This window comes from Eretmochelys imbricata, chromosome 16 (genome assembly GCF_965152235.1).
Source record: "Eretmochelys imbricata isolate rEreImb1 chromosome 16, rEreImb1.hap1, whole genome shotgun sequence".
NCBI lineage: Eukaryota > Metazoa > Chordata > Testudines > Cheloniidae > Eretmochelys > Eretmochelys imbricata.
The window spans coordinates 6,029,638-6,314,976 of record NC_135587.1 but is presented as its reverse complement, the minus strand read 5'-3'; the positions used below and the strand labels follow the sequence as shown (position 1 = coordinate 6,314,976).

General features: G+C 51.6%; 4 protein-coding genes across 9 annotated transcripts; 2 read left to right on the top strand and 2 right to left on the bottom strand.

The window, feature by feature from the left end:
• Window positions 1-19,616: 19,616 nt before the first annotated feature.
• LOC144276034 (uncharacterized) lies at window positions 19,617-30,527 on the bottom strand. The gene is given in 5 exon segments (XM_077835853.1): window positions 19,617-22,237; window positions 25,766-25,855; window positions 30,119-30,350; window positions 30,352-30,447; window positions 30,450-30,527. Coding segments are annotated over 5 exon segments (2,016 nt in total). The 3' UTR covers window positions 19,617-20,717.
• A 104,464-nt stretch (window positions 30,528-134,991) lies between these two features.
• Window positions 134,992-138,286, top strand: LRRC26 (leucine rich repeat containing 26). Its single transcript, XM_077836043.1, has 2 exons — window positions 134,992-135,604; window positions 138,054-138,286. Exons 1-2 carry the CDS (start codon window positions 134,992-134,994, stop codon window positions 138,284-138,286), a joined length of 846 nt encoding a protein of 281 aa, XP_077692169.1.
• Window positions 138,287-145,470: 7,184 nt separating this feature from the next.
• GRIN1 (glutamate ionotropic receptor NMDA type subunit 1) lies at window positions 145,471-218,658 on the bottom strand. Of its 6 annotated transcripts, XM_077835762.1 has the most exons (22): window positions 218,401-218,658; window positions 206,935-207,069; window positions 201,774-201,950; window positions 195,345-195,407; window positions 194,517-194,617; window positions 184,668-184,789; window positions 177,025-177,199; window positions 175,581-175,725; window positions 175,401-175,484; window positions 174,373-174,508; window positions 173,323-173,450; window positions 172,926-173,090; window positions 169,663-169,781; window positions 168,572-168,684; window positions 166,255-166,403; window positions 164,949-165,106; window positions 161,766-161,927; window positions 157,054-157,163; window positions 155,408-155,553; window positions 153,142-153,207; window positions 152,595-152,705; window positions 145,471-145,539 (listed from the first exon to the last, which is right to left on the bottom strand). In XM_077835762.1, the coding sequence occupies exons 1-22, from the start codon at window positions 218,656-218,658 to the stop codon at window positions 145,471-145,473; spliced, it is 2,892 nt and encodes a 963-aa protein (XP_077691888.1). The 6 variants fall into 6 exon arrangements, with proteins under 6 accessions (XP_077691888.1, XP_077691889.1, XP_077691891.1 ...); XM_077835763.1 differs by lacking the exon at window positions 153,142-153,207; XM_077835765.1 differs by lacking the exons at window positions 152,595-152,705; window positions 153,142-153,207.
• Window positions 218,659-238,153: 19,495 nt separating this feature from the next.
• Window positions 238,154-284,823, top strand: LOC144276261 (cholesterol 7-desaturase nvd-like). The gene is made up of 7 exons (XM_077836228.1): window positions 238,154-238,508; window positions 268,888-269,076; window positions 270,376-270,554; window positions 272,946-273,071; window positions 273,430-273,549; window positions 281,268-281,444; window positions 284,662-284,823. The coding sequence occupies exons 1-7, from the start codon at window positions 238,154-238,156 to the stop codon at window positions 284,821-284,823; spliced, it is 1,308 nt and encodes a 435-aa protein (XP_077692354.1).
• The last annotated feature ends 516 nt before the right edge of the window (window positions 284,824-285,339 follow it).

Sequence of the window (285,339 nt, the reverse complement as noted above, 5' to 3'; positions counted from 1 at the left end):
AGGGGACTGTGAAAAAGATTTGGGGGCGGTGGTGGATGAACATGAGTTCCCAGTGTGATGCTGTGGCCAAAGGGCTAACACGATCCTTGAATGCGTGAACAGGGGAATTTTGAGTAGAATTAGGGAGGTTATTTTACTGGTGGGACTGCTGCTGGGATCCTGTGTCCAGTTCTGGTGTGTACAAGTCAAGAAGGATGGTGATAAATTGAAGAGGGTTCAGAGAAGAGCCATAAAAATGATGAAAGGATTGGAAAACCCTGCCTTGTAGTGAGAGACGCAAGGAGCTCCATCTACTGGACTCAAAAAAAGAAGGTTCAGAGGTGACTTAATCACAGTCTAGCAGGTACCTACCTGGGGAACAAATATTGACAATGGGCTCTTCAGCTGGGCAGCGAAAGGTCTAATACGATCCAATGGCTGGAAGTTGAAGCTGGAAAAATTCAAACTGGAAATAAGGTGTAAATTTTTAATGGTGAGAGTAATTAACTGTTGGAGCTCAGGGTTGTGGTGGATTCTCCATCAGTGGCCATTTTAAAATCAAGACTGGCTGGTTAAGTTTTAAATATATACTGTAGTTCAAAAATAATTATTTTGGGGGCAGTTCTCTGGCCTGTGCTATACAGGTGGTCAGACTAGACGATCACAATGTTTTTTTCTGGCCTTGGGATCTATTACTATATTCCTGGAGCAGATCTTGTAGAAAAATATCCAGTCTTGATTTAAAAATTGTTGGTGATGGAGAATCTACCTCAACCCTTGGGAAATTGTTCCAGTGGGTAAGTACTCTCACTGTTAAAAATTTACGCCTTAGTTCCAGTGTAGCTTCATCTTCTAGGCATTGGATCATGTTAGACCTTTCTCTACTAGACTGAAGAGCCCAAAATTAAATATTTGTTGCCTGTGTAGGTACTTACAGACTGGGATCAACTCACCCCTTGACCGTCTCTTTGTTAAGCTCCATAGATCGACCTCCTTGAGTCTCTCACCGTTTGGCAGGTTTTCTAATCCTGTAATCATTCTCGTGGCTCTTCCCTGATCCCTCTTCAATTTATCAACATCCTTCCTTAACCGGGGACACCAGAACTGGACACAGGATTCCAGCAGTGTCACCCCAGTGCCAAACGCAAAGGTAAAATAACCTCTCGAGATTCCCCTGTTTATGCTTTCAAGGATAGTATTAGCCCTTTTGCCCACAGTTTTCTCACTGGGAGCTCACATTCATTCACTTATTCACCACCATCCCCTTACCTTTCCCAGAATCAGTGATGAGGGACCAGCCTGCAGGGCCCGGCCACCTGTCACACAGACGGCCCACGTAGCTGGGTGCAAGCTGGCCCCGTGGGTCATGGGGGCACTGGTGTTGGGCACTGCAGCTCCTCTGCAGTCACCATTCCTCCAGATCGAAGGATGCCATTGGAAACTGACAAGCCAACTGAATGGTTTATCTGCAAATTCCAGAAGCCTGTGGCTGCCGTGTTGGGAGGGAAAGAGTGGCTGCGGGGTTAGTCTGGAACTGAGGATTGTTGGCTTCCTCAGCTGCCACGCTCACAGCATCTCTGCCCCTGCATTGGGACTGGGGCTTCCCTGCCTCCCTGGAGGGCAAAGCCGTAGCCTGGCACAGGGGAGGTGCCACTTGAACTACCACGATGAGCTCATGGTTTACTCCTGGGGGAATTCTGCGCCAAAAATTTAAAAATTCTTCATATTTTATTTGTCAAAATAATGCACTCTAATCATGCCAGTTTCAATTATTTTGGTAATTTATTAAACTACAAAACAGAAAAAAGTCAGAATAACTATTCAGCATTTCCTAAACACATGAAAGTTAAGTTACAAATACTTGGTAACCTATACCCTCCATTCCAGGTGTAATCCTGGCTGGCTGCTTTGGAAGTGCTTATTGCTTCTGACTGTCCTTAGGTTTTATTGACTCCTTGATAAACGTTTTATTTGCCCTGACAGTCTTTTTTCAGTGGGTAAGTAAAATAGATGCTGAGCTGTAATCTAACTCCATTGTGCCCCTTGGGCCCACGAAGAAAGCAGGAAAGAACATAGATCTTCCGAGCTGAGGATTCCCTTCCTGTCGTTCACAATAAGGCTCCTTTACACCACTCTGACACTGTAAAGGAGCCTTAATACTTTTACACCTGTTTTATGCTCCCGGGGGAATTCACTAAGAATGGGAACAATTAACTAACAACAATCAGAACAACTCTTCAGACAGGTCACTACATTTTCTGCTCTGGCTGAGGGGACAGGGAGAAAGTCTCTCTTCCTGCACACCCAACCCCTCCCTCCTTCTTCTCCTCCCCCCCATTGGTGATTGACATCTCCCCATGCATGCATGTATGCCCAGCCCCCCTCCCCTCACTGCACTGATTTATGTCTCTTCCAGCTGCACCAGGTGCTTGAACAGATGTGCTCAGGCTGCTGGGGAAGGGGTGCATGTCCGCCACAGATTTCTTTGCTTCCCCATTTTTTTGCGAGGATGCAAAGAAATCTGCGGGGAACATGAATTTTGCATGTGAGCAGTGGCACAGAATTCTCCCACGAGTAATGTTTGCAAAATGCTGGGAAGCTGCACAGGCCAAGTAGGGTTGTCGTGGCAGGGCTGCTGGTCCCTGCACAGCACCGGGGCTATAATTTGATGGTGGAGGGCTGCAGCTCAGGCATAGTCGCCCTGCAGCACTGGGGGTAGCACTCATAAGGGAATGTCAGGGTTAGCTATGCCCGTGCCCTGCCCCTTCAAGGATGGAAGGTCTGTGGAGGGGGCAAAGGGGACAGTTCTGCTGCAGCAGCAGATTGTGCGTGCTCTGAACAGCCTGAGCAGCACTGGGCCTCGTGCCAGTTGGCTGAGGGAGGGAAAGGGGGTTATACTAAGTTGAATAAAGCACCAGGTTTAAAACTGTTCCTGGTGTGGGAGTGTAACATGGGGCTGGGGTGACTGTACCATTGGGGTGGGGAGCTGCAGGAAGAACCAGAGATGGCTCGATTCTCTGCCCAGCCTCTCAAGGGTCATGTGAACATAGGCAAAGTGGGCGTAGAGTGCTGACAAATCAGGGTCTTCCCCTCTCTCCCTCAGGGGCAGCATTTGCCACACACATTGCCAGAGGCAAATGACTCCGCAAGGTGCCGGGGCGGGAGGACCTGGCCCCGTGATGCTAGGTGCTGAAGCAGAGCAATGACAGCAGCTCTGCTCTCAGGACTTTGTGGGGTCACCAGCTGCTCCCCCTGGCTGGAGGTGAGTTCACGCCCAGGGGGAAGCCATCCCCGCACCTGGCTCGCTCCTAGGGTCATTGTCGGGGGGCAGGTCTCTTGCTCAAGACCTTTGCTTGCCAACCCACAGACAAATGTTCCATCTCCTGCTCCCGCCTCCCCGCCCCCCCCCCCATGGTACATGAGTGCCTGTCAAGGTCAGGTAGGAGCTTCCGCACAGGCTCACTGTGTCAGGGTCATACACGCCCCCACAGCCAATTTCCCCGCGTGGCAAATGCTGCCGATTCCCACGGGTTGGAAAACTAGAGCAGCCGCAGCATCAGCGGCATTAGCAGTAACCCAGCTTTGCAAGTGGAAACTTCCGCCCCGCGCCTGAGGCTTTAGCTGACTTCAGAGGGGGAGGAGCTCCAGTCAGCGCAGAACGGACAGCTCGAAGGAAGCAGCCTCCTTTCCCCCACCGCTGGAGCTGGAGGTGTATTTCCCAGCCTGGTAGCTGGACAGCTGCAGCAGCGCGGGCGGTGGGACAGGCTAACCACCTGACGACGGACCTCGGCTCCTCGGTGGGATTGTCCTTGGCCTGGCTAGACCAGCCTGCCGCCTGGGCTGCTGTTTGCAGTGCGTTGGCTCAGTCAGAGCGAGCACGTCACGTCTGCCCAGGGTCCAGTGCGGGCACCGCCAGAGATGCGCCCAGCGCGGGTGGAAGGAGGCAGCTGTTAACAGTGCACAGCAACACTCCATGACACTAGGAGGAGGAGTGATGCTAAATGCTGCCTTGGGTTGATGCTCCAGGGGGTTAGAAACACAGGATGGAATTGCACAGACTGGAATTTGGCCAGGACTCCCTCTTTGCCCTTACATAAGATGTCATGGGAGCTTTTCTGACTGAGAGGGGCCAGGACCTTGGGGTTAGGTCTCATCTGAGCTTGCCCCTTGCAGCAGCACCCCCCACGGCTCTAGGCATGGGGCTGGTTCAGCTAGAAGAGGAGGACTGCCCAGGGAAGGCTTAGGGATCCATTTCCTGCCCTGTGAATGCAGAGCGGGGGTACAACCACATGTTCCCCAGCTGCATCAGTGCTGAGTCATGCCAGCGAGATCTCTCAGCACCGTATGCAACCTGCCCCGTGCCTTTCACCTTCCTCCTTGTGGGGGCTGCTGTAAAGGATGGAGGCCAGATCACGGGCAACCAGCTTGCTGTCACACATTGTCTGCAGCTCCAGCCAGCCGTGGCTTGGAAGGCTTCTTTGGGAGAAGCCCAAGAAGGAGCCTGTCCTGCAGCCTGGAGGGAGCAGAGATGGGAGAACCTGGAAGGGAAAGTCACCAACCTTCTTCAGCCCTTGCAGCAAGTTTTACAGGCCTTTGGGTCCAGCACTGGGCCCCAGGCCGGGCACCTTCACACCCTCGTGCTGCCAGAATCTCAGCAACAGCATTTCTGCGAGTGCCCTGTTGGGCCCTGGCTGCAGCAGGCTGAGCATGGCCTGGCCCCAGGGCAGCCCCTCGGCACATTGTGAGGTTTTGCCCCCTTAACACCCCAGGAAAGTGTGCCTGATGCACGCCTGGGCCCCAAGATGGCTGTGTGCTGCACTCACATGCCAGCAGCATCTGCCAGGGAGGGCGAGGTGTGTGGTATGTCCTGGAGTTGCTCTTGAGGCAGGGCCTCGGAGAGGGCTGTGTTAATTGGGATAATTGCCAAAGCAGACAAGGGACAGGCAAGTGAGGGAGCAAGTCCAGCAAGCAGAGGGGAAACAATGAGCCATTGTCAGGGGATGGCCCAGACAAAAGGCTCCAGTTCTAGCTGGCATCAAGCGCCAAAGAAAGGGGGGCTGTTTGAAGAGAGGAAGAACAAATGGACAGTGGGTCAGCAAACGGCCAACTGCTAGCAGAGAGTGGGAGCCAAGCTGTGCTCTGAGCCCAGGGCTCCCATGTGGCTAGAGCCCTGGGTTCTTCTCCAAGGATCTGCCACCCCACTGCTCAGGGAGAGCTTAGCCTACTCTGCCTCGCTGCTGTCAGGGGCAACGGCTTCACTTCTCACTCCCCCCGGGAGCAAGGGGCGGCAGTGATCAGTGGGGACGCCAACTCTCCTGCTTTTGTCCTGAGTCTCATGATAATTATTGTTTCCTTAAAGCCCCAGCTTCTGGAGTCAAGTGGGATATGTGATGATTTCAGCCTTCAGTCTTAAAGAAAAATGAAGTTTCTAGTCCTTGTGGCTGTGGAGAAAGCTTCAGAATGTGACCCCAGTGCACCCGACAGGCTCAAGAAGCAGAAGGCGATGAAAAGAAGCCCACCGCTATCATTTGTACATAATCTCATGATTTTAAAGCCAATCTCATGATTTTGGGTGAGCCTGACTCAGGATTTTTGAACATTTGGGGTTGGCAATATTGGAGCCAGGGCATCTGCCTGCAGCCTGGCCCACCGAACCCAAGAGCAGCTGGCAGCCATTTTGAATGAGGGCTGTTCTTCACGCCATTCTCGAGAGAACATTATCCTCCAGTCGCTGCTAGAGGCAACCCACTGCTCCTACAGCACGGCTCCCGGTGGCTCCTAGGCATGAGGTCTCAGTGAGGCCTACGTGTATGACAAGGCTGAAGTGTCTGCGCTGTTCGGTTCTTACAATAATTTGGGACAAAAAATAGTCCAACCCAGGGGACTATATTTCTTTCAGGAACCTATTTTAAATTAATTTAACTGATAGACTAATTAATGGATTTCCTTGTTAATGCTCAGAAAAATCATTCGATGTTCCAAGACATAGGGAGGAGATGCTGCATTCTTCAGCCAAAACAAAGGGGGACTTCCTGCTTCAAAACTCAACTCTTCCTTAACTATGGCACCACAACTCGTGCGTCTATCACAGCCAAAGCCCTGTGGTTTGTATGAGCCCTAAGCCATGCAGCGGGGACCCCAGCTTAACATGGCACTGCCCCTGACCAACTTTCTCCCCTACTCCCTAATTCCAGACCAGTTCTGCAGTATCTCCCATCCCCTGAATATACTTTGTTATTGTTAAGGCAGGAATCCCCAGGTGGTGCTATTACACACAGTTTTTTTCTTAGCGTGCAAGCAAATGTTCAGTCTCAGGAAGACATGTTGCACGGACAGTTTTAGTTAGGCTAATTCTGGGTAGAAAGTGCCGTGCAAGAAGCAGGCAGCGGAGTTTGCTCTGCTGTGCTCTCTGGTTGGAGTCAATTCTTGGTGCAGAGCTGCTCCCTGGGAACTGGGCATTGGTGCTGGGCTGCGATTCCTGCATGCTGTTTGACTCTGTGTTCCAGGACTGGTGTATGTGTGAATAAAGCAAGTTACACTGTGACTATACCCAGACTCTGCAACACTGATTGCTCCTCCATTGGCAAACTGGCTGGCCAGGCCCCAGGAATCTGATACTGCTCAGCAGAGGGGATGCTAGTGTTAGAGCAGGACACTGGGCTAGGAAGAGGGTGACCCTATGATGACTCTAGTGTTACAGAGCTCAGCGAGGCTGTTTCAGGCTCTCTACAGCCTCAGGCAGAGCCCCGCAGCAGGTCATGTCATGTCTGAGTCACATTTGGAAGGCTCTGAGCTGACAATTGTGGATTGGGAGCTGAGATTCCGGAGCATTGGCACATGGCAAGCAGGGAGTAAAGCAGCCATTTCCCTGGCAGTCCAGTCATGATACATAGGGCCTGTCTATATGTAAGCGGGGGAATGGTCCCGCTACTGTGGGGAACTTTCCTGTCTTATACACAACCCCGGTGGAATTGGCTGGCAAAAGGATCTGAGTCATCGCTCCCACTCCCTTTACCCAGAGGTCTGCCTGACCTCGAGGTCTCCGCTTCCACTCTCCTGTGTGGCAAAGTCCTTGTAACCCCAATGAGGCTGGGCCCAGGATTCCTAGGAGGCTCGACCCCCCCCCACCTTGTTGTAGGACATAGACTAGGGTGTCCCCACTCCAGGGTGCTCTCTCTGCTCTGGCATGTCCCTGACCCCACTGATCATTCCATACGGTTCAAAGCAAATACAATTTATTAAACAGGAATCAGTTTTAAAAATAAGGAAAAAATGGGAAAGGTGAAAGGAAAACCCGTCATCCCGCTCTGTGGCCCGGGGACGTCACAACCAGCGTCTCTGGAGCGTCCGGGCAGTTCACAGTCTGTTCCTCCCCCAGCCCAAGCCCCTGCCCAGGCCCTGGCTGTGCTGCAGGGATGCTGCAGGTCGGACACTCACTCTGGCGGTGGCCACATGCCCTCAGGCTCCAGGTGGCAGGACCCTTCTTCCCAGTGTCACCTCCGCCCTGTCGAGGTTACGTTCCCACCCCCCCTCCAAGCCTGGTCTGCAGGGCCCCTTGGCTGGGGGTGTCTCCCTGCATTGGGCCCCCTGCCCAGGGTCCCTCCTTGCTCCCCCACAGCTGCTCCCTGCACCCAGCTCCAGCTCCAGCCCCAGCCCCAGCCCCACTCTGCCTCAGCACAGCTCCCTGGGCTGCACCCCTGGCCCCTCTGTCTCTGGCCATGTGGCTCTGCTCCCAGCTCAGCTCGGGCCCCTGCTCTCCCCTTAGCTCAGCCCCAGGTAGCTCCAGCTCACATGGACGGGACCCCCGTCCTGACTCCCTCATTAGCCTGCCCTGTCAATCAGGCTGACCTGGAGTGTTGGCTTCTCCTCATTGCCCCCGGGGACTGTCAAGTCACAGGGTCCTGGTTTCTCATTGATCCTTCTCCTTCCTTTTGGTACTGGGAAATGGCCAAACAAAAGCCCCACTGAGTTTTAGTAAAGGGGCCAACAGTCCCCTTACATATAGCACAGGCCCCACCAGAGCACCCCTGGCATGACCCAAAGGGAGTTCTGTACAGGGACATGGGGCAGCTCCTGGCTCCCAGCTAGGGGTGCCATCAGTCCCATATTACAGGGGACGTCCCTTATTTAAGTAGAAAATTGCCTGTCCCATACTCAATCAGTGCCCGTCAGTCAAAGGCAGGAGGCCAGTGCTCACGGGTGCATCTTCCCACTCCCCTCAAGGCCCCAGCCCTTCAGTGCTGCACAGGGAAAGCAGACAGGGCCAGAGGGGAGTGGAAAGATGCACCTGTGAGACCTGACCCATGCTGGCCTGTGCCCCCTGCTGACTCCAGCCCTTGAGCTTTCCCTGGCAGGCTCTGTCTCGCAGGTCAAGTGGATGGGGCCATTTGCCCTGGCGCTGCGCTGAGGGCCGGGGTCAGGAAGGGGCTCTGTCTGTCTGGCCGGGGGTCAGTGCTCCCGGGGTGCAGCCTCCCCGCTCGCAGAGTCTCTGCCAATGTCCCCAGCATGGTGTCCAGCACCGCAGCAGGCAAAGACCAGCCTTGCAGCCTCCAGCTTGGCTCCTGCTTCCCCGGCAGACCCTGACCAGGAGTCGCAGCGGCTGCTAGCCCAGCACCTGAGGCCCTGGGTTCTCGGCAGAGGCAGTGCGTGTGTGTGTGTGGGGGGAGCATGCGGGGTCATGTGCTCCCAGATTTCTGCCCATGTTCACATTTTTATTTCTTTTTTTGTGACTCTCCAGCCAGGCCACCAGGGCTGTGGGTAGGGAGTAAATTCTACTCCTGCCCAAGGCTTGCAGGACTGGGCCTGCCGTGGGGTCACCGCTGGCCCGTGGGGCCAGGCACCTGCCCTGGTGTTTGTTCAGGTCTCGCACAGGAACCTGGAGGGTCATGGGGTGACTAATGTGCAGGAGCCCCCAGCTGGGGGGCCTGCCTGGAAGGGGCTGTGACATGAGCTGTTCAGGAGGGCAGCTGAACCCCCCCACACTATCAACAGTTACTTGTCACCTCTGCTCCCAGCATCCAGCGCTGGAGCCAGAGAAATTCTAGGAAGCATGAGGGGCGGGGGAGAGAGGGACTTGCCTCCGGTGGTTCACGTCAAGATTGGGGACATCTGAGGTCTGTTCCATGTTTTTCAAATACGATGTTGGCAGCCTACTGCCAGCACACAGCCCTTGGGGAGGAGATGGGAAGCACTTGCTCCAAGACAGGAAATCCTCGCTTTCTGCTCCAGCCAGGCACACAGTGGGCAGCCACAATGCACGCTTACACCACTTGTGCCGAGGCCCTGCCTGACACAAGGGCTGGACGGACCTAGCCTTCATCTGCAGGGGCTCGGACGGGACTGGGGGCGGGGTGATAAGGAAATCAGTTTGTCTCCAGTGCCTGCAGGCCAGCAGAAAGCAAGGGGGACAGTGAGCCCAGGCCAAGCCCAGAGGGACTCATGCTCTGAGTTATTTATCTGACAGTGTGTATGTACAGGGAATGCAGCCATGTCCCCGCCTGGGCCAGAGACAGGCTCCAAGGCTGGGATGCATGAGCACACAGCACGTACCCTCCCCTCCTCCCCGCTGCACACACACAGACATACATAGCACCACCCACCGCACATGACAGAAATACACACAAAACCACCCCCCCCATACACATTCACACACACAGACCACACAAAGCATGGCCCACAGAGAACATGGCGGACTTAGCACTGTTTTCTAGCCTGAGCATTGCTGCCTCTTGCCCCCCCGTCTATCCCAGGACTCTGGGGCTGGGAATGTGGGGGAGGGGGACAGACTTTGCATTCTTGGCGCAGGAGGCTGATTCCAGATGAGCAGAAGACCCTGCCCAAAGCCACCCAAGGCGCAGGCCCCTTTCCAGCCCTTTAGAAGGGAGATCTGCTTGATTCTGCCCGTGCTTTTGGGGCTGGGCTCAGGCTGGGGCCACCCAATTCATTCCCTGTGGGATACAGACAGGCCCCATGCTCCCAGGAGAGGAGATCCACCCCCACGGGGAAGGCTCTGCAAAAATACCAGTGTTACCACGCGACAGGCCAGCTCCCCAGGGCCCACGGCAGCCTGCCCTCCCCTGGAGCGAGCACATCGGTCCTGCCAACAGTCACTGGTGCACATTCTCCACCAGGGGCCAACGGCTGTGCCTGGGCCCAGACCCACCTCCCTGACTGCAGGGGCAAATCCCAGCATCAGCCAGCAGGAATCAAGCAATCGGGCCCTGGGCCCTGGGCGGGGTAGGACTGGCATCTGCACGAGCACCAGGTGCCACCGCGCCCACCGCTGCCCCCAGGGCCTACCTGCCACATTTGAGGCAATGGGCACAGCCACGCTGGGGGGGGGGGCACGGGGGGGGTGTCAGTCTGCGAGTGCGGCCCCGTCCACGGTGACAGAAAGCAGCCCCACGCCGGGCCCAGAGCAGCCGGTCACAGACATACGGGCAGGGAAGAAGAGAACGATCTGAAGCCTGTTAAGGCCAGCTGGGACAATTTCCACAGTGCCTGGCACAAAGGGTCTTGCTCCAGGCCTGGGTGCCAGGTTGCAACACAACACAAAGCCTGCCACATGGTGATGTCCCAGCACTCGGGTGCTGGCACGGCCGGTGTGTCACCTATGTCAGGTACGGTTCCAGGCAGGACCCTGTCCTCAGAGACTGACAGAGTGGGCGTCCTGCCCATCACCTGAGGTGGACAAGCTGGGGGGTGGGCGGCAGCACGGAGGATGCCAATAAGGCCATGAGCAAACCAGTGTACATGGCAACCCAGGACAGGTGAGAGACCACGAAGCTCCGGGGTCCTGGGATTGCCCCCAGATTCTAAGCAAGTGACCTGACCATGTTCCTGGGCTGTGACACGTCAGTCTCATCCCCCTTCTCTGTCCTGGGGTTTGGCTTGTGAGCGCTGTGGGGCAGGGAACGTCACTTGCTAGCTGATTGAAGAAGGGCATTCTGGCCTCTAGGCGCCACTGCAGGATTCATTTGATAATAACAGTAATAGCAGTGATCAATGGCTCCATGTCTAGTTGGCAGCCGGTATCAAGCGGAGTGCCCCAAGGGTCGGTCCTGGGGCTGGTTTTGTTCCATATCTTCATTAATGATCTGGACGATGGTGTGGATTGCACCCTCAGCAAGTTTGCAGATCACACTAAACTTGGAGGATAGATATGCTGGTAGATATGCTGGAGGGTAGGGACAGGATACAGAGGGACCTAGACAAATTAGAGGATTGGGCCAAAAGAAATCTGATGAGGTTCAACAAGGACAAGTGCAGAGTTCTGCACTTAGGATGGAAGAATCCCATGCACCGCTACAGACTAGGGATTCCCCTCTATTCGACATTAGTGAGGCCTCATCTGGAGTACTGTGTCCAGTTTTGGGCCCCACACTACAAGAAAGATGTGGAAAAATTGGAAAACGTCCAGCAGAGGGCAACAAAAATGATTAGGGGACTGGAACACATGACTTATGAGAAGAGGCTGAGGGAACTGGGATTGTTTAGTCTGCAGAAGAGAAGAATGAGGGGGGATTTGATAGCTGCTTTCAACTACCTGAAAGGGGGTTCCAAAGAGGATGGATCTAGACTGTTCTCAGTGGTAGCAGATGACAGAACAAGGAGTAATGGTCTCAAGTTGCAATGGGGGTCGTTTAGGTTGGATGTTAGGAAAAACTTTTTCACTAGGAGGGTGGTGAAGCACTGGAATGGGTTACCTAGGGAGGTGGTGGAATCTCCTTCCTTGGAGGTTTTCAAGGTCAGGCTTGACAGAGCCCTGGCTGGGATGATTTAGTTGGGGATTGGTCCTTCTTTGAGCAGGGGGTTGGACTAGATGACCTCCTGAGGTCCCTTCCAACCCCGATATTCTATGATTCTATGATTCCCTGGCTCCTGCTTTTCTCCCACCTGTTAAATACCTTGTCAGTCTTGTTCCGTAGCAGGGCTGTGTTAAGGTGCTGTAGCCCCATGCCAAGGACCAGATCCCGGAGCATGTGATTATGTCAGAATCTCAGCTTTCATTTGTCAAAGAAGCAAGTTTCTAGCCCTCGTGGCTGCAAAGAAAAGCTTGAAATGTTGACCCAAGCTGCAGAGTGACTGCACAAAGGCAGGGCAGAGCCAGGCTCCCTTTTCAGGCTGTGCTGTCTCGGGGAGCCACTGAGGGCTAGGGGTTTCCAAGGTGCGAAATGCAGGGAATGGGGTGGGAAGAGGAGACTTGGTGAAGTGGTGAGACTTGTGCAAGGCCCTGGAGAGAGGCAACACAAGGGAAGCAGCCTCCCAGGAAACACTGGGAGGCAATTCCAGCACAGTGGCCTAGTTTTAAGATCTCTGATATCTGAAATACTTTGGCCCTGAGTAAATAATACTTTGCTTCAAGGAGGCTGGTCACTGGGTACTGTTGACGCTGCTCCTGCAGCCAGAAGCACTGCCGGGATTGGACGTAAAACAGACCTGCTGAGGTAATCCCAGTTGAGCACAGGGGACTGCAACCAGGGTCCAGTGTGAGAGTGAGGGAATCGCGTGAGCCTACCCTCATGTGAGGCCCGAGGCCTGAGTGGGGGTGCTCTCGGAGACACCAGGAGGGCTCAGTGGGGCAGTTAGCCCAGGAACTATGACAAGCACCTGTCTTGCTCTGGGAAGGAAAGCCAGAGCCTGGCCCAGCTGGGAAGGCAGTGCCAGGTGTTGGCTACTCCTAAACTGAACCCAGCGCAAGTTCACAGGTCAGGGCCACAGCAGCAGCTCCGGTAGCATCCAGGACCTGCCCCTTCCACGATGAACTTGAGAGGATCCTCAGCAAGGCGACTACCCCTCAGCTCAGGCTGATGTTGGGGGTGCAGGAGCTGCAGAAATCTTCCAGGAGGACATGGGAGAGTGTAGGGGCTTCTCTGGCTCTGCCTGAGCCTCAGGAAGGCCCTAGCAAAGCAAGGCTCCCTTCCCCCTCAGCTGAGAGCCCCCGCACATTACAGGTCCCTGATCCTCTGCCCCAGAACAGGCCCAGGTCAGAGGACCTGGAGGCTGCTCTAGCTTACCCTGAGGGCCCATGTGATAACCAAAGAGCAGCTCACTACCCTTCCTCCTGCCCCGATCCCTGACATGTCCCCTGCTGGAGAGGCTCCGGGGGGGCAGGGGTGAGAGCTGGCTATCCCCGCTCTGCACCAGCTGGGGATCCCTCACCCCAACACAGCTTCCTCCCCCGTGTCACTCGCGTAGCTCAAAGGCAGCGGGACAGGGTGGAGAATCTGTCCCAGTGGCTTGATTGTGGCCCCTTGGCCCTCCTGCAATACCATGCTTGTCCCTCAGCTGGGGGTGGGGGGGAGTGCAGGGCAGGCCCATAGGGGGCTGAAGGGAGTGTGGCTGACTCGTGAATTCACTGTGTGTGAGCTATTAGGGCAATAGTGGCTGTCATGGGGTCCCTGCTGCACCCCGAGGTAACCACGCAGGGGGAGGTGACCAAGGGACTGCATTTGTAAAGCAATCTCTCCTTGTGCTGCTCCTCCCACCACTGTCCACAGGGCAACGCTCAGTCCCCGGCCCGTGGCTCTCAGTGGTTCTGGAATGGACGCGGCAGCAGGAACAGTATTTACCAACTCCAGGGCTCCTTAAAGATAAATGTCTTCTATGTGCGGCTTCCCCGGAGCCCACTCCATCCACACCACTGGCGGCCAGCTCCGCTAGCCTGGCTGACAGGGCGAGGGGGACAGTGATACAAGCCCACACTAAGTCCCTAGGTCCTCTGTGGGCTGCTCCCAGGCCCCATGGCAAGGAGCTTCTTCACTGACCCATGGGGCAGTGGAGGCTGGTTTCCGCAGAGCCTAGCTATCTATGGTCCTTATCTGGGCCGCCTGGCTACGGTCTCTGAGCTCCTCACACACCCAGGGGCAGCAGAGCTTTGCCAATATACCCATTGCACAGAGAGGGAACTGAGGCCCAGAGACTTGCCCAAGGGCACACAGGGAGGTAGCAGTCCAGTTCTGGAGCCAGGAGGGCTCCAGGCAGGGAGGGCTGGGCTGCAGCTGCCAAGAGACACTGTCACACCTGCTGCCCATGTAGCCCCCCAACCTCACTCCTACCCACAGGCCCAGGGGTGAGGGAGCAGGATGGGGTGATGGGCCAAGACAAAGCTTGATAAGTTTAGTGAAGATGATATGATGGGATAGCCTAATTTTGGCAATTAATTGATCTTCGACTACTAGCGGTAGATATGCCCAATGGCCTGTGATGGGGTGTTAGATGGGGTGGGATCTGAGTTACTGAAGAGAATTCTTTCCTGGGTGTCTGGCTGGTGAGCCTTGCCCACATGCTCAGGGTTTAGCTGATCACCCTATTTGGGGTCGGGAAGGAATTTTCCCCCAGGGCAGATTGGAAGAGGCCCTGGGGGTTTTTCGCCTTCCTCTGCAGCGTGGGGCACGGCTCACTTGCTGGAGGATTCTCTGCACCTTGAAGTCTTTAAACCACGATTTGAGGACTTCAATAGCTCAGACATAAGTTAGGGGTTTGTTACAGGAGTTGGTGGGTGAGATTCCGTGGCCTGCATTGTGCAGGAGGTCAGACTAGACGATCATAATGGTCCCTTCTGACTTTAAAGTCTATGACACACCGCAGGCCTAGCTGAGGGTGGGGTGGATTGTTTCCCCCCAATTCTGCCTCTCCCAAAGCCTCTAGGCACTACACTGCATAGGTCACACGGGGGCGGGATGGGACCCTGCAGTCCTGGCTCTGGAGCCAGTGAGGGGCACTCTGAGACAAGGTCAGGACACCAACTGCCCTGGCCCACCACTGGGCTCTGTACGTACACACACCCCACAGAACGTGGCTGTTCCCACAAGCTTGTCATTGCGAGGCCCAGGGCTGGATGGGGGCAGGTACCTTGCATAGGGGTGTCACCCAGCCACACCATAGTTAAGGGTTGTATCAGGCTTTGTTTCAGGCTGTTTTTCAAAGTGCTTCAAAAGCCACAAGTATTAGCACGGGGTGGGCAAACTTTTTGGCCCAAGGGCCACATCGAGGTGCGAAACTGTATGGAGGGCTGGGTAGGGAAGGCTGTGGCCCCCCAAACAGCCTGGCCCCTGCTCCATATTCGCTCCCTCCCACCTCCAGCCCCCTCACTGTCCCCCTCAGAACCCCCAACCCATCCAACCCCCCCTGCTCCTTGTCCCCTGACTGCCCCCTCCTGGGACCCCCTGCCCCAAACCACACTCCCCAGGATCCCACCCCCTATCCAACCCCACCCCCCGCTCCCCGTCCCCTGACTGCCTCGACCTATCCACACCCACACCCCCTGACAGGCCCTCCGGGACTCCCACGCCCTATCCAATCCCCTGTTCCCCAACCCCTGACCGCCCCATCCAACCACCCCGTGCTCCCTGTCCCCTGACTGCCCCCCGGGACCCCCTACCCAACCTTCCCACCACTGCACATGTACCACCGCCGCCCCCTTACCATGCTGCTCAGAGCGGCAGGAGCTCGCAACCCCTGCCCGCATGGTGGCGTAGCTGTGTGGGAAGGGGGCCAGGAGCTCAGGGGCCGGGCAGGACGATCCTACGGGCCGGATGTGGCCCGCAGGCTGTAGTTTGCCCACCACTGTATTAGCAGATGGCCTTGAAAGCTGCTATTTTAAACGAGGAGCAGGGATAGAATTAGTGATGCAAAAGCAGGGCAAAAGATACTGGGCTAGATGGACCCAGAATGGCCATTTTTATGAGACAAAGAATTCATTGAGCTTTTCTGTAGCAGCCTTTTCTTCCTTGAGTGCTCCTTTAGCACCTCAATTGTCCAGTGGCCCCCAGTGATTGTTGGGCGAGCTCCATGCTTCTGATGTACTTCAAATTTTTTTTTTGCTGTTAGTTTTTGTATCTTTTGCTAGTTGGTCTTCAAATTCTTTTTTACACTACCTATTTGTGCTTTTACATGTGACTTACCTGAGTTTATGCCATTTTCTCCAGTAGGATTTGACTTCCAACCTCTAAAGGATGCCTTTTTGCCTCTTAACTGCCTCTTCTACTCTGTTTGGCCATGGTGGCACTTTTTTGTCCTCACGGTGTTTTTGTTTTTATCATTATTATTTGGGGGTCTACATTTAGTTTGAGCCTCTATTATGGTGTTTTTAGTCTCCATGTAGCTTGCAGGCATTTCACCCTTGTGACTTTTCCTTTTAATTTCTGTTTAACTAGTCTCCTCATGTTTGTGTCATTCCCATTTTCAAAGTTAAATGTTACTGTGGTGGGTTTCTTTGGTATCCCACCCCCCAAGGAAGTTAAATATAATTATATTATGGTCACTATTACTGAGCATGTTCACCTCTTGGACCAGATCCTGTGCGCCACTTAGGACTAAATCAAGAATTGCCTCTTCCCTTGTGGGATCTAGGACTAGCTGCTCCAAGAAGCAGTCATTGATGTTGTCTATACATTTTATCCATGCGTCCCATCCTGAGGTGACATGTTCTCAGTCAATATGGGGATAGATGAAATCCCCTATTATTACTGGGTTTTCTGTTTTTGTAACCTTTCTAATCCCCCTGAGCATTTCACATGCACTGTCACCATCCATCAGGCGTTGGCAGTATATTCCTATTGCTATACTCTTATTATTCAAGCAGGGAATTTCTGTCTATAGCGATTCTATGGTACAGTTTGATTCATTTAAGATTTTTACTATATTTGACTCTATGCTTTCTTTCACATATAGTGTCACTCCCCCACCAGCACAACCTACTCGGTCATTCCTACATATTTTGTACTGTGGTATTAACCACATCCCATTGATTATCATCATTCCACCAACTTTCTGTGATGCCTATTATATCAATATCCTCATTTAATACCAGACACTTCAGTTCATCCATCTTTGTATTTGGACTTCTAGCATTTGTATACAAGCACTTACAAATTTGTCAATATTTAGTTGTTTGCCTTCATGCAATGTAATTCAATGAGACTTTTTTTTATTTCATAGAATCATAGAATATCAAGGTTGGAAGGGACCTCAGGAGGTCATCTAGTCCAAACCCCTGCTCAAAGCAGGACCAATCCCCAATTAAATCATCATCATTTGACTCTCTCTCTTCAGTTCTATCTGTTCTTTATCGGTATCTATCCTCTCCTCTTTACTAGGATATAGATTATCCCCTTTAATAATCCTTCCCTAAAGGATGTGTGTGTCTGTATTGTGTGCTTCTCTGCCCCTGTCCACACCCCAGCCCTTAGTTTAAAAACTCCTGTATGATCTTTTTAATTTTACTTGCCACCAATCTGGTTCCACTTTGGTTCAGGTGGAGCCCATCCTTCCTGAACAGGCTCCTCCTTTCCCAAAAGGTTCCCCAGTTCCTAATAAACCTAAATCCTTCTTCCCAACTCCATCATCTCATCTACACATTAAGACCCTGTGGTTCTGCCTGTCTAACCGGCCCTGCACATTGAACTGGTAGCATTTCAGAGAATTCTACCACTGAGGTCCTGGACTTTAGTCTCTTACCTAGCAGCCTAAATTTGGCCTCCAGGACTTCTCTCCTGCCTTTTTCTATGTCATTAGTACCTACATGTAATACAACCACCAGCTCTTCCCCAGCACTGCATATATGTTTGTCTAGATGTCTCAAGAGGTTTGCAGTCTTTGCATCCAGCAGGCGATTTGCCATGTGGTTCTGCTCCTCACAAACCCAGCTACCTATATTACTATTACCTGGCGCTTCCCAATAATGTGGTCCCTTCCCCTGGAGGTTCATCCTTGGTTTGAGAGGTTACCATACCATTACCTGGAAATAGACCTACCATGTGTTGCTGCAAACCCATTTATGTCAGAAAACAGTCATCTACAAGTTTTAGAAACTTTAATGCTGTTTTACTACTGACTGCATGAGACCTCCAGCACGTATATTGGCTTGGGGAGTTCATTTTATGGTACCTAGTCAACTGAACTATTAATTGGTTGCACTTTAATAAATGATTTAAGGTTATTTGTGACTTGTCTATTTTAAGGATATTCAGTAATTCACATCAGTTATATTAGGGTTGTGTTTTCTAAGTAACTGATTTACTTAGACATTTCTACCATAGACTAAATCATTCAATTTTATCACATGGAATTACCTGGCGCTACTAAATATCCCATCCCATTACTTACAGAATGGACCAATTTTTTTAACATCTGTAAGACGTGAAATGATTACATTCTAGTAATGTTCAGGAATCTGGGGGGTTCTGAGGGTAGGTTTACCTACCAGCTTCCACTCCCCAACGCCAGTCCTATTGCACAGCTCCCTCCTGGTGCTTGGCCTCTGGGGCGGCTCCCTGCCCCTGCACTGCATGCAGGCACCTTTCACCCAACTGTGCTGTTTCCATTAGTGCACACTCCCAGCTGCTATTGTCTGTCCTAATCCAGCTACTCAGCCACTCCCAGGGAGCGTTAAACTTTTGTTGGATCATATTAAAGAAGTTCTGTATTAAAATCACAAATGAGTTTGATTCCCCATAGTTTAAATTCCAGGGTATTACTAATTAAAAGGTCTCTTGGTTTTTGGTACTGTTTTTCTCCCTCTATGTGTGAAACTTGCAAGCTGCTATTTGTGTTAGTACATTCTAAGACAGAGTCTGTTCTCAAAGCAATTCTTTGTAACAACTACTCACACAGAGAGAGACTCAAACCAATACTCTGTAACAACAGAAACAGCACCCAGAGACTCCCCGCCCTTTTGTTGTATTCATCTCGCTTTGTTAACAATTGTGATTAAAATAGAGATGGAGGTATGTATGTGGATGGATGCTTGGTGTGGATAATAACTGAATGATCAGGGAGGTGCTAGCCTAAGAATCCAGCGTCCATCGGCTGAAGAAGGCGTCAAGTGGAAATAACCAGAGGACCCCCAGAGGGCAGATTGGAGTCCACCCAACAGCCTCAAGAATGGGAGAACCAAAGAACAAGATAACATCTGGCAGCACAGAGCCGTCAGGAATGTGCCATCTGCTGTTTGATTCAGCAACAGCACGATGAAGCAATTCTCATAGACTGACATAGGAAGAAATTCCTATAAAAATGGACTCTGGAAAGTGAGAACTTTGGGGTCTGATTCTGCAAACCAACTTCCAGGAGCATCAGATGTGCATCTGACTAGGCCCTGCTCCCTCCTCATGTCCAGGCCACCTGGCCAGTGGCTTGGCATGAGCAACTCTAAGGCTGGTAACTATGATAACATGTGTGTGTGTGAATAAATATGAGATTGAATGGAATGTTATAGCTATAACTAACTGCTTACTATGATTCTTTCTGTATTCACAATAAATGTGGTATTTTGTCTTTTCCCCTTTAATAAGATCCTGCTGGTTTTTATTTTATTGGTATAACACTTTCACTGGCTGGAGCAGCAGGGATCCTCCAAATGGCCTGCTTACTTTCACCACCACCTCCTCTAGCAACTCCCAGAAATACTGGTGAGCCAGTGTCCCAGCAGGGTCCGAAGGCCAGGTGTCTGCTCTGGGGGTTGGGTCAGAGCTATTAAGAGAGTCTTCTGAACTCGCTGGGGAAGGGGCCTGTTTTCTTATAGGTCTGACATATATATCTGGCATACTTTGGGGCTCTCAGGGAATATAAATGATGGAGATGATAGAAAGAAAGGATTCCCAGGTACTGGGGAAAAATTAAAATCAGCTCTGTGCTTTAAAATGTAACAAGTCTCTTTACTGTATATACATTAAACAGCTCTAATGCAGACCTCACAGAAACATCTCACACAGAACCACACATTGTCTGGGAAGGACACAGAAAAAGAATGAGAATAAAGAGAACAAATTTTTACTCCCAGGTCAGAAACCTCCGGCCCAAATTGTGTCACCTCACTGACTGCACATGAATGAGCAGGTCCTTTCCTTTCCAATTCTTACCAAAATGCCACTGGACGATAGTCTCTCCCGACTCTGCTGACCTTTCTGATACCCTACAAGGGTTTCACATTGGAGCTGGACAGCAGCTGCCATCCTGAGTCATGCCGCGTGGGATTGGCCTAATTCCTTCCCTGCATTTAGAGACAATTTTGTGTGTGTGACTTCTAAAGAAAGCTCCTTTTATCCAGTTCAGTTTTAAATAACTCAAGAGATGGGGCCCCAGCCCCCTAGCTGGGGAAATGACCCACAGCCTAACGGATCTCACTGGCAAAAGTTTTCCCCCAGTGTTTGGCCTAGATTTTCTTTTTCTTAGTTTTATCCCGTTATTGCTGGGAAGTGGGAATTAGTCTCACCCTGCCTGCTTCATTCCACTAGATGATCTCTGTCCATTCTCTCATAAGCCAATGCCGATGTTTGTGCGTGAGTCGACCTTTGAGACCCACAGCGTTTGAACAGGTTCTTACCCAATTTCCTAGAGGGATGTGTCTGGTTGGGGCAGTGCCCCGGGGTGAATTGCAATGTGCAGTAGGATGTGCTGCTGCATGTCGGGCCTCTTTCGCAGCCAGCTCTGCAGGAGTTAGTAGCTCTGCATGGCTGAAGCCTGAACTTCCCTCTGCTCCTGCACAGCTTCTGGGAGTGCACCGCTGGTAGCCTGCAGGTGATCAGTGCATGCCAGCCAATGGGGGCAGAGCCCATGGGGACAGTCACTGGGACACTGAGCCCAAGGCTGGCTGCCTGAGGTCTGCCTTTGTCCCATGCTGCTATGGTGTTGCCAGAGGGCTGCAGGCCCTTGGGCGGATGTTTCCCTCCCTGGGGCCTGATGGCCAAGGTTAGGGGCAGGGCCCCTTGGCACTTCCCAGGACCTGATGGCTGAGGTTAGGGGCAGGGCGCGATGGCACAGAGGGGCCAGTCCTTGTGGGCATGTTGGTGCTGGGCCAGGCCAGAGCTCTGGCTGAAGGCCTTGCTGCACTGGGCGCGCTGGTGGGGCTGCTCATGCCGGTGGGTGTGCGGCTGCTGCAGGAGCGTGGCGCTGTCCCCAAAACCCTGGGTGCACCGGGCACTGGCACAGAGGCACCGCCCCACATGGGTGCGCTGGTGCTTGCTCAGGGTGGAGCGGTCGCCGAAGCGCTTGCCGCACTGGGCGCAGGCGAAGGGGCGCTCCCCGGTGTGGGTCCGCTGGTGCTGCAGCAGGTTGGAGCTCAGGCCGAAGCGCTTGCCGCACTGGGCGCAGGCGAAGGGGCGCTCGCCCAAGTGGGCGCGCTGGTGCTGGGTGAGGTTGGAGCTGAGGCTGAAGTGGCGGCCGCACTGGGCGCACCGGTAGGGGCGCTCCCCGGAGTGGGCGCGCTGGTGCTGCAGCAGGTTGGAGCTCTGCGTGAAGCGCTTGCCGCACTGGGTGCAGGCGAAGGGGCGCTCGCCCGCATGCGTGCGCTGGTGCTGCAGCAGGTTAGAGCTGAGGCTGAAGGCCTTGCCGCACTCGGTGCACAGGTAGGGCCGCTCGCCCGTGTGGGTGCGCTGGTGCTTGAAGAGCGTGGAGCTGAGGCTGAAGGCCTTGCCGCACTCGCGGCACACGTAGGGCCGCTCGCCCGTGTGGGTGCGCTGGTGCTTGATGAGGGTGGAGCTCTCGCCGAAGCCCCGGCCACAGGCCGGGCACACGTAGGGCCGCTCGCCTGTGTGGGTGCGCTGGTGCTTGATGAGCGTGGAGCTGTCGCCGAAGCCCTTGCCGCAGGCCGGGCACTGGTAGGGGCGCTCGCCCGTGTGGGTGCGCTGGTGCCGGATGAGGTCCGAGCTCTGGCTGAAGCCCTTGCCGCACTCGCTGCACTGGTAGGGGCGCTCGCCCAGGTGGGCGCGCTGGTGCTGAGCCAGCTCCGAGCTCTGGCCGAAGCAGCGCCCGCAGCTGGCACACCTGTGGGCTTTCTCCCTGCTGTGCACCTGCTGGTGCTGGATGAGGTAGGAGCTGAGGATGAAGCCCTTGCCACACTCAGTGCACTTGTAGGGGCGCTCGCCCGTGTGCACGCGATGGTGCTTGAGCAGGGTGGAGCTGTCGCCGAAGCCCCGGCCGCAGTCCGGGCACTGGTAGGGGCGCTCGCCCGTGTGGGTGCGCAGGTGCCGGATGAGGTCAGAGCTCTGGCTGAAGCCCTTGCCACACTCGCTGCATTTATAGGGCTTATCCCCTGTCAAGGCTCTTGGTGGGGCAGCAGCATCATGGTGATTCCCTGTAGCTCCTTCACCGGGGGTGTGTTGGCTCGTAGGGCCTTGCCATTCCCACCCTGCCTCGCAGTCACTCTTGGGACTCTGGAGAAGGGCCCCGCTGGATCCCCCTAGCAGTGTCCCATGCAGATCAGTTTTCTCAGGATCAGGCGTCTCCACCACATTGTCACCCAAAAATCCATCTACTGCTGGAACAAAGAGAATCTGGCCATGACTCAGCCCATGTGCCAAGGCAACCTTGGGGGGGGAGGGGTAGCATGCAGACACAGGCAAGGGGGTTCAGCCCGTTTGAGGCCTTGTCTACACACAGAGTGGCACCTGTCTAACTTAAGATGTGATCCAAAATCTATTTGGTCACACCTGTGCCAAAGGCTGTGTGAATGCGCTTATTTCAGTCTAGCTTAAGTCAACTAGGCATAGGTTTTAAGGCACTCAAAGCAAAATCAGAGCGTCCACACACAGGAGTTTGCACCAGTTTCACTAAATGGGTTTTCACTCCTAAAGTGAACACACAGCAACTTCCTAGTGTAGAAGACTGATCATCAGCAGCTGATTTGTACAGCCTCCCAAGACAGCGCACAGGCCAACATCATGTCTTAACACCCAGAGCAAGGATGAGAGTCCTCCCAGAGCCCACTCAGGACTTGGGGAGAGCTCTGGGTCGAAGAGACATTCAACACCAAGCCCCTTTCACCTTCCTTCTGGAACAGGCTCATTCCAGGCTGGGAATGTCTGCCCCAACATTTGCTCAGTCCTGAGATCCCTGCCTCCTGTGCATGCTCCTCTGCGCCGTGAAGTGCCCACACCACACAAGGCAAGCTGCCTTCTTGTGCCCAGTTACACACCCGCTTCCCATCCAGCTGAGACACATGCCCCAGATATTACAGCACACCTCGGGATGGTCTCTCCTGGCCCTCCCCTTGCCTCTCCTGGCAGCTTCCACCCCTGAGAAGCACTAGCCCATCTCTCGAGTTCTGCTCCGTCAGGCTTCCAGCTGGAATCTGAGGGGTGGTGTTACTCTCTAAAGCCCTAGGCAGCCACAGTGCCGTAGCTGAGAGCCACGCACACAAGTGCTGCGGGTGGAGCCCCTCAATATGGATGAGGAGGAAGGGCTGACGGAACCTCTGGGATGGCCTCCAGCAGTGCTGGACCTTGCTCTCTTTGGGACCCACCAGAGCCTGGCTTTGCGAGCCTGCAATGCCTGTCTCCATTCCAGGCTTCTGGGGAGAGAGAGATTTATTTATTGCCCCCAGTCAGCCCTGGAATGATGAGCTGCTCTTCCTACTGTATTGTGCAAAATGTGTTCTAATTAACGGGACAGGGCACCTGGAAAGGGCTTATAAATATGTCTAAACTACATTAACAAACCATTAAGGTTGCCGAGTCAACCCCACAGAAGATAGGATATGGCAGAATGAAGGTTGCTTGGCAGCCTTACCCTGCCCCCTGGGGCGTATGCACTAGGAGACAGTCTTTAATTACATGACCCAATGCTATTTTTCCCACAGGATCCTGCCTCATTCAGTGTGTAGGACAGAAGGTGCTCAGAGAACAGGTACTTCAGTATTTCTTCTTTCCCTCATCAGCTAGTGTGTGGCACTATGCAGTACTATACGACCCCGTCCAAACCCTGCCCAAATATAGAATTATTCATTTCTTCACAAGCTTCTCTAGGTTGCTCTCATGGCAGCAGCTTAGGCCCAATCCTCAAGGGTAGTTAGGCGCCAAACGTCCATTGATTTCAAGGACTGCCTTAATTCATGAATGGTGGTATAACACTAGCTCTGAGGTAGGAGGAATTATCTCCATTTTACACCTGGGGAACGGAGACCAAAGGTGTCAATGTCAACTCACTGTGGGTGCCCAATTTGGGATGTCGAGGGCCTGACTTTTCAGAGTACTCAGCAAGTTACAGCACTGTGTGTTCATGGCAGAGCCCCCATTTACATCAGCTGCAGCTGGGGGTACTCAGCACTGCTGCAGCTCCAGCCCCAGGTGTCTCAATTGGGCACCCAGAAAATGAGGAACACACAGTGGCCACCTATGAAAATGCTGGTTTATCTGATTGCCCATCACACAGGAACTGTGCATCAGAGGCAGGGACAGGACTGTCCATCCTGTGCTCTGACAGGCAGGGGGTCCCGTGAAAACCGAGAATGGGACGAGGCTCAGGGCTCCTGGGGATGCTATAGGGCTCACAGATCCCCAATGCCTCAGTCCCCTCAAATGGTCTCTGTCCCTCCCCAGCTCCTGCCCTGTCCCCCAACTCTGCCCTATACCCACCCCTTCTGCCATGGCTCCTGCCCTTCCCCCTGCTACCCTCCCCAACCCGAGTTCCTGCCCTTCAACCACTTTGTTCTTACCCCCTCCCCTATCTCCCTCACCCCCTAGGCTTCTCTTCCCCCCTTCCATACTTCCCCTTCTTCCTCCCTTCCTGGCAGCACTGCAGAGTATGGAGGTTCTTGCCAGAAGATGGTCAACCCAGAAGATGCAGCATGAAAACCTCTCCCCCTGAAAATCCTGCTCAGGAGGAAGGGGCCAGCTGGCTGTTCCCTTCCTCATCCCCCACTTTCTTCGCAAGACTGACTCCTGACAGAAGCCGTCCAGCCTTTTGCTTCCAACATGGTGCTGCTCACTTGGTGGAGAATACACAGCTGGTTTTCTGCACTGTCGGAGGACCTTTCCTCCCAACCCCTGCAGAGGGCAGAGCTGGCTTCCAACCAAAATCATGACATCTCTGATAGGAATAAAGAGGAAGACTGATGTCTCTTTCCTGTTCCCGGCATTAAGGGGACTACATGAACTACAGCGCTCCCTGTCCTTGACTCAGGCTCACTACAGTACTGTCAGCAGCACTGTCCAGCGCTCCCGTCCACCTCTGTCAGACACCGAAAAGCAGCACGTCCCCCTTCACCAGCCAACTCGTGCTCTCATACAACCTGGGCAGCGCTCAGGCACAACAGAGTTACCCACAGGATGGTGTGAAGGTCTCTTAGTACCAGGCTTGGAGTGAAAGCTGTGTGGTAAAGCAGCAGTTGGATGAAGCTGGGGGAAGTGCTGCTCTGAGGTATCTACTGGAGGTGGAAGGGGAAGAGCCTTGTATAGCATTTGGGAGGGGCTGTTCAGAGAGCACCGTATGTGACGGGACGATGGCCAGGAATGTGGCAGTCTCTGCCCTTAACCTCTTGTTTCTGTAAAAAGAAAAGGAGTACTTGTGGCACCTTAGAGACTAACCAATTTATTTGAGCACGAGCTTTCGTGAGCTACAGCTCACTTCATCAGATACATCTGATGAAGTGAGCTGTAGCTCACGAAAGCTCGTGCTCAAATAAATTGGTTAGTCTCTAAGGTGCCACAAGTACTCCTTTTCTTTTTGCGAATACAGACTAACACGGCTGTTACTCTGAAACCTGTTTCTGTAAAGTTTCTCATGGGTGAACACTGGGTTGCTGAACCAGACCTGCCACTAAATGAGGCTTTCATCTGTGATTCTCTAATTCCAGGCTGATCACAATGTCTAATCAAGCAGAAAAGCCCCATTGCAGGAAGGTGGCTAAGTGTCACAGCCAGATCCTTACTCTGATGGCAGGCTTCAGCCCTTGCACAAGAGACTGGTGGGATGGGGCAGGAAAGTGACAGCTCAGCTCTTCTTGGCTTTCCCGCTTTTGGGTTCATGCACCGATGGTTCCTGAGTTGATTTAGCTTTTAGCTCTCACCTGTGAACCTTGGGATATCTGTTTTCTCCAAGTCCTGGGGATCCAGGACCTGCAGCTCTTCCTCTCGTTCCATCCAGGAGATCACAAATCCTGCTCAGGGGAAAGGAAATGGGCAGCAGGTTACAAACTCCAAATCCTGTGCTGGAGGAGACATGCAGCCTGAATGGAGGGGAAAATGCTTGGAGACGTCAGGAAAAGTAAGGCACCTGCTGGGAGATGTGCTAAGTCCCACAGGGACCCCACACGCAGCAGAACACCACTATTAGTCGGTTTCTCATTTCTAACCTTGCCCAGAGCTCAGGCCCTCCCCAGGACAGGGGACCTGGAGTCCGAGGGGTGGGAGAAGGGAATTAACGGGAGCATGAAAACACCGATACACATACACACCTGGCCTTTCCCCAGGAAGCTCTAAGGTGAGCACAAAGGATTTCTGTTCAGGGGTCACATCTATAGCCCCCACACCCTTTCCTGGTGCTTTACCATCCTTGAGTGAGCCCAAAGCTTAATGTCACTGATGGGACAGCGTCAGACCCCCCCCAGGCTCCAGAGGCTCTTACGGGCACATATCACCACAAAACGTAAGGAGTCAGGGAAGATGTATGAGCTGGAGTCGACCCATGCGTGTCACTGAGAAGAGGTCTGAGTAAAATCAATCCCCTACCCTGAGAGGGCAGAGTCCGGTCATTCTCCTGAATGATGGAGAGGGCCTCTGCCCTTTGGCCAAACAGCCCACTCAGCCTCCAAGAATGACAGGCATCTCAGCGAAACCAGCAGCACCTGAAACAACAGATAGCCCCATGCAACATCTTCCCCCAGTGCTGCCCCTGGCTCCAGGTGCCTGGGCCAGGGATGGAGAAGGAGGAGCAGAGCCAGCAGCTTGAAAACACACTTGAAATTGGAGTACTGAGGCCAGGCTGAGTCCCAAAAATGCAGCCAAAAGGCCAGGAAGACAGTGCCAGAGCCCCCCAGGGCCTAGGTCTCACTGCAACCAGCTTCTTTCCCTGCTCCAGGCAGCTGAGCCCTGCATTTAACACCTACAAACTCACTACCCAGGTTTCTTCTCCTGGGGTGACCCTGGAGAGATGGCATGGACGCCAGGCATCCAGCTATGGGGACCGGGGGCTACTGCCGGGGGGCTCTTGGAGGGAGCAATCAGACATCTCTAGGATCCCGCAGGCACAGGGGAGCGAATCACTGCCTGGCCTTGGCTGGGTGAGGCCTAGCACAGCAGGGCCAGCTAGTGCCACGGTCTCAGGTCATTTTGAGCCTTCTGATTGGTTATTCTGCCCAAAGGGACGGGCAGTCGATCTCTCCCTCTCCCCCTCTCCTCAGCAAACCAAAGCCACTGGGATGTCCTCCCCCTTCCCCAGCCTGAGGTGGGGGGTGGGGCTGAACCCCTGGATCCACTCCCCAGTCTGGAAAGTGTAGAGGGGACCCCTCTGCAGCCCCCCCCGCCAGGCCTGGGAGAGGGGTTGAAGAGCCCAGAGGGAGCAGAGATTGGGGCAGAATTAATTGCTGGGCAGGGAAGGGCAGATGTGGAGCAAGAGCTCCTGCAGCAGGGGCCAAAATCCCCTCAACCAATCCAGCTAGGAGCATGGCAGCACTGATTGTCCCCTGCCCTCAGGGGTGGGCAGGGCAGTCCAACCCTACAACACAACACAGTCATCCAGAACATCTCAGGATTTTTTCTCTCTTCAGGTTGGCAGCACTGGTGGTGAGATATCCTAGCAGGAGCATAGGCAGTATGGGGGAGGAAGGATGAGGGTAGGAAGGAACCCGGAGGGAGAAATGGCTGCTGGGACCAAGGCCCAGAGAAGAGGCTGCCTAGGAGATGGGTCTGCTGGGCTGGGACTGGGCTGCAGCAGGCTATGGAGAGAGGGCAGCCCCCTGAAAGGACAGTAGCACCTTTATTGCCAATGAGTGTGGAGTTGGGGAGGGGTCAGTGGGAGAGGTATGGCGCAGGACATGGGGAGACAGTGCCCCATCTCTTATAGGGACAGAAGCCTGTAAAGTCTGGGCTGCCCTTGGTGAAGCAAAACCTCAGAAAAGGGAGGTATTTTCAGTGCTGTGGGTGAGAGGAAGGGAGACCAGGCTCAAAGGACAAGAGGAATGATCTGCAGATTTCCTGGAAGGCAGATTTAAAAGCAGGTCAGCTCAGGATCTCAGCAGCTTGAGTTGGCAGTCACATTCCCCACTGTTATTAATGCATACACACTGCCCCAAAAACATAGTTCCAGCTGCCAGCCAGCTCTGTCTCAGAAGAATGCCTTCTGCCTTGGGCTGCCTTTACTTTCCCCCAAGATGACTCAGAGCCTCTCATCTGGAACTAAAAGTTAATGGTAGCTTAGATGCAAGTGATCACGACCTGATCACATTTTAAATGTGCAAAAAGTTCAAAACAGCAATATATATACTTAATGCTTTAAAAGGATGAGTTTCACAAATCTGCAAACAAATGAGAAATCAGCTGGGAGGAAGAATTTAATCAGAAAAACGTGAAAAACAACTGGGAATTGTTTAAGACACTTTACTGGATGCACGAAAAGCCAACAAATGGAAGAAGGGGGAAATGGATAGTATTGAATATAAATCAGAAGCTAGGAAGTGTAGGAAGCTGCTAAGGGAAGCAAAGAGACACAAGGAGAAATCTATGGCCAGCAGAGTTAAGGACAATAAGAAGGAATTTTTAAAGTATATCAGGAACAAAAAGAACAATGGTATTGGTCCATTAGTAGATGTAAATGGTAGAAGTATCAATAATAATGCAGAAAAGCCAGAAGGGTTTAATAAATATTTCAGTTCTGTATTTGTGGAAAAAAAAACAATGATGTCATCTCATGATGATGATACTCTTTTTATTCCAATATCATCTCAGGAGGATTTTAAACAGCAGTTATTAATGGGTACAACATGCCCTTCTGCGTTTTAGGCAGTAAGCATGCATGGCTTTGGACCTGAGTAGCCTGGTTGTCTATTGCTTTAAAGAGAATTTTTTTTTCCCAAGTAATTCTACTTAGAAAAAACAATGAGGAGTCCTTGTGGCACCTTAAAGACTAACACATTTATTTGGGCATAAGCTTTCATGGGCTAGAACCCACTGCATCAGAAAGTTGCAGTACTGTGAGTGGCTGGATACACTGGGCTGACTTGGAGAGGGCCGAGGCACATTATTGAGCAGAGAACAGCAGGTTGCATAGGAAGCATTTACATAAAAAAACCACATATTACATGTACAGGCAATAGTAAGTGCCCTATTTAAAAGGGAATGTTCTGCACCAGCTGCAAAGTTTACCTTTTGAAGTGACACTTTCACTGCTGGCCCACAACTTTAACAGACTGGGTGATTTGGCTGATATTCCTAGATTGGGTCAGAATGGATCCTGTTGGCCTTAGAATCCATGAATCGCTCTTCTTAGGCCTACAGTTTATTTACCTATCCAGGGAAAGGGCTTTGGGCATGTTTCTTGTGAGAGAAAGCTCCAGGGGTTTGTAAGTGGTGTGTGTAGTCCTTGCAGCAGGCTAACATAGCTCTGAAGGACAGACTGGTTCCCTTTCTCCCTAGAGCAGGCAAGGCCACCACCAGATGCGGGGTTGATATATCTGGTCCATATTTTTAGAGACCCCATTATACATCAGTGTAGCTACCTCTGAGGTGAAACACAGCAACTACTGTTCACAGCAACACTGGGACAGAAAGGCAAAATTCACATATCCAATTGAAAGTGCGGGGTGGGGTGGGGGGAAGGAGGAGGATAAATTTACATAGGCAAAATATAACAAGCTGGAAATGGAATATGGGAAAAGTGGCCACCATCTTTACACTTGTGAAGTGACACAAGGCTTCTCAAGTCAGTGGGAGTTTGATTTCAATGGGAGCAGAACCGGGCAAACTCCCACCCTTACGCAGCAAGGTGAGGGCTGCCTTAGACCAGTGCTGACCACCCGTCCCTTTGGAGCACTTTAACCAGCAGGCTTCGCGTGAGCCGTGGGGCAGGTGGGGAAACTGAGGCACAGAACAGCAAAGTGACTGGCCTGATGTCACCCAGCTGGTCAGTGACAGAGCTCCCCAGCGCTGCTGACCCCCCGGGCCGAGCCCCATCCACTGGGCCGGGCTGGCCGCTCCGAACACCACAGCGTAGCCAGACGGGATGTGCCGCAGCGCGCCGCCCAGCCCGCAAGCCCGGCCCCGGCCCCGGCCCCGGCCCAGGCCCAGCCCGCGGCTCAGGCCCAGGCCCAGGCCCAGGCCCCGGCCCCGGCGGTGTCGTGCCGGCCGCCCGGGGCACGCAGCGATGGATCGCGGGGCCCGCCTGCGCTGGCCGGCTCCACGCCCCCTGGCCCGGCCACAGCACTCACCTGAGCCCGCTCCGCAGCCAGCCCGGGCGCAGGGTGCGCGGGGCCCGGGGACGCGCCGGGGAAGCGGCTTTTCGGCGCAAGGGCCTGTGGGAAACGTAGTTCGGCCGGCCCGGGGAGCCGTGACACCGGCCCCGCCGCTGGGGAGCGCCCTAAGCCCCGGCCCCCTTCGCCGGCCGCAGCTGAGGCAGGGAGCCTCCAGGCCGCCAGGCTCCACATCCCCAGAGGGCAGGCGACGGCCCCAGGCGGCCTGGGCTAAAGGGGCGCGTTCGCTGCCCATCGCCACCAGTCACCCTGCAGGAGAACGGGGCAGTCTCCGGACATGCCCACCTGCGGCAGGGCTCACCACCGCCAGCCCTGGCCTCAGTTTCCCACCAAGTATCAGGAATAACCTACTTCCACCCCCTGTCATTAAACAGTGTCCCCGCTCTCCCGGTGTCCGCTGTATTAAACAACATCCAGCTCCCAAAAGAACCCAATTGATATTCCCACCCCTTAGGTTTGGGGCTCCACAATCCCTTGCAAGGCCTGCAAACTCTCCCTTTAAGTTCAGGAGTTCACAGTTCTTCTTGTTGCAGCTGGGCCCTGGCTGAGTTCTTCACTAAGCAGTCTCTGACTAAGCCTCTCAGCCTGTTTTTTGTCACCCACCTGATCACTCCTTGACCCTTCCCGAGAGGGTCTAATTGTCCCAAACATCTCTCCGAACCAGCACATGGAGTTTTTCCTCACCCACCCTGCAAGGCTCAAGGTCCTAGGCCCTTAAAAGAATAACAGCCTGGGCCTTCCTTCACCTTCTCCCTCCCAGTCACTTCCCTGGGACCATCTTCCTCGCACCCAGCACCCATTCTGATTCTTATTCCTTTGGCTTCCACTTGCCTTCTCAGGTTACCTGGAACTGATCTCCCAGACTAGTTCCTCTAGCTGTGAAGGATCAGGATCCAGTTACAACAACGAGGAGTACTTGTGGCACGTTAGAGACTAACAAATTTATTTGGGCATAAGCTTATGCCCAAATAAATTTGTTAGTCTCTAATGTGCTACAAGAACTCCTTGTTGTTTTTGCTGATACAGACTAACATGGTTACCACCCTGGATCCAGTTACAGACACAAATATATTTGGAAAGCTGCTTAGCATGATGCCCATTCCAAGGGAGAGAGATTTTCCTCCTCCTCACCAAGGGAGGAGGCAGCAAGCAGCAGAAAGATGAGGAACCACCTCCTGAATGCAATCCTGCTGCTCCAGAAGATGGTTCCTCAGAGACTCCCAGAACACAAGAAGAGTGGGGGGCCCTAGTGATCAGTAAAGAACCCTCCAGAGCAGCCAGGATCAGGACCAGACCGAATCCCTTGCATAGTAGGTGCTCTCCACAAAGCCACCAATGTCCTTGTCCAAATCCCTCCTTACAACTCCTCCCTGCTGGGATGGCACCCAATGGCGGGCACTGGGCATCCTGGTGCTGCGGCACTATTATGATGGCTTTGCTGTTAGCTTGTCTTCCCCCATTTATCTGTTGTATCCCTCTGTTGTTGTCTCACCATGTGCTTAGCGTTCAAACCCTTTGGGGGCAGATACCGGAGGAGCTACTGAAATAGAAATAATGAAGTGGTAGAGGGCTTGTCTTGTGCTCTCTCTCTCTCTCTCTTTGGCCCTATGTCCACATTGGAGGGCTTCACCTTTCAGCATTTCCTGTATTTTCTGTAGCTGCCTCCCACCCCATGGGGATGTGACAAAGACTCTGGGTCCCCAAACTCTGTGGATCCCTGGGTATGTGGGGTACTGCAAGCTCGGACCCGAGTCCAGGAGGTGCTCCGCACTCCTATAGGCACCTATAAGCTCTAGCACCGCATGAGGCCCCAGCAGACCCTCACTCCTACAGGTGCCTTCACCTGGCAGAAAAGGACAGGTGAAAATACCCTTGGTACCACTTGGTTACTGAAGAGGTAATACAGTCAGTTCCTAAGACAGCTCCTAGGGGGCAGTGCAGCAGACCAGTGCTGAGAAATACATAGTCAATAAAAATAACGAGGAGTCCTTGTGGCACCTTAGAGACTAACAAATGTATTTGGGCATAAGCTTTCGTGGGTTAGAACCCACTGATTTAACGGTGGCAATTCTGCAACAGAAAAGCTTCAAAAACAGACTCCAATGAGACACTGCTGAGCTTGAATTAATATGCAAACTAGATACCATTAACTTGGGTTTGAATAGAGACTGGGCGTGGCTGGGTCATTACACATATTGAATCTATTTCCCCATGTTAAGTATCCTCATACCTTCTTGTCAACTGTCTAAATGGGCCATCTTGATTATCACTACAAACGTTTTTTTCTCCTGCTGATAATAGCTCATCTGAACTAATTCGCCTCTCACAGTTTGTGTGGCAACTTCCACCTTCTCTGTATGTATATATATATCTTCTTACTATATGTTCCATTCTATGCACCCAATGAAGTGGGCTGTAGCTCACGAAAGCTTATGCTCTAATAAATTTGTTAGTCTCTAAGGTGCCACAAGTCCTCCTGTTCTTTTTGCGGATACAGACTAACACGGCTGCTACTCTGAAAGCAAATACATTTGTTAGTCTCTAAGGTGCCACAAGGACTCCTCATTATTTTTGCTGACACAGACTAACACGGCTACCACTCTGAAGCTTGTCACATAGTCAATAGAGTTCCTGTATTCTAATTCCCTAAAATATACAGCATGTCACTATTGTAACCTGTTCTACTTGATACACTATGTTTGAAATAGCCTGGAGCAGTGGTTCTCAACCATTTTGGGCTCAGGACCCATTTTAAAATGTTTATGGCCTGTTGCAACCTAGAAAATTGTCTGCGTGTGGAGGGTGAGGGGACCCGGAGTCTCCGGTTTTCTCAGCCTGGCAGCATAGGGCAGAGGAGAGGAATAGCAGGGACAAGGAAGGTGCCTGTGCTGGATCCCTGGATTCTCCATCTTTGACCGTTTTAAAATCTAGCTTGGCTGTTTCTCTAACAGATCTGCCCTAGGGATGATTGTGGGGCAGGTCTCTGGCCTGCATTATACAGGGGGTCAGATTAGAAGGAGCCAGAATTTACGAATGTACATTGCCAAAGAGCCACAGTAACATGTCAGCAGCCCCCACCCCATCAGCTCCCCACCCCGCTCCCAGCACCTCCCACCCACCAGCAGCCCCATCAATCAGCACCTCCCCCTTCCTCCCCCGCACCTCCTGATCAGCTGTTTCGTGGCATGCAGGAGGCTGGGGGCAGAGGGGGGGAGGAGCAAGGGCACGGCAGACTCAGGGGAGGGGGCAGGAAGGCGTGGAGTGGGGGCAGGGCCTGTGGCAGAGCCAGGGGTTGAGCAGTGAGCACCCCCGGGCACACTGGAAAGTTGGTACCTGTAGCTCCAGCCCCGGAGTTGGTGCCTAGACAAGGAGCCGCATATTAGCTTCTGAAGAGCCCCGTGTGGCTCCGGAGCCCCAGGTTGGCCACCCCTGGACTAGATGATCACAGTGGTCCTTTCTGGCCTTGGTTTCTGTGAATCCCACCTGCTAGCACCATGGTCTCTGCACTGCCCCCCGGCGCCATGGCCTCTGCACTGCCCCACAGCGCCACCATCTCTACACTGCGCCCAACCACGTCAGAGACAGCACTGCCCTGGGGTGCCATAGAGACAGCACTGTGTCCCCGGCACCATGGCCTTGGCACTGCCCCGTCATGATAGAGACGTCACTGCCCCCAGTGCCATGGCCTGGGCACTGCCTCCTGGCACCACAGAGACAGCACTGCCTCCTGGCATCATGGCCTCCGCATTTTTTAAAGACACCATAATAGAGGCTCAATTTAAATGTATACCCCAAATTAAAAAACAAAAAAGTGCCACCGTGGCTAAACAACAAAGTAAAAGAAGCAGTGAGATGCAAAAAGGCATTCTTTAAAAAGTGGAAGTTAAATCATAGAATTATAGAATATCAGGGTTGGAAGGGACCTCAGGAGGTCATCTAGTCCAAACCCCTGCTCAAAGCAGGACCAATCCCCAACTAAATCATCCCAGCCAGGGCTTTGTCAAGCCTGACCTTAAAAACCTCTAAGGAAGGAGATTCCACCACCTCCCTAGATAACCCATTCCAGTACTTCACCACTAGTGAACTTCACCACTTCACCACTCAAATCCTAGTGAGGAAAACAGAAAGGAGCATAACCTCTGGCAAATGAAATGTAAAAATATAATTAGAAAGGCCAAAAAAGAATTTGAAGAACAGCTAGCCAAAGACTCAAAAAGTAATAGCAAAAAATTTTTTTAAGTACATCAGAAGCAGGAAGCCTGCTAAACAACCAGTGGGGCCACTGGATGATCGAGATGCTAAAGGAGCACTCAAGGATGATAAGGTCTTTGCGGGGAAACTAAATGAATTCTTTGCATTGGTCTTCATGGCTGAGGATGTGAGGGAGATTCCCAAACCTAAGCCATTCTTTTTAGGTGACAGATCTGAGGAACTGTTCCAGATTGAGGTGTCATTACAGGAGGTTTTGGAACAAATTGATAAACTAAACAGTAATAAGTCACCAGGATCAGATGGTGTTCACCCATGGAACGTAAATGTGAAATTGCAGAACAACTAACTGTCGTCTGTAACCTATCATTTAAATCAGCTTCTGTACCAAATGACTGGAGGATAGCTAATGTGACATCAATTTTTTAAAAGGGCTCCAGAGGTGTTCCCGGCAATTACAGGCTAGTAAGCCTGACTTCAGTACCGGGCAAACTGGCTGAAACTATAGTCAAGAACAAAATTGTCAGAAACACAGATGAACATAATTTGTTGGGGAAGAGTCAACATGTTTTTTGTAAAGGGAAATCGTGCCTCACCAATCTACTAGAATTGTTTGAAGGGGTCAAAAAGCATGTGGACAAGGGTGATCCAGTGGATATAGTGTACTTAGATTTTCAGAAAGCCTTTGACAAGGTCCCTCACCAAAGGCTCTTAAGCAAAGGAAGCTGTCATGGGATAAGAGGGAAGGTCCTCTCATGGATTGGTAACTGGTTAAAAGATAGGAAACAAAGGGTAGGAATAAATGGTCAGTTTTCAGAATGGAGAGAGATAAATAGTGGTGTCCTCCAGGGATCTGTACTGGGCCTGATGTCCTCCAGGGATCTGTACTGGGCCCAGTCCTATTCAACATATACATAAATTAACTGGAAAAAGGGGTAACCAGCGAGGTGGCAAAATTTGTAGATGATATACAAAACTACTCAAGTTAGTTAAGTCCCAGGCAGACTGTGAAGAGCTGCTAAAGGATCTCTCAAAGCTGGGTGACTGGCCAACAAAATGGCAATGAAATTAGATAAATGCAAAGTAATGCACGTTGGAAAACATAATTTCAACTATACATATAAAATGATGGGGTCTAAATTAGCTGTTACCATTCAAGAAAGAGATCTGGGAGTCATTGTGGATAGTTCTCTGAAAACATCCACTCAATGTGCAGCAGCAATCAAAAAGGTGGACAGAATGTTGGGAATAATTAAGAAAGGGATCGACAAGACAGAAAATATCATATTGCCTCTATATAAATCCATGGTACGACCCCATCTTGAATACTGCGTGCAGATGTGGTCGCCCCATCTCAAAAAAAGATATATTGGAATTGGAAAAGATAGAGAAAAAGGCAACAAAAATTATTAGGGGTATAGAACAGCTGCCGTATGAGGAGAGAGTAATAAGACTGGGATTTTTCATCTTGGAAAAGAAATGACTAAGGGGGGATATGATAGAGGTCTATAAAATCATGACTGGCGTGGAGAAAGTAAATAAGGAAGTGTCATTTACTCCTTCTCATAACTAAGGCTACGTTTTAGCCATGTGTATTTTTAGTGAAAGTCATGGATAGGTCACAGGGCAGTAAACAAAAATTCACAGCCTGTGACCTGTCCATGACTTTTACTATATACCCATAACTAAAACTTGGGCTGGGGGTCCCAAGTGCTCTGTGGGGGTGGTCCAGGGTGCTGTGGGGGTGGCCCAGGACCTTCACTGGTGCCTAGTGGGGGTGGGTGGTGGCGCTTGGCCCAGAACCCCCGCCCCTGGTGCTGGCGGGGAGTGTGTGTGGGCAGCGGCGTGCAGTCCAGGACCCTGCTGGTGCTGGTGGGGGGCGGGCAGCGCGCAGCCCAGGACCCCTGCTGCTGCTGCTGCGGGGGAGGATTGGCGGAGTTGGAAGGTTCCCTACCCAGCTCCGACAGGCATGTTCCTGCAGCTCCTAGAGGGAGGGGCAGCCAAGGGGGCTCCACGTGCTGCTCCTGCCACAAGCCCCGGCTCCGCAGCTCCCATTGGCCAGGAACTGCAGCCAATGGGAGCTGTGGGGGTGATGCCTGCACGGACATGCTGGTCGGAGCTGGGGAGCCCTCCCCCTGAGGTAAGTGCCGCCCCGCACTCCAGCCCCGAGTGCCCTCCCACATACCCAAATTGCTGCTGCTATTGCTGGCCCAGGGGCTGACCAGCTCAGGCAGCCCCTGAGCTAGCACTGGCCACTGCAGAAGTCACGGAGAGTCATGGAATCTGTGACTTCCGTGGCAGACACACACCCTTACTCATAACACAAGAACTAGGGGCCACCAGATGAAATTAATGTGCAATAGATTTAAAACAAACAAAAGGAAGTATTTTTTCACACAACGCACAGTCAACCTGTGGAACTCATTGCTAGAGGATGTTGTGAAGGCTAAGACTATAACAGGGTTCAAAAAAGAACTAGATAAGTTCATGGAGGATAGATAGATCCATCAATGGCTATTAGCCAGGATGGGCAGGGATGGTGTCCCTAGCCTGTTTGCCAGAAGTTGCAAATGGCTGACAGGGGATGGATCACTTGATGATTACCTGTTCTTTTCATTCCCTCTCGGGTACCTGGCATTGGCCACTGTTGGAAGACAGGATATTGGGCTAGATGGACCTTTGGTCTGACCCAGTATGGCTGTTCTTATGTTCTAAAGCAGTGTAGATACAAAAAGGCAGTGACATCAGTACCTCCCTTCTGCTTCCCACTGATGGAGCCAGGAGCTTCAAACCCTTTTAACGCAAGGGATGCAGTGGACTTTGGAGGCTGGCTGCAGTAGTGAGATCAGAGCTACAGAAAGGATCCCTGCGCATTCCCAACTCAGGTTGTCAGCACAAGAAGGTGAGTGTCATCACCCCAGAGGCCTTCCATGGATACCAGTGCGTGGCCCAAGTGACTATCTGGAAGGCTTATCCAGCCAAAGTGACTCTGTGACCAGAGACCAGGGAAACTTGCATTATTAGCATGAATTATTTTTACTGCAGTAGTTCCAGAGGCCCTGTCAGGAATCAACACCTCTCTGCACTGGGCTCTAGCCATACACAATAAAGATGGTCCCTGCCCCAGAGGCCGTACTAACTCACTAGTGTAACTGAAACCAAATTAAAACCCGATTTACACTGATGCAAACCTCTGGGAGGACACCCTTCTATCAGTGTAAGAGCAATTATAGTGGCTTAGGTTGGTCCCAAATATCTATCAACACAAGCCAGACCTCTAGAAAGTCGGTAGCATAGTGCCCTCACACAAATTTACATCCAGTTAAATCATTTCATGTCACACCTTTAGCTCCTGTAGCTTTTAACGTTGACCAAGCCTAGGTAAGGACTGGTTACCACACTAGCCAACGCCATCCCCCAAATGGATTTTAATTCACACCCTTAGTCATTCTGTCTGTGGATGAATGCTCATTTCGGATGAAGTGTCCTATTTGAATGTAGCTTTAGGCTTGCTCTACACACAGACTTGATACTGGGAGAACTATTTCTGTCAGGGGATATTACTCTACCCAAATAGTTAAATCAGTCCCCTACTGTGGATGCAGTGAGATTGGTATCAAGGTGCCATATTGCAGTAGAGCTTATTCCACTTTCCACACAGGAATAACCAGACACCGCTATACCAGTATAACTGCATCCACACTGCAGGGGTTGTACCAGTTTAACTCTGTGGGTAGATTTCAGAGTAGCAGCCGTGTTAGTCTGTATTCGCCAAAAGAAAAGGAGTACTTGTGGCACCTTAGAGACTAACAAATTTATTTGAGCATAATGCATCCGATGAAGTGAGCTGTAGCTCACGAAAGCTTATGCTCAAATAAATATGTTAGTCTCTAAGGTGCCACAAGTCCTTCTGTTCTTTCTGTGCGTAGAGTTAAAGGGTTCCAGAGTAACAGCCGTGTTAGTCTGTATTCGCAAAAAGAAAAGGAGTACTTGTGGCACCTTAGAGACTAACCAATTTATTTGAGCATGAGCTTTCGTGAGCTACAGCTCACTTCATCGGATGCATACCGTGGAAACTGCAGCAGACTTTATATACACACAGAGAATATGAAACAACACCTCCTCCCACCCCACTGTCCTGCTGGTAATAGCTTATCTAAAGCGATCATCAAGTTGGGCCATTTCCAGCACAAATCCAGGTTTTCTCGCCCTCCACCCCCCCCACACAAATTCACTCTCCTGCTGGTGATAGACTGGGAGTGGCTAAGTCATTATGCAAGGTAGCCTATTTCCCCTTGTTTTTTCCTACCCCCCCCCCCAATGTTCTGGTTTAACTTGGATTTAAACTTTGAGAGTGGTCAGTTTGGATGAGCTATTGCCAGCAGGAGAGTGAGTCTGTGTGTGTATGGGGGTGGGGGGTGGGGGTGAGAAGGCCTGGATTTGTGCTGGGGGTGGCCCACCTTGATTATCATGCGCATTGTGGGGAGAGTGGTCACTTTGGATGAGCTATTGCCAGCGGGATAGTGAGTTTGTGTGTGTGGTTTTTGGGAGGGGGGTGGGGAGGTGAGAGAACCTGGATTTGTGCAGGAAATGGCCCAACTTGATTGTCATGCACATTGTGTGGAGAGTTGTCACTTTGGATGGGCTATCACCAGCAGGAGAGTGAATTTGTGTGGGGGGTGGAGGGCGAGAAAACCTGGATTTGTGCTGGAAATGGCCCAACTTGATGATCACTTTAGATAAGCTATTACCAGCAGGACAGTGGGGTGGGAGGAGGTGTTGTTTCATATTCTCTGTGTGTATATGAAGTCTGCTGCAGTTTCCACGGTATGCATCCAATGAAGTGAGCTGTAGCTCACGAAAGCTCATGCTCAAATAAATTGGTTAGTCTCTAAGGTGCCACAAGGACTCCTTTTCTTTTAGAGTTAAAGGGGTACAACTTTTGTTTGTAGACAAGGGCTAAACCAATTTTTTACCAATTTAAATTAAATCAAAATAGGAAAATAGGACACGATCTGTGACAGGAGACTCCACCGTAGAGTAGCACAGAGAGCACTGGCCAGTTGTGAGGTGCTTAAAGCTGCTTTGCACCAGAGCAGCAGGAGTGCACATCACTGCTCCCCCTCCCCATCTGCACGGTCCCTGTATGGGCACCCACCCACCTCTTTCCCCCTTCCCTATCCTGCAGTGTCTCCAGACCTCCTGCAGTCCCTGTGCAGTGGATGTGGTGCAACAAGTAGATTTTGAAAACAGGACGAAGGCTGGGGGCATGTTCTTCTGCAGAGAATGCCACGAAAAAGGACCTTCTTCAAAATGGCCACCAGCTCCCTCAGGAAGCACAGAGAGGGAGGGAGGAGAAGGCTGGCAGTAACCATCTTTATTAAGGGCAACCTGTGGCACCAGTTCTATTGAGAATACCAGCAATGGCGGCCATGTTGAAAAAGGGCAATTCTGGGCATGTATCCATACAGGAGGGTTCTTCATCCTCTGCTGCAGGAGGAAGGCTGGGTTCTGGACGAGAACAGGGAAATGGCCATTACTTCTAAAAACACCCCTTCCACAACTAGCCATTGCGCCAGTTCTTGGCCACTTCTCCGCCACGCTTGGCGCGAACAGGCCGTGGCGGGGCTGAGATCAGTAGGGACAAGCAAAGGGCTGACGCACAGCCCAAAGGACCCCTTTCTGGACGAATGTCAACAGCCATCGACTCTGGACTTCTTTGTACATCCTCAGAAAGTGGGGAGGGGCGGAGGGAGCGCGGGGGTGCCATAGCCTGGGCTGGAGGGGGGGTCTGGGCGCAGGCCTGGGGGTCAGGAGGTGGGAGAGGAGGCTGCTGGGCTGGGAGGTTGGGAGGGAGGCCAGGAGGTGTCCAGAGCTGGGCTGGGGGGAGAAGTTGGGCTTGTGGGTGTGGGGGGCTCGGCTGGGGTGTCACTAGAGGGGCTATGGGGCAGGGGGTTGATGGGGTGAGAGGCGGGGCAGGGCCAAGGGAAGGGGTGTCAGGGGGGTGTTGAGGCACGGGGCTGCTGGAGACAGGGGGAGGGTGTTCGGGAGGCTGGTCTGGCCGGGGCAGCCGCCCTGTCCTTGGCTGAGCCCTGCCCCGCCTGGGGTGCGGCTGCAGGGCAGCAGGAGGAAGCGGCGGCGGTTCCGGGCACAGATCGCGCGGCTCGGAGCCTGCAGCAGCCGCCGCCGGCAGGAGCGTCCGGCGGAGGGGGCGGACCCGAGGGGCGGTGAGTGGCCCCGAGGGGAACCCACACCCGGGCCTGCTTGGGTCCCCCCGCACCTGGTCCCCTTCTCCCCCCCCCCCGCGACCGGCACCTGGCCCCCTTCTCTCTCCCCCCCCGCAGTCTGGCCCCCTTCTCCCCCCCCCACCCCCCGCGACCGGCACCTGGTCCCCTTCTCTCCCCCCCGCAGTCTGGCCCCCTTCTCCCCCCCCCCACCCCCCGCGACCGGCACCTGGTCCCCTTCTCTCCCCCCCCAGTCTGGCCCCCTTCTCCCCCCCTCACCCCCCGCGACCGGCACCTGGTCCCCTTCTCTCCCCCCCCCCCAGTCTGGCCCCCTTCTCCCCCCCCCGCGACCGGCACCTGGTCCCCTTCTCTCTCCCCCCCCCCCGCGACCGGCGCCTGGCCCCCTTCTCCCCCCCCCCCCCGCGACCGGCGCCTGGCCCCCTTCTCTCCCCCCCAGTCTGGCCCCCTTCTCTCCCCCCCCCCCCGCGACCGGCGCCTGGCCCCCTTCTCTCCCCTCCCCCCCCCCCGCGACCGGCGCCTGGCCCCCTTCTCTCCCCTCCCCCCCCCCCGCGACCGGCGCCTGGCCCCCTTCTCTCCCCTCCCCCCCCCCCCCGCGACCGGCGCCTGGCCCCCTTCTCTCCCCTCCCCCCCCCCCCGCGACCGGCGCCTGGCCCCCTTCTCTCCCCTCCCCCCCCCCCCCGCGACCGGCGCCTGGCCCCCTTCTCTCCCCTCCCCCCCCCCCGCGACCGGCGCCTGGCCCCCTTCTCTCTCCCCCCCCCCCCGCGACCGGCGCCTGGCCCCCTTCTCTCTCCCCCCCCCGCCCCCCCGCGACCGGCGCCTGGCCCCCTTCTCTCCCCTCCCCCCCCCGCGACCGGCGCCTGGCCCCCTTCTCTCCCCTCCCCCCCCCCCCCGCGACCGGCGCCTGGCCCCCTTCTCTCCCCTCCCCCCCCCCCGCGACCGGCGCCTGGCCCCCTTCTCTCTTCCCCCCCCCCCCCCCGTGACTGGCGCCTGGCCCCCTTCTCTCTCTGCCTGTTTTCCTGGCCCACCGGCTGGCACCTAGCCCCCTTCTCTCTTCCCGCTCTGCACCTGGCCCCCTTCTCTCTCTTCTCTCCCCCCCCGCGACCGGCACCTGGCCCCCTTCTCTCTCCCTCCCGCCAGCCTGGCACCTGGCTCCCTTCTCACCGCCCCCCCCAGCCAGCACCTGGGCCCCTTCTCTCCCCCACCCAGCCCCTCTTTTCTAACCCCCCCCACGCACCCAACACCTGGCCCCCACTATCACCCCCCTCCCCCACATCCAGCACTTGGCCCCCTTCTCTTCTGTCCTCCCCTGGAACCTGGCCCCGACCCCCTTCTATTCCCCCTGCATGTCCCTTTACCTGCCTCCCTTCTCTCCCCGCTTCTGTACCTGACATCTAGTCCCCTTCTCTCACCCCCCCCCCCCATCCGGCACTTGGCCCCCTTCTCTCCTCCCCTCCCTCAGAACCCGGCACCTGCCAGTGGAGCCCTTGGCTGTTCCCAGGGACCCTCTCCACCCCCCAGCACCTGCAGACTGGGCCCAGGGCAGTGATTTCAAAGCTCCTGGCACATTCTCCATGCCCACTGTTTGCTGCTGGGGCTGGGTTTGGCTGGAGTTTGGGGCGAAGGGCTCAGTCTCTCGCTTGACAAAGCCCTGGCCGGGATGATTTAGTTGGGGATTGGTCCTGCTTTGAGCAAGGGGTTGGACTAGATGACCTCCTGAGGTCCCTTCCAACCCTGATATTCTATGATTCTTACCTGCCCTGTGGGCTCAGCTGAGCAGCCTGGCCCGTGCTATGCACATCTGGCCCCTAGGAGCTGGACACCCCTGTGAAGAGCTTCTGTCACTGCTGCCATGGTTCCTTTGGAGCTGCCCAGACCTGCCCAGTGACCTGCCCACCCCCTTCCTGGGTTAATGGAGCCTCTCTCTTCTAGGAGCTGGGAAGATCTGCGGCTGCCCACAGAACTGAGCTGGGGCTGAGCCCGTTGGCCTGGGTCTGCTTGCCCTGTGGATGGGCGTGGTACAGATTTGCTGCTAGCGCAGACTTTGCTCCCTCTGCCATAGTTTGCCAGGTGGCTGGAGGCGCTGCAGCAAGAGAGGGCCTGTGACAGCTTGCCTTGCGTGGGGGGAACATGGAGCGTGGCATCACGGTTGAGAACCCCTATGCCAGCGTGAATATTCCGCGAGGTCAGCTCAAGAACAGCTTCATTAAACGCTACCTGGGGGAGGAGCTGCCCTCGCCCACTGTCATTGTTAATCCTGGGGCCGTGCCCACCTACCCAGCCGTAGAGCAGCTGAATGGTGCCAGTAAATCGGTGCCACTGGATAGTTCGGATGGTTCAAAAGTCATGACGCAGGAGTCCTGGGCCCAGCCATATAACCCTTATGCCAGCCTGAAGCTGCTGAACGGGGCTTCCTCAGCCCCGCTGTACACCATCGAACTAGACAAGCATCAGAAGAGTCCTGGGGTGGGCACGGACCGTGGCTGCTGTAAGTACTGCCCCTGCTGCCGGAAATGCTGCTGTGTTGTCTCCTAACGCCACAAGCCCTGACACACCCAGACTGGCACCCTGCTGAGATGTCACCCTGAGCCAGCCTCCTTAAGGAGGTGGGATCCTGCTGGTAGAACTGCAGCAAGGGGGCTGGGATGGGCAGCCCCAGAGCTATGGTGCCCATCCTAGCAGGAACTGTGGGATGCCTATGGGGGCAACCGGAGCCAACAGCAGCCTTGCAGTCTCCTGAGACTCTCAGTGGTCTTTGGCTTTCTCAGGGATGCTGAGGTATGGGGTGAGGTGTGACTATATTTGCCCTGGTCGCAGGGCAGCTTTCTAGACCTTGTTTATTCTATGGAAAGTGAGATCAGGTACCTCGGTGATGGGCATGTAGCAGTGATGTGCTACCAGCATCGTGGCCAGGCCTCGGGGGAGTTTCAAGACATGCTGATGAAGCCTGGAGTGCCTTGTGCAGTGCCCTGTGGTGGAAACACGACCGCTTGCTCCCACTTACTGTCTGTGCTGGGGAACAGCCCTGATGCAACAGGCCATACAGCTGTGCTGACCCCCGCTCAGACAAAGACATGCCAGGGTTTCACCCATTGGAGAAGCAAGAACCTGAGCTTGTGGGGGGCTGAGCAGTGTTTTAGGGGTGCTTGTGGATTCCCACTGCTCCTCCTTGTGGCTGGGGCATGCTAGGAACAGTCTTGCCTAGCTGTGAAGGCTGTGTGCCTCTTGATTCTGTGGGGAAATGGCTTTGCAAACCAAGGCCTTGTCTACACATGACAGCCATGGTACAATTCTCTAGTGTGGCTGCAGTTAGACTGGGGGAAAGGTGTTCATACTGGTCTAGCATTCCGGTAGGGGAAAGGGAATGAGCTCTACTGTACGAAGCGCCTGGATCCTACTCTAGCTGTGTCCACACTAGGACTTGGGTTGGTGGAACTGGGTAGGTAACGCTCACACCCCTGACCAACGTGGTTGAGAGGTACAAACTCTGTTTGCTAAGCAGGCTGGAATGAGGATTCTGCCAGTCCTTGGCTGCTCACCCTCCTGACAAAGGAAGGAAACACACCCAGGACAAACAAACAAAGCAGCTTGGAGAATGTGCTGGGCTCTGCTCTGGGGATGTGCCATGGCTGGACACACTGGCCTCTCAGTCTGAACTCATAGTGGTAGGAGACTGTTCTGACACCTCACACCCCTCTGTGCTGGGGACAAGCACGGCTGGCAGGAGCTGCTTTCCAGGGGTTGGTGGCCTGCTGCCGCACAGGCAGGGGCTGTGCACTTGTGACCCCAACTTGGTCTGGAGAGGGGGCAGCTGGCCAGCCCTGCTCTATGTGAGCAGTGAGGCCTGGCCAGTGCAGGGCTTTTGATGTTAGAGCCGGTACTGCTGTGGGACTAGTGCAGGCTGCAGAGGAGGGTGCAGAATGAAATGGGGAGGGGAGGGAGTGGGACAAGGGGCGTGCAGGACCTGCCAGGCTCGAAGCCACTGGGGTTGCCAGATGACCAGGAGTAGGGTGTAATGAAGTCATTGGGTCTGTTCCCTTGGGAGAATTCCTAAAGCATAAGCCCCAGCCCTGATGTGGGGGGCAGGGCCAGGGGGAGTAGCGGTGCTGTCTTCTGCACAGGCAGAGGGGCACCAGCTGGTTGGGTAATGAGTAAAGGGAATGAGGCAGCACCCCTCTGCCCTTTATACTAGGCGGCTCTTGCCATGCACTGCAGCTGGCTGATTGCTGCTCAGTCCCTCTACAGCTTGTCAGTGTCACCCCAGACTTGGCTTTCCTGCCAGATGTCGTGCGTGCTCTGTGCAAGGCCAAGTGATTTGCATGTGAAACCTGAACCAGACCCACTGTTGTCCTTCACAAACAGCCCCATGCAGCACTGGTCCTAGCGGCTGCAGCTGCCTGCTCCCACCTGCCTCACAGGTGAGTTTCTGCTCTGGAAAAGGGCTGTTTCTGTTACAGCAGGTGCGCTGTGGGGCTTTTATCACTGTGCAGGTGTTTGGGGCACAGTGGTAAAACTCCCCGAGCCCTGTGCTAGCACTTGCCCCATTGCTAGACCTGCTGCATCACTTCTCGAGAGCAGCCCCTGCCACTGTCTCTGGAGCAAGCGCCCTGACTCTGAGCAGTGCTGTAGGAGGGGGCAGGGACCATGCCCAGTGCCCTATGTGCAGAATCTCAGCTTGCCCGGCTCGGAAGATTCTAACCGTTCCGTAGGCTGGAATTCAGCTTTTATTTGTTTGTAATCTGTACAGATCATATCAAGGGTTATTTTAAAGAACATTTTTAGTTTTATTGATTTAAATTTTCACAGTAGGGGAAGTTATTGGAGGGTCAGAAAATGGAGGGTCAGACAATAATTATTTAATGACAGTAGATGAGGAGATTCAAAAAGTTAAAGGTTTATAACCATAAAACACAAATTGTCAAAGTGTACAAAGTAAGTAGGCAATGTAAGAAAAATGCTTCTTTGATATAAGGCTAACTGTAAATTTTGGGTATTATCAATGGAAATATTTTTGGTCCGTTTCGGTGTGTATGGTGAAATCGATGTTCATGGATATTTACTGATAAAAGTCTAACCCTTCCAACCCTACCTTTATGATTATAAAGGAAACCTTCCCCGTGGGACTCAGTGAGGGCTCACTGTAAGACAGCCTGAAACAACAGTTCTGAGAGTTGTGAACAGCCTGCCCACCCTCTTGCTGTGTTGACTCAAACCCAATGATGTCAGTGTTTCAACTGTTTCTCTGCTGATCACTGTAGCAGAAACACCCAGCTAATTTTTACTTGCTCCTAACCCTAGCTGCCTCCCAGATATCTATCCTCAGGTACCAAAAGCTCCCACTGTCTCCTGCCCAGCTGCCAGAACTCCCCCCCCCGCCAATGTCCTGGAGTGTTTCCAGCCCAGAACTCTGCAGCAGGGGGCAGTGTAAGATCCATGGAATGGGATGTCACTGGGATGCTGGGCGTACAGTCCAGGGGGATGGGGTTCCATGCTGTGGGACCAAAGAGCCATGCTGCAGAGCTCCAGCTCGTTGTGGCCTTCACCCAAGTGCATTGAGCCAGGATCGCCTGCAAGGAGTGACCCAGGAGCCCATCTGTGCCTCTTGTCCCTCAGCTTCGTTACTCCCCCCCTCCAGGTGATCTAGAGCAATAGTCCAGTTGTACTCCAACTAGTGCTTCCAAAGACCAGTTTGTCCCTTGCCAGGCGAGCGTGAGCGCTCCATCCACCGTCGCCAATCCCTGGATCACAAGCTGCAGCGTAAAGAGCGTTGCATGGGGTGTCCAGCCCCCATCTCTGAGGGGAGCTGCAGCGCATGCCTCCCATAGAACCCCAGGGCTCTCAGGATGAGGCCTGTGGCTTGCCTGCCAGGGTGCCATGCAGCCGTGTTGCCAGGACTGGATGCTGCTGCTCCCAGCTCTCTATGGCTACAGGACTGCCCTTGCTGGGGCACAGCTGCACGTGGGCGGCAGAGGTCCTGTCTATAACACGACTGTGGGAGGAACCAGTTCCCAGCAGGGCTCACCCTGGACATGGTTAAAACCCAGACCTGGATTGATTGCACCTGAACTGTGCTAAAGCTTTGGGCTGTCCGCGGTGCTGCTGCTACACAGAGCGCCTGTGCTGGGAGTGGGGCCCTGGCTCCGCCTGTGCTCTCGGACCCCAATCATCCCAGCCCCTGTGTGGAGCAGGTGATTCAGGATTTCACTGTAGTTGGCTCAGGTGGCTGCTGAACAATGCCTGGGCCCTGCTGAGAAATCTGGCATTTCCCGGTGCCCCTGTTGCTGTGAATAAAGTAATTCCACCTGCATCTAGCACTTGTGTTATTTCTTTGACCTCCTCTGCTCCCCTATCCCCTCCCCTGCTTTGTCACCGAGGCCACAGGTCTGTTTGGAGCTCAGCTGGGGGGCGGGAGGGGAAGCTCCATGTCTCCGGATGGAATAGGGGTTACCGGTTTCAATCTAGCCACAGGATGGGGAGGATTGGCTGGCTCCCAGAGGCAAGAGCACTGTCTCCAACCCTTTTACACCCAAGATCACTTTTTGAATTTAAGGGCAACCCAGGACCTACCCCGCCCCTTCCCTAAGGCCCTGCCTCACTCACTTCATTCCCTCCCGCCGCTCCATTGCTCACTCTCCCTGACCCTCCCGCACTTTCACCAGGTTGGGGTGCAGGAGGCAGTGCAGGCTCTGGGCTGGGGCTGAGGGGTTCGGGAGGGGCTCTGGGCTGAGCCTGGGGCAGGGGGTTGGCGTGCAGGAGGGGGTGCAGGGTGCGGAAACTGTGAGGGAGTTTGGGTGCAGGAGGGGGCTCCGGGCTGGAGAAGAGTGTTGGGGTACAGGAGGGAGTTCAGGGTGCAGGAGGGAGTATGGGGTGCTGGCTCTGGGTCAGGGCTCCCGCTGGAGGCACTTACCTCCAGCAGCTCCCGGTCGACGGCTCAGCGGGATTAAGACAGGCTGCCTGCCTGCCCTGGCCCTATTCAGGCACATCGGCACCTCCTCCCCATCACGAGCCGGGCCACCCCACCACCCTGCCAGCCAGTAGTGCACCATGTCGCAGCGCTGCTCCTGGAAGGAGCCAACGCGCCGCTGGTCCCCGGGGGGCTGGACAGGGATCTCTGCGTGCTGCCTCTCTCTGCAAGCATAGCCCCCGCAGCTCCCATTGGCCAGAGCTCCCTGTTCCCAGCCAATGGGAGCTGCGGGGGTGGTGCTTGCAGGCAGGAGCAGCACAAGGAGACCACTGCCCCCCCCCCCCGCCCTCCAGGGGCATGCTGCGCTGGCCACTTCCCAGAGTGGTGTGCGGCCACAGCAAGCAGGGAGCCCTACTGCGCCGCCATGGCCGGAGATCGCGATCGACTGGGAGAGTCCCCAGGATCAACCAGTCAGTGGCGATTGACAGGCTGGTGACCACTGAGCGAGAGAAAGGAACACGAAGCCTTCCCCTTCCAGGGCACTGGCTCAGATCCATGCCTGGGGCAGGGGAATTGGCTGGCTGCTGAGGGTTAGGAAATGGGATATGGGGCCTTTCCCCTCTAGGGCACCAGTTCCAGCCTGGCCATGTGACTAACAGCTGTTTGTTTGGGGGCCTGTGGGAAAGGGTTTGCTCTGGGGTTGGTCCAGCTCCTAGGGGCTGCTGCCGACACCATAAAAAGCTTTGCACAAGTGACACCGATTGCCCCAGAACTGGCATCCTCAGCAGTGGCCAAGAACTGAATGGGCCACATGGACTCAACTCTGCCCTCTAGAGATGGCCTCTGCATTTGTGGCACAGTGTTTGTCTGGCTTGCCCTATCCCAGCTGTTCTGTGCGGGCAGGAGCTAGGAGCCCTGTGGAGGCCAGTCAGCCCTGTGATGTTGCACGAGGTGTCCTTCGCTCACTGTTTGTTTAAACTTTGCCTGGGAGGCTGCACCTTGGAGCTGGAAGTGCTGAGCACAGTTCTGCCTGCCAGCTTTCTGGGCAATGATTAAACCAAGCTCACCCCATACCAGTGCTGAGGGCTGGGGTATGCAGTAGGGAAAGAAACAAGGCTGGATACCTCAGGCTGTGCAGAGCCACCAGGCTCTCCCTACTCGAGCAATGGCTCAGGCTGGGTCTGTGCGCTGGAGGGGTCATTGGGGGCATGAGCCCAGCGGCTCTTTTTAGTTACTGGCAATGAGATATTGCAGTTGTTGCCCTGGATTGAGGTTCTCCTGTTGCCCAGCCACTGCACCCTCCCCTCTGCTCCTTTGGCCCTGAGGGGCTTTGCTGGGATACACCCACCTGGCTCCCTCCCATCCAGTCAAGAGCTCTGCAGGAAGCCTCTCTGGTGTCCAGGGATGTTCTTGCTTCCCCTTCCCCAGGCTGGGCCCCCCTCCTTGGGCTGCAAGCCAGAGCGATGGGGAGCTCTTTGCCATCAGCCAACCCAGCCCTGCTGTGGGGAGCTGGCAGCCTCACCTCAGCCTGAGCAGCTTGCGCCCCACGTCTCATGTTCACTTTCACTTTAGCTCCGAGTCCCTAGGCTCTGGAATGTGATCTGACCAGTCCCTGCCCAGCCCTCAGCTGGCATCTCTGTCTGGAAGTAGGGGTTCCTGTCGCTCTGACACCGAGACTGCCGCATCGTGTCCAGCCCTCACCCGCTCCCGCCTCAACTCCCCCGCCCCAGGCCAGCCCCCATCTGCTCCCTCCTCAACTTTGCCCCAGCCCAGCCCAGCCCCTGCCTATTCCCCCCTCAACTGCCCCCCCCACAGGCCAACCTCCACCTGCTCCTCCCTCGTCTCCCCCCCAGCCCAGCCCCCACCTGCTCCCTGTTTTTTGGTTTTGTATTCAAGTAAATCACTAGTCTTAATGATCATTCATTGCAGTACAGTAGAACCTCAGCGTCCCGTACGCCTCGGGAATGGAGGTTGGTTGTAACTCTGAACAAAACAGCATGGTTCTTTCAAAATTTTACAACTACACATTGACTTAATACAGCTTTGAAACTTTACTATGCAGAAGAAAACTGCCTCTTTTAACCATCGTAATTTAAATGAAACAAGCACAGAAACAGCTTCCTTAGCTTGTCAAATCTTTTTTTTTTAAACTTTCCCTTTTTTTAGTAGTTTACATTATAACACAGCACTGGACTTTGTTTGATTTTTCTTTCTTTCTTTCTTTCTTTCTTTCTTTCTTTCTTTCTTTCTTTCTTTCTTTCTTTCTTTCTTTCTTTCTTTCTTTCTTTCTTTCTTTCTTTCTTTCTTTCTTTCTTCCTTCTGCTGCCCAGTTGTGCACTTCTGGTCCAAGATGAGGATTGACCGGTTGGTTTGTAACTCTGTTGTTTTTATAGTTGCTGTATTTTTGAAGTTGTTCTGATTACTCATCAGTCTTTGAAGGGATTCTGTTTTTGTTTCATTTTCATAACAACTTCAGTAATACAGCAAATACAGAAGTTAGTCATTTGGGCTAAAAACAAACATTGAAAGCAAGACGAACATTTTCTAGGTTGGTGCCTCCTTCCACATCTAGAACATTCTGTCATATACTCGTACGTTTTAACTTTCACTCTGTTTTCCTCCATAGGCTTGTTTTTTGCCTTTCCTTATGAAAACTATATTCAAATCAGTTTGTTTTCATTCTAGAGTATGCAGTCATTGTTGATTAAGTTCAGCAGTTTGGCAAATTCTCACTGCTTTTTCCAGATTTAGATCTAGCTCTTCTAACAGTCTTTTTCTTATGCTGGTATCTTTTATACCCATCAAAATTTGATCTCTTATCCTTGACTCAGATTCTGGAAATTACATGTCTGACTTATCTTTAGATCGTTAAAAATGATTCAGAAGTCTCTTCCTACATTTGATTTCTTCAGTGAAACTGAAATCTTTCAAATGTTTCTTTTCTTTTTGGTGATCAGTTTCCTCAGATTTTTTTTAAGACAAACTTATAGGCAGATCATTCTCTAATATTAAGCTCAAATGAATTATAGGATGAAATTGCTTCAGTACAGGCAAAATGCAAAATTTTGTTCCCCTTTCTTATGAGTAGATCCTGCTGCCCTCAGAAAATAAATCAAATTCTTGTTTAAACCTTTTCCAATTTTCTGCAGCATTTCTCCATATTTTTGCAGTTGTGAGAGCTCTTCATTGATCCATTTTATCTCATTCAAACTTGCTTTTCATGGCGGAGTAAATCTTACCTCATGTTTTTTTGGCTTTTTAAATCTTTTTATCACTTCCCCCATTCCTGGGACCGTGTGTTGTTTCATATTCAAATAATCCATTAGTCTTAGTAATAATTCACTGCTAGTAACTTCGCAACAGTCTTTATTTGATACATACACAGTTAACATAGATACAGGTACAGAGCATCTTAGCTCCAGTCAATCTGTCCATCTAAGTAAAACCAGCAGCCTCCTCCCCCTGTCAGCTCCCACATCCTAGAGCAGGGGTGGCCAACCTGAGCCCGCGCACTGGAAAGTTGGCTCCTGTAGCTCCAGCCCTGGAGTCGGTGCCTATACAAGGAGCTGCATATTAGCTTCTGAAGAGCCGCACTTCTCCAGAGCCACAGGTTGGCCACTCCTGCCCTAGAGAGTCTAGTGATTCTCTTAAAGCCACAGTAACACTGTGCTCCCCACTCGACTCCCCCTGGCTGCCCCCAGCCCCTGCCTGCTCCCTGTGTGACTCCTGCATTAGCAGCGATTACCAGGCTATGTCTGTGGCCTGAGACATCCCTTTCACAATATACTGCGGTCCAGTTTTGAAATGTAATATTTTATGTCCTTGAAATTCCACACGGAATTTTTCTGAGCTCCTCCACTGAGCTATTTGAGACAACAAAGTGTCTTGTCCTATTGCAAGTTCCTCGACCTCTGCTGGCTGCCGGACTTCCACAGCTCGACCTCAGTGCAATGCAAGCCTAGCCCAACAGACCTTTGTGGGCTGTGGAAGCGTTTCAGTGATGAACCGATGGTTGAGGTTCTGGAGACGGCCAACAAGCAGGTCCAGGACCAGAACCCGAGGGACGTAGGACTAGAGCAAAGGCGCGGAGGAAAGGCTGGGGCTTGCTGCACAGCTGGGTTACAGTGCGTGAGCAGGCACTTGCAGCGCAGTTCTGGAACAGGAGTAATGGCAAAGGGAGGAGGACAGGGCTCAGCAAAGAGAACTGTTGGAGTGGCTTATCTCAGACATGAATCAGGCTATGCACCAAAGGCAGGCCCTTTCAGAAAGCAGATGCTTGCTCACAAGTGCACTGTCCGGTACATGAACTTGGCAGAAACATGGTTAGCATTGCTAAAACACAGGCACTCCTAAGTACAAGGTGCTGGATATTCATGTAAACACACTCCCTGAAGACGGTACAGGGACACACCGACCCCTCATCAGATAAAGTCAGGAAGGCAGAACAATGGAGGGGGATAGTTTGTTCAAACCAACATGTGCAAGGTGTAGGGTGGTAACTAGCTACGTCAGGAGGGTAACACATAACTTGTTTGTATTGACGTAGAAAAGAGAAATCATAGGGGAGCATCTCTGTCTGGCCTAGAGGGCAGCAGAAAGCCCTGCTGATGATGAAGCTGGTCCATTGTAACGGGCACATGTGTTAGTGTAGCTGTAGAATCATAGAATAGAATATCAGGATTGGAAGGGACCTCAGGAGGTCATCTAATCCAACCCCCTGCTCAAAGCAGGACCGATCCCCAACTAAATCATCCCAGCCAGGGCTTTGTCAAGCCTGACCTTGAAAACCTCAAAGGAAGGAGATTCCACCACCTCCCTAGGTAACGCATTCCAGTGCTTCACCACCCTCCTAGTGAAAAAGTTTTTCCAAATATCCAACCTAAACCACCCCCACTGCCACTTGAGACCATTACTCCTTGTTCTGTCAAACATGTATGGGGCACTAGGACTCATGCTTGGTTGACAATAAGCCTGGCCAATCGCCTTCGCCACTGAACCAGGTCTGCAGGCTTTCTGGAGAATATCATCAAGGTCTGCAGGGTCAGCTACCTGAGCCGCGCTGGGGCAGTGCATGGAGCGAGCACACATGCCCACCAGCTGACACCATCCTCACTCCAGAAACAGCAGAGAAAATTCCAAGAGATCGGGCCCCATGAGCAGCTGGGCAGGGCAACATAGCCCCATAAAGTCCCCTGTCTTGACCCCATCTCCTGTGGATGTCTCCACCCCTCACTCCTGGTGCCAAGTATGTGGAAAACAGGGACACAAGGGAAAAGAGAAAGGAGTGGGGGGACAGGGGACATGCAGCGAGAGGGGGTTTCTGAGCACTTGTTCATGCACTTTTATTTTTGTTTTGAAAAGGTTGGGATTGTAGTGACAGCTGGCCTGCCTGGCAATGGGTGACTGGTCAATGTTTTAACATTTTTAAATATAAAGTTTTAAATGTCATCAAGAAAGTTTATTGGTGTCACTGCATTGCATCATCATTTGAAATAATTCAGCTAAACACATGATCAGGAACAATTAGGAATTAGCAAATGCTGTTCCTCTATACTGTTAGGTACAGCAAGCCACACTTCAATCATTTACTTATATGAATCCACACTGTGAATCATTGCCCCCCAGACTCCTAATTCATCGTCATTCACAACTACATTGCATTGCAGTCAAAGCCCCACCCCGCTCCAAGCACTGCGTTTTACTTTTATTTTCTTGTAACCAATTCTGACTTTTGTGCTTCACTTAAAATCTGTCTTCTATAGTTGTTAAACTTATTCTACTGTTTTATCTAGACCAATGTGACTGAAGCATTTGGGAAACTCCATTTGGGATAACAAGATTGGTTCATATAATTTTCATATAATTAATAAAATGATGGACTTTATATGAGCTTGTGTTGTCCAGGAAAGAGCTGGGCAGTAACACACCCACATTTCTGGGGAAAGCAGTGTAAAAGGCATCCCAGGTTGGAGAGCTGAGGGGACACAGCTGTTCAATGGTCCAGATTGTACCCTGGGTAATGTCACAGTTACTACGTGCAGGGTGACACTAACACACTTCCAGTCCTGTTCTATATACCAAGGCCTCTAACTGGGGAAACGTGAAACTCTGTATAGCAGACATAGGCAACCTGTCATTTGGCCAGATTGGATTAGGACAGGGATTTTGACTATCAGTTAACTTATTGAAAATAACACCTTCCTCCCATTTACAATGTTAAAGGGAAGGTTCAATGTGGAGATGAAGATGGAGTGGAAATATATCTAGCAGCGTAAACATGCCATCTTCCTTCTGCTTGGGCAGAAGCCCTGAGCTCCCCCTGCCCCGGTTTGGTAGGCGGAGAATGGAGGAGGCGTGGGGGGGGCCTTTGTGAGCAGCACTTCAAGTGTAACAGAGCTGCATGCAGCTTGTGAGCCATGGTTGGGCAATCCCTGATATATAAAATTAAATGTTTCAAATATAACAAAGGTTAGGTAGCAAGCGGTTAATAGAAGTTTGTATGTAGTTTATGTTTTTTTTCCATAGAATCATAGAATATCAGGGTTGGAAGGGACCTCAGGAGGTCATCTAGTCCAACCCCCTGCTCGAAGCAGGACCAATCCCCAACTAAATCATCCCAGCCAGGGCTTTGTCAAGCCTGACCTTAAAAACTTCTAAGGAAGGGGATTCCACCACCTCCCTAGGTAACGCATTCCAGTGTTTCACCACCCTCCTAGTGAAAAAGTTTTTCCTAATATCCAACCTAAACCTCCCCCACTGCAACTTGAGACCATTACTCCTCGTTCTGTCATCTGCTACCACTGAGAACAGTCTAGATCCATCCTCTTTGGAACTCCCTTTCAGGAAGTTGAAAGCAGCTATCAAATCCCCCCTCATTCTTCTCCAGGAGAGAGCTGTTTTTCTGTACATATATTTTTTAAAAATTTACAAAAAGTTCACAGGAAAAAAGAGAAACAGCCAATCTTGATTTAGGAAATTGCCAGTGGTGGAGAACTCACCGTGACCCTGGGTAAATTGTTCCAATGGGTAATTACCCTCCCTGCTAACTAGCTATTTTCCTGTGGAAAATATTGATTTTGCAGACATACCATTTACTGATGGAATGCTCCTAGTCACCTCCGCCGGGTGGTTCTGGAGCGCGTTAGTACAGTCTGTGATGTCCAGTTCCTCTCCCAGCACCACATGGTCCAGCTCACCTCACTCTGCTGGTAAGTTCCTCACATTGGTGTCCAGCCATTCTGGCATCAGCCCTTTGGTGCCAATCTGGGGGCGGGGGTGGGGGGAGAGGAGACTTAAAGCTGCTATAAGTGGGTAGAGGAGGATTCCCCTCACATGGGGGAATCCCCTGGTAGCTTAAAGACAGTGTAGCTGGCTCTATCCCAGCCCTTGGCACAAAGGCTGGGTCAGGAGCGTACTTGGGGAGCGGGAGGCCTGGTGTTCTCTAGAAATGCCTGCCATTGTAATAGCCCCAAGGCTGCTGTAGGTTTACAAGGGGGACCTCTGAAATCCATCTTCTTCCAGGATGGAGGGAGGTGGCCTTAAGCCATCTTTGTCCATGCCCCCACCATGCACCATGCAGAGCTCTGGTGCTCCTGGGCCTTATAATTTTTATTTCTGGCTTATTTCTCTTTTTTCTGGCCCCAGGCTACTTCCCTGAATGGGTCTCTGTGATTCCCCCCGTGCCCGTCCCTGCTCTTATTCAACCCTTTACCCTCGGACGCCCAGGGCCTGCTGTGTCACTGCCTTCCATCTCTAGCATATCCCTGAGGGCTCCATTGGCTTCCCCAGCTCCTGGTTTGAATAATCCCCCACAGCCTGTTTTAGTCTCTGCCAACAGCTTGGTGCACCTCTGCTTACCATGGTGCCTGTCCCTTCCCTCCAAAAGTTCCCCAGTGCCTCATAAATTCAACCCCTCCTCTTTACACTGCCTTCTCACCCCCACGTTGAGGCCCTGGGGTTCCCCCACCCAGTTGCCCCACAGCATTTCAGAGAAAGCTCCCAGATGCTCTTATCTAGTGCTCTCCAGGTAGTTCTAGGCCCACTGTCCTGTGCCCTCCCACAACACTGGCACTGCTATGAACTGTGGCCCTGGCTTCTGCTAGCACTCCCCTCAAGGGTCTCTTGAAACCCATCACCTTGCACACTGTGGGTTTTGGCATCCTTTCATCTGTGAGAGACGGTGGGAATTGCAGCCTAGGATGTAGATGGTTTGCAATGCCTCACGTGACCAAATAGGCCAATCTGAGATTTGCATGATCTTTGGCAGTTGCTGCAAATGTATCTATCTTGGTTGGGAGCTGCTTGCTTCCTGTGGACTCTTTTCTCTTCAAGCTGTAGGAGCCAGCTCCTGTCATGGACTTTGATACCCTGGTGGAGATGATGGCGGCACTTGTTACGATCACTTGCCAAGATTTCCCATTGGTCACGATCAATTCCAAATTCCTTCATATCTCGCTTGCACGTGTCATTATAGCAAAGCTTGGGACGCCCTGTTGTTCTTGTTCCCTCTGATAGCTCTAGGGTGACCAGACAGCAACTGTGAAAAAATGGGAAGGGGGTGGGGGGTAATAGGCGCCTATATAAGAAAAAGTCCCCAAAATGGGACTGTCCCTATAAAAACAGGACATCTGGTCACCCTAGATAGCTCCCCATATAGCGTGTCCTTGGGTATGTGTCGGTCTCCCAAACTACTCAGATGGCCCAGCCAGTGCAGTTGTCTTTGCTTGAGAAGGGCTGTCACCCTTGGTAAATTTGCCCTTTGAAGAACCTCTGCATTGGTGGCTTTATCCTGCCATTTGGTGTTGAGTATGTGGCATAAACAATGTAGGTGGAAACTGTTCAACCTTTTCTCCTGATGAGCATAAGTTGTCCATGTTTCCCCACCACACATGAGAGTGCTGAGGATGCAGGATTGGCACACTAGCATTTTGGTCTTGATGGTAAGCATTGAGTTGTTCCATGCTGTTGCCGGCACCCAGTGCCAGAGGCAAACAACAGCAGGGGTTCGTTGCCTGGTATGCGTCACCCAATAAACACAATGGGGTGGAGAAGCAGAGAGATTTATTTGGAGCTCCAAATAGGGCGCAGGGAGACTGAGCTGTCTCAAATCCTGCCCCAGTGCAGCAGATTCCAGTATACATTTTATACCTTTTCCTACTTCACTACACAAGCTTATGTAACCAACTACCTGTTGCCCCGTACAATACCGTAGCCAATCAGCTAAAGCAGCCAGTTGTGTTTTTCCTCAGTAGCATTGCCTGAGCCTTGCCTTATTTGGTCCTATTTGTTACCAGTTTTTGCTAAACATTTCTGCCTTATCTATCTGTTTCCCAGGCCGAAGTTGGCCTTGGCTGGCGAGCTGTGTGCAAACCTGTCTGTTTCTGTGCTAGCTTCCTCAGAGTTATGCAGGATCACAGAGGGTTCAAGAAGCAAAGGGTCCTTGGTTCATCCGGGTCTAGAGCAGGAGGGCTTCCTCGACACTTGTGGTCTTCCACCCTCCCGAGTTACCTAGTGTAGTTCCCAGTGTAACCAACAATGCTCTTTTAGTTAGTCTGATAAAGGTGGTGGCAACCTTTCCAATGGGAACATTTAGTTCTTCATCCAGTGAGAGGCTGGTGGTCACTGTAGAACCTAAATAGCTGAACTTCGGACTACTTCTTGCTGGGTTGCATTTAAGGTGATTGAAGGATCTCGTGGACCCCCCCGTCCTAATACAACTGTTTTCTTAATGCTGATGGTGAAAGCAAATGCCTGACAAGGACTTGAAAGATGGTCCATGAGTTCTTGTAATAGATCTTCATCGTGGACTATGAGTGCAGCATCATCAGCGAATAGAAGTTCCCTGGTTAGCATCTTTTTGACTTTGGTCTTTGACTTAAGTTGGGACAGGTTGAAGAGTTTCCAAATTAGAGTTAGCTTAAGTTTGGTTAAGGAAATATAGAAAGGCCCTGACTAGCAAGTAGAAGGAAAGGCCTGAAAATCATGAGTGATTGATAAGGCCAGAAGGAATGAAGTAGGGAGAACGTCTGGTTCAAAGAATAACTAATGAAATAAAGGGAAGTTCCAAAAAGAAGGCCTCTGAGAGGGGTCACTGCAGATGGCTTTAAGACACAAAGAATCTGTCTTAAAATAAGCCAGCATGGCCCTTCCCTCCCCATATACCAGCATTGTCTCAAAAAGTAGGGCCTATGTGAACCCAGAGGCAAAGGCAAAACTTGTTCAGCAAGAAGGAGGGAAGAGATAGGGAGGAAAGGCCTTGGGAGAAATGAGGTCGTAAATCTTATCTGGATTAAGACTGGAAATAAGGGTGAGCGGTCATAAAACAGGTATTTCACAGAAGTCAGTAACTGGCAATGACATCACTTGTTTGTTAAAGCGTATACAAAAGTGAACTCGGAAGGAGTTCATTGCTAATACCTGCCTGACCACTCTGGGGCTGGACCAGTATGGGTTGAAGCGCCCCTGGTTTAGCCTGTTTGTAAGTCTCTTGAGCAAATGCTTATCAGTGTTCTGTTACTGCTTGGGTGTAGTACATTGCTCATTATTTAGGCTTTTTAGGCATGTTTAGAGCAAATGTATAAATACCATTTGGCACTGGGATTTATGGTTAAATTAGTGTTGCGGTAATACCCTGCAAAATAGTAATAATTCCAACACACCCACTATGCTGGTCGCCAAATATTCTCATGGCCTGCACAGGATCAAGATCGCTGTGTCTAATGACACAATCCCCTGCCTCCAGGGGACATCTCCCTTACGCTATCATGGAGCATCCTCCTTGGTATGACCAGGACTCCTAAGCAACATCCAAACCGCAGGACTCCTGGAGCCGTGTGGTACAGAGCGGATGTTCAAGAGCTGGCTCTGCTGAGCACAGGTCCGTTTGAAGCACATGCCTCCTTGCTGAGGGGGAAGCTCCTGCACTGAAGCTGACTGTGTTAACTACGTGAGTTTGTGCCTGCTGCATAACACATGTCCCTTGGCTGCCGGCTGGCACTTAAGATCTGACGTGTGGGCACAGTCATGCATTCACATGTGGTAAAGCTGATTTTCTAAACATTTCCTTACCCGGGTAAAGCCCAGGGCATCTTACAAATTGCTTCTTTCACTAATGAGATCTCTGAGCTCTGGGAGAGTTGGGTATTAAATCCTCCCAGGAAGTCAGGGAGGGGAGGGTGTTATTGGATTTCGGAGGCCATTGTGTGCCAGGGCTCTTGTAACCCAACCTAGCTGGGGTTGGCTTCCCTCTGGCAGATACAATAGCGTGCCTGTCCCTGAAACGTGAACCCAAGATAATTACCAGAGTGAGAAGCAGCAGCTGGGATCTGCATGAAGACGCTCCCTGAAGAGTCACACATACGCCTGGGCCCCCCACTGCTCCTCATGAGAGGCTGCAGCCCCCCGGCACTGCGCAGCCCTCTCACTGCCTTGCTGAGCCCTGCCAGAGGTGAGAGCGTCGCCGGGACAGGTAGGAATGTAGCATTCAGCCCAGGCTGGAGAAGGGCACCAGGGCAACCAGTCGCACCAGTGCCCCACATGCCGCTGGTGGTCACCTCCCTGGACTGCGTGATGGGAACTGGTTCGTGTCTGAGGCCCAGAAGATGCTCCCAAAATGCCCCCCCAGTATGGTATGGTACAGCAGGGCACTCAGCTGAGCACCCTCTCCATAGCCCCTTCTCCTTCCCTGTCGAGACTCGAATCATCGGCAGCCACAGAGGGCTCCGGGCTGCACAGCTCTGCCAGGCAACCTGAGCTGCATGGTTCTCTCCTCCCCATGCCCTGCAAACTCCTGGCCTCTGTCCTGAGTTGAGAGAGTCAGGTGGCTCCTGATCTAGCCTGGCCTGTGCCTAATGCAGGGCTCAGAGGGGCTGGCAGCCCCTCGCTCTGTCTTGCCCCCCCAAGCTGCACTGCAAATGTAAGATTCCCAAGGGTGGAGATCCCATGCAGGATGTCTCAAAAACAAGACCCTTTCTTTACCCAGTGCCCGGCAGTGTGGAGCAGCCAGTCCCAAAGCCCTGGGCAGTGGGGAGCGGCCAGCCGGAGCTTAGCAGAAAAGGGAGCATGTCTCACTGGGTTCTCTCCAGGTTTCCTGTTCCCCATCACCTGCTCTCATGTCCATTTCCTCCTTCCCCAGCTGCTCCTGCCTCCCATTTCCCCTCACCCAGCCCCACCTCCCCTCCTGTTCTCCCACAACCCCACCTGCCCTCCTATCCACCCTTGCCCAGCATCCTGCCTCCCCTCCCCTCCCATTTCCCCTCCCCTGACCCCACCTTCCTTCCCATTTGCCCTCCCCCAGACTCTTGTTTCCCCCAACTCCTTTTTCCAGATCCTTTATGAATATGTTGAACAGCATGGGTCCCAGCACAAATTCTTGGCGGACCGTACTGCTTTCCACTGTGAAAATGACCATTTATTCCTACCCTTTGTTTCCTGTCTTTTAACCAGTTACTGATCCATGAGATGACCTTCCCTCTTATCCCAGGACAGCTTCCTTTGCTTAAGAGCCTTTGGTAAGGGACTTTGTCAAAGGCTTCCTGAAAGTCCAGGTACACTATATCCACTGGATCACCTTTGTACACAAGCTTGTAGGCACCCCCATAGAACTCTAAGAGATTGGTCAGGCCTGATTTCTCTTTACAAAAGCTGTGTCATGTTCATCTATGTGTCTGATAAGACTTCTTCCATGTAGTTTTAACCAGTTTGTCTGGTACTGAAGTTAGGCTTAACAGCCTGTAATGGCCAGGATTTTTGGCCTGGAGCTTTTTAAAAAATAGGTGTTACCAGTGATGAGCTGCCAAAATCTTAACAAACGGTTCCCTATAAAAAGTTCTGATGTAAGGGATGTGCCCCAGTATGTATTTTTTGTACCAACAGGGTTACCATATGTCCGTATTTTCCTCCTGGACAGTGATTTCCGAACCAAAAGCCTGACCTGTCCGGGAAAATACGGGTGTGTGTTAACCCTGCCTAATGTTCTTTTTTAAAAAGATGGGCCTGAGCTAGAAACGAGCTCCGTTTCACAGGTGTGGGTCCCCGCCACTCCTTGGGGGTGTGCTAGGGTGACCAGATGTCCCGATTTTATAGGGACAGTCCCGATTTTGGGGTCTTTTTCTTATATAGGCTCCTATTACCCCCCACCCCCTGTCCTGATTTTTCACACTTGCTGTCTGGTCACCCTAGGGTGTGCACGTGTGGGTCCCAGCTGCTCCCTGCCCCCCTCATTGAAGCAGGTGTGCAGGGTTACTGCCCTGGGAACTGCAGGGCACCAGTGGACGTGGGGCCAGCTGCAGAAAGGGGCGTGGGGCAGGGCTAGCTGGAGGCAGGGGGTGCAGGGCTGGCTGCGGGCAGGGCAGCGGGTGTGGAGCTGGCTGGAGACAGGGCAGGGGTTGACTGGAGGTAGGGGTTGGCTGCAGGCAGGGCAGGGGGTGTGTGCAGCAGGGGCTGGCTGCGGGCAGGAGGTGCAGGGGTGGCTGGAGACAGGGACTGGCTACGGGCAGGGAGTGCAGGGGTGGCTGGAGGCAAGGCAGGGGGTGCGGCAGGGGCTGGCTGCAGGCAGGGAGGTGCGGGGGTGGCTGGAGGCAGGGCAGGGGGTGCGGCAGGGGCTGGCTGCAGGCAGGGGGTGCAGGGGTGGCTGCGGGCATGGCAGGGGGTGCGGCAGGGGCTGGCTGCGTGCAGGAGGTGCAGGGGTGGCTGTGGGCAGGGTAGGGGCTGGCTGCGGGCAGAGGGTGCGGGGGTGGCTGGAGACGGGGGCTGGCTGGAGGCAGGGGGTGGCTGGAGGCAGGGGGTTGCTGCAGGCAGGAGGTGCGGGGGTGGCTGGAGACGGGGGCTGGCTGGAGGCAGGGGGTGGCTGGAGGCAGGGGGTGCGGGGGTGGCTGGAGACGGGGGCTGGCTGGAGGCAGGGGGTGCGGCAGGGGTTGGCTAGATACAGGGCAAGGGGTGCGGCAGGGGCTGGCTGCGGGCCGGGGGGTGCGGGGGTGGGTGGAGACGGGGGCTGGTTGGAGGCAGGGGGTGGCTGGAGGCAGGGGGTGGCTGCAGGCAGGAGGTGCGGGGGTGGCTGGAGACGGGGGCTGGCTGGAGGCAGGGGGTGCAGCAGGGGTTGGCTAGATACAGGGCAAGGGGTGCGGCAGGGGCTGGCTGCGGGCCGGGGGGTGCGGGGGTGGGTGGAGACGGTGGCTGGTTGGAGGCAAGGGGTGGCTGGAGGCAGGGGGTGGCTGCAGGCAGGGGGTGCGGGGGTGGCTGGAGACGGGGGCTGGCTGGAGGCAGGGGGTGCAGCAGGGGTTGGCTAGATACAGGGCAAGGGGTGCGGCAGGGGCTGGCTGCGGGCCGGGGGTGCGGGGGTGGGTGGAGACGGGGGCTGGTTGGAGGCAGGGGGTGGCTGCAGGCAGGGGGTGCGGGGGTGGCTGGAGACGGGGGCTGGCTGGAGGCAGGGGGTGCAGCAGGGGTTGGCTAGATACAGGGCAAGGGGTGCGGCAGGGGCTGGCTGCGGGCAGGGGGTGCGGGGGTGGGTGGAGACGGGGGCTGGCTGCGGACAGGGCAGGGGGTGGGTGGAGACGGGGGCTGGCTGCGGGCAGGGCAGGGGGTGGCTGGAGACGGGGGCTGGCTGCGGGCAGGGTGGTGGGCGCTCACGGGGAGAGCGTCTCGGAGCAGCCCGAGCAGCAGGACGCAGCCCAGGCCCAGCAGAGCAGCCGGGGACCCACCAGGCAGCAGCCCCAGGGCCAGGGGGCAGCCCACGTGGCTCCCGCAGCAGCGCCCCCGGTGGCCGGAGGAGGAATTACATCACTTCCCAGCCGGAGCCCATCAAAGCCTCAGCGCCCCCTGCAGGGAAGCGGGTTAACAACTGGTTCTAAAACGGCTTCAAAATTTAACAACCCGTTCGGGCGAACCGGTGTGAACCGGCTCCAGCTCAGCACTGACTGGCTTCCTGTTTTTGTGTCATTCCCCTTTTTGAAGTAAAATGTTACTGTGGTGGGTTTCTTTGGTATTTTCCCCGCTACAAAAATGTTAAATCTAATTACGTTATGGTCACTATTACCTAGTGGTTCAGCCATGTTCGCCTCCTGGACAAGAACCTGTGCGCCACTTATGACTAAATCAAGAATTGCCTCTCCCCTTGTGGGTTCCAGGACCAGGTGATCCAAGAAGCAGTCATTGATGGTGTCTGAACATTGTATCCTTGTATCCCATCCTGAGGTGACATGTTCCCAGTCAATATGGGGATATCCCCCATCATTACTGGGTTTTCTGTCTTTGTAGCCTCACCAATCTCTCTGAGCACTTCAGTCACCATCACCATCCTGATCAGCTGGTCGGCAGTGTTTCTCTACTGCTATCCTCTTGTTATTCAAGCATGGAATTTCTGTCCATAGTGATTTGATGGTACATTCTGATTCCTTTAAGATTTTTACTATATTTGATTCTATGCTTTCTTTCACATATAGTGCCCCTCCCCTCCCCTTGTGACCTACTCTGTCATTCCCATGTATTTTGTGTCCTGGTATTACCATGTCTCATCGATTATCATCATTCCACCAAGTTTCTACAATGTCTGTTATAGCAATATCCTCATTTAATACCGGGCACTCAAGTTGACCCATCCTCGTATTTGACTTCTAGCATTTGTATACAAGCACTTATTAAATTTGTCAATATTTAGGTGTCTGCCTTCATGTGATGTCATTGAATGGGATTCCTTTTCATTTGATTTCCCTCACTTGACCTTCCATCTCCCCTCCTATTTCTCCTCCCTCGCTGCACCTCCCCTCCTGTCCCCCCCATCTGGCCTTGCTTTTCCACAGAGATGGCTGTGCAGCCCCTACCAGCCTCTAGCAATTGTGTCCTTCCCCCCCACATGCTGCTCTGCCCTTGGGTGCCCCTTGTCTCCCCCATGCAGATGTTTCTCCCCTGCTGGGACACCTCCCCTCACCCGCACGCCCTGGCCATAAGGCCTGTGTTCGTCGCCCTGTCTGCCTTGGATTTCCCAAGTGACGAGTGACGGGCTGGCAGCTTCTGACCGGAGGCAGCAGTTTTCTCCCCCACTCCATTGTTTGCATGGCCCTCGGGGAGGCAGCCTGGGTCCAGGCCTTTCACTTGCTCCCTGCAGCCTGAAGCCCATTCCCAAGTCTCTGACGGGCCCCTCTCTCCTGCCCCTCCCCAGTATGTCTCAGACCCTGGGCAGGGACGGCGCAGAGGACACAGAGCCTGGAGCTGAGGCTGATTCCCTCCCTCCCAGCCGAGGCAGCCATAAGATCGACTGCATCATCTGCTATTCCTCCTACAACCTGTCCAGCAGGCTCCCGCGCCGGCTCTACTGCGGCCACACCTTCTGCCAGGCCTGCATCAAGCGCCTTGATGCCATAGCCAATGAGCAGCGGTGGATCCCCTGCCCGCAGTGCCGCCAGAGTACGCCTACACCCCGCGGAGGCGTCACCATGCTCGACCTGGACCTGGCAGTATTCCTAGCAGTGAAGTCTGAGAAGGAGAAGCCCCGGGTGGCTGGCAGGCCCGAGGCCGACTCAGTCTTCAAAGCGTCCTCCAAAGAGAAGCCGGTCACACAGCAGCCCTTAGGGCTCTGCCAAGAGACGGTGCCCCAGCCACAGTTTCCCCAAAGCAGCTGCTGCAGACGGTGCCTGTGCTGTGGGGCTATGGCTGACTTTGAGGGCTGAGCAGGTTGTTCCCAGGGCCAGGCTGGGGATGGGCTGCCAAGTTTGGAAGGTGTGAAGAGAATCCCTAACTTAGTAGGGCAGACAGCAATTGCAGGGAGGACCAGATTGGGCCTCTGAGCCACCCCTCACAGAGTGCGGGCGCTCCTCTCCAGGCCACAGCTGGGCAGCAAGTCCTGCTGCCTGAGCCGTCTGTAGGGTTTACAGCTCCCCCAGCACTGCCCCGCTGCAGCTGCAGCCCCTGACAGCTTGTTTTGTCACTCCTGATGCGGGAGGGTAATCGAACCCTGTCATCTCCCTGGGCCTCCACCCTGCTGGTTGGCTTGCCAGGGCTTTGGGCAAGGGCTTTTTAACAAAGTTTCATGGGTGCAATGCACCCACAGAAACCCCCCAGCAGCGGCTCCTGTCCTGTAGGGCTCGGCCCAGCTCCCCACTCTGGGAGCTGTGGCTCAGTTCACGGGTTCACATGCCTCTAAAATTTGGCGTGGCCATCCCTCTATGAGGAAGGGTGGGCCAAACCTGAGTGTCACTGCAACCTTGTGTGGCAGGTCGCAACGCCTGGAGCGGGGAGGTGGGCCCAGCTCCACAGGACAGGAGCTGCGACTTTGGGGTGAGTGTGGGGTGGGGCGCTCACACACACCGGGCTGAGGTTAGGGTTGCTGTGCCAGGGCAGAGGTTGCCGCTGTGGGTGGTCAGGGCGAGGAGGAGATGGCAATGGGAGAGGAGTGCACCCACTGAAACAGGAGGCTACATCTGTCACTGGCTTTGGGTAAACTTCCTCCCCATAAAAATACAAAAAGCAGGGGAATGTAGTAGAGAGAGTGAGCCTGGAGCACTGGGCCTGGTGCAAGATCTAAGCCTGAACCAAAGGCAGTGAACTCAAGTCAGGCCATGTATTAATGCAGATGCTCTCAAGTTCCCTGTCCAGTACATGAACTTGGCAAAGTTGTTACTAGCGTACTCGGCACTAGATATGTATGTAAATATATTCCAGCAAGTAGGGATACTACCCAATCTAGTACAAGGTAAGATGGTTTGACAAAATAATGAATAGGGATGTTTTGTCCAAGATATCAGGAACAAGGGGAGGTAACAAACAGATGTCATAAAATACTTAAGGTGGTATGTATGCTGTTTGTCCCAGTCTATAAAAATCAGGGGACCTGGCCTTAACTCTTTGTGCAGCCGAGGAGAGAGCAGAAATTCGTGCTGCTGACTGAGCCATTCCTTGCCACTGGGCACTCATGTGTTAGTGTTGCTCCTATGGGACACTAGTACTGTGCCTTGAGGGTAAGAAACCTGGCCAAATGGTGCCTGTGGTCTTTCTTTATGAGTAACATCAAGGTCTGCTGAATGAGCAGGCTGCACTATCTGCTAGAACTAATAACAATGGAGTTCCAAGGACAGAAGCACTGAGCAGCCTAAACAGCCTTACCAAGGCAACAACATTCCAGCCTTCTACAGTTAACAACAGGACTCAGCAAACTCATCTCATGTCAGGGCCACCAAGCACTAAAGCCCCCATGAGGTGTGAACGATGTTCAATCCCTGCTGAACAGGATTCACACTGGAGACCTACAGGGACAGGTTCTGTCACTCTTGGGCAGCACCCTGGGGTATCCAAGCCCCATGATCGGTCACATGACCCATGGAGAGCGAGGCTGATTTCTGGAAAGAAACGTTTATTAAATCGAGTTCTGCCCTTTTTGGCAGGGTCCTCTCTCTGGACACAGGCTAAATCTCTCATGCTTCGCTCTCAGTCTCACACATGCTAATGTCTGCCCCAGCCTGTTCTTAAAGGGGCATCTCCCATTAACCAAAGTCAACTGCAGTGGCAGAGGTCTGGTTGACAGATGGTGTTGTCTCCTTGCAGAATGCTGAGCTGAACAAAACCCACACTCTGAACACCAGGAAATGCAGAATTAAGGTTGTCCAGGCACCCTTAACGCCGCCCTATTTTAGCACTGCCTAATACACCCCATTAACACAGAAACACTCACTCTGCCAACCCCACAGCTGCTGAAATGCACAAGTTCTTCCTCTCCTTTTATAGCCCAGTCACTCACTGCAGGCTTCCATCCCACACTGGGAAAGGGCAAAAAGAGAAGGAAAAGAAGGTGGTGCCCATGCCATCTTCCTTCTGTTCCCTTGGAGCCAATGGGAATTCTTTGCATGCGCTCCAGGCGCAGTCATGGTGTTCAGTGCACCTGCACTCAGTGGTGGAGGCCATAGCTGGGCTGCTTGGTAAAGGTTCTGGGTAGTGGTCGTAGCCTGTGATAAACTGGTGGTTAGACTACATGATCTAGTGGTCCCTTCTGGCCTTAAACTCTCTGACTGTATGACACATCAGCTGTGCCCCACCAGCCCTGCTCCAGCACACCTCCCCGGCCATGCCCCTGGCCCAGTCGATGCATTTCCCTCTCCAGCCAGGTCCCTTTCCACAACTGCACCCAGATCCCTGCTCTGCAAGCTGGGAATGCCTCTCCCTGATGTGTTCACTCCCTCATATGTCAATTTTCAGAGTAGCAGCCGTGTTAGTCTGTATCCGCAAAAAGAACAGGAGGACTTGTGGCACCTTAGAGACTAACCAATTTATTAGAGCATAAGCTTTCGTGGTCTACAGTCCACTTCATCGGATGCATAGAATGGAACATATTATAGTAAGAAGATATATATATATATACACACATACAGCTAAGTTGGAAGTTACCATACAAACTGTGAGAGGATAGTTAGTTCAGATGAGCTATTACCAGCAGGAGAAAAAAACATTTGTAGTGATAATCAAGATGGCCCATTTAGACAGTTGACAAGAAGATGTGAGGATACTTAACATGGGGAGATAGATTCAATATGTGTAATGACCCAGCCACTCCCAGTCTCTATTCAAATCCACGGTTAATGGTATCTAGTTTGCATGTTAATTCAAGCTCAGCAATTTCTCATTGGAGTCTGTTTTTGAAGCTTTTCTGTTGCAAAATTGCCACCCTTAAATCTTTTACTGAGTGGCCAGAGAGGTTGAAGTGTTCTCCTGACGGTTTTTTAAATGTTATGATTCCTGATGTCAGATTTGTGTCCATTTATTCTTTTGTGTAGAGACTGTCCGGTTTGACCAATGTACATGGCAGAGGGGCATTGCTGGCACGTGATGGCATATATCACATTGGTAGATGTGCAGGTGAACGAGCCCCTGATGGCGTGGCTAATGTGATTACAGATATTGAATCTATTTCCTTAAGTTAAGTATCCTCACACCTTCTTGTCAACTGTCTAAATGGGCCATCTTGATTATCACCACAAGAATTTTTTTCTCCTGCTGACAATAGCTCATCTGAACTAATTATCCTCTCACAGTTTGTATGGTAACTTCCAACTTATCTGTATGTATATATATCTATCTTACTATATGTTCCATTCAGTGCATCCGATGAAGTGGGCTTATGCTCTAATAAATTGGTTAGTCTCTAAGGTGCCACAAGTATGTCTGTTCTTTTTGTGGATACAGACTAACACAGCTGCTACTCTGAAACTTTTCCATAGACACTTCACAAGACATGTATTGTGCAAGATGCAGCATAATTATGTCATAATCATACCAGTGTCACAGCTGGTGAGAAAAATCACAGACAGTATTTCTGTTCCCAAACACAGACAGGTTTATGTTGAGAGAAAGAGCGTCCGAGCCCTACGGAGTAGCTGGACCCCTTCACTGAGAAAGCCTGAGGGGCGAGAGATTGCAATGTTTCTATGCCACCCTCCAGGTCTGGTAAATGGGATCTGGCTTCACCTGCTGGACTAGGATTCTGCTGGTGCAGTCTCCATCTTGAGCTGATAATGCCACTCCTTGTCCTTCTCCCTCTCCTTGTGTTGGCACTGCTTCTCCTCGTGCCAGTGCTGGCCCTCCCACTCCACAAGCAGCTGGATTTCCAGATGCACTCTGTCCCTCTCCTGCTCTGCCTAGCGGTCTGCAATTCCTGTGCAGTGGTGCCCTCATCCCAATGGAACATGGTTGCTGTCTCTATCACTTATCTCCGGCCTCCCTCCAGGAAGTTGGCTCCAAGATTTCCCCTGCCTGCTGGACCCTCTGCCCGTGGGCTGGATTTGCCCTGTGAACCTAGACCATCCTTCTTCCTCTGGTCATGAAAATACAGCGTATCTACCAGCTGTGTCTTTGTCCGGTCTTTAGTGCTGAGTTGCTGTTCTTTGCACAGTTCAAGCAGCCAACTTTTCTTCAGCTTTTCATAACTCATTTTCCCCATTACTCTTTTTGCTGTTCCTTTCCTGAAAGGCTACGAGACTCCATTTTTCTCTGTGTGTTTCCTGCCTACAGTACTTGCTGTGATGATGTCGGAATTTTCTGTAATATGTTTATGAATATATGCATGGCAGGGACTTATTTGACTTGGGATTGCTCCCAGTGGGTGCAAAAGGGTCAAAAGCTGCTCTAGGGGCAGAGAAGGAGACACGAGGGGGTGGGCCACATAACTGTCTGGAGTGGTGTGAATGGGTTTGTCAGGGTTCCCTCCCAACTCTGAACTCTAGGGTACAGATGTGGGAACCCACATGAAAGACCCCCTAAGTTTATTTCTACCAGCTTAGGTTAAAACTTCCCCAAGGCACAAATTCTTTGCCCTTGGAGGGTACACTGCCACCGCCAAGTGATTTAACAAAGAATCAGGGAAAGGACCACATGGAGTTCCTATTCCCCCAAAATATCCCCCCAAGCCCTTACACCCCCCTTTCCTGGGGAGACTTGAGAATAATATCCTAACCAATTGGTTACAAAGTGATCACAGACCAAAACCCCTGGGTCTTAGGACAATAGAGAAATCAGTCGGGTTCTTAAAAGAAGGATTTTATTTAAAAAAAAGGTAAAAATCATCTCTGTAAAATCAGGATGGAAAATAACTTTATAGGGTAACAAAAAATTCAGAAACACAGCAGAACACAGCAAAAGATCTATCTGGCTTTAAGATTAAACTCGATAAGTTTATGGAGGAGATGGTATGATGGGATAACATGGTTTTGGTAATTAAATATTCATAAATAGGCCCAATGGCCTGTGATGGACTATTAGATGGGGTGAGAGCCGAGTTACCCAGGAAAGAATTTTCTGTAGTATCTGGCTGATGAATCTTGCCCATATGCTCAGGGTTTAGCTGATCGCCATATTTGGGGTTGGGAAGGAATTTTCCTCCAGGGCAGATTGGAAGAGGCCCTGGAGGTTTTTCGCCTTCCTCCGTAGCATGGGGCACGGGTCACTTGCTGGAGGATTCTCTGCTCATTGAAGTCTTTAAACTATGATTTGAGGATTTCAATAGCACAGATATAGGTGTCAGGTTTTTTTTTGTAGGAGTGGTGGGTGAAATTCTGTGGCCTGCGTTGTGCAGGAGGTCAGACTAGATGATCATAATGGTCCCTTCTGACCTAAATATCTATGAATCTATGAAAGAACTTCCTCTAGGCTTAGTTTCAAAGTTACAAAAAACAGGAATAAACCTCCCCAGCAAAAGAAAAATTCACAAGCAGAACAAAAGATAATCTAACACGCCTTGCCTGGTTTTTACTTACAATTTTTGTAATATGAGAGACTTTTAGGATGGTTTATAGGAGAAGAAGTTTTCTGACCTGATGCTTCTCTGCTTCCCAAGAGAACACACAAACAAAGCCTCCCCCCACAAGATTTGAAAGTATCTTCTTTCCCCATTGGTCCTTTTGGTCAGGTGCCAACCAGGTTATTTGAGCTTCTTAACCCCTTACAGGTAAGGAGGAATTCTAGGCTACCCTTAGCTGTATGGTTATGACAGGGTTGTGGAAGGACTGGCTGAAACAGACCCATATCAATGGAGGATCCAGAAGGACAATGGGAACCCCAGTGACTGAACAACTGACACCCACCCATGGGAAACTCCAGCACGCTGAATATGTGAATTCAGTGTGGGTCTGCAAGAGGAAGACAATGGACCGAGAGGTGAGAGGAGGAGGAGAAGAGCTGACCTTTGGAAAACTCTGGGACTCACACCTGGGACTGACAAAGAGACAGAGGGAGAGAGCTGTGGAGCGCTGGCTTGGCCAGAATGGATGGTTTCTTAACCTTTGCTTCTCTGTCTTAACCCAAGCACTTCCTGATGCCGTGCTCCAGTTGACTAATAAACCCTACTGTTTTGAAAAGGCTGCCTGGTGTCACTGCAAATAATTGTGGAGGTACATTGGCCCCTGAAGAGTGTCCAAGTCTCAGACCAGGAGTGTCTCTCAGTTGGCCTCGCTAGGCAGAGCTCACAGTGTGAGGAAGGAGGGCTGGAGCCTGGAGGTTTTGAGGCCGTGTGGCCTGCACCTACGGAAGAGTGGGGCCCTTTGGGGGTCTGGCACACTGAAGGGGTTCCTCCAAGGGAAAGCTTGGGCATAGAACAGATCATGTGGATCCGTAACACTTTCACTGCTGGCAATTGCACTTGCTTGCACTTATGGCAATTCACACCTTCATAGATTCCACACATGCTGCCACCATGTATATCACAGCTGAGACTGCCCTTGAATTCCCCCTCCGTGGTCCCCTCAAGGGCACCAATTCCGAGCTCCTAGCTCCTCTTTTTCTGCGTCTCTCTCTCCCTCCTGACCGAGATTTTTCCAGGCCACACAGTTCCCTGACTAGATTGTGATATTCCCAGCAAGCCAGACTGCCTCAACACACCAGCATGTGTGCTTTCCTTTCTCTTGGAAGGCGAAGCCCAGTGTATTGCCAGTAGTTACCTGATATCACACAGCTCTTTCGAAACAGGCCCATATAATCTCACCTTAAAAGCATTACAGAGAATACATCTAGAAGACAACAAAAGAACCTACACCCATGCTAATAAGGTTATTATCAGAGGTCACTATAGACCCCGGGTTGGCCTGGTGACTAAGGAGTTAATGAAGCAACCATCTGCCAGCACGGACTGGCAGCCTCACAGAAGATGAGAGAAGAAAAGAGCTGAGAAGCAGAGGGGCAGGGCGGCTGACAGAGGAGCAAGCAGGTTGGGGACGGAAAGTCCTGTCCGCAAGCTGGTGAGAAGCTGCTCAGAGACAGCACCCAGAGACGAGGCAACAGGAGAAGGCCACAGAAGCCGGGAGGTAGAAAGGAGTTCAGGAAACTGCAGGAGTTGTCGAAGCTTGATTCTGCCTTCCTGAAGCCCAGTGCAGTGGGTGGGCGTGGGTTCCCTTACCCACCCTGCAGAGACTTATGAACCAAAGGGGTTTCTAGAGCTCCTGAGGGGGAGCTGGAATAAGTCATGCCAGTAAAAGTGCAGTTTTGCCGGTATAAACTGTGTCCACGACAGAGTGCTCCGCTGCTAGAACTAGCCTGGCAAGTGCTCTGAGTGTATCCTTGGCCCCAGTCTGGCTTCAGGCCATGCTTTTGTAACCAACCTGGCACATGGGTGTTTATTGGATGGTAGACACACCCCTCTATGTGGTTACCCCGCCCTCCTTCCTTCAAGATTTCTGTGCAGTTAGACATCCTGAAGAAGAAAGGTTTCTTCTAGTAACCAGAGGCAGCAACTACACCTTCGTCTTCTTAACTACCTGGACAGGCAAAAAGGGGGGTGTTTTAATTGTTGGGTCAGTTCAGCACGAAAATGCCCATCAACATCCAGGCAGGCGTGTCTGAAGCTGTGTTAGCCAGCTGCATTTCAGCTTCTGGGGAAGGCAAGGCGGGACTAGGCTAAAGCATGGCTTCCACTCTGTTAGCCTGTGTCTGGACAGAGCTTGTCAGGATGTTAAGCAAACTCAGCTGGACTAATGTGATTGCAACACCACCCCTTTGGCTCATCGAATCGGGGCACTCAGGGCACAAAGCTGTGGTGCTGGTGACCCAGCAGCAATTCTGTGCTCTGGACATGGCAGTGCTGGAGAAGGCCTGCAGGGGCCCCACAATGCTCTGGGAAAGGAGCAAAGGAGAGCGAAGGAAGAGCCTGGAAAGCAGGTAAGCGCTGTGTGTATGATACATGTGTTTGCATGGACATGTGTGAGTGAGTGTACATGCATGTATGTGTGTGCTTGAACTAACCCATTTGGGGAGGGTTGGTCGGATGAGGGGCATGTCCCGGAGGTTTTGAGTGTATGAGGGGCATGTCCAGGGGTGCGGGGGAGGGTCTGGGCGGATGAGGGGCATGTCCTGGAGGGTGGGGGAGGGTTTGGGCAGATGAGGGGCGTGTCCTGGAGGTGGGGTAAAGTTTGGGCGGATGAGGGACATATTTTGGGGGGGGGTTTGGGCAACGAGGGGTGTGTCCTGGGGGCCGGAGGAGGGTTTGGGTGGATGAGGGACATGTTCCGGGGTGTGGAAGAGCTTGGGCAAAAGAAGGCATGTTCTGGGGGGCAGTGGAAGGTTTGGTCAGATGAGGGGTGTGTCCTATGTGTGGGGGAGGGTATGAGCAGATGAAGGTTATGTCCCGATGGTGGGGGAGGGTTTGGGTGGATGAGGAGTGTGTCCCAGGGGGCGTGAGAGGGTTTGGGTGGATGAAGGGTGTGTCCCGGGGGGGGGCGTGAGAGGGTTTGGGTGGATGAGGGGTGTGTCCCGAGGGTGGAGGAGGGTTTGGGTGGATGAGGGGTGTGTCCCGAGGGTGGAGGAGGGTTTGGGCGGATGCGGGGTGTGTCCTGAGGGTAGAGGAGGGTTTGGGTGGAGGAGGGGTGTGTCCTGAGTGTAGAGGAGGGTTTGGGTGGATGCGGGGTGTGTCCCGAGGGTGGAGGAGGGTTTGGGCGGATGAGGGGTGCATTTCAGGCAGTGGGGGAGTGTTGTGGGGTGATGGAGTGGGAGAGGGTTTGGGGAGCTACAGAGGGTGGGTGTGTCTGTGGGACCTTTCCTGTTCTGGGTGACATGGGGGTCTGGGTGCTGTGGGGAGGAGCAAGGCCATAGGCTCTTGGGCCCAGCCCCCTGAAGGGAGCCGAAAGGGGCAGCTCACCTCTCCTAGCCCAATTGCAGCACCAAGAGCCATGCCAGGAGCCCTTGGGTGCTCTGCCCACAGCTCTTCATACACACAGAACAGCAGAGCGCCCGAGGGCTGAAGTGGCCTCCAGCAGGGCTGCTCGATGAGCTGAGGCCCAGCGAGACAGGGCCAGCATCTTCTGCTGAGTCCCCGCAGGGCGTACTGAGTTGGAAATGTGATTCAGCTTGCTGCCTCCGCAGTGGAGCTGGAGGTCTGGCAGGGCCATGCATGCGAGCTGTGGGGATGCTGCACTCCAGCTCTTGGTGCCATGCAGCGCCTGGACTGCGGGGTGGGGTGGGGTAGGGGGAACTTTCCTCCCACCCAGCAGCTTCAGGGACCCCAAAGGAGAGCACAGAGGGTGACTGTGGCTGTTCTTTGATTTCAGCCGGACATAGCTGCTGCCATGGGGAGGGCTGGCTGTTGCTGGTGCGTGGCCGTCCGAGTGGCCTTGGAGCTGACCCTGGCCAGCTGTGGTGAGGAAATGGGGGAGCAGTAGGAGGTGTGGAGCTGAGGAAACAACCTGCCCAGTCGATTTCTGCCAGTCCCTTGTGCGTGGTGGCCTGTGCTCCTAGGTGGCCCTGAGGAGACAGCCTTGGGGTGAGGCCTCCTGGGCCTGCCCCAAACCAGTTCTGGTTTAACTGATAAGACCCTTCCGGTCCCCTAGTGTCTCACCTCACAGGATCCACAAGCACTTGGCAGCTCCTGTTCAGGTGTGTGCCAGGCAGAAGGCACCTGCATGCTTTGCACAGTGCAACAGCAGAGCTGCCAGGGGAGCCAGCAGGGTGCTGCCTCCAGACCGAACGGGCAGCGTCTGCTCTGGCTTGCACAGGATTTTCTGTGCCCCACTCACGGCAGCCCTGAGCCCCTAACAAACAATAGCCTGTCGGGTTGGCTCAGCTGACAAACCCCTTCATCTGGTCTCCGCTTGGCGTCCCTGCCTTGTCCGAGCTGGCCTGTGCTGGCAGCACCGCAGAGACCTTGTAGCATCTGCGCGGGGGGCAGGGCCCAAGGCGAGGGCGACGGGGCCTGTGAGGCAGAGGCTCCATGTTGGGGTGCAAGCCCTCCTTTTTCTCTTGCTGTCCAGCAGCGTGGGGGCTGTGCCCCTCTGGCTGGGTGCCTTACAGGAACACGCTCTGCTTCTTTGTCCCGGCCAAGGGGCCTGCCCTTTCCTGGAGCCAGGCCAGAGCCTTCTGCCAGGAGAGAAGGGCAGAATTAATTGTCATCAGGGATTACAAAAAACAGGTAAGGGCTGAGCCCCGGAGCGTGTGCAAGAAGGGAGGCTTGGATGAGCAGGAGGGAAATACACGAGGGCAGACTGTGCTCAGAGAGCTGCACTCGAGTTGAGCTGCCCCCTGCACTGAGGGCAGGAGAACGGGCAGCTTATGCCCTGGCAAGTTCCAGAGCGTAGTCTGATACAGAGGAAGGGACTGGGGTTAATCTGCGGGTCACCAGCAAGGATAGCTTATGTAGTGAGGGGCTGGGTTAATGCGCACAGCATGGGGCTCAATTCGTAGAGGCACAGATGTTACGGCCATGTTGCAATCAGCCAGTGTCCAAGACATCCCACCCCCAAGCCATGGCAGGGTTAGGCTCAGGGCTCAGATTAGTTGTTCATCTTGGGGACAGGGTTTATATTAGCCATGAGACAGCTGCATAGCGACCCACGCTGCACACCCCAAATACCAGGACCTGCATTGCTGTGCCACCCCCTCCTCCTGCCCTCCCTGTCTGTTTCCTTCTCCTCCCCACTCAGCACATTAGTGTGAGAGACTGATACACAGCACCTGTCTGAATCACCTGACTTTCTAGCTTTGTTTCCCTTTGCCTCTGTTGGGGCAGATGTTCCTGACGGAGCTCATGGACCATGAAGGGGGGCCTGGATCTCAGTACTGGATGGGGCTGGCCCGGCTCGGAGGAGAGGCTGAGTTCACCTGGGCGGATGGCATACCAATTTCTAAGAGCTGGTACAGGTAGGAGAAGGAGCCTCACTTGTGGGTTCCAGAGCACGCTTAATCCACTGATCAGGCCTGGGATTGGAGCATTGCAGAGCCCTGTTTCTCCTCTCCCGGGGGGCTTCTGCAGCTCCTTTCCTTGTGAATCATGGTGTCCCTGAGAGGGACATGATGGGAATGAAGGCGCTGGCTGGCTTGTTTGTCACATCCCCATTAATTCAGACAGAGCCTACTTTGTCTCTGTGCATTGTGAGACTCCTGAAGCACCTGGTCCGCAGTTCCTAGCAGCAGCCTTACCCAGGAGCAGGGGCCTATGGGTAATGTCCAGAGTAGGGTGACCAGACAGCAAGTGTGAAAAATTGGGGTTGGGGATAACAGGCACCTATATTAGACAAAGCCCCAAATATCAGGACTGTCCCTATAAAATCAGGCCATCTGGTTACCCTAGTCCAGAGAGAAGGTCTGAGGATTGCATGAATGGGATGGAGTTAGGAGGTTTGGCCCTGTATCTCTGGGGCAGTTGCTCAGCTCTGCTCTCTGTGAGCAGCTCTAGGTGCCCCTAGCTTTCACAGGGACAATACAAAACATGGGGACTTGGGGGAAGCATATTTGATTCTGATTTGTGCATGTTCTGTGCCTGGCAGGGAGTACATGGTTGTCTGTTCTGTTTTCTCTTGTGGCTCTTCTGGGGTGACAGTCCCGGCCTCTAGTTCTGCCTAATTCCCCGCATCCTCCTGGGGTTTCTGTGCCTTTTGTCTCCCAGGAATTGGTTGTGGAGCTACCCCAAGGACAAGCACTGTGTGCAGCTTGTGGGCTTCTACCTCAACCAGTGGAGAGACTGGGACTGCAACAGCACCAGCTCCTTCATCTGTGAGATGCCAGCTACAGGTAGGGGGAGCACCCAAGGAATGGCTGGATGGACAAACTGGGAAATCTTTCCAGCAGAGACAGATGGATAATGGAGGATTCTGGGGTCCCTGCACCCCTGGGGTCACATGCTTGGGTGGAAGAGCTGATGAATGGCTTTGGAAGACAAGTAGCTTTTTCCCCATAACCACAGCTGTAGAGGGACAGACAGATGGGCAAAACTGGTGAACCTCCACTTCTCAGAGTCATGCACGTGTGTATGGACAGCTTTGGGGAGCCCTCCATATCCCCCAAAGGACGCACAGGCATGGACAGACAGACAGCCACAGATACAGACAGATGGACAAAGAGCTTTGGGGACCTTTCCCTGGAGCTCATGGGCAGCAGGTATCATAGGCCAGGGAAACCTAAGCCTCCACAAATAGCCAGGAGTGGCTCCGCCCATGCTCTACTCTGAAGCCCCTTCCTTCATCCCACTTTTCCCCTGTGGCCCCAGGCGAGGCTGCTCTTCTGCCCACCCTTGCTCAGCCTCTCCCCCGAAGCTGGCTGGTGGCCCGGGACATGTGGCAGGTGGGGCCAGTGCTCGGGGTGCCCAGCTGGCGCTGGGGCAACCTGGCTCTCCGGGGCTGGGTTGCCCAGCCAGCCCAGGGCGAGGGCCACCCAGGGCAGGGGCTGGCCAGCCTGGGCTGGCCGGTGAGCCAGGATTCGTGCTGGCTGGTGGGCTGGGACTCAGAGCGTCTGGGGTAGGGCTGCTTTGGCCACGGTCGGGGGATCAGGGCTCCAGCCGGGGAGGAGAGCAGATGGGGTGGGGTAGGACCTTAGTTGGAAGGGGTGGGGGCTAGCCTCCCCAAATGGGGGGTTCACATGCCGCCCCTGGAGCTGCAGGGAGAGCAGGGCCAGGCTGGGCTGGGGAAGGCACTGTCTGGCCCAGTGGGACAGTATCTCCTGTTGTCCCTGGTTAGTGTCTGATCTCTTTCTCTCCTAGATGCCTTCCCCAGCTCTGTGAGGGCTGTGCGTTTCCGCTCCCACTGCTACACATTCCACTTCCCTGCCCTCTGGGAAATGAGGACTTGGCCACAAGCTTTGGCTTTTTGCAAGCAGTCTGGTGGGAGCTTAGCAAGTATCCAAGGTGAAGATGAGAACGCCTTCCTGTCTGGTAAGGACCCTGTGGGGGTGGGGAACCCCATTCCGCTGAGAACAAAGTGAATGAAGGTATCCAGTGGGCAATAAGCAGAGGGAGGAGGGAGCCCTGAAGTCTCATGGCTTGTCTGAATGGGAAAGCTATTGTAAAATCAGTTTGGGTTTGAATTTAAAGCACAGTAGCTATTCCATGCTAGCTCCCGAGGTGGACACTCTTATCCTGCATTGAGTGCCTGTGTGCGCTTTGGCTTAATCCACTTCTAAAATGACTTAAGCTAAACTGCACCCTTAGGGTACATCTACACTGCAATCAGGGGTGTGATTGCAGCTCAGGTAGACAGACCAGGGCTAGCTTTAACCTAGCTAGCATAGTTAAAAACAGCAGTGAAGATTGGGTGGCAGAGATCCCCAACTGGACTAGCAACGTGAGTACAGGCCCAGGGTTGCAGGCGGGCTTGACCAGCCTGTGCTACTGTGTCTTCATGGCTATATGTTTAGCAGCACTAGTTAGATTAATGCTAGCCAGGGTATGCCATCACCCCTCCAGCTGCAATGTAGACATATCCTTAGTACAGAATAAGACTGCCCAACTGGGGAGCTATTGCAATAGCTGTTTCCCCCTGATACCGGCACATGCAGATACTGCCAGCTAAGCAGAGAAGCAGTGGACAGAGAGGTAACATATAAGGGGCTGTCCAGATTGGAAAAACCAATGGCTGGGACATGACAGTATCCTGACTCCAACAGGGGCTGATTCCTGATGCTTAAAAGCAAAGTAGTCCTCCATGAGAGCTGGCTGTGGGGCTGGGATTGGATTTCTCAGTTTCTCTCTGTACCATGAGAGTCAGGAGCCTTTGCTATTTCATTCTAACTCATGTCACTGCAGAGGCAAATCTGGTGACTGACTCTTTGCTCCTTGCCCTGACTCTCAGTAACTGCTGCACTGCTATCCTGAGGCAGGGAAGCTGAGTGATGGGCAAACCCCCAAATGCCTGGAAGTTCAAACATTTGAACAGTTTGAGTGCTTCTTTGAAAAGTCTCAGAATCTTTTGGGATTCCTTCTCCTTCCCTCCCCTCTGTCTTAGAGTCTCATCTAACGCCCTCCTTGCCCCCAGACCCACAGTGCTCTTACACCTCTTCCTGACCCCTGAGTTATGCTGCCAGCCTCACTCTGCTGGGCTCTAGCCACCTGCTCTATTCACATTTTGCACATTCATGGGCACCTTCAGGTTACAGGCCTTGAGAATACAGGGTCCCCAGCTCCCCATCTAGCCCCAGACCTGAGAACCTGGAGGGAGTGGGAGGCAGCAGCTGAGCCAACAGAGATTGCCAGGTCTGCGGAGAGCAGGCGAGGCATTTCAGCCAAGGCCTGTTAGGGTATGTCTACACTGCAATTAGACACCGGTGGCTGGCCCATGTCAGCTGACTCAGGCTTGCAGTGCTCAGGCTGGGGGGCTGTTTAATTGCAGCGTAGATGTTCCAGCTCAGACTTCAGTCCGAGGTCTTGGTCCATCCCCAACCTCACAGGGTCCTAGAGCCCCAGCCCCAGCCCCAGCTTGAGCCAGAACAGCTACACTGCAATTAAATAGCCCCTTAGCCTGAGCCCAAGTCAGCTAGCATGGGCCAGCTGTGGGTTTTTAATTGCAGTGTAGACATAGACTTAGTGGTCAGGGGTAGAGGTTGGGACCATGTGGGGGTCATAGCCAGGTGGGGGATACAGAGGGGCTTAGGAGCCTGTTGGGGATGGGGATGTATAAGGCCAGGTTAGGCATCCTGCTGGTTGGGGACTGGGAGGGAAGTATCTAGCCACATGTCACATTTAGGAGAGAGGTGTGGCTCATTCTGACTGTATTTTTTCTGGCTTGGTTTCTCCCTGCTCTGGATTCTTCCCATCACAGGGCTGCAAGGGTCACATTTACCCAGCACTAGGGCAACACCGGCATCTCATTATTCCAGTCTCTGATCATTGTCACTTGCTTTAGGAGCTTTGTGTAGCTGTGTCCAGGTTCCTTCCCCACTCTGAACTCTAGGGTACAGATGTGGGGACCTGCATGAAAGACCCCCTAAGCTTATTCTTACCAGCTTTGGTTAAAAACTTCCCCAAGGTACAAACTTTGCCTTGTCCTTGAACCGTATGCTGCCACCACCAAGCCTTTAAACAAAGAACAGGGAAAGAGACCACTTGGAGACGTCTTCCCTCAAAATATCCCCCCAAGCCCTACACCCCCTTTCCTGGGGAAGGCTTGATAAGAAACCTCACCAATTTGTACAGGTGAACACAGACCCAAACCCTTGGATCTTAAGAACAATGAAAAAGCAATCAGGTTCTTAAAAGAAGAAATTTAATTAAAGAAAAGGTAAAAGAATCCCCTCTGTAAAATCAGGATGGTAAATACCTTACAGGGTAATCAGATTCAAAACATAGAGAATCCCTCTGGGCAAAACCTTAAGTTACAAAAAGACACATAAACAGGAATATACATTCCATCCAGCACAGCTTATTTTAGCAGCCATTAAACAGAAGGAAATCTAATGCATTTCTAGCTAGATTACTTGCAGGAGTTATGAGGCTGCATTCCTGATCTGTTCCCGGCAAAAGCATCACACAGACAGACCAAACCCTTTGTTCCCCCCGCTCCAGATTTGAAAGAATCTTGTCCCCTCATGACCATTTTGGGTTCGGTGCCAGCGGGGTTACCTTAGCTTCTTAACCCTTTACAGGTGAGAGGATTTTGCCTCTGGCCAGGAGGGATTTTATGGCACTGTATACAGAAAGGTGGTTACTCTTCCCTTTATATTTATGAGAAGCTGGCCCCAGGTCGGGAGTAAGGATGAGCCGTGGGGGCAGAACAGAAGGATGGGGCAATGATTTGGGTGCTAAGCTGGGACTCAGGTGACTCCAGGTCCAGTTCCCTGAGGTCTTGGGCAAGTTGATTAGGTGCCTAACTCCCATCCTATCTACATTGTTAGGTGCCTAAATATCTTGGGAGATCTGGGCCTCTGTTCCCTATCTATCCCATGGGGATAGCAGCACTGCCCCAAGGGTGTGTGAGGAGGGCGGTCAGACACTGCTGGCATGGGGGCCATGTAGCACCTTAGGCAGAGGGCGGGTTATTTTAGTACAACTGCATTTTCCAGCCTGATTTGCTTTTGCTTTTCTCTGAAGTTTTTAAGGGACTCAGTGAGAAAAGGCCCCTTTGCTGAAGCACAGTGTTTAGCTGAAGTGGTCGGGAACAGGCAGTCCTGGGCCCCCGGTCTGTGCCAAGCGCGGGTGGCATTCAGTGATGGCTGTGTGCATTGCGTGTGTATTCTAGATGCCTTTCCTGCCGATGGCTGGCATATGTGGATTGGGCTGCAGTTCAGCACAGTGTGGCAATGGAGCGACACCTCCGTCCCTGTCTACTACAAGTGGCATCATCGTAGGTGTTACCCCACTGGCTCTCCCAGGGTTCTCTCCTTAGCAAACCAGAAAATGTCTGTCAGCCATGCTGCCCCCCCCGTCAATGGACCCCAGTACTGAGATGTGCACACCCTGCTCTTCCACTCTTGCCCTGCTCCCAAAGCTCTGGAGATACTCCTCAGCCAGGACCTGCAGCCCCCCTTGCTGCTCCAAGTCAGGATGCACCCTCCCCCACAGCTCAGTGACAAGTTTGGGATATGAACACTTCTCCATGAGAGGCTACGACAGGCTCCCCAAAACCTCCTTCACCACGGCCCAGAGACTCACCCCTCAGTGCCCCCCCATCCCACAGCTCTTGCTATTGCTTAGGTGTCCTGGGGTTGCTGGGCAGTAGAAGAGACTCCACAGTCCATAGCAAGCACAGTTTCCTCTCTTCTCTTGAAGCAGCTGTGGCTAATCTGTCTGGCCAGTGTGCAGTGATGGATCTCTGCCCATCTGACTTTTCTCGACACGGAACATGGGAGACCAGAGGGTGTGACATCGAGCCCCCTACCAGAAGCACTGGCTTCTTCTGCAAATATAGCCACGGTGAGTGGGATGCAGACTCTCACAGCCAGGTGACCTGAGCACACAAGGGGGCTGTCTTGTGGAATATGGCCATTACCCTAGAGTAAGGGCTGCCCAGAGCCCCCCAGCTATGCCTCTTGCACCCTATGGCACACTTGGGCCTGTGATCAGTTTTCCAGTAAGTGCTAGCCTGTTGGGGCAACATGTCTGGGATGTGCAGATAAAACAGGAATTCCTGTCCCAAGAGGATGGATTTTTTTCCTACACCAGTGAAAGCTGGGGGTGATCTGAGGACATAGGAACTCTGTGACAGAACAAGGAGTAATGGTCTCAAGTTGCAGTGGGGGAGGTTTAGGCTGGATATTAGGAAAACTTTTTCACTAGGAGGGTGGTGAAGCACTGGAATGCGGAATCTCCTTCCTTTGAGGTTTTTAAGGTCAGGCTTGACAAAGCCCTGGCTGGGATGATTTAGTTGGGGATTGGTCCTGCTTTGAGCAGGGGGTTGGATTAGATGACCTCCTGAGTTCCCTTCCAACCCTGATATTCTATGATTCGATGATTCTATGCTGCTGAGAACTGGAGCTCTGCATGCAGCATGTTCACGTGCCAGGGGGCCGAGAGGTTTAGGGCACAGCTGGAGTAGGATACGTGTCCATGCTGTTTGCCAGTGAGCATGGCATTTTTATTGGGAAATTCATAGGAACATAGGACTGGACAGGACCTCCCGCCTGGATCATTGGGTCCAGTCACTCTTGTCATAGGCACCCCTATCATGTTTCCCCAGCCTTCTGGCAAAATGGGAGGGGATGGGAATGTTTGCCGTATGTGAACATGAATATTGTTGGGTTTGTTTGGTGAGGACTGGCTGGCCCATGGCCCCAACAGTGGGATACAGATGCTTTCACCTCCGGGCCATGGGTGCCAGCCTGGCCAGGTCAGCGGTGCAGTGAAGTGCAGTTCTCGTCTGCTGGGTTGTAGGGGGACTTTGTACAATAAGATGCTGGTATCAGTCCGAAGCCAAGGGAAGAGGTCCCCTGCCCCTCACTCAGAAGCACCATTCAGCCGCCTTGTTAGCAGCCTCTGCCGATAGGCCACTCACTGAGCTCCCCTTTCACCCTTGCAAGGGGTTTCCGGGGGAGGCCCATGGGCAGTGGAAAGCTTGCTGTGCTGCTGGCTGTGCTTTGGTCTCAATCTCCAGGCTGGCAGCACCTGGACAAGGCGCAGAAAGATTCATGGTCCGGACCCTGTGCTGTTCCCACCCTGGCACTGGCTGCTGATGAGAACATTGCTGTTAGCCCCCATAGCGGGGTGGTCACCTGCTCCCGTCCCAAAGGGGTAAAAGCCAGCCCTGGGAGAGGGCCGGGGCTGGGAGCCTTAGGCTGGGCTGATTGAGAGGCAGGCTCAACTGTGGCCATGCCCCAAACAGACTCAGCTGACCCTATAAAGGGGCTGCTGGGCTGTAGCTCAGGAGACTCTCTCTAGCTTCTGAGAGGGAGGGACCTGGCTGTAGGGACCTAAACAGAGTACCTAGATTGGAGCAGGGCTGGGGGAGGTCCAGCCAGGAAAGCCCCAGGCTGTGGCCTAGTATTAGGCCCAACAGGTACTGGGGTTGCAGGGGACAGCCCAAGGTTAAACAGAGGCAGCAGGTCCAAACCCAACCTTGCCTGTGATGAGTGGTTTACGCTGCAGTCTGCCCCAGGGTGCGGGGGCTAGCTGGTGACTGGCAGTAGCCTACGACTGAGGCAAGGTAGGGATAGGGGGATGCGGGTTCTCTGGGGAGGGGAGACCCTGCAAGTGAGGGGTTACTGCTGGGGGCAGCACCCCAGCATACAAGGGGCACCGGGTCCGGGAGGGACATGGTGGCCCGGCATAGGCGGGCCCCCGGCCTGCAGAGGGCACTCCAAGGCTGGAAGTAGAGCTGATTCCCAGGACACCAGCAAGAGGCACCGCGGTGGTGAGTCCCACATGCTTACAGCCCTGCACAGAGCCCAAGCTCCGTTTAGCTCCATTGGCACCCCAGCTCTCTGGAAAGGATGCTGCATGGGGCAAGAGCCTCCGACTGCAGCGTGCAGCTAACCCAGTGTGTGCTTCGTTGCCAGGTTCTTGCGGGCTCCCTGCTCCTGTGGAGTTCCCCCTCCCCGGCGGGATGGGCCCGTATGCCACGGCTGATGTCGTTTTCTCCTTGCCCCGCTATTCTGTGTGCACTGTGATGCTGATGAAGGCCTACACCAGGGCAACGCTCTTCCAGCTGCGCCTAGAGTCCAATGCCACACAGGTGTATGGCAGGGTAGCTGCTGAATTCACCGGGGCTTTGGTGCAGAAGGAGTTAGTTCCAGTGCCCTTTTCCGCTGGGCTCAATACATGGGGCTTCATCACTTTCCCGGCTGGCATGATTGGTTTCTTCAACCACCAGGAGCATTTCCGAGTGTTCAGTGACCGGGCCATCTCCTTTGCTAACCTTGGCTCCTTGCTCATCTCCGGAGTGACCGTGGCTAATGCATCTCTAGGTAAACACACATCCTGGGAGCTGTGTTAGAAAGAGAAATCTGAGCTCATTGGTTCCAATCAGACCCAGGCCAGGAGTAATCTTGGGGGCTGTGTGAAGTGAATTGGTGATCTCAGCCCATTTCCTAGTGGCCAAGTGTCAACAGCACACACTCACCATTGCAGCTAGCACTGATCTGTTTAGTGCGGACTGGCTGGCCCATGGCACTGTGTGGGGTACAGAGACTTTCACCTCCGGGCCATGGGTGCCAGGCTGGCCAGGTCAGTGTTGCAATGCAATGCTCATCTGTTGGGTAGTCCAGAGAGCAGGCAGGGCCAACAGCAGACTGGTCCACAGAGCCCCTCTCTCCCCTCCAGGGCAGGTTGGAGGCTCATTGCGGGGGTTTGGAATTAGTCTAGGGGAAGCTTAGTCTGCCATTGCCCATGCTGTGGTTGTGCCCGCTGAAGGTGGTCGGTCCCCAGGGCTTTCAGTCTGGCTTTTTCATCAGTACCAATATGCAGGTGTGTGCAGAGTGCCTGGGAGACTCCTATTGACCCTCTGGCTGGTGGCTGCCAGGCATGCCCGCTGTCCCAAGGATAGTTCCAAGGCCCCTGCCTGGTGTGGTTTTACTCTGCGAAGGCTTAATGGTGAGGAGCCAGCTGATATACTAGGGGTCCCTGTGGGGCTGTGCCACGTGCCCCACTGGGGGCAAGGGGAGCAGCAAGTGGCTTACAGAGAGGGCAGTGGAGCTGCATTCATTCTGCCTGAGGTGTGGGAGGCTGGCTTCTGCTGCAGGTCTCCTTGGAACAGGGATGGTAGAAACAGACCCTTGTTAGTCAGCAGATCCCCAGGAGTGTCAAGGGGCAGAACTGTCCCCATTTGCGGGTCTGAGTCCCAGACCCCTCCCCGCTGGTGTCTCAGGGTCCGAACTCCCCCACCCCGGGGGCAGCAGCCACTCTGTCTGGCCAGGGTGGGCTAGCAGCTCACTCCAATGGCAGCGGGCAATAGCTGTTCTGCTGTCGCTCTCCAAACACACCATGTCCCAGGGGCATCACCCTGCACGCGTGAGCTGCTCACTAGAGGGGGGAATGAGGTTTTAGATTTTTATCCTGGCTCCTGGTATGCACAGAATGGTGAACTGAGTCAGAGTCCATGCTGAGGAAGCAAGTCCTGCCCTCCATTGGCGCCATGCAGCCTCACTGGGCTTGCGCCGTGATAACTGATGACATCCATTTGGCCTGCCGATCCCTTACTGTTCTTGAAAGGTGAACTATTCCCCTGCCACTGCGGGGACCTCGTGCGCTGATGCACCTCAGTTCCTCCTCTTCTCTGCCTGTGGCACATCGTAGTGTAGTCTCCTCAGGGCTGTAATCCTTTGGTCTCAATTCGATTGTGGGTGCTGGGTGGTATTGGTGGCCTGTCATACACATGAGGTCTAGGAGATCTAGTGATCTCTTATGATCTTAACACCTGTGATTCTTGGCTACGTAGGCCGAGCCCATGTGATCTGGAGCCAGCGACAATAACCGAGGGAAGCATCTGCCCTAGCCAGTGTCCTCCTGAGGGTACCACTGATGAGTCGAGCACACTGAGCAAAATAGGCCGCTCCCCTGTGCCCAGCAGTGGTGTACTGTGGATGATAGGGGTGGCAGCAGGGTGATGCTCAGGCCTTGGATGTGGTGTGCTTGGAGAGTGACAACTGGTGGCTGCAGGACGTCTACTGCCCACTGGTGTTGGGGTGGGCTGTTAATCCAGCCCTGGTCATGTGGAGTGGCACATAGCCTTCTGGGAAGAAGAAGCAGGGTGGTCCCAAAGAGGGAGCAGGGCCCTGGTTCGTTCAGATTCAAACCCCAGATCCTCATACTCCAGGCGTAGGGCAGGTTTGGGGCTCAGGCCTATCTCTGACTATTCCTGTGGGAGGGAAGAGAACCCTTAGAGCAGCAAAGCATTTAGGCCTGTGAGAGTCCAGGCAGCAGGGCTACAGGCTGCGCCTGGTGCTGGGCTCCCCAGGGGCCCCACTGGCTTTGTGCTGGCTTATGGGTCAGCACTGGTTTAATGGCTGCTCTCTTTGCATCCTCACTAGAGTATCGGGTTTCATCTGCCATGCGTTTCCCTAGCGGCAAGCCTGCTCTGAGTAGCGCCATGCGGCTGGAGAACGCAGTCACCTGCTACCTGAGCAGCTTCACCCTGGGCCTGTGGATCCGAAGCACCTTTGCCTCCGCCAACAAGATGGGGCTCCTCAGTTACGTGGTGAGATCGAGGCCGGCCGAGCTCGCACTCTTCCTCTTGGCTCCAGCAGGCCTGGAGTTTTGGCTCAAAGGGTGAGTGAGGTCCCTCGGCACCAATGGGTGTCTCCCTGCTTGGCTGGGGCTAGGAAGAGTGTGTGTGTGCCCTTTGCGGGATGGGATGTGCGGGGCTGCTCAGGGTTTGCCAGGGTGATGGCCATTCCATGATCTTGTGTGGGATCAGTGTCAGGCTGGCTGGCCTGTAACTACCCAGCTCGGCCTGTTTACCCTTTTAAAATATAGCCACAACACTCGCTCTCCATCTTCTGGAAGTTCCATGTTTTTCTAAGATTGATTAAACATTAACATCAAAGCCCCAGAGAGCTCCTAAGCCAACTCTCTTTTAAAACTCTTGGGTACAAGTTACCTGAGCTTGCTGATTTTAAAGTTTTTAATTGAAGCTGCTTAATGTCATCCTTAACTGCCATTGGAAAATAAACTATTTCATCATCATTATATGACATCGACACATGATCCAGAGGAGAGGTATTGATTGAACACTTTTGCCTTTCTGCATCACTATTGACTATGTTGCCATATCCATCTCATAACAGACCTGTGCTGTTGGTAGGTTTCCTGTTGCTCCTGATAGATTTAAAAATTCTTTATCCTTGTCTTTAACTCTGTTGGCCATAGATTCACTGCTGAACTTTCCACATACATTTCTTCCTTCTGCAAATGTGGCCAAGGGCCAGCAGTGAAAGAGTTAATAGATGCTGCCATGCTTGGGAACCAGGCCTGAAGGGCAGCTTGGAAGGGGACGGGGAAGCTGATCGACTGGGCTATGGGTCAGGGACATGCCCAATTTGGGAGTCTGCTCAGCCTTCATTCACCCCATTGCCCTCCTTTGCAGGGCTATGGTACTCAGCGGCACCACTGGACTTCTCCTGGATGGGTCCTGGCACCATCTTGCCATTTCTATCTCCAGTGACCTGTCCGCCAGCCCCTACATGGTCTTCATTGACGGAGAGCCCTGGGAGCCTGACTTTGCAGACAGTGCCTGGTTTCTGTGGAAGGGACTGGCAGTGGGAGGGGTGTGGAACGTTGGACAGCCAGAGATTGTGGATAAAGGTAAGCTTGTTGGCCTTCACCTGGATTCTGCCAAATATCTCTTGTGTACCAAAAAGAAATTGGTGACTGGGTGTGAGCCTCCATCCTGGGGCCCTTCAGCAGCAGAGAGCAGCATTCAGGCTACAATGGAGTGGCTGGCACCCACAACCTCCTGCGTTGAGTTGTGTGTGACTGAGCACACCTCAGCCACTGCAACACCTCCTCTCTGCCTGCACAAAAGCAGCTGAGTGCTAAGAGAAAACTTAGAGTGTGTTAGACACTGTATTGTCCTTTCGGAAATAGTCATTGCTAGTAACACAGTCACTATGATGTGACTGTGGCTCAGGGCCCCCTGAACTGCTATTGGAGTTCCTAGCTGCAGTGCAGCTTGGAGCCTCATTTGCAGTCCAGCTTCTCAATTTGCACCTGCAGTTTTGCACGTACGGTTTTGGGGTAGGGAGTTGGTTGCCTGCAATCTGCCAACCTGAGGTGAGCACTTGCATGCTGCCTGCGCACACGAGCAAGCTGAGCTGTGGCATCAGCTGGCACGAGTACGCCAGGCCACCTGCCCACTACGGGGTTGTGCACAAATTTACAAGCACCGATTTAGTGGATGCTTTTGAAAATGTGGCTCTAAGTGTGTGCGTGGGGCTCTACAATATGGGTGTGTGTGTGTGTGTGTGTGTGGTTGTGGGTGTGTGTGATCATGCATGTGATATAGCCTCTGGTGGTGGTTTTTGTGTGTGATGTGCTGTGGTGTATGTGTGTTTTGTGTATCTGATACAGCTTCTCTTTGTGACAGGGTGTGCGTGATTGTGTATCTGTGATAAAGTCTGTGTATGTGTAGTTAGGTGTGTTGGTGTATGCTGTGTGTTGAGGTTTGTGCTGTTGTGTGTACGTATGAGACTACTGGTTTGCATATAGAATGACCAGATAGCAGATGTGAAAAATGGGGACGGGGTTTGGGGGTAATAGGTGCCTATATAAGAAAAAGCCCCAAATATCGGGACAGTCCCTATAAAATCGGGACATCTGGTCACCCTATGTGCGTATGATAAGGGGTGGGGGCTAGGGGGCTGCATGTATGTGATGGTGTGATTGTTTTGTAGTGTCAATATGTGTATTGAGGATACAACCCGTGTGTGCCGTGGTGCGCTCTGTGTGTGTGCTGCTGTGATCGTGTTGGAGGGATATAGCCCGTGTCTGACACACTGTTCTTCTCATTAACTCCTTTCACCGCCTCTCGCAGGCCTTGTTTGCACCACCAGGCTTTGTGTCTTTCCCTCCAGCTAATCCTGAATCAGCTGACAATAGATGAGGCAGGGATGCCACCAGCAATTTAGTCTGCATGTTGTCTAAACCTGCCCTCAGGAGGGATAGAAAACATGGGATATAACACAGTTGCAGACAGTTCATACTACAGTCCCTGGGTGGGGCTCCCCCAGTGGCTGGTCTATGCTAGTGCCCCCAACACCCCTGAGGGGCTCCACTGGTGGCCGGTCTACACTGGTGGGGCTGTACTGGTGGTAGTGATGGTGGGAAATGTCCCAAAAGCAGCCTAGTGTAGACACAGCCTGAGTGCGTGAGTTGCAAAGCTCAGTTTGGGAGCAGTGCTTGGGACCCTCTATTCTCCTCTTTACTTCCTCTCCCCTCAGCATGGTGAGTGTGACCTGCCCTCTAGCCTGGGGGAGGCTGATGTGTCTGGACTCATCAGTGCCATGCCAAGAATCCATCAGCGCCCACTTCCCAGGAGCTGGGCACAGTGCACCACAGCTGCCCAGATGCCTGTCGTCCCATGGGTGTGGTGAGGTGACAATGAGCCCTCTCCCCTTCCCAAGCCAGCCCCATGGTCGCAGCTGTGTGTTTGTGTGCCTGAGCTCATTCTGTGGGTTTGGCATTGCAGGGGGCCTTACTCTGGGCAGCCCATATGTGGGGGAGCTGAGTGAGGTGAACCTGTGGGACAGAGCCCTCCCCAGGCTCTCCGTGAAGCAACTGGCAGCCTCCAGGGACAAATGGAAGTTTCCTGGGAATGTGATGAGCTGGAGCCAGTTGGCTGATGCAAGGTCTGGAGCCATGGAGATCACAACAGCAAGCCACAGTGCAGGTAAGGAGGGGCATGACTAATGTCTCAGGGCAAGACGCAGCCTTCCCTTATCTGCCTCCAGATTCTTCCTGCTGTATCCCAGAGGTGGGAAGCAGAGACTGCCCTTGGCAGAAAGTGTACGTGGCCCTGTCCCTTGTGGCACCAGGCTGCATGGCAGGTGCTGGGGTGAGCCCTGATGATTCTGGCTGTGCTGTCTGGCAGCATGGTCCCAGGGGCACTCTGTCTCCTGCTTAGCAGTGAAAGTTGCTGTTTGGGACCCTGGGGGTGGCATTGCAAGTCTGGGGCGATCCAGGGGGACTGTCCCCGCTCACTCAGTCCCAGGAGGTTGGTTGGGGTCAGTGTGTTGCTAGGAGTTGTTAGCAGAGATGGTCCCTGGGTATGGGACTGCAGGTGCTTGCCCAGCTCTGGGTTCCAGGAACATCAAGTTACCCCACGGGAATTGCTGGTTGTTGTACGATGCTAACACCAAATGGCTCCAATGGCACCCAGGGCCCCACCGTGCCAGGGGCTGCCCCGACACGTGGGGAGAAAGCCTGTCCCAGTGAGCTCACGATGTAACAGACAGGCCAAGAGAGCGGAAAGGTGACTATTATAGAGGGGCACTGAGTCACAGGGAGATGTAGTGACTTGCCCAGGACATTCCAGGGGCCTGGGCAGAGCCAGGAGTCAAGTCCAGGTCTCCTGAGTTCCAGTCCCATGCTGATCTTCATGAGAACCCATCATGCCCTCCCAGCTGAAAGGCCCAGCGCAGTGAGCCATGGTACCCTGCCTGGAGAGACAGCACATCCCTGTCGCAGGGAGGGGCCATGCCAGGGTATAATCTTATCCCAGAGCGGGGCTAACTTGCTGCAAGTGGAAGGGGATGCTGGAGCACACTGCTGCACCCCCAGGGATGTCTTCACTGCAGAGTTAGCCTGGGTTATTGGCTGCCAGGCCTGGGCACCTGCGTTAGCCTAGCCCAGATGGAACAGCCTCACCCAAGTCAGTGAGTCCTCCCTGGTGCTGCCCCTGTGGATGGGACGTCTGGGGACATATCCCATGGTCCTGTGTGATTGAGTGAGCTGAGTGCCTCTGTGATCCTTTCCCAGTGAGTTGTGGGGAAACTTGTCTGTCCTTCGTGGCACACAGGGGAATTGTGGGAAGGCAGTGGAGGCCTATCAGCATTCGGGTGATTTAGCCTGCGTTGTCACTGCAAAGTGAGAGTAAGTGGTATCCTGGCTTTAGCCCATGCCCCTGGCTGGGCCAGCTTATTTTGACTGAAGGCACCACCACACTCAGGGATGAGGTTTTTGTATGTGGGGAGGGTGGAGCCTAGGCTAACTCTGCCATGCAGACAGACTTAGAGAGGGCAAAGCACCAGCCAGGTCTTCCCAGAGCAACCTGCATCCTCACTGGGAGTCAAAAGGCCACTTAGGTCACTCACACCCTAGTGACATGTTCCAGGGATTCCCCCAGAGTGAGGTCACTGGTTTGGGTAGATTGCCCTCCATAGCCTTTGGGTCACTCCCCTCCCACAAGACTAAAAATGATCTAAGTTTAGTAAAAATTTACAATAAAAAAATACAACTTCATTGTTACTAATAGCCCTTAAAGAAACATGATGTTCTTACAAACATGATATTAAAAACCTCACCTTCAATACTTTTCAATGTTTCCAGTTTGTTTTTCTGAAGACAGCAGCTTTCCCCTTCTCTGTCTATCCCCTGAGCACCACTCTTGTTTTTCCTTCCTTCCTTCCTAAACTGGCTAAACCTCAGTGCAAATGTGTGTACCCCCAGTCTGGACAGCGTGTACATTGCTCCTGTCCCTACACCAGGGCCTCACCCCAGTCTACTCTGCTTCCCTAGCTGCTGGCTTTGTGTGGCTCGGATTGCTCTGGCTTGTGGGACACCCCTCAGTCCTGTGCTCTGATCCAGAGCGTGCCCTGGTCTACGTGGAGCCTGCTGCGGAGCGCTGCCCCAGGAACTCCCTCTGGGGACTGCAGCTGGACGCCCGACTCCGCAGCCTCACGGTGCCTTCCTCGTGTCTGCTGGTAAATGGAGCTGACATCCCTCTGCACTGCGTGGAGTCCTTCATGTCCAAGTCACCAGCTCCAGTCCAGGTCCAGGCTGGGCATCTGGCTGGCTCTGTGGAGCTCCAGGCTGCGAATAGGGCTGATCTTGGTTCTGGTTCTGGTCCTGGTCCTGGTTAACGTAACTGAGCCCCTCTCTGCAATCTCGGGGAGGAGACCTGAATTTCCCTAGGCCATGGAGACAGCATTGCCTGCTCAGCTGTGGCAGGGCTGCCTTCCCGTTAGGGTGGAGGGCGGTGTGTGGTGGCTGTTTGCATGCTGCTCCTGTTGATCCAACCCGATGTTCATGTTAGGGCCAGGTCCTCTCCAGACATGCCAAACCTGTGGGGGGAAAAAAACGCTGAAACTGTGAGTTGCTTGTTGGCCAGTTTTTTGGCTTGTAGCTTGTTGCTTGCTTGCTTGCTTGCTTTCTTCTTTTTATCGGCTCCTGGCAAACAGGGGCAAGGGGGGAGAGAGTCAGGGGTGCACAGTGGGCCCACCACAGTCCCAGACTGCACGCTGTGGGGATCTAGTCACGTAGAGTATTGGGGTTCTTAGGGATTGGCTTGTTTTGGCCTTGTTTTGAAATGGGATTAGCTTGATTTTTTGGTTTATTGTGAAAGTCAGGGTGCCTATTTACCATGCAAAAGTTGGCAACTGTGGTTGTCTCCCCTCTCCTGTAATGTCTCTGCTCCAGAGCGATGGCGCCTCCTGTCGGTTACACAAGTCCCTGTAGGAGTTAGACGTGTCCCATTGCCAGGGGATGCTGCACTTCGGCCCTGTTATGTGTAGACCCCAACCTTGTTAGGTGACAAGGGGGATCCCTGGTAGGTGTGCGATAGGCCACTCGCCCCCTCCGGGGCAGTTGGCAAACCCTGCTGCTTAGGGGCATACTGGGAGCTAGAGTACAGTCGGGGGAGGGTGGGGCTCTAGGAATTGTGCTTTGCACTGAATTTCTTTCCCTGATGAGAGGCCCCTCCTAGCCTCATGGCTGCATGTGTGACTCATCCCATGCCTTCCCCACAGGTGGGGCTGGATGGAGTCTCGCTTGGGTGCAGCTCAGACTGCTCCTCTGATGGGAGGAGCTCCTTCCGCCTGCTGCCGGACCAGCGCCTCCAGAATCTGCACTCTCGCTTCTGCGTCTTTCAGAAACCCAGGAGCCCACAGCTCTTCCTGCAGAAGTGCTCCTCCCATGCCCTGCACTTTGCACTAGATGAAGGTGATAGTGAAGATGTCCTTCGCACATGCTTCGTCTGGTTTCCCTCTCTAAATGGCTCGCTACCCTCTCTCCTTCCCTCTGCACACTTGGGGAGGGGAGGTTCCTGTCCATATCTGCAGTGGCTAACTCGGCCAGAGCCCTGAATGTTCGTGCTGGGAGCAAGGCCAGGCCAGGAGGGGGGCTGCCACCCTGCGCTTCCCATATGGCTAAGCAGGAGGAGTCATGGCTGGATGGGGCACCCTTGTTTGGAACCCCTGCCCCACTTCAGAGGGCTCCCACCCACAGCTCAGGAGCCACCTCTGTGCTCAGGGCTCTGAACAGTGGCCTCAAAGGCACCACGCCGCAGGCTCTGTGTCTGGCTGGGGTCGGTGGACGTGTCCCGAAGCGCACAGCCCATGGAGAAGGCCAGGGTGTGAATCGCTCCGGTGGTTCTCTGGAGGTGGGGGCAGCACCTCTCCCAGCTGGCTCCCCTCAGCCCCGGGGCAACTCTGACATGGGCCAGGAGTGCCCCCAGCATGTGCTGCCCCTTCCCTGCTGCAGCTGCTCAGCAGCTCCTCCGCTGGTCACCTGCTGCATTGCAGGGGGAGGAGAGTAGCTCTGGCTGCTCTTTCAGCTGCTTCCCTGCTGGGCTGTGGGAGAGCAGAGCAGGGCAGGGGCTTGACTGGCTCTGCCTGAGCCTAGGGCAGCCTCTGGCACTGGATGGCTCCCTGCCCGCCCCCCACAGCCCCCGAGAGAGGTGAGACCAGCCAGCTCCTGGAGCAGTGCGGCCAGACAGGCGATAAGGCACATCTCATTCTGCCTCTCATTGGGCACTGGTAGGCGGAGGTGCTGAGAGTGATGCAGATCCACCCCCCTCCCCCAAGCATTGAGAGCTGAGCTTGCTGGGCGCTCGGGAAAGTGTCCCGTTTTCAGTTTGGGGAAACATGGTCGCCCTATGCAGAGAGAGATGTAGCTCTGTATGCAGGGATTTCTTCTCCTTTTATGCCACCGTGGCAGTGCAAAGGGAGCAGAACACAGCGGAGAAGCTGCCCCTGAGCTTTGATGGTGACCCGTGGCTTTTTGGAAATGCTGTGTTCCGCCTTTGGGCACCACTGCCTTAGCTCATCTTCTGCACAGCTGTGAGCTCCTCTCTGGGCAGTGGGGTGTTTACCAGAGGGTGGAGCGCTGTGATCCTGACACAGCTTTGGTTTGTCTTTCCTCTCAGACGTGCATTGCCCCCGAGCCCAGAGCTGGAGATCCAGGAAAGATAAATGCCTCCACATTGTAGCAGGTGCTCCCCTTGAATGGAATCAGGCCCTGAAGTACTGTCAGAGATTCCAAAACGGGAGCCTGCTCACGCTGAGCAGCCCGGAAGATCGGGTGAGCATCCTTTGCCCAGGGACTGGGCCCTGGGGTCTGGCTAGGCTAGAGGTAACTGACATGACTGTAAACGTTAGACTGCCTAGTGCCAGGGGACCATTGAGGGCTGTGGTGTTAACCTGCTCGCTAACCTGTATTAACTAGCACCTGTTCAAATCCTAGTATAAACAAGGCAAGCTGGAATTTTAACATGTTAATTGGTCGAGGCAGATTAGCATTTACAGTCGTGTGTGTTAACTCAAGATACCTGGCAGTCAGTTAACTCAAGTTTAAAACATGGCCACAAACTGCAGCAGACAAATCCTCACTGAGCCCATGAGCAGTTGTCACAGTGTTGGATGGTCACAGGGCTAGATGACATTTGGCCCCCTCTGGACTCTCTGGGGGGTTGGTTGCTAGTTCCCTGTGTCATTAGCATTGCCTGTGGGATAGCCATGTGAATTTTGGCTTTACTTTCCCACTGCTCATTGCTCTTCCCCTCTGCTTCCCCAAGAGTTCAGACCTGAACATCCTTCTCTGTATGAAGAAACCAAGAATCTTGAAACTTAGATTCCTTAGAGTGGAGTCTCTCTCCAGTGCTAACCATTCCCTGGAGGCTGAGCAATGGCTGAAGGGTGTGATAAGGTGCTGCTTAATTCTTTGCATCAGGATTTCTTCATAACATGAGTGTCTCTGCAGAAGGCCCTGCAGGTGTGTTGGTGCTTTTGGACAGGGCTGTGTCTTGGGCAGGGCTGTGTCATGGAGTCCCCGGGCGATGCTCTGGGACTGCTCCCTACGAAGCCAGGCAGGACTCTGGGGAAGTCTCCTTTCTGTGAGCAGACTGTCCTCAGGACACACAGCTCACACAACTTCCACCTTCCTGGGTCTGACCTCGGAGCATTCAGCATCCTCTGCCCCTCCGTGCACTTCCCCTAGCGAGTCTGCCCAGGCGGGGTCCTGGGGAAACCAGAAGGTCCTGCACCCCAATTCCACAGTCAGACGTGACTCTCAGCCAGCCAAACAGAAGGTTTATAAGACGACAAGAACATGGTCTAAAACAGAGCTTGTAGTGCAAAGAACAGGACCCCTCAGCTGGGTCCATTTTTGTGGGGGAGGGCAGTGAGCCAGACAACCACATCTGCAATTCACTCCATGTCCCCAGCCAGCCCCAAAGTGACTCCACCTCTAGCCCCTCCTCCTCTGGGCTTTGTCCCTTTCCGGGCCAAGAGGGCACCTGATTCCCTTGTTCTCCAACCCTTTAGCTCTCACCTAGCAAGGGGGAAGGGCCGGGCCATCAGTTGCCAGGAAACAGGGTGTCAGCCATTCTCTATGTCCAGACCCCTGCACACACCTGCCCTCTAGGGCTCTGCAACGATCATACACCCTTATCCCACCACCTAGTTACTTAAGAACTGCATAGGGGAAACTGAGGCACCCCCACACTATTCAGAGGAAACATTAAGAACAGTCCCGCTTTGTCACAGGCTGGCCTTACCATGAGGTGAACTGAGGTGGCAGCATTTGGGTGGGGGCGGGGGTGCCATCACTAGGACCCAGAGTTTCAAAGTTTTGGCCCAAGTGAGGGGGTATGGGGGCTGTCATTTGAGCTCCCCACCTCAGGTGCCAAAATGTTGTGGGCTGGCCTTGCTTTTGGGACATAGTTGTGATGTGCTCCCCATTGATGGAGGCGTTTCCCTCCCTCCCCAACACACAGACAGGGAGCTCAGAGGGTTCACATCTCATCCCTTCCTGCTGTCTGGAATGTTAGTGTTCAAGCAATTGCATTTGTAGCTAGAGGTGACTGTGCTAGGTGAGTAGATGCTGAGATGTCTTTAGTCTTCAGCATTGGTGTCCAGCACTTCATCAAACACAGAACTAGCTGCCTTGTGCTAACCCTAGAGCTGGTTGCAAGAGGAGTTGCCTTGGAGCGTCTGGACTGGTTTGCATGGTGTCTGCAGGGGTTCTCTGCTCAAATGGGCCGATGGGACCTCCTTTAACAAGGATTTGCACAGGTAAGAAGCCCTGCGCCTCATGCAGTTTGCCCCCTGGCGATGGGCAGCCAGCTGTCCCTGAGTTCAGGAACAATGGTGCCACCATGGCAGCACCATCTATGTTCATGGGAGCACACATGCAACGCCTGGACATTGCACTTGACCTTTGCAGAAGTGTAAGGGATGACGGGAACTTCCATTGCCTTGCCCAGAAGCCTGGCACAGGGCTCAGCTGTGGTGCACGTCCAGCTAGAGGCCATTCCAAGTTCTTAGCCGTAAGCCCTTGTGAGCCACCCAGTCGCAGTGCCAGGTCTGTCTTACTGGTGAATTTGGTGTTTATGTGGCTAAACTGAGCCCCGTGCCCTGGAAGTGACCCCTCTAGTGCATGCTGGGATGTGGCACTTCACCCCCCCCACCATGCTGCTCCTCACTGATGCTTCTCCACCACTCTGTGGTTCCAGTTGGATTCTTCCTGCAGAGGTTCCTAGTGAAATGGTCTGTGTCTTGCTGCTGCAGTCTGGCTTCCTGAAGGAGGAGGCGTGCCAGAGACCTCACCACTGGGTGTGTCAGACCCCGCAGAGCAACAGTAAGAATCTGCAGAGCCATCTGCTAGGCTTCTGGAAAGGAGCCTGGATGTCCAGTCTGGGGTGGGGGGTTTTCTTGCTGGAGGACCCCAGGGCTGTGTGTGCCTTGTTCGTTCTCCCACTGCTCCGCGTGGTGCAGAGCAACGAGTGCTGTTGTGTGCAGGGGCAGCGCAGGTTGGACAGGCCGGGAGGCTGTGGGGGCTGGGGACGGGCATGTTACCATCCTGGGTGCATGGACAGCAGCTTTGCTTCTGGGAGGATCTGCCCAAGGGAGCATGTGTGAGGCTGATCCTGGAATAACCACCCACTGGGCTCCTCTGCCCCTGCAGGGTTCTACGTGGAGGTCTCTGGGAAATCCTTTTATGGAAGCTTGTCTGTAGAGGGGAGCTTCTCCTCCCTGCCAGACGCCAAAGCACAATGCACCTCACTGGGCAGGGGCTGCAGCGCGGTGGTCAGCAAGGCCGGCTCGTACTACCTCTATCGTGGGACACGCTTGGTGAACCTGGAGGATCCAGCCATGGACCCAGCAGCTGCTGTGCACATCAAAGCAGGTACCTGGGGAACCATTCACTTGCCCCTTTCCCTGCAGGCTGCAGCGGTTCCTTCTTGCCTCTGAAAGCAGGGCCAGGAGGTTTTGCCCACAGCTGTCAGGGAGCCTGGGTGCTGTAGCTGCAGCATGTGCCTTTGCCCTGCAGGGGATCCAAGTCCGCAGGCAGTCTCTGCTCCCCAAGTCTGGGATTCCCCTTTGCCTGGGATCACCTCCCTTCTGTGGTCCTGCATGGAGCTCCAGAGAGTGGTGGGCCAGGATGTTGGAGCTGGAGGGACTCAGGGGATTCCTCAGAGGGAAGGGGTTGGATCATGTGTGTCTATTTCCTAATGCAGGGTGTGTTCCGGGCTATATGGGGCAGGACTGTCAGTCCGAGTGTCCTGTGTGTGACCCTGGAGTGAGCTGCAGCCCCCTCACAGGCACCTGTGACGGCCTGTTGTACTCCAGACAGCACGATGGTGCACAGGCAGCAGGTCAGCAGCATGGGGGAGAGGGAGATGGGTAGGGACTCCGGGCATTGCCAGGCTGGCTGTGCTTAGCTCTGACAGCCCAGCAGGGGAGTACGGCAGCCTTGGCTGTGCGGGGAGGGCAAAGAGGCGAAGGCCAGGTCATCTCACAGCAGCTCTGCTGCTGACATGGAAACGGCAGCAAGTACTGGCAGATTCCTGTGAGCTCCCACCCCAAGCCAGGGCCTGCGTGGGACTGTGCTGTGGACCGAGGGGCTGCTCTACACCCAAGTTGTGCTGGGGTAACGGAAGGTGTGCGACTGCACTGCGTAGACGAACGGTGGAGATTGACTTTGACCCAGATGAAGTTAGCTGAGCTTGTAGTAGGCTGACCAGAGTCTGCTGGTGCCCTGGTCTCAGCCCCTGGCCTGTGTGACCAGCCAGTTCACTGCGAAGCTGACTATGCCTCCCCTCTTTTAGGGGCTCTTCTCCCCCAGTGTATCCTCTACGCTGCCTGGGATGAGAATATCCCAGTCTCCCTTCTCCTGGGCTACCCCGATCCTGTCAAACTGTTCATCCACTGGGACCATGCAGTGCACCTGTGGAGGGGTAAGGCCTCCCTAGTCCAGTAATGCTTTATTCATCACACTAATACCTGTTTTCTCCTGAAATGCCCCAGCCCCCTCAGGGCCGCCAGTAGCTCTGTCCCAGGACATGGAATGCCCAATGTGTCCTCTGAGTGTCACGTTGGCAGGATGAGCCTGGGACAGGGACAGCATGGTGCTAGGGCGTCACTGGTAAATGCGGTCACTGCATTGTTCCTTACAGTGATGCCCTAGCGCCGTTCTGTCCTGTCATCTGCACAGCTTTTCTGCACCTCTGACTGTGATGGTGACTAGGCACTCCCGTTCTTTGGCAGCATACATCTCTCTGAAATGTCCTCCCTTCTCCAACTGGGTGTTCAAGGATGGATCCTGTGTGTTGTTGGAACACAAGGGCAGTCAGCATGAAGCGGAGCCCATTTGCAGAAGGTATCTGGCTGCTGAAGTCCTGGAAATCAAGCCTGCCCCAGACCTGGTGAGGAGATGCTTACTAAACCTTGGATCTGGAGTGGATGGTGGTTGGAGATGTATGTCTGATGTTGTCCCACATCACAGGACAGAGAGGTCCTATTGTGCGTGGGTTTGCTGCTAGGGATCTGGTCCCCTATCTGAGTTTGTCTGGAGTCCATATGGACATTTCCTGGGTTGCAGAGAATGCTAGGAAGCATCTGGTGTACATTACATGGAGTCATGTGCAGTGATGAATGCATGGCCCTGGTTGTCATATCCCCGGGAGCAGGATTTTGGGCTCCTTTCCCTGGAGGATGTGAGTTTGGAGTCCATCTGTGAGGCCCTGGGAAGCGATCCTGAGACTGAACGTGCTTTACAAGGGTTTGAGCATATTTCAGGGGCACAGATCATCCCTGGAGCAGCAGTGCCTCTCTCCCTGCACTCAGCCAGCCCTTTCGTCTGTCCTGCTGACCTAGCCTTGCACGACTCGCTTCCCAGGCATCCTGTGAAGCCGTGTCAGTCAATGGAGAGTCTAGCCCTGGTATAGGCCGGTATTGCACTTACCCATGGTTTGGGCCCCGCATTCTCTGCCCCCCCCCCCAACCCAGCTGGGTTCAGACAAGAAACCAAAGGGCAACATGAAAACAAAAAGACCAAGGACAGCATAGGCCTATTACTCAATGAGGAGAGAAAGACAATAACAGAACACAGCAATGACTGAAGCGTTAAATGCCTCTCTGCTTCAGTTTTCACCAAAAAGGTTAACAGTGGTAAATGGGGTAGGATCTCGGAGGTTAAAACAGGGAAAGAACAGGTTAAGAAGTTAGAAAAGTTAGATGTCTTCAAGTAGGAAATGCGTCCTAGAATACCTAGGAAACTGGCTGAAGACATCTCTGAGACACAGTCGATTATCTTTGAGAACTCATGGAGGATGGGGAAGAACCTAGAAGACTGAGAAAGGGCAAATACAGTCCCTACCTATAAAAAGGGGAATAAAGACCACCCAGGGAATTATAGACCAGTCAGCTTAAGTGTGGTAACCAGGAAGACAGTGGAGCAAATAATCAAACAATCAATTTGCAGGCACCTAGAAGATAAGGTGATAAGAGTCCACGTGGACTTGTCAAGAACAAATCCTCTCAAACCTTCTTTGACATGGTAACAAGCCTTGTGGATGGGGGGAAGCCCCTCAATTTTAGTAAGGCTTTTGATACCATGTCACATGATCTTCTCATAAACTAGGAAAATGCAGCCTAGATGAACCTGTTATATGGTAGATGCACAACTGATTGGAAAAGCATACTCAGAATAGTAATCAATGGTTCGAGCTGGAAGGGCAGAGTGAGTGGGGTCCAGCAGGGATATAGGGTTTCTAATTGTGGGTAACTGGACCCCTGAGGCCCCACCCTTTCTCCACCTCTTTCCCGCCCCACCCCCCCGACCCCACCTCATTGCTCACTTCTCCCCCCCGCCATTGCTTGCTGTATTGTCTCCACCTCCTCCCCCACCCCAGTTGGGCTCCCTCTGCTCCAGGGCTGGGATGGGAGCTGCTTCAGCCTGACAAGGAGCCTGCCTGCAGGTAGGGGTTGGCATGGGTTAATGACCAGGCACCTCCCCACTCCCCATGGTAACGAGGCTTTTGATTTGGGTGCCATTTAGGCTTGCCAGATCCCTGAAAACCAGGCACCTGGCAACCTTAACTGGCACCTGGACACAGAAGCCAAAAACCAAACTGTCTGCCTAAAACCTGGACAGGTGACCTCCCTACAGCAGAGATCTGTCCTGGGTCTGGTTCTAGTCAATATATTCATCAGTGATTTGAATAACGACAGGGAGAGTATGCTTATAAAGTTTGTGGATGATACCAAGATGGGAGGGGTTGCAAGTGCTTTGAAGGGCAAGACTAGAATTCAAAATCTTTACAAACTGGAGAAATGGTCTGAAATAAATACGATGAAATTCAATAAGGACAAATGCAAAGTACTCCACTTAGGAAGGAACAAGCAGTTGCACAAATGGGAAATGACTGCCTAGGAAGGAGCACTGTGAAAAAGGATCTGGGGGTCATAGTGGGTCATAGTGGATCATCAGTCTGAGATGTTTTAGCAGGAGTGTTGTAAGCAAGACACAAGAAGTAATTCTTCCACTCTGCCCAGCACTGATGAGGTCTCTACTGGAGTACTGTGTTCAGTTCTGTGCACCACACTTAGAGAAAGATGTGGACAAATTAGAGAAAGTCCAGAGGAGAGCAACAAAAATGATTAAAGGTCTAGAAAACCTGATCTGCAAGGAAAGACTGGGGGGAAAAAAAAATTGGGTTTGTTTAGTGTGGAGAAGAGAAGTCGGAGAGGGGACACAATAAGCCTTTACATAAAAGGTTGTTATAAAGAGGAGGGTGAAAGAAATTGTTCTGCTTCTTCTCCTGTCCTCAGTGGATAAGGAATGGGCCTAAATTGCAGGAAGGGCAGTTTAGGTTGGTGTGATAGACCCAGGCCAGTTGGGTACAGCAGAGTAGCCATATTGGGATCCAGGAAGTGGGTGGGCAAAAGGATCCCACTGCTAAAGGATCGCCCCCCCCCCCCCCCGAGCCTAAGGGGGAGGTCCACAGGACCTGGAAAACCAAATAATTACAGGGGACAACTAATGAACAACAGGGACAGGAGTGCGGTCAAAGGGTCAAACGAAGGGAACCTGATGGGGACACCGAGCAGAGAACCCCGGACGGCGCCCACTGCTCCTCAAAGGTGTCAAGGGAGTCAGTGGACGCTGCCCAAAGGAACTCCGCCCAGAGGCGTGAACGGACAGAGGATCGGAAATAGGCCCCACAGTCACAGGAGACTCCATCGGCCAACCTCCTCACTCTGATTTTATAGATGGCCACTTTAGCCAGGGCCAGGAGGAGGTTGACCAGGAGGTCCCGCAACTTAGCGGGGTCACAGACAGGGAGTGCATAGATAAGGAGGTGAGGGGAAAAGTGCAACCAAAATCTTAACAAAATATTCGTGAGGAGCCGGAATAGGGGCTCCAGCCTGGCGCACTCCAGGTAGACGTGCGCCAGGGTTTCCCTCACGCCGCAAAAGAGGCAGGTGTCCGGGATTGGGGTGAACAGCACCAAGTACACGCCCGTGCTCACGGCCACGTGAAGGAGCCGCCAACTAATATCCCCGGTGGGCCTCGGGACCAAGGTGGAATATAGGCCGGCCCACTGGGGCTCCTCACCCTCTAGAGGTGGCAGGAGGTCCCGCCACTTTGTGTCAGGGTGGGACGCGAGGGTGAAGACATGAAGGGTGTGGAGCACGAGCGTGTAGAGATGTTTCCTTGGCGTGGTCTGGAATTGGACCAGCTGCAGCTCGCGTAGCTGGCTCATGGTGAAGGGGCCGGGGGGGTCGGTCGGGTCCATGGGGCAGGGGCCCGATGAAAAGGTCTGCTACAGCAGAGTAGCCTTATTGGGATCCAGGAAGTGGGCGGGTGAAGCCCGCCCACTGCTAAAGGACCCCCTCCAGCCTAAGGGGGGGTCCACAGGACCTGGGAAATGAAATAATTATGGGGGACAACTAATGAACAACAAGGACAGGAGTGCGGTCAAAGGGTCAAATGAAGGGAATCTGATGGGGACACCGAGCAGAGAACCCCGGACAGCGCCCACCGCTCCTCAAAGGCGTCAAGGGAGTCAGTGGACGCTGCCCAGAGGAACTCTGCCCGGAGGCGTGAACGGACAGAGGATCGGAAATAGGCCCCGCAGTCGCAGGAGACTCCATCGGTCAACCTCCTCACCCTGGTTTTATAGATGGCCACTTTAGCCAGGTACAGCAGAGTAGCTGAAGGCAGATATACTGGCCACTGGATTAACAGTTTTCTGTTCCCTGACTGACCAGAGCAGGGGCTGCTCCAGGCTAATGAGAACATCTGACTCCAATTAACCTGCAGTCAGGTGAGGCCATTAAGCTAATGTGACAACCTGACTGTAAGGCCCCTCTGATGCTATAAGAGGGCTCACTCCAGTCAGGCAGAAGAGAGCCAGGGAGCAGAAGTGTGGCTGAAGGGCTGGTTAATGAAGACACCCTCAAGTCATTGGTAAGGGAGGAGCAGGAGAGCTGTGGGGAAGTGGCCCAGGGAAATGTAGCAACTCTGGCCATGAAAGGTTTGGCTGCCAACAGCTGCTACCATTAGGGTCCCTGGGCTGGAACTCAGAGTAGAGGGCGGGCCCAGGTTCCCCCACAACCCACCACTACAGAAACACCTCCTGGGAGGGGAAGACAGGCCCCTGTCAGGACAGGAGGCTAAACTGTTTTGGTATGAGGCCGTAGGAGAAACAGAGACTGGGAATTCTCTCACCAACCTCCTTGCTGGCTTATGATGAAAAGGGCTCAGTAGACTGTATCCCTGGCTACGTGGAGGGTTGCAGTGAGCCTCTGAAGCTAGCATAAACCACCTGGAAGCACAGGACCCACGGGCACAAGGTTGGAGTTCTGCCACTTTGGACATTAGGAAAAGCTTCCTAACTGTCTGGGTGGATAAGCAGTGGAATAAATTGCCCAGAGAGGTTGTGGAATCGCCATCATTGGAGGGTTTTAAGAAGAGGTTAGACAAACAGTTGTCAAGGATGTTATAGATAATACTGAGCATAGGCACTGACTCCATGAGTGCACCAGGCTGGAGCACCCACAGGGAAAAAAATTAGTGGGTGCTTAGCACCCACCGGCAGTCAACTTCCCCCCTGCCCCCCAGTGCCTCCTGTCTGCTGGCGGCCCTGCCAATCAACTTCTTCCCTTCCTTCCCAGTGCCTGCCTCCCACCGCGATCAGCTGTTTCATGGCATGCAGGAGGCACTGGGAAGGGTGGGGTGAGGGTGTCACGGAGTCCCCGGACGATGCTCTGGAACTGCTCCCCACGAAGCCAGTCAGGACTCTGGGGAAGTCTCCTTTCTGTGAGCAGCCTGTCTTCAGGACCCACAGCTCACACAACTTCCACCTTCCTGGGTCTGACTTCGGAGCATTCAGCATCCTCTGCCCCTCCGTGCACTTCCCCCAGCGAGTCCGCCCAGGCTGGGTCCTGGGGAAGCCAGAGGGTCCTGCACCCCAACTCCGCAGTCAGACATGACTCTCAGCCAGCCAGTAAAACCGAGGTTTATTAGATGACAGGAACGTGGTCTAAAACAGAGCTTGTTTTTACAGAGAACAGGACCCCTCAGCTGGGTCTATTTTGGGGGGGGCGCAGTGAGCCAGACAACCACGTCTGCACTTCACTCCATGTCCCCAGCCAGCCCCAAACTGAAACTCTCTCCAGCCCCTCCTCCTCTGGGCTTTGATCCTTTCCTGGGCCAGGAGGTCACCTGATTCCTTTGTTCTCCAACCCTTTAGCTCTCACCTTGCAGGGGGGAAGGGCCAGGCCATCAGTTGCCAGGAAACAGGGTGTCAGCCATTCTCTATGTCCAGACCCCTGCACACACCTGCCCTCTAGGGCTCTGCAATGATCACACACCCTTATCCCACCCCCTAGATACTTAAAAACTGCATAGGGGAAACTGAGGCACCCCCACACTATTCAGAGGAAACATTAAGAACAGTCCCGCTTCGTCACAGAGGGCTTGAGAGAAGTGGGGGATGGGGCCTGGGGCAGAGCCGGGGTTGAGCACTCCCAGGGCCCAGGGGAAGCCGGCGCCTGTGATACTGAGCCCTGCCTTAGTGCGGGGGACTGGACCGGTTGACCCCTTCTGAGGTCCCTTCCAGCCCTACATTTCTGTGATGCTAAGTGCTGGTGAGATCATGGCAGCTGGGGAAGGGGCTATCTGGAGGAGGGGCTAAGATGGGACAGAGGTTCCGTCCCACCAAACTGCCCCTGCAGTGGGGAGGAGACCTCTGTGAGGTTCCACTTGTGGTGTTCTCCAGCACGGCTCCTGCTGGGACGTTGCAAGGTCTGACTCTATTCTCCCCCTCTTCACCCAGGGATCTGTAGGGAAGGGACCCTGCCCACCATGTGCAGTCAGAAGCACATGCTCAGCAATGGCTGGTGGTCTGCTAGACTCCTTCCTTATGGCAGCACCACTCTATAGGTGCAGTGCCATCCTGCAGCTGCTCGGTCAAGGCAACCCATGGAGTGTGGTACTATTGCCAAGCCTGCTTCACCCCCACCTGGCCCCAGACTGGCCCGCAAAGCCCACAGAAGGGCATCCCCCGGGTACCAAAGGAGGGGGGCACAGGAGAGGGCTTCCTGGGTGATATGAACCCAGAAAACTGACAGTTTGCTTCCCTGCTGCTCCTGCACTCTGCAAGGGCAGAAAATCCCTGCAGTACTTCCAGGGCAGGGACCCTCTAACTGTGGGGTCCCAACTGCCCCCTGCCCCGGAGCTGGCCAGCATGGGGGAACTGCTCACGGGAATGGGCCATGCAACCTGTGCTCACGGCAGCCCCAGGGGCCAAGCCTCCCAGAGTGTGCAGAGTACAAGGTGGGGTTTGTAACACGTGTCAGAGTTGCCCCCGTAGTGGAGTGGTGGTGGGGGGCCAGCGACAGGACCAAGAGAAGGCCTCCCGGTCGAGGGAGCTCTGGCGCATCCTTGATAGAGCATGGAAGGAGTGGCTCTGGGCTCTTCCTATTCTAGGGCAGTCAGTCTGCTCTGCAGCTCCCGGATGCCCTTGGCTTTGCCTTTCTCAGCTCAAGGCCCTGTACTGTGCTGGCCCAACGGCCAGCCCCTCTCCAGCTGTAGCCCTGGGGAAGGTTTCTTCAGCCCAGCATATTCCTGTTCTGCTTCTTTCAGCTCTGCGGGACCCCTTATGAAGGCCGAGGTCCTGAGAAGCGCTGTCCCTCGGGCTCCTTCTGGTCTTGCCAGCGAGCAGAAGGTCAGAGCATTGGCCTCCCCCACAGGAGCTTTCCCTGCTTGTGTGAGGGGGGGCTGGGAGCCAGAGGGAGCATGGGCCATTTCCCTGTGCTCCAGGGGCAGGCTCCTAGCTGGGATTGCCAAGCAGAGCCCTCCACGTGCCTTGCAGAGCAGAGGCAGCTCAGACTTGCTGGCCAGTCGCTGTGTGAGGAGAAGTAGGGCTGAGTCTTGGCAGCTGCCAGACACCTGAGCCAATTCTCCTCAAGGGCCTCACCGGAAGGGGCGATTCGTTATTCTCATGCTATGCTGTATGAGGGAGATGTCCCTTGCTTTCCTTTCCCGGCAGCTCAGTCTGTTTGATGTTTGATCTGGGGTAGGGGGATGCTGCAGTACTGATAGTTGCTTTTGTTGTGGGTCAGGGATTTGGGGCCTGCTGTGCCTGAGCAGCGCTGCCCCCACAACCTAATCAGTCATTGGGTCGTGGAGCGCGGATGGTGTGTTTCTGGAGGCTCCCTGCTTCTTGTCTGAGCCACAGAGCCTGGTTCTCCTGGCACTCGTGCTGGTGGAGATCAGGAGTCTGCCCGTGGCAGCCATGGGAGTTCTGGGGGTGGCACTCAGAGGAGAGTCAGGCCCATGAATTTGAAATCTAACCATTTGCCCCTCTAGGTTGAGCTCCAGCATGGCCCCGTGCTGAGAATCTCACTGCTTTGGCCCTGGAGTGCTGAGCCAGCTCCCTCCAGAGCTCCCGGCCGCTGCAGTGAGATTGGAGCTGGCTGCTGAGCCCAGGCCTGCAGGGCTGTGCAGAGCAGGGTCCCAGCCCCTACTGCTCCTAACTCCCACCTGCTCAGGGACCAAGGTGCCAGGGCTGGGCTGCCATCGGGGCTGAGAAAAGCAGCCCCCCCAGTTCACCTGAAACCCCCCCCCCCCAGTTTCTCTGTGTGCCGTTGCTGTGGTTTCTGTGGGGCTGTGCAGGTGCTTGAGACTGAGCTGGAATGGTGCCCGCAGAGGCTGCTTGTCTGCCTGGCCTCCAGAGCTCCTCAGCCAGCTCTATTCAATGCAAGGGAACCCCAGGCAGCCCCAGGAACTCGCCTTCCCATGCAGCCCTCACCATTCCCCTGGAGCAGGGCCAGGCCTGGCATGTACAGGGAGTGCTGTGAGCAGAACTGTGAGGGGCAGGGCCTGACCTTGGCCTCTCTCTTCCCAGGGAGCTGCTGGTGGTGGGGGCTGAGTGGGCGGGATAGAGACTGTTGTTGCCTGTGATGAAGGCTGGGAAGGGCGAGGGGCAGGGAGTCTGTCCCTGCCTGTGGTGCAGACGGGCAGGGAGACTAGGGCTTGGTGTGTGGGGGGGGGGGGAGCAGGGAGGCTGTTGCTGTGGGGGGCAGGTGTGCACAGGGAGGGTGTCACTCACAGAGTTGCGGGGAACCGTCTTTGCAGAGGTGGAGCTGCCAGCTCTTCGGGAGAAGTTGCTCATTTCCTTCCAGGATTTTGTGTGGCAGAGACACGCTTCGCTGGGGGCAGCCAAGGACTCCTGCTTCCTGCAGAGAGAGAACTGCACCGGGGTGATGCAGCTGCATGGCACCCACTACACCATGAACGGAACGGTGCTCGTCAACAGTCCTGGCTCCGGTGCCACCCTCTACATCAAGTCAGGTAGTCAGGCCCCGTTTTGCTGGGTGGGTCCCAGGGGGCAGCAGTCTGGGCTGCCCTGCGGCTGCGTTTTTCTCCTGCGTGGGGCTAAACCCAGTTCAGTGGGGCTCCTGTGGGTCTGGAAAGCCCTGCTAGGTGCTGCCCAGCCCTGTGGGGAAGGGGCAGACTGGGTCCCTATTGTAGGTCTGGAGCTGGGACCAGGCTAGTTTGAAACACACAGGGCCTGCTCCTGCTCCATCAGGCATTGGTGAAACTCCCTCTGCCTCCAGCGAGAGCAGGATCGGGCCCTATCGCTAATGGACCCCGCAATATTGCTGTGCGGCTGGTGTGCTTGTCTTTGCAGCCTGCTCCCCTGGCTATTCCGGCATGAGGTGTGCAAGGCGCTGCCTACCCTGTCCTGGCACTCGCACCTGTAACCCCCTGAATGGCCGCTGCGAAGGGCTCCTGAGCTGTGTCCACAGGGTTGGCCTTTCCTGTCTCCATGGTAAGGGTGCAGCCCCCCTCATTGCGGGCGCAGTGGGGGTGTGTGCATACAGTGCTCTGATGGGAGGCACATGCACCATTCTGCTATCTGGGGAGGGACTGGGTGAAGCCCAATTATCGTGAAGGGGGAGGAGGTGAATGGAGCCGGGCTCAGCTGAAGGGCAGAGCCACCAGTCCTGAGCCCCCACCTGCCACTTGGTGTAGCCTAAAAACATACCACGGAGAGGAGAACCCCGTACCCGTCTGGCTCTGTCAGGGCACAGGGTGGGTCTGGGGGGGTTCTTACCCTCAGGATACACTGGAGTAGACGTCAGCCAGGCTGCAGCCGTAGCCAATGGTGCAGGGGCAGCTCTGTACCCTGCAGCCTGTGTGCTGTGCTCCTTCCCGTATTGCCCAGAAGTGGCATGGCCTCTGGAAACTTTTTCTCCTGCGCACATTCGGCTGGCAGACGTCATCTGGGAAAGGCAGGCCTGGCCCTCACCCTCCCTGGATTGCATGGTGGCGCTGGTGAGGGCATGCCCCAGTGCATGATACACTGCCAGTACTGAGGCGTGGGAAGGCACCACCACACCCTGCAACGCCTTTCCATCCCTCAATGGGTGCATCGGGATCCCCCAGGGGAAGGAAACATTGCATGGGAAAGGGTCTGTAATACGCTGCTGGGGTATACCGAGCTGGGAGCCGTCAAGTTACCCCCCCCACACCCCCTGCCACAGCAAGAGGGAGCTTTGCTGGCATTGGATTGCCACACCAGCCTGTCTGCCTCCCCAGCAAACTCCTCTAGGCCCTCCTGGCCCTGAACTCGCCTAGCAGGTAACAGCCAGGGAACTCCTGCCCCCGAGCTCCTCAGAGCTGTTTCTCTGCAGGGCAGAGCCTCTGCCACGGTGCAGTCACAGAAGATAGGAACTTTGCTGCTCTGTTAAAGAGTCGCTACGCCACAGCTTATTAATGTACCTGGGTAAATACACCTTCCCCTCAAGCCCAGCACTGACCTGGTTCATAGTAAAAGTGAAACAAGTTTATTAACCAAAGAGCCTGGTCAGGTGATACCAAGGAAAAGGGATAAAGGCAGAGACTGTTACAAGCACATAAAAGTGACAATGCACATCTAAATGTCTAAACCGTAACCCAGCAAGATCCAGTCGGTGTTCAGGATGGTTTCTGTCACCCCCGTCTCCTTTCCAGCTTTCCACAGGCCAGCCTGGCCAGGGCCTAACACAGCGATCGGATCGCTTGGTTTCTTTGTCTCCTGAGGTGAAGGATTAAAAATGGTGTTCCCTCTGTTCCTTATACCCCTCAGGGGATGTCTTTATCTTACAAGTCAGGAAGGGCCCTGGAGTCAGTCTCCTGTGTCTCTCGGGGTGCAGGAGCCATGTTAATTCTGGTTCTCAAGTTCAGTTCCAGGATAATCCCCACTGATTTAGCTCCATGGCTTTGTGTACTGCTAATCTGTATATTGAGGGAAACCCACATTCCTTTGTCTAGGACAGACTCCTGTTTGTCTCCTTTACCTGGGCTCAGCTGTCTAGTCTTAAACACATTCTAATAGCATCATACAGAGGAAATTCATAATGTTGCATGTAAGGTTAACTCATGCCTGTTACAATGCTATCAATAACCAGCATGTCATTAGCCTTCCTGTGACCCCTCACAAGGCACATTTTATGCAAATATGCTTGTAGCAGTGTTGCGGGTGTGAGTCCAGGTGTGCCTGGGCACACAGACTGCCTTTGTCTTGGCTCCTGCCCTGCCTGGGTAATGGGTGCTCCCATATCCCTGAGACTGGCCGCTCTAGGGAATGTCCGTGGGGAAGCAGGGACTGGGAGTGGGAGTCGGGACAGAGATCAGTTTCTGACTCTGCCCGATCCTTGGGCCGGTTCCTGCACCCTCCTGTGCTTCAGCTTCCCCTCTGGAGGTGGAGACAGTGACAGGTGCTGCTGTGCATGAGAGATGGCAGGAAAGCCTCTACCCGCTTTGGGCCTGCACAGCGCTTTGAGATCCCTGGATGGAGCAGAGATCTCTGTGTGACTGGTGTATGGGGAGGCCCTGCCAAGTCAGTGGGCAAGGACTGCAGGCCCTGGCCCAACAGGCATGTCCCTGGTGATGAGTGAGGGCTGTCTCCTTGTTGCCTCACCAGGTCTCGTGAGTGGGAGGTGCCCCAGAGGAGCTGGCTGGTGGTACTGGGATGGACATTGTTACTATGTGGAGGAGAGCGATGCCAAGACATGGCAGCAAGCGGAGGCAGCCTGCAGTGCCTCTGGAGAAGGCATGGGGCTGCTGGCTCTCAACAGCCTGGAGGAGAAGGTACAGGGGGCCGTGCATGGTCTGAGGCAGGACACCTGGGCCCCTCCCTAGGCAGAACAGGAGCCTTCCTAACTCCAACCCCTGGCTGCTCTCTCTGTCTGCCTGTGTGCAGGAAGGCAACTCCTGGGCCCAGGGCTCCTTTCGCCAGGTTCTTCTCACTGACAGTCACTGCAGTGAAACACCCTGGAGCCGCCTTGCATTTCCCCCACTGTACCTGGTCCTGCCAGTGCTGCTGTGTCTGGTGGTGGGGTAGCAGCCCAGGGAAAGGGTGAGAGGGCCAGCTGAGCTCCTTGGGTAGAAGAAATTGCTGCAGGACGGGGCTCTCTAGAGTCCTGGCCACATGCCTGCTCCCTGCTGGGCTCTGCCCATGGGGTGGGAGGAGCCCGGAGGGGCTTCCTCTGGCTCTCAGTTCAGCCTCACAAGGAGGACAAGCCGTTTCCTCACATCCAGTGCATCCTTTCTGTGCACAGGGGCCCATAGCCTCTGGCTACTGGGCACTTACCCTGTGGGTGATGTGGGGCATGTCCTGGCTGGAGCTGGCTCAGCGGGAAGGGATAGCAGCAATGTGCCCATCGAGTGCAGTGGGCAGAGTGGGAACCCCTCCCTATGGGGAGGCTCCAGGGGTAGTCCCCTCTCTAGAGGGACACATGAAGCCACTTCCCTGTGCTGCCCCCTTTCCAGTCACTGAGTGGCGGGGCGGGAAGTCTGGATACACTCCATGTGCTCTGCACCCTCCCCCAGGATGTGCTCAGGGTAGCAGAATGCCAGGTAGCCAGGAAGGAGTTTAAAGGGGCCATGGGGCAGGGTGAGCGCCTCCTGGCTGATTGTACCCCCTGCCTCTTGCCCCAGGACTTGCCCTACATGTCTCCTTCCTTCTGGGCTGCCCTTGGCTACTTACTACCCCACAGGCCCTCCCTAAGCTCTGAGTCAGAGAGCGGAGATGTGCCCTGCGCTGACTGAGGTCCTGACTCCATGCAGGTCTGGGTGACAGCCATGGTGCAGAGGGACAGCTGGACTGGGCTGAATGACCTAGATGGCGATGGCAGCTGGACGTGGGCAGTGGCTCAGTACGCAGATGGCGCTGCCCCCTGGTGAGCATGTAGCTGACAGTAGGGGAGTGCTGGTGTGTTCCCTTGGGGTGGGGATACTCTCACACAGACAGGTGTGTTTGGCCTCCAGCGGCTCAGCTCAGCCTGCTGTCCTGGGGACCGTAATACCTGGCGCTGCTACTGCATAGGGGGTAGTGCTCACTCCTTAGTTGGGCCTGGTCGTGCAGCAACGAGACCTGAGCCTCTCTCCAGCCAGTCCTACTCACCTGCCCACCCTCGCAGAGCGGCTGGCACGGCCTGTGTACAGGGGCACTGTGAGGGACTGTAGATGAGTCCAGCACTCCTCCAGGGGATCAGCTACATGGGGTGGCATCCCCCTTTGCTCCCTCACCCATGGAGCCTGGGGCGTTTCTCCCCCTCCCCTCCCCTCGCTGCCTGTGGGGACAGGCGCCTCGGATGTTTCTCTCCCCCCACCCATCTGTGGGGCTGGGGCCTTCTCCATTGTTCTGGGACTGAGGTACCTCCTGAACCCCCCCTCCATGCTGCATGCCCCCATCAGTAGGCCCAGAGTGTGGGGCATCCTGCCCAGGTGGAGGTGCCCACCACACCCATCTCTGTCCAGTGAGCTAAGGATGTGGCCCTTTCCATGGGAGGTCTTCCTGAGGGCTCCCCTGGACTGAGGTGTGAGCTGCAGGGGCTCCCTGCAGTGCATTGTCTTGTGTGGCAAGGCTCTGGCTGCTGCTAGAGAGACCGTTCTGTGCTTCCGCCCCAGGCTGGCTGGTGTGCCGCTCCTTCTAGGAGGCTGCGTGAGCATCGGAGCCCTGGGGGACACTGGCCTCACCGTGTCCAACTGTTCAGGACTCAAGCCATGGGTCTGCGAAGGAGTGGAGGGTAAGTACCTGCCAACCTGCCCCGATGGAGAATTCAGTGCTGAGACCCTCGGGACAGCTCCTTGTCTCCTGTCAGGGAGTGGGTTGAAGGCTTCTGCATGGTAACAGTTCATTGTGCTTTGAGCATGGTCTGTGGGCCTGGTGTACAGCTGGCCGGGGGTACAAATGTCCTGACTTCCATGCTGCAGCCTTAGCTGCTCTGATGTGATGACACGAATGCTGGCAGTTCTTATAGGCTAATCACACTGTGGGCACCTGGGTCTGGCCCGAGGCCTGTGTTGGCTACATGACCTTCACCTGGGGAAGATGCTGCTGCTGGGCCAGGGAGTCCCTATTTGTGAGCCCTACTGGTGCTGCTGGGTCTGAAGAATGCTGGCAGGGGTGTCATTCCCTGTTCCTTCTGGCTCCTTGGCACTTTTGCTCACTGGAGTTGCCAGTTTTGCTTTCCAATGCTCTGCCAGAGGCAAGGCTGGGGGCAGGGACCTGCTGGCATACAAAGGAGGGAAACCAGCTGGCCACCTGAGGGCTCAGATAAAGCCTGGGGCAAGGAAAGTTCAGTTCAGTTCCAATTGTGGGAAGATCTCAGCTCAGTGTGGGGGGTGCCACCAGGGGTGGAACTCACTTCCCAAGAGGCCCGACAGGAGTCTGTGGCACAGGGTCTGCTCAAGCCACGCTTGGTGAGCATCTCCAGTGTGTGCTTATGAGTCAGAGGCCCCCACTGCTCTGGATACATGGGCATAGGTCCCCGGAGCAGGACAAGTGAGAGCAGACACAGCTCAGACAGTGGCAGGAAGCAAGAAGCAAAGCGGGTCAGGGTTGACTATTGAGAAAGTAGGCTAGGGTCTAGCCCAGCTCGGCATGCCGTGGCAACTAGAGCCTGGCACAGCCCAGCACCCCGTGGCAGACACAGTCCAGCCCAGGACGCTGTTTGCCATGGCGTGTTGTGTGGGGAATGGTACACTATAGCCCAGCCTCCATCTGGGTAAACAGAAAATTTAAAGCGAGAATGCGAGCTCGGGCTGAAAAGACCAAAAAGGTGAGAGTGGGTAAGGATTGCATGGGCATTAGCCCGGGGGGTGGGGGTGTGTGCATGCCTGCCTGCCTGCCCTGAGAGGCGGGCTGGGCCCAGAGTTGGGTCATGTTTTTGAGTTTGGACTGAGTGGGGGGTTCTGTGGTTCTTCCTGATCAGTTCCTGCCCACCCCACCCCCCGCTACTGAGTGCTGTGCCTGCTTGGACGCTCGCTGCTATTCCACAAGTGACTCTCTCTGTCACGGAGATGATCCTGAGCCCTTGTTTCTGAGACAAGGTTTTCTCTCCATGGCAGTTCCCTGGAGCCGCTGTCCCACAGAACCTGGCTGGAGACACTGGAATGGTAGCTGCTACTACGGGGACTTGTCCTTGACCAGCAGCACCTGGCAGGAGGGGCTGCAAGTGTGTCGGCAGTTCAGACAGACTGAGTTGCTGTATCTGACCTCGCGCCAGGAGAAGGTGAGAACCAGAGAGCCCAACCCAGCAGAGCACCAGAGACCCACTGGACTAGCACGCACCTCAGGCCTCCAAGAGGAGATGAGGTGGGGCAGGGCTCCCGGCCCTGCTGCTGGAACAGGACTTTAAGCTGGGGGCCATCGAACCGAGCTCCCCGAGCAGGCAGAGTCCTAACACTGGAACCAAGATGAGCCAGAGGACATAGACCAGGATCTGAAGAACAGGAAGGGGGCGGAATAAGTTGATTTTAACTGTGTGTAGGAAACAAGGCCCCCGTCTCTCACACAGGTCCCTGTCTTCACACTGGGCTGCCTAACATCAGGCATCCAAATGCAGAGATGCTGAGCTTGCCACTGAGCTGCAGGGGTTCAGCGTTGCTGCTAATCAGTTTAGGACCTCAAGGCCCAACTGTTTAAAAATGCTGGCAGGAGTTGGGTGACCATGTTTCCCTATGCTGAATACAGGACACGCGGTAAAATTACTGATATTCAAATGAGTTCAATGGCAACCAATCAGAACTATGCAGGACAAACATTCAAATTAACATCACGTTGATTGAGCCCGTTAAAAAGAAACCCTGCATAGTTGGATTCTTTTTATTTACCTTCTTATCTTTAAGGCTTTAGGCCTCACATGGGGAGAGGGGACTCACTCTCCTGTACACCTCTCTCACACAGATGGGTTACCGACCAACCTGACCCTCCCTGCCTGGCATTCTCTGCCTCCATGCCTGGCTGGGCCCTGGGACAGACCCACCTCTCCTAGTACAGGGCCTGTACTGTGTCTTCCCAAGGCAACGTGGGTGGGGGCACACAGGGTCCCCCTCCAGATTTCTGTAAGGATTCACACCAGAATGTGGCCAGCAGCAGCCTTTCGTCACTGTGTGGGAGGGAAGGGACAGGAGTTTCTTTCAGCTGCGGGAAAAGTGGGAGGAGAAGGGGTGACCTGGCCTGTGTCTTTGCAGAGCTCATCCCTTCCCTTCCCTGGTGGCTGAAAGCAGCTTATCCCTTCCTACCTGCACAGTGTCGAAAGGCAGCTAATACCCCTGGGATGCTGCTGGCCACTGACCTAACCCAGCCACCTCCTGTCCCCCGGCTACAGTGTGGGCAGGAAGGGGTTAAGCCTTGGTATGTGGAGGGCTCGGCTCCTCCTGGCCAGTGCCCTGGGCTGGAGGGTTTTGGGCTTTCCCGGGGCACCGGCCCAGCTGGAGTAAGTGGGGGAAGGAAAGAACCTGCCGGCCAGGCTGCTGGTGAACTGAGCACTCCGACCAGGGGCTGGTTCTGTGCACAGCACTGGGAGCAGAATGTGCCCCTGGAGGGGCGGGGGGGGGCAGATGGGTGGGCAGAAGAGGTGACACTTAACCAGCTGGTGCCTGTCTGTAGTCACCGCAGCACGCAGTCAGTGCTGGCTGGAAACTGGATGTGGGGCAGGGCTGTGTTGGCCGATAGCCAGCACGCAGTGGGGGCTACGCTGACAGACCAGCAGGGGGAGTGGCCTGCCCCACATGCTGTATCTTCACCCCACAACCAGTCTTGCACACCCACCCCCATCGTCAGCACCTGTAGGTGGGTGGGCATCTGGCCAGCAGGGATCCGTCCAGCAGCAGGACCCACCAGTACTGACTGGGGGAGACAGAAAATACGGGACAATTTGCATGTTTTAAAGAAAGTCAGGACACTTGCAGGAGGGCTTAAATACAGGACTGTCCTTTTAAAAATAGGACATCTGGTCACCCTACACAGGAGTGTAAGAGAATGTCCTGCCCCCCAGTCCTGAGACTGTCCTGTTTCCTTCCAGGACTGGATATGTTCAAACTTCAGGGGTGTCTTCTGGACAGGCCTGAATGATCAGATGGATGAATCCGTATTTCAGTGGACTACAGGCGATCCCATCACCAGGCAGCTCGCAGAGTGAGCACTTGGCTTTCCTGATACTTGTTGACATGGACATAATGTGAAAGCTGTTATGGCAGGGCCTGTAGGAGTCTTGGCCAGGCAGAGGCACACAGGAATCAGCAGGCTGGATCAGATGTCAGTCCATTTAGTCCAGTGTGCTTCTGACAGTGGCCAGGACAAGACACTTACTACAGGGAAGGTGTTTGAAACCCCGCACTAGGCAATTCGGGAGTAAACCTCCCATAAGAAAAGTTTCTTCCTAAATCCCAGCAGTGGATTCTGGCTCTTGCACTGAAGCATGGGGAAGGAGTACTTGTGGCACCTTAGAGACTGAGCATGGGGGTTTCTTTCTCTGAATGTTATCCCATCTGATGGTTGAGCACGTCCTCATTATCCAGAGAAGTCTCCCCTCCTTTGGGAACTGCTGCTAAACTATTGCTGTGCTAGTGATATGGAAACTGGGACTGAGACCCAGTAAAAACATCCCAGCGAGGGGCCACCAAATGCCCACTGGGTGGGAAGAGCTGTTCATCTTTGTGATCAGGGCTGGATTCACACACACCTCCCCTACAGGTGGAAGGCTCTGTAGCTCATTAGCACCACCCTGAGGCAGCCAGCCCCGTACAGTGCTGATGTGCCACCGTGGAGAGCGAAGTTGTGTTCTGGATAGAGACATCAGTTCAATCAATCTGACCTTTGTGGTGCTCACACAAGTCAAGTCTTCTGCTCTCTTCACCCACAAGCAGTGGTCTTGCCCCACCCAGGCCATTAGCCAAGTCTGAACACAGAACCTCCAGATACACAGCCCAGATCTCCACCCACTGTAGCTATAGGAGGAACCGTGGGGAGAGGCCTGCTATTATCCCCTTCAGGGAGCAGCTATTTGTGAGCTAGCACTAAAACATTGGGTGTCAGGATTCCTGTGTTCTGTGCCGGGCTCTGGGAGCTGAGTGGTCTGGGGGTTTGAGGCAGCGTAGCCCTGATTGGGACACCTGCAGGAAAGGAACCTGAGATCTCTAGACCTAAAAGCACCAGTTTCTGCCACTTGAACAAAAGGGCTGTTCCTGGTAGCTCAGAGCAGTGGCAGAGTCCTAAATCGCTATATGTGGTCTAGCCACTAGATGGGGACAAAGGTCCGCACGGTGAGCGTGTGTTGGGTACGTTCTTGACCTACATTCCCAGGAGAATTTCCCAGGAAAGCTTGGTGGATTTTTTCATCACTGAGCATTTTTAAATCAAGGCTGGATGTTTTTCTGAAAGCTCTGCTCTAGGGGTTATTTGGGGGCAGCGCTCCAGCCCATGCTATGCAGGAAGGTCAGACTAGCTGATCACAGTGGTGGTAGTTTCTGGCACTAAAATCTGTGATGCTGAACAGAACGCTTCATCCGAAGGCCCGACCTCCTTTAAAGTGACCGTTCACAATTTGGCCACTAAATGACCCCCAGATTAAAAAATCACTACTCAAGCAAAAAAACCGAGGAGTCCTTGTGGCACCTTAGAGACTAACAAATTTATTTGGGAATAAGTGTTTGTGGGCTAAAACCCACTTCATCGGATACATGCAATGGAAAATACAGTAGGCAGTTGTATGTACAATGTTTGATGTCTGATTTATGTCCATTTATTCTTTTGCATAGAGATTGTTCGGTCTGGCCAATGTACATGGCAGAGGGGCATTGTTGGCATGTATCACATTGGTAGATGTGCAGGTGAACAAGCCCCTTATGGTGTGGCTGATGTGACTTAGGTCCTGTGATGATGTCCCTTGAATAGATATGTGGACAGAGTTGGTAACGGGCTTTGTTGCAAATCAGACATCAAGAACTATAACATTCAAAAACCAGGTTTCAGAGTAACAGCCGTGTTAGTCTGTATTCGCAAAAAGAAAAGGAGTACTTGTGGCACCTTAGAGACTAACCAATTTATTTGAGCATAAGCTTTCGTGAGCTACAGCTCACTTCATCGGATGCTTATGGTCAAATAAACTGGTTAGTCTCTAAGGTGCCACAAGTATTCAAAAACCAGTCGGAGAACACTTCAACCTCCTTGGTCACTCAATTTCCGACCTAAAAGTCGCAATTCTCCAACAAAAAAAACTTCAAAACCAGACTCCATCAAGAAACTGCAGAACTGGAATTAATTTGCAAACTGGATACCATTAAATTAGGCTTGAATAAAGACTGGGAGTGGATGGGTCATTACACAAAGTAAAACTATTTCCCCATGTTTATTTTTGCCCCCCCTACTGTTCCTCACACGTTCTTGTCAACTGCTGGAAATGGCCCACCTTGATTATCACTACAAAAGGTGTGGTTTTTTTCTCTCGCTGATAATAGCGCACCTTAATTAATTGGTCTTGTTACAGTGTGTATGGCAACACCCATTTTTTCATGTTCTCTGTGTGTATATATAATCTTTCTACTGTATTTTCCACTGGGTGCATCTGATGAAGTGGGCTTTAGCCCATGAAAGCTTATGCTCAAATAAATTGGTTAGTCTCTAAGGTGCCACAAGGACTCCTCGTTCGTGTTGCTGATACAGACTAACATGGCTGCTACTCTGAAACCTGTACTCAAGCAAGCTGCTCTAGCACAGCAGGCTGCATGCCTGGTTCCTCAGCTGCTCCTTCCAGTTGCAGAGATGTGTGTTTTGCCACTGCTTTCAGCTGTGCTGGAGGGAGCATCAGACACAGCATAACCCAACTGCTCTCTGTAAGGGCAGGTCTGTGCCAGGGCCTCCTGGGAGTTCCCACCTTCCTACCCAAAGAGAAGCACCTCCAGGCAGGCTAGGGGAATGAGGCTGCTGAACGGAAGGGGTGGTGAGCAGCGCTGGGCGTAGGGGGCATGACAAGCAAACCAGGGCTAAGCCGAGTGCTGGGGCTGGCCACTGCTTGCTACACAGTAACAGCCCTGCTGTTCATTTATGTTTTGGGGAAGGCACTTATGAGACGACCTGGCAGATGGCGGCCTGAAGGATTGTGTGTGGCTGGATACAGCAAGTGGACTTCTAACAGATGCCAGCTGTGAGGAGAGAAAGCCATTCATCTGCAAGTGCAGCGAGGGTAAGGGACTAGCCAGTGCCAGCCCAGAGCCTGAGCCCCACACTGGCTTTCCCAGGAGCAGGATAGGCTGCATTGACATCCCTGGGGACTGAGTCCTTTATTTAACCCCAGAGCAAGTGCAGCCTGGGCTCTGGCAGTGGGAGCTGCCCTACCCACCTCCTCTGCCATGGGAGGAGGCTGACAGAGTAACCTGTTCTTTGTGGCCTAGTTGGTCCTTGGCCCTGCCATTATGACTGCCAATAAGTGGGCAAAGCAGCGTCCGTTGTAGGGCTGGATAGAGAACAGGACAGACCGGGACCTCCCAGCTCATTTCCCTCTGGGGCCAGCTAACAGCCCTGGCTTTAGTCCCTCCCAGCCCGACAGAACTGCAGAGAGATGCTTGCTGGCTTCCCAGCTTGCGACGGCCTCTCCAGTGGGAGTGCAGTGTCACCCCTGGCCCCAGCCATTGCTCACCAAGGTCCTGTGTCTGGTCAGTGGCCAGAGGAGTAATGTGGGGCTGCTTTGAATCTCCTTGATTCAGGGAGGTTCTTCTTTTGTGACATGTCTTCTCTCACTCTTTGTATAAAGCTCCTCTGTGCCTTGACCTGCCTCGGGCTCTGTCAGCTCACAGGGGGGGCTGGCTCAAGTGAAATTTCCGAGCTCTCCAGGAGTGCAACTCTCTAGTTCTGCAAAAAGAACAGGAGGACTTGTGGCACCTTAGAGACGAACAAATTTATTTGAGCATAAGCTTTCGTGAGCTACAGCTCACTTCATCATCGGATGCATGCAGTGGAAAATACAGTGGGGAGACTTTGTAAACACAGAGAACATGAAACAATGGGTGTTACCATACACACTGTAACGAGCGTGATCAGGTAAGGTGAGCTATTACCAGCAAGAGAGGGGGAATAAACCTTTTGTAGTGATAATCAAGGTGGGCCATTTCCAGCAGTTGACAAGAACATGTGAGGAACAGTGGGGGAGGAATAAACATGGGGAAATAGTTTTACTTTGTGTAATGACCCATCCACTCCCAGTCTTTATTCAAGCCTAATTTAATGGTGTCCAGTTTGCACATTAATTCCAATTCTGCAGTTTCTTGATGGAGTCTGGTTTTGAAGTTTTTTTTTGTTGGAGAATTGCGACTTTTAGGTCTGAAATTGAGTGACCAAGGAGGTTGAAGTGTTCTCCAACTGGTTTTTGAATGTTATAGTTCTTGATGTCTGATTTGCAACAAAGCCCGTTACCAACTCTGTCCACATATCTATTCAAGGGACATCATCACAGGACCTAATCACATCAGCCACACCATAAGGGGCTTGTTCACCTGCACATCTACCAATGTGATATGTGCCAACAATGCCCCTCTGCCATGTACATTGGCCAAACCGGACAATCGCTACGCAAAAGAATAAATAGACATAAATCAGACATCAAAAATTATAACATTGTACATATAACTGCCTACTGTATTTTCCACTGCATGTATCCGATGAAGTGGGTTTTAGCCCACGAACGCTTATTCCCAAATAAATTTGTTAGTCTCTAAGGTGCCACAAGGACTCCGGTTTTTTTTTTGCTTGAGTAGTGACTTTTTAATCTGGGGGTCATTTAGTGGCCAAATTGTGAACGGTCACTTTAAAGGAGGTCGGGCCTTCAGATGAAGCGTTCTGTTCAGCATCACAGATTCCAGTGCCAGAAACTACCACCACTGTGATCAGCTAGTCTGACCTTCCTGCATAGCTATATGTGGTCTAGCCACTAGATGGGGACAAAGGTCCACACTGTGAGTGTGTGCTGCCTACATTCCTGACGTACATTCCCAGGAGAATTTCCCAGGAAAGCTTGGTGGATTTTTCATCATTGAGCATTTTTAAATCAAGGCTGGATGTTTTTCTGAAAGCTCTGCTCTAGGGGTTATTTGGGGGCAGTGCTCCAACGCTATTGTGGAAAAGCAGCGTCACTTTCCCCAGGAAAAGTACTTCTTTTCTTTTTGCGGATACAGACTAACACGGCTGCTACTCTGAAACCTCTCTCTTTCTGCAGAGTTTAGGAGCTTGCCAGAACTGCTGCCTCCTCCAGCCCCTTAGCAGCCTCTTCTGGAGGTGCTCGCCAGTGAGCTCTGCCTTCCAGTTCCTTCCCCTCTACCCCCACACACGACCCACTTGTCCAGGAGCACTACTAAGCCAAGGGGGTTTGGGATGCCTGGGAGGGAACCTGCAGAGTTTAAAAGCAGGTTCCTAAGATTGGGAGGGCCTAGTTTATGGTAATTAGTTTGTAATTACATCATCTTTAGAAGCCTCTTCCTTATAACCACAGCAAATCATCCTTTTATTATTAATTTGAGCTGAAAATAACCCCTAGCACCATGGCAGTCACAGAAAGCATCTTGCCTTTGATCTTTAATTACTTGTAATTTTGCAAGGAATTAAACTCTTCAAGCCAAGTAACAACAATTTGGCACGTAGTCTTAACCCCTTCCTTTGTGCCTGTAGCAATAGCAAGGTGTACACAGACTAGATCTTAATTCTCCTGGCACGGAGTATCCTCCTCGCCTTCCAAACAGATGTCCTTGTTCTCCTGTTCCCAAGCAACACACAGTGCTGCTTTTATCAGTCTGGCTGGGGGAGAGGAGCGCAATGAGGGGCAGCAGCAGGAGGAATTCAAATAAAAATGGAATTTTAAAATGTGCTGGATTTGGAAGGAGGATCACATTCTGCTCCAGAATGTCCCATCCCTGGCAGAATGAGAAGCCCCTGTTCCTGCTGGGCCTTGGGGGAAGCTGAGAGCCCTAGCACAGTCTGGGTGGGAGAACAGATTTCCAACATAGCTGTGCTGCTGTGTGCCCCCCCCCCCCATTCCCATCACTGCCCCCCTGGGTGCATTCGTGCTCCCCCCGCCCTGCTTTGAAAGCCATTACTTTCTCCTCAGCTTCCTTCACGCCGCCTCACAGGCTCCAGCCGTGTGTCCCAGTCAGAAAGTGGGACAGCACTGCGCCCAGTCCTGTCCCTGTTCTACCTCCCTCACAGCCGCTTGCACTTCCTCCTGCGCTGCCTGTCCCCTGCCACCCCTTTTGGCTTTAGTTGTGGCTGGGGTTTGAGGCTGGCTGTGGCTTGCTGGGGACACACCGACAACTCTGAACTCCTGGGTGGCTGCGGGTTTCTGTTCCTGGTCATTGTCATGTGCACTGCCGAAACCTGCAGCAGGACCATCATGCTGGGGCTGCAAGGGGTTAGTGCAGGGCCTTCGCTGGCTGTGCTGAGTGGAAGCGAGGCCGTGGCTCGCAGCTGGGTATCTGACAGCACAAGTGTTTCACGAGAGACCCAGAGAAATTGTGTTTTTCACCTCTGCTTCCCCCAGCTACCGAGTGGTTTGTGAAGCAGCCTGGCCGGGGCGCGGTGGGAGACCCAGCATTCCTACACCCCTCTGCCGAGAGCCTGGAGAAGGCCAAGCAGGAGTGCCTCCACGAGAGGAGCGTGTGCGCAGCCGTTCTGCAGGCTGGGACAGGCTTCTACCTGATCGGCTCCATGGCTGGCATCATCTCCCGACCCAATTCCACACTCTACATATGGACCAGTAAGGGCAGATCCCCGCTCAAATGCCTCCCACCCTCATATCTGCAGAGATAGCATGGCCTTGTGCTGAGAGCAAGGCATTGCGGGCCTGATCCTACTCTGCCTGGCTCCTTTGCCAAGTGATTGACACCCATGCAAGGGGAGTGCCTGGGTGTTGGTGCAGGATGGTAGAGGGTCAGGCCTGGGGACTCGGCAGACCTGGGTTCTAGTTTTAGCTCTGCCACTGATCTGCTCTGTGACTTGGGTCAGTCAAGCCCATCAATCAGTGCCTCAGTTTCCCGCCGGCCCTAGATTTGCTGTTGGGCTGCAGGGCACACAAACTGGGAATAACCCTGGTGCGGGCGGGCATCTGCATTGCCTGTATCCCAGCCTCTGGCACAGGGCATGCTCCAGCAGGCTGGGGGCAGGGCAGAGACAGGCTGGGAGCTGGGTATTGCGGGGAGGGAGAAGAAGGAGGCATGGCTGTGGAGGTCCTATGCCCTGTTGATTCTGTACCTCTACACAGCCCCATAGGGGCTACTGCAACAGGGGTGCAGGTCAGGACCAGCATGTCCTTTGTCCCGGTGCCAGTGCAGGAGGAGTCTGTTAGCCCATTTGTGCAACACTTGCTCTGCTCTGTGAGGTTGTCAGACCTGGGAGCAGGGGGCTGGGTGGGTGCCAAGGGCTAGATCTGTTTGCTCAGCCTATGGCCTGGTGCGGTCTGCTGAGCATCCTCTCCTCTTTGGTTGTAGTATGTGCTGAGGGGTTCAGCGGCCTGCGCTGTCACAGATACGCTGCCCCCCAGCAGCGACCTGCGTGTGACTGCAGTGGCAGAGTCCGGGTGTCGGCAACCCAAGGTGAGAGCCCTGGCCCGTCTGCGGCCTGGTCTGGTGAGGTGAGAAAAGGGGCTGGCTGTGGCAGGAGCCTCGGGCATGTCCTTCCATAGGGGATGTTAATTGGGAATCCTACAAAAAATGGAAACGGATGAATTGCTAAAGAGGATTACAAAAGAATAGCACAAGCATAGAATCATAGAACTGGAAGGGACCTCAAGAGGTCATCTAATCCAGTCCCCTACACTCGTGGTGGGACTAATTATCTAGACCATCCCTGACAGGTGTTTGTCCAACCTGCTGTTAAAAATCTCCAATGATGGAGATTCCACAACCTTCCTGGGCAATTTATTCCACCCTGACAGGAAGTTTTTTCTAATGTCCAATCTAAACCGCCCTTGCTGCAATTTAAGCTCATTGCTTCTTGTCCTACCCTAGAGGTTAAGAAAAACAATTTTTCTTCCTCCTCCTTGTAACAACCTTTTATGTACTTGAAACCCAATTTTTTCAATATTCCCTCCTAGGTCATGTTTTCTAGACCTTTAATCATTTTTATTGTTCCTCTCTGGACTCTCTCCAATTTGTCCATATCTTTCCTGAAATGTGGTGCCCAGAACTGGACACAATACTCCAGTTGAGGCCTAATCAGAGCAGAGTAGAGTGGAAGAATTGCTTCTTGCTTACATCACTCCTGCTGATACATTCCAGAATGATGTCCCCCCCCTGCTCTTTTTTTTTTTTTTTTTTTTTTTGCAACAGCGTTACACTGTTGACTCATATTTAGCTTGTGGTCCACTATGACCCCCAGATCCCTTTCCGCAGTACTCCTTCCTAGGCAGTCATTTCCCACTTCGTATGTGTACAACTGATTGTTCCTTCCTAAACGGAGTACTTTGCATTGGTCCTTATTGAATTTCATCCTATTCACTTCAGATCATTTCTCTAGTTTGCCCAGATCATTTTGAATTTTAATCCTATCCTCCAAAGCACTTGCTACTCCTCCCAGCTTGATATTGTCCACAAACTTTAAGTGTACTCTTTATGCCATTATCTAAATCATTGAAGATATTGAATAGAACTGGACCCAGAACTGATCTCTGCGGGATCTCACTCATTATGCCCTTACAGCATGACTGTGAACCACTGATAACTACTCTCTGGGAACGGTTTTCCAACCAGTTTTGCACCCACCTTATAGGAGGTCCATCTAGGTTACATTTCCATAGTTTGTTTATGAGAAGGTCATGTGAGACCGTATCAAAAGCTTTACTAAAGTCAAGATATACCACATCTACCGTGTGTCCCCCATCCACAAGGCTTGTTACCCTGTTAAAGAAAGCTATCAGGTTGGTTTGACATGATTTGTTTTTGACAAATCCAGGCCAACTGTTACTTATCCCCTTATCTTCTAGATGTTTGGAAATTGATTGCTTAATTATTTGCTCCATTATCTTTCCAGGTACAGAAGTTAAGCTGACTGGTCTGTAATTCCCTGGGTTGTCCTTATTTCCCTTTTTATAGATGGGCATTATATTTTCCCTTTTCCAGTCTTCTGGCATCTCTCCCATCTTCCATGCCTTCTCAAAGATAAGCATATAAATCAGACAAAATCAAAAACGCTAAGGCACAAAATGGATTACACCGAGCAAGGGACATAAAAGCATAAGAAAAAGTTCTTTAAATACATTAGGAGCAAGAGAAAGACAAAGGAAAGTGTAGGTCCTCTACTTAGTGGGGAAGGAGAGCGAACAACTGATAACCTTAAGAAGGGTGAGATATTTAATGCCAATTTTGTTTCAGTCTTCGCTAAAAAGGTTAATGGTGACCAGATTAATATTAACAACAAGGGGGAAGGAACACAAGCCAAAATAGGGAAAGAAGAGGTTAAGGAATATTTAGATTAATTAGATGTATTCAAATTGGCAGGCCTGATGAAATTCATCCTAGGGTACTTAAGGAACTAAGTGAAGCAATCTTGGAACCTCTAGCAATTATCTTTGAGAACTTCTGGAGGATGAGTGAGGTCCCAGAGAACTGGAGAAGGAAAAACATATCACCTGTCTTTAAAAAGGGGAACAAATTGGATCTGGGGAATAATAGACCAGTCAGCCTAATTTCAATACCTGGAAAGATACTGGAACAAATCAATAAACATTCAGTTTGTAAGCACCTACAGGATAACAGGGTTATAAGGAATAGTCAGCATGGATTTGTCAAGAACAAATCATGCCAAACAACCTAATTTTCTTCTTTGAGAGGGATGCTGCCCTAATGGATAGGGAGGAAGCATAGATGTGGCATATCTTGATTTTTATTAAGGTTTTTGACACAGCCCCACATGACGGTCTCATAAGCAAACGAGGGAAAACGTGGTTTAGATGAAATTACTATAAGGTGGGGGTGCACAACTGGTTGAAAGATTATACTCAGTGGTTTTCTGTCAAACTGGGAGTGTGTAGTAGGCCCCACAGGGGTTACACCTGGGTCTGGCACTAGTCAGTATTTTCATAAACGACTTGGATAATAGATTGGAGAGTGTGCTTATAAAATTTGCAGATGACAGTAAGCTGGGAGGGGATGCAAGACCTTTGGAGAACAGGATTAGAATTCAAAACAACCTTGACAAATTGGAGAATTGGTCTGAGTTCAACAAGACGACATTCAGTGAAGATGAGTGCAAGGCACTACGCTTGGGAAGGAAAAGTCACGCGCACAGCTACAAAATGGGAAGGAACTGGCTAGGCGGTCGCGCTCTGGGGGTTCTACTGGGTCACAAATCGAACAGGAGCCAAAAATGTGATGCAGATGCAAAAAAGAGGCCTCTAGTTCTGGGGTGTATTAACAGGAGTGTTGTATGCAAGGCCAGGTCTGCACTATAAACTTAAATACTATCCTATAAACGCAGCACTCAAAATCCACACGCCTGAGCAATGCAGTTGTACCAACTTAACCCCTGTTGCAGACCGCGCTGTGCTGATGGGAGGGCTTCTCTGTCGACGGGGCTCCTGCCTCTCCGGGCACGGATTAACTAGCTCCATGGCAGAAGCGTCTTCACTGGAGTGCTCGAGCGGCGCAGGTGTATTAGTGTAGCGGCACTGCCCCGTTTTGTGTGTGGACCTGCCCTAAGACTCGGGAAGTAAGTGCCCCCCTCCCCCCACCTGCTTGGCGCTGGTGAGGCCTCAGCTGGAGTCCGGTGGCCAGTTCTGGGTGCCGCCCTTTAGGAAAGGTGGAGACAAAATGGAGAGAGTCCAGAGGAGAGCAACAGAAATGATGGCTCAGGTTTTCTAAACCCTTTATGAGGAAAGATTAAAAAAAAACTAGGCATGTTTAGTGTTGAGAAAAGAACATGGGGAGACCTGGCAATAGTCTTCAGCTAAGTTGGCTGGTGTAAAGAGGACTATGATCGATTGTTCTTCATGTCCGCTGAAGGTAGGACAAGAAGCAATGGGTTTAGATTCATAGATTCCAAGGCCAGAAGGGACCATTGTGATAACTAGTCTGGTCTCCTGTGTCCCGCAGGCTAGAGACCTGCCCCAAGATAATCCCTAGAGCAGAGCTTTTAGAAAAACACCTAGTCTTGACTGAAAAATTGTTAGTGATGGAGAATCTACCACATCCCTTGGTAAAGTGTTGCAACGATTAATTACTCTCTCTGTTAAAAAAAAAAAAAAAGAAAATTTAGGCCTTATGTCCAGTCTGAATTTGTCTAGCTTCAACTTCCAGCCATTGGTTTGTGTTATACATTTCTCTGCTAGAGTCCCCCACCCTGTCACTATGGCCTGCATTCTTTGTTCCTAGACAAATACATTTATATTTAGCCGTATTAAAACACATATAGTTAGCTTGCACCCAGCTTACTGAGTGATCAAGATTGCTCTGAATCAGTGACCTGTCCTCTTAATTTACTGCTCCCCCCACAATGTTTGTGTCATTTGCAAACTTTGTCAGTGATTTTCTTTTAGATCATTGATAAAAATGTTAAATAGTGTAGAGCCAAGAACCGATCCCTGTAGGACCCCACTAGAAACACACCCACTCAGAAAAGATTTCCTCTTTACAGTTACATTTTTGGAACCTATCAGCTAGCCAGTTTTTAATCCATTTAATGTATGACATGTTAGTTTTAATCTGCAGCAAGAGAGTTTTAGGTTAGATATTAGGCAAACTTTTCTAGCTATTAAGGTAGTTAAACTATGGAATAGACTTCCAAGGGAGGTTGTGGAATATCCATCACTGAAGTTTTTAAGAACAGGTTGGACAAACACCTGTCAGGAATGGTCTAGGTTTACTGGTCCAGCTTAATGCAGGGTGGCTGGACTCGTTGACATCTTGAGATCCCTTTCAGACCCACACTTCTGTGCTTCTATATATGTGGGATCCCACACTGAGCGCCCCGCACTATGCTGCCCCCAGCAAGTAGCTGATCAGAAAATGGGTAACTGCCCATTTCACAGGTTTTGCATATTGTCAAAATATATTGTGTCCCCATCCCTGTGGCCTCTGGCTACATGACACATAAAGCAACCAACAGTTCATACCTAGCCCTGCTCCAGCCACCTCCACAAGAGACATCAAATGCAGAGACAAGGTGCATGAGATAATATCTTTTGTTGGACCAACTTCTGTTGGTCAAACTTTCGAGCCATACAGAGCTCTTCAGGTCTGGGACAGGTACACGGGGCATCACAGCAAAATGCAAGGTGGAACAGATTGTTTAGAATAAGTAGTTAGCTCATATTCTAAGGGACCATTCAAAGTGAAGTGGACCCTTAACATCTCTGCAAGTTATAGGACAAAAAGTGGGGTTAGTGGGTTACAGGTTGTTGTAATAAGCCATAAATCCAGTGTCTCTGTTCAGTCCATGACTTTTAGTGTCTAACAGAGTTATGAATTTAAGCTCCCAGGCTCGTCTTTTGAAAGCGTTGTGCAGGTTTCCTCGGAGAATGAGGACTAACAGATCAGATATGGAGAGATCGCTTTGTGAAAAGTGTTCATCCACAGGTGACAGGGTGTATTTTGTCTATCATTTTCCTGTGAGTTCATTCGAGAGTGAAGTGATTGTCTGGTTTCACCCACGTAGTTGTTGTTGGGGCATTTAGTGCACTGGATGAGGTACCCCACATGTGATTGGCATGTGTAAGATTCATGGGTCTTGGAAGGTGTGTTGTGCAGGGGTGTTGATCGTTGTAGCAGTGGAGATATGGCTGCAGGTTTTGCATCTGTTCTGGCAGGGCAGCCATTGCCTGTGTCTAAAAAGATGAGCCAAGCCCCACAGAGCTGGGGGTGGGGGTGGGGGTGGGATGTGTGCTCCTGTCATGGAGAACCTAGCTCCATCCCCGGCGAGCGTGGGGACAAAAGGAAGGGCTTCAGCTGATTTGTGCCGCCAGGACAGGCTGCAGGAGACTGGCAGGCTCAGGCATTGTCAGTGTTGGAGACCTTAGCTTATGCCTGAACGCCCATCTCCTGAATGGCACTGAGGGGCGGGGACAGGGCTCAAGAAGGCTGCTTAGACCCCTGCATTGCTGCATATCCACAAAAACAAGCTGCCTTCCTACTTCCCAGACTGTGTGTGTTCACATGGCTATCCAGACTGCTCCCCATGGCTCTGACCCAGACCTCCAGCTGAGCGTGGCTTCCTTCTCTTGTAACATACTCAGACTGATGCCTTGCACTGCAGCTGGAGGTGGGTGGGAACCAGGACCACACAGGGGGCACAGGACTAGTGGCTCATACTGCTGCTTTCTGCACTAGCCAAAGCTTATGTATAGTCTCCTGCAAGGTGCATTGCAGTATTGTAACCTGGGAAAGACACGGGGGTCGGTCTGGCCCATGGGAGCCTTGGGGGTCGGTCTGCATCACCAAGGAAGGCTGCAGCCTTCCAGCTAGCTGCAGCTGGAAGGATACTAATCCCTTGAGTGCTGTGCACACTAACGACTGAGCCTCTGGAGTGCCCCATGAGCCAGGTGAACAAGTAGCCCTAGCCCATATGATGCCAGTGGAGCTGAGGCGGGGAGAAGTCTGAGGGACTTGCTCCCACAGCGTGGAGCCAGGGTGAGAAATCGGGAGTTCCCAGCCTGTGCTGGAGCAGCTAACCATGCTGCACCTCGAGTGGGACGAGCCAGTTGGAGCAGGGAGAGTTCCCAGCCATTTCCAAAGGGTGCCTTGAATTCCTCCCGCAGCACTGGCGGCATGGCCAGCCCCAGGGTTCAAAGATCCTAGGTCAGGCCCCAAAATCGTGAGATTGGCTTTACAAATCTAGAGATTTGAAAGAAAAGACTTGCTGGGTTCTTGTACTGGCCTTGGGGGGTGTTCAGGCTTTTCTCCACAATCACAAGGGCTTGAAACTGAGTCTTTTTTAAAAATGGATGCTGAGATTCCACCTAATCCCACGACTCCAGGAGCTGGGGCTTTCAGGAAAGCATCAAATGTGATGAGACTATGATATAATCATGAGATGGCAGCTCTAGACAGGGATAGTCAAGGGCCAGTGCTCTGCATGGCCTGGGCAGGCGTGGCCTGTGTTGTGGGACCCTGAGTCCTGTGTGGCCTGGGGTTGTGTTGTGGGACCCAGTGTTGTGTGTGGCCTGAGCTTAGGTTTGCCAACCCTCCAGGAATTAAAGATTAATCTTTAATTAAACATAATGTCATGTGATGAAACCTCCAGGAATTCATCCAACCAAAGTTGGCAACCCTACTTAAGCTGTGTTGTGGGACCTAGTGTTGTGCATGGCCGGGGCAAGCCTGGGCTGAGTTGTGGGAGTCACGTGGAGCATTCCGGCTGGGGATTAGTGTTGAAATCCAAGCTTTGCTTTAGGACAGAATAATATCAAGCCCTTGGCATGTCAGGATAATTAAACCAGTTCCAGCTCTGCGCCTTTGGTGTTTCCAGGAGGTCTGGCAGGATGTGGGGCATTGGTTTGTCAAAGTACTTTTCTCCCTGGACTCTTCCAGGTAGAATGATTGGGAAGATCTCCCTTAAGGGGGAATGGATCCCATGATTCCCCACAGATCTGTAGGCAAGGTCTTGTACTGTTGGTGTCCAGAGCTCAGATACAATGGAGCTGCCAGTCCCCCTTCCTGCTGGTGCCCAGAGCTGTGCTCCTTCCAGGTGACTGCTCAGGGCCTGGCTGGGGGGTTCCTGTGGCAAATGTACTGTCAGTGTCAGCTGGGAGCCTGCAGCCTAGACTCTGTTTATTCACAGGACAGGTCCAGTGTGGGTGGGGGCAGCAGCAGCGTCCCCCTTGCCCCACACCAGCTGGCGTTGTGCCTCAGACCCTACACTCACCCCCCATGTCCTGGTAGGCTGGGAAGGCTGCAATGGCTCAGTCGGTCTTGGGCCTCTCTGCTGAGATGCCAACAATGGTGCTTCCCTGCCCACTGGCAAGTGGGTTGAGAGCACCTGACTCGTCTCCCTGGATTGGGAGCTCTTCCGGGCAGAGACTGTGGGCTGGGTTCTCCAGTCTGCTATGGCCCCACGGTGCCACTTACACAGCTCAAAGTGACCCTAAGGCAGCTGGAGAATTCAGGGGGTTCTGGTAGGCAGGGGACTCCATGCTGGGGTAAAGCTGGTGGTGGAGGCTCTGACACTTCCTGTGCCCGCTGCCCCCTTGCCCTTGGTGTAAACAGGAGGAGGGGGCGTGTTGGGAGGGAAGGGGCAGCGCTACCCCAGAGACCTTGTGCCTTTGGTGCCGTCCTGCCCTGTGCCGTGGCCCGGCAGCCCTGACTCGTGAGCTGCAGCCAGCATGGATGGTGTGGAGCCTGGAGCCCCGTGTCATGCTCAGCGTCTCAGAGAGCTCGCTGCCAGAGCTGGGTACACAACAGCAACGGGCCATTGACCAGCCAGAAGCTGGGGACTTGTCCTCCGCTCCCCCTGCAGGATTGCCATTCTGGTTACTGCTACCTGTTGGATCCCAGCTGAGCCCACTGTGTGCATGTGTGTGGGTGGGAGTGAGTGTGCACAAGTATTTGTGTTTGAGGGTGCATACATTGTGTCCACACATGTGAGTGTGTGCACAGGTGCCTAAGAAGAAGTGACGTTTTGATTAGATTTCCAAATCTCTCTCTCTCTCTCCCACCCCTAACCCCTGGTGAAGTGATGCCTTTTATGCCAGTTCTTCCAAGGGCAAGATATTCACAGCCAAGTTCCAGAGCCTTGAAGAGAGCAGGCTGAAGCGGGAGCTGCCTGTGTCCTGACAGGGCCCTGGGGCTAGCACCTCGTAAAAGCATGAGGGCGAGGGCCTGGGCCGAGTCCAGGACGACGCCCCACGCTGAGCTGTTCGCCCTGCTCTGCAGAGCAGGGCACTGGATTATCACTTGCAGACAAACCCAACCCTCCACAGGGACTGGAACGCTGCCTTCTGGGGCTTGTCGTTCTTCAGCTACCCGACTGCTTGTTTGCCAAATTAATGGCCTGGAGCCACTTCTCTCAGGAGCTCGTTGTTGCGGGGCCAAGGTCCTGGGCGTTCACTATAGATAGGTGCCCTTGTTGGTGGAGGTAGGGTGACCAGATGTCCTGATTTTTATAGGGACAGTCCTGATATTTGTTTTTTTTCTTATATAGGTGTCTATTACCCCCCCCCCCCATCTGTCACGATTTTTCATACTTGCTATTTGGTCGCTCTAGGTGGAGGTGATGCCCCTGCACGCTGCCAGGGGATTGCGAGGACTCTGGGCTGGAGTTACACTCGTGCACACATAATCGATAAAACCCCACACCTGGACAGGAAACAGGCCCTGTGGAGGGCTGGCTCTTGCTGTCTGTCACATCTAGTTTGACTGTGAGGTTTCAGGGCGGTGCTGGGGCGTTTGTCACTCAAGGTCTGGTGGGGGGGTTGTCTCTCTGGGGAGAGGATAACAGCCACTCGTGTCTCTTTGCAGTTTGTGGTGTCCCTGTGCAGAGCTGCATTGACTACTGTCGCCACACAACAGCCCAGAGCAACTGCTCTCTCTGCCTGCCCGTCTGCTCTGGTGAGTCCTCATCGCCCATGGCCTAGCTGGCTGCTTTTGTGCCCTGGGTTGGAGCAGTCGCTGAGTAGCACAGCTTCTGCTAGCACAGAGGGCAGGGCTGTGCCTCCAGCCCTGGCATGGCAGGGGGCAAGGGAATGGCCTTCTGCAGCACGGAGAGCCTCCCAGCCCAATCTTCTCCTGGCTTCATCAGGCTTTGAGATGCTAGAGTCACCCTGGACCCTCTCTCTCTCTCTCTCTCCCCCCCCCCCCCCCAGCTGGAGAGCTCACGGCATTCCCACTTTGCCTTTGGCTGACCTGACAACTGGTGCAAAAAGCCCTGATGCAAATGCCCCCCATGGAGACGCAGCCCCAGAGAGCAGCCAGGGAGGGGGTGGCCAGCCTGCAGGGTCCCGGGAGGTAGAAGGTTGCGGCCTGTGGGTCTGTGAGACCTTGGCAAGCAAGGGGTGCATGGCATGTCCTCTCCTGTGCTGTCTGGGGGTGACACTAACTCTGGCTACATCTGGACGAGGGAAGGAGTAGGTAATTAGAAACGTGTTAGCTAGCGTGATTTAATGAACGGAGTCTAAATACTAGTGCAGACCGGGCGCAGCACCTTTCAAACCTAGCTAGCTGGTCATAGTCAGCCCAAGATGCTGCTAGGGCCCTCTTCTATGGCTCAGGGGCTGGCAGATTTGCTAAATGCTCCCCAAACAGGATGGGAGGTAGGGAGACCTGCTTCAGCTATGCGGCTTCTTTGCTTAAAGGCTATTGGTCCATGGCAGCCTGTCTGTCAAAGTCAGGAGGCTTCAGGGTTTCTTCCAAATGTGGCTCCACCCAGCCTGGGAGCAGCAGGTCTTGGCCACAGGGAGCCATGGTTATTCAGTGTCATGCTGCGCCAGAGTCTGTCCCCCGTGGCCCTTAGGAATGGTCAAATGGGTAACGGCCAAGGAGCAGCCCCTTGCTATCCGGAGGGGCGTCCCAGGAGGGGAGATCAGAGCAGTTGCCAATGCAGATTGTTGTCTCCAGTGCTTCAGGGACTTCCACCCAATCCTGAGCCTCCTGACTCCAGGGTCTGGATTCTGGGTCTCCGGCAGTTTCTGTGAGCATACAGGGGCCACGCAGCGACCAGCTCTCCCCAGGCATTGGCCATGCTAGCCAGCACAAGTCGGCTATGATGGCTGTGGGACCTAGGGCTACCTGCAGGAAGAACCCTGAGTTTGCTCTTAGCCCAGGATCTGGACAGCAGAGCCGGCCCCAGCATAGCCACACCCACGTCTTCTCCAGGGACAGGGACTTCTCTGGAACTGAGGTGCTGGACCTGCCAGCCGTGACCATGTGGCATTGGCAGCCGGTGGTAGGAATAGGCTGTACTCGGTCCCTGGCTAGAACCTGTTTGCCAGGTTCTGGGCTGCACAGGATTGCTTTGGAACTCCCAGGGCAGCTGGCTGGTGTCACAGGGTCCTTTGAATTTCCAGCTGTTGGAGGCTGTTGTCTGGGGCAGCATTCTCCTGGACCCCGGAAGAGGCATCTAGAGCCCAGCTGTCCCTCTGCTGGGCCTGCTCTGTTCTGCAGGGAGGTTTGGAGCACTTCCAATCTGGGAGTAGCTCCTATCATTCCAGGTAGCAAATGCTCTTTCCTTTCCTTCCAGATTCCAGCTTGGGCATCCTGGACCCCGAGGAGCTGGCTGTGGTGTCCATGGTGCAGTACAAAGTGTCGCAATCCCTCAATCTCACCTCGGAGAACGAGGATGATCAAATTAATGCATCTAAAATAATCTACCACAGCGCACTCCCTTGAGCAATCCGTGCCTCAGGGAATGCTGGGAAAGGGCAGAACAGTGACGGCTGTCCAGTGCTCGTCTTTCAAATGTTCCCCCCGTTATTCGCTTTCCCATTCGGTTTTGTGCTGCTGTTTTGTTGTAAACATGCTTGGTGAGGGAGCTCAATGTAATGTTCCCAACCATCCCTTGCTGTGGTCTGTGAGTGGGGACGGGGGCGCTAGCAACTTTCAGCCAATGGAGAATTCAGCTGTGTGAACTAGGAGCCCACTCCCAGCTGAGCCGATCCGGGCCCTGGGAAGCAGTATCCATAGCTAGCCTCTTAGCAGGACTCCGCATCATCCCTGACTCACTAGTGAGAGCATTAAAGGGAAAGACTAGGAGCAATCCAGGGGAGACCGTTACCAGTCCATGCACCAGCCTTGCAGGGGCCCGTCGCCTCACTCAGGTGCACCAGCTGCAGATGCAGTGGTCACAGCCTAGCACAAGGGCCTAGGAGCCAGGGTGTGGGGCAGAGCAGGGGGAGAGGCACCTCAGCACTTGAGGTGAGGGGCAGGAGATGCTGCACCAAAGGGCTAATCAATCTTTTCAGCCAGGATCAAAAGAATTTCAGACCAAGAAAGTGCCAGTTTCAGGATGCAGCCCCAGTCCTTGGCTGGCATACGTACGCTGCTGAAAGCCAAGCTCCTCCCCTCCTACATCTCTCCAGGTGGGGCTGAGAGCCCTGCCCTGAGACTGAGCAGGGCCCTGCTGGAGCCTGGAGAGCTGTGGGGCTGGGTGAGCTGCTCCCAGAAGGAGGGGCCCAAGTGCATAAAAGGAATTGGGCACCTAAGTCTGGGTTCGGCACCACTGCAATGCACAAAAATCCTGCTGAAACTCTTCAGGTACCTAACCCCCCTTGGCACCTGCGTCTGTGAAGGTCTCGCACCCTTGCACTGATGTGTCTCCTCTGCAAACAGGGAGCAGCCGGTCCCTTTCTCCCACTGCAGCAAGTCCCAAACCAGGGAAGAGGAGCGCTCGGCTGGGGCCCCCATCTGGCAGGCAGGTGGACTGGCCTTACAGCTTTGAGCTCTGTGGGCAGGGTATTCCCCTGGGGTATGGGGAGACCCCCTCTGCCTAATGCGGAGAGGGGAATTGATCAGGGGCCTGCCACCTCTCCGGGGAGTGTGCTAGCCACTGGGCTCTGGCGTACTGCAGTGTGGGGCTCCCTCAGTCTCTCCTGGTGAAGCAGTTGCACTGTGGACAATTAATGAACCAGTCAGTGGAGCAGGGGGATTGGATCCTGGCTCTCCCGGGAGCTGGGTGCGTGCTCTGACCACTAGGCTACAGAGCCATTCTTAGGCTTATAGCCTCTCTCTGAGTTACTTGGGCCAGAAAGTGAGAGCGTGAGCGAGGGCACAAGCTGGGGGATGACTGTGCAGCCTGCTGGTTAGGGCACTCACCCAGGAGGTGGGGGATCCAGTGGCCCTGCTCCAGGATCAGAGCTCTGCAGGGCAGAGCTGCCAAGGGGAGAGGATCCAGGAGTGGGCTGAGGGACCGGGCCCAATGGCTGACGAGAGCAGTGGGAGCTGGGGTGGGCAGTGCGCCCCGAGCCCTGTAAAAGGCGTGAGCATGGGCTGGGTGCAGGGGATCTGCCCAGTCCTCCAAAGGTGTGTGGCCTGCTGCACTACCTGGCCTGGAGCAGTCTCCTGTGGGGTGGGGGAGGGGGACCCTGGCTCTGCATCTTGGCAGCAGCCTCTGCTCTGTAAAAATATTTGCTAAGAAAGTGCAGCTCCGCCCTGAAGAAACCACAACCAGGGAGAGCCGCTGGCCTGTGAGCAGCCGGGGTAATGTTTGCAGAGCGTAGGTGACAGGGGAATGAGAGTGCCAGCAAGAGCAGCAGGGTGTCCGAGACCTCTGCAAGGCACCACTTGCCCCCAGCCTGGTTCCTGCACTGCCAGCTGCCCCGGCTCAGCAGAGCCAACCTGTGCGGGCGGCTGAGCCGGACCAGGCACGGCAGGCGCCAGGAGAACTGGGTGACTTGGGGGAGCGGGAGCTGAGTGCCTCCCTTGGCAGCTAACCATGGCTGGCTGGAGGGGCCCGGCCACTCTCCTAGCCTTTCTCTTCCTGTGCCCACTCCCCTCCCCCAGCTGCCCTGCCATCTGCAGATGCTCCTCTGGGGAAGTGGACTGCCGTTACCGAGCCTTGCGCTTTGTGCCTGAAAACCTGCCTGCCAATGCCAGTGCCGTGTGGCTGGGCTACAACCACATTGCCGTCCTCAAGGCTCACTCCTTCCGCTCGCAGCAGGTGCTGCAGAACCTCAGCCTGCGCAACAATGTCCTGGTGAGCATCCACAGCCAGGCCTTGGCAGGGCTCGGGGCGCTGCGGGAGCTGGACCTGAGCAACAACTATCTCACCGTGCTCACGGCTGAGACCTTCCTGCCTCTCCCGGGCCTAGTGGTTCTCAACGTGGGGGCCAACAAGCTTGGCCAGCTGCCCCCAGAGGTGCTGAAAGCGCTGCCCTGCTTGCAGGAGCTCTTTCTGCACAGCAATGCCCTGAGGTCTCTGCATGCCAGCGTCTTTCTGAACCTGACTGCCGTGCGCTCCCTGACCCTGCAGGGCAACCCATGGGCGTGCACCTGTAAAATCCAGCCCCTCTTCCTCTGGATCATGGGCAACAGGGACAAAATCCAAGGTAAGAATGGATGGGTGATGCAGCAGCATGGAGAGAAGAACAGCGAGCATAGGGCTGGGCAGGAATTTTTCAGTGAAACCTTTTCTTCATCGGAAAATCCGGCTCCATTGAGCCCACCACTTTCCACTGATTATGACAGAAGGTTCTCAGAGCCCGGGCCCAGCCCCACCACTCCCGTATCTCGGGGGAGGGCTCTGTCCACTGGGCCATACAATTGGTCTCTCTCAATCTCTCCTGTTTGAAGTTGTTCCACTTTTTGTAGAAATAATTCAGTGGTCATTGGGCTAGAGAGAGCGTGTGCTATGAACGCTTAACCTGGGAGGGGGAGCCAGGCTGAAGTCCTTGCCCGAGTCAGGCAGAGGCCAACCACTGGCCTATTTCAGGGTCTCCAGTTGTACAGTCTCATTTCCCTTCTGCTGCAGAGTTCTCAATTTCCAGCCAGCCGCACTCAACTCCCTTGCTCCCAGGGCTGGCCAGGCTCCGAGAAGGGAGCCTCGAGGGAATCTCGTGCATGGACGGCAGCAGATTTATTCCATCCTCTTGGCCAGAGGCAGGGTCCCTGGACCTGAGGCTTCCCTAGGGGTCCCCTCCCCTTGAAGCAGGCGGGTTTGGGTTCAAGCAGGGCATGTAGCTGCATGATTCCACCACGCTGCTGGTCGCACACGAATTCCTTGGGCTGGGGCGATGGCGACAGCCCCTCTCTCAACGAAGCCTCTCGGGCCTGGTATTGGGCAGCCCCTGCAATTCCCTGCTCTGCAGGGGCAGTGATAACTCCCCGGAGCAGGGCTGGGCTGGCAGGACACAGTGAGCAGGGAGTGAGGGCAAGGGCCTGACCCCCTGTGCGGCCCCAGCTTGCTCAGTGATGTTGCTGGCGTAGCCTGGGCGAGACCACAAGGAGTCAGCCCATGTGCTGCAGAGCCTGGGTAAAAGGGGAGTCAAGGACAGGGGGGCTGAGAGAAGGGAGCACCACATGGGCAGAGCCCTCTGGCCCCTGGTTTTGGATAAGACCAACCCTAGCTAAGGAGAGGGAGTTTGGGAATGGGGAGGGGCCAGCCCCCCACTGGGAGCAGTGTTGGTGCCAGGTAGGCTCCAGCTGTGGGGCACTACCAGAGCTGCCCTGAGCTCCAGCCCTTCCTCCCCGGGCCCTGTGCTCTGCTCTGGATGTCTCCCAGCCTACAGTGGCTCCCCTTGACCCTGCATAGCCCCTGTGTCCTCAGGATTGCAGGGGCCAGATGCAGCACTTGGCTGGGGTTCTCCATCCAGGCAGCAAGGTGCCCCTGCCTTAGCTCTCTGGCTGGGGTAACGAGTGCCAGCCAGTTCCAGGCCTTTTGCCAGGCCTCTGTGCATTGAACCCTTTCAGGGAGTTTCAGGTTGGCCCCTCTCTCTGTCACCCAGGCCATTAAGAAGAGAAGCTGCCCACAGCAGCTGGGGGCCAGTGCAGCCTGGGCTGGGAGGATGGGAGGGCTGTTTATGGAGTTGCCCCAGGGCCCTATGTTGTTCGCCAGATCATGCCTGTGGCTTCTGCCAGCTCCTCGGCTGCGAGTGCAACTCTTCCCCCCTATCCTGTGGATGAGCGGCACTGCCCCCTGCAGGCAGAACCCCCCCACCTCCCCCCGCCTGATGGTGACACCCTTCCCCCTGCACTCCAGGAGCATGAGGTGCACATCTCTCCCTACAGCCCCCTCCCAGCTGACAGGCAGCACTGGCCCTGTGTGGGCATCATAACTTCAGCCCTGGGAGAGGGGCTGCCCCAGGCCCCTCTCCCGCAGCTCTGTGGGCATCGTACCCCCAGTCCTGGGAGAGCGGCTGCCCCAGGCCCCACCCCACTTCCTCAGCCTTCGAGCTAGTTCAGCCTCCCCTGAGCCCCTGCAACTTCCTTGTGTGTATCACCAGGGCCACTAACTCGCTCCTGGTGCTTTCGTGTTGAGGCGGGAGCCCTGGGCTTGCATCCTGGCTGGGCGGGATGTTCCCATGCACTCAGTTGGGCTGACAGAATTAACCCCAGCTCTGCGCAGCACATTTCACCTGCACAGATGGTTTGTCCCCTGGCCCCGTTGCACTAGAAGACCGAGGCACAGAGAGAGAGATAGAGAAGGGGACTTGCTCCTGGCCACTTAGCAGGCCTGTCCCACCCCAGGGCTGCTGTCATGGCCCACAGCCTGCCCCTATCCTCCCAATGCTGGATTGTCCTGCGTGACCTCGCCCCAGCACCAGCACACCCAGCCGGCCTGCAGGTTTTCCCCACTGCTGCTGGCCTGCTCTGAGCACTGGCCCACCCTGCCCAACACTGCCCTGCCCAGCCACCCTCCCTGATGCTGCCCTTCCTTTCCGGTGTTGGCAACAGCCTGTAGCCCTCCTCCTGCTCAGGCAGGAGCCCAAGCCACCTCCCATGTGTGCTGTTGGGAACCATGACCTGGCCTGACCTTTTGCATCTGTCTTTCTCTGGCAGAGGAGAATTTGATCCTGTGCAGATTCCCAGAGCACCTCAACAAGTATCCCCTCCTAGCCATTGGCAACGAGTCCTTCAGCCACTGCCAGGACAGCTTGCTGCACCCCCAGGACTATGCCTTCTTCCTGCTCATCGGCCCGGCCTCCTTCCTGGCCAGCATCCTCATCTGCCTCCTACTTGGCTCCCTGGCTGTGGCCTATAACTATCTCCTGAAAGAACTTTGCTATTGGTGAGGAGCCCACCCGCATGGGAGTACTGGGGGTGCCAGCAAGGGGATGAGGTACTGTCTGTGTCCCAAATGCTGGTGGCCAGGGCTGGCAAGCATTGTTGTGGGTACTGGAAGATAATTGTGTTACCTTCTCCTGCTGCGGGGCCTTTTCTTCTCCCCATGGGACTATGAGCCCCACTCATATTCCTTGGAGTTGCAGCAATGAACCAAGGAGGAAATCCCCAAAGTTTCCGCAAGACTTCCCTGAACCTCCAGCTGCACTGGCTGGCGAGCACTGGCTCCACCCCCGAGCCCTTCTGCTGTCTCCAAGAGCCTGCCAGCAAGATGCCAATTGTTCCGATATGGAGTGAGAGCCAATAGGACTGAGCTGAGACCCCCCCCTCCATCATCTTCCACACCTGCCCCTGATCAGCAGCAGACGGGAGCTGCTCCCACCTGGCTAGGTTCACGCTAGCACCTCAGAGGTGAAAGGCCCCTTCCTAATTTGCCTCAAAGGCACCTAGAGGGACGACCCTCCATTACCAGGGCTTCAGTGTTAGCCGAAGGATGTAACCTTCTAGCCTGCCCAGCCCAGTCCCCCAGTATGAACGTGACAGCCGGGGACTGAGTGCAGTCCCTGCACCCATTCACAGGGCTAACACGATTGGGATGGCACGCTAGGGAACCTGGCATCTGCTGCTGGCGGGTGAGCTGAGAATTGCCTTTGGGTTTGTAACATTCTCAGCCTTTACAGTGCCTCCTTGCTGCACTGGCAGTTGGGTAGCTTCTTCAGTAGCAGCCACGATGCGCTCAGGGGAACGGTCAGGGTGTGCATGCCGCTACTTCCCTGGAGAACTAGGAGTCGTTTGCTCTGGCTCCTCCTGTGTTCAGACCAGAGCATGGGCAAATCAAACCAGAGGTGTGCACCTTTCCACCCAGGGAATGGAGGCAGATGTTCAGGATGAGGGTCATGAGTAGAGAGCTGGAGCTAGGCAAATACCGAACAACGCTCTGCACCTACCTACGTGAATGTCGAGAATAGCTGGCTCTGGCCATGTTCATCTCCTGTTTGCATTCACGTCCCACTGATGTTCTAGCAAACATGTCTCCGGACCGGAGAGCTCACAGGAATGGTAAATTTTAGAGAATATTGGTGGCAAGTGAATTTTGAACTTGTAACCGTGAGTGTGTGCTCTGGAAACCTGAACTGGGACCAGGCTCAACAATCAGGGAACAGAACTATTCCTTGTGCCGTGCTCAGAGCGCAGATTTCAGATCTGGACAATGAGTGCTCGCTGTGACCTGCGGGCAGAGATTGGCTGTTGAGAGAGTTGCGCTGCATTCTGGGACCTGGATTCTGGCTCCAGAGGGAACAGAGGAAGCATCACCAAATCTATTACTCCTGGCTTCAGCTCTTCCTACACGGGTAATGCTCCTAGAGCCAAAGCTAACCCCAGAGTCGGGATTACCCAGCCCACCAGTGGAGAATGACAACAGTCCGGTTGTTGGGCCTGAGAGCCACTCAGCAGCACAATGGAATCCAACATGTGGGAAATGTTTTCCTTTTCCAGTAAACCACCACTGCCCATGTGCCCCACGGGCTATTCCCAGTAAAACACTGAGTGTTTAAGGGCAGCCTGTTCTCCCCTTCCTGCAGCACCATGTATGCAGTGCTGGGGATACATGAAGCAATCTTAGGTGCTGAGGAGTAGTACTGTGTTATCTGATAGCAGAACCTTCACATGTGCTCCCCACGGTGTCCCCCGCACCCACCCACCATCCCCTTAGGGCCCTAGAACCTCCATCTCCCCTGGCCTCCTTCCCTGCTGTCCTGTCCTTGCTCACTGCTCCCGTGTGTGTTGGGTTGCCTGCCCCCAGGTACAGGCTGGGGACCCAGCACTACTGCACCCCCTAAGTACAGCCTGGTCTCAGCCTCCCCATATGCCCACAGGGAGTCCTCACTTTAGCCCCCCTCTGCATCGAGTCAGGTGGAGCTGGAATGTGTGTGAGCCCTGCCTGGCATCCTCCTGGTGCCTTGGGCAGTTTCCAGCTGCCACTCCTTCCCTCTGGTCATCCATCCTGTCAGTTACATAATCTCAGGGGCTGAGACACACCCAGCTCTCCTCCTCTGGGCTCTGCACTGGGGGCCAGTCACTCCTAACAAATGGGGGCGGGGGAGCTCTTTTCAGTACAGGGGTCTGATTCTAAGGATGCAGGGATCTGTGCTTACATCCATCTTGACACACTGTGGCTTCCTCTCCAGCCAGGGGGCAGGGTTGAGGTAAGGGGTGAGCCCTTTGCTGGGAATGCCTGGAGTTGATCCTTTCTATTTATGACATTGTCTGGGCATTGTTTTGAGGGGCAATATTGTCTCAGTCTCACGCTGCTTTATTGCTTTGTTATTATTTCTTCTGTCTCAGTAGCAGGCGTTGTTGACAGGTTGTTTTACCTCTGTATTTGGCACTGGTACAACTATGGCTGGACACCTGTGTCCCGTTCTGGTGCTCACGATTCAAGGACAGTGATAAATTGGAGAGGGGTCAGAGAATAGCCACGAGCATAATTAATGGAGTAGAAAACCTGCCTTTTAGTGGTGGACTCAGAGATCATTTTAGTCTGCTTAACAAAGGGAAGGCTAAGGGCTGACTTGATCCCAGTCTGTGAGTATCTATGTGGGGAACAAAGATTTAATAGTGGGTGCTTCAAACTAGCGAAGAAAGGTCTAAGATGAGCCAGGGGGTAGAAGGTGCAGCTAGATGGATTCCGAATGGAAATAAGGGGAGGGGTAATGAACTACTGGAACAATTTACCAAGGGTCGCAGTGGATTCTCCATCACTGGTAATTTTAAAATCAAGATTGGATGTTTTTCTAAAACTATATGCTGTCGGTCAAAAGGAACTATTCTGGCCTGTGCTATACAGGGCAGACTAGATGATCACAATGGTCCCTGCCGGCCTGGGAATCTAAGAACCTGCACCCACCCATCTTAACCTGGGAATCCATTTTGCATTGCAGCCTAGTTCTTGCGTGTGCCAGAATAACCTCCTTGTCTCTGTCAGACGGCTTGTGATGCCTACTAGTCCAGCTCCGGCGCTGCATGAGCACAAGAGAGGGGCTACTGAGAGGCAGAGGGAGGCATTTTGATGGGTTAGCCAAAACAGCAATGACACCTCGGGTTGAGGGCATCAGCGCCTGCTTCCTAAAAGATGCATGACCCTGGGGTTCTGCGGGTGACAGTCTGCATCTGCCCAGGAGCTGTGCCCTGGCACTCCCAGGAAGACCTTGCCACCCCCACCCATTGCTTTGTTGCTTCCAAGCCTGGCCATTGTAATACGCTCTCCCTGGCACTGACCAAACACTACCTGGAAGCTCTGGCTGCAGCCTGCATGTTACTGGAGCAGCCAGACCAGAACCCATGAAAAGTGCTCTGTATGCCACTCCCCTTACCTACCCAATCCAGACTCCAATTCCATGGCCTGGTTCTCTGCCACAAAGCCCTGAATGGGTCGGGGTCTGGCTACCTCAGGGTGCTGACCTTGATGAAGTCCCAGGCATTCCTGGAACAGATCAGGTACTGAGCTTCCTTAGTAAGGGTCAGAACCAGCTTCCACTGGAGATCAGGCTGAGTCTTGTGGCCACCAGAACATAACAGAAGACTCCTCTTCCTATGGACTCCTCTGCAACCTGATTTTAGAAGGCAGGTGCCGAAAGGAGGAGGGCAGTACCCGTGTGTAGCTGTAGCCGGTACATAATGGGATCAGCAAAGAGCACCCAGACACTACAGCAAAGGGTGTGTGAAATGCACCTGTAATAGTAAATAAAAAGAGATACCTCTGTGTATAACCCAGTGCAATGGTGACTTCAGCCATGCAGTAAGTGCCGTTCACCATAACAGTGCAGGGCTCATCTTGCAGCCCCACAGCAATGACTCCCTTGCTCCCAGAGCAGAGTTTTCTAACTCCTCCATCTGCCCTCGGTACCAGCTGTGCAGAGCCACTGCAGCCGAAGCAGAGCTTGACCCCAAGGGGCTGATCTTCACCTGGTGGCAATTAGCACAGTGCCACTGAAGTCAGGGGACGCCTGGAGCCAGGGCACTACATTGATTTACGCCAGCTGACGATCTGCCCCACTGGGCTGAAGATCTGTCAGACACCCCAGGACTCTGCAAACCTGCTGCAATAGTGAGATCCCCCTCTCCCCCCCCCCCCCCCCGCACATACGTGCCTATAGGTAGGGACCAAGCCAATACTTTGGGGCCAGATCAAGCCCCCACCCTGCCAGGCACCTGTGTGCTGTGATGGGGGATGGAGGATCTTTTTGAGGCTGCTGTTTAAGGTAGTCCTGTTCAAGGAGATCTCACCTGAGCTGCGAGCAGCAGCCTTGGCGCTGGAAGAGCTGCTTGTCTATCTAGCAACCAGGCTCATTTTCAGGCATGTAACAGCTTGTCTATTATGCTAATGAACAAAGAGTCAGCATGACCTGGTTTTTAGCATGCTATTAACTTGGCTGTCGTCAGCTAAGAACTGGCTGGACTTGCAGCTGACTCGCAAGCCTCCCAGAAGCCTGGAAGGTAACAGGCTTGGGATGCAGCTGTATTTAGCTGCTCTCAGAATGAGTCTAGCTCCAGCAGCTCTTCTGTTGGCATGATTATTGAGCACGTCTTCACATGCTGTCTGGAGTGATGGCCCAGGCTCAGATCAGGGATCCCCTGGCACGTTGGCCTACGTTCACGCTCTTGACGGGTCTCTCCTGTAGCTGGTGCCCACTGCTGGCTCTGCGAGTTGTTGCTCTGCTCCATCCCTTGTCTTTTGTCATCTGTAAACTATTTGACAGTAACGCCAGCTGAGGCTCAGAGCTGGTGGCAGCCGGTGGGTTTGCTGGGTGGGTCTCAATTTAAAATGGTTACAAAAAGAAGGGAGGCACGAGGCACTGGAATAAACCGCTTTATGGTCCGGTTTGGACTTTACCCAGCTCTTGCAAAATGGTATTTTAAGTTACATGACATCAAAGTATATGTAGAGTGGACCAAATTCTCAGATGGTGTAAACTGGCCTCGCCTGACTGGAATCAATGGTGCCACCGCAGTCAGTGGAGGTACGCTGATTTATGCCAGCTGAGGATCTGGCCCACTGAGTCTAGAAATACTGTACAGTCCAATTCCTTCTGCAATAGCCACCAGTCTTTGGGGTGAAAGCACCCACTGTCTGGAGGGGGAAGGTAGCCATGGCATAGACTGCCCAGGTATGACAGGTTAGTGCCCCCGGGGGGGTCTGTGTTTTAGGGTCACACTGCAGACAGGTTTGCTTTTTAAAAATGTATCCACATTCCACATGCGAGAGTTAAATATACCAACAGCTTTGCACACACACACACACACACACAGACACACACATGCACTGTACACGGGGTAGGGCTGCCTGCTGGGCAGCTGCTAGAGAATCGATTAGATATTGCAATGGGGTTTACAGGCCGGCATTGCTGGCCCCATTCATTCCCCATTGCCTGCACAACCGGATTTACAGGAGACGATGGCGCCGGGATACGTACAAGGGTGCGTCTGGGCGGGATGAATTGGGCAGAGCGTGGACAAGAACCTTGGGAATGGGCAAGTGTCCCTCCGAGCACCCCCTCTTCTGGGGCTTGTCCGTTGAACGTGTGTCGGTGACGCGGTCACCACGATGGGTGGGCTGTGCCTAGTCTCTGTCTGTAGGGATGCCAGTGATGCCAGGCTGACGGCAAGCCCTTGTGGCGTGTTCAGAGGAGGCCTGGTGGTGGTGCTAGTGAGCTCACTTTTCAGGTTCCATGGTGAGTGCAGGTCCGGTGGGTAAGCCAGTGTTGCCTGGATCCTGCCAGTGTGTGTTCAGCACCGTGTTCATGCCAAGGGCACACTGCTCACAACAGCCCTCGTTAGTGGTGCTGGGAGGCCACTCTGTGACACTAGAAGCACTTGAGGGGCATTCAGCAGGAACGTCTGTCTAGCCCCTGTGAGGGGACGGGGCAGAAAGCCTTTGGCATCGCGTTGCCAGCCTTTTGCCATGAAACACCTTGCTGCAGCATGAGTCATAGAGATGCCGGGGCAGCGAGGCGGATGGCAAAGGCAAGGGATGGACCAAACTATCCAGGGCAGTGACGTCAGTGCCCACCAGTGCCTGGTGCAAGGGCCGCCTTGCCTTATTACTGAACGTGGCATTGTGGGCTGGGCATCCATCTGCAGCGGTGCTCAGTGGGTCCTGGCCCTTACAAATGTCTTGTGTGCAGACGGCCTTAAGGGGGAGCTCAAAACACACCGAGGGGACCTCCCCAAGCAGGCAGCAGTGTTTCCCCGAGCCACCTGTGTCACAGCAGGGTGGAGTGGTGCCAGCAGTGGGGGAGAAGGAGGGAGGGAGGTGGCACCAGTGTTACTCATAAAGCAAATGACCATGTAGAAACCAGCAGCTAATGGGGGCACAGGGAGGGGGCCAGCCTGGTGCAGCCAGGTGGGGTGGGTGAATAGGGAGCTGTGACTTTATCATCATCTGGAAATGGAGAGAGCTGGAGAAAAAGCTCTTCCCAACTGTAGCCAGAGGGAACATGTTTCAAAAGTGGACTGTGTGGTTGCCCCTGCTCCCTGAGATGATGACACTCGAACAGAGGCAGATATGTGCCTTGCATGCTGAGCTATATACAGGAACCAACAGCTCCCGCGCCACCAGACCAATCACAGTCCTCCTGCGTCATGTGAAGTATGTGGCATAGGCTATAACATTCCATACACGCATTTAGGAACAAACAAGGTCTCAGCAAATTCTCTTCCTCCCCCTGCAAAGGATGCAACATGTTTGTAACCATCCACTCCTTCCCTGCTTTTCCTGCCGCTGCTCCATGGGAAGGGCACGTGCCATGGGCCATTCAGAGCCATCTCGTCTAGCCTTAATTCCAACTCGTCTGCAGCCAGTGCCAATACTGAGTAAAAAATAGCATGACTTGGAAGTGATCATCTCTGTACAGCGCAGCTCCAGAATGGGCCCTAGTTCTGTAGCGCAGGCCCCCGGGGGCGTTACTTGTCAGCAGGACCAGGAAGGGCAGGAGATTGACAATGAAGTCACTGCATATGGATGGAGGATACGTCCCTCTTGACTCCCCAGTAAGGACCCATCAGTGTCCCTTTGAAAGGAAGTCCTGGGCTGGGCCGTCTTAAACTAGGGACTGATGGCTCCTGCTGGAGGATGTCACACCACAGTGCTGACTGAGGGGTCGGAGAGGTTGAGTTGCCCGGTGATGTCAGTGGGATGATACTGCTGCAAAAGACAAATACACAGACAAGGAGAGTGACATGTTAGGTAGCCCTGGCACTTGCCCTCCTGTCTCAGCTCATTCAAATGTGTGTCCCTACAGGGTAGCACTCAGGGATGATGCAACGGCAGGAAAACTGTTGCAGTCTTAGTGTCAATTACAAATGCAATCAAAGCTTTTCCATAGTTGCTGCAGACAGTTCCCAAGCATTCCTTACAGCTTGGCTTGGACGAGAGTTCACTGGAGACAGTACAGTTTCTACAGAATATGGCAGCTTATATATCGCTCAGTGAGCAATTCTGTCTCAGCTCCTGTGCGGAACTATGAGACCAAGAAACCCTGCGAATCAATTTGAGCCAGCCCACTGGGTCAGTTATCACTGGGCTGCTCCATTTCACTTTTAGTTCAGGGCACTTGGCTTCCTTGTCCCAATACATCTGCTTTTGACTTTCCCCTCAAGTGGGTAAAGAAATGGGCCCCGTGATTTAGTTGTGATAAACTGTTGTTAATGTGAAAATGCCAACGTATGACATGCGGTAAAGATGTGGCCTGGAATTTGGTTCTTGCTTTTCCTGCAGATTTAGTTTAGCAAAAGCTCATTTGGAAATGCCTCCCCCACCCCCCATGGGAGATACCTGCAGGGGGGCAGAAATTGGTTTGAACTGCTAGTACCCAAAACTCCTCCCTCCCCAAGAAAAGTCTTTTAAATCTAGTCAGACTTCCTTTCTGCTGCTGACTCCCTGCCTGAGCACCATAACCCCAAGCACTGTGCCCTCGAAACCCACCACCATGAGCTCAGGGAGAGGGTGCAACATCACCCAGAAGGAAAAGGATGGGGTTTACAGATCCCAGACATGGCTTGTCAATCCAAGCTCCTTGTCACATTGGTAGAATAATACCCTCCTGTATAGCTAAGGCAGTGCCCTCAAAAGCCAAAGGAAGGAGATTCCAAAGGGCGATGAATCAGGCCCCAAGAGAGGAACTTCCAATTTTCCTCCATTTGGATCTTAATTTCTATTTATAGACAAATCAATTCTCAGAGACAATCCGCTCCCTCCCCAGCCCTGCCCCTACTAACCACTTCCTTCTGGCCCTACTCGACCCCTGCTTCCTGAGCACAGAAACCCAGAGCAGGGTTTATATACTGAACAGTCAGGACAGAAATTGACAATGCTTTGATCACCCCTCTGGCCAGCAGTGTCAGCTGCATCCCATGCTCTGTGTGTGAGGAATATGAACTCTCAGGAGTTGTCCAGGGCAGTCTGGGACCTCAGGTGGGATCTGTAATGACTGGTTGCCCACAAAGTGTTTATCAGTGGATTGCATGGCTCTCAGTGGGATCTTCAGGGATCTTGGGATCTTGTCTGGCATTTATTTGTGCCTTGTGCTGTGTTTTTCATGAGCGTGTCCATCTCATTCTGTATCTACTGGTATTTTGCCATTTTGTACTGTTTCTCAGGGGATTATGTGCATCTCAGGTATGCCTATGGGAGTTATGGCCTCTCAAATGCCATCTAAGGACTAGAGCAGTGTGAGCTGAATCTGCGTGGATTATGTGTGGCTCGGTCTGTCTTTGTGGAAAGCCTGCTGATGTCTTGGGGGACTCTGTGCTCTGTCACTGTGTGTGACATGCATCACAAGCAGTGTCTATAAGGGAGGCTCCATAGTTACAGCTAAAGTGAGTTTTACACTTAAAGCCACAATACTGTCTCTTTGTTCTATATGAAGCATTCAGTATTGCGTGAAAGATTACAGCAATTATTCTTTGAATACTAAATGAATGTTCTGCACATGACAAGTAATGCCAGTCATAAATTTATGAGCTAAAATTAATGTTCAAATTGGGCCTTCAAGAAAGGGCCTTCAATTGTCCCAAACCCACAACCATTGTCTAGTCACACGCACCCAGTGGTGAGCTGGAGCCAGTTCGCACCGGTTCACTAGAACCGGTTGTTAAATTTAAAAGCCGTTTTAGAAGCGGTTGTTCCGCGAGGGAGAACCGGTTCTAAAAGGGCTTCTAAATTTAACCGGCCAAAAGTGGCGCCTTAGGTGCCGACTCCACGGGTGCTCCAGCCCTGGAGCACCCAAAGGGAAAATTTGGTGGGTGCAGAGCACCCACTGGCAGCTCCCCGCCCCACCCCCGGCCCCAGCTGACCTCCGCTCCGCCTCCGCCTCCTCCCCTGAACGCGCCGCCCCGCTCTGCTTCTCCGCCCCCCTGGCTTCCCGCGAATCAGCTGTTGGCACGGGAAGCCGGGGCAGGCTGAGAAGCAGGCAGTGGCTTCCCCGCTCAGGCCCAGGGAGGCAGAGCGGAGGTGAGCTTGGGCCAGGGGGGGCGCGAGGAGGGCTGCCCGTGCCGCAGCAGGTAACCCGGGGGGAGGGGACCGCAGGGGAACCGCTCCCCGCCCCAGCTCAGCTCCGCCACCCTCAGCCTGAGCGGGAAGCCGCGGCCTGCTTCTCAGCCCTCCCCGGCTTCCCGCCGAACAGCTGATTTGCGGGAAGCCAGCAAGAGGGGGGGGCACGAAGAAGCAGAGCGGGGTGGTGGGTTCAGGGGAGGAGGCGGAGCGGAGGTGAGCTGGGGCCGGGCGCGGGGTGGGGAGCTGCCGGTGGGTGCTCTGCACCCACCAGTTTTTCCCTGTGGGAGCTCCAGCCCCGGAGCACCCAGGGAGTCGGCGCCTAAGGCGCCACTTTTGATGTGATCGGTGGGGGGAGCGGCCGCTCCCCCTGCTCCCCCCTAGCTATGCTCCCCTGCCCCTAGGAGCCAGAGGGACCTGCCGGATGCTTCCTGGGAGCTGCCCCAGGTAAGCACCCCCGGGACTCCCCACCTCGCCCCCCGGCAGGTGCCTCTGGCTCTTAGGGGCGGGGTGGGCACCCACTATGGTGGCCCACGAGACCCTCCTGCCCAGGTCTGGGGGCAGTCAGGGGATAGGGGAGGGGGGTGGATGGGGCAGGGGTCCGGGGGGGCGTCAAGGAATGCGGGGGGGGGTGGATGGGGCAGGAGTCCCGGGGGGCAGGGGTGGGCAACGACCCCCTCGTGGGGTGAGGAGGGAACCTGTTGTTAAGATTTTGGCAGCTCATCACTGCACGCACCCCAGCCGAGAGGTGAAGGCTGAGTATATCTGGTGCAACGGGTAGTTTTTAGAGGCACTTTTAAGGACTTTTTCCCATTATGTTTTGGAAATGACAGTTTCTCCTCTAGCAGAGGCTGAAGAGTAATGGCTCCCTTCAGAGAAACTCAGCATAACTGTTCTCTCTTTCAAAATGGCTGCCGTTTCCTATCCCTCGCAACGGGACTTATCAGGCTGCCCTTAGCAAAGCTGTGGCGCAATTCCATTCACCAGGCCTGCACAGGGCTCTTCGCTGCCTTCTGACTGCACTTCTCTGGAAGCAATTGGGCTTTGTTTCCACTGAAGAAATATGGGAGGCGCTGGCCCTCTTCGTGAAGGGCCTCAAACCCACTGAGAGTAAGAGATGACGCCATTTTGAAAGAGGGACCGTCTGCAGCCCTCAAACCCCTCTGGCTCCTGGGGGTGAGCACGGCCCATCACCTACAGCAGCTTTCACGAGCTGCTCATCCCCAGGAGGTGGACAAGTGGCGAAGGCATCCAGCCAGTCGGAGGGGGTTTTCCCCCTTGGGAAGGGCTGAAAATGATGCGAGGGCTGGAGCTTCTCCACCCATTGGCTGAGACTGGCTCCAGCAGCGCTTAAATCTGTGTTGCTCCAAGAGCTGGCAATTGTGCATGTGTGTACGTGTACCGATGTGAGCGTGCACGTGTGCCCACACGCATGCAAGGAATGTCTGGGGTTCAGAAGGGAGATGGCATTTGGGGGAGCCTGCCCAGGGGAATGTGCAGGGCAGGAAGGGGAGGGAACGGCGAGGCATGCTCTGGCTGATTTGCCTTGCACTGGCCACACAAAGCAGCTGTAAACCTGTTGTAACTGGCCAAGGCCTTCTGGCTGCATAAAGCAGCCAGTGTACTGGTGAATTTGGCCATAAATGTTACAGTACAAGACAATGATTTCAGACTGAAAGGCTGTATCTGTTGATCATTAAAATATACATGGCAGCGTTTGTGTGGTTTCTTGGTTAGTGTTCATAGATGACATTTTTAACAATTTTAAAACCAAGGAAATGCCCAGATAAAAACTGCATTCAGCTGGAGTTAATGCTGAGAGCACTCGTCAGTAATTTAGGGTCCTGTACGTTGGGGTGGTGTAATTATCCCCAAACCAAGCACTACAAAGCCAAGAGCGTCAGCGTCCACGTTGACTGTTGAAGAAACTCAAACATGTTCCGGGCTGGAAACGAAGCTGAGGTGCCCAAACAACCTGATCTCTGCCTTGTAGTGACAAAACAGACAACAAGCCAACGTCTTTACAACCCACTTTAATCTAATCTGGGATCCCGGGCCAAGGGCTGAGTGGAAACTATCCTCACTTCCAGGGAACACAGCAGCAGGACAGACTGGGCATGGGGGGCGAGGTGCCCAGCTCTCAGCCATGTCACCTGCTGCCCTAGGCAGAGCAGCCACATAATCCCCTGAGCCGGCAGAGTCTCTGCCCACACAACCAGCCCGACAGGGAGTCTTGGCCACGCCTGTCTCCTTGGGATAATGGGGCACAAGAAGATCCCTGTGAACTAAACCAGTGTTGGGGTGCGGTGCCAGCCTGTGCGAGGGCCACAGGCTGTGCTTGGTGGGGCAGGGTGCGGTGGGGGGCAAGGCCAGGAGCGTGAAAGGCTGGCTGGAGTGTGAGATCCTTCGCACTGCTGCTCTGTGGCGTGTCGGTGCTGGGCTGGGAGTCCGGTGGGGGCCTCATGCTGGGACATACTGGAGAGCAGGGAAGGGTGGTGGGAATAGGGCACTGCTCTAGAGAGTAACTGAGGAGGGGTATGGCCGCAGCCTCATTATGGTGTCACGCCTTTCCTGCCCTGGGGTGGGAGCCCCGGGAGTCTGGGCGCCTGGTGGTGCTGTCTCGTGAGCAGCACCTACCTGTGTGTGGGATGTCAAATACTCCAGGCCCCAGGCAGCCCTGACATGCACACTGAGCCCCTCTCACCCCACAGCAGAGCACTTACACCAGCTGGCCTGCCTCTGACCCAGCTCCCCGGTCCCCACACTCCATCCAGGGCCCCCAGCTCTCCATTATGATATTCCAGTCCAGACACTTTCCCCTCTCCCATGCCCATGGCTCTCCACCCCCGCGTAGGGCTCTTGCCCCAGCCCCGCTCCGGGTTAGTGGTTAACTTTGGAACAAGGGGCCTCATTTCCTCTTTGGTTTTCTTGGTCTCGGGGAGAGGCATTAGTCACAAATGCCACACACGAAACCCACGAAGGAACCTGTCAGCTCCATAGCCCAGCCCAGCTCCTCAGAGCCTTCACGCCCCTCCTCCTCCTTCCTCACCCTCTGCTCCCCTGGCCATGCTCCGTGCTTTGAGATGGAGAGACATTTAGAGGGAGGGACATCATGGGGCCCCCAGCAGGCAATCTCACCTCACACCCTCCTGCCTGCTCAGCGGTACTGGGTTTCGGGGATGTGATGTGATGTGATGTGATGGGGGGGTCATTAGTGCAGGCTGAGAGCTTCCCCGCCTGGAGAGTGCAGCACGGGTAACACTAGCGCTGTGGTTCCTTCCAGTCTGCTGTCTCTGATCCCTTCCTCAAGGTGCTGGGGGGCTTCCCCTGCGTTCTCTGAACCAGCTGGCATGTGCTGCATATCCTGAGATGACAGCCAAGGTAAAGGATCCCATTCGGTGAAATGGCAGCAGCAGTGGCTTCTAGGGAAGGGGCAGCCCAACCCGGCCCAGCTGAGGGCTTGGTTGGTCAGCAGCTCGCTACTGCACATTCGGCCTGATCCAAACCGTGCTTTACATCACTTGGGAGCAAGCCTCTACTTTAGCATAAAATGGAGTCACCCCCATTTTGCATATAGAGCCATGGCCCAGAGAGACTACATGTCCCATCATGCATTGGGAACAAGATGGACCATCACATGCTAGTTCCTAAAGGTCCCTCTAGTCTCTGTGGGCTGCAACTCTGTGTTAAAGGCTAAGTGAATTGCGGAACATGGTGGGCTGCGTTTTGCCACCCCAGTTTCATTAATGGCTCTCTGTTCCCAGCCATGCATGATGTCTAACAGCCTCCATGTGAACCTGCCCTGAGCAAATCTGCAATGGGCAGAAATCTGCAGATCGGGCAGGTTGGAGGTGGTTTCAGCAGCCTGTTAACTGTGATGCCTGGCCCAAAATGGATCGCCCACATCCAACTGCTACAATAGATTGGCCAAACTGCAGAGAGTGGCATACAACAAAAGGCACCATGCAAAGGGCACAGATGTGGTATTAGCTTTTAGTTCAACAGCCCACTTCATTGAGTTGTGTCTGAAATGCTAACTGGAGAGGACAGTATTTCCGTCTGACGTTAGCTGGGCTTTAGAGGCAGCAAGCAGTTGTACTCAAGCAGCGAAATATACTATTTGAATCAGGTTGGGTTTTTAAAAACTCCTCTCTCAACCATCGGTGTCTCTCTTCTGGAGCTGAATTAATGCTGCTCATAACCAGAGACAGCTGTTACTTGTGCACTTAGCAGTAAGTCCTGAATGCTATCAATCACAAACAAAAATCACATGTAGAGAATGTGACACGCATGGCTCTCGGTGAGGTGAGACAGTGCCGAAATTAAACCGGGGTGTCATACAATGACAAACAGTTACAGGAACACTCAGGAACAGGGGAAAAATTGTCACTGTTTTCCAAAGGTCAGCACCAGTATGGTGAGCAAAGAACAGAGTAAACTCAAAACTCATCCAGTCAAAAACAAAACAAAAAACTCGGTAGCAGCTCCAAACTCATCACAGGACTACAGACCAGCTCCTGCCTGCTCTCCAGGAGTCCCCGAACCCTTTCAGGTACACGGGAAGACTGACTCACTGACTGACTGTTGACGAACATGAGGCTATGCATGTACAGTGGCAGCTTCGGGATGGGTGTGTGGTAGTTGATGGGATGGCAGAAAAGAGAGAGAGAGAGAAAGAGAGAGGGCAGAATTGTTCTTCTTCCTCTTACCGTATCTTTGGAGGACCTACGTCTCTTGAAGCTGGAGGCCAGGGTGGAGGTGATGGACCTAAAAGTGGCTTTCTTTTTAGGGTCAGGTTCTGCTCTACCACTTTTTCTATCCTAAAATGAATATGTATAAGTGATTAGATCTCTAGTGTGTTGCTGGAATCTCTAAATCTAGTTGAATACTGCCCCATGTTATGTCCTTCTTTTAGGTAAGACGGCTACTGGAGTTGTTCTGGTGTCACTCCCAACTCCTCCACGAGGGGCCATCATGGCCCTAACTTGAATAAGGAATTACAAAAGGGATGACGTACTGCTATGACTAGCTGGAATGGCCTAGGATCTGGAGAAATGCAAACCCCTTTGGGGAAGTAGCCCTGTTCTTTTCTGTGTCCATTCAAAGGTCTGTATGGCTATCCTCAATTCCCGGGGGAGCCATTTAAAATTCAGTGGCTAAATGACATTTTGTTCCTAACAGACATGTCTGCAGGACTCCTGCCCCTTGCTTCCAGAACTAGTCTAGCTAGACCGAGGGGAGAGATGCTGCACCTACCACTAAAAAAAAATGCTCTGGGCCTTTTCTGAAGCTGAATCCTAGCGCCACAAGAGAGAGAGAGGACTGCATTGAAAGAGAAGTCATTGTATGAATATTCTGTAAAAAATGTATTCAAAAATTTAAATGATGCATTTGAGCAAAGCTGAAAGTTTTCCAAAGGAAAAGGGAAAAAAAAGGAAAAGAAAGGAAAGAAGCGAAGCGTTAGTGCTATGACATCATCAGGGGTTGGAATGAACTCAAAGAGAAACAGAACTCAAAAATGTAGCCATGGGTGTTAGACAGTCGGACCTGGTTAACACAGGCTGGGAGCACCAGCCGCTGGGGGCAGAGGGCGTTGTTAGCGGTGGGGACCAGCCAGATACCAGGACGGCAGAACAATTCCTCCCCAGCTGCGTTAGTGCCAATGAGCGTGCCCTTCTCGGGTGGGGAAGGAGTAACCAGGTCTGGCTCTACCACCGCCCGGGGGTAACCAAAATGTATCCCGCTGGTGCATAGTGCATGCTCGGGGATACATTTCCTCCTCCTTTTCAGTACTCTCTTTTGCGGACATGCACAAACGGAAAAGAAAGCAAGATGGATGGAATGAAATGTCTTTTTCTTCCATGGCATCTCAGGAAATAGCCATGGCAAAACTGTGATCCCAAACCCCATTATTTTTGTTTGTTTGGTTTAACAAATAAATCTTTCCACTTGCCTACCTTCTAGTAATGTACCAGATACTAGTGGTCTGACGTTTCCTCCTGTGGAAAAGTCTTACATTGTCAAACTGATCTTTATCATGAGACTCTGTTTATACCCACAGGGCGACATGCGTAGCTCACAGTCCCACAGATTCTGCCCAGGACCCAGTGCAGTAGTTTCTAGAAGGTTGGCAAGTGAAAAATGGCAGTGTGACTCTAATGCTCTGTCCCAGCAGACTTAACCACTTCCGTGCTGCTGCTTTTTGGAAGCAAAGGAAAAGAGAAATGGAGTTTGCAATACTGTATTAGTGAACGGAGCCCAAAGAGCTCTCAGTTAGTCTAATAAAGTATAGAGCAGCCAGTCCTCATTCTTTACCCTTTGCCGCTTTCAGGGAGGTCATTTACACCTGAGCAGCCCTTTCCCATGTCATAGTCGATGCTGCTATCACATGGCCATTTCATTTCACTTGTTACAGCAACACTGCTTTTAAGGTTCCCAATCACTGTTTCTCTCTCTTTCATTCACACTTTCTTTGGATAGTGGTTTCCTTTGGTCGGATAAAGGATCTGTTCCTCTTTGAACGTTGGTTTGCTTCCCCAAATACGAGAAACAGCCTGGACAGTTCAGAGAGCAACTCCAGATGTCCTAACCTGGGGCCATGGACATAGCAAGGGTTAATCCCATAGCAGCTGGGAAAGAGAGAAAGTTTAGCCAGGCCAGCTGGACCGGGCTCACTTATGTTGCTATGTTAAGGTGTCAGGCACACCAGATTCCCTCCAGATCCTGCCTCACTTGAGGGGCAAGGAGAAATGATCCCTTTGTAGACAAGAGAATCCATAGCAAGCAATGGCCCTTTGGCATGAGCCCTGGGGAATCTGTGTGCTAACAGTAACTGGCATTATTAGCCCCCAGCATGAATCACAGGCATCAAGAGATGCCCACGTCTCCAAATCTGTGGAATCCAATTGACAAGAGCACACACCACCTCTTTTTGGAATCGGTCCCAGTTATGAAGGTTGCAACTGCACTTACACGGGGGGTTGCTTTGGCTGTGTTTCATTAATGGTCACGTGAGCCCTTCCCCACACAGACAGCAGCGGTAGGACAGGCCGCTCATCGACAGCAGCTGAATGCTGTGATCATCTGCTGCCAAGCGCAGTCAGCTAACGGTACGTCAAGGCAATGGCGTTTTAAAGGAGCTGTGCTGGCCCTGTTTGCTCAAACAGAATGAGACCCAGCTCTTGCATGGAGTCTCCAGCCGAGCAATGTGCCAGACCACCCCTGGGAGCACAGTTGAGAATGAAGCGATTTTTGCCAGATGTCCTGGTTAGATTTGTGCACAACTCACCTCCTGGGAGAGATTGCATCAGACAGTGTGTTAGTGCCACGGGGGATTCCCATTGAGAAGGCAGGGAACTCATGCCTTGGTCATTAGCAGCACAGTCACCCCCATAGTTAGTAGGGACCCAGGGGAAGGGATGGTGGGGCCCCTGGGCTATCCCATAGCTCTGTATTCACTGATTTGGTGAAGGAATGAAAAACGCACCTGTTGGAGACTTGCTCTAAAAACGGTTTGTCCTACCTGCAGGTTTTTCCGCCACACGTTAACGGCCGCAAACGCCAGCTGCATCTGCTTCCTCCGCGCATCCTTATGCCTTTTGTAAGCTATTTCTATGAATATTAAAAATATCCCGGCAACAATACCTCCAGCCACCAGCATAAATACACCTGAAATAAGCAGGAAAGTTACACAGAGGACAATGGAAACAGCATCATGATACTTCATTTCCCTTGTAGAATTACAATAACCCCTTGCACGGCAATAGCTTCTTGCAGCCAGGGATTCTGCCCCCAGACATGCCCCAGGGCGGAGCACAGCAGAAGGTGAATATTGCAGAGCCTTTCCATGAGGATTCGTTTGTATTTTTTACTGTAGTTGCTTCAGCTATGTTGACACCCTTTTTGCACTCACTTCCTGGGAATATCCTCGCAGCGACTTTACCAGGAGAGATGTTCATGGAAAGAGGGAATTTGAAGGGAATACTGCAGAATATTAACGGAAAGCTAATTCTGAGTTTAGATTATTATTATTGGTTGTATCACTGTAGCACCCAGAGGCTGCAATCAGGGACAAGGGCTATACAAACAACTGACAGATACCAGCCACCCCAGAGTGTTCACAGGGATACACTGGAAGCCTGACTCTTGGAGTTTAAAGCTCTGTGTCTACTCGGGGGTGGGGTGGGGGGGGTGGGGAAGGAATGTGCGTAGTGAGGCTGCACATGGTGCCCCTTGCCCATGGTGACCACTTTGATGGCCAAAACTATGGGCCGGGAGCAGGGGAAATGAATTCTAGAGGGATGGGACAGTGGAGGTGTGGCCATATTGAGTCTCAAGTTGGGGCAGGAGAAGGGAGGGAGGAGATGGAAGAGACTGGTTTCTTTCTGGGCAGTTCTCACACTTGCTCTGGGAACTCTGACCAGGGATACATACGGTCAGCACAGCTTGGACCCCAAACACCCCACAGAAAGCACTGGGGAAGGAGCCGCTGATGCAGCACTTCTGGTGGGACTTCCTGGGTGATTCCCTGTAGGGTGAGGATGTCTGAGAAGACTGCCATCTGTTTGCAGACAATTTGCAAACAGGAAACATGGCAAAACTAATTGAAGAAATTATTCCTTACCAATTACTGCCCCCACCCTCGGTAGGTATCATTCTCCCCATTTTCCAGGGAGAGAAACTGAGGTGAAGCAACTTGTCCAAAGTCACACAGTGAGTCTGGGGCCCTGCACCGCAGCCTCCTGCTCTAGCCACTAGACATGCTGCCTTCCTTACATTTTTGGCTTATGATGCTCGGCTTGTTTTCTCCTGTCCTGGTTCCCTTGAGGCTCTGGCTGGGATGCTGGTCTCTGCCTTGGGGCCTGGCTGTTCTTTCACTTTGGCTTGGCTGGAGGAGCGGGAGGTGAGTCATGTTCAGAGAGGGTGACATTTAAAATCACAGGCATGAGAATGGGGCCTCAAAGGGGAAGATCAGGGGGTGCATGGGCCTTTCAGAGCCATTTCCGATCCACCAGTGGGAACAGGACACTGCTCAACACAGCAAACTCCCAGACCACAGGGAAGCGCAGACCCAGAAGTGGAGTTTAGACCTCAGGAGAGCTCGGAGGGCTACAGTGAAGGAAAGCAGGTTAACAAGCCAACGGGAAGAAAGAGGTTTGCAGAACAAACCTGCCATATTTTCAAAGGTGAGTGTTGCTGGGGCATTGCTACGGGAATCACACTCCTGATACCTCACCCAAGTCTTGTCCAAATCCTCCATGAAGCCGTTCTCATGGGATCTGAAACACAAGGAGACAATACAGAGCATTCACTGAAGACCACCGCCTGGCTCAATGGGAGCTCACACTTACACTATGGGAGCAGGGGAATGTCAGAAACACCAGCCCGTCGCATTCACCTGCCCACATCATCCTCACTCTCTGCACTTCAGCTTCACTGCCCCTTAGGCTAGAGGCCAGAAAGAGCTACTCTGCGCTTGCTCTTGGCAGGCTGTGCTAAAAGGGGTGTGATGTGTGTGCAGATGGGCGGAGGAGCACACCATGGCTCCAGGCAGAGGATTGTGTGTGCATTACACAGCATGCATGTAGCTTCTATTTATGTGACAGGTGCGCACATGCTCCTGCCTGTGGTAACCCTGTGCATGAGCAGTGTGTGTGTGGGGCTGTTACACTGGGTGTGCAACATGCATTTGTGAAGCGTCTGGGGTGCAGTTAGTGCCCCTGCCCGTCATTACGCAATCCTGGAAGGTGTGTTTCCAAAGGCAGCGTTCGGGGCTGTTGGGAGATTAAATCCGCCTGTCAGGTAATGCACAAGTAAAGCAAACCCCTCAAAGTGCCGCTCAGAAAGGCAAGTGCAGAGCTGCCCTCACAGGCTCCGTGTCCATCGGCTCTCACCCTCCAGAACCAATGGGCTCAGTTCATGAGAGAAAAGTTCTGTTCCCCGAGCTCAGAGAGGCCCAGGCTAAGCAGCGCATGGCAGCTGACGGGGAACCAGGGGAGTCTGCACAAGTGGGTCGACTAACTGCTAGGAGATTATAATAACTAAAATCCAGGAAACCCTGTATCGTCAGCTTCTAGAAGGTCAGAGCCTAACATCGCCTGGTCCCCAGTCAGAGCCAATCCCGTGTAACTATGGAGATGGGGACTGGAGACCGGCAGAAGGTTTGACAGCGTGCTGAAGAGCGCGGGGGAGTGAGTACGTGCCCTGTGGCCAAGTGGCATGTGTCTGCACCCAGAATCAGCAGCTCATGGTGCTCAGTGCTCCAGAGCAGCGTCCCGAGGCCAGACTTGCTGAACTGGAGTAGCAGAGAGGGCCAGCATATGGGGTCATCGTGGAGCTGGCCCACCTCAGTGCTGAGTTCCCTGGTACTCCCATGGAGGCAGCCAGCTCTGTGCTGGAAGTACAGGGAGGTGGACAGGAGGGACACCCCCACCAGATGGGACCCACCTTCCAACAGAGGCAGAAGGGACTGAGGAGGGTGCTCCAGGGGATGGAGTTACCGGGCCGGGGGGGCTGAAGGCAGCGAGTGTGGTCCAAAGACTGGCACACTGTCTAGCGTTGAAGGGACTGGGGTTCAATTCCCAACTGAAGCCTGCCATGTGCCCAGGGGCAAGTCCCCTTTCTCATTACATCCCAAGCCATGGGCCATCCCAATTTCTCTTCAGATGGGAGCTCGTCATTCTCTCTGCCTGTCTCTGAATCCTCTCTAATTCTGATGGGGTGCCCAGCACTGCACACAGAGTAGCAATGAGGCCTCACACTGATTTATAAAAAGGCCTGGCAGGATTGTCTGTATTTTTCTCCCTCCGATTCCCTATGTATCCTCACAGCTTGTTGGCTTTCTCAACTGCTGCTGCCCTCTGAGCAAAGGTCTCCATGCTGACGCCCGCTCCCTATCCTGAGTTGATCCAGGTAATGTAGAGTCCTCTAAGAATAGTTCTAATTATTCTCTCCAAGATGTGTTACTTTGCATTTGCCAACACTGAGTTTCATCTGCCATCATGCTGCCCATCCCCAGCCTCTGAAGTTCTCACAGTCGTCTCTGGTCTTGAATAACCTAAATCATTTTGTCTCACCTGTCAGTTTTGTCACCTCCCTGCTTGCTCCCTTTCCCACACCCATTGATAAACAGAATGGGCCTAAAACAGAATCCGTCTGGCTCCCTGCTGTTAACCTTCTACTAACACATGAAAACTATTTATTCCTATCCTTGTTTTCCTGTTTCTTAGCCAGTTTTTGATCCATGACAATACTTGACCTCTTACCCCATATGCAGGGAAGTCCTTTTTGCACAAAGCACAATTAGTCTGAGGAGCTGATTGCCACAGGTTATCGTTAATACCAAGTGTTTAGCAAGACTGAACAAGGGACTGGACATTTCTATGGACAACAAGAATACCCAGAATGATAAGAGTAACTAAAAGAATAAACAGTGGCTTTTGCAGTGCTATGCACTCATAGAATCATAGAATATCAGGGTTGGAAGGGACCTCAGGAGGTCATCTAGTCCAACCCCCTGCTCAAAGCAGGATCAATCCCCAATTAAATCATCCCAGCCAGGGCTTTGTCAAGCCTGACCTTAAAAATATCTAAGGAAGGAGATTCCACCACCTCCCTAGGTAATGCATTCCAGTATTTCACCATCCTCCTAGTGAAAAAGTTTTTCTTAATATCCAACCTAAACCTCCCCCACTGCAACTTGAGACCATTACTCCTTGTCCTGTCCTCTTCTACCACTGAGAATAGTCTAGAACCATCCTCTTTGGAACCACCTCTCAGGTAGTTGAAAGCAGCTATCAAATCCCCCCTCATTCTTCTCTTCCGTAGACTAAACAATCCCAGTTCCCTCAGCCTCTCCTCATAAGTCATGTGTTCCAGACCCCTAATCATTTTTGTTGCCCTTCGCTGGACTCTCTCCAATTTATCCACATCCTTCTTGTAGTGTGGGGCCCAAAACTGGACACAGTACTCCAGATGAGGCCTCACCAATGTCGAATAGAGGGGAACGATCACGTCCCTCGATCTGCTGGCTATGCCCCTACTTATACATCCGAAAATGCCATTGGCCTTCTTGGCAACAAGGGCACACTGTTGACTCATATCCAGCTTCTCGTCCACTGTCACCCCTAGGTCCTTTTCCGCAGAACTGCTGCCTAGCCATTCGGTCCCTAGTCTGTAGCGGTGCATTGGGTTCTTCCGTCCTAAGTGCAGGACCCTGCACTTATCCTTGTTGAACCTCATCAGATTTCTTTTGGCCCAATCCTCCAATTTGTCTAGGTCCCTCTGTATCCTATCCCTGTCCTCCAGTGTATCTACCACTCCTCCCAGTTTAGTATCATCCACAAATTAGCTGAGAGTGCAATCCACACCATCCTCCAGATCATTTATGAAGATATTGAACAAAACCGGCCCCAGGACCGACCCTTGGGGCACTCCACTTGATACCAGCTGCCAACTAGACATGGAGCCATTGATCACTAACCGTTGAGCCCAACAATCTAGCCAACTTTCTACCCACCTTATAGTGCATTCATCCAGCCCAGACTTCTTTAACTTGCTGACACTCACCTGCTTCAGAGCAAAAGCCAGCCTCTAAGTATTGGAGACTAGGAGGAAAACTTCCCCGAGGGCAGGTTATCCACATATGCCTACTGCAGAGTTTCTTGCACCTTCCTCTGAAGCATCTGGCACTGGCAACTGTCAGAGACTGGACGCCGGGCTAGATGGACCTCAGGTCTGATGTACATGGACCATGCCTACATTCCTGTGCTTTCTGACTACTGCAGCCACAAACTCATGCAGGATGTGAAAGTTGAGCTGGGTTACATATTATATATTTCACTAACCCTGGACTGATGGAGGAATATTATAGGCACACATCTGCACTGCTCCTTATCAACACTCCTAACATATGAGTCGTGGGTACTGGTGCTGCTGTATATGGGAGACAGAGCTCAGCTGAGCTCTCAGAGCCTGTGGGGCATCACAGTGCTGGCAGCTAGGAAAAAAACCTTGCGAGTTACATACTGAGCCCATGTCGGTCAGAGAGACGGTGGACATGGAGGCAGAGTGCCCCAAAGCCTTCCATTGTCTAAGAGCTGGAAAAAAGAGTCAATCCCCCCCACCTTATGAAGGGGTAATTCTGAGGAGTCTTCATAGAATATCAGGGTTGGGAGGGACCTCAGTAGGTCATCTAGTCCAACCCCCTGCTCAAAGCAGGACCAATCCCCAATTTTTGCCCCATATCCCTAAATGGCCCCCTCAAGGATTGAACTCACAACCCTGGGTTTAGCAGGCCAAAGCTCAAACCACTGATCTATCCCTCCCCCCAAAATTCACTCTGGTTCACCCAGAGACACGGAAACCAGGCACCCTAAGGCTTTGCAGCAAACCAACATAGCCCCAGGAGGTCCCACTGAGATTTGAACTCAGATCGCAGGATTCAGAGGTCTGAGTGCTGACCATTACACCATAGGACCTGCTTGTGTTTTCTTTAAAAATAATCTTAGCATTCAGGAAAAAAATCTTAGCATTTTCCTCTGATAAACTTCCCCTTGGAGCTGAGCCCCTGGGAACCCAGTCTCAGCCAGATGGGAACTTTCACCTCCAAGTTGCCAGAGAACAGACATGGCTTATCCTGTGGAACCAGGCTCAAAGTGCCTCTGACTCCATAGCTGGCATATCTAGGACTGCTTGGGCTAGGTCCACAGTCCTGCCGGTTGGGGAGCGTTAGGCAGGTGATAGCAACAGCTCAGCAGAGGTCTCCTGAGCCCCTGGATGGAACGTGGCTACTCTAACCCCTGCACACATACAGCTGATCGTGCTCTCGCACATGCAATGTATGGAGAGCTCAGAGTGCTCCTTGAGAGCTGGGTACAGACTTGAGGATGGCCAGGGAGACGTTCTGCTTCCATGGGCTGTCTTTGCGCATCCCAATTCCAAAGCCAGAGCGGAAGAAAAGCTCCCCTGTTGTCACCAGGTCACACTTCTGGGAGGCTTCGAACTCCAGCACTGCTGAGTCCCAGATGAAGGCATGGAGCTTGCTAATGCAGCACGGAGAAAGGAGAAGCCAGGTCAGTGTGGCAGCATGGACTGGCTTGTCTTAACTTACTACAGCTGCATGATCTGCAGAGAGTGTTAACAGTTATCAGCTCTAATATAACCATCAGGCAAGGCCAATATAGTCTCTTAAAGGGAAGCAGCAGCACCCATTCTGATGCATGCAGCAGCCCTGTTTTGAAGGGCAGAAGCACTTTCAGAGCCATAATACACTGCACCATGAATGCGAAATGGGGTTTACACAGCACTTGACAAAAAGAAAAGGAGTACTTGTGGCACATTAGAGACTAACCAATTTATTTGAGCATGAGCTTTTGTGAGCTACAGCTCACTTCATCGGATGCATACCGTGGAAACTGCAGCAGACTTTATATATACACAGAGAATATGAAACAATACCTCCTCCCACCCACTGTCCTGCTGGTAATAGCTTATCTAAAGTGATCATCAGGTTAGGCCATTTCCAGCACAAATCCAGGTTTTCTCACCCTCCACCCGCCCACACAAATTCACTCTCCTGCTGGTGATAGCCCATCCAAAGTGACAACTCTTTACACAATGTGCATGATAATCAAGTTGGGCCATTTCCTGCACAAATCCAGGTTCTCTCACTCCCTCACCCCCCTCCAAAAACCCACCCCCATACACACACAAACTCACTCTCCTGCTGGTAATAGCTCATCCAAACTGACCACTCTCCAAGTTTAAATCCAAGTTAAACCAGAACTTCTGGGGGGGGGGAGTAGGAAAAAACAAGAGGAAATAGGCTACCTTGCATAATGACTTAGCCACTCCCAGCCTCTATTTAAGCCTAAATTAATAGTATCCAATTTGCAAATGAATTCCAATTCAGCAGTTTCTCGCTGGAGTCTGGATTTGAAGTTTTTTTGTTTTAAGATAGCGACCTTCATGTCTTTAATTGCATGACCATAGAGATTGAAGTGTTCTCCGACTGGTTTATGAATGTTATAATTCTTGACATCTGATTTGTGTCCATTTATTCTTTTACGTAGAGACTGTCCAGTTTGACCAATGTACATGGCAGAGGGGCATTGCTGGCACATGATGGCATATATCACATTGGTGGATGTGCAGGTGAACGAGCCTCTGATAGTGTGGCTGATGTTATTAGGCCCTGTGATGGTGTCCCCTGAATAGATATGTGGGCACAATTGGCAACGGGCTTTGTTGCAAGGATAAGTTCCTGGGTTAGTGGTTCTGTTGTGTGGTATGTGGTTGTTGGTGAGTATTTGCTTCAGGTTGCGGGGCTGTCTGTAGGCAAGGACTGGCCTGTCTCCCAAGATTTGTGAGAGTGTTGGGTCATCCTTTAGGATAGGTTGTAGATCCTTAATAATGCGTTGGAGGGGTTTTAGTTGGGGGCTGAAGGTGACGGCTAGTGGCGGTCACATAAACACCACCCTATACCGGAAACCTACTGACCGCTATTCCTACCTGCATGCCTCCAGCTTTCACCCTGACCACACCACACGATCCATCGTCTACAGCCAAGCTCTGCGATACAACCGCATTTGCTCCAACCCCTCAGACAGAGACAAACACCTACAAGATCTCTGTCAAGCTTTCTTACAACTACAATACCCACCTGCAGAAGTAAAGAAACAGATTGACAGAGCCAGAAGAGTTCCCAGAAGTTACCTACTACAGGACAGGCCTAACAAAGAAAATAACAGAATGCCACTAGCCGTCACCTTCAGCCCCCAACTAAAACTATTATTTAGGCTTAAATAGAGACTGGGAGTGGCTAAGTCATTATGCAAGGTAGCCTATTTCCTCTTGTTTTTTCCTACTCCCCCCCCCCAGATGTTCTGGTTTAACTTGGATTTAAACTTGGAGAGTGGTCAGTTTGGATGAGCTATTACCAGCAGGAGAGTGAGTTTGTGTGTGTATGGGGGTGGGTTTTTGGAGGGGGGTGAGGGAGTGAGAGAACCTGGATTTGTGCAGGAAATGGCCCAACTTGATTATCATGCACATTGTGTAAAGAGTTGTCACTTTGGATGGGCTATCACCAGCAGGAGAGTGAATTTGTGTGGGCGGGTGGAGGGTGAGAAAACCTGGATTTGTGCTGGAAATGGCCTAACCTGATGATCACTTTAGATAAGCTATTACCAGCAGGATAGTGGGGTGGAAGGAGGTATTGTTTCATATTCTCTGTGTATATATAAAGTCTGCTGCAGTTTCCACGGTATGCATCCGATGAAGTGAGCTGTAGCTCACGAAAGCTCATGCTCAAATAAATTGGTTAGTCTCTAAGGTGCCACAAGTACTCCTTTTCTTTTTGCGAATACAGACTAACACGGCTGTTACTCTGAAACAGCACTTGACGTTTCTCAGTCCCTTGTAGAGACGCCATCTCGTGGTCCACAGTGGAAAGGCAGGTCTCAGCCCTGCTTTCTGCGCAGTAGGGAGAGGCCCTTTCCAGTCTGTATCCCACGACCCTACCACCCCACAAAAGCACCACCCAGAGAAGCTTTACACCTTTCTGCGCTTGACCCAAGTGTCATACCCATTCCCCATGCCCCTGTCCCCTATAGCACTAGCATATCCAGGTATCATACCCCCCATACCCTTGCCCCCTATAGCATTAGCACAGTCCTGTGGACAGCTGAATGGCCTGCTTCGCTCATAACCGGTAGCCCTCTGGCACAGGGACCAGCCCCACCCAGCCCCAGTGAAGCCTTGTGCCGAAATCTGGCTCCCATCCAGCCCAGCACCTCAAACGCCTTCTCTTCATTCCAGGTCACCAGATCCCAGCCCACAGCCAGCCAGGACATCGTCTCCTAGGAAGCGCCCCCGCGTGGCCTGCAGCACTGGCAGGCTGGGCTTGGCCCCGCACGCTGCGCCAGGCCCTACGCCCTGACCAACAACGAGAGCTGCAGCCCCGCACACTCAGCGAGCCTGGGGGGGGTGGGGGGGCGGCAGCGCGGTCCCTGCAGGCCCCACAGCCCGGTCTGCCGCAGTTAGGCAGGACTCAGCCCCTCTCTCACCTGTCCCTGACAGCCTGGATGGCTTCGGCAGCGCTCTCGTAGTTGTGCTTCTCCATGTGCCGGTACATGGTGCTCAGCTCCACCTGCCGCCGGAAGTAAATGTCCACCGAGCTCTGCTTCACCGTGGCGTAGATGAACTTATCGGAGGGGTTGCGCAGCTGCAAGGCAAGGCAGAGCCCGGCTGTGAGTGCTGTGCAGGGCCAGCTGTCACAGTGAGCTGGGCGGGGGTCATTCACGCCCTCCCACCTCACCCCTGCATGTCCAGCTGCCACTCACTTGTCCGAACTGCTCCCTTCTCTGGTGAACCAGGGCCGGGCACCTGACTCCCTTTGAAAATCCTGGCCCGCATCGGCAGTGCCCCTGAACTCTCATGGGGGGCCCTGTCTCTTGTGTGTCTGGCTTGTCTGATTTCAGCCGTCAGCTCTCCAGAGCAGGAAATGGGACTTAGCTAGGTTTGTAAAATGCATGAAAATCTGCCCTGCCACAGCAATGATTTAATTAATTACAATTAGTACATCATTAATCGTTTCCTATTAGCTCAAGTTCCCTAAGCACTGACAATGACAACACCTTGATTGGTGCTGTTTCTGCTCAAGATTCCCTGTTCGGTGGGTCGGCCGGCCATTCTCTATCACCACGCCATGTAAGCGTCTGCACCAGTATTTAATAGAACCGGAGTAGAATCGATGTCGGGCTCTATTCTCCTGCCTTCGTGCAGAACATGAGCTGACAGCTTTGAGGGGCTCAGGGGGCCCTTCACAATTTTGGAACCCCTTCCCCCCAGCACTGATTTTTATCCCTCGTGTTTTCACAATGCTGGGGCTGGGGTTGTGCCTGCTTGTAAAACAGCTGCTGCCAAGAGTTCCCTCTCACCCCTCCTGCCCTCGCCTGCAGGCCTTACATCTCACTTCTCCTTGGTACTGGGTCCTGCCCCCTCTAGCACATCAGAAAACAGCAGGAAGAGCAGATGGGCAGGGGGACTCTGGCACTGTCTCAGGTGGGGGAGCCAGCAGCCTGGCCCTGGGCCTCTCTCTGTGCTCTTCATAGCAGTGTCTGGGGAGTGTCTGGGGAGCAGTGGGTCTGGGGAGGGACACAAGGGGAGCATTTCCTTGGCTGCTACGCCTCAGCTTAGAATCTTGAGCACTTGTGTTTGGGGCTCTAAGGACTAATGGCGCCAGAGATCAAGCTACAGGCCCCGCTTCCCGGCCAGGAGATTCACATTAGACCATCGTATGTTTCTGCATTTACCCTGCCTCAGTGACGCACGACACACACAAACCCTCTCAGAAAGACACACGCTAATTACCCTGGGGTCGTTAATGCCTGTGATTCTCTCTTCAGGTCTGTCTAACACCAGGAAGGCAGCCAGGTTGGCAGTGTAGGAAGCCACAATGATCATAGCAAAGCCAGCCCACACCATGCCAAGGATACGAGCAGAGAAACTCCGGGGGGCACCTGAGGGGGAAAAGGAGAAAGAGTTGGGAGCAAAGACGCAGCTCCATATGTGTCAGCAAGGAGAGACCGTCCAGAGCAGACAGGTACCCGGCGGGACACTATGGATCTGATACCCAAGGATGGAAAACAATCCCCCTTGCCTTGTCCGAACTACCACTGTCCGACCCGTCTCCTGAGGCTCTCAGCCACAGGGCATTATGGGAGTCACATGGCTGACTCCATGCACCATTCTGGGAATGTCAGGGCACTGGTGCAAAGGGAGAACACAGGTCCAGTTTGCTGTATTGCTTCCCAGTACACAGCCCCACACTTCCCCTTTGCCAGGGAGGCAAATAGCTCCACTCTGGAAATGATTGTCCTTGGTCAGCAGTGCCTCCAGATGGACAGGTCAGCTCTTGCCCGAGTGGAGAATGGGCATTGCTGGTCAGTGACATGGTGAGACATGGTAGGACCGTGTCCCAGTCCACGTAGAAGAGAAACCGTTTGTCTTGGTGTGACAGCAGGTCCTTCTTCAGGAGCTGCTTACACAGCAGAGGGAATTAGTGGCTAAGGGGGGCCAGGCCAGTGCTTGAGTGGGAGGCCCCAGGGAACAGTGGGTGCTGGAGGAAGAGGTGATGTGTCTACAGCAGGGGCACTCGTTCTTCTGAGTCAGCAGTGAGCCAGTGGTACAACTGGAAGTGCCATGTCCTCACCACATGGTACAACTGGAAGTGCCATGTCCTCACCACATGGTACAACTGGAAGTGCCATGTCCTCACCACATGGTACAACTGAAAGTGCCATGTCCTCACCACTGAAGATCCCCTGGCATGTTTTTGTACTAGGAGCAGGCATGTTAGGCCGGAATGCAATGACCATAAGAATGGCCAGACTGGGTGAGACCAAAGGTCCATCCAGCCCAATATCCGGTCTTCCAACAGTGGCCAGTGCCAGGTGCCCCAGAGGGAGTGAACAGAACAGGCGATCATCCCATGTCATCCACTCCCAGCTTCTGGCACTCAGAGATTTAGGGTACACCCAGAACATGGGGATGCATCCCTGACCACCTTGGCTAACAGCCATTGATGGACTTTCCACCATGACAAAAGCTGTCATTTGACCAGGACACTGGGCAGATCTAAATCCCACCTGCAGTTTCCACTGAAGCAGGTAACACTCACCCTATTGGGTGACATGCCTGCTGTGCTCCTGCCGGACCGTGGGATGGAGAGACCCTGTTTGCATGCTGCACATGGGAGCCCTGAGCCTTTACGGGATTATTAGCCTCCCATGTGAGAGCTTCCTTTGCCTGTCTCCGGCATGTTCATTGCAGAGAACAGTGCAGTGCGGCCAGGCTGCCCTCACGGACAGCCCCTCCCCTGGACATACATGGCTCTCCTGTTCCCCTTTGGAAGAGGTGCACTTCACAGGCTGGGCTGCTCAGGACCTCTCTCCTCAGCTGGCCAGCAGGTAGGGAGCACTAGCCCTGCTTGGGAAAGGTCTGAGCTTAAGAGAGCACCAGCTCCTCTTAAAGCCCCAATGCTGCCACAGGTGTGCTCTGATACATGTGGGCATCGAGCCCCCAGGATCAGTGCATTACAGCAGACTGCAGCATGTAAGCAGGGCCCAGCTGGTCTGGGAGCAGTTTGCCTCCACCCTGTCCCTCTGGGCGCCCTACTGGAGGGACTCCAAGAGCTCGTGAGAGCTGCTGCTGGTCAGAAGAGTTCATCAGCTCAGTTACACCTGCTCTGGGGTGGCTGCCTGGACACAGAGCAGCAGCCCATTGATACAGCTTAACTCAAGGAGTACAGTTCCCTCTGGTCACAGAGCTCCCAGCTTGGACCTAGCAGAGGGCCCCTACCTGAGGGGGGCTCAGCAGTGGGGCCAGGACCAGAGAGGGGGACACACCCAGGAAGGACTTGGTGCTGCCCCTCCCAGATGCTGCCACTCCGAAAGAGGAGAAGATGGATATGAAGCTCCCCCAGCATATTGGACTGGTATCTCGCTCAGATCTGAGATGAAGCAACTGGGCCTGCTACTCCAAGGGCCCTGATGTGTGCTAATGCCTTCTCAATTCATAGTATTTGAAGCAAGAAGGGACCACTGTGATCATCTAGTCTCACCTCCTGTATACGACAGCCCATTTAGGTTCCCTGAATTAACTCGTATTGAACTCAAACAGATGTTACCTTCTCCGATCCCAGAGTTCAGCAACACTCCCCAAGAGAACCACATGGCCGAGGAGAGGGTCAGTGCGTCTTCCTCCTCTTCCTCACTGTTAACTTTGAACCGGCCGAACGGGCTGAAAAACAGGGCCAACCGCTTTGCTGGCACATACAGCCCCAGTGCTGCCCAGCATGTCTCATTCCCATGGCTGCTCCCCAACGCTCCCACACCGGGGCCACACCCTGAAGCTGCCTTCAGCATCTCCGGCCCCACATGACTGCGCCCCATGGACGACAACCCCCTCCGGCAATGTCACACAACCATCTCCCACTTCCCAGGCTGGACAGTTAGCTCTTCCCACTCCCATCCACTGGCGTCCCACTGCCAGGGGCAGCCTCAGCATGGCCCCCTGTCCGATTCCTGCAGCCACCCCCTGCTCCCTAGAGCTTCCCCCAGAGCAGTGGGGTTCCCATCACAGGCATGTCTATGCTGATCTGATTTAGCCATTCATGCTGCTACAGCTCCAGCCTCTGGGCCCATGAAGAGAAAATCCTAAAAATAAAGATCGGCTCACAGCCCCTTGACCACTTGCAAGGTATGAATGGACTCGGCTCCCACATCAATTGTATGAGAGCCTGCTGCCCACTGGTACGGGCTGCCTGGGGAGGTGGGAGTCACACTGCATGAAGGGCTGGACACTTGGCCTCTTGGGGAAATAAGGGAAGAAAATTCCAGAGTCCGCCGAGTCTGCCCTGGCCTGAAGCCCCCAGGTTTAACTCTAGGGGCTAGTGCTGGGGCATCGAGAGTGTCAGCCCAGTATCTGGGCCAAGAGCCAGGGTCCCACGGGTCCGGGAGCCAATCCCTGGAGTTCCACAGCACTCAGAGTCACTCAGGAGCCAGTGCAGCCCATGGAGCCTTGGTTTAGATGCTCCCGAGAGCTAACACTGACAGCAGAGCACTGCGTTCTGCTCCAGCTCGCGCTCGCCAGCAGGCCTCGGGGGAGCCCCGTGTAGAGGTGTCAGGGACCCAGCTCGAGTCCCCTCCCTGTCCCCTCTCCACCCCGTCCTAAGTGCACCCCCCCACACGCGCCCACCCTCACCCAAAGGTCAGTTACCTGAACCGGTCTAAGAGATACAACATCACGGCCACGACATGCACTGAGAGTCCCACCAGCAGCCACAGCGTGCTCTGGAAAGGCTGCATGAACGAGTCGAGGGTGCTGCGGGGGATTTCCTAGCACAGAGGGAAGGAGCATTGACACCTAGCAGGAAAGAGTCATTTAGGAAACCAAATCCCTGCCAATCTGCCGCTCTGCCAGCCACCTGCATCCAGCCCTGCCTTCCCGCATCCTGTGCTTTGGATGGTCCATGTAGCCGGGGACAATACCGCTGCAATAGGAATGCAGCCCCCTTCGGGGGCAGACTGCAGGAACCGTCCCACACTGGCCCCAGAGGAAAGACTAGATATTCAAACAGGCCTGTGCATTGCTCCTGCTCCCAAATCCGAGAGCAGCCCTCAGCAGGGATGCTCAGAATGTTGTAGCCTCTCCCCACTCTGGAGCAAGAGGGAGCCAAAGACTTTATATGGAGTGGAGCAGGAGGGACCCAAGGCTTGGCCTGTTCCTGCCGGTGTGGGCTTGTAGTCACTACTTTAAAGGGGAGGCTCCAGAGACACTTTATTTTCATTCAGCCTCCAAGGGAGGTTTAGCCTCCACCCAACAAAGAGAGTCCAGGGGCCAGGTCCATTCTCCAGCCTGCAAGGTTTTAGTTTCCTTCTTAAAAGAGAGGATTCAAAGATCATGTCTGTGCAAAACCATTTGAAACTTTGCTTTTCCCTGGTGCCATCACTGGAGAGAAGGGAATGGGGGTGGGGGAATAACCTTGGGAGGGCAGAAGAGTTTGGGAGATGGACCTTCTCCTGGTCCAGAGGGATGTGGGGAGATGACATTTATATGTAGGGACATTGCCAGCAGATCGAGGGACATGATCATTCCCCTCTATTCAACATTGGTGAGGCCTCATCTGGAGTACTGTGTCCAGTTTTGGGCCCCACACTACAAGAAGGATGTGGAAAAATTGGAGAGAGTCCAGCAAAGGGCAACAAAAATGATTAAGGGACTGGAACACATGACTTATGAGGAGAGGCTGAGGGAACTGGGATTGTTTAGTCTGCGGAAGAGAAGAATGAGGGGGGATTTGATAGCTGCTTTCAACTACCTGAAAGGGGGTTCCAAAGAGGATGGATCTAGACTGTTCTCAGTGGTAGCTGATGACAGAACAAGGAGTAATGGTCTCAAGTTGCAGTGGGGGAGGTTTAGGTTGGATATTAGGAAAAACTTTTTCACAAGGAGGGTGGTGAAACACTGGAATGCGTTACCTAGAGAGGTGGTGGAATCTCCTTCCCTAGATATTTTTAAGGTCAGGCTTGACAAAGGCCTGGCTGGGATGATTTAGTTGGGGATTGGTCCTGCTTTGAGCAGGGGGTTGGACTAGATGACCTCCTGAGGTCCCTTCCAACCCTGATATTCTATGATTCTACGATTCTATGACCCGGCTCCATAGCCAATAAGACTGTCGTGGAGGGGTTCAGCTGCAGCGTGGGGAGGCACATGAGGTTGGCAGGGTTGCCAGGTGTCTGGCTGAACACCTGGCCGAAAAGGGACCCTGGTGGCTCCAGTCAGCACCGCTGACTAGGCCGGTAAAAGTCTGGTTGGCGATGCTGCAGGGCTAAGACAGGCTAGTTCCTACCTGTCCTGGGTCTGCACTGCACCCTGGAAGCGGCCAGCAGGTCCAGCTTCTAGGCGAGGTGGGTCATGGGGGCGCCACGTGCTGCCCCACCCCGAGCACCAGCTCTGCACTCCCATTGGCCGCGGTTCCCGGCCAATGGGAGCTGGGGGGCAGTGCCTATGGGCGAGAGCAGCGTGCGGAGCCTCCTGGCCCCCACACCTAGGAGCTGGACATGCTGGCCACTTATGGGGTGCAGCGCGGAGCCAGGACAGGCAGGGATCCTGCCTTAGCTCCACTGCGCCACTGACCAGGAGCTGCCTGAGGTAACCCCGCATGGCAGCCCTGAGCCCTAAACCCCCTGCCCCAGCCCTGAGCCCTTCCAAACCCAGTGCCCACTCTTGCACCGCAAACCCCTCATCCCCAGCCCCACCCAGAGCCCACACCTCCACCCCAGAGCCCTCACCGCCCCCCGCACACCCCAACCCCCTGCCTCAACCCACAGCCCCCTGCCACACTCCGAATCCCTCGGCCCCACCCCCCCAGCCCAGATCTCCTTCCCGCACCCTGAACCCCTCATTTCTGGCCCCACCACGGAGCCCGCACCTCCAGCCCAGAGCCTGTACTCCCTCCCACACCCCAACCCTCTGCCCCAGCCCAGCGCACCCTCCCACACCCTGAACCCCTCATATCTGGCCCCACCCCGGAACCTACACCCCCAATTAGAATCCTCACCCCCTCCCGCACCCCAGCCCCCTGCCCCAGGCCAGTGAAAACGAGCGAGGGTGAGGGAGAGCGAGCCACCGAGGGAGGGGGAACGTAGTGAGTGGGGGCGGGGCCTCAGGGAAAGGGCTGGGCTAGGGTGTTCAGTTTTTTCCAATTAGAAAGTTGGCAACCCTAGGGGGGAAAGGAGGCTGAACAGGCCGGTGGTGGCATCCATATTGCCAAAAGGCTACAACCCTTATGTTCATTCGTTGGTTAGTAGTAAGTGACCTCGCCCAGTGCCCAGGGCACTGTACCATCATACTTAATAAATCACCTGTAAAGACCAACACGACTAACGAAATAGCCGAAGCATGCATCTCACGCTCCAGCAAATACAGGGAACAGGGAGGGGACGGGTTCTTATGACGGGGCCTAGAGTGACCGTAATGAAAACTACCTGCAGGGAAAGTCTCCCGGTAGTGCTTAAAACTGGGAGAGGGACAGCAGAGGAGAGTCAGTCCCATGCACTGGAGTCACTGCCCCCGACCGTCCAACAGCGCTGAGCGCAAGGCTCCAGGAGGGGGTCTCACTCCCCTGTGGAGCTGGAGCCTGCACTGCTAAGGGCCTTGAAACCTGCGGGGCCAAGGACCCAGTATAAAATGCAGGGTCGGTGTATCATGGTTGCAGCCTGCCCAGTAAATGTGGGATGGACTAAGGCGCAGGGGCGGGTCTTGGGAGGCAGGAAGAGGGGCCTTGGATGGGGAGGAAGCAGCCTCGGGCAGGGATGGATGAGAGGCCTGGGGCAGGAAGAGAAGTGGGGCTGAGGTGGAGGTTTTGTCCAGAGGCACTCGTTAGCTGGGGCTGCCTGGGTGTGGGGAGGGAACCCACTGTCCGTCCCTGCCTGTCTCTGAGGGGCATGTCTGCTGGCACTAGCTGCATCCGCCCTTACCTTCTTCACCAGGATGGTGAGACCCTGGTACTTGAAGGGCTTGGAGAATTCGATGTACTGCGCACGCTCGTTATTGATGGTGAGGGGGGCTACGATCATGTCTGCCTGGCCGCTCAGGAGCTCCCCCATCATCCCGTTCCACTCCTTCTTATTGCTGTTATTGACCTGCAAGAGCCAGCAGCCAGGGTCAGCCCCACTCTGCTGCTGACCCCGAGGTGCTCGCCCCCCCAAGGCTCTGCGAACACCTCCACAGGCCGCATCAGCACATTCAACCTCTCCCGTTCGGGGCAGAGAGGGGGGCTTTGGCTGAGGCTCCTCACAGCAACCCCAGCTGCTGCTGACAGCGGCCGATATACATTTCTCCTGCGTCAACACAAAGGGACATGTCCAAACTCACCCGCTCCTGTGTGCCAAATTTACCATCAGCAACCAGGTGAACTTCGTAGGTGAAATTCATCACCCCTGCAAGTCTGATCAGCAGGTCGATGCAGAAGCCATAGCAGCACAGCGACACAGTGGGGCGTCCTGTAGAGGGGAGCAGGGATGAGGGAGGGTTATACAGCACCACAAAGATTGCAGAGAATTCCTCCCATCAGCGCCTAACCCAGCAGAAGCTAGTGAGCCCATGCGAAGGACTGGGAGACCCGGGGCTGCAAATTAGTGAGATAACAAACAAGTTTGCTAACAGCGAATAGAACGCATCCGCTCTGTGCCACGGGGCAGCTCTCATGTGTCAGAATAGTTCCAAGTGCTCCAGTAAATGCTCTGCCATGTATTTTGCAAGAGTGAAGAAGTCACAGCAATGAGACCTCACTGCAGCCCTGTGCTCAGAAATGAGAAACACCCAGACATGGTTTACTTGTGATTTATGTGTGCAGTGAATTAGCAAGGTTAAAAAGGAAACCTATCAATGCCACTAAAATGCATTCACCACTGCGGTGGAATGCAGTAGATGTTTAGCAGCCCACAGCAACACTGCTCAACAATTCAGGGTAGGAAATGAAGGAGAATACAGTGTTCAACTCAAGGAATTTAGGAAGACAAAGTAACTTTCCACATTGGAATTTACTGCCATGGGATATTTTACTATGGTATGGGGGAAGAGACAAAAATAAAGAGAGAACAAAGGAAGGAGACAGTGAGTAAGAGAGAGAAAGAGGCATGAGGCAAGTCAGAGAGAAGGGAAGAAAGGAGAAGACGAGAGGAATGCAGAAAGAGGAGAGACCAGCATGGAGGCTGTATCTCTGTGTGCAGGGGCATCTGAGATTCCCAACACCCACATGGCAATGGAGAGGAGCTAAAGGGGCACTCTCTGGCCTGGCAAGGTACTCAGATATTTTCCAGTGGGCTGCTCTCTTTCAAGTTCTGCAGGCCGCAGAGCAGGATTGGCTCCCTCACTTTTTTGATCTGAGGTCCTGCTGCATGTTCATTCCCTGGAAGAAGTTACCTGGGATGGTCTCATTGGGTCCAGTGCAAAAGACCTTTTTCACTGGGTCTCCATTGATGGTAATTTCTTCCTTACATGTTCCATCGGCTTGTGTTGCTTTCACGTACACAAAGGGCTCTTGGTGAATTGTCACAATCTGTGGAGGAAGCAGAAATGCCCATTTGCCTCAGAGACTAAGCCTCTGCCAGGTGGCCTTCTCCTTCCCCAAGGGGATGTGGGATGCCCCAATAAAACACAAACTGTCTAGACTACTCAGTCTAGTTTGTTCGTGGCAAGGATCCCACGGTGCTCATCACAAATAAAGGAGTCCTCTTTCCTAAAGCAAGGCTCAGCCAGGAGAGCAGGCTGTGATGGGCTTTGAAAGTAAGGACAGGAAATGTTTGCTGAAGGGGTCAGAGGTCACAAAGGGAAGGCTCCTTCAAATGCATAATGATAATAATAATAATCCTCCCCCCACCCAGCTCTCTCACAGCACTTCTCCCGCATGGATTTCAAAGCACTTTAAAAATTAGGCTAATAGCATTACCCTCATTTTACACATGGGAAACTGAGGCATAGAAGGAGGCCTTATTCAGTAAGTAACTTATTCAGGGTCACCCAACAGGCCAAAGGCAGAACCAGAAAGAGCACCCATGTCTCCTGCATCCAGGCCAGTGCTCTGTCCAGTAGGTCACACCAGCTCAAGCTAAAATGAATCCCCTTTAGATTTGACCTAGGAACTGGGACAGAGACCCCCACTCAGGGCCCCATCTACAAACAGACAACACAACAGTGAATGAGTCTGGGCCTGCCCCGCATTTACATTTAAGACCCTTGACACTGCTCTGCCAGGGAAAAGGGCTTGACAGTGCGTCTAGATGTGCTTTCGTGTAACTTAATGCACTCCCACGTTGCAGCCCGAGACGCTGCTGGCGCAGCATAACGAGGCTTTTTAATGTAACTGAGACTCAGTCCTGCCACAAGGCCAGGAGATACGTGAGAGGAGCTACTAGTGGCTCCATCTCACCAGCTGAGTCATTTGCTGGTACCTTCAATTTGGTCGACATCTGATAGCCCGCAGGTTTTTCTGTCTCTCCCCCTGGCCAGATGATCTTCCGGTCATTGGGCAGGACCTGCAAGTGTCACCGATAGAAGGAGAGAGAGACATTAGATGGCTGGTGCAGGCTCTGCACCTCCATCTCTGGCTCTCCCTGGAGGAACATACGTACATGGCTGCCATTGTAAACCCCAACTTGAACCAGTTTCCGGTTCTGCAGGTTCATGATGCTGTAATTGGCGAATTTCCTGTCCCCGTCTTCATTGAACTCCAGTCTCCCGGTCACACCCTCGGTGTACTTGCACGACATCAACACTCTACAAAGAATACCCCCGTTTAGGTTCCAGCACATGTTTCTTCATCTGCTCTCCTCCCAGAACACAGGGCAGCAGGGCGGATGAGAGCTCAGTGAGAGAGCTTTGGTGGCTAGGGGATCGGGCCCTTCGTTAGTCAATGAGATAAAAGTTGTGGATCTGTTTTCCCTAGACTAGATCGGCCCCAGCAGCTTGCAATGAGCCCAGGAACTACCCCTGAGTTTTCAAACCTCATGGAGCCCTGAGCTCAGCAGGTGTTACTCTATGAACTGATCAGTGGAGCAGACACAGCAGATCAAAACAAATCAGACCATGTGAGCTAGAATGGGACACTGGGCACTGAATGAATATCAAGAGAATGAGACTACAAATTCACTTCTTCTCCCAAGCAAGAGTGAGCATCACCAAGATGAGATCCTGCAGAGAAACTGAGCTCTAGGGCACTCCCATCCCATCCCGCAGAGCAACTCAGCCTCACAGTACAGAGATCCCAGCCTGCAGATCTCCCAAGTGCCACAGCACCAAAGAGCATGCCTACGGCCTCCCGGATCAAATGACCATCCCAGGTGTAAAGCTACAGATTTTATGAACAAAGCTACTTTGCATGTGTAATGCATAATATTCTGAAACTCTTACATTTTCTAAATGAAAACCATTCCCCCCAATTCTATTCACCACTCCTCAGTGGGGTCTAGTCCCATGTGACGTTTCAAGCTGACATGCTATTGTGCTGTAGACCAGTACAAAATTAAATGAAAAGTTGCTGGCATTTTTTTTTACCATGGACAAGATTATGCTTATATTTGTTTCATTCCCTATTAGTCCAAAACTGACGGGATGGTGTGCTCAGACTTTGCAAATGGATTTTCCATATTCACCAAACCGAAAGTGAATTCCTTGGAAAAGTATCATCTGAAAATAGCTGATCGGAATGGAAGTGGTTGTGCACATTCCCTGCAGTTTCCTGCAGTGATCGCTGTTGCTCTTAATTACTCTGCACAGATTCACTTTCCATCTTGAGTGACAAAATCATGTAGATGTATTAAAAAAATGAAGTATCAATTCAAATCCCCTTCCCTCTCTCATCACTGGATTCATTCACCAGCAGAATTAGCATGAGAACCCAGGTAGGCTGGCGCCTAGTCCTGTGCTCCAACCACTAGGTTACACCACCTCTTCAAACATTTGGGGAATTTGGGGAACTCATAATCCAGTTCCTACCCAAAGTAATGATTGATAGTAAATAACCAAACATATGGTGTGTAGGGGTGGGGGGCGGGGTGAGCCCAGGTGCCTAGGTACCTCTTGAAAAGAGGGCCAGTCTTCCAGATGTTGGTGTTCCCAACGCAGCCTCTCGGGGGGTCCGTGATATTCTCCTTCTCGAATAAGTCATGGACTGCCTGAGCTACCACTGCAACAGCATCGCTGATGTGAGCTGACTCATTCTTCCCGTTAACGAGCTGCAAACCAATCACCCCTGGAGCAAACAGAGAGCATGGCACAGGTCAGAGAACCCCAGGCAGACATGCCCTCCCTGTAAATCCTTCTTGCCAACACTGAACTAAGATCCATGGATCCCCTGATCCTGGCCTTCAGCTAGCAGAGTTCCACCAAGAGGCCAATGAACTCTGAACTGTGGTGGACCCGCTCCCTGCAAACCTTGGCGCTGAGGGGGGCAGGAGTTAGGCTCAAGCTGGGGCTACCTGATTGCCAGCTTCCTTCTGTAAGAAGGCACTTTGCTACTTTGCTTTGTGTTATGGGGAGCACACTGGGAATTCAGATGGCAGGCAGGCAGTAGAAGTCGTAGACAATGCATGTGGAAGACCCAGCACTGAAACTGAAACCCAAGTTTAAGAGGCATTATTGACCTTTCGAATTGGAGTGAGTGTTTGCTCTGGGCATGGGGGAGTGAATCTGGGAGTGATATCAGCTAAAGCTGTTGTTGTTCCCCTAGAAGCAGTCAGGGAAATAAGCTTGGTTAGTGACTATTTGAACTCAATGCTGCAATTAGTTTGTCTGCAATACAAAGCAACTCAGTGAATCAGCTTCACCATCCTCTGTGTCCTTTTCGTTGATGCCCCCCCCCCCCCCAAAAGTGCTTAATGCACTGGACTGCTGCTATGGCAACATGCTCTTAGGACACAGTCAGACACTATATGAGGTTGCTTTTGCCAGTCCCAGTTTGGGAAAGGGAGGGGCTTATCAAAAGGCTGCCCTTCCCCACAAGATCTCTGAAACTTTCCACACTCCCTTGATTCTGACTTGGATCATGAACCGTAACAATAGAGAGGAAGGGAAAGGGGATCAAACACAGCAGTGGAATGAAGATGTTCTGGTTCCAAGACAGGTTCTCTGCTTGGCCCTGGATTTTCTTGCGTACACTTGTACAGGTGATGTCAGGAAGCCAGGAAGATTGCCAACCATATCAAAGTGAGAACAAGCAAGGAGAAAAAGAATGAGGTGGAACAGACTTTTCTATTGCAAGGCCAGCCTAAAACACAGATCTTGCACTCTCTTTGCTACAGGGTGTGCCTCTCTCAGGCCATGCAGGCTGCTTGTTAGTTCCAACGAGACAGGAGTTTAGTGGAGGATGGACTATAACCCTGGCCTCACCTGCATGCTCTTTATGCCACTTGGGCAGCACAAAAGGAACGAGAGTCACCCTAACAGCAGCTGGGGATTCCCCTCCTGACATAGGGGAATCCCTGGGTGGGGTGAAGCTGGCATAAGTGGGGATCTGGCCCTAAAAATATTTGGATGTTTGCAACATCACACATGACCTTTGAGAAAGAACATACTTTCAAGATTTTGTTCTGAGTCCCGAGTTCCTCCTCCTGCTGGGGACTGCCTTTCTAATCCATCTACACTTTTCCATTTTACAGAGAAACAGGCTTTTTGGACGCTTTATGGACACTATGAAGGCTTTCTGGAAACCTCTGTGAGCTGTGGCTTTTTAAGAATGGTCATACTGGGTTGGAGTAAAGGTCCCTCTAGCCCAGTGTCCCGTCTGCCGACAATGGCCAGGACCAGGTGCCCCGGGGGAATGAACAGAGCAGGCAAATCATCCAGTGATCCATCCCTGGTTGCTCATTCCCCGCTACAGCATTTTTGCAAAACAATTCCCTTTTGGCTTAATTTCTGCTTCTGAAGTATTTCAGAGAGTGGTGTCTCAGCTCCCGGGAGCATGTTGCTATTAGGAAGACATTCTCATCTTTGCTAAAACTCTTCCTGAGCATAATGCTGTTCTGGCCCAGGTACTAACCTACCTGCAACTAGCTGACATAAAGTTGAAGGAGGCCAAGTGCAGTTTTGCAAAAAATGCTGTAGAGTTCCTAGGGCATTCTCTGCCAACCCATGGTATGAAAGCAACACCTGAACGGCTGCAAGCTGTCGCTTGTTACCATTACCTGCTCATCACAGTGGCTGAGGTTCATTCCTTGGCCTAGCTTAATACATAGGTGGCTATGCTTTGCCCAGTTTTAGTACCCTTGCCAAGCCCCTGGGAAATTTAACCCAGGGCCAGGACCAGTTGGTTTGGACCGAAGAAGCAAAGCAAGTTTTTGAAACCCTGCGTCAAGACCTCTGTCGGATCCGTTCTCATGCTTATTTTGATCCATGGAAGCCCAGAGTGCTTCAAATTGATGCATTCAATCAGCGTCCGGGCACCGTTCTGCTCTAGGAGGGATGGCGGTTATCTTTGCATCCCATACTCTCACCCCAACAGAAGCAAACTGTTCCCAGACTGAGCTATAGTTCTTGGCAATGGTTTTTGCTATTATATGCTTCCCGGTTTATTTAGTGAGAAGACATTTCACCTTTGAAACGGATCATTTGCCTATTCCAGGCCTCTGTTATAAGGCCATTGATCTGCTGAATGTGAGGCTGCAGCGGTGGGTTCTTCAGGGACAGCAGTATGACTTTGATTTGGTACATCTCAAAGGAAGATGTAATATACTTGCCCATGCTCTTTCGAGAAATTCTGCTGGTTTGGCACCCTAGTATGCAGAAATAGCAGAGCACACCATATGTTGTTGACTGAAAGAGATGTCAACTGACTCAAGGAGGAATCATAGAATCATAGAATATCAGAGTTGGAAGGGGCCTCAGGAGGTCATCTAGTCCAACCCCCTACTCAAAGCAGGACCAATCCCCAACTAAATCATCCCAGCCAGGCCTTTGTCAAGCCTGACCTTAAGAATATCTAAGGAAGGAGATTCCACCACATCCCTAGGTAACGTATTCCAGTGTTTCACCACCCTCCTAGTGAAAAAGGTTTTCCTAATATCCAACCTAAACCTCCCCCACTGCAACTTGAGACCATTACTCCTTGTTCTGTCATCAGCTACCACTGAGAACAGTCTAGATCCATCCTCTTTGGAACCCCCTTTCAGGTAGTTGAAAGCAGCTATCAAATCCCCCCTCATTCTTCTCTTCCGCAGACTAAACAATCCCAGTTCCCTCAGCCTCTCCTCATAAGTCATGTGTTCCAGTCCCCTAATCATTTTTGTTGCCCTCCGCTGGATGTTTTCCAACTTTTTCACATCCTTCTTGTAGTGTGGGGCCCAAAACTGGACACAGTACTCCAGATGAGGCCTCACCAATGTCGAATAGAGGGGAACAATCACGTCCCTCGATCTGCTGGCAATGCCCCTACGTATACATCCGAAAATGCCATTGGCCTTCTTGGCAACAAGGGCACACTGTTGACTCATATCCAGCTTCTCGTCCACTGTAGGTCCTTTTCTGCAGAACTGTTGCTGAGCCATTCAGTCCCTAGTCTGTAGTGGTCCATGGGATTCTTCCGTCCTAAGTGCAGGACTCTGCACTTGTCCTTGTTGAACCTCATCAGATTTCTTTTGGCCCAATCCTCTAATTTGTCTAGGGCCCTCTATATCCTATCCCTACCCTCCAGCGTATCTACCTCTCCTCCCAGTTTAGTGTCATCTGCAAACTTTCTGAGGGTGCAATCCACACCATCCTCCAGATCATTTATGAAGATATTGAACAAAACCGGCACAAGGACCGACCCTTGGGCCACTCCACTTGATACTGGCTGCCAACTAGACATGGAGCCATTGATCACTACCCGTCGAGCCCGATAATGTAGCCAACTTTCTATCCACCTTATAGTCCATTCATCCAGCCCATACTTCTTTAACTTGCTGGCAAGAATACTGTGGGAGACCGTGTCAAAAGCTTTGCTGAAGTCAAGGAACAACATGACCGCTGAGGCCGTCTTCAAGATGCTGAACTGTGCAAGGTGATCTGCATAAGGAGGTTGGCTGGACCTAGTCCTTAACAAAACTTTGTCTATAGTCTACAACATTAATTCTGAGCGCCCAGTGAAGACGTGCTACTTGATATATCTTATACAGAGAAGCCCGGGTGATCCTCCCTGCAGTGTTGTGACAAGCAATCCTGGATATGTCTCATGAAGGACATTTGGGGATTACTAAAAATGAAGGAACTTTTGCAGAGTTATGCTCGGTGGCCAGGGCCGCCCTCAGACATTGAGTGACATGTATAGAACTATTGTTCCTCTGGCACCTTTGAAACCAATAGTTGAAGACAGACCGTGGCAGACAATTGCAGTGGATGTTACTGGCCCCTCAATTGCATCGCATGGCTACCCACTGTTGACTGTTATAGACTATTACTTTGCCCCATTGCATTTATAATTTCACAAGGCATCTCAGAGGAGCTCATTTGTCGCCTAACCACATTATTCGCTACATTTGGTCTACCAGAGAGTTTCTTTCAGATAATTGGACACCTTTTGTATCCAGAGAATTTGAGGTCTTTCTGATGAGTATTGGTGCAGTACATTATAAATCTGCTGTGTCCCATACCCAAGGAATAGAATAGTGGAGAGACTGCATGGGACTCTGGGAAAGCATGTACTTCACATACTGGAGGAATGTCAAAATACCTCAAAGAGGACTCATTGTTAACCAGTGAGATGTGCTGCCGACGGAACGGGAACCGGCCGGGAAGAGGACTCATTGTTAACCGGTGAGATGTGGTGCTGACGGAACGGGAACCGGCCGGGAAGAGGTCTCATTGTTAACCGGTGAGATGTGGTGCTGACGGAACGGGAACCGGCCGGGAAGAGGTCTCATTGTCAACCGGTGAGATGTGGTGCTGACGGAACGGGAACCGGCCGGGAAGAGGACTCATTGTTAACCGGTGAGATGTGCTGCCGACGGAACGGGAACCGGCCGGGAAGAGGACTCATTGTTAACCGGTGAGATGTGGTGCTGACGGAACGGGAACCGGCCGGGAAGAGGTCTCATTGTTAACCGGTGAGATGTGGTGCTGACGGAACGGGAACCGGCCGGGAAGAGGACTCATTGTCAACCGGTGAGATGTGGTGCCGACGGAACGGGAACCGGCCGGGAAGAGGACTCATTGTTAACCGGTGAGATGTGGTGCCGACGGAACGGGAACCGGCCGGGAAGAGGACTCATTGTTAACCGGTGAGATGTGGTGCCGACGGAACGGGAACCGGCCGGGAAGAGGACTCATTGTTAACCGGTGAGATGTGGTGCCGACGGAACGGGAACCGGCCGGGAAGAGGACTCATTGTTAACCGGTGAGATGTGGTGCCGACGGAACGGGAACCGGCCGGGAAGAGGACTCATTGTTAACCGGTGAGATGTGGTGCCGACGGAACGGGAACCGGCCGGGAAGAGGACTCATTGTTAACCGGTGAGATGTGGTGCCGACGGAACGGGAACCGGCCGGGAAGAGGACTCATTGTTAACCGGTGAGATGTGGTGCCGACGGAACGGGAACCGGCCGGGAAGAGGACTCATTGTTAACCGGTGAGATGTGGTGCTGACGGAACGGGAACCGGCCGGGAAGAGGACTCATTGTTAACCGGTGAGATGTGGTGCTGACCGAACGGGAACCGGCCGGGAAGAGGACTCATTGTTAACCGGTGAGATGTGGTGCTGATGGAACGGGAACCGGCCGGGAAGAGGACTCATTGTTAACCGGTGAGATGTGGTGCTGATGGAACGGGAGCCGGCCGGAAAGAGGACTCATTGTTAACCGGTGAGATGTGGTGCTGACGGAACGGGAACCGGCCGGGAAGAGGACTCATTGTTAACCGGTGAGATGTGGTGCCGACGGAACGGGAACCGGCCGGGAAGAGGACGCTCTTTGTGCATATGGTGTCATGGGGCCAGTTGGGGAATTTGTGCCACAGCAACAGCATCCACCTTGTGAGCTGAATCAGAGGTGTCACCTATGGCCCCAGGATCATCTGGTGCCTCCAGCCAGGTGCTGCTGAACTTTGGAGAGAAGGGAAGGAAATTGAGATGACTGGTGTATGTTGCCTTCCTGCTTCCTGTTCCTGTTTTGTTTCCTGGTTCCTGCTCCCTGAACTCAGTGTGCCTGTTTGTGTGTGTGTGCATGTGTGTGCATGTGCACATGTGCGTGTGTGTGCGCGTGTGCATGTGTGTGCATGCGTGTGCACGCAAGTGTGCACGTGCATGAGTGTACATGAGCGTGTGCGCGTGTGCACTTGCACAAGTGTGCGAGTGTGCGTGTGCCTGTGTGCGAGTCTGCATGTGTGTGCGTGCGTGTGTGCGAGTGTGCATGTGTGTGCGTGTGTGTGCGCGCGCGGGTGTGTGTGCATGTGCGCGTGCACGGGTGTGTGTGTGCATGCGCGGGTGTGTGTGCATGTGCGCGTGCGTGGGTGTGCGCGCGTGCGCAGGCGTGTGTGCGTGTGCGCGGGCGTGTGTGTGCGTCCGCGGGTGTGTGTGCGTGCGTGTGCATGTGTGTGTGCATGCGTGTGCGCGCAAGTGTGCACGTGCATGAGTGTGCATTTGTGTGTGCGTGTGTGCACTTGCACAAGTGTGCAAGTGTGCGTGTGCCTGTGTGCGAGTCTGCATGTGTGTGCGTGCGTGTGCGCGAGTGTGCATGTGTGTGCGCGTGTGTGTGCGTGCGCAGGTGTGTGTGCATGTGCACGTGCACGGGTGTGTGTGCGTGCGCGGGTGTGTGTGCATGTGCTTGTGCACGGGTGTGCGCGCGTGCGCAGGCGTGTGTGCGCGAGCGCGGGTGTGTGTGCGCGTGCGCGGGTGTGTGCGCGTGCGTGGGTGTGTGTGTGCGTGTGTGTGTGCGCGTGTGCGCGTGCGCGGGTGTGTGTGCGCGTGCGCGGGTGTGTGTGTGCGTGCGCGGGTGTGTGCACGTGCGCGGGTGTGGGTGTGTGTGCGCGCGTGTGTGTGCGCGTGTGTGCGCGTGTGTGTGTGCGCGCGTGTGTGTGTGCGCGTGTGCGCGGGTGTGTGTATGTGCGCGGGTGTGGGTGTGCGCGCGCGTGTGTGTGCGCGTGTGTGTGTGCGCGTGTGCGTGTGCACGTGTGTGTGTGCGCGCGTGTGTGGGTGTGTGTGCACATGTGTGTGTGCGCGTGCGCGGGTGTGTGCGCGTGCGCGTGCGTGTGTGTGCGCGGGTGTGTGTGCGCGGGTGTGTGTGCGCGTGCGCGGGTGTGTGTGCGCGTGCGCGGGTTTGTGCGCGTGCATGCATAGCATGGGCTGTGGGCAGCTACTCAGAGTCTGCTGCCCCGTACCTGCGGTTGGGACTGTTCCTATGTTTTGTTCAGACTTTTGCTGTCCTAACGGTTCATGGCCGGTACGTGTTTTAATTGACAATGTACCTGTGTGTTTTGCTGCTGCTGCTGCTGCTGCTGCTGCTTTTCTGTCTGTTTGGTGGCGCTGGGATTGCTGTTCCGGGTGCGTCAGAGGGTAACATCGTTCATAACGGGGAGGAACAACGAGCTGGTTGTTTTGTCAGGCTGCTCTGTGACAGCCATGACAGCGCTCCGAGCAATGTCTCCGCTCTGGGCACTCCTCTTGAACCTAGGAGTCCTAGTTAGTGGCCAGGATCACATTGCACATTCATTGCAAATGCAGTGAACATTAGCCCAGAGAAGTGAAGGTACGTACCATCGGGGGCGTATCGCAGGGCATTGCCAGATATCTCTCTCTCCCCCACCAGCCACACGTATCCTGAGCCCGTCATATTGAGCATGGCTGCCGATCTGTAGACTGTGGCAGCATCGTCCTCACTGAAAAGAGACAAAAGCAAATGCCAGTGATGAGTCTCTCCCGATCTCCTCATGTACCAGCTACCTCCCTTTCCCCTGCTCTGGTTCAGCCCCAGCAGGCTGAGGCAGAACGGCCAGAATGAAAGCCTTGTACAACAGCAGAGAGCATTCCCCATCCTCTTCCCATCCTTTCCTCACCCCGTGACTGGATTCACGAAAGCAGGATGCGGTTCAGAGAACAAAGGCAGAGGGTTCGCTGGGATTGGGAAGTCTCCCCCAGTCCAGCAATGTGTGTCACAACTAGCCTAAGGTGACAATAGTACTTGCTGAGTGGGGGCGGACAGAGGGATTGAAGATAGGCCCAGATACGGCACCCTGTTCTGGAAATGCAGGTGACAGTGTGGGGGGTGATCAGCTCAAGCAGATGGACTCCAAGAGCTGAAAGAACCTGGTTTTCTGCAAACGATAAAAAAACAAGAAGACACGCCCAGTCCCTGCTTTCTACCTCTGCCTCTAGAGAGAATATTCTTTGGGTTTTCCAGTGGGCATGGGCGGGTCGCCATGCGGTGCCTATGTGCCTAAAATAGGAATATCCAAGGTACGGAAGTGTGGTGTGAGGCCGCCCCGAATGCGTGGGTTTGACTTTGGCTGTGAATGGGAGCTCAGTGTGTTTTCTCTCCCCACTCACTCTCCCTGGCTGAAATCACAGCAGGAAGGAGCTACACTGAGACTAGAATCTGTCTGGGGAAAGGCAGAATGTTCTGGTCACTAATACGGGAAAGAGCTTCACCCGCCACCCACCCACCCAACACCAGACCCAGAATAGGGAAGTGATTTCCCTACAGAACCCAGACCGGCATTCATGGGCACTGCCAGTTCATCATCCATCATCATCGTCATTGCACCAAGCCCTGGTCGTGGGCCCAGAGCCCATTGTGGTAGGCACTGGAGAGACACAGAGCGAAAAGGGTGTCCCTGCCTTGGAGAGCTCAGTGTACATGCCAGTCTGCCATTGCTGCCTGCACTGCCATAAAGCCGGCCCTGCGCTGCACTTACCCCTCGGAAGGACGTCAGCACAGCAGCACGCGATGGCGATTGGTGACAGGCTGGGTTAATGCCCAGACCCAGCGTATTCCAGGCAGTGTCCCAAAAGCCATAGGGCCCAAGCAGGAGTCAAAATGCTGCCTGGACCTGTCTGTGTCTCTTCCCCCCTCTCTGGATGGGGATGGATGACTTCCGGGCCCTGATCTTGAAAAGTGCTAAGCACGTCCTCACAACAGGTGGGAGCCCTCAACTCCACTGAAGGTCCTAGGGATTGAGGGCACTTGGCAGGTTCAGTACCTGACAGGTTTTGGCTCAATGTCTGCAATGTGCTTTAAGAAATGTGAAGCACTACCAAATGGCCCAATTCGGGCTTACACAAAGGCCCCTTTCCACAGCTATGGTACTGCGATGGGGCCTCACAATGGACGTCAGTTACAACCACCCTCACTTTAGGGCCACTTTATGCTGCCAGAGCAGTGCACATTGGTATTAGTGTGAATGAGAATTAGGCCCTAATTCAGTGTCAATGCTTATCAACAATGCATAGGCTGGGATTGTGTGAGACAAGGAGGCCCTGAGTCCTGCCAGGCTGGAATGGCTGGGTGACAGCCCTGCCTTCTCTAGCTTTAAATGGTTTCTTTATGTGTTTGAAAACTTCGAAGATCCCTGTTACAACAGAGGAGCCTGATACCACAGAGGAGCTCCTTACCCTGTCCTCTCCTCTGCTCCCATTCTCTGTCACTGTGGACAACACCCCGTCCTCCAAAACTCACAGGCGCATCACCTGGGCCTCACCAGGTGCCAAGTGTCTGTAATGGACAAAGCCCATCACTGAGAAGCCAGGAGAGGAGGCTGCATTGTGTGCCAGCCACAGAAGAGGCTGGGGAAGGCGCGGAGAGAGCGATGCTGAAGGAGAAGAGGCAGGGGCAGAGGGGAGAAGGGCAACAGGACCATTATTTCCATGGGATCATATTCCAACCAGCCACAAGACAGGGCCAGGGAATTGATGCACTTTTTGCTGTGTTCAGGGTGAGCTTTCTTGGCTTTTTTTCTCCTACCTTCTAGCAAAGAAATAACTTAGAAACCAGCAGAGGCCATGCAACCACCCATTACCCAAAACACACCTGCTGCGTAGCAAGAGAACTGTCCCTGGGGCAGCATCCATCTGTCTGCTGGTGGAGAAGGGAGAAGGAAAAGGAGAGTACTACTGGGGGAGAACTAGTGGCTTCTCAGGAAGGCAAGGGCACCTTGTAACTTCCACTTGTCACTCTTGTTTCCAATCAGCACATCAGCATCCCTCCAATAATCCATCTTGCCCAAAATCAACACTCACTAGGGCTGTGGGCTCCACTCAGATTAGCCTGATTGTAACGATCTCTCTAAATCTGGTGATTCACCCTTATTAAATTGCACATTCCCAGGTGCAGATGAGGCAGCTCATGCCAGGGATTGAACCAGGAGCCCCTAGAGCCAAACACACGAGTTAGTATGGCCTGAACTAAAGATGCAGCTGCCCATGCAGTCGGCTGTAAGAAGCTCACAGCCTGCATGCATTGGGCATAGCGAGGGGTGTATAATATGCACTCTCCAATGTCTGTTCCTAATATGCAGAGCTCTTCTGCACATCTGGAACATCTCTCTTTCCTGTTGTAAACATTGGATCTGGACTTGCTGTTTCCAGTCAGTCAGCACCAGGCTTTTCCAGGATCGGCAAATACCCTGAAAATAGCACTTGCCTCTTCAGCTATTTACCATGATCCTTCACTTTGTCTTCTCCAAATTTACCATCGCTCCTGGGCTTGATCCTGCTCTATAAGAATCAGTGCATGCCATCGACTTCTATGGGGCCCTCTTATCTACTGTCATATCCATCCCTGCCTTTACCTTACACAGACTCTTGCTTGCCATGGGTTCATTTCACTCTTCTCCAGATTGTCCCCCTTAGTGTACACACACACACACACATGCACTCACATGTATGCACCCACACACACACACAGCACTGCCAATATCTCCCTTATTAAATAAAGATGAAAACACCCTGTAGGTTTTCTGTTGTTTCTTTATGCTTTTATCCTATTATAATGAATACAAAAAAATCTGTATAATGCTGAGAATGTAAATTTTGCTTTACACACATTCAGTAAAGCACAATCCCTGCCCTGAACAGCTGCAGCCTAGCAGAGAGAGGAGACATTATTGGAGAAGGGAACTAGGCAGGATAAATCCTGGCCTGGGTGGGTTTTAGGGAGAGATTGGAAGGAGCAGTGAAAGCAGATGGTTATCTAGAAACGGGAGAATGTTCCAACTCTACAGCAGCATGAAGGTCAGTGTAAGCCAAGAGCGGGAGCACTGAGACGGTAGAGTTGGGAGATGCACAGAGCATGAGAGGAGGGAGCTGGAAGACATGAGGTCAGAGAAATGGGCAGGGGCAAGATCCTGCAGGACCTGGAAGGCAGGAAGAATGAGCGTGATTTGGATGGGGCCATAGGTCAGAAACCAAGGGAGGGATAGAAGAGGAGTTGATGGGGCCATAACAGTGGGAAAGGAGAGATGTTTTGTAGGTAGAGGTGAGAAGTGGGGAAGCCAGAGGAGAAGGTAATGATGGTCCACGTGAGAGCTGACCAAGGCATAGAGGAGGGCATTAGCCATGGAGACATGGAGGATGGGGTGCTTTTAAAAGGAGTGAGCATGAGCCTTGGAGACAAGGAGGGCAGTGGAGCTAACAACTGTGGTAGAAAAGGGAGGTGAAGGAATGGACTCAAGAGGAAAGGCAAGAAACTCAGAGTTGGAGAAAATGAGTTTCAATTGGTGGTGGGTCAGCCCAAACGAAGTGCTGGAGAGGCTGCTGGAGATGTGCTGAGACGAGACTAAATTTGGTGGTGGAGGGGGCAGGAAAAGCCATGTGGGTGAATGAGGTCACCGATGGGGAAGCTTAGAGAAGATAATGAGGAAGGGACTAAGGAGCGAAGGAGCCAGCCAGCAGCACAGGAGCAAGCAAATGGAGCTGAAAACAGGAGAGTTTGTAAGGGGCGTTTGGGGGAGGGTGGGTGTGGTGTTCTGGTTTTGTTCAGTTTTTTTGTTTTTTGTTTTCCTTGACAGGAGCTTAGGTGGGAAGGCTATGACAGCTTCAAAGGCAGCCGTGGTAGTGACCCACAGAATGCAAGAGGCAGTGAAGATGACTGGATATGGAAGCGGTGGGATCTACATTATCCTGGAGCAGGGACTTGAAAAGAGCTTTGTTTGTATGAAATGCCGCCTGATAGAGCTGATGGAAGAGACGATCCAAGAGGAAAGAAGCAAGTGGAATCATGTGACTATGAGAATCAGGCAGATGAAAAAACCGACTAGTGAAGAAGAAATGGAGCTCAGGAACAGGTTTGCTGAGTTGGAGAATGAAGAAGGGGCACAGCAGGCAGTAACAGAAGGAGGGAGGGCAAGGAAGAAGAGACCAGTGGTTAGTCCTATAACAAGAAGGGAAGAGTCAATGGAGACAGCCAGAGTTCAGAAAGTTCTCTTCAGACATGAAGAGAGTAGCCAAATCAGTTACAAAGGCAAAAAGAGCTTGTGAACATTTTTATAAGAGACTTAGTTAGATAATTGCTGGGCCTAGAAGGTGGTGACCACGTTTGTGTTAAACTAAATGGAGAAAAAGAATGGAGAATGGGGGGGGAGGGGAAGGGTGAGAGACGGATAGCTCAGTGGTTTGAGCATTGGCCTGCTAAACCCAGGGTTGTGACCTCAATCCTTGAGGGGTCCATTTAGGGATCTGGGGCAAAAATTGGGGATTGGTCCTGCTTTAAGCAGGGGGTTGGACTAGATGACCTCCTGAGGTCCCTTCCAAGCCTGATATTCTATGATTCTATGAACTCCAGCTGTCATAAAGAAAAAGAATTCCTTGCCCTGAACATATGTGACTGAGAATGACAGTTGAGAGTTCAACAGAAACTGTCAACATCTCCGGTTTGTTCCTCAGAAAGAACAGTCAATACAGCAAACTTGTCAGATGCAGAACAAGAAGAAGAATATTCAAAGGTTCCAGACCAACCAGAGAAAGTTATTTCAACTAACATACACACAGATGACCAAGCTGTTATGTGTTCCTGTCATGTAATAGGAAAACCAGTCCAATTCAAATACACTGAACACAATGATCTGTACTGAACTTTCAATGATAGCATGATCATGAAATGATAGAAGTGTAAAATAGCAAATGTAATGGAATGTTAAACTGTTCTTAATACTGTTCAGCCACTAGGTGGCACCATGTGTAACTTACCTTATCCATGCTGAGAGCAGCCACCACGGGCAGGGCACTGAAGTATATTAAAGGTACAAATCTCACGCATCTTTGGGGTGGAAGTTCTGTAACCAGTCCACACATGGTACATGACAGAGGTCTCCAGTGAATGTGCCAAGCTGGGGCATTGCCTGGTCCCTGGTCCACAAGGTGCTGTCCTCGGCTCACTCGCATCTCCCCGTGCACTTAGGGAAAGGCTATCAGAGAGGCTGCTTTGCAGAAAATGGTGAGGATGCCTCCAGGAAAACTGGGCCCCATGTCCAGAGCCACAGGATGGGACCAAACCCTTGACTGAGACTTTCCTGCTTCCTTCTCAGTGTATGTTTCACTGTCAGTAGATGAGAGTAACTTCAGTACTGGCAGGTGGAGATGAGAGAAGCGGGGAAATGCATGTGTCCGGGTGGGGACATGGAGAACAGCCACAGCAGTTATAGATAAAGAAGGGTGGGAGTAAGAGGAGGTGCCAGGGCACAAGGCCTATGAGAAGGAAAATCCTGGGAGTTGGGGAAGCTAGCAGAAGGGAGACCAGAGCGCTGGCGAGTGGGTGAAGGTCAAGGAGGGCGAGGTGTCTCTCTGTCTCTCATCACTGGCATGATCAATGCAAGCCCTGGGCTAAATGGACCATGCAGGCAGGGCCATTTTCTTTGTGGGTAGCTGCCATCCTGTTGTTTGGTTTAGCTGGTCATATCAAATCCCTGTCAGACAATTCCTCATAGAAAGAAGGAGTGGGACCGCTAAACACTGAGGATGGAGTGGAGGTCAAGGATAATCTAGGCATGGCCCAATATCTAAACAAATACTTTGCCTCAGTCTTTAATAAGGCTAAAGAGGATCTTAGGGATAATGGTAGCATGACAAATGGGAATAAGGATATAGAGATAGATATTACCATATCTGAGGTAGAAGCAAAACTCAAACAGCTTAATGGGACTAAATCGGGGGGCCCAGATAATCTTCATCCAAGAATATTAAAGGAATTGGCACCTGAAATTGCAAGCCCATTAGCAAGAATTTTTAATGACTCTGTAAACTCAGGGGTTGTACCGTATGACACAGTTCCTATTTTTAAGAAAGGGGAAAAAAGTGATCCGGATAACTATAGACCTGTTAGTTTGACATCTGTAGTATGCAAGGTCTTGGAAAAAATTTTGAAGGAGAAAGTAGTTAAGGACATTGAGGTCAATGGTAAATGGGACAAAATACAACATGGTTTTACAAAAGGTAGATCGTGCCAAACCAACCTGATCTCCTTCTTTGAGAAAGTAACAGATTTTTTAGACAAAGGAAAAGCAGTGGATCTAATTTACCTAGATTTCAGGATGGCGTTTGATACCGTGCCACATGGGGAATTATTAGTTAAATTGGAAAAGATGGGGATCAATATGAAAATTGAAAGGTGGATAAGGAATTGGTTAAAGGGGAGACTACAACGGGTCATACTGAAAGGTGAACTGTCAGGCTGGAGGGAGGTTACCAATGGAGTTCCTCAAGGATCGGTTTTGGGACCAATCTTATTTAATCTTTTTATTACTGACCTCGGCACAAAAAGTGGGAGTGTGCTAATAAAGTTTGCAGATGATACAAAGCTGGGAGGTATTGCCAATGTAGAGAAGGACAGGGATATCCTACAGGAGGATCTGGATGACCTTGTAAAGTGGAGTAATAGTAATAGGATGAAATTTAATAGTGAGAAGTGTAAAGTCATGCATTTAGGGATTAATAACAAGAATTTTAGTTATAAGCTGGGGACGCATCAATTAGAAGTAACAGAGAAGGAGAAGGACTTTGGAGTATTGGTTGATCATAGGATGACTATGAGCCGCCAGTGTGCTATGGCTGTGAAAAAAGCTAATGCGATCTTGGGATGCATCAGGAGAGGTATTTCCAGTAGGGAAAAGGAGGTTTTAATACCGTTATACAAGGCACTGGTGAGACCTCACCTGGAATACTGTGTGCAGTTCTGGTCTCCCATGTTTAAGAAGGATGAATTTAAACTGGAACAGGATGATCCGAGGAATGGAAAACTTGTCTTATGAAAGGAGACTTAAGGAGCTTGGCTTGTTTAGCCTAACTAAAAGAAGGTTGAGGGGAGATATGATTGCTATCTATAAATATATCAGAGGGATTAATACCGGAGAGGGAGAAGAATTATTTAAGCTCAGTACCAATGTGGACACAAGAACAAATAGATACAAACTGGCCACCAGGAAGTTTAGACTTGAAATTAGATGAAGGTCTCTAACCATCAGAGGAGTGAAGTTTTGGAATAGCCTTCCAAGGGAAGCAGGGGGGCAAAAGATCTATCTGGCTTTAAGATTAAACTCGATAAGTTTATGGAGGAGATGGTATGATGGGATAACATGGTTTTGGTAATTAAATATTCATGGTAAATAGGCCTAATGGCCTGTGATGGGATGTTAGATGAGGTGGGATCTGAGTTACCCAGGAAAGAATTTTCTGTAGTATCTGGCTGGTGAATCTTTAGCTGATTGCCATATTTGGGGTCGGGAAGGAATTTTCCTCCAGGGCAGATTGACAGAGGCCCTGGAGGTTTTTCACCTTCCTCTGTAGCATGGGGTATGGGTCACTTGCTGGAGGATTCTCTGCTTCTTGAAGTCTTTAAACCACGATTTGAGGACTTCAATAGCTCAGACATAGGTGAGAGGTTTTTCTCAGGAGTGGGTGGGTGAAATTCTGTGGCCTGCGTTGTGCAGGAGGTCAGACTAGATGATCATAATGGTCCCTTCTGATCTTAGTATCTATGAATCTATACTCCCCAGAGGCCACAAGCACTTTCTGCTAAGGCTGGGATGAATTTCCTAGACCTATGGCTCCTCTTACAAGGTAGCCGTGACTGCCTTACACTCTGCCATTTGATGTGTGACACTTTCACATTGTTGTGTCTCTGTTCCCTGTCTGGACACACAGGGCTCATCAAACCTCCCTACTTCACAGGGTGCTTGGGAGCTTCGTTAATAAATGTCACTAACATGTGTGCAGATCCTCAGATGAAGGGTGCTATGGAAGGTCTAAGGATAGTGAGGTGGCAAAATTTGCACGATACAAAATTACTCAAGATAGTTAAGTCCCAGGCAGACTGCAAAGAGCTACAAAAGGATCTCACAAAACTGGGTGACTGGGCAACAAAATGGCAGATGAAATTCAATGTTGATAAATGCAAAGTAATGCATAGTGGAAAACATAATCCCAACTATACATATAAAATGATGGGGTCTAAATTAGCTGTTACCACTCAAAAAAAGAGATCCTGGAATCATTGTGGATAGTTCTGTGAAAACGTCCACTCAATGTGCAGCGGCAGTCAAAAAAGCGATCAGAATGTTGGGAATCATTAAGAAAGGGGAAGACAATAAGACAATAATAATAAAATATTGCCTCTATATAAATCCATGGTACGCCCACATCTTGAATACTGCGTGCAGATGTGGTTGTCTCATCTCAAAAAAGATTGGAAACGGTTCAGTGAAGAGCAACAAAAATGATTAGAGGTATGGAACGGCTTCCATACGAGGAGCGATTAATAAGACTGGGACTCTTCAGCTTGGAAAAGAGACAGCTAAGGGGGGATATGATAGAGGTCTATAAAATCATGACTTGTGTGGTGCAAGTAAATAAGGAAGTGTTATTTACTCCTTCTCATAACACAAGAGCTAGGGGGTCACCAAATGAAATTAATAGGCTGAAGGTTTAAAACAAACAAAAGGAAGTATTTTTCACACAACACACCATCAACCTGTGGAACTCCTTGCCAGAGGATATTGTGAAGGCCAAGACTATAACAGGGTTCAAAAAAGAACTAGATAAGTTCATGGGAGGATAGGTCCATCAATAGCTAATAGGGATGGTGTCCCTAACCTCTGTTTGCCAGAAGCTGGGAATGGGCAACGGGGGATGGATCACTTGATGATTACCTGTTCTGTTCATTCCTTCTTGGGCACCTGGCACTGACCACTGTCGGAAGACAGGATACTGGGTTAGATGGATTTTTGGTCTGATCCAGTATGGCCGTTCTTATGTTCTTGTGATTATTACTGTTATTATCAATAACAATATATTTCTACAACACAGTGGAATTTACTTTAACCATGCCCCAGAATAATACAAACTACCTCTCCCAATGAGAGAACCACAGTGGCACATGAAAGATGCTTTAGATCTGTACGATATGGAGTGGTCTCTCTGGATTTTCTTTCATGCTTAACCATCTTGTTACTGCCATATCCATTCGCTACTTCTTGCAGACTTATCTTGAAGGACCAGGTGTCCTCTGACATATCCCTGATTTCAATGGGAACAGAGCAGCACAGCAGTGGAACATATATGCCCAGCTGTGAAGGGCTGAAGCAGAAGACAGAAGGGAAAATCAAATGCTCATTTCCTTACCTTGCAGAGAGGATGATAACCCGAGCCTCCAGCTCCTTTGCTTCAAGCAGCAGTGAAGTCACATTTTTGGTTCCCGGGTCAAACTGAAGAACTTTCTCAGCCTGTGATTAGTGTGAGCAAAGCTGGTTAGTGCAGCGGCCTAATGCTTGCTGGTGAGAGCCATTCTATCTAGAAAAGGTTCAAGAGAATTCATTAAACTGTATACAGCTCTGCTAGATATGGTAGGTTAACTAGGTTTTTTCTTTTTCTTTTTTCTTTTCTTTTCTTTCTTTGCTTTTCTTTCTTTCTTTTCTGTTTTAGGTTTTTTTGTTTGTTTGCTTTTTGGGGAGGGTTTTGCACTGTGCATGCAAACTGAAGTCAATCAAGACCCAAAAAGAGGCGTGCATTGTACAGGAAAGAGAAAAAGGCTTTTGAAATGCAATTGAAAACTCAAACGAGTGTTGTTTTTCAAAAACACGGGGAATAAAAAAAATATTGCACAGGGTTAACCTTTGGGAGTAAAAGTGAGCATCTTACACCAAGGGACCATTTCCTTTGGGGAGGAAAGGGGGTCAGTTCAATTTTCAAAAAGAAAAACTTGCAAGTTAATTACTGGTTCACATGCATGTCTCCAAAAGAAATCCTTCTGGGGTCAGCTGGCTAGATTTCCATTCTCAAGTTCAAACCAAAACTATGTCAATATAAAAACGTGCTACCAAGAAACATAGTCATGGATCTTTTTTTCTTTCTTTCTTTCTTTTCTTTTTTTTTTTTTTTTTTGTGTGGCTGTGGCTATTTGTCATTTGCTAGTTAGATTGGTGGGCGGCGTGCATTTCCATGCAAATATACCTTGGGTCCTCGCTTGTTGTCATAGGAAAGTTGGTCGAGGTTTTCATAGTTCCTTTTTTTACTCTGATGAATAATGTGCACAGAGAAAATATGTAGACACAGAAGAATATTATAAACAGTTGAAAATGACGTGTAGTAAAGCAATCCAACATCCACCTCCTCCTCCACTGTTTGCTAAAGGGCTTCTATAACGCTGGAGCTCGCAAAAACCATTACTAATAGGAGAGAGTGTCTGGGCTCTTGTGAAAACCTTGAGTTGAAAAGCCACATTGATTAAAACAGGCCTGAACCTCATGGCTCGTGCGATGCAGTTGTATGTTCCCATGTAGTAGAAGGGATTTTTTTCAGCATGAAATGCATATCTTAAATTCAGAGACAATTTACGTGTCTATAAGGGCTTGAGCTGCTGTAATTCCATAGAATCATTGTGGAAGGACAAAATGTTCTGTATGGAAAAGTGCTAGATAAATGCAAGGTATTATGATGATGAACTTTTATTATTATTATTTTCTTATAGTCATGTTCACCCTGAGTGAGTGTTGAAAGTGAAATGTCTGTCTGGACTTCATATCTGCTGCGGGGATTGGAGAGTTTTGTGGAGCTTTGCTCTCACTCAAAAGAGAAAGAAACACTTGATCTATTCTGTTCTGGATCAAAGCGTGACAATGTGGAAGCAATGGTGATCACGGGATGACATGCCAGCCTTTACCTGCTGCACGGGGGAAGGCAGGAGGGCAAGTCACCAAAACACACCTTGGGAATCCAATTACAAAATGGGCACCTGCCCTTGGAAAATACAGATATAGTATAAAATGGTCCTCTCCGCCCGGCACTGTGGATTGCTATTGCCATGGCGCACCTGCCAGGCCCTCCACCTGGGGAGCTCTCCCTGACCTCAGTGGGAATGCTAGGTGCGATCAGGTGCAGAATAGGCATTGTGGAGAAAAGCCCGGAACCGTAAGTTGGGGAGAAGAGTTCATCCCTCTCTCATTTTCAGTTAGAGCGTTGACCGATTTCCCATTCTCAGCCTCAGAATGCTCAGTCTCAAAGGAGCCAGTGGCATGGGGACTTCCCTCTGAGCTTGCCTTCCCTACAGATTACCTGCAAAAGGACACAGAACCCAGAAGGCCGGATCCTGTAACAGCTTATTACAGAGCAGAGTGCATACTACCTGGAGAAGCCAGTGCTCGTGCTGGTAAACATTACAACTGCTAGTGCATGCAGGATCAAGGCAGAGTTGTATTAAAGCTAGAGATGAATTCCCCTCTAGATCTGAACACTTCTGGACTTTGGGGGAGGTTCAAAATCTTCTTCCAAATTTTGCAGCATAGTCTCTTGTAGAATGAAATCCCTGGTAGGGATCTGCTGTGTGTCTACCAAAAAGTGAAGAAGTAAAGCATTTCCCCCCAAGTTATTCCTTAAACATGCATCTGTTTTCATCTCTGCATCTTGATTTGCAAACTGCATTGATTTGTCTCCCTCTTTCTGCTCTCAGAGCTGCTTCTTTTAAAGACTTGTTGCTATTTCTCCTGCCTGTACAATGCTTGCAGGGCGCTATACAGTGAAGGGATGGGCCCTTCCATTGCCTTTCTCCTCCCTGTTCTTTCCTCCACATAAGTTCCTCCACAGGCAAGATTTTTGTTTCCCTAAGAATCTAGAATGTTATAAAGTAAATGCATCTACTGTAGAAAAGAATCTGAGGAAATAAAATATACTCTGAGCCCAATTCTGTCATCATTTCAGGCTCCTTCTACTGGTGTCCATGGTAGGAATTTCCAGTGCTTCTTCTCAGTGTCTCATCATTTCACATGGCACAGGAAGACACAGAGCAACATTGCAATAGAGAAAAGCAGCGTCTGGGTGGCAGGAGGCAATGAAATATTCACTCCCTTCCAGATGTGTTGGTCCACTCACTCAGGCAGCAGCTATTCAGCAGTGCACTCGAGCTTCCTATATTTCCTATTTCTTTTATTTTCCAGTCTTGAATGACCTTGTGCACACGCATAGCAGTGATGTCCTACAAGTGGACTGAACAAAAGATTGGCGAGTAGGGAACGATTCTATCCTGAGCCTACTGGGGCTAGACAAGATGGGACCTAATGAGTCATTGCTAGAGCTACAGGTCTGCTATATTGGCAAAAATGTCATGGGTACTGTGATTTTTCAGTTTGTCTTTGACTTTGCTTTGTGTCTAGGATTTTTCTTTGTCTCCATGATTTCATAGGCTGTAGAGCTGGGGTGGGTGGGTCACCCAGGCTATGGTCCAACCACTTTTTCCCACCCATCGCAGCGCAGGGCAGGTGATTCATTGGCGCCAGGGCCAGGAAGGAGGCATCGTGCGGGAGAGCCATCCCTGCATGCTGAGGGGATAGCAGGAGGGGAGCCAGGCAAGCCCCAAGAAACAGGAGCCACCATTGCAGGTGAGTGTGGGGCAGGGTCCCTCTGCTACCCACCCCCAGCTCCTCTCACTCCCCACAGGGGCAGGACCGGACCCTCCCCTATATGATCTCCCCACTTTAAATAGCATTCTGATGACATTACACACCATTTCCCTCTAAATCCATGACTTTTACTCGATTTACTGTGACTGTTCAATGATTTTTGATAAAAAATGCCGTGACAAACCTGCAACCCTCATCTTTCCCATCCCTAATTTCTATCAGTCATCTCTTTAGCTGCTCTGGTTCCCAAGGATTGTTGCTGGGCTCCCCATAGAACAGCAAAGCTACACAAATCATTCCAAATGAATCATTTTTAGAAGATTTCACCTCTTTGTGCATTGTCCACGAGCTGCTTGTCATCGTCTTTAATTAACTAACATAATCAAATAATGTCCGTACAGTCCTGAGTGTACAGTATGTATTTGATATTTGAAATTTAAAATGTTTGGCTGAGACATATGGGTTGTAGGGTCCTATGTCTGTTTCCTGATTGGGTGAGTGTATCTCTTAGTATCAGGCGTTTGAGGCAAAGACTCATGCTCGGAAATTAAAAATCCGCTTTCCACAACTAGTCTCCAGCATTTGCGCAGAAGGTGTGGTTTGCCCAGTGCTCTGGTTTGCTGGCACACTCACGGAACAGCAGCACAGCCGGCCTGGGACACAGTCAGCAACGCAAATGTACTTTGTGGCCTTTATTGCAACCTTGAACAATCTCTGATAACCACTGGCTAGTGTTCAAGTGTTAATTGAAATGACTTAGGCTGCTTGCAGAAGGCAGAGCTCCTCAGCCTGATGAACAGCAGCCAGATCAGGCTGATAGTCACTGGAGATGGGCTTGAACCAAACCTGAAATCCAGCTGTTCACAGAGAATTCAGCACTGGATAGGAATGCTGGGCATAAATGCCTGTGTTAAAATTATTAAACCACCAAAACAGCGTTAGCTCAGAGCCTGACTGAACTCTCTGAGGCTGTCAGGTAAGATGTGACAGGAAATCCTATTGCTCCAACCAATGGTTTCAGTCCCCAAGAACAAGGGAACGTGGAGTTAGAGATAAGGTATTTTACAAAGATCAGTCACCATGAATACCGAGCCTTCTGCAGGTAGATGGAGGCAAAGCCTGACAGCATGGCAGCAGCTTCTCCTTTCTGCTCATTTGCAGTTCTGCGCCAGATCAATACTCAGTCTGACCATATGGTTGGGGAAAGGACTAGGGCAGGCCTGAGTTCATGGAAAGGAAGGAAATGGACAAAGGTTCAGGTGCATTAGCCCAGGGATCAAACCCTATGTGATAAAAGGGCAATCAGAACCAGAAGAGACTGGGGAAGAGGTGAAGAAACCCTACGTATCACCTAGGTTATGCAGGAGGTCAGTCTAGATAATCACAAGAGTCTACTCTGGCCTTGGAATCTATCGGCTAGCTTCTAGAGTGACCCGCACATCACAGCAGCTGGTTGGATCAATGGAAACCTTTCCAGCTCATGTCTAGTCCACAGCAAAGGAAAAGGGTATGAGATGGCCTGAGAGCTGCCAAAGAAGAGGCAAAGGAGAAGGCAACATAACATCTAAGAGGCTGGTCCCAGGGTCTAGAGGGCATCTATAGCAACCTAGTGGCTGCCAGAAGACATCATGTATTCAGCTCAAATGCAGTGCAGGCCCCCACATAGACCCGCACCCCACCCCACCCCATGCTCTCAGTGGCTCTCCTTCACAAGTGACAGGCTGACAAAGAGTATAACACAGAACTGGGGAAGTCCCCCCTGGGGCGTAAGAGGACACAGAATAAGGCTGTGAGTGAGTGTGATGTTCTTTTGCTGATCCAAAGGACAGTGCAGGAAACAGCAGGGAGTGGGGGACCTGAGAGAGAATAGTACAAGTTGTGGACATGGAAGTTGTAGGGTGAGTGGAAGGTCTGAGTCTAGGGACATGAATTCATTGACTCAGAATAAGGGTGACAGTGACCCTTCCAAAGCCATCAATACTGGAGGGCAGGAACATAATGGGGGGAGGGGGGGCTGGACCCAATGGAGGAGGTCTCAGATAAAATGCCAGCCAAGTCAGCACTACTCACTGAGAACAGAGTAAGCAGCAATTTTTGCCAGTACCAAAAATCTCCAACAGCTGGAGATGGGACACTAGATGGGGAGGGCTTTGAGTTACTACAAAGAATTCTTTCCCAGATGTCTGGCTGGTGGGTCTCGTCCACATGCTCAGGGTCTAACTGATCATCATATTTGGGGTTGGAAATTTCCCCCCGGGTCAGACTGGCAGAGATGCTGGGGGATTTTCACCTTCCTCTGCAGCATGGGGCAAGGGTCACTTGCAGGTTTAAATTAGTATAAATGGTGAATTCTCTGTAACTAGAAGTCTTTAAGCCATGGTTTGAGGACTTCAGTAACTCAGCCAAAGGCTAGGGGTCTATTTCAGGACTGGGCGAGGTTCTGGGGCCTGCGACATGCAGGAGGTCAGACTAGATGATCCTGATGGTCTCTTCTGACCTTAAAGTCTATGAGTCTCTGAGACTTGTGCTGTAGCAAGGAACCCTTAGGCCTCCTATTCGGGGGGAATGTTTGACTCTAAGAACCATTTGGGCCATGGAAGAAACTGCCTGAGGAACTATCAGTGGGGATACCCCATGCTGAGAGCATGCACCCATCTCTCAGGGCTGGCCCACAGAGAGCTAATTCGGTGCTGGTCCACTGCAGAAATAGGTATGTGCTAGATGAGCCAGAATTGGTGCCTCCCAACTCATGGGTCTCTCTGATTCTAAGCAGACTCATCAAGTAATGTCTGCGGCTGTGTCTACCAATCAATAACCTACTCTGCCACATCTGGCTGGTGGCCTGGCAGCTGCTGCTATGGCTAGATCCCAACAAATTACAGGTGTTGCCAGTGATACATGGCAGGCTTCAGAGGCACCACTCACAGGGATTGCCTGGTAGACAGGAAGTGTAGCTACTTTACAGGGCTTCTCTGGGAAGCTCCTACAGTGTGAGAGGCTTGGATGTTTCCTACCTGAAATGGACCCAAGACTGTTACCTTGTACCCCTGAGTGTGGGTGGGAACTATCACTTCCACAATCCAGTCATGGAGGAGGCTCCGTGTCGTCTAGTTAAACAGTTTCCCTTCAAACTGCTCAGAGTAAGAGTGCAGTCAAGGGGCTTCCTGTCTTGTATGTGCCTGTTCAGTGTTAATCTTAGGAACTGAGCTGTCCTACCGGCTCAGGCTCCCACTATCCACAGATGACTCAGACATGCTCACGCTCATACGGCACCTGGTGAACCTCTACTCGGCTGGACGTAGCTATCTGCCCCTTTGCTTGACACTGAAAATAGGGGCGGTGCACCTCCTTGATAAAGCTGCTCTCAGAATCCACAAACTTACTCTCATTTACAACACGGGGCATGTCAGGAAAGCGTGTTTAGCATGTGCTTCAATGGAGATGGGTTAGAGCATCTAATAATGGCCAAAGAGCTGAAAGCTGTGTAGAGAGGGCACTTTATACCTCTGTGCAGTAATGCATTGACTGCCCTTTCCCTCCTAAGCCACAAAGCAAGTGCCAATTAGCCAATTAAAAAGCTGTTCTTCTGGCTCTTTTTTGTAATTAGCTTTGCCAAGTTTGCACTGTACCCTAGGGAAGCGTCAAAGGGGAGGGGTGCTTTTCCTAAGCTGTGCGATTGGTTCTCTCCCTGGGTGGGAATCGCCCGGGCGAAGTATTTGCAGAGCTCCAGGTTATTCTTCCCTTCATTTTGTAGTTGATTTACACGTAGGAGATTTCGACCATGGCAAAGCAAGTGAAATGAATAAAGTACAAAGTTCTGTCAGGTACTAGTCAGACACTGTTGATGCTTTAAGCATAATGTTAGCCATGTTACAATGGAAAGAAAAGGTGTTTTACATACAGAAATCTACATACATACAACAGTCTGAGACTTCTAGTTTTGTTGTTGTTCTTTAACAAAATTACATGACAATGTTTAGATACTGACCTTGGATTCTCTCTCTTCCAGGAGTGTCTCCAGCTTCTTCTGTGCAGCGCGACCCTCGTGGTCATCACTGACGATTAGTATGATGTGATTCCAGTTGTACACTCGCATCATCTCAAACCAGACATTGGACTGGTGAGAGTATGGTGGGACAGTGCGCAGGAAGGACAGGTGGATGCTCTGCAAGGAACAACAAAGGCTAAACATAGACTTTTGCAGCTCATTCTTGCAGAGGTATGTCTCATTGACCAATCAGTTCCACAAGTACTGGGCAAGGATCAGAAGTCTAGCAACACAGGAATTTCTGGTGACCCTGAAATATAGGCCTTTGGGTCTCAAACCTTTAATTGGCCTCTATAATACGAAATTCCCTTTTTTTGGCTCTGATTTCTAGGCTCTGATTTCAGACACTCTTGTTTCCTGGGGCTAGTCCAGTGCCTGGGGAGGTCGAATGTGTGGCCTATAAGAAGCAGAGCTGACCTTGTTATTCATTGTCAATAACAGTCAGTGTGTGCTTAGCCCTTTTTTCTGATTGTAAATTGTGACAGATAATAACTTCTTCTAAGCAAGCATATTTGTTCTTAAGGTAAAAGCATCACAAAGAAAACATATAAAAACAATAAAAGAACCTACACACATGTTAAGTGCTTACCAATGTCACCTATCAGTCTTATGGGACTTAGTCGGTCAAGGTCTTCCAACCCTTCCACAATGGTTGCCCTCCCCCCACTTGGAAAGAAGGGCCTGTCCTTTTGCTGGATCAGAAAGCAGGCCCAGAGTCAGTTTAAACACAGGCTATTTATCCAAAAGTACTTCTGCTTCACCCTTCTGCTTTTAAAGCCATAATATCCTTTCCCCATAGCAAAGAATACAGAATATCTAACAACATACCCTAAGCCAACACCCCACCCTTCCTGCGTCTACATGGAAATCTGTCTTGTACGTACAGCAAAGGCTGTCACACCAGGAACTTGAACACAGATTTCACACCTTGGGAGCATTTGATGGGATTTCATGACATGGGGCTTAATTATTGTCTTAGGAGTCCCAGTGTCTCTCCAGTCAATGAATGACTACCCCTTCTGCTCCCACTGGGAATCCAGTGGATCTAGCCCCGACAGGGTGCAGAAAGACACATACAAAATGGTTTCCTTGGAAAGCAGAAGGGGTGTATCAGACCCCATCAGTTAGTGCCGACCTGCAAGGGACTGTGGAGCCAACATGCAAATGGGGTGGCTGACAGGGAAGGGGGGATCCCTGTTGCCAGTATCCAGGAGGAATCATGTTACCTTCCCAGTATATGCAGACAAATCCCTGTGGGGAGTGGAGGTGAGACAGCCTCCATCTCAAGGAGAAGGATGAGACCTACTGACATTAAGGGAAATCTATGACATGCACCCAAGGGTGGGAAATGCCCAAGAAATATGCATGACAGCTACTCAGGAGACGTCAAAGGTAGCTCCAGCCAGGAAGGAGGGGGAATGTCTTCCCACTATCTATGACTGCCTGATAGTCTGTGAAAATGTATAAGACCCTGGGTGGAGGAAAAATTGCTGCACACCCTGACTCAGTATGTGAGGATTAAAAGTCCATCAATACACTTCCCCCCAGATAAGCTAGGATTGTATGTAACCTTTCTAGGGGGAAATAGGACACATATTGCGATGCCATGCAGTATCTCTGGGGTCCACTGCTTTAAATGAATGGTTCCTGTATGACTGTGTCCTACTCCATGGGGCAGGGCTGCACTGCTCCTCCAGGAACCACGAACAGTGGGTGGGGATTAAAGCAAATCAGCCAGGTTGGAACCCTCCAGACAGGCACCATCTCCTGGGGAGGCTTGTGCATATTGGTTCAAACTGGCTTTCCAGAGACAACGGACAAAGAAAGGACTTTGTATAAATAGCTGGAGTTCAAACTGACTCAGGCTCTTTGTTCTGATCCAATAAATGGCCAAGACCTCCTGTCAAAAGGGTGCCCCAATACTCAAGGAAAGGGTTGGAAGGACTGAACCTACCAGGGTCCCATGAGACTCAGGACTCCCCCCCACAGGGATATTAAATTTAATTATATTATGGTCACTATTACCAAGTGGTCCAGCTATATTCACCTCTTGGACCAGATTCTGTGCTCCACTTGGGACTATATGAAGAATTGCCTCTCCTCTGGTGGGTTCCAGGACTAGCTGCTCCAAGAAGCAGTCATTGAAAGTGTCAAGAAACTTTATCTCTGCATCCTGTCCTGAGGTGACATGTACCCACTCAATAATTGAAATCCCCTATTATTATTGAGTTTTCTATTTTTATAGCCTTTCTAATCACTTTCACAATCACATCCTGGTCAGGTGGTCAGTAGTATATCCCTACTGCTACATTCTTATTATTCAAGCATGGAGTTTCTATCTCTGGGGAGAGGGGTGTTTATTGGCCTATGTTTTGAGAATGTTAATCAGGTGTATCTATCTCTCCCACTCCCTCTCTAAACTCCCTCACAAAACTCCCCTGTTAGCTGCTCCTGTTCCCTAGGACATTGTGCAAGATGAATCACTGGTCTGATTAGAGCTAGTCAAAAGTGTTTGAACATTTTTTAAAATTGAAAAATGGCCATTTTTGGAAATCCATTTTTTTGCAAAAAATTGTTCTCTTTCAAAAATGTTCATGCCAGTTTTAAATCATGTTAGGATTGTTTTGATCTGTTTTTATAATTTCCATGACCATTTTTCTGATTTTCCTTTCCTTTCCTTTCTTTTTCCTTTTCCCGCTTGCCTTTCATTTTCCAGTGATTTTTGGAAAAAAATATTTTAAAATGACTGGGAAAAAAGAGGAAAAACTCTGGATAAGAGAGGAAAGAAAGAAATAAGTTGAAACTTAAACAAACAAACGAACAAAAATATTAGCCTGAGACAGACACCTAGTAAGTTTCACCCTGAACAGTTTCATGTTGGCAAAATTATAAGCAACTGAAAACAAGGTCTTATAATGGAAGCGTCAAGTAATCTTAACTATAGTCACTGCTACCTGCCGCCTATAGTAAACATCATTCATTGCAGGGAATATTAGCTCTGCTGGGACTGATGTATAAGTGAATATCCCTCTATCCCTGGCATCAGTTGCGTGATTAAAATGCCTTTTTAATTGGCAGCGCCCCTCCTAACCCGTCTGGGATGTCCCTGAAGCTGGCATGGATTACAGGTACCCCGTCACCTCTCCAGCTTAACATCGCACTCATTTCCTAGCCTCTGATAGCGCTTTCTTCTGAAGTCCACGCAATTCCCAGTTTTCAGCATCACCCGTGTCTCTTCTCCTGTCCTAACAGCATCGGACAGGCAGCACACTGGGCAGCAGTGAAGTCTCACCGGTGCTCCCATCACCATATTCAACAGTATTGCACGCTCAGCACTCATTAGCCATAAGCACCAAAGTCTCCAGCTGCCCCTTGCTGACAATTCTCCCCCATGATTTGACCACAACCCAAGATTCTGATGCCTACGGATGCTCTTGGATCAGTGTTAAAGGTCTTCACTGCAACCCTGCTTATAGCAGCTGTACGAAACTTTAACCAGTGCTCTGAAGAATTAAGGTTGTCCACAGAACAGTTACAAGATGGGTCGTGGCAATATAGCTCCGTCACTGGGGCTCACCTGGTTTTTGGAGGAGCCATCTTTGGGGTATTTCAGTCTCCAGCATTAATCAGTCTTGGCCTTGGTTTTTCTGCTGAGGTTGCTAACAAGGTAGCAATTGAGATAATGGGGGAGGGGGTTTTTGGGGGGGAGGAATTGGGATTTATTTGAGGACACATGCCCTGTTGTAACTGGCTGAGAACATCCACTCCTTACCCATAGATCCAGGACCAAAGCCCTGGCTGGGATGATTTAACTGGGAATTGGTCCTGCTTCGAGCAGGGGGTTGGACTAGATGACCTTCAGGGGTCCCTTCCAACCCTGATATTCTATGATTCTATGATTCTATGACCAGCCTTCAGATGTGAGTGGCAAGAGATGTGCACTGAGCTTTTGCTGTTTCATTTCATTTCATGTGAATCTGTTGCTCCTCCCTAACTGAAATTTGGCTTTCTTTGGAATGTGGATGAAATGGCTATTTTTGCACTGACATTTGCATCAGTGAATATTCACAGTTTTCCATGCAAAAGGCATCAGCATACGAAATATGGACTCTTTTGAGCTTTGAAATAGACTCGTTTTTACTCAATAAATGTAGCACTATTCTACCTGAAAATGGGTCCAGCTTCAGGTTTGTAATAAAATGAGAATGTCACAGCACTTCTGCAAGGACTCTGTGGAACTCCTTTGCTTTTACAAAAGAAGTACATTGTACAAGGTCAGCCCAGAAGTGAGGAGTGTCTGATGAAGGAGCCACCCACCATACTCCCCGCATACCCTGCACATGGCCAGATGCATCAAATTCACCACTCTGCAGAGGGCCAGCATAAAGCCTAGGCAAGGCACACTTACATCCTCAAAATAGGGTGTGTATCAGACATGAACGGCACCTAGTCCTTGCCTGGCCCTCTGCCGAGGGTTGAATCTCACCCCAAAGTGAATAGACCTTTTCATTTTCACAGGGACATGAACTGTAGTTTGGAACTTGACTTGCTATTTCTTGGCCGCTGGGCAGGCTGGGTGTTATTTCAAACCAGAGGATAACTGGTGTTAACCTCCAATCACACACAGACTGAACAAAACCAAACAATCTTGAAGACCAAAAGAGCTCCTGCCAAATGGATAGACAGTATTAGGGTCCTCCTCCATCTCTGCAGTTCCTCCAGCATCCAGGGACCACCCAGGAGGCTCCCAGCTGTTACTAGTCAGCAGTTCAGGAGCTAGTTCATGCATTTGATTTGGCTAAAGAGCTGTGAATCCAGCAGCCTGACAGAGAAACACTGCAGAAATGATCCAGCGATATGTAGGTCAACATTGTGAGATATCAAAACCAATGAATTCAGAGAAAGCCAGAGTAGGAGAGAAAAAGTGAGAGTTATCAGATCAGTCTGGAGAGGAGATAGATAGATAGATAGATAGATAGATAGATAGATAGATAGATGTATTCTGGAAAAAGTAGTGCAGAAATCATTAGTCACTTCTGATGGATGTTCTTCATTTATACCACATGTATGAGATACATACTAGGAAACATGCATCAGTTACCTTATCAGAATATATAGACATGCGTGTTGTCAGACCAATGACAGGAATCCTGTAGAAGCCAGCTGTGTATGATACAGGTGTTGGTGTTAGGTGATCATTTGGAGCAGGTGGGTGACTAACTAATATTGCATAGACCTGTAGGACACAGGATACATGATACAAACATTATTTCATAGGAGCAGAATGATCATGAAATGTGAATTTCCTTTTCTTTTCTGTACATTAAGTAGCCAAGTGCTAACATGGTCACGGCATTCAAACAACAGGAGATATAAATAATAAAAGAATACATAAGCAACACATGTCATGATGTGGTTCTGTAGATGAAGGAAGGCATGTATGAAAAGGCTGCTTCTTCCCTTAGACTGAAGCCGTCGCCATTAGGAAGAGATGGGTCTGTTTGGGGTTTCATCTTAATGGAAATGCAATGCTTGGCAAGCTAAACTAATAACTCTCGTGGATTACAGATTAAAGAGAAACATCTCTCTTACAGTCACACTATGTAATGAGATTTATTTAACCACACATTTAATACTCAACTCTAATTCCCCTCTGAGGACTATTACAAACAAAGTGGTCAGCTGGGATTCCGTGAGAGAGAGAGCGAGAGACAGACAGAGAGAGGGAGAGAGAGTCACAACACAGAACAAATCAGCCAGCTGCCTGCTAAGCATGCACACTCATCAAAACCCAAGGGGAAGGGAGGGGAGGCGCATGGGAGACTCACTCAGGTAAGGACATGAAGAAACATGGATATAAATATGTCTTAGCTACTTTCTTTTCTCTCAGCAAAGCAGGGTTGATGTGATGGCCAACATGACAATATCATTTCATATGAAAATCACTTCTACAGCCCCATAAATGTACCTGGCACTTGACAAACAGTAGGTCAGCTCCCCAGCTGGTGTAAATGAGTGTAACTACACGGAAGTCAGTGGAGTGAGACCAGTTTGCACCAGCTGAAGATCTAGCCCCAAAGCATTTTCAGCAGTGGTCCCCAAACTTTTTACCTCGTGCCCCTCTTACCCCTGTCTGCACCCACCTGCTCCCCAGAGCCGGAGCCAGAAGTGGGGCCATGGCTCTGGGTGAGGGGGACTGTCCAGTGGTAAGGGAGCCGAGGCTGGGGCCATTTCTGGAGGTGGGGGTGGGAGTCTGGCGAAGGCCGGCAGCCAATGCCCCAGGAGCGGGGCCGGCAGCTGCGGCCGGGAGCAGAGCCCCAGGACTTAGGCTGGCAGTCAGATCACCAGACTTGGGGCTGGCAGCTGGGACCCTGGGTGTGGAGCTGGCAGCTGGGGCCAGGGCCAGGAGCAGAGCTGGGTGGCACTCCCTCCCCGCCCTCCGTAGGGGCTGGCCTGGGCCCCAGCTGCATCCCCCAAAACGTTCCTCCCTTCCTTCCTAGGGGGGCATACCCCACAGATTGGGGACCTCTGATTTACAGTCTGAGGGTCTGCCTACACTGCAATCAGAGCTGTGACTGCAGCATGTGTAGACATACCCAAGCCAACTTTGATCTCCTTCTGCCTGGAAGAAATAGGTTTTGAGATGGGTTTTAAGGAAGGTAAGTGCACTTGCCGGAAACAGGGAGACTCTCAGGGACAGCATGTTAGAAGAGGAATAACTGGGAGTGGAAGGAAGAGAGAAGAGTATTGAGAGGAGCACAGGGTCTGAGCTGGGGAAGGAAAGCAGAGATGGGGCTGTAGGGCTCACAGGTGAGAGTGAGGAATTGACGCTGAGTGTAGCCAGGGGAGGGATCTAAGGCAGAGGGTTTGCTGGCTGGAGCTGGGTGAGGGACATGACATTAGCAGGCTGATAGGAGAAGCAGGAGAACAGTCTAGAGTGGCAATGGTCAAGGCAAAAGGCCATCAAGACGTGCACAAGGGTCCTAGCAGGGAAAGAGTTTGGGAAGGAAGTGCTGGGGCTGCATTAAAGAGGGCATAGCAACAGGACATAGGGGAGACAGGATGCTGGGGGAGATGCCGAGGGAAGAGGAGAGCCGGATTAAAGTCCGGGAGTCAGGAGGGACAATGGAATTGTTAATGGGGTTAGAGAAGTGAGGATGGTAGAGGAGTGGGAGGGAGGGAAGACAAGAGGAGCAGCTCGGATGTAAAGAGCTGGAGATGATGGCAAGGAGATGTCAGCGAGGCAGCTGGATGGGGGAGAACGGGTGGCGGGGAGGAGGAGAGTTAGGAATCAGCCACGTGAGCTCCAAGGGGAGCTGTCACCGAGAGAGATAGAAAGAGGAGGGAGTAAAGGCAGAACCGCGTGGCATAGAGGGGAGAATGAGCAGCTGTGAAGCTGAGGCAGGCTGGACGAGGTTCACGACAGGGCAAGGTTGTGGACCAGAGGGCGTAATCCTGCAAAGGGCAGCGCTTCCTCAACTCCAGCCAGCTGCAGTGGGAGCTGAGAGCAGCTAGCATTGCAAATGGTCTAGCACCAGGAGACGGGGAAAAGCAGAGCGGGAGGGAGCGACTGACAGAGCGGAAAGTAGCACAGACCAAGGAGGAAACGGGGAAGGACGCATCCCTTTGACACAGTTGGGAAGGGCCAGGGAGGAGTCAGAGGGATGGAGAGGCTGGCAGCTGCTCATGCTGGGCAGTTCAAGCGCTGGGATATCTCAGGGTATGTCTGCACTGCAAGAAACCAGTGGCTGGTCTGTGACAGCTGACCATTGGTGCCGTTGTTATGAGTTGCCAGTGGGTGCTCGATCCCCACTCCATCCCAAGCTCTGCCCCCCTTCCCCCAAGTCCCCACCTCTGCCTCGCCTCTTCCTGCCCCGCCCTGTTCTGAACCCCTCCCCTGAGCATACCCCACGCTTGCTCCTCCGCTACCCCCCAGCACCTCCTGCGTGCTGCTGAATACCTGATCGTGGCAGGCAGGAGGCGCTGGGAGGGAGGGAGAGGAGCTGATTGTGGGGGCTGCCGGTGGGTGCTGAGCACCCACTGTTTTTTTTCCATTGGTGCTCCGGGGCTGTGGGGCCTATGCAGCTGACACTGGCTTGTGGGGCTCGGGCCGTGGGGCTATAATATTGCAGTGTAGACATTTGGGCTTGGGCTGGAGCCTGATCTGTGGGATCCAACCCCCCAAAGCCTGGCCACATGACCTCAGCAGATTCAACCCCTTGGGAGATGCTGCACATTATTCATGGCAGCTGCTAACATAAAATGGCCATTTTGCAAAATTTTATTTCCAAAATTCTTCTCTGACACACTGAAATTCTGCTCATGCTTAAGGTCAAAGAATAAGAAAATTAAAGCTGCTGAAGGTACCCAGGTACCCCATGCCAAGGCATAACCCACCCATAAGTGAATACCGCCCATTCTTGGTATGCTGGTCTGAATAACCCACAGCACTGGCATTTCTAGAGGGTGAGGAATATCACTGGATCACATCATGACAAGTTGACTATGAAGCTATATTAACAGTTATTAAAACGCATCACTGGACAGTGTCATTCAGCACAGGGCTGGGAATGCAGCACACTGTTATTGGATATTCACAAGTCAAAAAATCTCCATTGTTTAAAATGCGCAAAAGTTGTCTCAGGGCAACCTGGGTGCAGAGGGCCAGACCAGGAGAACACACCTCTTAAGCCCCACTACAACCTCAAATAGGGCTTAAATGAGAATTAAGAGGTGCATAGGCCTTTTGCTAGCCCTCTACACAGGTGTGAAATTACCTGCCAACACATGTGATCAAGCAAATGATGAAACAATGCTGTCAGTGCACAAGATATACTGTCCTACAGTATACACTGGTTCTCCACTTGTAAGGTAACTAACTCCCTTTTCTTCATGTGCCAGTATATTTATGCCTGTATCTGTAATTTTCACTCCATGCATCTAAAGAAGTGGGTTTTTTACCCTCGAAAGCTTATGCCCAAATAAATCTGTTAGTCTTTCAGGTGCCACCAGACTTTTTGTGGCTACAGACTAACATGGCTACCCCGTGATACTAGTCTTGCAGTACTGCATACTATTTATGCCTGTCTCATGTGGCAAGATTAAGAAATTCCATCCTTTCAACTGATGTTTAGATATCATGGTGATTAGATAGATAGATAGATAGATAGATAGATAGATAGATAGAAGATGCGTGAGAGAAATAAGACTTCAAGCTACACAGAGCTCTTCGTGTCTGGGGAAGGTAATCAGGGTGTCACAGCTAAATATGAGCTGAAACAGATTGTTAAGCATAAGGAGTTAATAACACATGTTGCAAGAGACTATTCAAGAAGAAGTGAACAGTTATCACCGCTGTAGTCGTAGGACAGAGGAGGGTTGGGGGGTTACATACTGTTGTAATGAGACATAAAACTAGCATCACTATTGAGCCCATGTTTCTGTAGACACACTGCTGCAGCCCAGCCGTAAGCTCTGCCGATGCAGCACATTGGTGACGGCACTCGATGCCGACAGGAGACAGCTCTCTTGTTTGCACAAACCCCCACCTCCATAAGCGGCATGAGCTCTGTGGCGGGAGAAGCTCTCCTGCCGACATGGCGCCGTGCACACAAACTCTTATGTCGGTGTAACTTACGTCACTCAGGGGGATGCAACAGTCACACCCCGATCGACATAAGTTTTGCTGACATAAGCTGTAGTGTAGATATAGCCTCAGTGTCTAGCAAAGTCATGAACTTAAGCTCTCAGGCTCCTCTTTTGAAGGTGTTGTTCAGGGTTTCCTTTGAGGATGAGGTCTGAAAGGTCAGATATGGAGGGATCGCTCTGTGAAAAGTGCTCACCCAGGAGTGACAGGGATTTTTTGTGTCTTATCATTATTCTGTGTGAGTTCATTTGAGAGCGCCGTGATTGTCTGGTTTCACCCTCACAGTTGTTGTTGGTGCATTTGATGCACTGGATGAAGTACACCACATGTGATAGGCATGTGTAGGACTCATGGTTCTTGAAAGGTGTCTTGTGGGAGGTGTGGATCATTGTAGCAGTGGAGATATGGCTGCAGGTTTTGCATGTGTTGTTCTGGCAGGGTCTGGTGATGCTTTGAGTTGGTCTGTCCTGGCATGCAGGGAGCTTGCTTCTGATGATGAGCTTGGTGAGGATGGGGCATTTTTTGAAGGCCAGAAGAAGGGGTTCAGGAAAGATTTTGTTCAGGATGGGGTCCCCATCAAGTATGGGTTTTAGTTGTTTGATGATACCGCAGATGGGTTCCAGTGTGGGGCGATAGGTGACAACTAGGGGTCTGCAGTTGATGGAGGTTTTTCTTCTTCTCTGTATTAAAGCAGGCTCTCTTGGAATATTTGGGTGGCCCCTTCCATGATGTGATCTACTTCTCTAGTGGAGAGTCCTTGTTTGGCAAAGGTGGTTTTAAGTGTTTTAAGATGACTATCCCAGACTTTCTCCTCAGAGCATATTCTGTGTACCTGAGTTCCTGGCTGTAGAGAACAGATTTCTTGGTGTGTTTGAGGTGGTGATGGTAGGTGTGGTGATCAGTTTCTGGAATATAATTGTCTGTAGGGTTTCATTGTTGAAGATGACCATGGTGTCTAGGAAGTTGACGCTGGTGTAGGAGTGTTCTAGAGAGAGTTTGATGGATGGGTGGTGGTTGTTGAAGTTGTGGTGGAGATTTATGAGGGAGTTTACGTCATCTGTCCTGAGGATGACTATATAATTGATTTCAGAGTGGTAGCCGTGTTAGTCTGTATCAGCAAAAAGAACGAGGAGGACTTGTGGCACCTTAGAGACTAACAAATTTATTTGAGCATAAGCTTTCATGGGCTAAAGCCCACTTCATCAGATGCATGCAGTGGAAAATACAATAGGAAGATATATATATACAGAGAACATGAAAAAATGGGGGTTGCCATACCCACTCTAATGAGACTAGTTGATTAAGGTGGGCTATTATTAGCGGGAGAAAAAAACATTTGTAGTGATAATCAGGGTGGCCCATTTCAAACAGTTGACAAGAATGTGTGAGTACCATTGGGGGGAAAATTAGCATGGGGAAATAGTTTTTAGTTTGTGTAATGATGTATCATTGATGTATCTCAGGTATACCCTTGGTTTAGTGCTGCATTTTTCCAAAAATTCTTCCTCAAGGTGGGCCATGAAGAAGTTGACATGTTGGGGAGCCATTCTTGTACCTATGGCTGTTCTCATGGTCTGGAAAAAGTGTTGTTGAATGTAAAGTTGCTATGGGTGAGGATGTAATGGATGAGTTTGCCAGTGTGTTTCTGGTGGATTTCTGAGTGTTGTCTGTAATTCTGTAGATATTTAAGGCAGGCAGCTATGCCATCACATGAGGCATGTTGGTGTAAACGGAGGTAACATCCATGATGGCAAGGATGCTGTTCTGAGGGCGGTTGTTAATGTTGTGGAGTTTCTTGATGAAATTGGTTGTGACCTGAAGGAAACTGGCCCTTTGTATGGTGAATCTGAGGACAGTTTCTATGAGTCCTGATATTTCTTCAGTAAGAGTGCTGAGGTCAAGTATGATGGGCCTGCCTGGGTTCCCTTGTTTGTATGTCTTGGGAAACACGTAGAAGATCCCTGGGGTGGCTTCATGGGGGACGAGGTTATAGAATTGCTCTTGGAGTTGTTTAGGGAAGGATTTGATTATATTCTTAAATTTCTGTGTGAATTATGGTGTGAGAGTCGTCTCTGAGTTCTTTGTAGTAGGTGGTGCCAGAGAATTGTTGGTTGGCCTCACTGATGTAGTCATCATGGCCGAGGATAACAATGGCACCCCGTTTGTCCGTTGATTTGATCCCTATCTGGTGGTTGGATTTCAGGAACTGGATAGATAGATAGATAGATAGATAGATAGATAGATAGATAGATAGATATTTTAAAGAACTTCAAATCCCTACTTGCATTCTAAATTACCCTCAAAACTATGCCCTTTGCCTGATTAGGACACATGGAAACAGCCCCTTTGCTGTTCTAATGAGCTAGCTGCACAAATTGCTATGGAAGGAAGTACCTTTTTCAGAGATGAAGCTATGTAAATTGCTCTTGGTGCAATCCAATGGTGCATGAACATTATCCTTCCTGCTGGTTTCTCCTTGCTTCTTTTGAATACATCTTCTGTACATTTCTCTGACTTTCCTTGGCCTCCAGACATTTGCATAGCATTTGTTTGGAAAATTGGGCCATATCCAATTACTATTTGAACCAAAAAGATTAGCTAGTCTTCCCTCTGCTTCTTTCATTGCATCCCTCTCCCCACCTCTCCCCCGTCCCTATGCAAATCCACCAGAGACAGCCCTGGGAGTACCTATGCTTAATTTCAAAAGTTTAAAATGTCCAGGATATTACCTCTCTGCATGTATATGTGTGCGGATGTGTTTGTGTGTGTGTATGGGTGTGTGTATATGTATACAAATGTACGTGCAGGAGTATAGGTGTGCATGTGCATTTGTGTACACATGTGTGTGAAAAGTCTGACTGTTGTGAAGACTGTGGGTTGTTTAGGCAGAGAACCGAAGAACCCCCCAAAATGTGAAGAAAACAGAACAACACTGCAAAAATGAGCATTCAAAAAAATGTCCTTTGCAGAAGTTAGAACATATTTTACTTTAAAAAATAGACAGCAAATGTAATTGTGTCCTGCAGAGTTATTGTGCTAAAGGGGTCTTAGTTTTGCTTTAACAGCCAATCTCAATGCAGCCTTAACTACGGTGTCACTACGGATGTCTCCACAGTCTGTGCAGGGCTCAGAGCCTTGCAGGCTGGGAGGAGCTTTATTTATTTTTATGTTATTACCAGCTATACTAAGCTTCCTTTGTAAATTAAGAGAGAAATGTGCAGACCCTCTTCCCCAGCCCCTTCAGTTATGGACAAGCAATAGGGTGCTTCTCTTTTGCAACACTTAGAAACCAAGTGACAGTTGCAGAAGGGGAATTCCATGCCCTGTATTCAGCAAATAATAAAGAAAATCTCAGTAACTGATGTTCTGGAGGTTAAATCCTTAATCTGCTCAGTTTCAAACTAGAGACAAATAAACAGCCTCCTACTAAATTCCCTAAATATAAGCACAGATCCCTCTGTCCCTGCATTATGCGGCAGTAGGGGGAGTAATCAAGGCATCACTGCCAGGGAGGCTAGGCTGGATGAGGCATTGGCATTTGCCATGTCAGATAGCCCTGCCTGGCCTTTGGAAGATGAGTGGGATTCACAAGAGTGAGGGGGGAGGGGAGGCGAAGAATGGAAAAATCCTTTATTTGCTCAGCTCTCCGTGTGAGTCAAGTGTGAACAACATGGAGCCCCAGAGCGTGTGACAGATTCAGCCAGCTTCCGAAAGCCAGCCTCTCTGTGTAGATTTCCAGTGTGGGGAGGAAGGGGAGTTAAGCAAGAAAGCATAGTGGTGTGTGAATGCGCATATGTAGAAACTTTCTAACTCTAAGGGCAGGTAAACTCTGGAATAAACTTCCAAGGGAGGCTGTGGAATCCCCTTGCGGGGGTTAAGAACAGGTTGGACAAACACATCTGGGATGGTCTAGGTTTACTTGGTCCTGACTCAGCACAGAGGGCTGGACTAGACGACCCCTCAAGGTCCCTTCCAGCCTGACATTTCTATGATTCGATGAGTGTTGCCAGTTTGTGCCTGTGTGTGTTTGGCAGAGAGATGTTTTAAAGGACTGAGGTGTAGTATTTAGTTAAATGCTTTCTTAACGCTGAAGGTTTATAGTGCCAGGCAAACAGCTTAAAGCACTCCTGCTCTGCAGTGATGCAGGTCCTGTGTGTGCTGAGAATTGGTTTGTTTAATGTATTATTTAGGAGGCTCCGATATTTGAAAAAATCCTGTAGCTTTAATACCAGGCATGGGAGCAGGGTGTGTTGAAATGTGCATGTGTGTGTGTGCATGTGAGGACCATGTGTGAGTGGGTCGAAATGCTCTTATATAAAAAGCTGCAATGCAGTCAGATAAAGCTTCATTGGAATTCAGTGAGGCAGCAGCGGGTGGGGGAGGGGAGATCATGTCACACAAAATGAGGCCACCCGGAGCCATGTATGAGCACTGAGGCTCCGCTTGGACATGGAGAGCAGCTGTCCCTGCCTGTGCTTGGGCCCGGTCTGGGTTTCACACAATCTCAGACATGACAACACCAGGCACAGATTGCTGGAGCACCATTAGAAGCACCATATTTAAAAATCAAGCAAACACAGGGCCTCCACCCCAGCCCCCACCCAAGCCCTGCAGTGATTCATTTCTCCCCCAACATGGTGCAAATACTTTACTTATATGCTATGTTTCCTTTGATTTAATGGCGACAAAGGTCACACTCAGTGTTTGCATTTGAAAATAAAGCCAAAAGATGGGTCAAACTGTTATCCATGGACGCATCTAGAAGAATATTCATGCTGGTAACAAAAATAAAGGGCTGGGGCATTATTCAGTTTACATATGAAATTCTCATAGTATCCTCTCCCATCTCAGCACCATTTCATTATTTGTGGGGCTGTACTCATATTTATTTGCCAAAAATATTCATGTTTTCATTTCTGAAGACCCAGATGGAAAACGTTTTGTGTGTATTTCTCTTTAAGTAAAACTTTGCCTGAATATATATCTGTATATAGAAAATCCACCCACAGCAAGAAAGACTATTAAGCCTCTCCATAGAAGATAGGAAAAATATAGACAACTCTAGTTGGTGTTTTAGTTCCCTACCTTTGAGGTTTTCCATAAAGGATGGTAAAAAGCGTCTGAATTATTCAGAATGTTCGAGATTTATCTATTGGTATGAACTGACCGCCTACAGCACATACACACACATTGTACCCACAGGCCTACAAACACACACCCTGGACACACACAGACATTCAAACACACTGCACACACAGAGAGATGAGCAAACACCCACACCCACCCTGGACACACACAGAAACATACAAACAAACACACTGCACACACAGAGAGATGAGCAAACACCCACACCCACCCTGGACACACACAGAAACATACAAACAAACACACTGTACACACAGAGAGATGAGCAAACACCCACACCCACCCTGGACACACACAGAAACATACAAACAAACACACTGCACACACAGAGAGATGAGCAAACACCCATACCCACCCTGGACACACACAGAAACATACAAACAAACACACTGCACACACAGAGAGATGAGCAAACACCCACACCCACCCTGGACACACACAGAAACATACAAACAAACACACTGTACACACAGAGAGATGAGCAAAGACCCATACCCACCCTGGACACACACAGAAACATACAAACAAACACACTGTACACACAGAGAGATGAGCAAACACCCACACCCACCCTGGACACACACAGAAACATACAAACAAACACACTGTACACACAGAGAGATGAGCAAACACCCACACCCACCCTGGACACACACAGAAACATACAAACAAACACACTGTACACACAGAGAGATGAGCAAAGACCCATACCCACCCTGGACACACACAGAAACATACAAACAAACACACTGTACACACAGAGAGACATACAAACACCCCCCCACACACTGTACACACACAAAGAAAACAAACACAGGCATACACTGTACACACGGAGACATACAAACACAAACACCACACACACACAAAGGCACGCAAACACACACACAGTCCACACACATGCTAACATACAAACACACACATACACTGTATGCATATACACAAGCACACACCATACATCACGCACACAGACATCAACCCTTCCCAACAGGTCCACCACCAACCTTAATATGCAGATATAACCCCCCGTCCCAATCCCCCTTGAATCTGAGAGAATGCAAGGTCTGGCTGTCTGTGTTAACACATGATTTGCTTGGGCTATGGGATGAACTCCTGGTGCTCCGTGGCCTGTCCTTGCCCTGATCAGTGAATTAAGGCACTGGCAATGAGCTGGCCGGGGGAGCGGATGGGGGGCTGTGGGGGGAGATGTCTGGAGGGAGGAGGGGGAGATGGGCTGCAGTGATGGCTGAGGACGAGGGGCTGAGCGCTAGCTGGGGGAGCAGAGGGGGGGCTGCAGGGGGAGATGGCTGGAGGGGGGAAGGGGAGGTGGGCTGCAGTGATGGGTGAGGGCAAGGGGCTGAGCACTGGACGGGGGAGCGGATGGGGGGCTGTGGGAGTGGATGAAGGGTGTGGGGGGAGATGGTTGAAAGGGGGAGTGGATGGGGGGCTGCAGGGGGAGATAGCTGGAGGGGGGAGTGGATGGGGTGCAGGGGGAGATGGCTGGAAGGGGGAGCAGATGGAGGGTTGCAGGGGGAGATGGTTGGAAGGGGGAGCAGATGGAGGGTGCGGGGGGAGATGGCTGGAAGGGGGGTTGCAGGGGGAGATGGCTGGAGCGAGGAGCAGATGGGGGCTGTGGGGGGAGATGGCTGGAAGGAGTGGGGCTGCAGTGATGGGCGAGGACGAGGGGCTGGGCGCCGGCGGGGTGAGTGGCTGGATGAGCGGCCAGGGGTGCCCGAGGCGATGCTGGCGGGGCTCCCGCGGGCCGGCCCCGGGTACCTGGCTGGAGATGAGGTCCTCGCAGACGGACAGGGCCATCTGGATGGCGTTGGGCTTGTGGGTGACCGAGGTGGCGTTCAGCTGGATCTTCCACGTGCCGTGGCGCTTGTTGGCCTGGTTCACCGCCTCGCGGAAGATCTGCTCGTGCTTCTTGGTGCTCAGCACCGCGCCGATGTTGACGATCTTGGGGTCGCAGCCGGCGCGGGCGAAGGAGAAGGAGACGAGCACGGCGAGCAGCAGCAGGCGCATGGTGCTCATGGGCCGGGGACTCGGCTCAGCGCGGGGCCAGGGCGCCCCTGCCCGGCCCGCTCAGGCGCCCCGGACGCCGCCCCAGGGGCAAGAGGCTTCGCCGCTCCCCGCCGCGCCCAGCCTCGGGGCTCGCCCCATCCGGCCGCCCGCCGAGCCCTCGGGCAGCGCGGCGCCAGCCCCGGCCGGAGCCGGCCCGGGCGCACGGCGCTCTCCGAGGTGCTGAAGTCCCGGCGCGCCCGGCTCCGCGTCCCGCTCTGGCTCTGCCCCGCGCCCCGGCACCTCGGGCGGCGGCTGCAGGCGCCGGCGTCCCGGCCGCGGTGCACAGGGGCGCGCTATGGGGCAGGGCGGCGGGGCGCGGACCCTCCTGCGCCGCCCTCCCCGGGGCAGGGGTCTGCGCTGCGCCCGTGCGCCACCCGCCTCCCGCCGCAGAGCGCTGCCCACGGAGCCCAGCGGGTCCCGCCGCTGACGCGTCACAGCGCAGCACTGCGGAGCCTCCGCTGCTGCCCGCCCCTCGCCGGCCCCGGGGCTGGGGAAGGGCTGCTGCGCCCGGCCCCTCCGCCCAGCCCGCCGCTCGCCGCCTGCCAGCTGCTGTGCGCAGGGCACGGCCCCGGCCCCGGCCCCGGCCCCCGCGGCGGGACACGCCGCCCTGTCCCCGAGGGCTGGCTGCCAGGAGCCGGTCCGGCTTTCTCCCCTGTCCTGGGCTCCTGCTGTGCTCCCAGACACCCCCGCCCCCGGCACCAGCCCACAGCACCTCTCCCCCGGCTCAGCTCCTCGGGCCGCCTGCAACCCCCGCTGCCAGTCCCAGCACGAGGAGCTGGTGCCCACTTTAGACGGGAGAGCTCATGATGAGGTCACCAGAATAGACAGAGAGCTGGTGTGTATGGAGATAGATAGATAGATAGATAGATAGATAGATAGATAGATAGATAGATAGATAGATAGATAGTGTATGGAGATAGAGAGATGATAACTAGTGGGTATGGCGATAGATCGATCAATCAATAGATAGTTGGTGTGTATGGAGATAGATTGATCCACAGCTGGTGTGTATGGAGAAAGGAAGGAAGGAAGGAAGAAAAAGAAAGAGGATAGTTAGATAGATGGTCTGTAGGGGGATAGATGGATTGATATATAGCTGGTGTGTAAGGGGATATGATGGATAGATAGCTCATGTGTATTGGGATAGACAGCGCAATCAATAGATAGCTGGTGTGTATGGGGATAGATACATTGATCGATAGATGGATCCTTGCAACTCTTTCTGTCCTAAAATTGTTCTTACTGGGAATTAAAGTGGGCCTTGGTGTGTATGGGAAATCTTTGAGAACAGTGTTTCTAGAGACTGGGATCTCTCCGGTACTTGTGTCTATTAGTGGGTTGCTCATCTAAGTTTTCTGGCTCTGGGTGAGCCTGGCAGAAGAGCTAAAGGAATGTGATCATCACAGTGGATTAGCAATGGATGTGCCTTGGCTTCCAGAAGGTGTGCTGACCTCCCTCCCCACACTATGTTAAACACCTTGCACTGCTCCAGAGAACACAGGGCAGCAAATAGACTTAGGATACCAAGCTAAGAAAGTGCCTATCCAGAGCACAGTGTGGGGCTTTGCAAATAAACAGGCCATCCCCATGGCGTGACTTGCAGAAACACAGCCAGGGGCCAGGTACTGGGAGGTGGCACCTGGAAATTGGTTGGGTTGTTTTTAGGATTTTGCAGGCACAAAGTAGCAGCCTGAGGATTGGGGAGAGTTTCTGGAGGTGGAGTGAACTGGGGCTCATGTCTGGAGGTTATTCTGCCCTGGGCCAGCTTTGGAAACCCTCCCTGATCCCTAGCATGTCATTCCCATGCCACCTGAATCCTCCCTGCAGACTCTCAATGTGACTACTAGGTAAGGAACCAACACGTGGGAGCTGTGTTGCCCATGAGTACATGTGCATGGGGTGAGGGAGGGAGGGAACCAGCAGGAGCATAAGGGATTGGGAAAGAGGTCAGATCTTTTATGGTGAGGAGGGAGCACTGGTGTACTTGCTAAGAGCAGAGAGGAATGGGGAGATAAGGCCATGTGCACTCAAGACTCCTAGGCAAGTTAAGGGTTAAACCCTCACACAGCCACAGTAGAAAGCAGAGTGATGTTGTCTTGTAGAAACCCATTTAATTCTGTATTCATCTGGGAATCCTTGGCTGCTTTTTTATGGCACATTTTGTGCTCTGAGTATTCCTATCCCCTTGGCAGGACACAGTTAGGCTTCCTGTGGGTAAAGGTCTCTGGATTCTCCAAGCAGCTGAAGGGAGTTTAGGTCTGCAATGCCTTTGAACAACACATATTTTGGGCTCCCTTTAAAGAAATGGGTGAATGGAGGCCAGAGAGAATGATTTTGTGAGCGCATGTGGTGAGTAGGCTCAGGGTCCAGGGCTGAAATTCAACCCAGTGCAGAGGACCAGCCTTAGGCCTATACACCTCTTAGCCAGAGAGGCTTAAGGGAGACTGACCTGGTGCCTAGGCTTTGCACTGGCCCTCTGCATGGGGGAACGTTGCCCTCTGTGAATTAGCGAACTGCTGGAGGTTGACTGGAAAGCCTGCTGGAGAATGGAGTCATTGGCCATGGATGCAGGGCTCCCCAGGTGCCATAGCATTTTGGTGTGAGCCTGTGAAACAATCCCCTTCCCTTAATGTTTGCCCAGGACCACTCTTAGGATTCCAGGGTTGGCCAGTTACAGGACATCTTGGGGTGCCCTTAAACTCAGCTGACTTGTTTGGGCAGGGGAGGTTCTCTGGGCCACCACTAGCCTCCTGCCAAAGGAGAAGTGGACCTCCAATAGTTTGTGCTGGGTTCATACTTCACCTGACAATTATTCAGTGGCAGCAGTCTCAGCTTAGAGACCAGGGACTGAATGGGACTGGAACCCAGACTATCCTTTCACCCAGGAGCTGTCTCTCCAGGTCAGGGGCAAGGCAGATGGATGGGAGGGTTAGTCACAGCTTGTTCTATGAATCCCCAGGACTTTGCTTTCTGGAGCTGTCCAGTTGGCACCTTTCAGCAGCAATAAATTAAAAGAAAAATGTGAACGCAGGAGAGTGCAGAGCCCTGCTCTTCTAAACGCATGGGACAGATGCCATCAGCATCCCCATGGTATACGAGCCAAAGGAGAGAGAGCAGCGTGAGCACTGCAGAGAAAAAACACCAATAGATATTTTTACATCGGTCATTTCTAGAATATTGTCCCAGCCCACCACTGTGCTCATTCAGAACAAATGAGTAGGAGATTTTTTTTCCCCAATGCAAATTTTCCTGCTGACGTCTTTAAAGTGCAAGTTGCTATGGAAACAGTTTTGTCAGCGTCCCATGTTCTCAAAATGTATGCGGTAGAAAAGGCTGAAGCAAAATGGCCTTTGTGTAAAGATGCAGGATGTGGAAGGTGGAGGAGAGCGCTGCTGCAAGGAGCCTTTCCAGGTGACAGCCCATACTGCGGAGGCTTTGAGGTGCATTCAGCCACTGAAGAGTGCTAATGAAGCTGATTTCAGCTATGGTGCTCCCAGTAAGAAAACAAAAATGGCCCCTGCTCAGTTTAACCCCTATGTAGCTTTGTGTGGAAACACACAGAAATCCCAGCCGAACTCTCAGCACCTCACTAAAGGCAAACCATGCACCAGAGACACCAAGAGTCATATTTTTAGCACCATTCTGCTGATTCTGCTCTTCAAAGCATGGAAATGAGGCACTCGTGACATCCTGAACACCTCTTCCCACCCCGCTAGACTCAGTTCAGACCAATTCCACTGTTCTGAATTCTGGGGGAGCCAACGCATGCAGTTCAGCTGCTGGAATTACATTTCTTTGGAAAGCAAAGACATTGGCCCTCGTATCTCTGTACATCCAGTTTTCAGGCAGCTGATTGTATCCCTCTCTTCTACCTATGTGGGGCACTTGTTCTTTGGGACAAAGACCATATGTTGGTAGGGGTGCGTACAAGCCCTCCTCCTGATCGGAGTTCCAGAGCAATACAGCTCCTCCCTGTGCCAGCTCTACATTAAAATGGTTAATTTGAATGAACAGAACATGCATATTTTAACAAAGGGCGTGAAATGAAGGTCCTCTAAAGAACCGAAGGGCGACACACTCATCCAACGTGGGACAGCTAATGAGACTCAATGATTCCTCTCAGGAGCATTGTCATGTGTCAGCCCTGACAGCAGGGTAGAGTAACAAAAGTAAGAACTGGCCAAGGCTGGGGGTGCATCAGGACAGTGAAGAAAAGATCTGGGAAACATTATCCAGCTTGCCTGTACTTTCCATGTAAAGCCTGTAGTCCCAGTAGCTTATAGAGTCACCTGCAATAAGCGGGGTGTGGGAGGAGTCTCCAAGGCCCCTTTCATGCTGCCCATGAATCCGGGATGGACACGCCTAGAGAATGGGGCTTGCCGTTTGTTTCTCCGCTCTGGCCAGTTCTCTTTTTCATTCCTGCAGACCAATGTTCCTGGCAGACAGCATTCCAGAGATCTGAGCAATGCCTGCTTCCCTCCCAAGCCCTGTCTCCAGCTGGGTTGCACTCTCCCTGCATCAGAGAGAGGTGAGATCACAAAGTGCAGAAGCCAGGCTCAGCCAGTTCAGAAGGCATCACCACATGACACCCTGACCTGCTGTGTCCTCCAGCTCTTTGATCATTTGAAGATACCTAGGTGCACAAGGAGACTTTTCCCAGCATGGGACTTGTGTAAACAGCAGTCACAACCACAGCCAGGAGCTGGTTCTCCTAATGGGAGCAGTCTGTAGTGAGTGCTAAATCTTTCTTCCTGCCCCCACAACCACATTAGCCTCTCAAGGTGGACGTGTTCGCTGACAGTGTGACTGCTTTACTGGCTTTCATTAAAACCTTCTCAGCACTGATTTTCAACCGAGTGACAAACATTTCACAACACACTGACTCATAAGGGAAGACACAAGAAGATGCATGGCACAGTCCCACTCTTCATGTCCAGCAATTGTCAAACGTGCTGGGGACAATTGTATGGAAATACCATTGGTGCAAAGTGCCCCATTCCCTCTACACAGTGTAACTCCTGTTTGCAGGCTGGATGTGTGGGACCAGATCCTCGGCTGGGTAAATTAACATACATAGATTCATAGATTCCCAGGTCAGCAGGGACCACTGTGATCATCTAGTCTGACCTCCTGTACAATACAGGCTAGAGACCTGCCCCACAGTAATTCCTACAGCAGATCTTTTAGAAAAACATCTAATCTTGATTTTACAATTGCGAATGATGAGGAATCCATGAGGACCCTTACTGAATTGTTCCAGTGGTTAATTACTCTTGCCATTAAAAATGTACACTCTATTTCCATTGACTTATCAATCCATTGACTGCAGAGGAGCAGCACTAATTTCCCCAAGCTGAGGACTGGGTTTGCTCTGCTGCAGCTCCGGATAGAGAAGGGGCGGGAAAGGAGTTGCTGTCAGAGCTTTAGCTAATTTTCATGAGAAGTGCAATTGCAGAGAACAATCTCCCCTGTGCCTGAATCTTCCAGCCCAGTCCACAGTGCTGGGGCCATGCTCTGGCTAAACCAATCCTAGAATTAGGTTAGACGCATGCGGCGGGAGGAGACACCTGCTCTCTCCTCCCCAACAACTCCTCCCACATGGCGCCTATCTGTCTAGAGTCCTGAGTTTAGACTGGAGAGCTTGAAATAAAAGCGTAGCACACCCCTGTCTGAAGGTACATGCAGGGATAAGACTCAGTGTTGGGAAAGCATGAATATGGAAGGACAGATGAGGGGTAAACATCACAACAAAGTGGGTCGGGGGAACTCACCCCACCACCAAGCACAAGGGATAAGATGCACAGTGATCCCCATGCAAGAATCTATATCAGGTCCCAATCAGAGTCCCCAAGGGATTGTGGAGTCCTAGGCCTGGTGGTAAATAATAAGATGGGTGAACTAGAGTGCCTTGTGTTAAAGGAGGATATTGATATAATAGGCATCACAGAAACCTGGTGGAGTGAGGATAATCAATGGGACACAATCATTCCTGGGTACAAAATATATCGAAAGGACAGAACAGATCGTGGGGGGTGGGGGGGAGAGAATGGCACTATATGTGAAAGAAAATGTAGAATCAAATGAAATAAAAATCTTAAATGAATCCACATGCTCCACATAATCTCTCTGGATAGTAATTCCAGGCTCTAATAAGAATATAACAGTAGGGATCTATTATCGACCACCTGACCAGGACAGTGATAGTGACGATGAAATGCTAAGGGAGATTAGCGAGGCTATCAAAATAAAAAATTCAATAATAGTGGGGAATTTCAATTATCCCTATATTGACTGGGTACATGTCACCTCAGGACGAAATGCAGGGACAAAATTTCTCGATCCTTTAAATGACTGCTTCTTGGAGCAGCTGGTACAGGAACCCACAAGGGAAGAGGCAACTCTCAATCCAGTCCTGAGTGGAGCGCAGGATCTGGTCCAAGAGGTAGCTATAACTGGACCACTTGGAAATAGTGACCATAATATAACAACATTTAACATTCCTGTGGTGGGCAGAACACCTCAACTGCCCAACACTGTGGCATTTAATTTCAGAAAGGGGAACTATGCAAAAATGAAGAGTTAGTTAAACAGAAATTAAAAGGTACAGTGACTAGAGTGAAATCCCTGCAAGCTGCATGAACACTTTTCAAAGACACCATAGTAGAGGCTCAACTTAAATGTATACCCCAAATTAAAAAACACAGTAAAAGAACTAAAAAAGAGCCACCGTGGCTTAACAACCATGTAAAAGAAGCAGTGAGAGATAAAAAGGCATCTTTTAAAAAGTGGAAGTCAAATCCTAGTGAGGTAAATAGAAAGGAGCATGAACACTGCCAAATTAAATGTAAAAATGTAATAAGAAAAGCCAAAAAGGAGTTTGAAGAACTGCTAGCCCAAAACTCAAAGGTAATAACAAAATGTTTTTTAAGGACATCAGAAGCAGGAAGCCTGCTAAACAACCAGTGGGGCCCCTGGACGATCAAGATACAAAAGGAGCACTTAAAGATGCTAAAGTCATTTCGGAGAAACTAAATGAATTCTTTGCTTCAGTCTTCACGGCTGAGGATGTTAGGGAGATTCCCAAACCTGAGCTGTCTTTTGTAAGTGACAAATCTGAGGAATTGTCACAGATTGAAGTGTCACTAGAGGAGGTTTTGGAATTAATTGAGAAACTTAACAGGAACAAGTCACCGGGACCAGATGGCATTCACCCAAGCGTTTTGAAGGAACTCAAATGTGAAATTGCGGAACTATTAACTATAGTTTGTAACCTGACCTTTAAATCAGCTACTGTACCCAATGACTGGAAGATAGCTAATGTAACGCCAATATTTAAGAAGGGCTCTAGAGGTGATCCTGGCAATTACAGAACGATAAGTCTAACGTCAGTATCAGGCAAATTAGTTGAAACAGTAGTACACTGTTGCAACCATTGTTATATATTTGCAGCAAATATTGTACAAAGGTTGTCGAGTGAGGTGTCTAGGAAAAGGCTATGATTTGCTGGTTATGATTATGCAATCTGTATGCATGTATCATTTCTGTATCTGAAGTTATAAGTATTAGCTCTATACTTGGATTTCAATGTTTGCTCCCGGGGTACCGCCCACAAGGTAGCTAGCCAGCACATCTTGGAGGGACTATTCAAATTAAGTAGCTCATCAAGGAACACTTGGTTGACAACGGACCAGGAGAGATGCCCATGTACATTGAGTGGACTGTCATGTAAACGTGCTGTCTGGAGTGCAGGTAATGGCTTCCTGCAATGACTGAGGGAAATTGGGCATGAACATGTGACTTGTCACTCCACCTTGTCACTGTAATTTTGCACAGTAAGAACAATGGGATGCCCTCCAAATGGCAAAAGCTATAAAAGGCCCTGGAAACACCTTCATTTTATCTTCAATCCTGCTTCTTTCCTCTGAAGAAACTTTGCTACAAACTAAAACTCTGAACAAAGAACTGAATGACCCATCCAAGCTATGGATGTATTCCAAAAATTTAACTTAAGCCAGCAGTTTTTTCCATCACTGCTACAAACCTGAACCAAAAACTTTTCTATTACTGTATGTAATTAATTCCTTTAACCAATTTTAACTCTCACCTTTCTTTCTTTTTATGAATAAACCTTTAAATTTTAAATACCAAGGGATTGGCATCAGCGTGATTTTTGGGTAAGATCTAAGTTTTATATTGACCTAGGTGTGTGGTTGGTCCTTTGGGATCAGAAGAACCTATTGTTTGATGAGACTGGTTGTAAAGAATCATTCTTCTCTGAATCTAGTGTTTTTGGTGATGATATAAGAATGGAAATGCTTGAGGAAACTGCCTTTATGTTTTCTTGTTAGCCAGTGTGGTAAAACAGAAGTTTACTTTTGTGGCTGGTTTGGTATATCTTATAAAAGAATAACCACCAGTTTTGGGTTGTGTTTGCCCTATTTCTCAGCAGTTCTTCCTAAACTTGGCACCCTCAGTTGTAACCCACTAAGTCACGGTTACAGTGGCATAGTTGGCAGGATTGAAAACTGTTTTCTTAGGAGCTATTACATCAGCCCACAGAGTCAGGGAGATCGGGGCCTTAATGGTAGACCCTCCTTTCCCGGTGTTCTGCAAGGACAAAATTTCCTTACAACCACACCCAGGTTTCTTCTTAAGCATCTTCTGAGTTTCATCTGAATCACTGCTTTCATCTACCAGTTTTCTTTCCAAAACCACATAACTCTAACCTGGAGACTGTTCTCCATCCTTTAGATGTCAGGAGGGCAGTAACCTTCTATCTAGACAGGACTGGATCATTTTGTACATTTCCTAAATTGTTTGTTTTATTTGCAGACAGATCTAAAGATTCTGCTGTTTCTATCCAAAGACTATCAACATGGATTTGGGGGTGTATTATAGCTTATTACAGTGCTGCCAGTTTTCCACCCCATGCTGGTGTGTCAGCTCACTCGATGAGGTCTGTCACGGGGTGACACTCACCCCTGCAGGGCCTCCTGCTAGTCTCTCAGGGAATTAGCTCTTCCAGCCTCTGGAGCGTCCTCTGCAGGCCGGTATCCCGCTTGCCGCTGGCCCCCGTGTCCCTCCCGGACCCCAGTGCCCCTTTTACTCAGGGTGCTGCCCCCTGGCAGTACCCCCACAGTCTCTGGGTCTCCCCTCCCCAGGGAACCCCACCCACTATCCCCACCTCACCTCAGTCTTTGGCTACTTCCAGTCACCATTGAGCCCCCGCACACTGGGGTGGACTGCAGTGTATAAGCCAATCATCACAGGCAAGGGGGGGTTGGACCAGCTGCCTCTACCTACCCTGGGCTGCATCCTTGTACCTTGATGGCCTTTGACAAGGCGCAGCCTGGGGCTTTCTGGGCAGGAGCGCCCCAGGTCCCTTGCCCTATTCCCCAGCCCTGCTCCCCTCAGGTACGCTATTCAGCTTCCCATCAGCCAGGCCCTTCTCCCGCTAGAGACAGAGAGAGACTGTCTGCTCCTGGCCCACTGCCCTCTTATAAGGGCCAGCTAGGCCCTGACTGGGGCATGGCCACAGCTGAGGCTGCTTCTCCGTTCAGCCTTCCCCAGCCACAGCCCTCCCCCAGGGCTGCTTTTAACCCCTCTGGGCAGGAGCGGGGTGATCACCCTGCTACAAGGTCACAATCTGCATTTACAGCTGTACTTAAAAATATCCCAGTATCTGAGATCTGCAGAGCTGCTACATGGTCCTCGATACATACCTTCTCCAGGCCCTACGCCCGACTCAATGCCTCTAGATCTGATGTGTCAGTTGGCAATGCAGTTCTTTCTCCTGTGCTGGGCTCTATTCCAAAGCTCCCTGCTCCGTATGGGGATGCTGCTTGGGAGACACCTGAAGTGGAGCACCCATAGGGACACCACTCAAAGAAGAAGAGGTTATTCACCTGCGTGGTAACTGTGGTTCTTCGAGATGTGTGTCCCTGTCGGTGCTTCACTGCCTGCCCTCCTTCCTTTCTGCTTCGGAGTTTGCTTCTGAGACTCAGCAGTGGAGAAGGAACTGAGAGTGATTTTACTTGCACAGCCTGATACAGCCTCGGTGCAGGGCATGAGGATATTGGCAGCATAGGCACAGGGCTGGAGCACCCTTGGAAAAAAAATTAGTGGGTGCTTAGCACCCACTGGCAGCCAGCTCCACCTCCTCCCCCCCAGTGCCTCCCATCTGCTGGCGGCCCTGCTGATCAACTCCTCCCCTTCCCTCCCAGCGCCTCCTGCCCACCGTGATCAGCTGTTCTGAGGCTTACAGAGAATGCTGGGACAGAGGGGTAGAAGCATAGACAGGGCACGCTCAGGCGAAGGGGCGGAACTAGGCAGGAAGAGGCAGGGCAGGGGCGGGGCCTTGGGGAAAGAGGTGGAGTGGGGGCGGGGCCTAGGGTGAGCAGGGGTTGAGCACCCCTGGGAGAAAGAGGAAGCCGGTGCCTGTGATTGGCAGTGCATGCGCAGGCTGGACTGACTCTGCTAATGAAAATCTCTGGTCGAAAGCACATGGGGCGCATGTGCCCCTGAAGTGCAGCACCCATAGGGACACATCTTGAAGAACCACAGTTTCTGCAAAGGGTGAGTAACCTCTTTTTTCTGTCCCTCATGCTGACTCTTACTTGCAATCTACTGCCAAAGAAACACAAGCACAGAACATAGTCTGATCAGCCATCAGAGACCTGGCAAACTTATCCCAGCCTGGGGCTGCTCAGGGCACTGCTTTTTAGCTGCCTCTCTGGTCACAGGCTCAAAGCCAGACTCTTATTAAACAGACGGCAAAAGGATAAAGAGAAGAAATAAGGTGGGGAAGGAAGAGGAGTCACAAGGGAAGAGTGAGAGCAGGAACTCCATGCTCACATTCCAGGTGTGGCTCAGGACTTAGCTGAAGCCAGTGGAGTCATGTGGGTCCCTCCTTCTGGCCTGGTCTGTTCAGGACATCTCTCAGGATCAGGACAATGAAAGCCAATAGTGTCATGATGGATCCCAGGTTCCCAGAAGACACTGGGCGTGGGAGCCATTATGGCAAAGCTCACTCCTTTCAATCTATCTGTCTGCCCCCTGGTTTCATAATTCCCCCAAAGTATCTTTTTAAAAACCCAAGAGGGGGTGATGGGTGGAACATCCCATCCCCTCATTATTTTGTTCACCAAATAGGCTTAATTTCCAGCACACCAATGTCAGTCCCTTAATTTCCAGTGCCATTCTCCATTTGCTTACCAATGATGATTTTCAGCACAGTCCAGGATGGGGATCTGGACACCTGTGTGTTTGGACTAATCCAATCCTTTGGTCTCTTTGCTGATTTTTAAGTAAGCAGAATCTGGATGAGATCTCCCCTGACATCTAGGGGTGAGCTGTGGAAAAAGATTTCAGAAGCTGATTTTGTTTGCATGGACACACCCACCATGCCTAGGTGCTCAGCATGATGGGACTTCTTGCCCAAATGATCACTTGTGGCTGGTGTTGGATCCCCAATCTCCTTGTTATTGGGGAAGGAGTAATAAAGGATTGTTATCCTTGTTGTGTGAACTGAGGGCAGCAGAACTGTACCTGGCCTACCCCAGTGGAGGGACTCACCCTCAACTGAACAGCACTTGCTAGGCAGGGGACATGGGTTCCAAAGCCCAATGACTTGGGTGTGGTGGGTTCTTTTGAGTTATTTAGATACCATTTGTCCCTTCATAGTATAATAAAAGAGCTAATTTAGACTCAACTGAGAGTCTTGTTACTTGCTGAAATCACTGATACCTGGGTCTAAGTATTAGATCTAGTCTGAGATGTTGTAAGAGACTGCTAGTATACCAGCAGTGAGGCTATCCCCCCTAACAGCTGAAATAATTGATAGTGTTGTGTGTGTGGGGGAGCCCTGAAGGCATCTTGGTGAGTGGGCAGCTGGTAGAGAGGAGTAGAGCCCTGCAGAGATGTGGGTATTGGGGTGATAAGTGAGTGCCCAAGCAGTGCAGTGTGTAAGGTGCCTTCTTATCCTGCCCCTGCCTTCCACACGGGGTGGGAGGTGAACTCTGCCAATGAACCTCTGAACTCTGGGGCTGCACTGGCCAAGAACAGCAACTGTGAGTGGGGTACAGAGAAGGGACAGGCACATTAAAGACACTTTTGGGTTGCCGGACTTAAGACTCTGAGGGGAAAAGGACACTGCCCAACTTATGTTGGGGTGGGTCCTTTTGCTCATGGTTTGTATTTATGAACCCTAGTTGTTCTCTTTTCCCAAATTAATGCCAAGTTAATTCCCTCCTTTTATTAAAAGTTTTTGCTACACTCAGATTCTGTGCTTGCAAGAGGGGAATTATTGCCTCTTAGAGGCACCCGGGGGTGGTGTGTAATTGTCCCAGGTCACTGGGTGGGGGCTCGAGCCGGTTTTGTGTTGTATTGTTGAAAAGGAACCCCTAGATACTGAACCCGGCCTTTCTTGCTGCTGGCTCCACCTGGCAGAAGGGTTACATTTACAAACAGTTTTATGTAAGAAGACGAGTTGGACTCTCGTTACCTTTGACAACAGGCGTCTGTACAACAAACCTTAGCTGGAGATGTCACTGCTAACTCTGCTCCAAATCCAAAACAAAACCTCCAGTAAGTTACAGTTCAGGTTGCTAAGTACCATTCAAGGGAAAAGTCGTAATGAACAGGTCCACTATACTCCATTCACATGCATACCATCAAACAGAAACATTCTCTCTGCCCCATTGTCCGGATATCACCATTAATACTATGGTCAAATCATTATGAATGATAAGACAAATGGTAATTTCTTGTTCGGAGGTCACTCACTCTGTATAAGGTGTGGTGCTTCTCAGCCAGTAATTATATCTTGCCACTGCTTTATATTGTGGTATCCTGCTCATCTGAAGGTCACACACTTTGTTGTTTCTGTAGCTAAACCCATTGCTCACCCCAGGGGCTCCTTGAGCCTCCCCCCCACAAGCTCCCTGTATGCCACGCTCCCATTTCCCCGCTCTTTCAGGGACCCCCTGCAACTCCCCCCAACTTTGCTCCTGCCAGGGGCTCTGTGATCACATGGTCCCGCATTCTCCCCTCAATGCCAGGGACTCTGTGTGCCCCTTATTGTCTTCTCCCCAAATACCAAGGTCCCCCCTTCTTCCCTGAAAGTCAGGTGCTCTCTGTGTCCCCCTGTTTTCTCTTCTGCAACCTGTCAGGGGCTGTGTGTCACCCCATATTCCACTCCCTCCAGACCATTGATCCCCATTCTTCCCTCATACCAGAGACTCAGGGTGCCCCTTCATAGCCTTTTTCCACCCATTCCCTGATATGCCCTTTTCTGCCAGGTTCCATCTGGCTCCCTTGCCACCATACCAGGGGCTTACATTCCCCCCACCCCGTGTGACACTAAACACCCCTGTATTCACACCCTGCAAACTATCATAGTAATCTTTGTATCAAAATATGCCTTGTGAAGTATATTTGAAATCTCATAACTCTGATCAGTAATATTCTTGTGTGAGATATGTATGTGGTGAGTATGAAGAGTTATGAATATATGCTGGAATTATGACTGTGAACAAAGTACGACAAGGGGAATTAGTGAGCAGGCCTGTCCTAAACAAGCGAATGTGGGTGCCTCAATTTACATAGAAGCAGTAATCAGGGCCATCAAACCACTGGGGGAGGAGATGGCAGGAAACAAAACAATTTTCATTCCAGCAAACATGGGGGGAGTGGGTGGAGGAGAAAGAGCATGGAGCTTTCTTCACCCCTGACTCCATGTCGCCTTCCTCACAGCTTGAACAAACTTTTCTTTGAGGGGTAACCTTCAGAAGAATCCATTTCAAAAGTTACTGATCTATAAAGCCAGGGGGATGAACCTCAAGTGGCAAGTGATCGAATCAATACAATACAATATTACTGAATTATAAAAGTGTATCAAGTGAGTTTCTTTCTGAAAGCTAATAAGATACTGGTGATGAATATCATTGTGAAATGTCTGTATTTACACTAGAGGAGGGACTATGGATACTTAGTGATTTTATGGACAGTTCCTCAGTTTTGTCACATAAAAATAATGGCTCAGGTGTGGGAATCGCCCTCACATCCTCTGCAGTGAAGACCAATGTAAATAATTCATTTAACTTCTCCTCAATGGCCTTGTCTTCCTTGAGTGCTCCTTTAGCACCTCAGCAATCCAGTGGCCCCACAGACTGTTCGGCATGCTTCTCGCACAACCTACTCTGTCATTCCTATATCTTTTGAACCCAGGTATTACTGTGTCCTATCACTTATCATCCTTCCACCAAGTTTCTGTGATGCTGTATAGAAACCCCGCACGGGGCAACAAGGGGTTAATGAGCTGCTCTGGGTTCAGCCAGCCGCATCCCACCACACCTGCAAGAGATGCTTAGACTGGAGGAGTTAAAAGGGAGCAGAACAGGGGCTGATCAGGGAAGAGAATGGACCTTTAACTTTGCAGGATCTTTCCCCACCACAACTGCCTGAAGCCTTTTTGAGGGAAGTGAGGACCTGAGTCTGATAGAGACTGAGAGAAAGGCTTCCCCCCCACTCACACACTAACTCAACTTGTTTGTATTAATAATTCCCCTTGTTTTTCTTTAAGGACTATGCCGGAAGGGGAGAGACTTGGAAGGGACCTGGCTGGAGGGCCCAGTCCCAGTAAGGGACACGCCACTGCAGAGACAGAGCAGCTGGCGGCTGCTGCCCTCAGGACAGAGAGAGCTGCTATGCCATGGCCAGACATAATGAGGCAGTGGTGAGCTGTCCCCCTTCACAGATGCCTATTGTATCAATATCCTCCTTTAATACCTGGCACTCAAGTTCACTCACCTTAGTATTTAGACTTCTAGCATCTGTTCAAAAGCACATGTAAAATGTGTCGATATTTCGCTGTCTGCCTTCATGTGATGGAACTGAACGGGATGCTTTTACTGGTCCTCTTCAGCTTTTACCTGCACTTCATCAACTTCTCTGTTCTTCTCTTTACTAGGGTATAGCATATCCCCTTTATAAATCATCCCCTCAGGCAGGGGTCCCCAAACTGTGGTATGCGTACCCCTGGGGGTACGTGAGACATCTCCGGTGGGTATGTGGGTGAAATTGTGTAATGGTGGATTTTATTTAGTAATGATTTTACTTACTGCTTTTTTATAATAGGCTACTTAGACAAAACTTTAAAACTCTGTGGGAATTTGTTATATAAAATATGGCAGTTAATTTACTTCAAGATGTACCAATGAGAACACAGACAGATCGAGATGCTGATGTACAGATCGCCTTCAATCACCGTACAGCACGGGTTCCGTTGCTCAGCAACTGTCCAGTCTAACTGAGCTCAGAACTTAGTCAGAGTTTGCTTTTTGGGGGTTGTAGATGTCACACTATAACTATATCTGTAACAGTGAAATATCAACGGGTGGCTAAAGACAGGTCATGTTAAGAGGAACACACGAAGTATCAGTGATGAAAAGTGAAGTGATGAAATTTGTGTTGCCAGTATCAGTGCCCTTGCTGAAACAGCTGGTGAGACAATGACTCAACACACGTCTCTCAGCCTGTGAAGTGAAACGTGGACACCAAGGACAAACCAGGATCTACATCAAAGAAATGTACATATGAAGAAAAGCACATCCAAATGGGATTTACTTGGACTGGAGACAGTGAATACCCTCAGCTGCAATGTGTGTTATGTGGTGAAGTCCTGTCGAGTGACAGCCTAAAACCGACTCTTCTACACAGACACTTGGAAACAAAACATGAACAACACAAGGACAAACCACCGGAATTTTTCAAGTGGACACAGGCGCAGCTAATGGCAGGAAAGAAAGTTTTGTGCTCTGCTGCCACTGGCAATAGGAAGGCCCTTGAAGCATCAGACTCAGTGAGTTTCAGAGCTGTGAAGTCAGGAAAACCTCATGCCATAGTAGAGGAGCTAACACTGCCTGCGACTGCAGACATGGTAAGCGCTATGCTTGGAGAGAAGGCCCAGAATTAATTCAGTTAGTGCCATTATCAAACAACACAGTATCACGTCGAATTGATGACATGGCCAAGGATGTTCTAACTCAATTAGATGTAACCCTTCTGCCCGTCAGAGTTGGCAGCAACAAGGGCCAGGTTCAGTATCTAGGGGTTGCATTCCAATACACAATGCAAAACCGGCTCGAGCCCCCACCCAGTGACCTGGGACAAATGTATAACACCACCGCTGGGCGCCTCCAAGAGGCAGTACTTCCCCTCTCCAAGCACAGAGTCTGAGTGTAGCAAAAGCCTTTTAATAACAGAGAGAAACAATATGGCATTATGTTGGGGAAACACCACCAACAGGATTTATAACACAACCCATGAGCAAAAAAAACCCAACCCAAGCAATTTGGGGCATGTCCTTTCCCTTTGGTTCTTGAGTCCAGCAACCCAAAGTCACCCAAAGTCCCAAAAGTCCAACAACCCAAAAGTCTCTGTCCCTGGTCAGTGCAGCACCAGAGCTTGAAAGTTTATCTGCAGAGTTTTACCTCCCAACCTGGGTGGAGATGGGGGGGGGGGGGGGTTTAAGGGGCACCTGACATGGTCCAAAGCCGATTGCCCCACCTCTCCACAGGGCTCCACTCCACCAGCCGTCCCACAAATCACTCCTCTCTACCAGCCACACCCCATGAGCTGCTCCAGCCATCCCACAAGCCACTCTGCTCTGCCAGCTGTCCTGCAAACTGCTCTGCAATACATCTTCAGGCTCCCCCACTACTTAACACAACCCTCAGTGATTTCAGCCTTTAGTAAGTTTATTTCTTTTGTGATTTCGGCCTGTAGCATGGGAGCATCGGTGCTGGTGCACTATTGACCCAAAGTGAATTCAGCTCAGCAGCCTGTGACTAGTTTCCTAATAAAATCAAAATTAGCTCTGATATTCCACAGTGGAAAGAGAAAGCAGTACAATTAGCATATAAGGCCCTCACCAGGGACCCCTCCCCCATACCACCAGGTATTAATCCCTAACCTCTCTATTCTCTGACTTTTGGACCCCAAGTCCCTTGCCTAGCGAGTGCTACTTAGTTGATGGCGAATCCCTCCATCATAACAAAAGGCCAAGTACAGTTCCATTGTCCTTGATTCACATAATCAGGATAATTACAATTTATTCTTCCTGCCCCAATAACAGAGAAACTGGGGATCCCACAACAGCCAAAGTGACCATTTGGGCAGCTATGGGCTCATGCTAGGCAGGGTGGGTGTGCCTATGCAAATGAGATCAGCCCCTGAAGTTCTTTTCCATAATTTGCCACAACTCACCACCAGATGTCAGGGTGGAGCTCATCCTGACTCTGCTTACATAGAAAACCATGTCACCAGCAGCCAGTACTTTGCACTGCAGTTGGACAAATCCACGGACATGGCAGGCTTAGCTCATCTTCTGGTGTATGTGCAGTACATTTATATGGGAGGATATTTTGGTTTGCCAGGCACCGTCTACCAGAACAACAGCTGAGGAGACTTTCTGATTGCTTGACAGCTTCATAAATCAACACAGCACCTGGTCATGATATATTGGCATCTGCACCGATGGAGCAAAGCCAATGACTGGGAGGCATAGTGGAACGGTGACGTGTATCAGAGCAGACGCTTCCAAGGCAATGTGCGTGCTTTGCAGTATACATAGGGAAGCACTTGCTGCCAAAAGCATGCCTACCAACTTGAAGGAGGTGCTGGACCATGCTGTGAACAGGGTAAACTTTACAAAGGCTTAACCCTAGAATTCCAGAATAGTTTCTGCTCTATGTAATGAGATGAGAAGCGAGCATGTCAATCCATGGCTCCACACGGTGGTGCGATGACTGTCACAGGGCACATAACTTAGGGTTATTATGGGCCTACATTTAGAGAATGTTTATGTGTATCTGGGTCTCACGCTCCCTCTCTAAACCCATTTGCTAGCTCCTCTGGTCACTTACGAGCTGGCTTTTTAAACCTGTTCTCCCTGAGTTAGCTCTGCCCCCTTGCCAAGGGATCCAAAGGAATTGGGGATCAAAGAATGGCAGGGTAGAGCCTGGTAGGGAAACGCTCAGCCTGGCCTAGCGGGCCACTAGGCTCAGCACACCCCCAGGGGACCCAGCCAGGAGCTGTCTTTACACAAACATGAAAAATTCCAGCCCAAGTGAAATGTGATTAGTTCCATTGATGAGGATATCATGGGCATTCAGTGTTATTCTGCTGGGACTGCAACCTCTCATCTCTATTGTCAGTAAACCTGGCACCGTGGAGTCACTAGTTCCAATGCATTCCCAATGTGAGAGGTGACAAGTACAGAACTCTGGAGTCTGGGGAAAGAGAGACAAGGGAGGCCTTGCCAGTCTGAAAGGGCGCGGGAAACAGCCAGGGGACAAACACTTCTCCACTGATAAGCACCAACTCCCTCGTGTCCAGAGCAGCTGGCACAGCAGAGAGCAGGTTTTGAGGGGTCCTGTTTCAGCAGAGATGGCAGGGTAAGGCAGCTGGTTAGAGGAAAGGAGAAGGGCTGGGTCACAAAAGGGGAGGGGAAGGGGGTAGTAGGGCAGAGGTTAACCCCAGGCACAAACCTCTGCCTAGATGTAGGGAAAGGTGGGATGTATTAGGGTAGGGCCCCACTGTGCTAGGTGTGCTGCAGACAGAGGGTGAGACAGTCCCTGCTCCAACAAGGCACAGCCTACACAGACTAAAGGTGGGAAGGGGCCCAGGTGTTCTGAGTATCAATCTGCTACCTTATCAAGGGGATCCCAAAACCCAAAGCAGCAGGTGGGAGGAAGAACCATCAGATGGGCAGGGGGCTGGGAGCCAGAACTCCTGGTTCTGGTGGAGCTCTGGATGAGCTGCTGGTGCCTGAGGCCAGTCACTTCTCCCCTCTGTGCCTGTAGGGCAAAAGAGAACTACCCCTGCTTGATGAGGCCAGGCTGCAGGCTCAGCCACAGGGCCAGGGAGCCCCTGCTCACATTTAGGGGGAGGGGGTCCTGCATTTCCCCCTGTGGTGTGTAGCCAGGCTGTTCGCAGGAGATCAGCAGAGAAACTGGGGGAAGTTATTGCTTTGTTGGGACCAACTTCTGCTGGTCCAGACAGGGGCGCTGGAACCATTTGTATAGGGGGGAGCTGGAAACCCTGTATGAGATGGAAACCACTTCAAGCCAGGGGGTGCAGCAGCCCCCAGCACCCCTCTTCCAGCACCTGTGGGTCCCGAGGATCCCTGGGCAGTCGGACCCCAGGTCTGACTCGGGGCCAGCTCCGGACAGGGCTGCTGCCCTGCTGTGACCTCCGCGGGGCGGGCCGGCCCTGGTGCCCCCACCCGCACGGGCATCCGGCTGCCCCGGCAGGACTGGACGCTCCGCCCGGGGAGCCCGCTGCGGCCCGGGAGGCTGCCGGTCCCGCTCTGCCAGAGGGACCTGTCGGGCTGGAGCCGCGCCAGCCCCCGCCCCCGGCCGGCAGGTATAAGGGCGGCGGGGCGGGGCGGGCAGAGCGCGGCGCGATGGAGCCCTGGCCGTCCCGGAGCCTGGCGCTGCTGCTGTGCGCCGCGGGGGCGCTGCTCCTGCTGCCCGCCGGGGACCCCGGCAGCTGGGGCCGGGCGCTGCCCCTGCTGCTGCTGCTGCTGGCCGGGGGCGCCGCCCTGCTCCGCCTGTGCGCCCGGCCCCTGGCCCTGCGGCGCGCCCCGGAGCGCGTGGGCTACCTCCCCGAGCCGGGCTGCAGCCGCCACCAGGCCGCCCGCCGGGCGCGCCGGAGCCGCAGGGCCGGGGAGCTGCCGCCCCTCTACCCCAACGGCTGGTACCGGCTGCTGGACTCGCAGGGGCTGCCCCGCGGCGGGGTGCGCAGCCTGGCGGCGCTGGGTGAGTGCGGCGCCGGGGCAGCGGCCTCTGCTGCCCGCGGGGCCGGGGGTGCAGCGAGCCGGGCTCGCCTTTGCGCGCCGAGCCTGCTCCGGGGGCCCCGGGCAGGACTGCGGGGGCGCCGCTGCTGGCAGCACCCCGGGGCCGGCTGAGCCGCCTCCCGCCCGGCTGGGGGCTGCAGAATTCATGCAACCCTTTCGCCAGGGGGGGCTGCAAAGCGAGCCTGCCGCGCCGTCTTCCCCCCGCAGCTCCGGTCCCCTCCCTGCTCCAGCCCCTTTGCTCTCACCAGGGTGTCAGGTGGCACGCCCAGGAGCCCCCCGCTGCCTGTCCTGGTCGCCAGCACCAGATGGCCTGTGGCACCTTCTGATTTCGATGTGTGCTAAATTTGTGCCAGGGCTGAGCCCCTGGTACCTCCAGGCTCGGCAGGTCGTAGCCCCGGCACCTCTGGGCCTGCCACATCAGTTATGAAAGTAAAAAAATTGTTTGAGTCCCAGCACCTACCTGCTTGAGCCCCACACTTCTTTCATTACAAATTAAGCACTGGCTGGGGGTATCTGTCAGTGGGGGCCCAGCCGCTGCTTAGGCCTCTGGAAGCTCTTGGATTTATCTGAAGGAGAACATGTCCAAAGCAGTCTTTTGGGAGCACTTGCAGGGATCACTGCCTGTGTGGCTAATAAGAATTCACATAGGTTTGCTTTGGTACCACAAAATTCTCAACATACCAGTTTGTTAGCACCAAGAAAACTGGAATTTTTCAGACCTAGTTAGTAAGCTTTTCTGTCCTACACTGAAACTTGTTGAAGAACAACACTCTCTGCACATTGGATAAAAAGGGGAGAAAAGTCTGATATTCATCTGGGAATTTGCGTACCATCGCTCGTTGGACTAGCAGCTTACTGTACATGATCTGTAGGCAGCCTGGTACTTTGCACACAGTCCCTTCTTAGGTCAGACTGTTGTGTACAGTTCCTGACAGTTTGTAAGTAGTTTCTGACCATCGTGGTAATTTGTGGCTGGTGCTGGACAGTTGTGCACGTGTGTTGACCAGACTGGAAGTCTGATGTCTCTCCCAGCCTGAGTAGATACGACAAGCGTATTTCTAAGATGGCATGAAAATTAGCAGACACTCCCTGCTGGAATTAGGTTGACCAAGCTCCTGGCATGTTTTGCAGACATAGTCTTGCTCTGACTGGCTTACTGTACTCACTCCAGGTGTGTGTGGAAAAGTAGGTTGCACATGCTTCCTTGCCATGCATGCCCCTGGTCAGGCGTGCACTTAGCACGCATTCCTTTGCTCCTGAGGGAATTCTGCGCCAAAGCAACAAAAAATTCTGCGCACAATATTTAAAATTCTGCAAATTTTATTTGTCAAATAAATGTGGAGGCTGTAGCATGGCAGTGGGGAGCACAGGCCGTGGGCTGCACAGAGGTGGGAGATCACCCTGCAGATCCCCCGCCCCCCGGGACATGGACTCGACAGTGGGGCTGCACCCAGCCCTGACACAGCGCATGGGCCAGACCTGCCCCAGAAACACCCTGGGGTCTTTACCCTCCATGCCAGATGCACCAGGTCTGGGCAGGCAGGCTCAGCCCAGCAAGATCCAAGTGTGTGGGGGGATCCAGGTGTGGGGTGAGAGGCAATCTGGGTGAGGGTGGCTCAGGGGAGTCTGAGTAGTGGGGGGTTCTGGATGCACAGGGGCTCGTTGTGGGTGCAGGGACAATGAGGCTCAACTGGTGAAGGTGGTTGGGGCTCAGCAAGGGAGGTCTGGGGCTTGGCAGGGGTATTCTGGGTGCTGGGGGAGTGAGCCTTGGTGGTGTGGGGGTCTGGGTGCAGCTGGCTGGGGCTTAGTGGGATGGGAGTCCAGGTGTGCGGGGCTCATCTGGGTGGTCCAGATGCAGGAGGGTGGGGTTCATCGGGGTGGGGTGTTGATTATGGGGGGCGCAGTGGAGGGTGGTCTGAGTGCAGGGGGGGTCTGGATGCAGGGGGAGTGGGGCTCAGCAGGGGACTCTGGGTATGGGGTGGTCTGGATTCAGGGGGGTTGGGTGCATGGAGAAGCAGGATGGGGGTGGGGTGCAGCACTTCCTGCAGCTGGGAGAGGTTTCTGGGTGGTGGGTCTGACCTGGCCCAGCTGCTCCTTGCTGTCCTGTCCTCCCCTGCCCCCAGCCCCCAGCCCAGCAGGGACTAGCAGCTAAGCTGGGTGCGGGGTAGGAGCCACCAGTGGGGGCATCCCCAGCCCCTCCCGCACCCCCAAGTGGTGGTTTACCTCTCTGCTGGCTGCTCCAAGCACCCAAAACAATGCACCTGTGCTACTGGGGAGGGGGTGCATGACCGCTCTTGCGGCTTCCCTTTGCTTCCCTGTCAGAAAATCTTTTTTCTGCCGGGAAGCAAAGAAATCTGCAGGGGACATTCATTCTGTGCAAGCCCAGTGGTGCAGAATTCCCTCAGGAGTATCTCTTGCTCTAGCTAGCTTGCCCTGCATGCTGCAACTGGGACAGGCAGTTTGCGGATGCTCTGTGTTGGGCTCATCTTCCTGACCCTGCAGCAGTTCCCGTCCAGCTGCTGGGGCTCTCTGTTTCCGGGTGGCCCAGCCCCAGTTGTAGTGGTATGAAGCACAGTGGCAGGCCAAATAAAATGATGTGCTGTGCTGGATGTGGCCCTGTGGCCTCTAGGTGCCCGTCCCTGCTTCAGCTATTTGTATTATGGTAACGCTGACTGAGATTGCATAGTAGAACCCCCGTTCCCACATTGTGGTATATAGCAGGAACTCCCTTCCCACTCAGCCGTGTGGGAACGTACAGGGTAGGTTGGTCATGACTCCCTTGTGGGTTGGAAGATGGCTATTGGAAGAAAAAGGGAGATGTTGGAAAACCAGCGGAATTACAACAAATATATCAGAAAAGTGGGAATTCCTTGCTGAGGAGGCTAACTAAGCTGAAGGAAGTGAAGATGGACAAAATGGTGTTGGCTTTCTACTGCCTGCAAACATTCTAGCTAAAAGAAGTTTTGGGAGGACAGTGTGGCATTGAGAATTACCATCTGTTACCCAAGCATGCTAATAGCAAGTTAAATCCTGATCATATTGAATTCCTAGCTGATTGCATGCCTGTAGACAAGATTGTGTACTTCATAAAGCATGGGCAGTGTAACACAGAACACGTGCTTGGCTCAAAAGGAGATAATGGCAAATCAAAGACCATGGATGGTCTAGATGATCTGATAACAAATAAAAAAACATTTCTACAAGCTCAGACTGGCTGCTTCATAATCAAAGGATTATGCAGAAAGAAGTAAAAATGGAAAAGGTGTATGTAGTTAAATGATTCCCAACTGAAACATGTTCCTGCAGCACTTCTGGAACATGTTGCCCCATCCTGGCTGCACAGAAGTTAACAGATAAATGTGGAAATGGGAAGAAGGTAGTGTCGTCTCTGAAAAAAATCAGATCAAATGCAAGAAAAGGCAAATCTGGAAGGAAGAAAACATGACTAAAAGATGATCTGCAGGCATCGGTGACCGTGGATTCCATTCTGATGAGTGAGGACAAAATTGATGCTGCACAAGAAACATCAAAACAGTGGAAAACATGACAAGGGGATGAGCCCATACAAATCTGTTCCCAAGCAAAAAGAAGTGTCTTCCTTTGCATGAGATGAGTTTGATCCAGGAACACGAGAGGTTTCAGGGTCTCCCCAAACAAACTGACAATTCTGTTGGAATCCCTAATAAGATCTCGACCCATGAAGAGTGTTCATGTATAGAACATTCTACATTAATGTTGAAGACACAAAGTCTCTCTTGGACACAACTGGCTGACAAGAAGTTAGACAGATCTTGTAATGGTAGCTTGTTGGGCTTATTAGAATTGCTTGCAAGGTATGATTGTGTGTTGGGAGATCATGTGGAAGCTATTAAGACCTGTACCACACTGGTGATGTACTTACCGAACTGAATTCAAAATGAATTTATTGGTAGGATCCCAAGAAAAGCACACTGGACTATTGTCAACAAGATTAGGGAAGTTAAATGCTTCTATATTCTGTCTAACTGTACGCTGGGCCACTCCTGAACAGAACAAATGTCTCTGGTATTACGTATGTTGAGGTTTCGAAGTTGAGAGCTTTGTAGATTTCATTGATATCCACTCCAAAACAGGGCAGAGTGTTATGGAGATTATTGTAGAGAAGCTGAAAAAAAGATGGTTTAGATATTGCTGATTGCAGGGGGAAAACCTATGACAGTGGAACTCACATGGCTGCAGCACACAAAGGTGTTCAAAATCGAATTCAGCAGAGAAATCAATATGCGTCTTTTGTTCTATATGTTGCCAATTCATTGAATCTTGTTGGGGAACAACCATTGGAGTATCTTCTCCAAGTTGTTCTATTTCTTTCGAATTGTCCAAAGATTGTATACCCTTTTTTCTGCTTCTACTGGTCATTGGGATGTATTGAAAAAGCATATCATCACTAAGTTAAAATACCAAAATATGACAAGATGGTAGAGCAAAGATAGAGGCAATCCATCCACTATGTAATCAGGTTGAGGGTGTTTTTGATGCATTAGCTGAGATCAAGGCTTCACACAATCCTTACACCAGAACTTAAGCTGGAAGCTGATAGCTTGAGAATAAACAATTCAAAGTTTACATTCGTTTGGCTGAAATGTGGTATATTATCTTATCACAAATTAAAGTTGTGTGTGTGCAAAAAATTGCAGCGTATGGAACTTGAGATTCAAATGGCTCATGGTTTACTTGGTGGCTTTCAAGCCACTTTATTGGAGTTAATCTTCTGGGTTCATAGCTTGTGAAGCCACAGCTTCCTTACATGGAGAAAAGTTAAGAATATCCACACAGTTCAAAAAGAACCAATTTTAAAAGAGGACTGTAATGCCAAGTGAACTTGCAAAGGTCAGATGGTCATCAGTTCCTGAAAAGTTTTTGAATGAGAGATTTTCGACCCCCTCTTATACACAATATTAACACAATTGGATAGGATGTGTAAGTACAATGGAGTCAATGAAAATTTTGCTTTTTTTGATAGGGAACAAACTGAAAAGTATCACCAGCAAAGACCTAAAGAAATGTGCTTGCTGCTTGCTAAGTTTCTGCCCTAAGGATTTAAACTCTGAGGGTTTTTGATATTGAGCTCTTCACCTGTTTCTGCAAGCAAATCTTTAGGGATGATTGAGAAATGGAAGCACAAATTGATCTCCTTAGTCACTTTCACAAAAGGTCTTTACATGTGAGTTTCCCTACCACAGAAACAGCACTGTGGGTTGTTGTTTGTTTTTTTTTTTTCTTTTCCTGTCTACCTGTAACCATGCCTGCTAATGAAAGACTTTCAGCAAGCTAAAGTTAATCAAGATCTATCTCAAATGTCTGTGGGACAAGAAAGGTTAAGTGATCTGGCAGTTATTCCTGCAGAGAATTCAGAAGCAAGACAGGCTGGGATGAGCTAGTTAATGAGACTCCTAGCCTTCTCTGAAGCAAAGTCCCGTTGTAAAAGTACTTAGTAGTGATTGTGGGATGGTTGGGTTTTTTTGCAGTGGTGGTATGGGGGGTGGATTTGAGGCTAATAATACATCACGTTTTCTTGCACAGAAGGTGGTACAATATTAAAAGTTCGTTTTAACTGGGGTTTGACAAGTATTAAGTCTTTCTAACATGACTCTGTATTAGACAGGCCTATGTGTTTATTTTTATTGTCCCTTAACTTTGGGAGTATGTGGTTCTGGATAATTTAAATCAATAATTCTCATTCTGTTTAGGTGTATTAAAGATTGATTCGGTCATGGTTCCAGTAGTATTATGTTCTCACTTAGTTTTATTATATGCACTATTTTTTGTAGTTGGTGCAATGTCAGAACCAAGTATTCTAGGTAGTTTTTATTAATAATTAACCCTTTATTGCCTTGAATGGATAGTTAAAGGTCAGTTCAGCTGTTTTTTTTCTGGAAGTATTACTTTGCTCTCTTAGTTGTATTCCATATATCATTTTTTGTCCTCTGTGCCACATTGAAACCAAGTATTCTGGGCGGTTTTATTAATGAAGCTATTTATCGCCCAGTATGGGCACTCGAAGGTTGGTTCAAAAGAGTTTTTCTATAGTATCATGTTGTTCTCAGTTACTTCTTGTTCTCAGTTACTTGTGTTATCTGTATCCTTTCATTCTCTGTGCAACTTTGGAACTCAGTGTTACAAGTGGTTTTAGTAATGAAGCTATTTATTGCCTGGAATGGCCAGTTAAAGGTGGATTCAACCAGATTTTTTCATTAACACTGTTATTCTCACCCAGTTGTATTATATGTATAATTTTTGTAACTGTGCAACTTTGGAACAGACTGTTCCAGGTCCTTATTGGTGTTTAAAAAGGGTTCTGGGCCAGAATGGGTTACTCACTAGGTGCTATTAATAGACTCTCAATCCTAGAATATTTTCCTCAAGATTATCTATCTATATCCACTGTCTTCAAAATCAGGTTTATTTATTAAAATGCTGTTCTGGGCCATTCCAACTCATTCTGGATTTTACCCGCTTCTGGAATGACCAGACTGGATCAAAGCCCAGGTCCATCTAGGCCAGTGTCCTGTCTGTGGCAGTGACCAACACCAGATGCTTCTGAGAAAGGTGTAAGAGCACTGTAGTAACAGAAGTGGAATAACTTGCCTCTGACATTCGTCTCTTTGTTGGAGATTGCCCTGAAGCAGGAATCATAGAATCATAGAATATCAGGGTTGGAAGGGACCTCAGGAGGTCATCTAGTCCAACCCCCTGCTCAAAGCAGGACCAATCCCCAATTAAATCATCCCAGCCAGGGCTTTGTCAAGCCTGACCTTAAAAACTTCTAAGGAAGGAGATTCTACCACCTCCCTAGGTAACGCATTCCAGTGTTTCACCACCCTCCTAGTGAAGAAGTTTTTCCTAATATCCAACCTAAACCTCCCCCACTGCAACTTGAGACCATTACTCCTTGTCCTGTCCTCTTCTACCACTGAGAATAGTCTAGAACCACCCTCTCTGGAACCACCTCTCAGGTAGTTGAAAGCTGCTATCAAATCCCCTCTCATTCTTCTCTTCCGCAGACTAAACAATCCCAGTTCCCTCAGCCTCTCCTCATAAGTCATGTGTTCCAGACCCCTAATCATTTTTGTTGCCCTTCGCTGGACTCTCTCCAATTTCTCCACATCCTTCTTGTAGTGTGGGGCCCAAAACTGGACACAGTACTCCAGACGAGGCCTCACCAATGTCGAATAGAGGGGAACGATCACGTCCCTCGATCTGCTGGCAATGCCCCGACATATACAGTTTAACATCATTCCAAATTCAGTTGTTCATTATGATAATTCTGGATAATCTCAGTCCCATATAAACAATCACTTCTTGAAGCTTCAATTCTTGGCCTCCATGACTTCCTTAAGAATTTAGGGTTCTGACCGCATTGAGAGAGGTTTATTGGCCTCACTTTAAAAGATGAGAGCTGAGGCACGGTGTATAAGTGCTCACTGCCTGGGTGAGCTTTGAATGGGGGAATGTCTGCATCTTGGATCTCCTAAACGGTGGTTTTGGTGTGTGGTTTACAAACATTCTCATCAGTCAAGTTGTGGAAGTGAATTAATATTTGGCTTTGAGGCTTGGCTGTCTGTGGCTATATCCTGTGGAGAGCTCCTTTGACCAGCTGCCTTCCTTTCTGACAATGGAGACTGTAGCTGCCCTATAAAACCTCCTCAGCACACTTGGGGTTACGATCCAAGCCTGGCCTGCGGAGCCTCTTGGCTGAGGCGTCTCCCTGTGCTGGGCCCGCTGCCCAGGGTCCCCCTCGCTCTCCCCAGCTGCTCACTGCACCCAGCTCCAGACGGCTCCAGCCCCAGCTGCACCACTCGTTCTCTGCACGGCTGCTGCTCTGCCTCCAGCTCCCTGGGCTGCTTCTCTGGCCCCCTGGCTCTGGTTGCTGCAGCTCTGCTCCCAGGACAGGTCTGCTCTGCAGGCTGCTTCTGTGACTCTGCTCCCAGCACTGACCTGCTTCCTGGGCTGCTTCTCTGGCCCCCTGGCTCTGGTTGCTGCAGCTCTGCTCCCAGGACAGGTCTGCTCTGCAGGCTGCTTCTGTGACTCTGCTCCCAGCACTGACCTGCTTCCTGGGCTGCTTTTCTGGCCCCTCTGGCTCTGGTTGCTGCAGCTCTGCTCCCAGGGCAGGTCTGCTCTCTCGGGATCTGGCATAGCTCTGCTCCCCAGCTCAGCTCAGGCCCCTGCTGTCTCCTTAGCTCAGCCCCACTCTGTCTGACCCAGCACACTGAGGATGCAGTCCTGGATCTTCCTTCTCAAACTGATCTGGTTTCCTGCCACCCACAGTCCTCAACCTGACTCCATATACGCTAAATTTAAGCAATTTTAATTAAACTTGACAAATTTGTGCCAGAGCCAGCAGATTGATGGGTAGATAAGCCTGTTGCTTCAGCCTCTGGGTTTGTTGGTATCTTATGACTTCTGGGTGGATAGCATGAAAACATTCAACTGTTCCTAAGGAACTGAATCGGGAATACAGAGACTAAAAGGATAAACACATCAGGCACTGCACGTACAAGGAACTGAGTGTCGCCACACCTCACTTCCAGGTGCCTAGAAAATCACTGGGATTCACAAAGCCTGACTTAGGCCCACGGCTTCCCTGTACAGTGAATGGGGAGAGGGAGGCACCTCAGAATGGGATTCGCAGCAGGCTACCCAGCTCCTCACCTCACCTAGCCAGTAGGAGATGCCTAGGTGAGGGGTGTGTCCTCAGCCCCACTCCCCTCATGGAGTTCAGCACATAATTCGGGGCTCCAGAAGGCGCCGGTCTCTGCTTAGGATTCTCAGTGGCAAACCCTCTCTTGGCAATAGGTGCTTATGCTGCTTTTGCAAGAAGCTGGGGATGGGGGAGAGACTTGGAGCAGGGGGACTGGATCTTGGGTCTTCCACCTTCCAGGTGAATGTGCTATCGGTCTCTCTCTTGCCCAAGGACTTGCTCATTATTTATCCACAGTGGAACAGCTTCAACAGGAGACACTGTTGGACCCCCAAAGCCCAGTGGCTAGGGGACTCATCTGAGAGTGGCAGAGCCCTGTTCAAATCCCTTCTCCCCCTCAGGCAGAGGGAGGACTTCCGGTGGGGACCCAGACATCCCAGGTGAGTACCCTAACTACTCGGCTAAAAGTTACACTTATGAGGGAGATCATCCTCCTGCTCCTTGCCCCCACCCCCACCTGTGTTCTGTGATCTCCCATGCAGGGCCCAATCCAAGAGGTGAGCTCTGAGCATGCCCACTGGAGCAGACCCGGCATGCAAGTTAGGCGACTAAACAACTCTCTTCCCCCTGTTCATGCATTGCTCTGGGGCTGGAGCCTCTGGATCTCTGGCATGGGGCTGCAGCACGCACACGTTGAGATGGAAACCTAGGAGCCTAGGGACCAATTACTGCCAAAATGTAAGCGGGGGAATAGTCCCGCTATTGTGGGGAACTTTCCTGGCTTCTGCACGACCCCGGTGAAGTGAGCTAGCGAAAGGATCTGAGTCCTCGCTCCCACTTCCTTTACCCAGTGGCCTCCCTGCCCTTGAGGACTCCCCTTCCACTCTCCTGTCTGGCAGAGTCCTCGTAACCCCAACAAGGCTGGGCCCAGGATTCCTGGCGGGCTGGACCCCCAACCCTGCTGTGGTCACCTAGGACAGGGGCTAGGGTGTCCCCACTCCGGGGTACTCTCTCTGCCCTGGGCACTTCTCTGACCCACTGACCATTACATACAAGTTAAAGCAAATGCAAGTTATTTAATCAAGAATTAATTTTAAAAAGAATAAGGAAAAATGGGAAAGGTTAAAGGAAACACAACACCCCGCTCTGTGGCTGGGAACATCACAAACAGTGTCTCTGGAACATCAGGGCAGTTCACAGTCTGCTCCTTGTAAGTCCCAGGCCCCGTCTCCGGCCGTGGCCGTGCTGCAGGGATGCTGGGGGTTGGATGCTTGCTCTGGTGGTGGCCACACGCTCTCAGGCTCTAAGTGGTAGGACCCTTCTGCCCAGTGTCGCCCCCGCCCTGTCGGGGTTACGATCCAAGCCTGGCCTGCGGAGCCTCTTGGCTGAGGCGTCTCCCTGTGCTGGGCCCGCTGCCCAGGGTCCCCCTCGCTCTTCCCAGCTGCTCACTGCACCCAGCTCCGGACTGCTCCAGCCCCAGCTCCACCACTCTGTCTCAGGACTGCTGCTGCTGCTCTGCCTCCAGCTCCCTAGGCTGCTTCTCTGGCCCCCTGGCTCTGGTCGCTGCAGCTCTGCTCCCAGGGCAGGTCTGCTCTCTCTGGGTTGTGCCTCTGGCTTTGGGGCTGCAGCTCTGCTCCCAGGACAGGGTCCGCTCTCTCGGGATCTGGCCCAGCTCTGCTCCCCAGCTCAGCTCAGGCCCCTGCTTTCTTCTTAGCTCAGCCCCACTCTGTCTGACCCAGGCAAATCCAGCTCACAGGGGGACAGGACCTCCCTGGCCTCCTGACTCCCTGATTAGCCTGCCTGCCCTGTCATTCAGGCTGACCTAAAGCATTGGCCTCTCCCCATTGTTCCTGGGGGCTGTTGGTCTCAGGGTCCTGATTCCCCATCGACCCTTCCCCCTTTTTAGTACTGGGAGCTAGCCAACCAAAACACCCCCACTGAATGTTAGTAAGGGGGCAACCGTCCCCTTACAAAAACGTAGGTGCCAAGTGACTTGAGTGCCTACAGGGCTCAGGGGCTGCTGAGCAGGGGAGCTCGGTGAATCCCAGTGGGGACTGATTCTGGGCATCTGTGAATCCAGCCCCTGAATTCTAATCACTAAAAGATCCCACCCTCAGGACCAAGGTTTCCAAAAGTCTCTTAATATGAAAGCAAAACTCTGTCTCTAGGAAACCGACTTTCTCTGTTGGGCTTGTAGCAATCCATGGCAGAAGTTTCAAGGAAAGCTGCCCCCTAGAGGCTCTTTCTTGAGGAGAATACAGAACACTTCCCCCTGCCCCCCCGTCACACTCCACACCAAATCTTACTTGGTTTCTAATCTGGGCTTGCTTTCATCAAAGGAACCAAACAGCCTTGGGCCTAATGGCAGGCAGTGTTGCCCAATTACTCACTTCACTGGAGTTTCCTTGACTTGGAGTTTCTACATGGTCATTCTAGTGGACTACAGGCCAATACCAGGCTTTCCCAAACAGAGAGCTTGTCTACCTGGTGATTTGGTGTGCGGCAAGGTGGGCTGTGACTTTACCCTGCTGTTCGCTAACTGGCCATGTGGACCCTGCTGCTTCACACTAAAAGTCCTGCACTACATCAAAGCACACAGCACTGTGGTAACATGCCCTAGGAAGCTCTCAGCGCACAGCAGCAGAGTCCTCATGGGCCGATCCCTGTTCCACAGGCTGACGTGCTGTAGAAGTTACAGCAGTGCTGAGCTGGAGCCGGTTCACACCAGTTCACCCGAACCGGTTGTTAAATTTTGAAGCAGTTTTAGAACCGGTTGTTAACCCGCTTTCCTGCAGGGGGCGCTGAGGCTTTGATGGGCTCCCGCCGGGAAGTGATGTAATTCCTCCTCCGGCCACTGGGGGCGCTGCTGCGGGAGCCATGTGGGCTGCCTCCTGGCCCTGGGCACAAGCCCTGGTGCTGCTGCTGCTCCCCTGGCCGCTGGCCCTGGGGCTGCTGCTTGGTGGGTCCCCGGCTGCTCTGCTGGGCCTGGGCTGCGTCCTACTGCTCTCCCCGTGAGCACCCACCACCCTGCCCGCAGCCAGCCCTCGTCTCCACCCACCCCCTGCCCTGCCCGCAGCCAGCCACCCCCTGCCGCACGGACCCTCTGCCCTGTCTCCAGCCAGCCCTGCACCCCCTGCCCGCAGCCAGTCCTGCACCCCCTGTCCTGTCCACAGCCAGCCCCTGCCGCATGCACCCCCTGCCCTGCCTCCAGCCACCCCCGCACCCCCTGCCCTGCCTCCAGCCACCCCCACACCCCCTGCCTGCAGCCAGCCCGTCTCCAGCCACCCCTTGCCCTGCCCACACCAGCCCCTGCCGCACCCCCTGCCCTGCCTGCAGCCAGCCCTTGTCTCCAGCCACCCCCGCACCCCCTGCCCACAGCCAGCCCCTGTCTCCAGCCAGCCCTGCACCCCCCTGCCCTGCCTGCAGCCAGCCCCTACCTCCAGTCAACCCCTGCCCTTTCTCCAGCCAGCCCCACACCCCCTTGCCTCCAGCCAACCCCGCACCCTCCTGTCTCCAGCCAGCTCCGCACCCCCTGCCCTGCCCACAGCTAGCCCCACACCCCCTTGCCTCCAGCCAACCCTGCACCCTCCTGTCTCCAGCCAGCTCCGCACCCCCTGCCCTGCCCACAGCCAGCCCCGCACCCGCTTGCCTACAGCCAACCCTGCACCCTCCTGTCTCCAGCCAGCTCCGCACCCCCTGCCCTGCCCACAGCCAGCCCCACACCCCCTTGCCTCCAGCCAACCCCGCACCCTCCTGTCTCCAGCCAGCTCCGCACCCCCTGCCCTGCCCACAGCTAGCCCCACACCCCCTTGCCTCCAGCCAACCCTGCACCCTCCTGTCTCCAGCCAGCTCCGCACCCCCTGCCCTGCCCACAGCCAACCCCGCACCCGCTTGCCTACAGCCAACCCCGCACCCTCCTGTCTCCAGCCAGCTCTGCACCCCCCTGCCCTGCCTACAGCCAGCCCCGCACCCCCTTGCCTACAGCCAACCCCGCACCCTCCTGTCTCCAGCCAGCTCCGCACTCCCTGCCTCCAGCTAGCCCTGCCCCACACCCCTGTCTGCAGCCGGCCCCACGTCCACTGGTGCCCTGCAGTTCCCGGGGCAGTAACCCTGCACACCTGCTTCAATGAGGAAGGCAGAGGGCCAGAGGTGATCGGAGCTGGAAATGTATGACTGGGAACAAGGGCACATAGCACTCTAGTCTGGCAGGGATCCTCCTCAAACCCCTTGTGGGGCCTTCGGAGCACAGTCAGTCACTGCCCACCAGAGCTTCCACATACAGCCTGCAGCACATGAGTGACAATGTCCTAATTGCAGGACTCTTATCTCCTGAAGGCAAATGTAATTGCCAGAGGAACTCCGCTTACATGCCTGCCTCTCCCCCATCTCAACCACCCCACGCCAGACCTCTATCACTAAATACTTGGAATTCCCCAGGAAGCAGAAACCTTGACTAGTAGCATTCCCCTTACACCCACTGGGGGTAAACATTTGCCCTGTGTAAAACAGCAGCTGGTTTTATCTCATTCCACAAATGGCATTCTGCCCAACTCAGCTGCCTTCCAGCTGAGCCTCCTCGCAGCCCGCAGCTGGTGCGGATGCAGTCATGCTAGCAGCTCAGAAGGTGGGGCAGCTGCAGGAGAAGGGGAGCAGTGGGTTGTGGTGCTGTCAGAATGGCAGGTTATCTTTGTACAGCTTTCCTTTCATTTGGCCCAGGTGGCCCAGTGTCTCTGCTTAGCCTGGGCCTGGCAAAGACAGGACTAAGCATCCTTAGGGGCCAGACAGGAGGAGATGCTAGCAGTGTAGCGGGGGTGGGGGGTAGAGGGAATGGTGCCTGCCCCTGTCCAGTGAGCTTGTCTCCCCTTGGTTAGAGGTCTGTGAGCTGGGAGGCAAGTTTCTCACTTTTGTAGCTGATGTTGGGACCAGTTCTCTGTGGACCTTGCTGCAGAGCGCTTTACATGGGGCTGCCTTGGGAGATCAGCTGGCAATTACAGCAGGGGCAGAAAGAACCTGTCTCTGCCTGGTTATGGCAGCGGCTGCCAGAGGGAGCACACTGGACTCCTATCTGGCAAGGTGTGGACAGCAAGCCCGGGGTGTGGGGGAAAACTCTGAGGGAAAGAGGAATACCTCATCCTGCCACTAAACGTAAGTGGTGGGACCCACCAAGGTGGAGAAGAAGCTCTGTCATAGGGGAGGTTCCCTCTGTGACGTTCTGTGCCTCGTGGGAGCACCCTGGCCCCCCCCCGTGTTCATCCTTGTAGAGTGATTATGTGATATCCAGTATAGGGTTTGTCACGCTGGGTGTCTTTGGGGAGCTCATGGTGCACTGAGCATTGTTGTAGCAATGTTGTGGTAGTTGTTGTTGTAGTAATATAGTGATGTTATAGGTTGTAGTTTCATGTATATAGTTATAAGGCTGAAAATGTGTCCTCATGGTTTAAAACATGGCCCAGGAGTGGAGGTTCTCACAGCAGAACAGGGTCAGGCTGGCTCCCAGAGTCAAGGATTGGAGTGACTTAGCAGATCACCAGTCCAGATAACACCAGAGGGGAATGTCACACCCTCCCTCCTTAGTTTTCCAAGACTGGGTTTTCTTTTCAGTTTGTGTCTCCATTGACTTTAGTGGGCCACCCTTGTCTTTCACGGGCTTGTACAATGGTAGGTGCTTGGAATTGGTTTTTTGTGATCAACTAGCCTGGGACATGCCCCTCCCTGCCAGATTGCTTCCCCACACTGCTATGAGGTGATGCTGTAGTTGCATCCTGGTTACAATTACAATGTTCTACACTTAGGGCTTTCTTCACGTACAGTGGTGCAGCTTTAGTGAAGACACTACACCAATGAGAGACCTTCTCCCATTGGCATAGTTAATCCACCTCCCCGAGAGGCAGGAGCTATGCTGATGGGAGAAGCTCTCCTGGCAACATAGCACTGTCTACATGGGGGGTTGGTATAGGACTATGCCGCTCAGGGATGTGGCTGGTTAAACCCGTCTAGGTCTGTAGCATAGGCCTGGTTATAGACACATGACTACACAATCTGTACACAATTCTCCTACTGACCATTAAATTCAGAACATTACACCTTTTAAAGACATTACTTGACATATGTCTACACAATAACATGATATACAACCAGTTGATTCAACTGCTTAATCTTTGGAGTTCAGACCCTCTGGCCTCCCTTATGGGTGTCTGGAACCTGATAGATTCACAAAGGGAAAGGAACCCAGGGGATTTTTTTTGCTTTGATTACACAGAGGAAGTTGTGATTCTCTTTCAAAAACCAGCTGGTCAGTTACCAGATTAAGGGTTAGGTGCATCTGGAATTTTACACTTCAAAGAATCCAGAGAGATCTAATTTATTGCAGATGTAAGACGTGTCAGGATGAGCTCCACCCTGACATCTGGTGGTGAGGTGTGGCAAGTTGTGGAAAAGAACTTCAGGGGCTGATCTCATTTGCATAGGCACACCCACCCCGCCTAGAATGAGGCCATAGCTGCCCAAATTGGTCACTTTGGCTGCTGTGAGATCCCCAGTGTCTCTGTTATTGGGGCAGGAAGAATACATTGTTATTACCCTGATTATGGGAACTGTGCTTGGAACTGTACTTGGCCTTTTGTTATGATGGAGGGACTCACCATCACCTAAGTAGCACTCGCTAGGCAAGGGTCATGGGTTTTAAAACTCTGGGACTGGAGAGAGGCTGGGGATAAGTATTAATACTTGGTGGCATGGGCCCCTTGGTAAGGGCCTTACATGCTAATTGCACTTCCTTCTCTCTCCACTGTGGAATATCAGAGCTAATTTTGATTCCATTAGGAATCTAGTTACAGGCTGCTGAGCTCACTTTGGGCTAATGATGCACTAGCATTAAGGCTCCCCTACTGCAAGCTGAACTGACCAAGAGCTGAAATCACTGAGTGTTGTGTTAAGTAGTGGGGGACCCTGAAGATATATTGTGGAGCAGTTTGTGGGATGGCTGGAGTTCCTTGTGGACAGGCCGGTGGAGCAGTTCGTAGGACGGTGGGAGCTGCTTGTAGGCCGCAGAGCAGTTTGTGGACCAGCTGGTGGAGCAGTTTGTGGGACAGCGGGAGCTGCTTGTGGGCTGCGGAGCGGAGCTGAGCGAAGGAGTTTGTGGGGCGGCTGGCGGAGCGAAGCGAAGGCCTATGGAGCTGTGGGGCGGTCAGCTTCAGATCATGTAAGGTGCCTCTTACCCCCGTCCCATCTCCACCCAGGTTGGGAGGTAAAGCTCCGCAGATAAACTTTCGAACTCTGGGGCTGCCCTGACCAGGGACAGAGACTTTTGGATCATTGGACTTTTGGGACTCTGGGTGATTTGGGGTTACTGGACTCAAGAACCAAAGAGAAAGGGGCATGCCCCAATTTGCTTGGGATGGGTTTTTTGCTCATGGGTTGTGTTATGAATCCTGTTGGTGGTGTTTCCCCAACATAATGCCACATTGTTTCTCTCTGTTATTAAAAGGCTTTTTGCTACACTCAGACTATGTGCTTGCGAGAGGGGAAGTATTGACTCTTGGAGGCGCCCAGCGGGGGTGGTATATATTTGTCCCAGGTCACTGGGTGAGCCGGTTTGCATTGTGTTATTGGAATGGATCCCCTAGATATTGAACCCAGCCCTTGTTGCTGCCGACTCTGACGGGCAGAAGGGTTACACACAAAAGCAGGGCCTCCTTTAGCAACTTAATGCCATGAGTGTGAATTACTTACGTAGGAAGGAAGTGAAGCCAGTACTTCGGGCTCTAAGGCTATGTCTACACTGCCCTGCAATTTGGAGTACAGTAGAACCCTATTTATCTGACCCTCCATTATCCAGCTCTCCCTGTTAATGGAACTACCAGGGCACACATATCCAGAAGCGGGCGATCTCTCCAGTGGCCACTAGTTGGTGCTGCAGCAGAGCACTTTCCCATTTTCTTGATTATCTGAATTTTTGATTATCCGAATTTTTGATTATCCGATCTGGCCCTGATCCCAGTTCGATCAGATAAACAGGGTTCTGCTGTATAGTGAATAGCAGTGTGCACTAAAGTGCTGCACTGTAACTTCCCCATGTGGACGCTGCAGATGCAAACTAAAAGCTTCCTGGTTAGTATTAATATAGCCCCATTTGAAGAGGACGATGTTAAGGCAAACTAGGGGCTGTTTAGTTCATGCCCATAGTGTCCGCACGGGGGAGTTACAGCGCAGCACTTTGGTGTGCACTGCTATTCACACCCCCGTAGTCTGAACTGCAGGGCAGTGTAGACAAGCCCTAAGGCACGCTCATAAAAAATGCAAGAGTGTGAGTAAACAATGTCCACTCAACAAGGGTAGAAAGATGGTTTAAGTACTTGGCCCTGAATGGTGGTAGGAGCTGTACCAGTCAACTGCTCTCTTCTTACTTCCACGCCAAGGGCTTGATAGAAACAGGCTCATAAAAGACCGGCTGGGTTCTGACTAAAACTAAATGTCCCTCTCGCTATCCAAGGCAAATGGGCAGCGGGGCATTGGGTCACTGTCTGCCCCTAAGTCAGCTGGTCATGTTCATGTTGGGCCCAGCATGCAAGCTGCTCCACCCTGCACACTGGTTCTCTAGTGTTAGCATTCTAGACAGAATGTTCAGGCTTGCTGGGATGGAGAAGAAAGGGATTCCTCTCCCCTCTCCACTCAGACAGGAATTCGGACAAAACTCCAAGCACAAAATCTCTTTCTGGTTGTGGCTCTTTAACTTTGCTACAAGCTAAACTGGGAACAACGTACAATTCCGTAAAACCCTGGAATTAATGCAGACAGGGTATCGGTGCAAACGAGCCTCAGTAATCCATCATTGTTTTTGCTGCAATTAATACCTGGCCAAGAAGGCTGGGCAGAGCGTGTGATGAAGGTGGCGTGTGCTGAGGAAAAATTCCACTTGTACGGGATTTTGGACGCACACCTTAGGTGTTCCCAGATAAAACTCCCACCATCTGAATTTAAATAAGGAACATCCTTGCACGTAACACACCATGTCAGTAAGTGCTATACGTCAAATCCTGCCATTAACATGCTTGGGTGTGGACAACAGCGGTCTAACGTTGAGGTCTGTTGCTCACTTGTGATGGTTTTCACTGCACTTCCCTATTTCCTATTTTCCTACCTTAGGTGGCAGTGTCTCCATTCAGCCCCCAAGAGCCATTCTTACCCTGCTAGCCATGCTAAGTGATCACTTTCCCTCCGGCAGCCTTGCCGCTAATGGACTCCCAACAAATCCATAGATCTCACTGAAGTTTTTTTTAAAAAAATAACCAGCTGTTGGTGGCAAGAGCTATTTACGAGAAAGTACTGCAGAATGTATAAGAATCCTTCTCACTGTGCCTGTATCATCCTGAACTCATTCTCCAGCTTCAGAAAACTTAAAAATGATCTCCAGTAATCTCTGGGACAGACCCAGCTGAATAAAGTAGCTGTCCTTAATGTGCATCAAGACCATACCAGGGAACTAGATATAAATAAGATTGCTGACAGTTTCAGCCAGAAAGCTACAGTGAGACATAATGTCTTTAAACTGGGACGTTAGTGAAGACAGCTTGTAGGTGATTGCGATGATTTTAATATACTGTAATTCATAATGTAATTATGTCATCCATAATAATTTAATCTACTAATAATTTAATAATTTAACATAGTAGATACCAATGATAGACACATCCAGTAACTAGACTATGAAAGAAGTGTATAAATATGCTGAAAATAGCCTCTCCCCCCAAAACTGGCAGAGAGCCGCCCCTCCCCAAAAACACACACCTCTCCAAAAGCTCCCACCGACAAAAACAAAAGTCAGCGCAGCGCCTATGCCCACTTACCACAGTGACTGTGTCAATAAGCAAGAGCTCTGTTCCTGATCAGAGAGAAGCCAGAAATTCAACCTCTAATGTGCCAGTCCAGAGCTTTCTAGGAAATGTCCTGGCTGCTGCTTTGGTTAGCAGTCAGAGTGATGGAAACCTGCGTAAACAGTTCTTGCTAACTGATACCATGCAGAATAGTCTGAGCTATTAGCTGGCACTTCACATCTGTTTCCTGAACTCTTGCAGGGGGAGTCTGATGACCCCTAGCACCTGGAAACTTGCTTGCAACAGAGGTGAACAATCTAGGCATTTGCGGGCTTAGTCTATATTAGACAAACTGTACCAGTGTAACTGGATCAATAGTAAACTCTTTGAGTCACATCATGGCAAACCAGTTTCAATGAGCTTAAGAAAGTAACTTGCCAACAGGGACGGCGAGTTGTGTGGTCCCGTGAGGCCTGTGCTCCAGGAATATTCAGACACGGGGGCCCGGCTCCACCAATGTTCAGGGCTGGATCTCTCTCCCGGCCCCACCTGCTGGCCCGGGGACCCCACCGCCAGCACAGTGGGGCTAAAGCAGCTTCCTACCCGCCCTCGCTCGATGCCACTCCCAGAAGTAGCTGGCACGTCTGTGTGCCCCTGAGGGGTGTCTCCGCATGCTGCCCCCACCCCGAGCGCTGCCTCTGCTATTGGAACTGGGCCAATGGGAGCTGTGGGGGTGATGCCTGTGGGCAGTGGTGCACGGAGACCCCCAGCCCCCACCCCGCCTAGGAGCCACTGCCAGTGTGTGTGTGGGCCGCTTTTGGGAGCCGCCCGAGGGAATTGCTGCACCCGAACTCCCAGCCCAGAGCCCGCACCCTGCACCCAAACTCCCTCTGAGCCCGACCCTTCACCCCTCCCGCACCCAAACACCCTCCCAGAGCCTGAACCCCCTCCTGCACCCAAACTTCCTGCCAGAGCCTGCACCCCAAACCCTCTCCCACACCCAAACTCCCTCCCAGAGCCTTAGGCAGGTGTGTGTGTGGGGGGGAGGACTTGGATCCGATCTGGACACCATCAAAAATTATACAAACCTGCTGCCCCCTGCGTACCAAGTTAAGTTAAAGCCATTTCAGCAAGATTTGAACCTGTTTAACTCAGGGAGTCACTGGCTTAAACTTCACTGAAACCAGTTTCAATGAGGCTTAAAGTCAGTAACGTGCCTCTACATCAGGGGTTTGTGCTGATGTAATTTAAAAAGTCACACCAATGCAACTTGCCTAATAGGACAGGGCCCTGGTCTTGTAAGCAGTAGTGTCCAAATCTTGTTTTTCCTGCATGTTGTTTGCAACTTCTGGCCCTCTTGTCTGACAAGGGGCAGTGGAAGGCTGGGTTACTAGGCGGCCTATGTTGTGCAGCAGCCATCATGAGTAATTAGCAGACGAGGAGCTAAAGACATTGGTACTGTGTATTTGTACTGTACCTACCAGAGAACTCATAAGTTATGTTGACAACAGAGAGAACCTGAGAATTGGCAATGGCTGAACAGTGATGTCTAGTCCAGGACTAGTTAGTTCCATGGCTCACTCTCTGGTCACCAAAGTGCTACCTCTCTGACTTGGCCTAGCATGCTCTCAGGAGGGTCTCTAAGGCACCTGGGTAGCAGCATGGCATATTGGGTCAGGTGTAGGAAGGGAAGGAGAAGGCAAGGGGTGCATGGAAGCGATTGAGGTGGGGTTGAGGAGAGTAGGCTTGTTAAGACAGCTTTAACAAGATGGAGCCAGGGACCTATAGACGAGACAGCCTGACTTCCATACCTGGGAAGCTACTAGAGCAATGTATAAAACATTCAGTTTGCAAACACCTGCAGGATAAGGGGTGATCACTAGCTGCCAGCCTGGATTTACCAAGAACAAATCATGCCAAACGAGCTTGATTTCCTTCTTCGACGGGGTAACTGGTTTGGTGGATAGGGGGAACGTGGTGGACAGAATATAATTGGACTTCAGCACGGCTTTTGACACAGACCCACGTGACATTCTGATAAGTAAGCTGAAGAAATGCAGGCTTGGTGGAACTACCATTAAGTGGATACAAAATTGGTTAAATAACCACGAAGAGTAACTATTAATTGGATGATGTCAGATTGGAGGGAGGTCTCAAGTGGGGTTTCACAGGGATTTGGTCTGGTTCCGGTGTTGCATAACATCTTTATTAATGGTCTGGATGTAGGTCTAGAGAGCACACTTATCAAATTTGCAGATAACTCAAAGCTAGGGGGGTTGCCAACACTTTGGAGGATAGAGCTACAATTCAGAGGGATCTTGATAAATTGGAGAACTGAGCTATAGACGACACAATGAAGGACAACAAAGATTCAACAAAGGCAAATGTCAGGTGCTACACTTAGGGAAGAAAAACGAAATGCACCTATACAGAAAATGGGGGAGAACTAGCTTGGCAGCAGTACTGCTGAGAAAGCTCTGGGAGCGGTGGTGGATCACAACCTCAACATGAGTCAGCAACACAATGCTATTGCAAAAAAAGCAAATGCAGTTTTAGGTTGCATTAACAGAGGCATAGCTTGCAAGTCACAGGAGGTCATAGTACCGCTCTACTGGGCACTGGTTAGGCCTCAGCTGGAGTACTGTGTCCAATTTTGGTCACCAATGTATAGAAAGGATGTGGAGAAATGGAAAGGATCCAGAGGCGAGCAACAAAGATGATCAAAGGGATGGAATGTAAGCCATATAAGCAAAGGTTGAAGGAACTGGGTATATTTAGTTTGGAAAAGGAGCAGATTAAAGAGGGACACAAGTCTTCAAATACTTGAAAGGCTGCCATAAAACAGATGGAGAAAAGTTGTTCTCTCTTGCCACAGAGGACAGGACAAGAGACAATGGGTTCAAACTACAGCACAGCAGATTTAGATTAAATCCCAGGAAAAACTTCCTAGCTGCAAGAACAGTAGGACAATGGTACAGACGCCAAGGGGGGTTGTGGAAGCTCCTTCACTGGAGGTTTTCATAAAGAGGCTGGAGCCATCTGCCTTGGATGGTTTAGTCACAACAAATCCTGCATCTTGGCAGGGGGCTAGAATAGATGACCTTTGCAGTCCCTTCTAACCCTGTGATTCGATGATTCTACAGGTGTTATGCAAGGACTTATCATGCTACTCCATTTTGAGCACAAGGTGGAGATCCTGCTTCGCAAGCTAGTAAACTGACCTGTTCACACAATGCTCCCTCTGGCATTCTGTCTACTTCACTTCTGATGTAATGCTTTGCAGAGCTCCGTAGTTGTGTATTGGCTCTATCTAAATAAAAATTGTATACGTTAAATATTAATAAATGGCTCACGGTTTGCAAAGTGTCCCGAACACACACTGTCACCTGCATAAACAGCAAATCAAAGGTAACTAAGGAGAGGAGTCAGGTCATAGAGCTGTCGTTACAGCACCTGCATGGAAAAGGTAACTGTGTCTGAAGGCTTAACCTTTACCTCCAAAGAACGTCTCTGCTGCTTTTCTGATGTGTACAATACAGGCCTCCTTGACTGCTTAGGTTTCCAGTCACTTGTCTCCAGTGGCATTTCTGGTGTTGGTTTGCCAGAGGAGATAGGACTTGAATTTCTTGTGGGCATGGAAGAAAGCTCAGCTTTTTTCCCTTCTCTTGGTCCTTCCCTACTCCGCCCTCCCCACACACAGCCTAGCACAGTTCGCCTCTAAAAGAAAATAAACATAGCTGTTATCTGTCAAAATTATAATCAATAAAAACTGAATTCTGCCAAGCCTTCTTATCCCACTGCAACAGAGCGATCCTTAGCTTTGGGGTTTCAGGCTCCTTGAGGAAAAGTTGTTCTTGGAATCCAGGTTACCTTTGTTGTTCAATTCTGAACTCTTCTGCTGCTTTAAAATCCCAGAGCTTGTTTGGGATAATTCAACCCAGACGACTATATTTTTCATCTGGCAAGCGAGGTGTATGGAACAGTCATATCTCCTAATGGGTTTAGAGTATTGTCACTTACTCATAGTTATTTTTCTATGTGAGTTGCTTCAGAAAAATCTCTTCTAATGCTGGAAGTTGAATACAAGGTGAGTATCAGCAGACAAAGTCTCACTACGATTGTTCTGCCCATCCATGTAGAAAGCGGCATCAATCCAAAGAAGCTTCGTTTTGTTTCCACAGACATCCCCACTGTGGAGTAGGTAACTGTCAGGCCTTGTGGATTCGCTTCTCTGTCTACCATTAGAAAGGAACCAATTTCCTGATACTGGATCAGTGGTATTTACTTCAGCAGAGCCCTTAGAGTTAAGATTACTGTGATTGCTCCATCTCCCTTGGGGTCAGTAGAGGCTGAGAGGCAAGTAGATAACTACTGATCTTTACCTATTTCTGGATTGCCAGGCTAGTACCAATCATTTTAGGGCTCTGGCACTGGAGTGGGGTTAGTTTTGTACTGGGTACTCCTAACTTCAGGGGTTACATGGATTTCCCTCACAAATGCCTTCAACTCCCAGGCCAGAAGTTTGTTCCTTTTATTTCCTCTTGTTTCTGCTGAGAGCATCTGAGTGAGCTTCAACTTGATCTGTTTAATAAGGTATTTTATTTCCCTCTTGTATCATAAAACCGGGAGAAACTTTCTTTGTAACTCTTTGTTCATGTAACTTTCTCGCCTCTTTGCTCAAGCTTTCCCATCCCATTCCTCCTCTCGCTGACCTCTCCTTGACACCTTCCCTGCCTGGCAATGCCCTTTTAATACTGTAAAAGTCAAAGTAATGAAGTGCAAAGCTTCTTCATTGCTGTCTGGATTTGGGGAGTAACTTTAAACATTGCAGACTAACCGTAGTTTCATCAAGCTCACCTCGTAAATGGGAGCAGACTAGTGCTTGTTCCAGCCATGCAGCTTTCAGCTCATTACAGGAGAACGTGCGCTGAGAGCCGTGCCCCTCTGTGGGCAAAAGAAATAAGTAAAATCTTTATCGTTCGGAGTAGGAGCTCTCCAGCTTCTTCCCGTGGCCTCTCTCAGGCTGCCAGAGCTCTTCTCTGGGTTGTCTCTTCCTGTTCCCACTTGCAGGGATTTGTCCCCTACACTGCAAGCTTCTGGCCTCTCAGAGGGCAGTGTCTACTGGGTCACTCTCCCCCATTCATTTCCATGCAGGGTTCCCAGGGTATGAGATGGGGAGTGGCGCCAACCACCGTGTCAGCTCTTCCCCTGCTCCTGTGAAGACCATCTGTCTGTACGCAGCCACTGAGAGGGTGAAAAGCAGAGAAGTGTTTTTATAACACAGACTTTCTGGCCTTCAGTGCCCCTGGAAATTGTATTGAATATCCTTCTCTCCAAGACTCTGTTGGAACTGGGGAGGCAAACAGGGTTTTCCTGTCTGTCAGGAAGATTGTTTCATTTTAAATTTAAGAAAAAGTATCTGCTGGTACTAGTTAGATATAACCTGTATCTATTGCTTTCGCTCTCTGTATTCTGTTCAACGTGTACTATTTTCTTAGCCCAGAGAAACATCATACCACAATGAAATATTTCTGTGAAAGACCTCTCTTATCCTCTCTGACTGAAACAGGCAGTTCCCCAAAAGTCAAGGGATTAAGCAGAGATGAGGGAAGCCAGAACTCAAACTCTATCCCCAATCCCACTATAGACTAGAACTAACTTGCCATAAAAAACTGCTGCTGTTTAGTTCGGTCTTGGAAATTCACCACTACAAGTTCAGCAAGTAATTTTGCACTTGGGTACGTTTTTGTTTCTCTGAGGAATGGGAATCATAGAATCATAGAATATCAGGGTTGGAAGGGACCCCTGAAGGTCATCTAGTCCAACCCCCTGCTCGAAGCAGGACCAATTCCCAGTTAAATCATCCCAGCCAGGGCTTTGTCAAGCCTGACCTTAAAAACTTCCAAGGAAGGAGATTCCACCACCTCCCTAGGCAACGCATTCCAGTGTTTCACCACCCTCTTAGTGAAAAAGTTTTTCCTAATATCCAATCTAAACCTCCCCCACTGCAACTTGAGGCCATTACTCCTCGTTCTGTCATCTGCTACCATTGAGAACAGTCTAGAGCCATCCTCTTTGGAACCCCCTTTCAGGTAGTTGAAAGCAGCTATCAAATCCCCCCTCATTCTTCTCTTCTGCAGGCTAAACAATCCCAGCTCCCTCAGCCTCTCCTCATAAGTCATGTGTTCTAGACCCCTAATCATTTTTGTTGCCCTTCGCTGGACTCTCTCCAATTTATCCACATCCTTCTTGTAGTGTGGGGCCCAAAACTGGACACAGTACTCCAGATGAGGCCTCACCAATGTCGAATAGAGGGGGACGATCACGTCCCTCGATCTGCTCGCTATGCCCCTACGTATACATCCCAAAATGCCATTGGCCTTCTTGGCAACAAGGGCACACTGCTGACTCATATCCAGCTTCTCGTCCACTGTCACCCCTAGGTCCTTTTCCACAGAACTGCTGCCTAGCCATTCGGTCCCTAGTCTGTAGCGGTGCATTGGATTCTTCCGTCCTAAGTGCAGGACCCTGCACTTATCCTTATTGAACCTCATCAGATTTCTTTTGGCCCAATCCTCCAATTTGTCTAGGTCCTTCTGTATCCTATCCCTCCCCTCCAGCGTATCTACCACTCCTCCCAGTTTAGTATCATCCGCAAATTTGCTGAGAGTGCAATCCACACCATCCTCCAGATCATTTATGAAGATATTGAACAAAACCGGCCCCAGGACCGACCCCTGGGGCACTCCACTTGACACCGGCTGCCAACTAGACATGGAGCCATTGATCACTACCCGTTGAGCCCGACAATCTAGCCAGCTTTCTACCCACCCTATAGTGCATTCATCCAGCCCATACTTCCTTAACTTGCTGACAAGAATACTGTGGGAGACCGTGTCAAAAGCTTTGCTAAAGTCAAGAAACAATACATCCACTGCTTTCCCTTCATCCACAGAACCAGTAATCTCATGATAAAAGGCGATTAGATTAGTCAGGCATGACCTTCCCTTGGTGAATCCATGCTGGCTGTTCCTGATCACTTTCCTTTCATGCAAGTACTTCAAGATTGATTCTTTGAGGACCTGCTCCATGATTTTTCCAGGGACTGAGGTGAGGCTGACTGGCCTGTAGTTCCCTGGATCCTCCTTCTTCCCTTTTTTAAAGATTGGCACTACATTAGCCTTTTTCCAGTCATCCGGGACTTCCCCGGTTCGCCACGAGTTTTCAAAGATAATGGCCAATGGCTCTGCAATCACAGCCGCCAATTCCTTCAGCACTCTCGGATGCAACTCGTCCGGCCCCATGGACTTGTGCACGTCCAGCTTTTCTAAATAGTCCCTAACCACCTCTATCTCCACAGAGGGCTGGCCATCTCTTCCCCATTTTGTGATGCCCAGCGTAGCAGTCTGGGAGCTGACCTTGTTAGTGAAAACAGAGGCAAAAAAAGCATTGAGTACATTAGCTTTTTCCACATCCTCTGTCACTAGGTTGCCTCCCTCATTCAGTAAGGGTCCCACACTTTCCTTGGCTTTCTTCTTGTTGCCAACATACCTGAAGAAACCCTTCTTGTTATTCTTGACATCTCTCGCTAGCTGCAGCTCCAGGTGCGATTTGGCCCTCCTGATTTCATTCCTACATGCCCGAGCAATATTTTTATACTCTTCCCTGGTCATATGTCCAACCTTCCACTTCTTGTAAGCTTCTTTTTTATGTTTAAGATCCGCTAGGATTTCACCGTTAAGCCAAGCCGGTCGCCTGCCATATTTACTATTCTTTCGACTCATCGGGATGGTTTGTCCCTGTAACCTCAACAGGGATTCCTTGAAATACAGCCAGCTCTCCTGGACTCCTTTCCCCTTCAAGTTAGTCCCCCAGGGGATCCTGGCCATCCGTTCCCTGAGGGAGTCGAAGTCTGCTTTCCTGAAGGTTAAGTGATTTGTCCAAGATTATATAGCAAACCTTTCTCAGAACTAAGATTGGAACATGGCCCTGTGGTTAATCCACAGTGCCTCTGGGGCAACTCATGCAACTTCCGTCTCAATCTGCCTGTTTGTAGAGTGGGCTAACAATGCTCACTTGGCTCTATCAGCATTCATTTGTAGATCTGCAGAGCGTCTATCTAGGTGCTAAATCTCTAGAACAAAAGTAATATTCCCATTTTACAGAGGTGGAGACTGAGAGGCTGATTAATATGGGTGTGTGCACAGCTGCTGACTTCTGTTTTTGCCGGTGGGTGCTTTCCACCATCTGGTTTCAATGTGCACCAAGTACAAGTCCTCCCATACAGATCTGCAAGGCTCGGCACTGGTGTCATCAACCCCTCTGAAATATCTGGGGCATCTCCAAGAGACTGAGATGACCCTGTCTTGACTGCCCACAGATACAGGATGATGCCACGTACCATCTCCTTAACAGATGTTGTTGCAGTACCTGAAACATAAATATGCCGCTGGCTTAGTCTGGAATAATGCTGCTGGGAAGAGGAGAGGCTGCGAGTGGAGCTAGCTGAGACCTCTTCTCTAGCTGCTGTCCATCAAGGGCAACCGCCCCCTGCTCATCACGGGGAGGGCAGGGTATGGGATTCACCACTAATCCTGGACAAATACCTGCTGCCCATAGCTTGCCAGGACCCGACATCCTTTCCTGTCTGACAGAGATCAAGCCAGACCAATGTGCGCTCACATTACACAACATGCATACCTATCTGCGTAGTGGTCAGCTTCCTCTGGCTGCAGTTTGGTGCCATCTTATGGCTAAACAGCATACCCAGAGTAATCCCACCTGTGTTCTTCTATGGCTGCCCTTGCAGTAGAGAAGGGAAAGGAAGCTTCCATTCTGAAATCAGGGTTTTTCCATTAGGACCCTGAGTGTGTACGTAAAGTTATTTTGTATCCACTCCCCCAGCAATGCTGGGACAGTCACTTAGAATGTGTAATTCTTTCATGCATGCCAGCATCCCTAAACAGATGAAAGACTTGCATAACTTTATTTAAAAGATTGCCCCCACTCCCTTTCCTGGGGTGGGTCTAAGACCCCTCAGTTATCCTACTCAGACACCTCCCGCATCACCATTTAATTCATTTTCCACTCTAAGCCAATGGCCATATGGGCAGGGGGGGCTCCTCTCCAACTATTGTTATGTGGTTTGTTTTTTTCCTTAAAACTAACCTCCCCTTTTCCCAATCAAACTTTACTGCTGTGTGGCTCTCATTCCCCCATCCTATCCCCCATTCCCTCCCACAAAAAGCCCCTCACTTTTATAAACCCAGGACTGGGTACTTGAGATTACACCTTCCTAAACGTGAGTTGTATTTGAGTTTGGATTGATCTTCCATGGAAAGTAGTGTGATCCCCTTTGTTAGTATGTTTTAAAACTAGACTAGACAAAGTCATTAGAGGAACAATTCTGCATTTGCTTCTTGTCCCATCTCTCATTCTCATGGAAGACAACTACCACAGTACAGGTCCATCCAATCTATAACCTACATGGTCAATTCCAACCAAACTTGATCAAAATATTGTTTATAATAAATCAAACATCTCCCTCGAGTGAAAATGAGCATAGTAAATGTGTAAAGGCCATGATTAAAGTTAGTTAAAAATTTCTGTGAACTTTTAGAAATGAAAATACCTTCTTGACCAATTTTTTTTCCCATCAAATAAAAGGCCTTTGAAACTGAACAAAACAATTACATTTCTTTAGGAACTTTTTGTGAATATGTATGTAACCCTTCTGCCCATCAGAGTTGGCAGCAACAAGGGCCGGGTTCAGTATCTAGGGGATCCATTCCAATAACACAATGCAAAACCGGCTCGAGCCCCCACCCAATGACCTGGGACAAATATATACCACCCCTGCTGGGCGCCTCCAAGAGGCAATACTTCCCCTCTCGCAAGCACAGAGTCTGAGTGTAGCAAAAAGCCTTTTAATAACAGAGAGAAACAATGTGGCATTATGTTGGGGAAACACCACCAACAGGATTCATAACACAACCCATGAGCAAAAATCCCACCCCAAGCAAATTGGGGCGTGTCCTTTGGTTCTTGAGTCCAGCAACCCAAATCACCCAAAGTCCCAAAAGTCCAGCGACCCAAAAGTCTCTGTCCCTGGTCAGGGCAGCCCCAGAGTTCAAAAGTTTATCTGCAGAGTTTTACCTCCCAACCTGGGTGGAGATGGGGGGGAGGGGAGAGTAAGGGGCACCTTACATGGTCTAAAGCTGATGGCCCCACCTCTCCATGGGGCTCCGCTCTGCCAGCCACCCCATGGGCTGCTCTAGGCATCCAACAAACTGCTCTGCTCCACCAGCCGCTGCGCTCCGCTCACCGTCCCTCAAACTGCTCTGCTCCACCAGCCGCTCCGCTCTGCTCGCCGTCCCACAAACTGCTCCGCCATATGTCTTTAGGCTCTCCCGCTACTTAACACAACACTCAGTGATTTCAGCTCTTAGTAAGCTTAGCTCTTTTGTGATTTCAGCTTGTAGTAGGGGAGCCTCAGTGCTGGTGCACCATTAGGCCAAAGCGAATTCAGCTCAGCAGCCTGTAATTAGACTCCTAATAGAATCAAAATTAGCTCTGATGATATTCTACAGTGGAGAGAGAAGGAAGTGCAATTAGCATGTAAGGCCCTCACCAGGGGACCCAGACTACCAAATATTAATACCTATCCCCCAGCCTCTCTCAATTCACAGAGTTTTGGAACCCATGTCCCTTGCCTAGCGAGTGCTATTTAGTTGATGACGAGACCCTCCATCATAACAAAAGGCCAAGTGCAGTTCCACTGTCCTTGATTCCCATAATCAGGGTAATAACAATTTATTCTTCCTGCCCCAATAACAGAGACACTGGGGATCCCACAGCAGCCAAAGTGACCATTTGGGCAGCTATGGTCTCATTCTAGGCGGGGTGGGTGTGCCTATGCAAATGAGATCGGCCCCTGAAGTTCTTTTCCACAACTTGCCACACCTCACCACCAGATGTCAGGGTGGAGCTCATTCTGACTCTGCTTACATGTATATGTGTGTTTAAACCAGCTTTTAAATCATGATGGCCCGGAGGATCTGCTTCTTAGGAATTATATCTACTAAGGCTTGCTTCTGTGGCTTATGCCAAACTGGGATTTCCCTCGATTTTGGGCCACCTGTACATACCTCACATCAGACATTAGCTTTTAGACTCGAAATAGCTGTAGAACTGGTTGGCTTCAGCACTCCGAAGGTTATGCAGGTTCACTGTAAACTGCAATATGAAACTGGAGACAAGTTAATAAAGGATTATACTGAACATCTGCAATGCTGGCCTGGTCTCCTGATGACATCCTGAAAATGACCCTTTTGACATTGGGATAGAAAGGTGAGCTCTGATTCTCTGGATAGCAATGGGCAGATGTGCTCCTGTAGGTCAATAGGACCAAGTATGGAGTCTGTCTTACCATCTGGGATACTCCTTGATACTTCTTAAGATGTTGACAGATGTAAGACAGTAATACAATTCTCCAGAAATGCCAACCATTCTAGACCACAGTGGGCTGACTGGATAGTCTTTTCTCAAAGCCTTTATGGACTGTCTTGACAGGAAAACAGCTTAGTTCAGCTTCATTAACTGTTTATAACTCTCTTGCTCTCCTTCTCTGAGAGAACTGGAATGGGAGCTGCTTGGATGGAAACTTCCTTGCTTATATCACAGGCTGGGTGATCTGATGTGCTCCACCTCTTGCATAAACTCCTGCAAACAACGCTTTACAGTTCTGAAAATATTATAAGGGATACAGCAACTGGTGTATTGACCAAACCCTTAAAATGAGATCACTCTGTTACCAGCCTAACCACGTATTTTTGTACCTCTACATGCAGGGGAACAGGTTGCTGTATTCCGTGCTCTGGATGGACAAGTGTATGTAGTCGATGCCTACTGCCCACACCTGGGTGCGAACCTTGCTGCTGGCGGCCGCGTGATGGGGAACTGTATCGAGTGCCCATTTCATGGGTGGCAGTTTCGGGGAGAAGACGGAAAATGCACTACAATCCCATATGCTGAAAAAGGTGATTCTCCGCTTTCTCCTCCCCCTGCCCATGACTCTGCAATCAAGACCTTGTGGCAGTGGCAATGCCCTGTCTGTTCGGACACAGAACACGCTTTCCTAAGGAAATATCACCCTGGAAACATCCACATGGACAGGTATCAAAATATAACTGTCAATGCGGAATCATCAACAGACAGGTGTGCTTCGCGTGGGGTCCCTCAGGGATTTACGCCATTCAACATTTTTATTAGTGACCTGAAAAAAACATAAAATCTTTGCTGATAAATTTTGCAGATGACACAAAAATTGTGGGGGTGATGAATAATGAAGCGGCCAGGTGTCTGATACAGAGCCAGCTGGTAAACTGGGTGAAAGCAACCAATATGTGTTTCTGGACATTCTTCTAAAAGCTCTGCTCTAGGAATTATTTTGGTGCAGGTCTCTGGACTGTTATACAGGAGGTCAGACTAGATGATCACAATGTTCCTTTCTGGCCTTGCAATGTGTGACTCTATGAAGGACATGATATTGTGAGATGTTAATATAGTTTGAGCTGACCTCAAGTACAAAAATGATTCTGTATATAATTTTATAGGAACACTATTTAACTCCTCAAATTGAGGGGGCTCATTGACATGAATTATTTTATTTATTTAAATAAACTTGAATGAATGATATAGTAAATTGAGGCCTTTGCATAGGTTTCATAACTTCAGATTTAATTTTAATCAGGTTTATTTTTAAAAAGAGAAATATAATTAATGTAAATTTTCAAAAATCCAATTAAACATTTTTAGAAGCCCATCAATTTTTATCCACTCCAGTTTGGGCCCCCAAGGGTACATCTACACTGCCGCTTAGAGCAAGCCTCCGAGCCCAGGTACACAGACTCATGGTAGTGGGGCTTAAGCTAGCATATTAAAAATAGCAGTGTGGACATTGTGGCTTGGGGAAGCTACCCAGGTCCAAAAGTGCCTGATCACCTGGGTCCAAGCTCAAGTGGCTAGCCCATGCCACAATGTCCACTCTGCAAGTCTGTCTGCCTGGGCTCACTCCCAGCTGCAATGTAGCTGTACCTTCAGACTGGCCTTGGAGAACATGAACCACAAAGCCATCATTCTGCATTGTTCTGTAAGAGCTTTCAGCTCCTCTACAACCAGTACAAGGGATGCTGTGCAGCACTAATGTTTTTTGTTAGGACTCTGCCTCTCTGTGCCTCTCTGTGCTCGTGGCTGCAGCTCAGGGCCGAGTGAACCTAGGACACAGTATTAGACTTGGCACCATCTGCTCTGCACTAACCCCTTTCTCCCCTCTGCAGTGCCAGACTTTGCAAAGATCAAAACATGGCCCTCGTGTGAAATAAACGGAATCATTCTTGTCTGGTATCACTGTGATGGTGTAGATCCAGAGTGGGCTGTCCCAGAGCAGGAAGAGATCACCTCCAAGGAGTGGGTGTATCGTGGCCACACAGAGCATTTTGTCAATGCACACATTCAGGTAGGAGACTTCTACTATGTCCGGTCAGGCTCTGGGTAATGCTGCAGGTTTTTGTGCTCTGGAAATTGTGCCCTACCTGAAGCAGATGGGGACTCCAGCTCTGCCAATCACTAGCATGAGCACTGTAGTTTACAGCTTTGAAACTTTGACTCTTACATGCTTAAGAAAGGGAAGGAGCTGGTAGAACACTGAGCAAATGGTCTTAGCTCCATGTCAACTGTTTCCTCCTGGAGCCCAGTGCAGGCAAAACTCCCCTTGACTTCAGTAGAAGCTATGCCTGGATGCATGAGCCAGTCACTCCATTATAACAGCTAGAGCAGCCATGTGGATATGACTGGAGTTGTTAAAAGAAACTCAAGGGAGTTAGGCACCCAAATGAATACCAAGGTGATGTGTGCCCAACTCCTTAAGGCTCTTCTGAAAATCTCAACCCAGAGCAAGACTTGACCATTTCCCTTCTTCTATTAAATGGCACTTGGAAAAACACACAAGCCCTTGGTGTGACAGTTTCCTATCTCAGGTGGTCCAATTCACATGGCCATAAAACATTTATACAGCCTGTCACTAAGCTTTATCTCTTGGAAATACACTGCCTGCCTTGTTTCTTAACTGGAACTATCAGTAACTCTTTTCAGATGACTGGTGTCAGTGACTCTCGTGGCATATGCCCAGGACAAGTCAATGGAAAGAACAGCCTTTATTGTGGAGACTCCATTTTGCTGTTCTGTAGTTAAACTCTAGTTGGCCTTTGCAATTAAAGCAGGAATTCAAGCGCTTTGTTATGTACATAGAATGCAGCATAAGCTCCCCAAACGTAGGGAATGTACTCTCTGAATATAGAAAGGACAATCTGAGAATTGACAAGTGAATCTGTTAATTTAGTTTGATTTAAAAATGAGTTGATCATAAAAGGATCCTTTAAGAAATGTACACCTACTGGCAAGAGGTTTCTCTTCTGAATGATCCTAAATCCTGAATAACACAGATGCTTCAAACTTCCCGTAGTTAAAACTCACTGAAATTTTGTGCTTACAATAGATTTGAAGAGACTTTAATGGTTGATAACTCTTTTGCTATTAATCTTCATAAAAGTTTTTTCTTCAGCTGGAGCTGACAAATGTTCTGCTACATAGAATTCCACACAGAACTGTCTCTCTCAGAATGGCTGCCACTTCCCATTGCTCTCCATGGAAATGAGGCCACAGCCAGCTCTTAGCAAAAATGGTGATTAGCAAGGTTCTTACTGGAAACAATGGGAGGCAGTGGCCACTTTGAAAGAAGGCATCTTAACTGAGAGTTGTTAGGCCTCTGTCTTACTGAGAACAAGTAGAGATGGCAGCAGTTTTCAATAAGGGGAATTCTTTGAGTTTCTCTGAAGACTTTTTATGAACCAGCCTCTGCTAACACTTCTATTTATGAAAATTAATGGCCAAAATTACTGTTAATCCAAAGCATTTCTTTCCCAAAGCTACCTGGTGTCCACTCAAGAGAGACATGGAAACTGGGGAGTGTGTGCATGAACATATGAAGCATAATGTGAGCTTTGGCGCAGGGTGTGCCCGGGAATATAGGGGGGCAAGAGGAAGGGAGAATTTGGGAGAGGAACGCTGGGGTGTACACCCTGTTGGCTTTGCACTGCTCTGCAATTGCAAATCAATTCTACATTCTGCTTACTTGACTCATACATTCAGGCTGCTGTGTGCTACTCCAGAGTGGGTTAAAGCAGCTGTCAAATATTAGCTTGTTACAAGTTTTTGCTAAAGAGACACTCAGTGACCTCAAACTGATTGGTAACAATTGTTAAATCTACTCTGGGAGCACACATGCTAAAATACTTTGCTCACAATAATATGGTCAGTGTGGTGCTGCGATAGGGTGGAGCATGTGTCCTCACTGCATTTCCAGACCTTAACATGTTTGGGTTTCTTTCAGCTTAACCTCAGCTCTGCCTTTATCAGGTTCATGATGCTCGGTTTTAGGACAACTGCAACATCCCAGTAAATATTTTCCCTAAATTACTAATAGACAACATGAAGATGGAGTTAAGATTGCTTGTATATTTGGAATTGTTGTGATTACTGCTACTGAAGAGCTAAACGCTGTACACCCTGCTAGTCCGTGCTAAGGCACCCCATTGTTACCCACATGTTTGGCTCATCCCTCCGTTATGTCTTATCTTTTATATATTGAACTCTCTGGGGTAGGGACTGTCACTGTCATGTCTGTACAGTGCTTGGTGCTGTGGGGTTCAACCTCACTGAGGTCTCCGGATGTTGCTGCAGCGTCACTGTAAAGATATAGTACCTGTATCTGAATGTCCAGCTAACTTGGAACAAATTAACTTGTATTGATGGTGTCTGTCTGGTAACAGCCAGTGCTCCCCACCTGCAGGAAATCCCTGAAAATGCTGCAGACTTTGCTCATCTAACTTTTCTGCACGAACCAGTTTTCATGAGTGGAGTTGACCTGAGATACACACACTCCAAGCTGTGGGAGTCTGTGAAGCACTGCTGGAAGGTAAAAGGATCAACATAATACATTTATTACCTCTGAGTCACTGCATTGACTTGCAAGTCCAGTTCAACCTTTCCTTTGCTTCAGAGTTTTCCATAAATTTTCGCCTCTCTCTCCTCTCACACACCCTTATGGTCGGCTTGAGCGCCCTTTTCCCATCTTGCACTCACTGGGCCTCAACCCTCCAGGCATGCTTTCTTGTATGAAGCCTCTTTAGAAATATGACCAGCCTCTTCCCTTTCCACCTTCACTTCAGATATTCTACAACATGCTCAAACTACAATGGTCCTACCTCATATGTCTTGTTTTGTACTTTTCCCCATGTCTCTAGACTGAGTCACTTCTTCTCAATCTCTTTTAGGCTGAATGGCAGCCAGAGCCAGAACCCAACAAGCACTGTTCCCAGTTAATGGTTAAACACAGTCTAACAGTGTTTGGAAAGCACTTCTCCTTGATGGATTTCACAGTTAGAGCCAGACAGGTAGGTAACACACTTCACAAAACAGTACTCACAAGTACCAGGAACAAAGGAAGTTCTAGTGATTAAAGAGCACAATGAAGTGTATTCTGGGCTCTCTCACAAACTTGCTTAGGTTTTACCTAAGTAATTTGACGTCCCTGTGCCACAGTTACATGTCTGCAAAAAGAGGTAAGCTGGGTGCAAGCAAACATTATGCATTTTCATACATATCTCCACGGGCAGAAGAAGACCCAGGGGAGCTGATACATATAGAGACTCTGTCCAGAGGATTGAAGATGCAAAGCATTAGCAACACCAGGAGCAGAAACAGCCCTAGAGTGACTGGGTTTGTTTCTGTCTAAAAACTTAGGGAAGAAATTGACGGTTTGCATAGACAGTGGGGAAGTTCCACAGGACTGAAGAGAAGCTAATATGCCAATATTTAGAAAGGGTAAATGGGATGACCTGAGTAATGATAGGCCAGGCAGGCTGACATAGATCCTTGGCAAAATAATCGAATGGCTAATATGGGATTTGATTAATAAAGCATTAACGGATGGGAATAAATACCAGTCAACATGAGTTTATGGAAAATAGATCCTGTCTAACTTGTTTGTTTTTAATGAGATTACAAGTTTGGTTGATAAGTGTTGCTTTAAAGCCTTTCACTTGGTTTTATGTGACATTTTGATTAAGAAATTGCAATGATATAAAATCAGCATGGCACAAATGAGAAAGCTAGGTCTCAGATGTAATTTAAATGGGGAATCCTCATCAAACGGGCGTGTTTCTAGTGTGGCCCCACAGGAATTGGTTCCTAGCCCTACTCTTTAACATTTTTGTCAGTGACCTGGAAGAAATCATAATTACTGATAAAGTTTGCACAAGACACAAACATTGGAGTGGTAATTAGTGAAGAGGACAGATCTCGGATCTAAATCGCCTGGCAAGCTGAGCACAAGCAAAAAATATGCACTTTAATACCACCAAAAGTCGGCCACACTTACAGGATGGGAGACTCTATCCTGGGAAGCAGTGGTTCTAGAAAAGATTTGGGGGTGTTGGTGGATAATCAGCTGAACATGAGCTCCCAGTCTGACACTGGGCTAATCTGATCCTTGGATATCTAAACAGGGAAATCTCAAGGAGGAGCAGAGAGGTCATTTTACCTCTGTATGTGGCACTGGTGTGATTGCTGCTGGAATCCTGTGTCCAGTTCTGGTGCCCACAGCTCAAGGCCTTCAGTAAGTTGCAGAGAGTTCAGAAAAGAGCCATGTGAATGGTTAAAGGATTAGAAAACATGCGTGTAGTAAGAACTGATGGGAGCTCTGGCGGCCGGGCCTGGCCCGGAGAGGAGGGGCAGAACAATGTGGATAATTGAGGTGGGGCTGGGATGGAAATAATGAGAATTTGAGATCTGAGGCAAAGCGGGAAGCCCCGCACCAGACACGCTGTCAGGGAGCCAACAAGAGTGGGGCCAAAATCACCTTCCTTAATACAGTTGGGAGAGCTGGCAACACTGGCTGTTGCCCACACACGCACTGGGGTGGGGGGAGGGGTAGGACAAAAATCAAAGCCAACCAAACAACTCAATGTAAATGTTTTTTATTAAAAAAAAACAAAACAAATCTCATCTCTTGGGGGTGCGACTCATGATTTGGGACTAGTTGGGGCTGGCCAGACTGCTTCCAGTCTTACCAGCTAGTCCCGCTACACTGCCCAGGCTTCACTCATTGCAGCGCTCTACAGCTTACATTTTGTCTTGGTAGAGTCACACGTTAGAGGCTCCTGTTCCATTGCAAACAGGCTCTATACACCCCCAGAGTTTGGGTGCAGACCTTCCTTAGTGGCAGCAACGGCACCCTCGGAAGAGCCAGCTGCTGATTAAAATGTTTGGCTCATATTCTTACTCCTCTTATGAGGCCTTGCTGAAGGGACTTTTCCTGTTGGGCAGCAGAGGAATGCGCAAAGTGTGTGGTGAATGAGCTGTGGAGTCATCTCCATCGAAGGAAGGGCGAGGAGAGCCTTGCAGTAGGGACTCTCTGATGACCCTGATTAGACTGAGAAACAAGCTTTTTAATCAAACGTTAAACAATGTTAAGACAAGTGGCTATACACACCACCTGGCACCTCCTGCAGAAAAGAGGATCAAAAAGGGGCTAACACCCTTGCCAAATGCTGCTCATGTCTTAGCCCTGGTCTACACTAGGACTTTAGGTCGAATTTAGCAGCATTAAATCGATGTAAACCTGCACCCGTCCACACGATGAAGCCCTTTAGTTCGACTTAAAGGGGTCTTAAAATCGATTTCCGTACTCCACCCCTGACAAGTGGATTAGCGCTTAAATCGGCCTTGCCGGGTCGAATTTGGGGTACTGTGGACACAATTCGATGGTATTGGCCTCCGGGAGCTATCCCAGAGTGCTCCATTGTGACCGCTCTGGACAGCACTCTCAACTCAGATGCACTGGCCAGGTAGACAGGAAAAGAACTGCGAACTTTTGAATCTCATTTCCCGTTTGGCCAGCGTGGCAAGCTGCAGGTGACCATGCAGAGCTCATCAGCAGAGGTGACCATGATGGAGTCCCAGAATCGCAAAAGAGCTCCAGCATGGACCGAACGGGAGGTACGGGATCTGATTGCTCTATGGGGAGAGGAATCCGTGCTATCAGAACTCCGTTCCAGTTTTCGAAATGCCAAAACCTTTGTCAAAATCTCCCAGGGCATGAAGCACAGAGGCCATAACAGGGATCCGAAGCAGTGCCGCTTGAAACTTAAGGAGCTGAGGCAAGCCTACCAGAAAACCAGAGGGGCGAACGGCCGCTCCGGGTCAGAGCCCCAAACATGCCGCTTCTATGATGAGCTGCATGCCATTTTAGGGGGTTCAGCCACCACTACCCCAGCCGTGTTGTTTGACTCCTTCAATGGAGATGGAGGCAACACGGAAGCAGGTTTTGGGGACGAAGAAGATGATGATGATGAGGTTGTAGATAGCTCACAGCAAGCAAGTGGAGAAACCGGTTTTCCCAACAGCCAGGAACTGTTTCTCACCCTGAACCGGGAGCCAGTACCCCCTGAACCCACCCAAGGCTGCCTCTTGGACCCGGCAGGCGGAGAAGGGACCTCCGGTGAGTGTACCTTTTAAAATACCATACGTGGTTTAAAAGCAAGCATGTGAAAGGATTAATTTGCCCTGGCATTCGCGGCTCTCCTGGATGTACTCCCAAAGCCTTTGCAAAAGGTTTCTGGGGAGGGCAGTCTTATTGCGTCCTTCATGGTAGGACACTTTACCACTCCAGGCCAGTAACACGTATTCGGGAATCATTGTACAACAAAGCATTGCAGTGTATGTTTGCTGGCGTTCAAACAACATCCGTTCTTTATCTCTCTGTGTTATCCTCAGGAGAGTGAGATATCATTCATGGTCTCCTGGTTGAAATAGGGTGCTTTTCTTCAGGGGTCATTCAGAGGAGCCCGTTCCTGCTGAGCTGTTTGCCTGTGGCTGAACAGAAATGTTCCCCGCTGTTAGTCACAGGGAGGGGGGAGGGTTGAGGGGGTAGCCACACAGTGCGGGGAGGCAAAATGCGACCTTGTAACGAAAGCACATGTGCTATGTATGTAACGTTAACAGCAAGGTTTACCCTGAAAGACTAACCAATTTATCTGAGCATGAGCTTTCGTGAGCTACAGCTCACTTCATCGGATGCATACCGTGGAAACTGCAGAAGACATTATATACACACAGAGACCATGAAACAATACCTCCTCCCACCCCACTGTCCTGCTGGTAATAGCCAACCAGCCACTCCACCACAGAGGATTGCCCCAAAAAAAGAAGGCTGGCATTCAATACATTTTAAAGTTGTAAACTTTAAAAGTGCTGTGTGGCATTTTCCTTCCCTCCTCCACCACCCCTCCTGGGCTACCTTGGTAGTCATTCCCCTATTTGTGTGATGAATGAATAAAGAATGCATGAATGTGAAGCAACAATGACTTTATTTCAGAGTAACAGCTTATCACTTTAGATAAGTTATTACCAGCAGGACAGTGGGGTGGGAGGAGGTATTGTTTTATGATCTCTGTGTGTATATAAAGTCTGCTGCAGTTTCCACGGTATGCATCCGATGAAGTGAGCTGTAGCTCACGAAAGCTCATGCTCAAATAAATTGGTTAGTCGCTAAGGTGCCACAAGTACTCCTTTTCTTTTTGCGAATGACTTTATTGCCTCTGCAAGCAATGAGTAAAGGGAGGAGGGGAGGGTGATTAGCTTGCAGGGAAGTAGAGTGAACCAAGGGGCGGGGGGGTTTCATCAAGGAGAAACAAAGAGAACTTTCACACCGTAGCCTGGCCAGTCATGAAACTTGTTTTCAAAGCTTCTCTGATGCGTACCGCGCCCTCCTGTGCTCTTCTAACCGCCCTGGTGTCTGGCTGTGCGTAACCAGCAGCCAGGCGATTTGCCTCAACCTCCCACCCTGCCATAAACGTCTCCTCCTTACTCTCACAGATATTGTGGAGCACACAGCAAGCAGTAATAACAGTGGGAATATTGGTTTTGCTGAGGTCTAAGCGAGTCAGTAAACTGCGCCAGCGCGCCTTTAAACGTCCAAATGCACATTCTACCACCATTCTGCACTTGCTCAGCCTGTAGTTGAACAGCTCCTGACTATTGTCCAGGCTGCCTGTGTATGGCTTCATGAGCCATGGCATTAAGGGGTAGGCTGGGTCCCCAAGGATACATATAGGCATTTCAACGTCCCCAACAGTTATTTTCTGGTCTGGGAATAAAGTCCCTTCCTGCAGCTTTTGAAACAGACCAGAGTTCCTGAAGATGCAAGCGTCATGTACCTTTCCCGGCCATCCCACGTTGATGTTGGTGAAACATCCCTTGTGATCCACCAGGGCTTGCAGCACTATTGAAAAGTACCCCTTGCGGTTTATGTACTCGCCGGCTTGGTGCTCTGGTGCCAAGATAGGGATATGGGTTCCGTCTATGGCCCCACCACAGTTAGGGAATCCCATTGCAGCAAAGCCATCCACTATGACCTGCACATTTCCCAGGGTCACTACCCTTGATATCAGCAGATCTTTGATTGCGTGGGCTACTTGCATCACAGCAGCCCCAACAGTAGACTTGCCCACTCCAAATTGATTCCCAACTGACCGGTAGCTGTCTGGCATTGCAAGCTTCCACAGGGCTATCGCCACTCGCTTCTCAACTGTGAGGGCTGCTCTCATCTTGGTATTCATGCGCTTCAGGGCAGGGGAAAGCAAGTCACAAAGTTCCATGAACGTGCCCTTACGCATGTGAAAGTTTCGCAGCCACTGGGAATCGTCCCAGACCTGCAACACTATGCGGTCCCACCAGTCTGTGCTTGTTTCCCAAGCCCAGAATCGGCGTTCCACAGCATGAACCTGCCCCATTAGCACCATGATGCATGCATTGGCAGGGCCCATGCTTTCAGAGAAATCTGTGTCCATGTCCTGATCACTCATGTGACCGCTCTGACGTCGCCTCCTCGCCCGGTATCGCTCTGCCAGGTTCTGGTGCTGCATATACTGCTGGATAATGCGTGTGGTGTTTAATGTGCTCCTAATTGCCAAAGTGAGCTGAGCGGCCTCCATGCTTGCCTTGGTATGGCGTCCGCACAGAAAAAAGGCGCGGAACGATTGTCTGCCGTTGCTCTGACAGAGGGAGGGGCGACTGACGACATGGCTTACAGGGTTGGCTTCAGGGAGCTAAAATCAACAAAGGGGGTGGCTTTACATCAAGGAGTATTTCAGGCAGGACTTCACGGAGGGTTCCAATAAGAAATGGTGCACCTAAGTTATTGTTTTTATTGGAACAAGGAGGTTAGTCTGGCCTCTGATTGATACATGGCTAGATTTATCTTGCTGCACCTTCTCTGTGAGTGACTGCAGTGTGACCTAGAGGAATGAGTCCCCTAGATGGGGGAGGGGGGCAGAAGCAAATGAGTACAAAACAAATCTGGTCTATTTCTTGTTTTGATTCACTCCATCCATCTTTTATATCTTTGGCTGGCAGCAGACGGTGCAGAAGGCCTGCATGTCATCCACATTTCATGGCTGCCCGGCAGAAGATGATGCAATAGGACTGCTAGCAATCCATATCGCCTGCCTGCTCACCATAAGACGGTTCAATAGGACTGACTGCAGGACTAAAGAGAATGACCTGGTCAAGTCACTCTAAATTTTGTCCCTGCGCCCATGTCTGCCCAGGTGCTCCTGGCCGACGTGGCCAGGAGCACCTCGGACATGACGATGACGGCTACCAGTCATATTGCACTGTCTGCTGCCAGAAGGCAGTGGGTTGCTGCTGCTGTGTAGCAATGCAGTACCGTGTCTGCCAGCACCCAGGAGACATACGGTGACGGTTACCTGAGCGGGCTCCATGCTTGCCGTGGTATGGCGTCTGCACAGGTAACTCAGGAAAAAAGGCGCGAAACGATTGTCTGCCCTTGCTTTCACGGACGGAGGGAGGGAACAGGGGCCTGACGATATGTGCCCAGAACCACCCGTGACAATGTTTTAGCCCCATCAGGCATTGGGATCTCAACCCAGAATTCCAATGGGCAGCGGAGACTGCGGGAACTGTGGGATAGCTACCCACAGTGCAACACTCCGGAAGTCGACGCTTGCCTCGGTACTGTGGAAGCGCTCCGCCGAGTTAATGCACTTAGAGCATTTTCTGTGGGGACACACACACTCGAATATATAAAACCGATTTCTAAAAAAACGACTTCTATAAATTCGACCTTATTCCGTAGTGTAGACATACCCTTAGAGAGACAACGAGGGTGGGGGTGGGGAGGGAATCTCTTTTATTGGATCAACTTCTGTTGGTGAGCGAAAGAAGCTTTTGAGCTTAAACAGAACTCTGCCTCAGGTCTGGGAAACGGCCCTACACAGGGATAAAACACTGTTTTTCCTCCCAGAGTGTCATGGTTAGCAACACATGGACGGCCAACCCAGCTTCTGCTGCTTCCTAATCTAGCCCAAACGCCAAGGGGCAGAGAGTGGGCTCTTACTAAGGTTGGAGCAGGGCAACTGGGAAGAGCTGGCTCGGAGGCTGAAGCATAGTTGGTCTCTAGGCACAGGATGCTGGGCACCTGGTTCCAGTTTGGGCTTTACATTTGCCTTTAGGACTTTATTACAAAGCATGGCAAAAAAATCAACCCACACAGAACCCTAATGTTCATCTACTTCCTTGTTCCATGCAAGTGGTGTTTGCTCCTGGCTGGGGGCAGTGCCTATTAGGAAGAAAATGTGTATGTGAATAGGAACAGACAATTGGTGTCCTGGGGGAAAGATGTGGACAGGTGAGACCAAGCAGCAGCGACAGCTCCCTGGCACACTCCTCCAGCTCAGGCTGCACTAACTGGAGCCATTTGCTGTGGTCCCCAAGGGCCCAGGACACTCAGCCCCTGCCCTTTCAACCCAGACATGCCTTCAACTTCATGCAGAGAGCTGGGTGTTAGCTATGCCCACCCCTACACTTGGTGGAGACTCCTACCTGACTGGGAGAATCCCCAACTGGGGACTCAGGGATGGCACTGCCTGAGCAGCATAAAGAGAACCCCCCAGGGCAGAGAATCAGCCCCTAAATACAGGCTGTGACCCCTGGACCTGGTAGAAATATGTTCATTCCATAGGCAGTGAGGATTCCCCACCCCCAGCCTTTCTGAGTGAGGGAATGAGCTGAATTCCTTCTCTCTCTGAAGGTGGGGCCAGGGCTGGTCTACCTGACCTTTGAACATGCTTTCCTGGGCCGTGGGATCATTCTGCAGAGTGTGACGCCCGTGGAGCCTCTCCTGCAGCAAGTCATCCATAGGATCTATTATCAGCGCAACATGCCGGCAGTGATCCCCAAATTCATTCTCAAAGTGGAATGCGTTCAGGTAAGGCACACTGTACGGCTGCACGTCAAGCTGGGCTGGGACTCCCAGTGGGAGGCAACTTACCCACAGTAGTTCAAACCCTGGTGCCTTTTTCCCTGCGGATCTGCCCCAGCAGGATCCCTACTCTGGGTCTCCCCTCCCAGGGAACCCCCAACCCTCTAGACCCACCTTGCCTCAGTGGCTGCCAGTCATCAGCTAGCCCCTGTTCACTGGGGTAGACTGCAGCGTACTGGCCATTCATCACTGGCAAGGGGGTAGGACCTGCTGCCTTTGCCTATCCTCAGGCAGCCCCTCTGATTAAGCCGGCCACACCTGTGGTCAGCTACAGTCAGCTTTCCCCAGCTGTTCTTAACTCCTTTCCCTGCTGCAGCCCTCTCCAGGGCTGCTTTTAACCCCCTCAGGGCCTGAGTGGGGTGACTACCCTGCTACACTGGGCTTGGATTACAACTAGTGCCAATTCCCCTGTGCCCCACAAGCTTTGGTAATGCTGCAAATGTACAGGGCAGACATGTAGACAGGCCAAGAGGCTGAATGCTAAAAACACAGGAGATGGCAGGCAGCAAAGCTGCCTCTTGGTGCATTTCTTGGGTGGGTCTGGCTTAGGCTTCCACAAATGTGGCAGGAGTGAAGGGCAAAAGCAAGAATGACCTGCCATGCCCCCTTGGTACTCTGCTCCCTTGGTGCCTATCCTTCCCTTGGGCCAGATGGTATCCAAAGGCCTCAGGGAAGCTATCGCTGAAGGGGGGGTGGGGGTGGGCACTAGGTATCCGGGACCCAACACGGCAAATGGGAGTGGGGAGGAGACTGGTGCAGATCCCAGGCATTGCACACTGTCCTAGCCTGCCTTGTTGCACTGTATCTGCCAGTAGCTGAGCCAGAGGCGAGGGCCTGGATGACCACGGAAGTCCTGCATCCTGTATCAAGGACCCCCTGGGTGCCTGGCTAGGTAAAGACCCGCAGTTTCTGGCCTTTGTTGCTGTTGAGAATCCTTGATGAGAGGAGTCCCTCCCGCACCTCAGATCACATTCGCTGAGCAAGGGGAGACCGGACAGTTTAATCTGGGCTCCACCAGCTCCTTCCAGTGCTTCACAACTCTTGGTGCTGGCGTTTTGATGCCTGTACCTTGCATTGCCCCAGTTACCCACAAAACCCTGCCCCCTAGAGCAGTGACAGAGGGCATTGCTCATTACCACTATCTGGGACCTCTCTGACTGGGGACTAGAACCCTGCCAGGGCCTGTAGCCCTTTCAACAGCAGCTCCAGGTTCACAACATCCGAGGCAGCTGAAGAGCTGGTGGCGGAAGCAAGGTGCTCTCAGACGGAGATTGCATGATGGATGGCAAAGGCCCTTTTTAGTTTTGGTAGCCTCTAAAAACCCCACCTGAGCTCAGAGCCCCTTCCTGCTGTGCCCTGACAGACCAACAGACAGACCCAGGGGGAGGGATAGCTCAGTGGTTTGAGCATTGGCCTGCTAAACCGAGGTTGTGAGCTCAATCCTTGAGGGGGCCATTTAGGGATCTGGGGCAAAAATTGGGGATTGGTCCTGCTTTGAGCAGGGGGTTGGACTAGATGACCTCCTGAGGTCCCTTCCAACCCTGATATTCTATGATTCTATGACCCTGCCCTACAGAACTTTCATTGATGCACTATCGCACAAGGGAGCAAGGAGGACACTCCCCATTTTAGAGCAGGGGGACTGAGGCAGAAGAATTAAGGGACTTGCCAAAAGTCACAGGAAGTCTGTGCCAGTAACTGAATCCAGAACTCCTGAGACCACCATACCTCTCTGTCAGCACACACTGCACCAAGAAAGCCTCTTGGCACTACTCAGCTCGGCAGGACTGGCCAAGGTTTGCCAGTCCCTGCCAACAATGGGCCTTGGCATTCCCTCAGCTGGTTGTGCACACTGGATGAAAGCTGGAGACTGTTTGCTCTGACTTGGCATGGTAGCTCTGCAAGGGGGGGTGGTTTCTAGGCTGGGAACAGCCCTATCTGCCGAGGGTCCAATATAAGCGTTGCTACAGTGCAAACTTCAGACCTTGCGTGTGTTACTAAGGTGTATGAGCAACGCTGGTCTCTCTAGTGGCTGCGCTGCAAATTGAGCTCCATTAAACTTATGTCTGGGTGGAATTTAAGTTGTTAGTCTTACCCTATAAAGCCCTTAATAGTTAGGAGCCTAGACATGAGCGTACCTCTCCCAGCGAGCTCCTGCTAGCTGCCTGACCAGCTCAAACCCTTGAGTTGGATCATCCTCTATCGTAAAGGGAAGGCACTGCTTTCAGGGTATTTTCTACCATGAGGGAAGCTGCTCTGAAGAAAGGTCTCCCATGCTGGGCTGCCAGAGTCCAGCCTTGTTACCCTTCTGTGGTGCCTGTGGATGGATACATATTGTGTGTTGCAGAGTTGTTAAAAGGCCCCATACCTGACAAGATTAGCCCCACACCAGCTTGGTGTTAACATATTTAAACTGGAAAGGTAAATGCTATCATTCAGCACCTGGAGCCTATGAGAGGTGCTAAAAATAAACTCTTCTTTTAAACCTTGAGTGGTGCTAAGGGGCAATGCCGCCAGGCTGACAGAAATGCTGAGAGATTCCAGGTGAACCCGAAAAAGGATTTTGATAAAGAAAACTGGGAAGCAAGGAGCACTATGAATCCCTAAAGAGCCCCCAAGCTTGTGTGGTGAGGATGCAGGGAGTTAATGTGGATGCTTCACACAATGCACAGTCAACCTGTGGAACTCCTTGTCAGAGGATGTTATGAAGACCAAGACTATAACAGGGTTCAAAAAAGAACTAGATAAATTCATGGAGGACAGGTGCATCAATGGCTATTAGCCAGGATGGGTAGGGATGGTGGCCCTAGCCTTTGTTTGCCAGAAGCTGGGAATGGGCAACAGGGGGTGGATCACTTGATGATTACCTGTTCGGTTCATTCCTTCTGGGGCACCTCTCATTGGCCACTGTCGGAGGACATGATACTGGGCTAGACGGACTTTTGGTCTGACCCAGTATGGCCATTCTTATGTTCTCTGTGGCTAATAAACACTCAAAACACAGTGCCAGCAAAAGCTGAATAGTTGAGCTTGTTTCAGAGCCAGGGGGATCGCTAGAAACACTAGTGTGCTGTACTAGTGGCATCCCCATTGGATTGGTAACATGAATGAGCCTCTAGTTCAAAGTTCCATATATCTAAAATGATTCTGCTTCTCCCCTCAGTTTGAACGTGACATTATGATCTGGAATAACAAGCAATATCTGTCTAAACCACTGCTGGTAAGAGAAGATTCTGCGATCCAAAGGCATAGGCGCTGGTTTGCTCAATTCTACACTGAAAACAGCACTAGATTCACTTTGCAAAAGGGTGGACTGGACTGGTGACATCCATGTGCTCAAAAGACGTCAAATGGCTTCCTCGTCCATGAGAATCCCTTCCTCGTCCATGAGAATGGCAGCCAAGCTCATAGCAAGTTAATAAATCTGCATTTCTGGATTTTCAGTGGCAGTTGGGCGAATCTGCAATACAAGAAAACTCTCTAGTTCAATACTTCTACCCAGCCAAGTGTAGTGTCTTCCATGTAAGGCTGGGCAAATCTAGTAAGTGTTGTGTAGGCTTTGCTGTCATAACTGAGCTGTAGTACGGGGTGCCCCCCCATCTCCAATGGGAAAATGAGACTGACAGAATCCCCTTGAGATATCATCTATGCTTTGCAGCTTTTGTTACTCAGGGACAATTGCATGAAACCCTGATCCTTAGGTGCTGCAGGGCTCACATGTTCCTATTCTCTAAAGCTGTCATTTGACATCTGTTCCTCCTCCCCATAGCAAGTCACAATGGCAAACCTGGATTGTTACCATGGATGAGGAATAGGCAGAGTCACTCTTAGGAGCAGATGG

Coding starts and splice junctions, on each gene's coding strand:
- LRRC26 (XM_077836043.1), top strand. CDS start 134,992: ATGGCTGGCTGGAGGGGCCCGGCCACTCTCCTAGCCTTTCTCTTCCTG. Junction 135,605..138,053: donor CAACAGGGACAAAATCCAAG/GTAAGAATGGAT, acceptor TTTCTCTGGCAG/AGGAGAATTTGATCCTGTGC.
- GRIN1 (XM_077835762.1), bottom strand. CDS start 218,658: ATGAGCACCATGCGCCTGCTGCTGCTCGCCGTGCTCGTCTCCTTCTCC. Junction 165,107..166,254: donor CAGGCATTAACGACCCCAGG/GTAATTAGCGTG, acceptor CTTGCCTTGCAG/CTGCGCAACCCCTCCGATAA. Junction 155,554..157,053: donor CACCTTTGAAAATATGGCAG/GTTTGTTCTGCA, acceptor TGCTTATTTCAG/GTGTATTTATGCTGGTGGCT.
- LOC144276261 (XM_077836228.1), top strand. CDS start 238,154: ATGGAGCCCTGGCCGTCCCGGAGCCTGGCGCTGCTGCTGTGCGCCGCG. Junction 238,509..268,887: donor GCGCAGCCTGGCGGCGCTGG/GTGAGTGCGGCG, acceptor CTCTACATGCAG/GGGAACAGGTTGCTGTATTC. Junction 270,555..272,945: donor TTGTCAATGCACACATTCAG/GTAGGAGACTTC, acceptor CCCCACCTGCAG/GAAATCCCTGAAAATGCTGC.